This window comes from Tribolium castaneum, chromosome 5, assembly GCF_031307605.1.
Source record: "Tribolium castaneum strain GA2 chromosome 5, icTriCast1.1, whole genome shotgun sequence".
In the NCBI taxonomy this organism is placed as follows: Eukaryota; Metazoa; Arthropoda; class Insecta; order Coleoptera; family Tenebrionidae; genus Tribolium; species Tribolium castaneum.
The window spans coordinates 7993489-8208624 of record NC_087398.1 but is presented as its reverse complement, the minus strand read 5'-3'; the positions used below and the strand labels follow the sequence as shown (position 1 = coordinate 8208624).

Below are 215136 nucleotides of genomic sequence, written 5' to 3'. Positions count from 1 at the left end.
TGAAAAGTGATATTTTGAGTGACACATTTTAAATACAGTAACTATAAATAAAATAAACCACTCAAATAATTTATTGCCACGAAATTTTGCCTTTAATTTCAATGAATGAAAGTGGCTTGCTCAAAATTTAATGCAAATAAACATTTTTTTTGGTTTCATTTTTATTATTTTTTTTTGGTTTCATTTTTATTATTATTTTTTTTAATGCTACAAACGGTAGCCAACGTGGAAGCGATATGAAGGTAGGTGTATTTTATTGCTGTGTCGTATTTATTTATTTCACAAACCAATAATTTCATAAAACTTAATTGCAATTAAAATCTTTAAATGCGGTATTGAAAAGTGATATTTTGAGTGACACATTTTAAATACAGTAACTATAAATAAAATAAACCACTCAAATAATTTATTGCCACGAAATTTTGCCTTTAATTTCAATGAATGAAAGAGGCTTGCTCAAAATTTAATGCAAATAAACATTTTTTTTTTTGGTTTCATTTTTATTATTATTTTTTTTTGGTTTCATTTTTATTATTTTTTTTAATGCTACAAACGGTAGCCAACGTGGAAGCGATATGAAGGTAGGTGTATTTTATTGCTGTGTCGTATTTATTTATTTCACAAACCAATAATTTCATAAAACTTAATTGCAATTAAAATCTTTAAATGCGGTATTGAAAAGTGATATTTTGAGTGACACATTTTAAATACAGTAACTATAAATAAAATAAACCACTCAAATAATTTATTGCCACGAAATTTTGCCTTTAATTTCAATGAATGAAAGAGGCTTGCTCAAAATTTAATGCAAATAAACATTTTTTTTTTGGTTTCATTTTTATTATTATTTTTTTTTGGTTTCATTTTTATTATTTTTTTTAATGCTACAAACGGTAGCCAACGTGGAAGCGATATGAAGGTAGGTGTATTTTATTGCTGTGTCGTATTTATTTATTTCACAAACCAATAATTTCATAAAACTTAATTGCAATTAAAATCTTTAAATTCGGTGTTGAATAGTGATATTTTGAGTGACACATTTTAAATACAGTAACTATAAATAAAATAAACCACTCAAATAATTTATTGCCACGAAATTTTGCCTTTAATTTCAATGAATGAAAGTGGCTTGCTCAAAATTTAATGCAAATAAACATTTTTTTTTTATTTCATTTATATTATTATTATTTTTTTTAATGCTACAAACGGTAGCCAACGTGGAAGCGATATGAAGGTAGGTGTATTTTATTGCTGTGTCGTATTTATTTATTTCACAAACCAATAATTTCATAAAACTTAAATGCAATTAAAATCTTTAAATTCGGTGTTGAATAGTGATATTTTGAGTGACACATTTTAAATACAGTAACTATAAATAAAATAAACCACTCAAATAATTTATTGCCACGAAATTTTGCCTTTAATTTCAATGAATGAAAGTGGCTTGCTCAAAATTTAATGCAAATAAACATTTTTTTTGGTTTCATTTTTATTATTATTTTTTTTAATGCTACAAACGGTAGCCAACGTGGAAGCGATATGAAGGTAGGTGTATTTTATTGCTGTGTCGTATTTATTTATTTCACAAACCAATAATTTCATAAAACTTAATTGCAATTAAAATCTTTAAATGCGGTATTGAAAAGTGATATTTTGAGTGACACATTTAAAATACAGTAACTATAAATAAAATAAACCACTCAAATAATTTATTGCCAGGAAATTTTGCCTTTAATTTCAATGAATGAAAGTGGCTTGCTCAAAATTTAATGCAAATAAACATTTTTTTTTGGTTTCATTTTTATTATTATTTTTTTTAATGCTACAAACGGTAGCCAACGTGGAAGCGATATGAAGGTAGGTGTATTTTATTGCTGTGTCGTATTTATTTATTTCACAAACCAATAATTTCATAAAACTTAAATGAAATTAAAATCTTTAAATTCGGTGTTGAATAGTGATATTTTGAGTGACACATTTTAAATACAGTAACTATAAATAAAATAAACCACTCAAATAATTTATTGCCAGGAAATTTTGCCTTTAATTTCAATGAATGAAAGTGGCTTGCTCAAAATTTAATGCAAATAAACATTTTTTTTGGTTTCATTTTTATTATTATTTTTTTTAATGCTACAAACGGTAGCCAACGTGGAAGCGATATGAAGGTAAGTGCATTTATTTACTGAGGTATTGAATTTGATTTGAATTTTAATTGCCACAAATTGAAACGTATTGTGTATTTTTTATTTTGTTTAATATTGACAAACGTTGCTTGTTGTAACTTTCATGCAAATAAAGATTTTTATTGGTGTTGTTTTAATTTTTTAAATGTCTTGCTACAAACAGTAGCCAACGCAGAAGCCATATGAAGGTAGGTGCATTTTTTTGCGTTTTATCTTGTGATGTGTTGATTTAATAGCTTGTGTGCCATATATTATACTGTATTGTGTATTCTTTATTCTGTATAATATTTATTAAAGTCGCTTGTTGTAACTTTCCTACAAATTAATTTTTTTGTTGGTTGTGTTTTTAATTTATTTTTTAGGTTTTGCTACAAATGGTAGCAGATGCAGTATAAAGGTAAGAGCATTTATTTAACGCCAAGTGAAAAAGCTTTGATTTTTGTGTACTATTTTTTTATTTCACAAACCAATAATTTCTTTATTCCCTTCATTTGAAATAATCATTGTTTACCTCATCCTTATATCCATTTTTCCTGGCAAGAATGCTCTAAACCTCCACGTGGTTCTTGCCGGACAAATTAGTTATTGACTAATTTGACCAATTAGAGCAATCCTTAAATATAACATTGTTGACTGTTTTTTACAGCCGTAAAATTATGTCGCTTGTTGTAATATTCATGCAAATAAAGATTTTTTATTGGTGTTGTTTTTAATTTTTTTTAATGCTACAAACGGTAGCCAACGTGGAAGCGATATGAAGGTAGGTGTATTTTATTGCTGTGTCGTATTTATTTATTTCACAAACCAATAATTTCATAAAACTTAATTGCAATTAAAATCATTAAATGCGGTATTGAAAAGTGATATTTTGAGTGACACATTTTAAATACAGTAACTATAAATAAAATAAACCACTCAAATAATTTATTGCCACGAAATTTTGCCTTTAATTTCAATGAATGAAAGTGGCTTGCTCAAAATTTAATGCAAATAAACATTTTTTTTGGTTTCATTTTTATTATTTTTTTTTGGTTTCATTTTTATTATTATTTTTTTTAATGCTACAAACGGTAGCCAACGTGGAAGCGATATGAAGGTAGGTGTATTTTATTGCTGTGTCGTATTTATTTATTTCACAAACCAATAATTTCATAAAACTTAATTGCAATTAAAATCTTTAAATGCGGTATTGAAAAGTGATATTTTGAGTGACACATTTTAAATACAGTAACTATAAATAAAATAAACCACTCAAATAATTTATTGCCACGAAATTTTGCCTTTAATTTCAATGAATGAAAGTGGCTTGCTCAAAATTTAATGCAAATAAACATTTTTTTTGGTTTCATTTTTATTATTATTTTTTTTAATGCTACAAACAGTAGCCAACGTGGAAGCGATATGAAGGTAGGTGTATTTTATTGCTGTGTCGTATTTATTTATTTCACAAACCAATAATTTCATAAAACTTAATTGCAATTAAAATCTTTAAATGCGGTATTGAAAAGTGATATTTTGAGTGACACATTTTAAATACAGTAACTATAAATAAAATAAACCACTCAAATAATTTATTGCCACGAAATTTTGCCTTTAATTTCAATGAATGAAAGTGGCTTGCTCAAAATTTAATGCAAATAAACATTTTTTTTTTATTTCATTTATATTATTATTATTTTTTTTAATGCTACAAACGGTAGCCAACGTGGAAGCGATATGAAGGTAGGTGTATTTTATTGCTGTGTCGTATTTATTTATTTCACAAACCAATAATTTCATAAAACTTAATTGCAATTAAAATCATTAAATGCGGTATTGAAAAGTGATATTTTGAGTGACACATTTTAAATACAGTAACTATAAATAAAATAAACCACTCAAATAATTTATTGCCACGAAATTTTGCCTTTAATTTCAATGAATGAAAGTGGCTTGCTCAAAATTTAATGCAAATAAACATTTTTTTTTATTTCATTTATATTATTATTATTTTTTTTAATGCTACAAACGGTAGCCAACGTGGAAGCGATATGAAGGTAGGTGTATTTTATTGCTGTGTCGTATTTATTTATTTCACAAACCAATAATTTCATAAAACTTAATTGCAATTAAAATCTTTAAATGCGGTATTGAAAAGTGATATTTTGAGTGACACATTTTAAATACAGTAACTATAAATAAAACAAACCACTCAAATAATTTATTGCCACGAAATTTTGCCTTTAATTTCAATGAATGAAAGTGGCTTGCTCAAAATTTAATGCAAATAAACATTTTTTTTGGTTTCATTTTTATTATTATTTTTTTTAATGCTACAAACAGTAGCCAACGTGGAAGCGATATGAAGGTAGGTGTATTTTATTGCTGTGTCGTATTTATTTATTTCACAAACCAATAATTTCATAAAACTTAATTGCAATTAAAATCTTTAAATGCGGTATTGAAAAGTGATATTTTGAGTGACACATTTTAAATACAGTAACTATAAATAAAACAAACCACTCAAATAATTTATTGCCACGAAATTTTGCCTTTAATTTCAATGAATGAAAGTGGCTTGCTCAAAATTTAATGCAAATAAACATTTTTTTTGGTTTCATTTTTATTATTATTTTTTTTAATGCTACAAACAGTAGCCAACGTGGAAGCGATATGAAGGTAGGTGTATTTTATTGCTGTGTCGTATTTATTTATTTCACAAACCAATAATTTCATAAAACTTAATTGCAATTAAAATCTTTAAATGCGGTATTGAAAAGTGATATTTTGAGTGACACATTTTAAATACAGTAACTATAAATAAAATAAACCACTCAAATAATTTATTGCCACGAAATTTTGCCTTTAATTTCAATGAATGAAAGTGGCTTGCTCAAAATTTAATGCAAATAAACATTTTTTTTTTATTTCATTTATATTATTATTATTTTTTTTAATGCTACAAACGGTAGCCAACGTGGAAGCGATATGAAGGTAGGTGTATTTTATTGCTGTGTCGTATTTATTTATTTCACAAACCAATAATTTCATAAAACTTAATTGCAATTAAAATCATTAAATGCGGTATTGAAAAGTGATATTTTGAGTGACACATTTTAAATACAGTAACTATAAATAAAATAAACCACTCAAATAATTTATTGCCACGAAATTTTGCCTTTAATTTCAATGAATGAAAGTGGCTTGCTCAAAATTTAATGCAAATAAACATTTTTTTTTTATTTCATTTATATTATTATTATTTTTTTTAATGCTACAAACGGTAGCCAACGTGGAAGCGATATGAAGGTAGGTGTATTTTATTGCTGTGTCGTATTTATTTATTTCACAAACCAATAATTTCATAAAACTTAATTGCAATTAAAATCTTTAAATGCGGTATTGAAAAGTGATATTTTGAGTGACACATTTTAAATACAGTAACTATAAATAAAATAAACCACTCAAATAATTTATTGCCACGAAATTTTGCCTTTAATTTCAATGAATGAAAGTGGCTTGCTCAAAATTTAATGCAAATAAACATTTTTTTTTTATTTCATTTATATTATTATTATTTTTTTTAATGCTACAAACGGTAGCCAACGTGGAAGCGATATGAAGGTAAGTGCATTTATTTACTGAGGTATTGAATTTGATTTGAATTTTAATTGCCACAAATTGAAACGTATTGTGTATTTTTTATTTTGTTTAATATTGACAAACGTTGCTTGTTGTAACTTTCATGCAAATAAAGATTTTTATTGGTGTTGTTTTAATTTTTTAAATGTCTTGCTACAAACAGTAGCCAACGCAGAAGCCATATGAAGGTAGGTGCATTTTTTTGCGTTTTATCTTGTGATGTGTTGATTTAATAGCTTGTGTGCCATATATTATACCGTATTGTGTATTCTTTATTCTGTATAATATTTATTAAAGTCGCTTGTTGTAACTTTCCTACAAATTAATTTTTTTGTTGGTTGTGTTTTTAATTTATTTTTTAGGTTTTGCTACAAATGGTAGCAGATGCAGTATAAAGGTAAGAGCATTTATTTAACGCCAAGTGAAAAAGCTTTGATTTTTGTGTACTATTTTTTCATTTCACAAACCAATAATTCCTTTATTCCCTTCATTTGAAATAATCATTGTTTACCTCATCCTTATATCCATTTTTCCTGGCAAGAATGCTCTAAACCTCCACGTGGTTCTTGCCGGACAAATTAGTTATTGACTAATTTGACCAATTAGAGCAATCCTTAAATATAACATTGTTGACTGTTTTTTACAGCCGTAAAATTATGTCGCTTGTTGTAATTTTCATGCAAATAAAGATTTTTTATTGGTGTTGTTTTTAATTTTTTTTAATGCTACAAACGGTAGCCAACGTGGAAGCGATATGAAGGTAGGTGTATTTTATTGCTGTGTCGTATTTATTTATTTCACAAACCAATAATTTCATAAAACTTAATTGCAATTAAAATCTTTAAATTCGGTGTTGAATAGTGATATTTTGAGTGACACATTTTAAATACAGTAACTATAAATAAAATAAACCACTCAAATAATTTATTGCCAGGAAATTTTGCCTTTAATTTCAATGAATGAAAGTGGCTTGCTCAAAATTTAATGCAAATAAACATTTTTTTTGGTTTCATTTTTATTATTATTTTTTTTAATGCTACAAACAGTAGCCAACGTGGAAGCGATATGAAGGTAGGTGTATTTTATTGCTGTGTCGTATTTATTTATTTCACAAACCAATAATTTCATAAAACTTAATTGCAATTAAAATCATTAAATGCGGTATTGAAAAGTGATATTTTGAGTGACACATTTAAAATACAGTAACTATAAATAAAATAAACCACTCAAATAATTTATTGCCACGAACTTTTGCCTTTAATTTCAATGAATGAAAGTGGCTTGCTCAAAATTTAATGCAAATAAACATTTTTTTTGGTTTCATTTTTATTATTTTTTTTTGGTTTCATTTTTATTATTATTTTTTTTAATGCTACAAACGGTAGCCAACGTGGAAGCGATATGAAGGTAGGTGTATTTTATTGCTGTGTCGTATTTATTTATTTCACAAACCAATAATTTCATAAAACTTAAATGCAATTAAAATCTTTAAATTCGGTGTTGAATAGTGATATTTTGAGTGACACATTTTAAATACAGTAACTATAAATAAAATAAACCACTCAAATAATTTATTGCCACGAAATTTTGCCTTTAATTTCAATGAATGAAAGTGGCTTGCTCAAAATTTAATGCAAATAAACATTTTTTTTTATTTCATTTATATTATTATTATTTTTTTTAATGCTACAAACGGTAGCCAACGTGGAAGCGATATGAAGGTAGGTGTATTTTATTGCTGTGTCGTATTTATTTATTTCACAAACCAATAATTTCATAAAACTTAATTGCAATTAAAATCTTTAAATGCGGTATTGAAAAGTGATATTTTGAGTGACACATTTAAAATACAGTAACTATAAATAAAATAAACCACTCAAATAATTTATTGCCAGGAAATTTTGCCTTTAATTTCAATGAATGAAAGTGGCTTGCTCAAAATTTAATGCAAATAAACATTTTTTTTTGGTTTCATTTTTATTATTATTTTTTTTAATGCTACAAACGGTAGCCAACGTGGAAGCGATATGAAGGTAGGTGTATTTTATTGCTGTGTCGTATTTATTTATTTCACAAACCAATAATTTCATAAAACTTAAATGCAATTAAAATCTTTAAATTCGGTGTTGAATAGTGATATTTTGAGTGACACATTTTAAATACAGTAACTATAAATAAAATAAACCACTCAAATAATTTATTGCCAGGAAATTTTGCCTTTAATTTCAATGAATGAAAGTGGCTTGCTCAAAATTTAATGCAAATAAACATTTTTTTTGGTTTCATTTTTATTATTATTTTTTTTAATGCTACAAACGGTAGCCAACGTGGAAGCGATATGAAGGTAAGTGCATTTATTTACTGAGGTATTGAATTTGATTTGAATTTTAATTGCCACAAATTGAAACGTATTGTGTATTTTTTATTTTGTTTAATATTGACAAACGTTGCTTGTTGTAACTTTCATGCAAATAAAGATTTTTATTGGTGTTGTTTTAATTTTTTAAATGTCTTGCTACAAACAGTAGCCAACGCAGAAGCCATATGAAGGTAGGTGCATTTTTTTGCGTTTTATCTTGTGATGTGTTGATTTAATAGCTTGTGTGCCATATATTATACTGTATTGTGTATTCTTTATTCTGTATAATATTTATTAAAGTCGCTTGTTGTAACTTTCCTACAAATTAATTTTTTTGTTGGTTGTGTTTTTAATTTATTTTTTAGGTTTTGCTACAAATGGTAGCAGATGCAGTATAAAGGTAAGAGCATTTATTTAACGCCAAGTGAAAAAGCTTTGATTTTTGTGTACTATTTTTTTATTTCACAAACCAATAATTTCTTTATTCCCTTCATTTGAAATAATCATTGTTTACCTCATCCTTATATCCATTTTTCCTGGCAAGAATGCTCTAAACCTCCACGTGGTTCTTGCCGGACAAATTAGTTATTGACTAATTTGACCAATTAGAGCAATCCTTAAATATAACATTGTTGACTGTTTTTTACAGCCGTAAAATTATGTCGCTTGTTGTAATTTTCATGCAAATAAAGATTTTTTATTGGTGTTGTTTTTATTTTTTTTTAATGCTACAAACGGTAGCCAACGTGGAAGCGATATGAAGGTAGGTGTATTTTATTGCTGTGTCGTATTTATTTATTTCACAAACCAATAATTTCATAAAACTTAATTGCAATTAAAATCATTAAATGCGGTATTGAAAAGTGATATTTTGAGTGACACATTTTAAATACAGTAACTATAAATAAAATAAACCACTCAAATAATTTATTGCCACGAAATTTTGCCTTTAATTTCAATGAATGAAAGTGGCTTGCTGAAAATTTAATGCAAATAAACATTTTTTTTGGTTTCATTTTTATTATTATTTTTTTTTGGTTTCATTTTTATTATTATTTTTTTTAATGCTACAAACGGTAGCCAACGTGGAAGCGATATGAAGGTAGGTGTATTTTATTGCTGTGTCGTATTTATTTATTTCACAAACCAATAATTTCATAAAACTTAAATGCAATTAAAATCTTTAAATTCGGTGTTGAATAGTGATATTTTGAGTGACACATTTTAAATACAGTAACTATAAATAAAATAAACCACTCTAATAATTTATTGCCACGAAATTTTGCCTTTAATTTCAATGAATGAAAGTGGCTTGCTGAAAATTTAATGCAAATAAACATTTTTTTTGGTTTCATTTTTATTATTATTTTTTTTAATGCTACAAACGGTAGCCAACGTGGAAGCGATATGAAGGTAGGTGTATTTTATTGCTGTGTCGTATTTATTTATTTCACAAACCAATAATTTCATAAAACTTAAATGCAATTAAAATCTTTAAATTCGGTGTTGAATAGTGATATTTTGAGTGACACATTTTAAATACAGTAACTATAAATAAAATAAACCACTCAAATAATTTATTGCCACGAAATTTTGCCTTTAATTTCAATGAATGAAAGTGGCTTGCTCAAAATTTAATGCAAATAAACATTTTTTTTGGTTTCATTTTTATTATTTTTTTTTTTTGGTTTCATTTTTATTATTATTTTTTTTAATGCTACAAACGGTAGCCAACGTGGAAGCGATATGAAGGTAGGTGTATTTTATTGCTGTGTCGTATTTATTTATTTCACAAACCAATAATTTCATAAAACTTAAATGCAATTAAAATCTTTAAATTCGGTGTTGAATAGTGATATTTTGAGTGACACATTTTAAATACAGTAACTATAAATAAAATAAACCACTCAAATAATTTATTGCCACGAAATTTTGCCTTTAATTTCAATGAATGAAAGTGGCTTGCTGAAAATTTAATGCGAATAAACATTTTTTTTGGTTTCATTTTTATTATTATTTTTTTTTGGTTTCATTTTTATTATTATTTTTTTTAATGCTACAAACGGTAGCCAACGTGGAAGCGATATGAAGGTAGGTGTATTTTATTGCTGTGTCGTATTTATTTATTTCACAAACCAATAATTTCATAAAACTTAAATGCAATTAAAATCTTTAAATTCGGTGTTGAATAGTGATATTTTGAGTGACACATTTTAAATACAGTAACTATAAATAAAATAAACCACTCAAATAATTTATTGCCACGAAATTTTGCCTTTAATTTCAATGAATGAAAGTGGCTTGCTCAAAATTTAATGCAAATAAACATTTTTTTGGTTTCATTTTTATTATTATTTTTTTTAATGCTACAAACAGTAGCCAACGTGGAAGCGATATGAAGGTAGGTGTATTTTATTGCTGTGTCGTATTTATTTATTTCACAAACCAATAATTTCATAAAACTTAATTGCAATTAAAATCATTAAATGCGGTATTGAAAAGTGATATTTTGAGTGACACATTTTAAATACAGTAACTATAAATAAAATAAACCACTCAAATAATTTATTGCCACGAAATTTTGCCTTTAATTTCAATGAATGAAAGTGGCTTGCTCAAAATTTAATGCAAATAAACATTTTTTTTGGTTTCATTTTTATTATTATTTTTTTTAATGCTACAAACGGTAGCCAACGTGGAAGCGATATGAAGGTAAGTGCATTTTTTTGCGTTTTATCTTGTGATGTGTTGATTTAATAGCTTGTGTGCCATATATTATACTGTATTGTGTATTCTTTATTCTGTATAATATTTATTAAAGTCGCTTGTTGTAACTTTCCTACAAATTAATTTTTTTGTTGGTTGTGTTTTTAATTTATTTTTTAGGTTTTGCTACAAATGGTAGCAGATGCAGTATAAAGGTAAGAGCATTTATTTAACGCCAAGTGAAAAAGCTTTGATTTTTGTGTACTATTTTTTTATTTCACAAACCAATAATTTCTTTATTCCCTTCATTTGAAATAATCATTGTTTACCTCATCCTTATATCCATTTTTCCTGGCAAGAATGCTCTAAACCTCCACGTGGTTCTTGCCGGACAAATTAGTTATTGACTAATTTGACCAATTAGAGCAATCCTTAAATATAACATTGTTGACTGTTTTTTACAGCCGTAAAATTATGTCGCTTGTTGTAATTTTCATGCAAATAAAGATTTTTTATTGGTGTTGTTTTTATTTTTTTTTAATGCTACAAACGGTAGCCAACGTGGAAGCGATATGAAGGTAGGTGTATTTTATTGCTGTGTCGTATTTATTTATTTCACAAACCAATAATTTCATAAAACTTAATTGCAATTAAAATCATTAAATGCGGTATTGAAAAGTGATATTTTGAGTGACACATTTTAAATACAGTAACTATAAATAAAATAAACCACTCAAATAATTTATTGCCACGAAATTTTGCCTTTAATTTCAATGAATGAAAGTGGCTTGCTGAAAATTTAATGCAAATAAACATTTTTTTTGGTTTCATTTTTATTATTATTTTTTTTTGGTTTCATTTTTATTATTATTTTTTTTAATGCTACAAACGGTAGCCAACGTGGAAGCGATATGAAGGTAGGTGTATTTTATTGCTGTGTCGTATTTATTTATTTCACAAACCAATAATTTCATAAAACTTAAATGCAATTAAAATCTTTAAATTCGGTGTTGAATAGTGATATTTTGAGTGACACATTTTAAATACAGTAACTATAAATAAAATAAACCACTCTAATAATTTATTGCCACGAAATTTTGCCTTTAATTTCAATGAATGAAAGTGGCTTGCTGAAAATTTAATGCAAATAAACATTTTTTTTGGTTTCATTTTTATTATTATTTTTTTTAATGCTACAAACGGTAGCCAACGTGGAAGCGATATGAAGGTAGGTGTATTTTATTGCTGTGTCGTATTTATTTATTTCACAAACCAATAATTTCATAAAACTTAAATGCAATTAAAATCTTTAAATTCGGTGTTGAATAGTGATATTTTGAGTGACACATTTTAAATACAGTAACTATAAATAAAATAAACCACTCAAATAATTTATTGCCACGAAATTTTGCCTTTAATTTCAATGAATGAAAGTGGCTTGCTCAAAATTTAATGCAAATAAACATTTTTTTTGGTTTCATTTTTATTATTTTTTTTTTTTGGTTTCATTTTTATTATTATTTTTTTTAATGCTACAAACGGTAGCCAACGTGGAAGCGATATGAAGGTAGGTGTATTTTATTGCTGTGTCGTATTTATTTATTTCACAAACCAATAATTTCATAAAACTTAAATGCAATTAAAATCTTTAAATTCGGTGTTGAATAGTGATATTTTGAGTGACACATTTTAAATACAGTAACTATAAATAAAATAAACCACTCAAATAATTTATTGCCACGAAATTTTGCCTTTAATTTCAATGAATGAAAGTGGCTTGCTGAAAATTTAATGCGAATAAACATTTTTTTTGGTTTCATTTTTATTATTATTTTTTTTTGGTTTCATTTTTATTATTATTTTTTTTAATGCTACAAACGGTAGCCAACGTGGAAGCGATATGAAGGTAGGTGTATTTTATTGCTGTGTCGTATTTATTTATTTCACAAACCAATAATTTCATAAAACTTAAATGCAATTAAAATCTTTAAATTCGGTGTTGAATAGTGATATTTTGAGTGACACATTTTAAATACAGTAACTATAAATAAAATAAACCACTCAAATAATTTATTGCCACGAAATTTTGCCTTTAATTTCAATGAATGAAAGTGGCTTGCTCAAAATTTAATGCAAATAAACATTTTTTTGGTTTCATTTTTATTATTATTTTTTTTAATGCTACAAACAGTAGCCAACGTGGAAGCGATATGAAGGTAGGTGTATTTTATTGCTGTGTCGTATTTATTTATTTCACAAACCAATAATTTCATAAAACTTAATTGCAATTAAAATCATTAAATGCGGTATTGAAAAGTGATATTTTGAGTGACACATTTTAAATACAGTAACTATAAATAAAATAAACCACTCAAATAATTTATTGCCACGAAATTTTGCCTTTAATTTCAATGAATGAAAGTGGCTTGCTCAAAATTTAATGCAAATAAACATTTTTTTTGGTTTCATTTTTATTATTATTTTTTTTAATGCTACAAACGGTAGCCAACGTGGAAGCGATATGAAGGTAAGTGCATTTATTTACTGAGGTATTGAATTTGATTTGAATTTTAATTGCCACAAATTGAAACGTATTGTGTATTTTTTATTTTGTTTAATATTGACAAACGTTGCTTGTTGTAACTTTCATGCAAATAAAGATTTTTATTGGTGTTGTTTTAATTTTTTAAATGTCTTGCTACAAACAGTAGCCAACGCAGAAGCCATATGAAGGTAGGTGCATTTTTTTGCGTTTTATCTTGTGATGTGTTGATTTAATAGCTTGTGTGCCATATATTATACCGTATTGTGTATTCTTTATTCTGTATAATATTTATTAAAGTCGCTTGTTGTAACTTTCCTACAAATTAACTTTTTTGTTGGTTGTGTTTTTAATTTATTTTTTAGGTTTTGCTACAAATGGTAGCAGATGCAGTATAAAGGTAAGAGCATTTATTTAACGCCAAGTGAAAAAGCTTTGATTTTTGTGTACTATTTTTTCATTTCACAAACCAATAATTCCTTTATTCCCTTCATTTGAAATAATCATTGTTTACCTCATCCTTATATCCATTTTTCCTGGCAAGAATGCTCTAAACCTCCACGTGGTTCTTGCCGGACAAATTAGTTATTGACTAATTTGACCAATTAGAGCAATCCTTAAATATAACATTGTTGACTGTTTTTTACAGCCGTAAAATTATGTCGCTTGTTGTAATTTTCATGCAAATAAAGATTTTTTATTGGTGTTGTTTTTAATTTTTTTTAATGCTACAAACGGTACAATGCTACAATGCGGTATTGAAAAGTGATATTTTGAGTGACACATTTTAAATACAGTAACTATAAATAAAATAAACCACTCAAATAATTTATTGCCACGAAATTTTGCCTTTAATTTCAATGAATGAAAGTGGCTTGCTGAAAATTTAATGCAAATAAACATTTATATTATTATTATTTTTTTTAATGCTACAAACGGTAGCCAACGTGGAAGCGATATGAAGGTAGGTGTATTTTATTGTTGTGTCGTATTTATTTATTTCACAAACCAATAATTTCATAAAACTTAATTGCAATTAAAATCTTTAAATGCGGTATTGAAAAGTGATATTTTGAGTGACACATTTTAAATACAGTAACTATAAATAAAATAAACCACTCAAATAATTTATTGCCACGAAATTTTGCCTTTAATTTCAATGAATGAAAGTGGCTTGCTCAAAATTTAATGCAAATAAACATTTTTTTTGGTTTCATTTTTATTATTTTTTTTTTTGGTTTCATTTTTATTATTATTTTTTTTAATGCTACAAACGGTAGCCAACGTGGAAGCGATATGAAGGTAGGTGTATTTTATTGCTGTGTCGTATTTATTTATTTCACAAACCAATAATTTCATAAAACTTAAATGCAATTAAAATCTTTAAATTCGGTGTTGAATAGTGATATTTTGAGTGACACATTTTAAATACAGTAACTATAAATAAAATAAACCACTCAAATAATTTATTGCCACGAAATTTTGCCTTTAATTTCAATGAATGAAAGTGGCTTGCTGAAAATTTAATGCAAATAAACATTTTTTTGGTTTCATTTTTATTATTATTTTTTTTTGGTTTCATTTTTATTATTATTTTTTTTAATGCTACAAACGGTAGCCAACGTGGAAGCGATATGAAGGTAAGTGCATTTATTTACTGAGGTATTGAATTTGATTTGAATTTTAATTGCCACAAATTGAAACGTATTGTGTATTTTTTATTTTGTTTAATATTGACAAACGTTGCTTGTTGTAACTTTCATGCAAATAAAGATTTTTATTGGTGTTGTTTTAATTTTTTAAATGTCTTGCTACAAACAGTAGCCAACGCAGAAGCCATATGAAGGTAGGTGCATTTTTTTGCGTTTTATCTTGTGATGTGTTGATTTAATAGCTTGTGTGCCATATATTATACTGTATTGTGTATTCTTTATTCTGTATAATATTTATTAAAGTCGCTTGTTGTAACTTTCCTACAAATTAATTTTTTTGTTGGTTGTGTTTTTAATTTATTTTTTAGGTTTTGCTACAAATGGTAGCAGATGCAGTATAAAGGTAAGAGCATTTATTTAACGCCAAGTGAAAAAGCTTTGATTTTTGTGTACTATTTTTTCATTTCACAAACCAATAATTCCTTTATTCCCTTCATTTGAAATAATCATTGTTTACCTCATCCTTATATCCATTTTTCCTGGCAAGAATGCTCTAAACCTCCACGTGGTTCTTGCCGGACAAATTAGTTATTGACTAATTTGACCAATTAGAGCAATCCTTAAATATAACATTGTTGACTGTTTTTTACAGCCGTAAAATTATGTCGCTTGTTGTAATTTTCATGCAAATAAAGATTTTTTATTGGTGTTGTTTTTAATTTTTTTTAATGCTACAAACGGTAGCCAACGTGGAAGCGATATGAAGGTAGGTGTATTTTATTGCTGTGTCGTATTTATTTATTTCACAAACCAATAATTTCATAAAACTTAATTGCAATTAAAATCATTAAATGCGGTATTGAAAAGTGATATTTTGAGTGACACATTTTAAATACAGTAACTATAAATAAAATAAACCACTCAAATAATTTATTGCCACGAAATTTTGCCTTTAATTTCAATGAATGAAAGTGGCTTGCTGAAAATTTAATGCAAATAAACATTTTTTTTGGTTTCATTTTTATTATTATTTTTTTTTGGTTTCATTTTTATTATTATTTTTTTTAATGCTACAAACGGTAGCCAACGTGGAAGCGATATGAAGGTAGGTGTATTTTATTGCTGTGTCGTATTTATTTATTTCACAAACCAATAATTTCATAAAACTTAAATGCAATTAAAATCTTTAAATTCGGTGTTGAATAGTGATATTTTGAGTGACACATTTTAAATACAGTAACTATAAATAAAATAAACCACTCAAATAATTTATTGCCACGAAATTTTGCCTTTAATTTCAATGAATGAAAGTGGCTTGCTCAAAATTTAATGCAAATAAACATTTTTTTTGGTTTCATTTTTATTATTATTTTTTTTGGTTTCATTTTTATTATTTTTTTAATGCTACAAACGGTAGCCAACGTGGAAGCGATATGAAGGTAGGTGTATTTTATTGCTGTGTCGTATTTATTTATTTCACAAACCAATAATTTCATAAAACTTAAATGCAATTAAAATCTTTAAATTCGGTGTTGAATAGTGATATTTTGAGTGACACATTTTAAATACAGTAACTATAAATAAAATAAACCACTCAAATAATTTATTGCCACGAAATTTTGCCTTTAATTTCAATGAATGAAAGTGGCTTGCTCAAAATTTAATGCAAATAAACATTTTTTTTTATTTCATTTATATTATTATTATTTTTTTTAATGCTACAAACGGTAGCCAACGTGGAAGCGATATGAAGGTAGGTGTATTTTATTGTTGTGTCGTATTTATTTATTTCACAAACCAATAATTTCATAAAACTTAATTGCAATTAAAATCTTTAAATGCGGTATTGAAAAGTGATATTTTGAGTGACACATTTTAAATACAGTAACTATAAATAAAATAAACCACTCAAATAATTTATTGCCACGAAATTTTGCCTTTAATTTCAATGAATGAAAGTGGCTTGCTCAAAATTTAATGCAAATAAACATTTTTTTTGGTTTCATTTTTATTATTTTTTTTTTTTGGTTTCATTTTTATTATTATTTTTTTTAATGCTACAAACGGTAGCCAACGTGGAAGCGATATGAAGGTAGGTGTATTTTATTGCTGTGTCGTATTTATTTATTTCACAAACCAATAATTTCATAAAACTTAAATGCAATTAAAATCTTTAAATTCGGTGTTGAATAGTGATATTTTGAGTGACACATTTTAAATACAGTAACTATAAATAAAATAAACCACTCAAATAATTTATTGCCACGAAATTTTGCCTTTAATTTCAATGAATGAAAGTGGCTTGCTGAAAATTTAATGCGAATAAACATTTTTTTTGGTTTCATTTTTATTATTATTTTTTTTTGGTTTCATTTTTATTATTATTTTTTTTAATGCTACAAACGGTAGCCAACGTGGAAGCGATATGAAGGTAGGTGTATTTTATTGCTGTGTCGTATTTATTTATTTCACAAACCAATAATTTCATAAAACTTAAATGCAATTAAAATCTTTAAATTCGGTGTTGAATAGTGATATTTTGAGTGACACATTTTAAATACAGTAACTATAAATAAAATAAACCACTCAAATAATTTATTGCCACGAAATTTTGCCTTTAATTTCAATGAATGAAAGTGGCTTGCTGAAAATTTAATGCAAATAAACATTTTTTTGGTTTCATTTTTATTATTATTTTTTTTTGGTTTCATTTTTATTATTATTTTTTTTAATGCTACAAACGGTAGCCAACGTGGAAGCGATATGAAGGTAAGTGCATTTATTTACTGAGGTATTGAATTTGATTTGAATTTTAATTGCCACAAATTGAAACGTATTGTGTATTTTTTATTTTGTTTAATATTGACAAACGTTGCTTGTTGTAACTTTCATGCAAATAAAGATTTTTATTGGTGTTGTTTTAATTTTTTAAATGTCTTGCTACAAACAGTAGCCAACGCAGAAGCCATATGAAGGTAGGTGCATTTTTTTGCGTTTTATCTTGTGATGTGTTGATTTAATAGCTTGTGTGCCATATATTATACCGTATTGTGTATTCTTTATTCTGTATAATATTTATTAAAGTCGCTTGTTGTAACTTTCCTACAAATTAATTTTTTTGTTGGTTGTGTTTTTAATTTATTTTTTAGGTTTTGCTACAAATGGTAGCAGATGCAGTATAAAGGTAAGAGCATTTATTTAACGCCAAGTGAAAAAGCTTTGATTTTTGTGTACTATTTTTTCATTTCACAAACCAATAATTCCTTTATTCCCTTCATTTGAAATAATCATTGTTTACTTCATCCTTATATCCATTTTTCCTGGCAAGAATGCTCTAAACCTCCACGTGGTTCTTGCCGGACAAATTAGTTATTGACTAATTTGACCAATTAGAGCAATCCTTAAATATAACATTGTTGACTGTTTTTTACAGCCGTAAAATTATGTCGCTTATTGTAATTTTCATGCAAATAAAGATTTTTTATTGGTGTTGTTTTTAATTTTTTTTAATGCTACAAACGGTAGCCAACGTGGAAGCGATATGAAGGTAGGTGTATTTTATTGCTGTGTCGTATTTATTTATTTCACAAACCAATAATTTCATAAAACTTAATTGCAATTAAAATCTTTAAATGCGGTATTGAAAAGCGATATTTTGAGTGACACATTTTAAATACAGTAACTATAAATAAAATAAACCACTCAAATAATTTATTGCCACGAAATTTTGCCTTTAATTTCAATGAATGAAAGTGGCTTGCTCAAAATTTAATGCAAATAAACATTTTTTTTTTGGTTTCATTTTTATTATTATTTTTTTTGGTTTCATTTTTATTATTTTTTTTAATGCCACAAACGGTAGCCAACGTGGAAGCGATATGAAGGTAGGTGTATTTTATTGCTGTGTCGTATTTATTTATTTCACTAACTAATAATTTCATAAAACTCAAATTTGTGAAATTTGTGACGTTTGTGAAATTTTTACTTGTCAGCCGCGCATCGGCACCACGTTTTTCTTCAATAATCTGAAATTTTAAATCCGCCAATAGGATTTCTTTTTCCCGTAAAACACTAAGGCCATCTATCCGCATCATCAGTAAAACCTAATTCAGTGAGGGCTCGATTTGGCTATATCAGTTCGGAATGCCTGCACTAACCTAACAAATGCGAGTTCGGTTTTTTGCATTTCTTCTTGAATTTAAATGACAAAATGGTGTTTTATTTTGAAAGCAGCGTAGTTTCACCTCCTGTGCTCCTGTTTATGGGGCTAGACAAATATGAAAGTGAGAATTTCACCCGATAATTTTTTTGTTTCATTTGTGAACTTGCAGACGAAGATTTGATTAAATGGGGCTGGCCTGAGGACGTGTGGTTCCACGTTGATAAAGTATCTTCAGCACACGTCTATCTAAGACTACGACCCGTAAATTTGGCCTTATCTCCCTAACGTGAATTAATTATCGTCTTTTAGGGTCAGACCATTGACGATATTCCGTCTTCGGTTTTGGAAGACGCTGCTCAGTTAGTGAAAGCCAACAGCATAATGGGGAACAAAATGAACGATATTGAAGTTGTTTACACCATGTGGCACAATTTGAAGAAGACGCCTGCCATGGAAGTGGGTCAAGTTGGCTTCCACAAAGAGAAAGAAGTGAGGAAAATTAAAGTCGCAAAACGAGTCAATGAAATTGTAAATAGACTGAACCGAACGAAACGAGAGGAACATCCAGGTACTGGGTCAATTTCCCTTGGTGTTCCCCAATTTTTTGGTAGATTTTAGAGCCGAGCGGGAGAAGAGAGACAGATTAGAAAGGGAGGACAAAAAGAAGGTGTTGAGGGAGCAAAAAGAGCGGGAAAAAGAGGAAGAGAAACGGAAAAAGGAGGAGGCAGAGTTAAAAAGTTACAACTCTCTGATGAGCACTGAAAACATGTCCAAGTATGACGACGGGAACGATTCAGACGACTTCATGTAAACCGGTAACACTCCTTAATGTAAATAAGATACTTCCGTTCTTTTTTTCTATTTATTGTATAAAATAAATTAATACTTATACCGTTAGGCTTATGTTGACCGCACTTAACGAGTCCCTAACCCAAGTAGGATACTCCTTATTTGGATAAAGGTCCAACATGAATTTGCGCACAAATTCGGGGAACTTGTCTTGCTTGATACTCTCTCTGATGTCTTTCATCAAACGCATTTGAAAGACCACGTTATGTTCAGTGATTAGGTGACAGGCTGATGGGTACACTGTCACAACACCATTCAGATAAGCTCTGGTGTAGTTTTTACACGTTTTACAGGGACAGTTTTCATCAATAGGTTTGAAGTCTTTTTTGAATTTTTCTTTCTTTAAATTGAGTTGACCTGTCCTCGTTAATGCACAACCAAACCTCTATAAAAAATTCTATTAGGACAAAATTATTATATTCGGTAAATTACCGCCGTCCTTGTTGGAAAAACACAGTCAAACATGTCGCAACCTAAGGCGCAACAAATTACTAAATCTTCGGCAAAGCCAACGCCCATCAAGTAGCGGGGTTTGTCCTTTGGTAAAATATTGGTACATAAGTGGACTATTTTCCAAAAATCGTCTTTACTTTCACCTCCACTGCAAGTGTTTTATAAAAGATTAAAAGAACGTATATCAAGAGTGTTGTGAAATTAACCAGTTATCTGTCATTTGAGACTAGATAAAATATTTGTTGATAAATACCTTAGACCACCAATGGCATATCCATTGACGTGTCTCTTGATGTGATCTTTGGCGCTTATCTCACGTAAATCCTCATAGAGGGTCCCTTGTACTATTGGAAAAATGCTTTGGGTGTCCGGTTTTTTGTGCGCTTGCAAACACCGATCAAGCCACCTTGTCGTTCTATAAATCATGGGTGACTTGATTATTAAAGTAAAATCTTAATTTTGAATAAACCTGTGCACAGATTCCTCAATTCTCGCCTTATCTGGATTCGTGGTCCTGACAACATCATCCAATTGCATGACTATGTCAGCCCCGATTGCGTTTTGAATTTCAATGGAATGTTCGGGTGTCAACATAACTTCAGCCTTTTGGTCATTCAGAGGCTGAAAACGTACACCCTCCTCTGTGATTTCAGCCAATTTTAACAACGACACCATCTGGAAGCCCCCAGAATCCGTCAAAAGACAATTGTTCCAGTTCATAAATTTATGCAAACCGCCGGCTTTTTCCAAAATTTCGACACCCTACAAGTATGGATAATTTAATCTTGATTTAATTTTTGGCGAGTGTCGTACTGGTTTTGTGCCTAAATGATAAGTATTGGCAAGCATGATTTGGAGGCCGAGCTCTTCAAGCTGTTCCGGCAACATTCCTTTCAAGGTTCCCTACGTAATAATTAGAAAAGGGCGTATAATTGGGAATTTACTATTTATCTACCTGAGTTCCAACAGGCATGAATACCGGCATGTCAACGGGGCCGTGGGGCAACACCATGCGGCTTACGCGGGCCTTTGTGGTGTGGCATTCGGCAATGAGTGTGAAAACTAGCGGACTTTTTGTGGTCATAATGTTGCAAATGTTGTTTTTAATAAATAAAAATGTGTTGTAAATGAGGAATTTTTGAGGTTAAAATCACATAACCTCATAATATACTGTCAGTAGATTTGATCTCGAAAGTCAAATGTTGCGAAAAATCCGCAAAATTCGAATAAAAAAGAAAAAAACACGAAGAATCAGTTTTTTTATTAATCTATGTTATGTCCTGTATTACGTGTTATTGCACAATGCATTTTAACGATCTTAACATTTATGTAATAAAATCCAAGGCTAAATATCCCGTTTCAAATTAGCAACATCCAAACATTCCAAACTGCATTTATTTAACAAAATAGCAGATAAAAATACATTACAATTTCTGTATTGTAAAGGAATTGTGAATCAATGAGATTCACTATTCATTAAAAATAAAAAAAACTCAATACAAAAAAAATACATTTCCAAGCTGAAAAACAAACTTGTGCTGCTTTATTATTTATTTTATAAAAAATCTATAACGAGGATAATCTGGGCGACTGAATGATCGTGCTAGAAAATTATATGAAATAATTAGCATATTATTTTTAGCTGCAAGAAAAACACAATAAATGGGCAATTACAGTCATACGGGAAGCCTATCTATAATTGCATTTAAAGCTGTGTCGTAAATAAACTACGCAACAAAAAACATTAAAGTCGCTTCTCTCTAGCATCGTTTGATGCAACATATGATTCATGGTCACAATTTATTTTTACACAATGTGCATTAAATCAAAACAGTTGCACAAAAATTGAGGAATTATTACAATTTTGGCGAAAAAAACATCACATTTGTATTTTTTATTATGCTGTTGCACTTGTAAATATTGTACAAAGCGCATGTTATGCAATGCATTTACAATAATAACATAGCAACATATCGTCATCACTTCCGCCTTGAAGTAAATAAAGAAATGTGGTGCATTTTTTATTTTTATTTACGGCTAGATATGGAGGAATTTAGTTCCAGTTCTACACATACATAAAAATGCTACTGGAGAATATTGAGAAATAGCATTTGCTTATTATTTTTTAACGCAGCGACTTGGTTTGTCGCTGATGTGCAGTACCTTCAGCATTGTTAAATAATTTGTTCCTGATTCAAATGGTTATTTTTTTGTATTTGATTATGTTTTTATGAAGTTTTTTTTGATGCTGTCATCTTTATGTTATGTTTGCACTTTTTTTATTAAAAAAAAGAAATTTTTTATTCATTTTTTATGTACTGCTACTATTTGTAGCAGTTGACTTTTGCAATAAAAATTAATCTTTCTGAGGTAATAGGTAAATTCATTAATACACACATAATAAGATATTTAAACTACTTTAAATTAAGGAAAAACCATTAACAGCCTCAACTCGTCAGCACGCTGACGAATAGTTAATTACTTACATAAAACAAAACTAGAAAATAACTCAGAATAGATTTTTTTTTATTTTATTAGCCCAGGAAAAAATCTAAGTATTTTTGTATGTTTGTTTTTTATTAAGATGAACTATTCTTTATAATGTTACGTGAATTTAATAATTCGGTGAATGCTTCATTCTTTTACAAGAGGTAATTTTTACAAAACCAAAAAGTCTAGTTTTTACACAGTTGAATAAATTGGTGCAGTCAGTAGGAGTTTGCACCGTCACCTTTCCTTCAATATTCGTAAAGTGGAGAAAGTTTCTTAGCTTTTCTAACGAAAAAGTGAAAAAAATGCTGCATCATGTTGCATCAGCTGCGAACCCCAGCAACTTTTTAAAGCTTGTTTTGCGTTTTTTAAAAAGTTTTAAGTACATTTATGGAGATTTCTTAAAAAAGAAAAGAAATTGTGTTTTTATTTTTCAAGTGTTCTATCTATAAATAACCATGCCCATATTCAAGGACTCTGAATAAGTCCTTGACCAAGAAACCCACCCAACAAACCTAATGAATTGCAAGTTGCCGAAAATAAGAACACCTAAACCATTTTTCATTATCAATTTATCAGTCCCATCCGAGTGTATTTCAGTATTTTATCATTGACCTTCAATGCATACATTTCAATGTGACTTTCCACGATAGAGGGGCACCGGAATGATTATTATGATTCGACTAGATTCAACAATTAACCAAAGTTAAGGCGGTTTTAGTTTATAACCGCAGTTTCTATCAGTTTACGTGCACACACACACAAGTGTAGTTCACGCAGTCAATTAGTGATTTTTATTGGAAAACAGCGCCAAAAAACTTGCGATGGCACAAGGGTACGAATTTTGTTATATTTTTTTGAAAAACTACGATTTTTGAATTGAAATTTTTGGGTACCTAACTTCTGATTGGTCCGATTTTTTTGCCGCATCATGATTGGTGGAGGGAAGGGGTTTTTTGATTGTATGGTGATCTCATCACAAAACGCAATTTTTCAAAAATAAAACTATTATCAATCAATATAACCTCAAATCTTGAGGCGAAGTAAAAGTGGGGCACTTGCCCCCAAGGCCAGATTCACCTTTTGCACCTCACTCGCTGACAATGACAAAATCACGGAAAAAATCGCTGTTTCAGCAAGGGGGACATCGGGTTAATAGGCCTGGCAGTCATGGGGCAAAACCTCATCCTGAACATGGCCGACCACGGCTTCACCGTGGTCGCCTTCAACCGCTCTGTGGAAAAAGTCCACGCTTTCCTGGCCAACGAAGCCAAGGGCAAGAGCATCATCGGGGCGGAGTCCATCCCTGACTTGGTCTCCAAGCTGAAGACGCCCCGCCGAGTCATGATGCTGGTGAAGGCCGGCGACGCCGTGGACAGCTTCATCGACCAGCTGGTGCCCCACCTGCAGAAAGGGGACATCATCATCGACGGCGGCAACTCCGAGTACCAGGACTCGGAGCGCCGCTGCAAGGACTTGCGGGCCAAGGGGATCAGATTCGTGGGGGCCGGCGTCTCGGGCGGCGAGGACGGGGCGCGCTACGGCCCCAGCCTCATGCCGGGGGGCAACAAGGAGGCCTGGCCCTACATCAAGGACATTTTCCAGAGCGTGGCGGCGAAGACCGACGGGCAGCCCTGCTGCGACTGGGTCGGGAACGACGGGGCTGGGCATTTCGTCAAGATGGTGCACAATGGGATCGAGTATGGGGACATGCAGCTGATCGGGGAGGTGTACCATATGATGCAGGCCATAGGGGTCGACCAGGGGAAGATGGCCAAGACCTTCGCCGAGTGGAACAAGGGAGAGTTGGACAGTTTTCTAATCGATATCACCAAGGATATCATGGGTTTTAAGGATACTGATGGTTAGTCAATGGTGGCGAAATTTTGCACCGTTTTTAATTTGTGGGCGTGCAAATGTTGCAACCACGATTTAATTGCCTGTTTAGATACACTTTCTAAGTCTGATTAGGAACGTGATAAACATAAAAAAGTTACCTGTGTCAGCTTAAAATTGCCAAAACAATAGAGAAATGAGAAGTAAAATAGAATCACGTGTAATACATATCTCAAAAACAAGAATAAATTGCAAGTCTTTTCCAAAATTTAAACCAAAAAGGCAAAGGTGAAAATTACAAAATAATAAAAATTATTTTAGCAAAAAATAAAATGCAATCGCTTGAATGTGCGACTCAATGAGACTTTTGCAGTTTCGTAATTTATTCATAGAATTTGACTTTTTTTATTAGTATAGATAGCTCGTATGTAATAATAATATAAATTGTTGATTGCCTATTTCTACGAAAATATCCATGAAACTGATGAAACTGATACGTTTTTTTAACTGTATAACATATGTATAACATAAACAAAATTCCTTGTTAAGTAGAAGAGTTTAAAACCACTTATTTTGTTCTTCGAATACTGGTATACATAATAATAATAATAATAATAATAATAATAATAATAATAATAATAAAAAATGCAATTTTCGAAAAACTATCTTTGTTGTTGCAAATTTTTTTGACCATTTTTGTTTTAACCTTTGTAAATGAATCTCATACATTTTTTATTTAATAATAATAATAATATCAAAGGGTTTTTATTAAATAAAATTCAACAATAATAAACAGATGAGTTATTCGACAACCTCGAAGGAAAATTAATAGAAATAATACTAATAATAATAATAGTATAATAAACAATATAGGACTTAAAAATAAATTCAGAAATTACCTAAAAACTAAAAAGAAAAACCATGACATTCTCTCAAAAAAAGTAACAAAGAATGCTGTAAAAAATTATACAGGAAAAAAATTCTTTAGTTAGCTCATTAGTCATTAAACAAAGTTAACTATTAAATAGCAAATTCTTAACTTTACTCTTGAATGTAAACACTGACTTTCCAGAATAAAAAATTTCAAGTATTTGTTATACGTTATACAGGGTCGTTAAAAAGTGTGGACACATTTACAAACTATTCATCACAACTTATTGAAAGTTGGTATATGCTTTTTTTTCCTCTCGATAGGATGGTAAAGGCCAAAAAACTTTGCTTAAACGAATTTAAAAAAATATTTTTTTGAGTTTTGTGAAGGCAAGTGACTGCACTAAATTTTAGGCAAAAAATTAAATTTTCTATTTTGCAAAAAGCTGATTTAATACCTGGATGACCAGCAGAATTCAATGGAACAAACCGGTTTGCTCTACGACTTCTAATTTTTGAGTTATGAATTTTTTAATAAATAACTCGGCGCATCCACCATTTTTCAAATTAAAATAAGCTTGTAAATCAGTTCTCGACTAAGCTAGTGTTGTAAAAATGGTGGTATAATACACAAAATGAGCCGTAGAATTCAACGGAACAAGCTGTTTTGCTCCACGACTTTTAGTTTTCGAGTTACGATTTTTTTATCAAAAAAAAAAAACATTGAAATGCGTCTGTAGCCGGAAACGTTGCTCGGAGCGGCTCCGGGTTTTCACCAAAAATTAGATAATATCTTTCTGTCTGATGTTTTTTTATTTTTGCCCCATGTGTTTTGAGGATAACAAAGGCTAACTTTATTTTTTTAAAGGGAAGAAAGGTCAATTTTATTATTTTTACAAAAAAACATGTGCCATCGACAAGGTTTATTTAACAGTGAGAATGCTTTTTCTAAAGTTTAAAATTTAGGATGATTGCAGTAGCGGTTTAAAACGACTTTACATTTTTTAATAACAGGTGATACATAATTAGTAAATTTTAAATCTTTGTTAGTTATCATCAATCCGAGAACATTTAGTTAATTGCTCGGTGATGTTTGCACAATGAAAAGGCTTTAATTTCCACATCATAGATACGTTTATTTGGCAAGAAGAGTAGAACTTTACATTATGAGAATTTAATTTTAAGTTCATAAGCAATAGTTTCCAAGACCTCACTTGTTTCATTAAGGAACAAAAATCAGCTGATATTTCCCACTTTTTAGGCAAATATTTGCTGCCAAAAATCCGCGACACCGCCGGCCAGAAAGGCACCGGCAAGTGGACAGCCATCGCGGCGCTGAACTACGGCATGCCCGTGACCCTAATCGGCGAAGCCGTTTTCAGCCGCTGCCTATCGGCCCTCAAAAATGAAAGAATCACAGCCAGCAAAGTCCTCCCAGGCCCCACCGCCAAATTCACCGGAAACGTCGACCAATTCCTGGACGAACTGCGCCAGGTTTTTCCCCATTTCGCAAATAAACTCAATTTAATCGGCTTTTGCAGGCACTGTACGCCAGCAAAATTGTGTCATACGCCCAAGGCTTCATGTTATTGCGTGAAGCTGCAGGAGTGCACAACTGGGACCTCGACTACGGGTCAATTGCCCTCATGTGGCGCGGAGGTTGCATCATTAGATCGGTGTTCTTGGGGCAAATCAAACTCGCCTTCGATAGAGATCCGAGTTTGAAGTCGCTGCTTTTGGCCCCTTTCTTCCTAAATGCGATCACACGGTCGCAAAATGCGTGGAGGAATGTTGTTTCGACGGCAATTAAATTAGGTAAATTAAAATAGGTAAATAGTAGGGTTCCAGTTTCAAATAACGTTTTTCAGGAGTGCCAACTCCTGCTCTCAGTACAGCTTTGGCGTTTTATGATGGTTATCGCTCCGAACGGCTACCTGCAAATTTGTTGCAAGCCCAACGGGATTATTTTGGGGCCCACACTTACGAGTTATTGGGGCAAGAGGGTAAATTTGTCCACACTAATTGGACCGGTCATGGTGGAAACGTCTCGTCATCGTCTTACAATGCTTAATTTTTTTATAAATTATTTCCCAGTGTTTTTAAGGTTGTTTGTAAAAGAGCTATTTTAATACAGTATTGTTGTAAAAGTGATGGTTTATTATTATCATCAATTTATATAAAAGTGTAACATTGTTAAAAATATATAACAACTAAGTAAAGAAGCCCACACAAAAATATAAACCCTCAACAATAAAACTGAGCTTACTTCCAACAATATTTTGTACTAGATTAAGTAATAAAATATAACTTCCAATCCATTGAAAAATGTTTACCAAAACCCTTTTGATTACGCTACGATTTTCCTGATCATGTAATTCAAGATACCGCCGTGTTTGTAGAACAATAAGTCAACCTCAGTATCGAATCGCAAAACGACATTGAACGTTTTGCCCGTATCTGTGGAAATTTTAATGTTTTGTCCCGGTTTTAAATCGGCCGGGATTTCGATATTGTAAATTTCCTTTCCTGTTAGGCCGAGACTTTCGGCCGTTTCGTTCGGCAAGAATTGGAGAGGAATAATCCCCATACCCACCAAATTCGAGCGATGAATTCGTTCGAATGACTCAGCAATTACGGCACGCACTCCCTGAAAAACAAAAACAATCAGGAAATTTTTAGTCGAGGCTTGGAATTAACTGCAATCACGTAACGATTGTTTTGCTTTTTTCCAAATGGAAATTACGCCAATTATTTCAACAAAGCTGCAACATCACTCCAAATTTAAATACAGCTGTTCCGTTTTTATTGTTACAATTTTAAACAGGCGACAGAATATTCAATTTTAAGACAAAAGATTCCCATGAACATGTATCGAAAAATAATTCGTAAGGGAGCTACACCCCCGAAAAGGAGGGCGTTTTTTAGCGAGCTTTCACTATTTGGTAGTTGATTTATAAACCTAAGTGAATTCGGGAATCAAATGTAAAAATTTTTAATCAGAAGCGTCCGAAACTGGGGGATATAGGGTGAAAAACCAGTAGAAAACAGTTTCCTAATTAGTTTGGCTCGAGTTTCTTGAGTATTTTTGGAAAGTTTTGTCTATAATAAAGTCGTCGCCTGTGAAGGAAACTCCAGCAAATTATCATTTTACAGCCAGACACGTCATTAAATGAGACTTCAATAAAATCACTTCCCCGAAAATCATAAAACCCTCATTAGCCACAAGTTGTTGGTGACCTTTCAGGTAAAATTGAATACTTGTTTTCGCAACTTACCAACAAGTAGGGTCCCTTGGCCGCCCAATCCCTGCTGGAGCCGGACCCGTAATCCTTTCCAGCTAATATAATCAGCGGGGTCTTGGCACTCTTGTACCTCTCGGCACAATCAAAAACATCCATCTGCAAAACAAGTTAAAACCTCATCACCTGAATTATTATTAAACAGTAAAGATTTTATTCCGCTGAACATTGGCGTTTCTGTGGATCTGTTTGTAATGCATTGACATGGACTTTTTAAAACTGAACATAGGACAATACAATTAATAGTGTTCTGTGTTATGTAAGGTGCAGCGAAATAAACTGTTAACCACATAATACAATAAAGATCTTACAACTCTAGTAATGCATTGATAAATATTTTTTTAAATATGTGATGTTGTCAAATAAAATCCTCAGTACATGCAGTTGTGGACAAAAAAATAAGACAAGTATTGTTGCAGATTTTCTATAAAATTGAATATTGGGTATTCTTATAATCTGCTACAGCCCAGAACTTCTTACATTCTACAGCTAATACAGCTTGTAAATAAATTCGTTTAAGTGTATAAAAGTCGTAATAAATTAATATTAGTGATAAGAACCAAATCGGCTAAAACTAGAAGAAAGGAAATTGGAATTAAATTTAAAGTGGCAAATAAATTATAGGTATAAATTCGCAAATCACACATTTTCCTTTAATATAGATTAATAAAAACTGAATAATTACCATGTATTATATTATTATTTATTATGTATTTGTTTGTATCACAGATTATTTCTTCTAATATAATTTTCCCTGGCAATTTAAATTTAAAATATTTCTTTTTGTACTTATAGTCTTTATTTATCCCTACCATCAAATTAAGGGATTTAAATTTTGAGTTATTTAAATTATTTTTTAAGGGATTATGAATTGAGGCATAAGACACACAAAGATATGATGGATATCACTTGGAAAAGTTCTAATTCGATTCTAGAAGCTGAGAGATAAAAATAACAATAAAAAAATAAAAACAAGAAGTGGATGCAAAGTGACATAATATCTTGCTGACACTTTTTCAATTTAAATCACAAGTAGCAACAACAAATATTTTGAAGTTAATAACAGAATTAAAGCAATAATTTCGAAGGTCAATCTATGGAAAACGATTTCCAATGATTTCAAGCACTGAAAGATTTTAGCAGTGCCGATTTTTTCCGTCAATTGTTTCCTTGATATGGAAGTTTAAAATTTAGAATTTTAATTTAGAAGAAAATATTGATCGGCCGTTAAAAAAAGAATTATGTACATTGTATATCAGTGTCAATTTTTACAGTTTTCAGCAAAACAGCATAACATTATTAAGCACAGACACCATTATTGTAGGTTTTTGCTTTGGGTTTTATTTAAACTGTAAAGTTCCGCAAAAGTAAAAAGGTTGAAGATCACTGGTCTATAGCTTAAAGAGTTGTTGCGCTATAGTGTGTATTTTTTCTTAATAACAGCAGCATATTTAGGTACAAAAAAATATTTTTTGAAGCAAAAGAGACTAAGGTACTGCTAAGTGGTAAAAAGGTCCACTTAAACAAAAATTTAGCGCTTAATAAAACTTAAGGGAAAGTGTAATTTATTTTTTTTAACTCAAGATGAATTGAAATATGATTTCGTTGATCATTTTTTAAGTAGGAGATTCCTTTTATCCCATTTTATTTTGTCCACAACTGTGTGTATTTTAATAGAAAATGCAATTTCAACTAAATAAAGTAGCGACTAGTTTACAATCTAGCCCAAAAATCTTGACTAATTTTCTTGAATTTCGTAACAAAAAATAACCAATGCTTTAGCTAGTTTACAAACTAACCAACTCGCTGGCTAATGTAGCAAATAATTTCAAGTGAATGTAAGCTCTGCCGCTGCGAAATCCAATTATTTACCTCCTCATTTGTGGGCAAATACACAGTCTTCGGGCCTGCATTACTCATAAACTTGTTAACCAGTCGTATATTAGCGAAAGTGCCCCTTGCCATAATAGCATCGTTGCCCCTTCGCGACCCATAAGAATTAAATTCGCGCGGAGTTAACCCATTCTGGGCCAAATACCGCGCAGCTGGACTGTTCCGTCCAATGGAGCCGGCAGGGCTAATGTGGTCAGTGGTGACCGAATCCCCCAAATAGAGCAAAACCCTGGCCCCCGAAATGGGCTGCATTGGGGGCAACTGCTTCGTCATCCCGTCGAAAAACGGCGGTTTTTTAATGTAGGTGGAACTGTCAGACCAGGGGTACAAAATCCCAGAAGGTGCATTCAACGATTGCCAACTTGACGAACCCAACTGAATTCGCGAATACACCTGCTGGAACATTGCCGGGATCACATATTGTTGCTCCACTGCATGAATTTCCTTCCTCATCGGCCAAATTTCGCGCAAAAAGACCGGAGACCCGTCCGGCCGTTTCCCCAAAGGCTCCTTCTCAAAGTCTATGTCCACCGTGCCCGCAATGGCATAGGCTATGACTAGGAGCGGACTCGCTAAGTAATTAGCCCGCGTGTTTGGGTGAATCCGCCCTTCGAAATTTCTATTCCCGGAAAGTACGCCACAACAAACTAAATCGTTTTGCTCGATTGCATTGACAATGTTTTCGTCAATGCCGCCGCTGTTGCCAATGCAGGTCATGCAGCCGTAGCCCACGATGTCGAACCCGAGCTGGGTTAGGGCGTCGATGACTTTGGACTCCTGGAGGTAGTAAGTGACGACCCCCGAGCCGGGGGAAAGGCTCGTTTTGATGTAAGGGGCGACGGTGAGGCCGGCAGCCACCGCGTTCTTGGCCAAGAGGCCGGCCCCCAGCATCACGCTGGGATTGCTTGTGTTTGTGCACGAGGTTATTGCTGCGATTATTACGCTGCCGTGGCGGATCGTGTATTGCGAGCCGTTGTACATGAATTTGGCTTCGGTGTTGAGTTTGGCTTCGGGGATGCCGAAGCCCTTGAAACCGATCTGGAAAAAATTGAAATTGTTTTGATGCAAATAAATATTTGGTTATTGAGATTAGAAAGTCGGTCGACTGTCTGGCGTAGGGCTTAACGAGGTTTTAATTGTGGGCTGCAATTTTGAAAATGTGAAAGTTTATTGGTTTTGAATAACCAAGTCTAAGCGGATTATGGAAAATTTCACGAAAAACTCAGTGTAATGTCAATTGTAAACTTATCTGTTCTTTTTATACGAGTCATTTTGATATTCAGTTCATTATTATTTAACTCAAAAGACAACAAATCAATAAAAAATATAATTAAAAGAAAAAAGTAATGGTATATTTCGTAACAATTCGATGGCAATAAGTGATAAAGATGAAATAAGATTTTTATAATAGGGTGTGTTATTGGAAGTCAAACTAAAAGTAAAAATTTACAGAGCATGGATACTTAAGTACACATTATTCTACATCTAACAGTGAAAAATAGACATATTTTTTTTAAATGTTTGTTAAGCGTCATCATGTAACTACCAAAATCCATGCTAAAGATGGCAAAAGATCGAATATTTCTTAATTCAAAAGAACTAGTAAGTGTAATAAGGCAGTTTTTATTAATGATTTTTAAACGAAAAACATTAGATGGTTTTCAAACACAGTTTTTTTTTAAATCCTTTAAAATCTATAATTCCTTGTAAGTTTTCCAGTTTTCAAAGATTTTCATTTTTATTCCTTCAGTTGAAATAAAAAAAGATGTGTTTTAAAACTTACTTCGGTTTGACCTCACATTTCCAGTTTTGTTCACTCATATTTAATTTTTGTCATTTATAACACAGTTTCTAAAGCAAATTAATAGACATTTTTATTATAAAAATGCTTTATCAGAACATCATAAAATTTACTAATGGCACTGAAGTGTTTTTAAGGTCAAGAGACAAGTTCTATCATGTTTTGACTCTGTAACAGAAAATCATGAAACCTCGAGATTAACACAGCGAGACGCCTCTTCGGGATTAGAGATTATTGCCCAGTCGATATTTTCCCAGAAAGAGAAATTATAGTAATATTTATGGCCCCAGTCGACTGTCTCTCAGAAAAATGCAGAGAAAAATGTAAAGTTTCATTATTTCTGAAAATTATGTTTAACTCAGTAAGATAAATAATTACAATTTTGTACTAATAAGCTCAATTTTGATTGTGTTTCGAAGATATCTCGCTTTATCAGAGGGCAATGTTAAATAGTAAATATTTATTTCAGTGGAAATAGTGGTTCCAAACATCGACATTATCAACAAGTACCAATAATCCTCAACTGTCCCATTAAAAACATGATTAAGTTCAGTATCACAAAAGTACCACGAAATAGACTAAAAAAAGAGTTATGCATTAAAATGGCAACACCTTCACAAGTCTAATTTTTTGCAAGATGGGCATAGGAAAAACCTTTGACTGTCTTGAATATACATTAAAATTTTGATAATGGCCATGATAAGAGCAGTAGTGGGAGGAATGGCCCTTGCAACTATATAAACATACGAAGTAAATTAACGCAAGAAAGTGGTTAGTGCACCCGTACAAATACGTCTACTTTATATTTCTTTGGTGATCTAACTTATGATTAACTTTATAAGTCATAAAGCTAGATTCACCAAAGAAATATGTGGTTGGCAACGCTACGTTCTGAAGACTTTATTTCGCATAATGCATTTAAGGAACTACAGGTGTGATGTGTGATTTCATTAAACGTATCACAGCCGTAGTTGCCTTACTGTATTTGTGAACTTTCAACAAAATTCAAACTTGGAGAAGAAAAACGCTAATCTGTTAGATGAACTCGACTCGGCTGATGATAAAAAAAACATCACTGGGTTCAGTTTGTCCAATGGTTTTAGCTAAAAGTCATCGCTGAAAAAGTGTAACAATGCAGAGTGAATAAATTACGTTATAATTAGTTGGAATGGCATAAATTATGTAAACATGAAGGTCTATAATAAACACTTTAAAAAATATCGTCTATTAATTATTCCCAACATACTATTTTATTATTTCTATTTTATTATTCAACGTAGTCATGTTCAAAATAAATTCTTTACGATACTATTCAGAGAATTTTGATTAATTGCAGCAATCAATAGATAAGATTATGAAAGATTTTTAATGGTGTACACACACACACACACACACAGGAAATAGTGTATAAAAGTGTATAAAATAATTTAAAATAATATTTTAGCCCTTGTTTTCCTAACTTCCCAGTTAATGCAAAATTTGAAATAAAACATGGACAAGGTAAATTTAAAGGTGTCATCACTGGAAAGAAATAAATACAGAAAATTTAGTAAAACATGCGATCAGACTGTTATTTAATGTTAGATATTGGCTTCTGCTTATTATTTTATTTGGAGATAATTTCTATAGGTTTGGCACTGCAAAAATTTATAAAAATGAAATTGTTACGTGTAATGTAAATGTGTAACGAAAAAATTCAACCGGAATTCAACAAACCAATTCCCAGAAACGCAAAGTGTCAGTTGAAGTTTTCTTTTTCATAAAAATGTGTTATTGGTAGAAAAAACATGATTTTTCTTTTTGGAAGCCATTTTCTGTCTTAGAGTCAAACAAAATAATGTTCCTTTTTTACAAGCTATTTTCTGCCTTAGAATAATCTAGATACGCACAAATAAAATCGAAGCTTTCTGAAAAAAAAAACAATCTAAATAATTTTTACTTTCAGTTCGACTTCCAGTTCTATTAACAGTACCTATATGAAACCCCTAACTCTTCCAAGTTTTTTTCCTCGTTTTTTTTAATAGCCACCATACTTTGCAAAAAACGCATGCTAACAAAATGTATCAAATTTATTTCCGCAAAATTTATCAAAATATTTTCCAACCACAAAGAGAAAGTGGCGTTCCAAAAGGCACTTTCCCCACTCACCCCTACAAATGAAGAGTGGGGAACAACCCTTCCCCCCATATAAAATTACTTCAACCCGCAAATTTTCTTCAGTTTATTCCTCGATTTCAAAAAGTGAACTTCGTGTTTCAAGGTAGGAACACTGACTTGATTTTCCATAATTTTGGTTTTATTTTTCCGATGTTACGACGGCTTTACATGAAATTTGAATCATAAAGCTGTCAGTAACGTGGACAAATATTACTTCAAACATCCAAAAAAATTCGGTACCACTTTTGGATAAACCATACTCAGTTGATGTATTATAAAGCATCACTGGGTAGAGTTTGTCCAATAGTTTTACCACCAACCACAATTTCGCAACAATATTATCAAACCATTTGCCCATCACATCGCGACTAACTCGATTCAGTTGATGTTAATTAGATATCACTGGGTTGAGTTTGTCTCGATGTTTTGTGCCCCATCATCAAGGGTCAATCAAGTTAAACGTTCGGTGATTTTATTACGGTGGTTGCGATTTTTACAATCACCGGGTAGAAATCATCTCATGTTTAACCAAATCCAACAACCAAATACCATTTACGAGCCATTTCAAAGCTCGACCGCTGGGCATGTGCAATAATTGACAGAATGAAATTTCTTCAAACTTTCCACCAACTTTACTACTTTTAGACAAGTTTAAGAAAATATAAAAATAATTATTTTATTTAATTCCTTGTTTATTATCAACTTAGAATTTTTCAGTCATTTCTTGGTCGAATCAAATTATTTAACTCCGTAAAACTAGTATTGTACTGTACCTTATTGCTTAAACACAATCTGAAATCGTTCTTCATATCTGAAACAGAGACTCTGTCGTTGGGCCGTTTCGGTCCGCTAACAGACGAGACAACAGTTGATAAGTCCAAACTCACGCTCTGGCTGAAAATCGGTTCACTCATTTCATTCGCATAATTTCTCAATTGCTTCGTAGCTTTCAAATACGCCTCAATCAATTTAATCTGTTCATCTGGGCGACCTAAATACCACAATAGAATAAAAATTATTTTTTATTATTCACAATGATTACTAGTTTGTCTCAAATAAGTCAGAGAATGCTCATCAACGGGGAAATATCCAACAGTAGCCCCATATTCGGGACACATATTTGCGATTGTGGCACGGTCTGCGATCGACAGTGCTGCCACTCCTGGACCGTAAAACTCGACAAACTTTCCAACAACTCCCAATTGTCTCAAATTCTGAAAACGCTTATTTGACCAAAAAGCAAACAATTGTCATAATTTTTACTTTCGTTATCGTGAGAACTAAATCAGTGGAGGTCACATATTGTCCTAAAGTACCGTGCAATCTGTAACCAACCACCTTTGGGAGTAACATACTGATGGATTGGCCTAACATAACAGCCTCAGCTTCAATACCACCAACACCCCAACCCAGAACACCTAATCCGTTGATCATAGTCGTGTGCGAGTCAGTTCCGACCTAAAACAATTAAATGAAAGAATTTTTCAAATAAAGTTTTGCTTGTAGTGGCATTTGGCAACAATAACTCGAGTTCAAAATCACAGGTCACTGATAAAAGCGTGATATTATTAATTTGTTATTTCTGTATTTTTAATGCACTTTTGGTACAAACACATAAATAAATCCAATGCCAAGCTTTTTTGCAATAAATTATTCTTTGATTGGACAAGGACAAGCTTACCACTGTATCTGGGTACAAAATGGGCTTGTCTTTCCCGGTGAAAACAACCCTTGCCAAGTACTCCAAGTTGACTTGGTGCACAATTCCACTCCCTGGTGGCACAATCAACATGTTATTGAACGCTTTAGCCCCCCACTGAAATCACTGTTTAAAATACGTAACACAATATAAAAAACGTACTTTCAGAAAAGTGAATCTTTCCTGATTTCGCTCAAATTCCAAATCTTCATTCTTCTTTAACGCACTTGGCCTGCCAACCACATTATTACGACTTTTTCTAAATAATAATAAAAAACTCACGATCTTGCAAAATCAACTTGAACAGAATGATCAATAACGAGGTCTGCAGGACAACTTGGATTAATTTTTTCCGGATTTCCGCCCAAACCTTTAACAGCGTCTCGCATTGCGGCAAAGTCGACCACTGCAGGGACACCCGTAAAGTCCTAATTGTGCGATTAGTTACCGAATTAATTGCGTGTGAAAAAAAGTACCTGCAGAATGACCCTTGCAGGTTTGAATGGTATCTCAATGCCACCTTCCACCGACTGATTCTGTTCCCAGTTTAGGATATTTTGAACATCGTTTTCTTTAACTTGGAAATTGTCACAGTTTCTGACCGCTGACTCCAGCAAGACTCTGATAGAATAGGGCAGCCGGTCTAAAGTATAATTTTAATTGGATTTTTGGTGTTAGGTGAGGCAACCTTACCATATTGGGCCCCCAGTTCCGATAAATCATAATACTTGTACTCCTTAGACCCTACTGTTAAAGTTTTCAAATATTTGTCAAAAGGGTTGGCTGAAACAGATATAGGTTAGGAGAGTGCTGGGACAATTTTGTAAATTTTGCTTTATTTCGGTTAATTATGCGTCCAGGTGGATAATTAGAGTAGTTTATAACAATTATTTCAATAACTACTCACCAGCCATGACTTACAACTTGCCCGTCACGTAGCAGTTGCCAGAATAACAAAAATGTTTGTCGATCTAAAACCACCACGAAAACCGCAAAACGCACTTATTTTTTAACAAATAATTATCTGATATACGTTATCACTGCTTTCAGAGGTCAATCCACAATTCAAACAATTGGATTTGATTAAAACTTTAAAAAGTATGGTGAAATGTACAGGTTATGTTTCAGAGTCTTTTGCGCAGTTTCAGCGCTCCACAATTTTTTATAAAAGTGATTTTTGATTTTTGTTGTGATATTAGAAAGGTGTAGCCACTCAAGGAGGGGCACGGTTCAATTGGGGCAATTATCATTCGATTTGTGCCGCAAATAATCACAGATAAAATTCTAATTTTGTGATGGGTGATAAGCTTTTATTTATGCAACAAAAACAATTTTTACACACTCGTCACGCTAAACTCAAGGTTGTTCACTTATTACCCAAGACAACAAACAATTATTCTAATTAATGAAAACTTTAAGTTCGTGGTTTCTTTGCTCTAAAAAAATGATATTTTTATTGAGGTGGATTAGGTACTGTTCATTCTCAAAAACATCTACTTTGAGGGTGTCGCAACCATTCAAGTAACTTTCGAATGGTTTTCTTGAGTACTGATCAACTGTTAATTTTTCTCTCTCTTCTTCTCGTTGTTTAATTTCGTCAAATCTGTTTCTTCGCTCTGTAATTTCGTGCTCAAGAATTTCATTTTTGTTAAAACAATCGGCTTTGTTTCTTAAAACTACTGACTCCTCCTGAAAGTAAATTGAGCGGCTGTGCCAATTTTAATTTACGACTTACAAATTCGCTGCCCAAATTTTGGAACTTTTTCAGGTAATTATTGACCAGATTTACAAAATTGTCTCTAAATAATCACAAATTGGAACCTGTGTACAAGCCAAAAAAAAACTTACGAATCCTTTCCCATTTCCTCAAACATGGCCAAAATTTCGTCGCTAGTGGACTTGAGTATGTTATTTGGGACAATCTGCAGCTGGTTAACAGCATTATTTATATTGAGTTTCTCAGTAAAATTTGCTTGAAGAGTTTGGTGCTCGTCTTCGGTTTTAAAAAATTCCTCCTTAGCTTCTTTGTAAGTTTTCAAAGTTTCCTCGTATGTTTCTTGATCATTCAGTCTTTGTTTGCACGACTGCTCCAAAGCGATATCCTGGTGCGAAACAATCAAGAAAAAACCATTGTTATTGTCGGAACAAAACAAAGCGAAATTTTATAGCCGGACTGGGATACCAAGCTGTTGCATTTATAAGGATGTTTACATTTGTTGTTGACCAGTTCGATGACATGAAGCAATTGTGGTCAGTTTGTTTACATTATTCGTCTCACATGTTATAAAATGTAACAAACTTGGGGGCTTTTGCGTAAAAGTGCGCGACCTCAAAATTAAAAATATTTGTTTACCTGGATTGAATAATTCTTGAGAACGCTTTCAAAATCAAATTCACTCACGTCTTGCATTTTGGAATCAATTAAATACCCTTATTCTATGAACTCATTTATTGTTAAAATCCTAGGTTAAAATAATTTGCTATAAAGTCATAGGTGACTTGATAATAATTTGAAAAAGCACAGGTTTGCCAATCATAACAAAAATGTTTTTTCATTCCTTAAAAAATAATTTTAACAAAATCAAAGCAAAAATATAACAAAAAACAGAATATTCATTAGTTGTTAGTGTTATTACTCGCGAAAAATGAATATTTCATTTTAAAATTGTTGGTAGGACAGTTGGTACAAACAGCACAGGCCCAATCAGAGGAGATAAAAATTTTGGGCATTTTTGGCGCAAAATACCATTATTATTCAAATAAAATGCGTTCAACGCTCGATTCAAACCATCTTTGCGCTTATTTTTTTTAATTAACATTTTATTAAACAAAAGCACGTAAAAGAAAAAGCGCCAATCATTATCCTTATTTATTTTAAATTTATAAAATTATATTTCCTCTGCTTTTCTTCCAAAACCCCTTATTATTATTTCAATATTTCAACCCTTTTCACACTATAACTGCCACATTTTTTACTTTAGCTTAACAAAATATTGTAAATAACAATAAAAATTTATGAAAGATGTCATTCTTTAACTAAAAAATCGACAAGAAAAGAGCACACAATATTTTGAACGCAGGTATAATTTGAAAAATGAATTAAAAAAAAATAACTTTTTATGCACATTTTTACTACTCATTTGCACAAAGAAGTGGAGTGTTAAAAAAATTCCCCGTATTAATCAAAATATTTTAAAAGGAATGCAATAACCGAAACTGTTAAACAACAGATTACAATGCAACATAATAAAACTTGAGTGCGAATGTTTAAAATGTATAGTCATTATTACACATCCGGTGAGTTATGGTGGATTTTCTAGCATTTGATTTGTTTTTCTTGTCGAACAGCACCTTAGCAGAGATAACGTGTTAACATTTTTCAGTGCCAGTGACGTTTTTCCTGTCCTTGCTGAATTAAATAAATTCAAATGATGAAAAACAGAGACGTAACGTGTGAAGAATGTATCGATAAACAATAGTTTCGCCTTATTGATGTAGATATTTCGTCTGAATAATAATAATTAACGCCACATACCGAGCTAACTCGCCTTTGCTTATTTAATTCAGCAAACGTAGTGTAGGAATGAGCGAAATGAATCATGATGTGATAGTGCAGTGTGAAAATGACTCCAATTAAGAAATTATCAAAATAACTGAAACGAGCTTTATTAACGGAAACAGGTCACATAAATTTATGAAAAACTCGCTCATCTTGCTACCAGCAATCCGTCACGGAGAAAGGTTGATAAACTAACAATAAATTTACAAGTGAAGCGCGGCTCTTGATAATCCGAGATAACAATTTCCTAAGCGATAATGAACGCCACGATTTGTGCTATTATTTAGTGGAACTTAATATTTCCAAACCAATTTTGGAAAATGAGTGATTAACGTGACTGGGGAAATTTTCCAAATTTAGGTAAGTAAAGATAGTGGATTAGCTCCGTGTGCCCCCAAATAAACTGGCCCAAACGGCAAAATTTCGTAACCCCCACTGAAACTTGGCCAAGTTGTGCTTATCCCTTTGCAGGACTTTCGCTGGGAGAACTGTAGCGTTTGCCAAGTCTGAACTGAAAGCCTAGAAACGCCCTTCTCTACGTCACACCGTGTTGATATAAATTTGATAAAGGTTCATACTCTGTACACGCACGAACGCTCTAACTTCTATTTTATAAACAAACAATTTTGCATTAAATCGGTTGTCCTAGTCATGACGACGCCTTCGAGAGAAGAAAACGGCCCTCCGGGCGAAAACGTTAAAGTCACAGTGGTCGGAGACGGTGTAGTGGGAAAAACCTGTCTCTTGATTTCATACACGAAGGACGAGTTCCCCGAAGAATATGTTCCCACAGTGTGAGTACATTTAAAAATTGATTTATTAGCACAGTAAGTATAAGGAATTTTGATAAGCGACAAAATATTTGTTCAAAAGATTCGAACATTACGGGCAAGACATCACCGTCGACGACGTCAAATACAACATGACTCTCTGGGACACTGCCGGCCAAGAAGACTACGAAAGACTGCGCCCCCTGGCTTACCCCAATGTAAAAAATAAGACTCCTCGCCAAAAAAATAATTGGCTTGTTTTAGACGAAATGCTTCCTTGTATGTTTCTCCGTCGACGCTTCTATACCGTCTTACGAAAACGTTATAATTAAATGGGTGCCAGAAGTCAGGCACCACAATCCACACACGCCCATAGTTCTAGTAGGTATGGCTCGGTACTTCTTGTTTTGGTAAAATAAATCAAGGAGATGTTTAAGCCACTAAAATAGATCTCAGAGATGATCCAAGTGTCCACTGTTACTCAACCCAGGACGGCAAAAAATTAAAAAGGAAAGTCAAAGCCGAAGGATACGTCGAATGCTCTGCCAAAACCAGGGAAGGACTGAAGGAGGTCTTCGAAGAGGCGATACGAGCGTACAAGAAGACCAAAATCAAAGCGAGACAAGTCAACTGTGCTTTGTTATAACATGCGAGTAATGATATTATTCAAAATACGTATTGTATTTTCACATTTATGGTTCAGTCAGCAATATATTGGACGATTTCATTAGTTTAAACGAAATCTCGGCTCATGTGCATTATTACATTATATCGATTTTTATCACTGAATAAACAGCAATTTTGTTGACCTCCTGTTTTATTTACCCAACTTTGCATGATATCAACTAATATGAAGCCGAATTACTAATTTTAGTAGGGTTTTTGTTGTCGAGGGTGTGGTGACGTCTCCCCGGATATTCGTGAATCATTCTTTAATTTTCTAGCGTGATGCATAACGAGAGCCAATATCTTAATTAAAATGTGCGAATGCTTGCATAAAACGCAACGTAAACGATGAAATTAAAGTACCAATAATAGTTTTATTACAATCAAGCATAAAAATCGTACACAAACTTATTTATTATCTGCTCCGTACAGCAACTCCTTTAAAGATTCCTCGTTAATGTCCAGGCTTTCAGTTTTATTTTCAAATTTCTGGCTGTTTGTCAGGCAAAGCGACTCAACGTCTGGCAAAAGCGGTGACAAAACCATCGAAAACAAATCCGGCTGTTCTGTTACAAAAACTGGCGGTGAACCTGCAAGAACCCAGTCAAACCCCCAATAACCAAATTGTAAATTTTACTTTCGCTCTTTTCCGGCTCCAAATACATGACTTTAACTTCACTGGGGTGGTTGTCTTGGATGAAATTTATGTTCCCCGTGTTGTAATCCACGGACATTATGCACTTCACGTTTGGTTCTTTTTGATTTTTGTCGGGTTCCGGAATTTTTACCACGGAGCCTGGCGGGTTGGCGGGGCACTTATGCGACCTCTGGCTCACTTTGTACCGGAAGCTTTTGTCGCAAGCTGTGCATTTGTACGGCATAACTCCGGTGTGAATTCTCTGGTGGACCAAATAGGAGACTCGCTGTCTGAACCGTTTGCCTGGAAATTTTTTTCAAAAACTGGCTAAACTGTGTTGGTAATTCACCGCAAGTTTCGCAACCGAAAGGCCGTTCCCCTGAGTGAATCCTGGCGTGGTTCTGCAGGGTGGAAAGCTCCTTGAAAGCGCGCCCGCATTCGTTGCAAACGTAGGGCTTTTCCGACGAGTGGTACAGCATGTGTTTGTGGTAGGACTGTTGGAAAGTGAAGTATTTGTTGCACTGGGCGCAAAAATAGGGCATTTCTCCTGCAATCAAGCGATAGTTTGGACGCGACTCGCGTTGGCTTGTTACCAGTGTGCAGCCTTTTGTGCTTTTTAAGGAAATATTTCGTCGTGAACATTTTCGAGCAAACGTCGCATTCCCACTGCTTGTTGTCCTGGATTTTGACTTGTTCGGCGGTTGGGCTAGACGTGGCGACTTCCATGGTCATGTCTTGCGGGTTTTGGTGGCCAAAACCGTAATGTGCAACTCTGAGGTGCACCATAAGGCTTCCCCGTTTTTTAAATTTTTTGCTGCACAAGTGGCAGTGATAGCTGTAAAGACCTGTGTTTTTATCAGGTGGGGTTTGGTGTAAGAGCTTCTGGTGCATGTCTAGGATCGTTTTGTCTGTAAAAGTGAAGTTGCAAATATCGCATTTAATGCGCTCGCTGTCGCTCTCTACCAATGACTCGTTCAAGCTATTAATACTTTCGTTGATTTCTTTTTCGCTCTTTTCCATCACACTTTCTTCATTTTTACTGACACTTTCGCTGATGTGGGTGAACAAGTGTATAGTCAGCTTGTCCAGCCCTAAGAGAGACTCATTGCAAACGGGGCATGTGAGGTGCGAAGTTGCTGCACTTATTAAAGAAGAACGCAGAGACTCAACGCCTTGGAAATGCGGCTTGAGACACAAAGGACACGACAAAAGTTTTATTTCCATTTTTTATCGCACTAAAGTCAAGCACTGCGTGCTCACCCAAATTTACAAATTTTTAAGTTCTATTTTTAAATTTGAAATTATTCCACCAGCTCTTGGCACATGAGCCAGCTAAAATTAGAACTAGAGGGGCGGTTGCTACGGACTACACCCAAACAAACTCCATTTCGCAACGATGTCGAGCTATTTAGACGAAATTTTGAAAACTCTAGGGTGGGAAGATGGCTTTCAAATACCAGTCGCGAATGCGGAAAATCAACAACTCGAAGCGGAAGTCGCCAGACTCACGCTCCAAAAAATCAAGGAGAAAACAGCCCTTGAAACGTCCGCCGTCAAGCTCGAAAACATCCAGAATCACCTCAAATACGTTAAGCAAGAAAGCGAGCAAAATCAGGTAAAATCGTTATTTGAACAGAATTAGAGAGAAATTTAGAATCTGATCACTGCACACGCCCAACAACTCCAATCCGAGGAGAGTAGACTCCGCTTGAGCGCCGCTGAAAAGGATAAGTTCGAGCAGGACATAAAACAGTGCGAGAAACAATTCGCCGATATCCAGGCACGACAATCAATCAAGAAAAACCAGCTGGAGAGATATGTGAAAAAATTGGACAAACTCAAATCCGAAACGGACTGGGACAGCGAGGCTCTGAAAGCTTGGGAAGAGTCGCTAAAAAAGCGCGATGACGACAATGAACTAATCAAAAAATTCTCCAAACAAGACGACCGAAAGTACAACGAACTGGAAGCCAGGCGCCAGAACTTGGAAGTCGAATTCGCGAACAGAAAACAAACCATTGACAAAATGGTCTCTGATCTGATTAATTACGAACGTGTCTTGGAGCGCACCGGTTGGTACATTACCTTATTATTCGGAAAAAACGATCGTTTGTAGGAAAAATCATGAAGCAGCAAGTCGTTGAACGCAATGCCCTCATCCAGCAGTGGAAGGAGTCGGTGAACATCCTGCACCAACGCGACAACGACATTGACCGCCTCCAAGCACAAATGCTGGAAACGCAGGAAATAATCTCGAAGGAGGAGGAGAAACTAGAGGAACAGAAGCAATTTTACGAAAACGAAGTGCGAAACAACAACGAACTGCAGCACGAAGCGCAACAGTTGAACCTCCTAAACTCGCGAATCCGTCGCGAATTGAACGAAATGTCCCAAAACATGTTGGTTTTGAACAGTCAAGTAGGAAAATTGCTTTTGTGGGAATGTGTCTGAGCTAAATTTTAGGCCGATACTTTGCGACGAACCATGATTCTGGTGGCCAACCAGCTGGAGAAAGAACGTCTGCACAAGAAACACGCTTGGGAAGAAATCGAGAAGATGGAACACAAAATTGCCATTTTCCGCGCCAATTTAGACGTGCTCAAAACCAAGAACGAGCAAGTGAAACAGTCGACTTTGTCGGCCGATGAACGCATGAAGCACTTGGAGAAGTTGATTGATTACGAACAGAAGCAACAGAAAACGTTGCAGCTTGAAGCTGAGTCGCTGCAGAATGCGTATTTCCGGTCCCAACACGAACTGCAGGAACAGCAAAGTATTGGGAAAATGCGAGATCTTGAGATTTATGGCATGACCACGAATATCAATCACTTGCGGAAGCATAACGACGACCAAAAGAAGGCCTTAGGGAAGCGAAAGGAGGACGCGTACGATTTGGTAAAATTTTGCAACGTGTTGGAAGTTTTCCTAGTGTTTGTTGCAGGACTATAGGATTGATGAGGTTCAAAGGAAAATTCTGATAAACGAGAATGTGCTTCACAGTGATGATACGGAAGAACTCGAAGGGAAACTCATCGAGTTGGAAAACAAAATTGCGGAGCATACTGAAGTACACACACTTTTGATGCTTCAACAAGTGCAAATAACTCTGTTCCAGATTAAAAATTTGTTAAAAGATCAAGTGAACAAAATCCGAGATGATATGCGAAGACTGACCACGGCAATCGTAGCTGACCAGAATCAACTAAGCGTCTTAAAAGACAAACTGCAACACCAGAACTTGAATTTTGAAGGCGGGCAAAAACAATTACAAGTCCTGAAAAACGGCATACAAGAGAAGCAAGTGGAGGAGAACATCCTACGCCTGCGTGTCAACCAATTGAACAAAGCGATGAAGAAGGAAGAAAACAGTATCTACACCATGAAAAAATTCAAATTAACTTTGGAACAAGCGACTCAAGAACGCATGCTTGAAATTGAGACCAGTAAAGATATCCTTCTTGCGAAAAAACGCAACTTGGGTGAAGACAATGGACGATTAAGATGCGATATCGCCGAAAGGCGACTAAAACTGGACCATTTCAAGAAAAAATATGACATTATTTTGACCAGTTTGGGGAAAGATGAGGACGGACAGCCACTGTCTGTTACTCACTTTAAGATTAAGAATGCGCAAGAAAAGTATTTGTTGCAACAGGAAGGAGATGAGCTAGATATGAAGATAAAAAAGGCAGAAAAGGAAATTCTTGCGATGGAAAACACTTTGAAGGTTGTCAATTTGACAAATGCGGCCTTTAAGCAAAGTCTTGGAGCGGTTGAGGATGATGGTAACTATTTTCTTGTGCTGCAAATTTCTAGAACTGGCGGTTACAGGACGGGAAATGAGTGAAATGAAAATGTTGGAAAATGAAATGCTTTTGATAAATGATACTTTGCGGGAGAATAGGAAGAAGATGGCAGTGAAACGACAAGAACTGGAAGGTAACAAAATTTTATTATCAAATTGAACATTTTTATTTACAACTTGCGCTAAAATTACAAACATTTTACTCGCCTGTCTTTAATTACATAATTACGTTCAATCATAAGAAAAAAAAAACTATCGCAGATAAACAGTGTAAACAAAAAAACTTACTGTCACTTAATGTTGTTTTATTAATTATTTTATAATATTTACCGTTTTTCACTCACAATACAAAAATTCAAAATGCAACACAAACGTTCTAACATCGTTTATTATTCGTAGAAGTACAAAATGCACTAAAAGAGCTTGAAATAAAACGCGATCAAGCCAAAGACGCACTTTTCGACTTGGAGGAAGAGTACTTAAAAACTGAGAAAGAAAGCTCTGAGAAAGAAGAAAAGCTCAAAAGAGCTGAACGTTGTTTAAAACTCGCACAAAAGAAAGTTCGTCACAAGGAACGTGAAAAATATGACGTAAGTTTATTTACATTTTTTCCAATTATTATTTGTTTATCTTTTCAGAGAGACTTGGAAATCCGCCAATTGAAGGAAGCTAATCTCAGTGCTATGCAGCGTTTGGTGGAAATGTCTATACGTTATCAAGAAATGGCACCGCTGATTACTCGTTACACGCTCGAATATGACGTCAAATTACCCGAAAAACGCACAATTGCCTCCTTGTGTGCCTGCTCAGAATCAACAAGGTCTACGTCCAGCAGTTCTTGTAATCAAGAAAAAGACGTTTCTGACGTTAAAAGCGTCAAATCTGAGTCCAGTTCGACGAAAAGTTCCGCAATTTCAAAAGTCTCAATTACATTCCAAATGTAGGTAAAAATACACAATTAAAGTAAGGTTTTTTATTCATTTGTTAATAAAATTGAGATAATAAAAGTTAAATTAACGCTTATTCCATTCCGGGCGGCAAAGGCTCGTTGGCTAATGTCGGGGGCGCAGCAATCGGCTGAAAAAAAAATTGTCTAAAAAACCGCAGAAAATTGGAACTGCTGATTAAGCTGCAACTAAAACAGTTCCACCCAACAAAGCCTTTTTAATTGATTACAGTTTCGATCTCAACTATTTTAAATAGTATTAAAAGTCACTAGGACTTACCTCTTCTGGAGTTACAACCACCGGTGGCGGAACAATCGTTGGTGGCGGCTGTGCGTAACTTCCTAAAATGATTTCCTGGACTGTGGGCGGGATGTGCGACCTTTGCCCTTCAGTAAAATTCAGCAAATGCTCTTTGAGCGGTTCCCTCAACTCGGGACAAATTGACAACGCATCAGATAGTTGGGGCGGTGGTAATTGCATCAAAACAGTAAAACTTTGCGGTTTTGTTCTTTGACAACATTTGATAAATCCCTCCCATACCACTTTCTGTTTCCAAACCTTCAAAAAGCAACAAAAAATATTGATTATTTTTTTTTTGTAATACGACAGAACCTGTTTTAAGATCAGACGTTGCAAAATATTCATCACGAACCCTGACAGTCGGGGATAACTGCCCAAAGCTTGGATGACAGTCCTCATGAGTAGAGTTGGTAGCGGGGTTTGGTCCATTAACTGTTGCAAAACAACAGCTAATACTTCTTGAGTAAATACCTGGAATTTGGTAATTTGAGAAATATATTCGGTGCGAAAATAATTCGTACTTGTTTTTCCTGAAGACACATAGATGTGGCCTTAATTATAGTTTTCAAGTCGGCTTTCGTGGAATCAATTAAATGTAGAGCGACCAAAAGTTCAGTTGGGGTAATTGGACTGTCACCATGTAAGCCTAAAAGTCGGTTAAAGACTTCCCTTACAACAACCGGGTTCAATTTAATTAGCTTTGGCAAAGCTGCAATTACCTACAATTGTACAAATTAGTCAAAAGTACAAACGACGCTCGACCTCATTACTTCTTTCTTTGATAACCCGTTCAAAACTGGGATAAGAAACCTAACATCTGACACTCTCGTGTGATACAATTCCCTGACTCTTTGCACCAACTGTGCACTCGGGGGGCCCTTGTCCGTCAAAACGTGTATAACACGCGTGACCAAAGTTTCCGAGCCTTTGGGACACTCCTCCACCAGTTTTAGAAGCTCAGGTGAGTCCATCCCCATTGATCTGATCGGGGTTTCAAGCAGACGTAGAATAATCCGTTTAATGTTGGCCCCCGTCTGTACGTAAACCTTAGCCAAGTCATGAATAAGACTCTCATTGGCTGGCAATAGCGAAATATACGGAATAAGACAAGCTTTTATAAAATCATCGCCCCAAGTCTCGCTCTTCAACCTCCCTTGACTAAACCCACACAAACTCTCCGGCGGCCTTTGCAACTTCAAAAACTCCAAATTCATTCGTGCAAACTCCTCAATCACCAACCTCAACTCCACCTTCTTGTGCAACTCCAAAACGTGTCCAATGGCACACTCTCTTACCACGCTCAATTCGTACGTCGTGTACGAGAGGAGGGCGTTGAGGAACATCAACTGTTTGGGGGGCTTCCGGACCGTCAAATCGTGCAACAACCCCAAAGCTGCTGTGCATTTCTTCTCGTCTCGGCACAACTGGTGGAGCTTATCCAAAGCCTCGTCTGTTATTAAAGGCGCTTCCAAAAACAATCGACAGAGCACTGCTGAGTCGTGCATACAAGCGTTTATAAATGTGCAAAGCAAGATGTTGTAGCTTTTGTCCAGTTTGGTGTCTTTGCGTAAAGGGGGCACTCTTGAGAAGCCCTGCAGTATTCCGTACTCTTCAAAAAGCCACGCCAGGGCCAGGTCTATGTGAGACCGTAAGTCTGATAGGAGAAACGCCAACACTGTTTGTCTGACAGTGGGGCTAAAGCAGGCTGCGATTGTGGTGATTAGTTTTTGGTACAAGCATTTTGCGGCTGTTTTGTCCGCGGTTAAAAGTCGGTTTATGGACCCTATTAACAATTTCTCCTTTGTTTCTTTCTCGATAGGTTTGGTGATTTCGGACAGTTTCAGTGTCTTGATTCGGGGAACTTTTGCTCGTTCCTTCTTCAGGAGCTACCAAATGTGTAAAACATGTTGTAAAACAAATAGAGGCTTCATTATATTTTTTTTTAAGAATAATTACTAAAATTTCTTTGACCTCACAATTACGATAAGTTATCAAAACATAACTTAAAAAAAATACAGGATGCGTGATACATAACTTCTCAAATCATCCGAACCAACATAAGCTAACAGATAAAGATAAATACATAAATAAATAAATAAATAAATAGACAAATATTTGGTACAATGAATTACATCTTATCTTTTCTTAAATACAGCTGAAAATGTGAAATCTGAATTGCAAATTACTGTTTCTGTTTTACTTATTATTATATTATTTGTGTGCAAAAATTGTTTTCTTACCTTTTCCTTCTCTTCCTTGTCCTCTTCCTCCTTCTCCTGCTGTCTAAATTCCTCGACCTTTTTTGCAAAACTTTTCGAAGACGGCGAAACCCCGGCCTCAGTCAAATACGTGGCAATAAGTTTTGTCAAAACATCAAATTGGCCAACTTTTCCACTATCGACATATTTGCCATACTCTTTCGCAAAATCGGGAGACATTGTAGCCGGCAGTTTACTCATAGAAGCGAAAACCATTTGAACCGCTCTTTCCAACGTGAAATTTTCAGACACAAAGTTCTCATTCAACTCTTGCAGTGTTTGCGAATCACTGTCATTGGTGTCGTTATCGAATTCAATTTGAGGATCAAGTCTAGGTCTTTTATTGTAGATCTGAAGGGACTCAACTGAGAGAGTCCTCTTGCAATATTTCCGCCGCTCGTCGGGTTTCGGTACCATTTTAAGAATGTCTTGCTGGGAATAACCTGAGAAAAAAATCCTAAAAAATTTTTTTGCGTAAAAATAAAACGCACCTAAATCGGTGAGCATTGGGGTTAATTTCTCCACAAATTCGTAAGCCGCTGGGTGTTTGATAAGTCCAGCGAGTTCGGATTTTAATTTTTTACGCACGGAATTCACTTGAGTTGTTGTTAGAGTTGGAGGTAGGTTATTGTAAAGTGATTCAATAGCTGAGACAACTCGAGACATAAATTCGGCCCGATTTTTTGCAATGTTTGTAACAACGCCCAGGCAGGTTAACAAGTTGGCACTGCTAATATGGGGAGAGCCAAAAAATTTTAAAAGTAACTCAAACAAGGTACTAAAAAATTCAATTAGAAATTTGCGAATTTAAAAAAAAATAAATACTTTGCTTCCTCTTCTAGTTTTCGCCTCCGCGCCAATTTTAACGTCAGAGGAACATCATCGAGTGAGAAGTCGTTCGGTTTCTTGTTCTCTTCCTGGTCGGGATAAGTTTGCAACAACACAACACATTCTAAAAATTTCACTGAACTAGTCCTAATGCCGTCATTGTCACTATCAATCATATTTGCAATTTCTAATTTTATGGCAGACAATTGCTTCCAGGCGTTTTCCATTTCTTCTGTAATTACAGAAGCCTTGCATAACCAGGCCAACGTTTTGCGATAAATACTGATTAAAGCTTGAATTACGCGCTTTTGCACCGCTATTGACTCATCACATAGTAGCATATGAAGGTTTAGCATTACTTTAGGTAAAAGAGACTCGCGCATTTTGCTAAAACAAAAGTTAAGTAACCAATTAAAATGCATAAAACCTACCATAACTCTTCAATAAAACCCACTAGCGCTTTTTTCACGTCCCCATTCCTATCAGTCGTGAAATTAAGCATGTTTTGTAAAAACTTTGGCAGCAAATGGGGCGACTTCCGAATCAAAACTTCTTGCAATTTGTGGAAGTATTCAAGCTTTTCTGCAGCAGAGCGGGACACTGCAGCGCTATTTATCCATTGGGTCACCTAAAACGCGTCTCTTTACTACCGAAATCAACTAAATCTCGGTTTTTTACTAAATCCTCGTCGGAAACTTCGTTCATGGTAAAATCCATGTCGAGAGGATTTTACAACCAAAAATGACGCAATTGTTGCCACTAAAGCAACGAAATTTCGAAAACAAAGCTAGTTTTATCTAAAGCGTTAAATTAATTGAAAATGAGAGCCAATCATCCATTTTTGGAAAGCCAAAGATTGAGGTTATGGCAGAAGTGACGTGAACATGTTACCAAAAAACAGTAACTTTTCCGCTTTTTGTTGGCGACTTTTGCTGTCAAAATACTATTGATGTGTCAAAATAATAAAAAATTATTAAAATACAATGTAATTGCTAATTACTTGGAAATTACAATACAATAGATTAAGTAACTATCGAGATGGAATCGAATACGCCATCCGAAAGTGGCAAGAAAATCGTTTTGGAGAATTTATCGAAAGAGGAATTGGTTAAACGGTGCGAACGGCTTTTGATTCTCGCCCAGAAGGCCAAACAGGCGAAGGACGCGCTCCAGGAGGAAAATAACGAGCTGAAAAATAGGCTAAAATCGGAATCTGGAGATGCCACAACTGCAATTATCGAAAATTTGACCCAACAGAAGTTGCAGTTTGTTACCACGATTGAAGACTTGAAGAGCCAAAATGCCGCTTTGGTGAATAAAGTGCAAAACTGCACGCAAGACGCACGTCTGTGTGAGGAGAAGGATAGGCTTGAAAGCGAGAATATTTCGTATAAAAGGCAAATCAAGCGTTTGACGGATGAAAATGAGCAGCTGATTACGCATCTGGAGTCTCTGGAAAAGCAACTCGAAGAGTGCAAAAACCTGGGACTTGAACAGCAAAATCAGCTGCTGATGTTGGAAGAGGCGAATCAAAAGTTACGGAGTGATGACACAAGTGATAAGTCTGCAGAGTTGCAGAAGATGCTTAGTATTAGTTTAGAGGAAGTTAAGAAGTTGCAAGCTGAGAATAACACAATGAGGGAGAAAATTGACGTGCTCAAGACGAATCTGGGGGAGAAGGATAAGAACATTTTAACGATAGGCCAAGAGTTGCAGGAAAAATTGAAATTGGTCGAGGATTTAGAAAAAATCAAAAATGAAACAAGAGAAAATGTGGAGTTGGTTGAGAAACTTAAAGGGAGACTGAAATTTTATCACTCAAAAGTTGTAAAACTGGCCGGTAATGTGAAGGTTTTGAAGGAAAATAAAAACGAGGTTTTGCGTTTGCTCAAAACGTACTCACATCAAGTGGAAGAATGGAAAGAACAGTTGGGTGTAGCTTCAAAAAAGTTGTGCCAAGAAATTAGTGATATCAAAGTACAGAACTCTGAATATCACAAGGAAATTGAAGGTTTGAAAGAAAGTAATGCAAAATATCTGAAACAACTTGAGGCACATAAAACCGACGACGAGAAAAGTAAAGAACTTGGCGAGTTTGAGAGAATTTCCAAAGAACATAAGAAATTGATTGAAGAAAATCAAAGATTGTTACAACTTCAACTTGACTACCAGCAAACTGTTGAAACGCTCACTGTTGAAAAGGAGAGTCTGCTTGAGAATTTGTCTCAATTGGAGGAAAGACATCAGGAAGAAATCAAAGTTTTTGACGACCAAAGCAAGAAAGACACAATTGAGATCAAGAACAGAATCGAAGAAAATGAAAAAATTTGCATTGAATACCGAAAAGTCATCTCCAAGCTGGAGGAGGATCTAGATTTAAACTTGAGGGAGCTAAATGATGCGAAGCAGAAGAATTACAGTCTTCAAGAAGCACTTGAACATTCAAAAGAAACGGAGAGGCAAATTGCTGATAAAACCAGTGAAGAAATACTTAAACTAGTTCAAGAAAATGCCCAGTTGGTGGAAATGAACCGAAAATTGCAAACCACCCGTGATAACTGCAAACAAGTGGAATGCCAAACTGAGGATTCAACAAACAGCGAACTGGAAGAAGTCGTGTCAGGTTTGAAGAGAGAAAATTCCGAACTTTTGGCCGAAATGAACGAAATGAATCAAGCACTGAAAGAAAGAGGAGAGACTATTTCCAAATTGCAATCTCACTGCGAAGAAGTTATGAAAAAATTGCAATTGTATGAGACACAAGCCAACAAAAACGTTGACAACATATCCCAAAAGGAGGAAATAATTAAAAAACTTGAAGACGAAATCGAGCGACTTAAAGCCACGAGTGACTTAAACTCAAACACCTCCGAAATCAGTGATTTGAAAAACGAAATTGAGAATTTGAAAGAACGGTTAAACTCGAATCTTGATTCAAGTTACGCCGATAGCGAGTGCATGTCCACGTCGACAATTTCAAGAACGGAGGAATCAAACAGAATGAAAGATCTGGAAGGGTCTTGGGAGGAAAGATACGGAAAACTACGAAACTTGGCCGTGAAACTGAAAGGGAAAGTTCGTGACTTGTCCAACGAATTGGTGAAGGAGCAAAACGAGAAGAACGATATTCAGCAAAAATGTGCCAGTAACGTGAAAACCATCGCAACTTTGCAAGCCCAGTGCGATAAATTACAAGACGAATTGGACGAAAACAAAAAACAAATAAAGGAATATTCCGCCCGATTGGATTCGACCCTTGCTGAAGTTTCCAAAGATAAGCAAAAACTGAGCGAAAACGAGGAGATAATCACCATACTCAAGAAAGAATTGGAAGAGTTAAACCAAGAGAAAGTCACGACTGAAGCCTGGAAGAAGCAAATAAGCGGCAAAGTTTCGACGTTTAGAAAGGAACTCGAAGCGAATAAGGTTTTGAAGAAGGAATACGAGGCCAAAATCGCCAAACTCACCTCGGACTTGGAGGCCAAAGAACAGGCGCTCAAGGCCGAGAGCGAGTACCACCAACAAACGAAAAATTCCCTTGAACATTCCAATATCGAACGCAAGAAAAACTCCGTCCTTAACCTGGAAATGCAAGACTACGAGAGGAGTGTCAAGGAGTTGTCCCAGAAATTGGAAAAGAAGCAAGAAGAAATCAACAAGTTGAAAAGCCAGCTCGAGTCGCAGAAAAGCACAACAAATGCGGTCCGCGAACAGAACAAGCTTTTAGAAGAACGAGCGGAAGAGATGAAGAGCGAAGTCGGAGCAACACAGGCTGAAATTATCGCTTGTAAGAAGCAAATTTCTGACTTGGAATCGGTCATGTCGAGTAAGGAGAACAAAATTCACGATTTGACCCAAATTTTGGAAACCGTGCGTTCGGAAAATGAGGAACTGTCGACTGAGTTATCCAAAGTCATTGCCGAGCATCAGAAAGTTAACACAAGCCTGAAAAGCGAGAAAGAAAATTTGAAAGGGCAAATTCTGGGGCTGCAGCAGACTTTGAGAGACGTCCAAGATGCGCTAAAACTGAAGGAAGACGAACTGAAAATCGTGCAAAATGATTACGAAAATTACAAGGTTCGGGCGCAGAGTGTCTTGAGACAGAACCAGAGTCGCGATGTTGGTCTCGAGGAAAAATTGTCGGAAGAAGTGTCAGCTCTGGGGGTTAAGTGTGAGGCTCTCACTGCGGAGCTAAACAAGTGCAAGTAAGTTAGAGTGGAAATTTAGTTTTTGTGACTGATGTCACGTTTGTAGAACTGTTGTTGACGATTTGAAGAAGGAAAATGAAGCATTGGTTCACGAAAAATCGGAAGTCTTGACCAAATATGAAGATGTGTTGAGCGAAGTTGAGGACCTTAAATCGCTCTACGACCAACTAACTAACAAGCATCAGCAGACCATGATAGAACACAGCGAGACTGTCAGGAGTTTAAAGGTAAAAATGGATTTGCATGACAGATAATTGGGTTATTTTGAGACAAATATATAAACGCATGCTATGAAAATTATATAATAACTTGATAACTAAAAGAGATTTAAAAAATCTTGAAAAATTATTACATTTTTAAAGTAGTTGATGTATTAATTATGCAACCAATATTACAACAATATCACCTAGCCAAGTTCTTCGGGATGATTTATGACGCCAGGTAGTCGTTGTGATCGATAAGACCCTGTAAATATTTATTTATGAGACTTTATAATAAGGGGGCTGAACACTTTCACATTATTTTGAATTTTTTCCGTTCATATTAAATAATAATAAAGATAATTTTCATTATCCTTGATAGTAAAGTAAAAATTAAAGAGCTTTTTATTAATTAAATTAATTAATTAATTATGAATTAATTTGCAAAATATCAAACAATTGGTTGACCTATTTCGTTATAGTACTCAACACCCGAACTGAAAACCGGGTGTGGAGTTTTGAGATTGAAGTTTTGTTAAAGTTTGATTTTTTCTTCGGGAGGAGAGCAAGTTCTTTTTCCAGTAATGTGCCTGTTTTTAGGTCCATGCCGAGACGTTGGCCCAGTGCTACCGCCAGCAGTTGTCAGAGCAGGAAGTCCGTCACAACCGGGAAATAATCGAACTGCAAAGCAAAATCGAGAAAGCCCCTTCTCCCGAGTTGCAACTGCCGCCTCTGCCGATGCATCGCGAGGAAGGAGAAGGGTCCGAAAGTACCGAAAATACGAGTAAAAATGCCATGCATCCCGTACCTTTAGAAAGATTGTTAGGTAGCGACAATGACCAGGAAATTGTCTTTTTGAAAAAACAGCTAAGTGAGGAGGAATCTAAAGTGGTCCACTTGACCGCATTGCTGGCTGATACGGAGCAGGATTTGGCGAAGCACGCCCAGATGAATAAACTGCTGAAAGAGGAGATAAGGAGACAACAGAGGAGCGTCGAGAGGGAGAAACATGCGGAAAATTTGGAGTATTTGAAAAATGTAGTTTTTAAGGTATTTATCTGATAGCGTTATCAATCAGGTGGTTGGGTAAACAAATCTGTTTCTAGTTTGTGACTCTGCACAGCGGGGACGAGAGAAGTCGCCTGGTGCCAGTATTGAACACGATTTTGAAACTGAGTCCTGAAGAGACCCAGAAACTTAATCTGGTGGCTCGGGGCGACCCGGGCATTCGGGGGTGGACCAACTACCTTCCTTTGTGGCCATCACCGTCGAAACCATAATTATTAATTGTTATGTAAATATTGCTAAATAAATTATTTCTTATTCGCGTTTTAATTGCGTTTTTGAATTGAATCTCCCGCGCCGATTGCAACCCCGGCGACGTCACATCCCTTGATTTTTTTCGCGATCTCATTGGTTCAGTAATTTTAGACACTTCCCCTATTTCCCCAAAATTTGCATTTCCTGTGAAAATTAATTGCGACTTTTGGCCCAAACTGCGTAAATCCCACTATTTTAGCACCGTTATTGGGCCAAAAATGCAAAACGGTTTAAAAATGCCCTATTTCGCGTTGATCGTAAATCAATATCCTATCCCCACCATCCAGATTCTCCTTCTATTTCCGTTTGCTCGCGGCTAGGAGAGGATTGTCGTTTTTCCCGTTCTCTTGCTGCAGTTTCAGAGGTAAGTGGAGCTTTCCCGATTTTTTACAAATTTTATCAGTTATCAGTCTTTAAAATATTCATCCGGTGTGTGTGACAATCGCATAAATTCCCTCAAATCACGGAAAACTGCACTAGGGAGGTATTTTCTTTGATTATTCGAAATTTTGGCAGATTTTCTCGCCGGCACTTTGCATCGCCTACTTTTCGACTTTTCGCCCAAAAGGCACTTTTTGCAATGTGTCAAATTCTGACAATCGATGATTTGTAAAAAAAAACAATATTTTTTGCAAAAAATAAACAAAATTCCTCGTGTCAGTTGAAAATTGTGCGAGCCGGTATGTATTTTCCATTGAATTATTTTGTTGCATCAGATTTGCAAATGAATGAGTCAGTTTAAATCCCAGAATTGCGGTTTTTCGACCTACCTCAATAACGATTTTGCTCCTCGAGTCAATAACCAAAACCGGATTGCCAGTGGGGGAGTTAATCGATCGGCCAAATTTATTTGGGATTTTTTGATAATATTGATTTAAATGGATTGCAACACAAAATGGCCGCCCTATTGTTCAAAGCTGCATTTCTTAGCCGGCCGGCGGCCCGGAGGCACTTAATTTTTTAACAATAAGTCAATTTCGGAATGGCAATAACACGGGTTCAACGACCTCACAGTTTCACTATTAGATTTTTACCTGTTTGATAAAAAACCAACTGCATTGTTTTGCAGCGGTTTATTTTCCTGTTTGGCTAATTGAGTCAAGGTCGTGGAACACCGTTAGTTCCAGTGCTTGTAAACACATGATTTTCGAGTCAGGGACTCGGCATTAGGCCCCAGATACGATTTCAAATCTATCTAGTATTTGGCTGGCCTTATTGATCACCTGAACAGAACCTGTGAAGGTTTTACCTAATCTAAGGTTCAAGGGCTGTATAGCCAGAACATTCATCCGTTTTAAAATTGTAAAAATACCTTTCTATATCACCCAATTTTAATATCTTTACTAATAATAAATAATTCAAATTCTAGGTACTAAAGAATCATAATTCCGCATGATTCACTCACTGCATACCTAAGTTTTTATTCACTTTGATATATCAAAATTAATCGCTTTTAATTCTGGTTTAAGTTCATAGCCAGTGGCGTATTTAGGTTCATTGCTTCTCAGGGATACTTAATTTTGCCGTCCCTGCATATATTTCTTTAAAAAATTGTCGTGCTTTGGAAATTTGTAGCACCATTCGTATTTTCAAAATTTTAAATGGTACCACCCTTCTTGTGCCAAATGAACTACTCGAAAAATGCAAAATTAACTTTAAATACCTGAAAAAATTGAAAAAAAACTGAAAAAATGCACTAGATTTTTAAATCTTCCCTTTATTTCTATTAAAAAATACCCTGTATTTATTTAAGAAAGTTTTTGTTTCTGAAAAACCATAGCCATTTTTACACTTTTTTTATGTTATCGCTGACTTTTTTCAAAGATGTGTACTGTTCAGGCTTTCTCTCATCACTCGAGGTTTAAGTCCACTCGTGGAATAAAGAGTCCGATGTTATTCACTCAGGCTCGTTAAATAAATAACTATATTAACAAACTAGCAATATTCGACAGTAAATTAAATTCAATAACGTGGCAAACAAAAGAGCAACAATTAGGGCGGTTCCTACCGAAAAAATTAAAAAAGTTGCTTGGAAAGAAATTTTGAATCATTTAAAAAACACTGCGTTATTTGAGTTGTAATGCAAAAGTTTTTAGAGCCAATTTTTGGTGGGGGTTCACACCACCCTCACAGAGTGTGTGGGCGCCGCTGACGTTTGCTCTTTTTCCAGGCAAAACTCGTAATCCGCCATGGGTAAGGAAAAGATCCATATTAACATCGTCGTGATTGGTCACGTCGATTCCGGCAAGTCCACCTCGACTGGTCATTTGATTTACAAATGCGGCGGTATCGACAAACGTACCATCGAGAAATTCGAGAAGGAGGCCCAAGAAATGGGCAAGGGCTCTTTCAAATACGCCTGGGTTTTGGACAAGCTCAAGGCCGAGCGTGAGCGTGGTATCACCATCGACATCGCGCTTTGGAAATTCGAAACCTCGAAATACTACGTTACTATCATTGACGCCCCCGGCCACAGGGATTTCATCAAGAACATGATCACGGGAACGTCGCAGGCCGATTGTGCCGTCTTAATCGTAGCCGCAGGCACTGGCGAATTCGAGGCAGGGATTTCGAAGAACGGCCAAACGCGCGAACACGCCCTTTTAGCGTTCACTTTGGGCGTGAAACAGCTCATTGTTGGAGTGAATAAGATGGATTCGACCGAACCACCCTATTCCGAGGCGCGATTCGAGGAAATCAAGAAGGAAGTCTCGTCGTACATCAAGAAGATCGGGTATAATCCCGCAGCTGTGGCTTTTGTCCCCATTTCGGGGTGGCATGGGGATAATATGCTCGAGCCCTCTGATAAGATGCCCTGGTTCAAGGGGTGGAGCGTCGAGAGGAAGGAAGGGAAGGCTGAAGGAAAGACGCTGATCGAGGCGCTGGATGCGATCTTGCCGCCGTCAAGGCCCACCGAGAAACCTCTACGTCTTCCCCTTCAGGTAAGAGGGGACTTATATGAGAAATCTTCGTTTTTTGTTATAATCTTTAAATTTGTTTTTTTTTTTTTTAGGATGTGTACAAGATTGGTGGTATTGGCACCGTGCCCGTGGGCCGAGTGGAGACGGGCGTGCTGAAGCCCGGCATGGTGGTGACGTTCGCCCCCGTGGGCCTGACCACTGAAGTGAAGTCGGTGGAGATGCACCACGAGGCTCTGCAGGAGGCGGTGCCCGGCGACAACGTCGGTTTCAACGTGAAGAACGTGTCCGTAAAGGAGCTGCGTCGCGGTTACGTGGCCGGAGACTCGAAGAACAATCCACCCAAAGGAGCTGCCGACTTCACCGCTCAAGTCATCGTCCTGAACCATCCTGGCCAGATCGCCAACGGATACACTCCGGTATTAGATTGCCACACTGCTCATATCGCTTGCAAGTTTGCCGAAATCAAGGAGAAGTGCGATCGCCGTACGGGCAAGACGACTGAGGAGAATCCGAAGTCGATCAAGTCTGGTGACGCCGCCATCGTCAACTTGGTGCCGTCTAAGCCACTCTGCGTCGAGTCGTTCCAAGAGTTTCCGCCCTTGGGACGTTTCGCTGTCCGCGATATGCGGCAAACTGTGGCCGTCGGCGTCATCAAGTCTGTCAACTTTAAAGATACTACTGGGAAAGTAACGAAGGCCGCCGAGAAGGCACAAAAGAAGAAATAACTAGGCTTAGTTCAGTCTTCTGCCTCAGGCCCCAAGAAAATCTTCATCAGCAACTATTATTTATTATTCTCTAGGTGGCTACAGCAGAATTATTTTCATCGCAAAGAGTTCAGAAGGAAAAACATTTCCTTTCATTCTCATTTTAGGTTTTTATTTAATTGAACAACTGTAATTTATAATTATTTATGCAGGAAAGGGCATTTCTGATAGAATTTAAGTTTTGTTTCTATTATTTATTGTTTTTTTTTTGTTATTATTGATGATGATAGACTTGCAATTGATATGTAAGCAGCTTCTGTAACAAATACCCAATAAAGAAGCTCAAGATAAGTTTTCGATTATTTAATCCGAGTTCAATAACCTTCCACCTTTATGATAATATTGATAATTGATGCCGATAAGTGGTATCTTTGGATCTAATCCAAGGTAAAAGTATATTACGTTTACGTTTTTACAACCTTTACGTTACGATTTCTGTACGTCAAAAGTAACAGTAACGAAAGATTTTACGTAAGCAAACAACGTAAGAAATTAAAAGAATTTGGAACCCATCAAGTTATTCCATTATGAACAGTCTTAAGGCAATTTCTAACTTATTTAGTCACAGCATAACGTCTTTTCAGAATCAAAACGTGAGTTTGCTCCATTTTTCAAACTGTAAAAATATAACCTCAAAATCTAGCTTCAACAAATTCGCACGAAATGGGTGAACAGATGGATGATTCGGGACGTAAAACGCCGGAAAATGGCCACAGAGATGGCCCCTGCTCGTCTACGGGTCAATTCTTTACGAAGAAATGACATTTTACCACAGGAACTTCGAGAGATCGCTGATGCCGAAATAGCCGCTTTTCCGCTAAATTCGACACCTTTGAGGATCAACAAACGTTGCGTGGTTACTTCGAGACCCCGCGGAGTCGTGAATAGGTGGAGAGTTAGTAGAATTGTTTTCCGACACTTGGCTGATTACAATAAGCTCTCAGGTGTGCAAAGAGCGATGTGGTAGTTGTTTCGGGTTTTTAGTGTCGCAAATATAATACTTTAGATAATTTAAAAAAGAGTTTTATTACTTAAAATACAAATTGTACATTTCCATAACGAAACTCCAGTTTAATCAAAGAGTCCCAGACCCATGTCATCGTCGGATTCTTCAGGCTCTTCCTCTTTTTTCTTCTCCTCCTTGGCTGGGGCAGCAGCAGCCGCAGCCGGTGCGGCGGCGGACGCGGCAGCAGCTGGGGCAGCCCCAACACCGGAGCCAATCTTGGTGATCAGTTCCTTGATGTTGACACCCTCGAGCGACTTGGCGAAGAGGCCAGGCCAGTAGGGCTCGACATCGACGTTAGCGGCTTTCAAGATTGTTTGAATCTTCTCGCCCTACAACAAAAATAACCTCCAACTACGAAACCAAAAAATATACAAAAACAAAACTACAACTTGAATGAATTAAGATAAAAGATTAAAAGAAAACGGTGGATGAATTGAAAAAAGGGCGATAAATTTGAATTATGAAGTGTTTCTTCAAACATGGTTAAACATAACCTAGACAAGTATTTTTACTTACGGTAACGGCAATATCGTCGTCAGCCAAGATGAGGGCGGAATAGACGCAAGCGAGTTCGGCTGTTGAAGTCATTTTTGATGTATTTTGTAATTAGTTAATTGTGCAAGTCGCCAAATGGCCTTAGCTCAGAGAGAACAAGCACACGCGAAGTTTTCTCAAAAGAAAGAGGAAGTTGACATGTGGGTTCACCCTAAATCAGCGCAGCCAACATTTGAAAATATCACCACAAATACCTTAAAGCACAAAAGCTACGAAAACGATTTTAGGATTGTTTTTAACGGAGCTTTATTTATGTCTAATCCATCGTTATCGTTGTTTTCCATCTCCACATTCAATTTTAATTAAAATCATTCGCGTTTTCCAACGTTAATCATTTGTAAAAGTAGGGAACTTTGTTCCTCGCGTTGCCACCCTGTGAGTGTTTATCGACAAAAAAATTGACAGAATTTTATAATTTTGCGCAATTTTTGTGTTTACTTGAGCTATAGATAGTAATTTGTGCTTGAGCCCCTTCCCAGTGTGTAATTTTGGGACTAACCCCTTTGAAAACACTGCAGCTAGTAATAACTGAACTTTGGAACGCTGGCGTTTGATTTTTCCACAACCACAGAAAATGGGCCGTAAATGTGGCGTATTGGACTGCTTGTCTGACTCAAACCGGCGTGAGGACACCGGAGTAACGTTCCACAAGGTCCCAAGCCATGCTGACACGCGCCAGAAGTGGATAACTTTATGCCGCATCCCGGAAGACAAAAAAACTACGAAAGTGATTTATATTTGTTCCCGTCACTTTCTACGCATGGATTTTTGTAACTTCAAGGGAAAGAAGTACATCTTGCGTCAGGGCGTGCTCCCGAGTGTGTTCCCTTGGGATAAGTCCAAACTGGAAGCTATTAAAAGCACAAAGAATGAACCTGAGAAAACACAAGAGGAAGCAGATGAGAAGCAAGCCGATGATAACAAAACTGAGACTGAGGATGCTCCTATCAAAGAAGAATCTGAAGAAGTAAAAGAAGACAAAAGTGAAGATGCCCAATCAACGGAGCCGACAAAAACTAAAGAGAAAGAAGAAGCCAAAGAAAAAATTAGAGTGAATGCTAACGGGCCTATAAATTTTGCGATAAATTCTCGAATCGAGGCATTGGACAACAACAATATATGGTACCCTGCCAGAATAGTGGAGGAGGATTATGAGGGAAACGAGGTGTTGATTCACTTTGAGAAGTTCTCTAGTAAATACGATGAGTGGATTTGCATGGACAGCCCCAGATTAAGGCCCCTGCAGCCACACTCTAAGAAAACCATCCAGCAGTTCACTGTTGGGGAACGCTGTCTGGCGGCCTGGACTGGCAATAGAAAATTTCCCGCTACTATAACAAAAGTTTTGCCAAATGGTACCAACTTCAAAAATTTTGAACATTTTATTATTGTATTTAATTTCTTGCAGATACGTATGAGGTTTTATTTGACGATGGCTTTGTTAAGAACTTGAAAGCCCATCTCATTTGCAAAACAGAAGGTCGCCCAATGCAGTCTTCGCCACTGTTTGACCCCATCCAAAGTTCCAAACAAGAACGTCGGGAGAAGAAGCGAAAAATTAACATTGCTGCACTGTTTGGGAAACGTCCTCGATTCGACGACGAAAAACCAAAAACTCCAAGCCATTCTCACATTTCACAACCACAAAACAGCACAGATTCACCTGACGAAATAGTCTATGAACCTTGGGTGCCACAGTAAGTTTTGTATTTTTGTCGTCATATTTGTCGTCAATAAATTTTTATTGCTTTGGTTGTGTTTATCATTGTGTGAAATTGTTGGAAGCTGAGGAAAATGTGACTTAACAGGTGGGAAGATGGAAAACCAGTGGGTATAGATTCACAAATTGAAACTACCGATGGGACCAGAAAATCAATCGTTGTTCCGGATCCACGTTTGCCGGAAGGTTGGACTAAACATTTGGCGCAAAGAATGCATGGGGCTTCGGCAGGCAAATGGGACACCATTATTGTCAGGTTTGTGTAGAGTAATCACTAATTTATCTGTGTAATTTTTTATTCAAAAGTTGTAATTTACACGCAACAAATCAAATGAATGCACCCAAAATTATATTATCAGCTTTCGGTCAGGGATTACACGAATTTTTATTAAAAAATTTGGTCAAAAGTATGTTATGTCTGCCTTTATTGGCCATTTAAGCACATATTAGAGCTCATATATCAGTTTTCTCAGTAGATTTTGCCAGAAAAGACCGAGAAATCAACAATTTAAATTCAAAATTGTTTAATTTTTCTTTCTTTGTGCACGTTTTTCAGTTAGGAACGCTAATATTTCGCAACTTTTGTTAAAAACAGACCGAAAAGTCACCAAATTAGATCGAACATATTTCAATTGGCGCGATATTAGCATGTTTTTGATGCAGAATAAGCCAAAAAAAATGTCGATGAATTTAATTAATCTTAAATTTTGTTCACTAATTTGGAATGGTATTCTAAATAAAATTAAATAAGAATCAGTGTTATTCCCTTCTTTCTCATTATTTCAGCCCCGAGAATCGCCGATTTCGGTCAAAATCCGAGATAAAATCGTACTTGGAAGACACCAAACTGATGAAATACAACTGGTCTATGTTCGACTTTACGATTCATCGTCCGCGAATTCGTCGAAAAGAACCCGAATTACCGCCGAATTACGAGCATGAAGTTCTCCCTGAACAACCACCGCCTGAGAACGATGAGAGCTCCGAGTTGGCCCCCGAGGAAGAAGGTGAGTTGATTGTAATGCCGCGATTTTGAATATTGACGTGATTTTTTTCACAAAGAAAATAAAAGTCTCCTTAAAATACCAATTGTCGACGACGGTTACCAATGCCCAATTGACGGTTGTGGAAAAACATTCCGGAAAGAGAATTTAGCGCAAATGCACGTAAAACATTACCACCCCGAGTACATGAAATTCCTAGACTCGACTCCGAACGTTGCCGACTTAGCTTACGCTCGCACCGTGGGGGAATCACTCGATAAGTCCCCCGGAAGCAAGCCTCCGGTTGTTAAGCCGGTCCAAAAGTCCGCACCTCCACGATCTGCCACCAAACCCCTCGACTCAGACAAACCACACTCGCCACAAACACACAAAACGAAAGACTCCGAGATTATCAAACTGTTAAACACGAAAACGGCTGATAGGAAAGAGAGCGAACCGATTAATTCCGGTCTGCCGTCGAGTACGTACCCGGATTTTAAGCTAAAAGACCTCCTGAATAAGTCGGAAGGTATTCCAAGCCGTGATGAGCTGAGTCTTCGGGCTCTGAGCGCAACTAGACCCTCAACGGGAATTAAAACTTTGCTACCTGTCAGACCGGAAAATAAGACAAGTCAGCCGTCGCCGGAGTCAGAAAACGTCACAAACAAATTAAAGTCAAGCTTGAAGCGTAAGCGGGGATTGGTCGACTCGGTCGACAGTCCTAAAGGTAATGAACCACCAGAAAACATCTACATTCCACAGGACACGCCGCCACTTCCTCCCGAACCTAATAACATTATCATTGAAGGTGGTAAGGTGATCAAAATTGTGAGAATGAAACAGGAAGAGATCATCAACTGCACCTGTGGCTACACCGAGGAGGACGGCCTTATGATTCAGTGCGACTTGTGTTTGTGTTGGCAGCACGCGTTTTGCAACAACATCGAGCGCGAAAGCCAAGTACCGGAGAAGTACGTGTGTTACATTTGCCAAAATCCCGTGCGGCAAAGACTCTCGAAGAAGTACTTCCATGACCAGGACTGGCTCAAGCATGGCGTGCTTGCCACAACGAGTTTCCACACCAAAGACGAGGAAATGCTCAGTCGGAGATTCGACAAGTTGAAGAAGTCGCACGATATTTCCGGGGGGCTGCTCGAAGTGCGGGAATTCGTCAATGCGTTAAAGGTTAAATTAAAAATCGCCGAGTAAGTGGTTTTGCTCAATTTTTCAGCCAATTGCTCAATTATTGGTGCTTGTAGGGCGAAAAACCACCCGAAATTGTACCTCTGGTCCAAGCCTTGGGAGAAATTACCCTTGCCTGAGAAGTGCGAAGATGAAAAACCGAAGGAAATTAAGAGCGAGGATGAGATTAAGACGGAAAGTCCGACCAAGACAGAGCCCGGTTCCGAGTCGATGTTGATGATGATGTTGAAGATTCCCAAAGAGGAGAGTGGTGCTGATGATAGTCTTGATAAGTTACCGCCTCCGATTATACCGCAGCCCGAAGCTGCGATTGATTCGAGTGTCTGTCGGGTGAATTTACTCGAACATATTGCACATGCACAGTCACTGGTCGAAGAGAGATTGGATGATTTTGAAAAACAGATCGAACAGCTTGAAGATACCTCAATGTATGAGAGCGATGAAGATTACCCAAGGACGCGGCAAACGCTGAATATGCTGCTTCGAGATTTGAACACATTACAAGAGTTGAGTCAGTTGACGACGTTATGATGTTATTTTAGAGTTTTGTTGTTGTGTTTGAAATGTGTCTGTTGAAGACTAATAAATATTTTTAACAGTTTGGGTTTTTTTTAAACGCATTCACCTTTTTTTTGTGCCTCTTGTTATACAAATAAAGGAATGATGAGAAAAAAAACGCTTGTTGTATTGGTTGAAACTTTTATTATTTATTTAAGTAATAAAACGAATAAATATTTGATTTTTCTTTGGTTTACAATTCGCCCAAAATTTTCCTGCTCCGCCCCAGCCTGCGTAGTTCATTACTGGCCGTATTTTCGGGTAATTCGCAGATGAAATTGTAGCGAACGGAGCAATCGGTCCCTTTGTAGGCGTACGAACGCAAGGCTGGATCGTATGCCAGGCGCAAACAGCGCCCATCTCCCAAAATTCCAGCCGAGGGGTTTTTCTTGTTGCCCCCCGGCGTGGAAATAGGCCGCGCACTGTTGCTCCAGATCCACAAAAGGCCAGGGTTCAGCCCCCCGGTCCAGAAATCCCTGCCTCTGAGCTGCTGGTTGCTCTGGATGTGGGCGATCACGTCCTGGTTTTCCTCGATTGTCTCCATTTCGGCTAAAACCGCACCGAGGCGCTTGCATTGTTTACTTGCGGCTTTCCAGTCGTACTCACGACCTGCGCCGCTTTGGAAAACGTAGCAGTTGGGGCCCACTCGGGTGAAATTATCAGGACAGGGCTCTGCAAACACTTGTTTGGTTTTTGTTATTTGAAAAAAAAATGTTTTACCATGATCAACGCGGTTTCCGGCCATGACAAAATAAAGCATTTCCTCGACCCGTCGCAGCCGTTTTTCCATGAAATCGGCTCGATAGACCAGTTTTTCAATCGCCCCGAGTAAATACAAGTCGGTTTCTGATACTTGTTGACCTGGCGGTTTCTGGTTTCCGCTTCCGTTGACGATTTTTCCGGGAGTGACTTTGCTTTTCCGGTCGTCTCCGGATTCGTCTGGAGTTTCATCCATCACGTAGGCGTCTTGAGTCGGCGGTAGTTGCATTACTCGCTTTCCTCTAGTCTTTCTAATTAATTAAAAAAAAATATTGAGTGGTGCTTACCTGCGATTTGGATTAAGGGCCCATTCTTCGAGCAGCGACCCCCAAACCCCTTGCTCGGTCCAAATTGCTGGATTATTCTCTATTTTGCCGACACTTGTTTCATTCATTGAATAAATGGCACCGCTTTTGTTAAATAATAGCAAAATAGGGACCAGGATTAAGAACTTCATGATACACAAAATAATATCTTCTTCTTGATACCACAAACACGAATGAAGCGAAAAGCCCGGTGAATCATGGTATGTAAATGGAACTCTCTCTTTTACTTTTTTAAGGTGTATTTTTGTTTGTATCACCAATATTCAATCGTAATTTGAGGAATATTATTACTGTTACACAATTATGAGGGTAATTATGGTTGTTTTTGTAGCTGATGGTTGGTTCTTTTAAAAAATTGTGTAATGCATCAATTTTAAACTTTTATAAGTAAGTATATTGACCGCTTGACCTACATTTTCTGGGGAATATCCGCTTAGTTGAGTGGAACTTCATCGTTCTAGAGAAATTTTTGCAAGAATTTCGTATTTTATAATCAGGAATTGTTTGGGTCAGAATTGAAGAAACAAGAAAGTCATGAATTTGTTTTGAGAAGATTATTTAACGAATTTGCCGACTTGTAAAATGATTCAGAAATAATGGTCCAAATAACAGCTTATAATTCTCAAATGTACCTAATAGATCGATTTCCTTATTACAGTATGACAATAAATATTTAAATAATTCTTCCATTGGTAACTGCTTAAACCAGATAAACATATGATGTATTATTTCCAAAATTTTCATTTTTAAAAATAATTTTGTGATGTTCTCATACCAAAATGAAGCTTGTTTTTTCTTTGACATTGTGTTTTATGTGAATTTTTCAAAACTGTTAAATCTTCAGGCGCCGATAATAAAGAAAACACGAGAGTACGTCACTCCAATTTTTTAATATGATATAGAGGAAGGTCTTTTGATGATCTCATACAAAAATGAAGCTTATTTTTGCGTGCCATCCAATCAAGCCAAGCGCATCTTTAATACTGTGTTTTAGGCGAATTTTTCAGAAATTGTTAAACATTCTGGAGCTAATATTAAGAAAACAAGAAAATACGCTACTCCAATTTTTTAATATGTTATAGAAAAAGGTCTTTTTATGTTCTTATACAAAAATTAAGCTTATTGTTCTGTGCCATCCAACTGAACCAAGCGCATCTTCGATATTGTGTTTTATGTCAATTTTTCAAAAACTGTTAAATCTTCCAGAACCGATAATAAAAAAACAAGAGACTAAGCCCCTCCAATTTTTTAATATGCTGTAGAGGAAGGTCTTTTCATGTTCTCTTACAAAAATTAAGCTTATTGCTCTGTGCCATCCCATTGAGTCAAGCGCATCTTTAACACTGTTTTACGCGAATTTTTCAAAAATTGTTAAATCTTCCGGAGCTGAAAATAAGAAAACAAGAGAGTAGGCCCCTTCAATTTTTTAATATGTTATAGAGGAAGGTCCTTTGATAAAAATTAAGCTTATTGTTCCGCGCTGACATATTACATATTAAGAACGTCGACATTTTTTTTAAATTTTATTCAATTTATTGTTTCTTCTCAATTGTATAAATCTAAAAACAATCATTTAAAAGTCGATACCGGTTTTTAATAAACTTAAAATACACAGAATAAACAACCACTTATTTATTATTTGTTAGATTTTATTTCTAAAATTGTTTATTATTTTTACAAAACCTACTAACTGGTTAACTTGTATCAGAAATAAACAGTTAAATTAGAATTATCTATAAGTTTTGGCGTTGTATCAATGTTGTTGATATTGTCTGTACTATCCGAGTCAGTCTGAAAATAGCCCCAAATAAAGCATTCGAACCAAATTTGTATTTTCTACCTTGTCATCTCCCCAACTCAGCTTCTTAGTTCTGGTCGACGATGTGGAAGATGGCCACGCTGGCGGCTGTGGTGCTGGATGCACTTTCGGACTTGGAATCCTCGACTTGACCAAATCGCTCGGAATGCCCCCCATAGCAGTCGCCATGGGCGACTTAACCCTGTCCCCAAACATGGGATTGCTCATCCTTTCAGCCACCGCAGGCGTGCCTTGCGCCTTCTCCGGCTGCAGTGTCGGCAACTCCTGCCGCGGATTCCTCTTCCTGCAACCCTAAATCAGCAACCCCCTCAAACCCCAAACCAACTCACGCTTTGCAAATGTAAGCCACCAGCAGCGCTATCACGAAGGCCAAAAGCAGGAGAATTGCACCAAGTCCGGCCAGGAGCAGAGGGGCCCCATTGTTGCCCCTCGAGGATATGATTCCGGCGGCGTCTCCCGAGTCGGGAAAATGCACCGTTACCGGGACGCTGGCCCTTCGTGGGGGGTTCCCGCTGTCGGTGGCTACGACCGCCAAGTTGGCCACGCCAGAGTGGGGTCCGGCTTCACGGAGTCGTAACTCTCCGGAAGGGGTGATGAAGAAGTTGGAGGCGTTTACTCCGGTTAGGGTTAGGGTGAGTTTGTCGTTTTTGTCGCCGTCGGCGGCTTCGATGCGGCCGATTAGCTCGTTGGGTTGGCCCGTGACGAAGAACTCGTAGTGAGGGTAGCGGAAGCGGGGCTCCCACTCGTTTACGTCCTGGACGGTGACGTTCACGACGCTGGAGTCGTTCTGGCTCGACCAAAGTTGATTTCATAAATTTGCGCCCCATTAAGTAGTAAAAGCTATTTTTTTTGTTAATAAATTAGGTGGTAACAGTTTTGTGAATGTTCTCTGGCAAAATTTTTAATCCCTCTTTTTTATTTTATTTTTTATTTACTTTTATTTATTGCAAGATTGTATAATTTCGTAAACATGAAAATTACATGCTTGTTCTTTTGACGTATTTATAGTGTAATAAGTAGAGATCGGATAGTCAGGCAAATGCATAATGCCTGCCTTTTTTGCCTTTTTTCCCCATTTATCAAATAAATGCCTTTTCCCCGTTTCACAATATTATAAGTGCCTCTTTTTAACACCACCTTAAGTTTTAGTCTTTTTTTTTTGGAAATTTCAATACAGGAAATTATTGTGAATCATTGATTACCCACTATGCAGGTAACAGACCGACAAATTTTTCTTAATAGTTTATTACCCTTATTTGTGATTTGAAAACCCAGACAAACATGACGACTTGTCGCCAAAAATGCATAAATATGCTAAATATATTGCTTCTGGATTGTTGCTCATTCATTGTCTTGAAACTGTGTTTTAAACTATTTGTGCTTATTTGTACCAAAACCGTAAGAATTATTATTTTATTTGTTTTTGTTTTGTTTATGGCCCATTATCATAGGTTATAACATATTTAAATTAAAATTTGTTTATTTTGGTTACATATGCTATAAAAAAGTACATGTAAATAATGCTACACACATAAAAAATTTAAAAAAGCTCTCAACAACAACTTTTGAGCACGGTTGTAGAAGAGAACAAACTCGGTTCTTCAAATCAGTGTTTTTATTGAAATTGTGTAAAGCTTTAATTGCCGCATTAATTCCATTAAACAAATTGAACAATCAGATGTTACGAGAATTTTTAGAAACCACGACAAAAAAAGTGTTTCCAATTCGAAAAATTACATTGACGTTTACAATCAATCGGCAAGACCACGAATATCCCTTGTATTTTTTTAACTTTTTTTATTGTATTATATCTTTAAAATAAAGAGTTCATTTTAATGAATTTTCGAGTTTTGCCTTTTTTATTGCTTTTTCAGCCTTTTTGCTGTTTTCTTTTGCCTAACTATCCTAATATGAGACCCAAGCAATTTTGACCAACATTTTTACGTAGCACAGTGCTGAGATAAATTACTTATTATTGGTTAAAGTCACAAAAGTAGATAAAACAAATCTTGATACTTATTTTTCTATTTGTTTTCTTTGTTTTTCCTTTCAAAAATCAGATCAAAATCAATCTCAATCGGTTGAAATTGTCTTCAATAACATAGTTCGCTCCTAACTAAACGAGTTGTTATAGCTAATTTCTACGAAATCTTCTCGGAAAAATTTTAAATTCAAGCAAAGGATAAAAATGTATTCGCTTCCAACAACGCAGATGCACAGTTCATATTTCTTTATAACTATGACACATTGTTGTAATTTATGTTGGCTATAATTTCTGTTCTTTCTTATGCTTATGCACTTTAACCTATTTTGAAAAATATAAGCTAGATGTCTCAGTTTACCGTCAGAAATATGGTCTTTGTAGGTCTGGGTCAACTTGAATTTTTAAATCAGATTTATTGCAATTTACAAGTAACTAAGAAGACATTGCTTCTTGTCGTTTTGCAAAACTTTCTAAGCAGTGGTACATGATAATGAAGTCTTGGCCAGGAAATAGCCCTGATTTAAATTTGAATAATTAAAATTTTTACAATTTGAATAGTTTAACATAAGAAAGAAAATTGTTGCTATGAATACAGACTAATTATTAAACACTGACCGGCTCGTTTACACAAAATAAATGAAGAAAAACAGTGAAAATAATAAATAAGAATTTTGCCAAATGTTAATAGAATCGTTGTTGTACTTGATGAGTTTTATTACGTGGTAAAATTAACACACGTATTTTTGATACACCCCGTATTTGGCGGTTTGCCACCAAATGAAAATTATCGTCAAAGAACAATAAACAAAAAAAAATATTTTTGTAGTTTTATTCAGACATTTGGTTGTCGCAGCTTTGACCTGTCTTTTTCTTGCTTTAATCTTCAAATGAATATTTGATTTTTTAAATTAATTTTATTAACTTAAGAAATATCTTCTTAACGTCGGATTTATGTTTTAAAAATGAAAACTTTTTTGTTTCCTTTTGTTTTGAAACAAATATGCTTTAGAAACCCAAATTTGTATGCAAATTGCATTCGTGACGCTCCAAATGGTAACAAGAATAATACCAAAATTTCCTATTTTATTAAAAAAAGATGAGCACTTACCGTTATCCCATCCGTGGCAAACACTTTAAAAAAATACTCGGCCTTGTCTTCAAAATCCAGCTTTTTCTTCAGCGAAAGTTCCCCTTTCGTATTAATCGCGAACGTTTTGAGAACGTTCTGATCCGACACAAAATAGCGCAAATGCTGGTTCGGCCTATTGTTAGTAAACGTGGAAATAGTCGCTCCGACAGGAGTAGATTCCGGGACTTTGATGTAAAAAATCCGATGCAAAAACCTAATCCCATTGCCCACCTCTCTCGAGACGGTCAACGTGGCCAAAGCGTAACGGTCGGGGTTATCCTGCTGAGTGGCCCTAATGACCAAAGTGGCCGGGTGTTGCAAGTCACTGTCGTTCAAATCACGCGAAAGGGTGACTTTTCCGGAATTCCGATTGATCTTAAAGTATGTGTAATCGGTCCCGATGCCGTTAAATGTGTAAAAAATGGGGGCGTTGATGCCGAGATCCTGGTCAAAAGCCTTGATCTCCCTGGGCTTGGCGACCAGGGGGCTGCCGCGCTTCGGGGGCTCTGGCACACTTGCCGTGTACCTGTCGTCCAGGAAGCGCGGGTTCTGGTCATCGGCGTCCACCACATGGACTGTCAAGACAGTGTCTGTCTTCCGGGGCGGCTCCCCATGGTCTTGGGCCCGGATATTAACATCGAAACTCTTCAAAGTTTCGTAGTCAAGCGGTTTCTTCAAAACCAGCGTGCCCTCGAGCTCGTTCTCGAACTCGAAGTAGTCGGAATGGGGGCCTGGAAGCACCGAGTACTTGACGCTGCTGAAGGGGCCTTGCTGGTCGTTGTCCACCGCGTGGACGCCCTGGAGCACTCGCGTCCCCACCACAGTCACTTCGGAGATGTTCAGCACGTAGGGAGCGTTTATGAACACGGGGGAGTTGTCGTTCGCGTCGGTCACGCGGATGTTGACGGGGATGACGAAGCCGGGGTCCAGGGTGTGCAGGCGCTCGCAGATGAGGTTGACGAAGACCGAGGAGGGGCCCTCGACGCCCTCCTTGTCGAGCTTGCGGCGGAGGGTTAGGTTTTTGGTCCCGGGGGAGATGGCCACAGGACTGTCGGTTTCTTTGAGGTGGAGGGCGATGGTGCCGCCAGGACGGGGGTCGCCATGGACGCGGATCTGCCCGATGATGGAGCCCACGGAGTTGTTCTCGGAGACGAAGAAGTTTTCGGATGAGGCGCCGTTTTCTAAGTAACAGCGGTTGTCGCTCAAACCTAAAGAACAGGACATTTTTACACGCTTAAAATTAATAATAATAAAATTATTCGGCTACAATTTTGAAATTAATACATTTTTATTACCAAAAACGCCCTTACAACATCCCACAGACTCAGACTTCCTAGATTCCCTACGAATAATAAAATATAACGACTAACAAGTTTTTGATTAGTGAACTCCACAAGATGTTTTATAATCGAAATAAATTTTAAATTTTGAACTTTTTACTTGTTACTTATACTTTTCGAATTCTTTCTTAAATTTGCAGGATACATATATTTTTTTCAAAGAATGACTTCTAATTTTAAAATTCTGAAAAAATCTAATTTAAAATTTATTCGTTTAACGCCAAAGGATTAGGAAAAGTTATTTTCTTCTGTTCTAAACGCCGTAGATCTTTTTGTCAGCCTCAGGTCTTAAGGCTTGCAAAAATAAATAGGTACTTTTAATAGCGTAAACTTTAAAGAATTAATTACGCTACACTTTGATCCTTTGGTATTATGTATTTTTTTTTTAAGTATGAATGCCTGTAAGACACTAAGGCCTAACTGCACCGGTGTGGCTTAAAATTTAAGCTCTCCTTAAGTGTGTTTCAAATACCTTATGCGCCGCTAAATAGCCCATTACGTCAAAAAAGCAATTTAAATGCACAATTTGAAAACGGAGTGCGTTATTCTTGAATTGTATAATGAAAAAATTTGTTCGTTTGCTTCAAAAACTATTTTTAATTAAATAAAATTCAATACACCTTCAGTATAGTAAAAATTTTTTAGGTTTTTGCTGTCGTTTAAAAATAGAAAATTTGGTAGTAATTGTTGCAACAGCAGTTTTATGCAATATTGCCCAAAATAGAGATGAAGGCGGAAGGGGACCCTAGACGGGATAACGGCATGAGTGATGAAGATGAGAAGATAAAGACAAAAAAAAACAATGAAGTTATTATGAATTATGAAACTTTAATCGTTTAATAGTTTTTTATTTTTCAATAAATAATAAATAACATTGTTGAACACAAAAGCACAGCAAAAGCAATATTTATCAATAACTAAATAAACGTCCATAGCAGCACTGAAGCGATTTTTCAATTCAACCCAACTTTTACTGCATAGTAGATCTAATTCCAAAGAATTTTTCATCAATTCGTATTTTTCCAATTAGCTCTAATTCTTTTTCTTCTAGAACTTTTTTAGTGTTGTAACTTTGAAACTGGTATGGAATTTTGGCCGTCTTCTATCACACTGTTTTTCCAGATAATCTTGTAGCGGATTGTTTCAAATTTGTTGGCTTACTCGTACTCGTAATTTGTGGTGCTCGTAATTTATCCAATTTTCAACTTCACGTATTGAAAGTGTTGCACTGTAGTATGTGCTAGCTCAGGATGAAAATTTTCGGACAATGCTTTTTGTGTTTGGAATCTGCAAAATACCTGCAGCAAAACCTTCTCTTTTATTAAAATTGACTCAAAGCTCGACTCAAAGTTAAAAACTCTCTAGTTTTAATTTCGTTGAATTATTTTATTCTTCTTTACAGAAATAAATAAAAATCCGCCACATTTTCACGTATTTGTGAACTTTTGACAACTATTTTATAGGCATTTGTCGAATTAAATTAACTAACACATAAAATATCATGGTTCATTTCCATTTATTTAAACTCCACTTATCTCTGTAAGCCTAGCTTTCTTAAGCGCTACCCATAAGCCGAACCGGTGCATATAAGCCTGAATACCAATTTTGTAAAAATAATTTTCAACTTGGTATATTTTCTATACCTAAGATAAAATTCAATGAATTTATATAGACATAGGTAATTTTTAATATTTAATATTCAATAATAATTTAATAATAATTTTTTAATATTTATTTTTAGAATTAACATTAAAGATCTAAAAGTTCGAATAATAATTTTTGGCAGGCGTTGTGGTAACTGGTGATCAGGTCAAAATTCCTTGACAATAAAAAATGATCCGCAATAATATTTATGACTTATGAGGAGCCCAAAATAAAGCAGTCGGTGGCACATGTTTCCATTGTGGTCAGCACCATTTATTGTTAAGAAATTATTACCAGTTACCACAAACCAGGCTATAAATTATTTAAACTTTTATTAGATCTTTAGAATTAAAATGTTAATTACTCAAAACCTACCAACTTTGGTCATGTGTAAAATAAACCAATCTTTAAAAAATTTTTTTCAAAATTGGTTTTAAGTGTCTCACAGCCATACTTTTACAAATTTGAACAATATGAAAGCGCATTTAATCCATTCTTATAGTTGTAATCATTAATCAACACGAAAAATTATTTTTTTTGGCCATAAAACTTGGTACACTCTTGTGATACTTTAAAAATTAGGTAAAAAATTATCTGGTCTTATTTTAATAAATATAATAAAGCCAAAATAAAAAAAATATTTCAACAAAAACCGCGACAAAAAGTGGGTCTTGCGAATAAGCGGAACAATCTTCAAAAAAACCACAAACACAAACCTACTTTACTAACATAAAAAATACTTTTATAATAAATTATACATTTCTAAAAAAATATGAAGTTTTTTGCAAATTAACGATTTTTTTCTATGTTATGGGCGATTAATTATTACTATTACAAAATTAAAAAGTTGATTAACGTGTTTGTTATTGCTGTTTTTTGATTCTTTTATTTCTTACTGAAGTAGAAGTGATGAGAAATACAAAACTAAATAAGAAAATGGTACACCAAAGTATTTTTTCAAAACTTCCACTTGACTGAACTCACGTAGGTGGATATTCCGAAGATTAGAGCGCTGCGATAATATGAAATATCTCTGCAATTTGCTTCTTAATTATGACTTTAACACTCGTTGTATACTTTTATTGTGTGTGGGAAAGTAGATCAACTGATACACTCATTTGCTTTTCTTCGTTAAGAGGTGTAAAAAAAGTGAAGTCACACGCGACTAGAGTGAGTGGGTGAAGGGATTTTTGGCAAAAAAACTACGATTATCACACTAAATCACACTACATTCTTCCATTATAAACAGGCATGTTTCAGTTTCTATCCAGATAAACACCTACTTTATTATCAGAAACAGATAATTTTTAATATTTATGTGGGAGCCTCTTATTTGTCTAAAACTTGAGAATCCGCCCATTAATCGTTCGCTACGACAGGAAGGAAGCACGCTGGTGGCCACCTTCCGCTCGGCTGATTTTTAACATCACCTGGTGGCCGTTGTCTCGGTTTACTCGCAAATAAAGAAGTTCAAACAACAAGTTTATTGTCGGACTCGTTACGTGAAATTTTTTAGTCTACTTGTAATAAATTCCGACGTCCTGCCACGCATAATAATTAACTGAAAAATCACGTACCGGGAAGTGGGTTAAAAACCCATGTGTTTTATTAATTCTTGTTTCAGTAAAGATACTCACCTTGAGTTGCTGACAGCAGCGTGAATGCCCAAAGGGCGTTAATGTACGCGTTATAACATTTGGTAGCCATTGTGTCGACATCTGGAAAATGGACAGGTTTTTTATTTAGCAATTAATTTACACAATGGGCGAAATTCTGTCAGGTTTGACGATAAAATCACAGATGTTTTAATAATGACGGATTCCTTTCCAATTTTATGTCAAGGTGGAAACGTCTTAACATTCTTGTCTTATTTTACACGAGATAACATAGAATTTTGTAATTAGGTAGACGTCTGATAAAGATCATGACATTTTCTTAACACTTCATTAAAGACGCAAATTGTTGGGAATTTGAACTGGCAATAAATTAGAAAAAAGAATTTTTACATCGAAATTTATTATTTCCTTTTTTAAACTGTCAAAATAACAGATGATATTAAACATTTTTCCAACATCTTGTTAAAACTGACACAATTAATGAATTATAACAGACAATAAAAATCTAGTTTAAGGAGCTGGGAAAAGTAGAATTCAATAAAATAAAGCAACTGGAATGCGTCCAAATTTTTAAGGATCACACAGAAGAGCGTGCGAAGTGGTGTAAATTAATAATGCACTTACCCATTAAATTCAGAGTTCATTGTAAGGAAAATTTGGTTCAGTTACCTTTATGATATGGTTTCACTTTGTTATTGTTAACAGAGACAGGATATTCTTTCTAATGAGGTGCTTAATGTTTTAATAAATCTCCAGTTTTTCTGAAACATCGATGTCGTAGTACTAATGATTGATTTCCGCCAACTCTTTCTAACTGTTAACTAACTCAACGTAAAATAGCTGAATAGCATAAAATATTATGCCCATTCGCATACCGACATTAGAAAACTGTTTTGCAAGTGAACAGTGTAAATTATTTACTCCTAAAGCCGGAAAAAATGTGTCCCAACAGATCGGAAACTCTTATTTGGGAGAGCATTATTATTCGCATTTAATTCGGTTTGTTAAAAATAATTGTTAATACAATACGGTTGGCGGTGTCGTTTCGGATTTCCTTAAATTTGTCTTGGTGAAAGTTAAAATTCGCGCATAATTTAGTGCGAGATTTATTGCTTTTCTGTAATTAATTGATTACGGTTTTCGTTCTTCTACTAACTTATTAAATTGAGCTGTTTTCCATTTATGTACGAGTTTTTCTGTTAAGAAGAACGTAAGTCAATAACTTGAAATTAGAATGATGAATTGATGATTTGATGAATAATAATCAGCAAAACTAAAATTATTTATTCATTTCCTGTAAAACAGAAAGCGGCATTAAATTAAAAATTTGAATTAAACTGTTAAATTAATTGTTTATAATCCATGAGACAAACAAATTTTTTCCAGTTTGACAAACTAAATCTTTCATTTATTGACATAGTGAACACAAAACTGATTACTTCTTGACCTTGACTTCTTGGAAAAAGATAAACAGTGAGATAACAGATTTGCCAAACAAAATGATTAAAAACAGATCCAGTTATTTAATTGTTTTATTAGTAATTAGTACAAAAATTAATTTTCATTTTGGGTGATTTGGACCCCTTCCACATCGTTGTATGCGACAGACTGGTCTTCGAAATTTTCACTATTATATTCTTTACACCTACACGTGAAAACTTGTCTCAAAAATCCATTAAAATTATTGTCATAGAAGTAAACGTAAACTAAGTTAAACACAGGATCTGAAAAACCTAAAGTAGATAAAACAGTAGCCGTTGTAGGATCCCCTAAATTAGCTAGTGCATTTAGCAATAAAAATATGATAAAAGGGCTCCATAACAAAAAAAAAATGTTAGGCACAACTAATCCAATATTGCTCGACTGATAATTTGTCAATGTTCGTTTCCTAACTGCATGTATGATATTAATAATAATCAGAAACACAACAATAATGAGGGCAGCAATTATCATAACATAATAAGGCTTGAAAACCACATAATTTAACAAAAAACAATATCGTATTGTCGCCAATGAAGTGCACACAGTTAATACATAAAGACCTACTAGGAAATATTTATAAAAACGGCCAAACTTTTGATACTTTTCTTTGCAATAGATGTTGAGAAAACTATCACAGACTAAAAGAAACAGAATGCCTGTTATGGTGAACGCAGCATTCAGTTCAATTTGGTAAAGAGAACAAAACACGCAGAACTCACAACTCCACTCAAAAAATACGTAACCCAGTCGTAAATTCAACTGGGTCACAAACCCAAACAGAGCTTGCAGGATATTCAAATGAAGAAAAATCTTATTCGTTGTCTCCTTTCGCAACTTCTTGTACTTGAAAATAACAAAAATAAGGAAGGAGTTGGCTGCGAAAGACGCCAAAGCCACAGTGGTCAACAACTCGATGAAAATTCGATGGTAGGGACTCTCATAGAAAGGTTCGTAGGCATCTGAGAAATTTCCCGTCATATCCGGTCCTCCAGTGGTCATCTGAAGATCTGATTTTTCACGAGAAATAGGCGAAATTCACTCACCTTGTATTCACAAATGATGAGTTTCAATTGCAAAAGTGCAGAGAAATTTCGATTGCTTGAAGTGTGCACAAGTCTTGAGATAAACAAGCAAAACCGAATTTATGTATCTATTACAGCAGCACAGTAGCTGCTGTATTATTGTCATTAGCGCATAATTGATAAACAGTAATCAAGAATAAAAGAATTTTGGGTAAATTATTTACGTACTGAGAAGAGGTCAGTTATTGTTATCAGATTCTCAATATCATTTGATAAGCTTGGTTTTAGGCGTCATACTTTTATAATTATTAAATAGTACATTATTATATAAGTTTTAAAAGACGTTCTATTGTGATACGAATGGTTTTGGAGCACGACGAAGAAGTGCCACAATTAAGTCTTACAAAACGAGTGTAATATACAATTTTTTCTACTTTCTATTTTTGTTGTTTGTGTTTACTTTAACTTATCAAAATCTGTTCAAACTATTTCCTCTTAATTTTGTTAATTATTCGGACTTTGTCAATAAACGACTTGACGTTGACCACACATTAAATTACAGTGGTGACAGATGACAGTGATGACACCCAGGTCAGCACTGTCAATACAACTAAAAATTCACTAAAAGGTGTTGCATAAAAGTTTGTGAAACCAAAGTAGAAAAAAGCATTGAAGTCGAGTTGTGTAACAGTTTTATTAAACGAAAACATACAAAAAAATACTTATGTAGCATTAAATTTCGTTTTGGCTAATTTGGACCCCTTCCACACCGTTGTATGCGACAGACTGGTCTTCCAAATTTTCATTTTTATATTCTTTACACCTGCACGTGAAAACTTGCCTCAAAAACACATTAAAATTATTATCGTAAAAGTAAACGTAAATTAAATTAAACACAGGACTTGAAAAACCTAAAGAACACAAAACAATGGCCGTAATAGGCTCCCCCAGACCAGCTAGAAAACCTATCAATAAAAATATGAGAAAAGGGCTCCACAAAAGGAAAAAAATATTTGGCACAGCTAATCCAATATTGCTCGAGTGATAATTTGTTAATTTTCGTTTCTTAACCGCATGTACTATATTAATAATAATTAAAAACACGACAAAAATGAGTGTAGCAACGATCATGACGTGATAAGTATACAAAATCATGTAATGTAAGAGGAAACAATATTGTATTGTGGCCAGTGAAGTGCACACAGTTAAAACATAAACGCCTATTAGAAAATATTTATAAAACCGACCAAACGTTTTATACTTTTCTTTGCAATAAATGCTGAGGAAACTATCACAGACTAGAACAAACAGAATGCCTGTTACGGCAAACGCGGCATTCAGTTCAATTTGGTAAAGGGTACAAAACACTCCCAACTCCACCGAAAAACTCCACTCAAACTCGTAGCCCAGTTGTAAAGTCAGCGGTGTCGCAATCCAAAATAGAGCTTGCAGGATATTCAAATGGAGGAAGATCTTATTCGTTGTCTCTTTTCGCAACTTCTTGTACTTGAAAATGACAAAAATAAGGAAGGAATTGGCCGCTAGAGACACCAAAGCCACGATGGTGAACAACTCGATGAAAATTCGATGGTAGGGAATTTCATCGCGAGGTTCGTAAAGATCGGACGAATTTCTCGGTAAATCCGTCGTCATTCCATCGACAGTGACAGCGACCATCTGAAAAGATGAGTTTTCACGCGAATTGCGCAAAATTCACTCACCTTCTTACATTCACAAATGCTCAGTATCAACTGCAAGATTAGTTATTGTTTGAAATGTGCACAAGTTTTGAGATGACTCATGGTCAAATGTGGTCAAATAAACAAATTCAATCGATACGAAGACGAATTTATATTTATGCATCTTAAACAGCACAGTAGCTGGTGTGTTATTGTTATTAGCGGATAACTGATAAACAGTAATCAAGAATGAGAGATAGTACTTATGTTTCTCAAAATTTCTGGTGTAGTGGGAAGTGGTCAGTTGTTGTTCTCACACCATCATTTAATAAACGTCGTAATTTTATATTTATTATTAACACGCATTTAAGGTGATTTGTGTAAAAGTTTTATTAATCGAAAAAATACAAAAAAGTGCACTTAAATGAGATTAAATTTAGTATAATTTGTATTCCGTTTACTCCTACATCTACACGTGAAAACTTTTGTCAGAAATAGGTTGAAATTGTTATCACAAAATCAACATAAATTAAGTTTTTCTTTTTTACTGACCATAAAATAACACCTGTAATAGGAATGTTTATACCAATTAATGCATGACACACGTAAATGGCTCCACAAGTTCACACATTGAGGAAAATATTTTAGTATAAGTCATCCAATTTGTTTTTGTAGGAAAACATAATGTTGTGCACAAGTTCTGAGCCAACTCTTGCTTAAATGAGAGCAAATAAACAAGATAATCAATACTAAACCTAATTATACGAATTTAGATATTGTGGTATTGAAACTGTGCGTAACTACTCATCATGGACTGGAAAAAAATAAAAAAGGGAATAACGAATAAAAAATAAAATAGGTCCAAAGTACTAGAAAGGAAAATATGAAAAGATTAAATTAGTTGTGATTTTTTTAAATAAATTAAGCAAACCTGTAGATTAGAGTTAGCTCGTAAATGTAAAATTTAGTCTTCGAAATGCGCAAAGTTTCATGTGAGTCATATGTGGCCAAACAAGTGCGTACCTACGCAAAATGCAAAAGAATTTTGTTGATGTGGACGATATTTGGTTGCCTATTAATAGTAGTACTATTTGTTAAAAGTGGTTTAGTGCAGTTTGTTAACTGTAGCATGTCTATTAATCAATTGTCTATTAGTGATAGGAATTTAATCAGAATAATAACAAAATAATAATATATAAAACAGTTTTTTTATTGATAAAAGAATATAAAATAGTGAACTTGACATACATCATAGTTTTTTCTTTGGTCAACTAGTACACCAACATGTGCATCTTTATATGTTAGTCTGATCTTCCAAATTTACTCTGTCGTAATCCCCACATTTACATTTAAAACTTTGTTTATAATCACTGACAAAAAAATAAACATGAATTAAATACAGAAATTGAAAAAAAGCAATAATCATAAAAGTTTCAAAATATCTAGAGCATTTATATGCATCAATGTTAGATACAAAAATATTATTAGAGTAGGACATGAAACTACGAAAAAATATTTGGCATGTATAATATTAATAATAATATAATAATTAATAATAATCTGAGTTCTGAGCAATTGGCGCACGTACTCCTAAAGCCGCAGCAATCAAAATCAGAATTTCCAAATTATTAAAATGTATCAGCTGTTTCAAAACTATAAAAACGCCAACGTCGCATTTTCTCCCAAAATTAGCTGTTATAAATTATTTAAGGAATTAAAAAAATAATAGCTAATGTAATTTATACTTTAATTATTAATAACTATTTTATGAATTTAAAAAATTATTTAAAAAAATAATTCGGCAAAATACGACGTTGGCGTTTTTATAGTTTCGAAACAGATAATAGGAAGATTTTGTTACTTGTATCGTCTCACAGTTTGGACCGTGTTATCTATAATGGACGGCATCTGTAAAGCTGATTTTTCAGTATAAATAAACTCCTTGAGTGAACTTGTAACTCATCGAGTTTTCTGTTACAAGCTACAGAATGGGTTAATAAGTGTTTGCCAGTGGCACAGTTTGTACTGCTTGCAGATAGGAGTTTATAAATACATGACATACCACATACGTTAAGCTCTGAAATGTGCGCAACGTTTCAGCTCTCCTGATGATTCACCACAATGTGGCCAAAGAAATAGTCGGAATCCTGCGAATTAATCCACATGAAGGTCTTCTGCCTTGTTTTGACGCTGTTTAGTGTTCATTCTGAGTATTTCATAAAAATAATTGATGATTTGATTTTGATAGTTTAGCAAAGCCAGTTTCCTACATATTATGTAGGAGTTAAGTTTTAATTATTATTAAAAAATTTTAAGAATGATCTTCAAGGCAATTTACACACAGACCGTAAAAAACGGTGTTTAATGAAACACCCAATATTAGTAATTTTTTAGTTCAAAAAAATAATAAAAAAATTAAGAAAGGTAATAATATTTACTCTTGGGCAAGTTGTATACCACCATTTACAAAATTTACGCCATTACGTACAGACGGGTCTTCCAAATTTACACTGTCGTATTCCCCACACTTGCATGTAAAACATAGTTTCAAGAGCATTTTATAATCACTGTCAAAAAAGTAAACATAAATTAAGTTAAATATGGGATTCATCCCAACCAACAAACAAAAAATTGCCAGAATAAGTGGACCAACTTCACCAAAACTATATCGAAAAAAAAATATTATTAGAGTTGGACACAACACCAAGAAGAAAATATTTGGTACCGCCAATCCAATATTGCTCGACTTGTAATTAGTTAACTTTCGTTTCCTAATCGCATGTACGATATTAAAAATAATTAAAACCAATACCAAAAGACCTAGACCCAACATCGCAACAAAATAAAAAACAGTAATTATATCTTCATCCGATGTACACCACGGCGTTAGAAAAAAAGGAGTGCCCACAGTTAAAACATAAATCCCAATAAGAAGATATTTACAAACGCGACTAAAACGTTCATACTTGTTCGCCCAGTAAATTTTGATGTAACTATCGCAGATTAGGAGCCATATGATTTCGAATTTTCCAAACAGGGCACTAACTAAGATTTGGGAAGTTGCACAGTAAAAATAGTTCCGGATAAATAATAGCCCTAAAGAAATCGCAATTTCAAAAATATTGAAATGAAGGAAGATCACATTAGTTGTTTCTTGGCGCAGTTTTTTAAATTTAATAATCATGAAAATAAAGAGGGAGATGACCATGACCGACATCAAGCCCACCACAGCAAATATCACGAAAAAAATTATGTCGTACGTTTCAGCTGAAACGACTGCCATCTGAAAGCTGATTTTTAGGATAAATTGGTAGTAAACTTGGAACTCACCGTGTTTGGTGACTGGATACTTTTTTATTTTAGTAAAACTACAAGCTACTGTTTAAATAGGTCGCAAGGAGTTCGCAGAAGTTACGTTCAATGCAATTCACGTTCGGATATGCGCAAGGTTTCAGACGTCCACAAATTTGGTCCGAACAAGAGTGGGAGTACTGCGAATACGCGCCGCCATTCATGTGTCTGTTTATTTTCAGGACTTGTATTTCATTACGCAGTTGTAAGGGCTTTTTTCAAAACTCGAAATAAATTTGTTTTGTTAAAAATGGAAATATTTTACACCCTTTTTATTTTTCCTAAATTCCTAAATTGAATTGTATCCTAAATGCGTTTTAAACAGCCTACAGGCACAGATTATATGGTACACGTGTGTTTAACCTTCCTAATTTAAAATAAGATATTTTTAAAAAAATTTTTTGTATCAATTTCATAATTACTTTATTTTACAACAATTTTTTTGTTTCCCTTGTTCCTCAGCTTTTTACTTTCTTAATTTCCCCACAGTACATCATATTATTAATTTCCTCAATTTTTTTCCTCAATCTTATTAATGTCCTTATTTTGCAGTTCTATAATTTTTTAATTTAGATCTGCAGAATTTTAATCTTAATACTGTTGCTATAATTTTTCTGTGTACCGCAGTTTTTTTTTAGCTTTTCAGTCTCTTATTACTCGTATTAGTGTATTGGTTTTTTATTCGGAATGTGATGTGTCAGCTTATTAGTGAAGACTCTTTGGAAGACTTACAAGCCTTTGCTAATGCTGACCATTACTGTAGTCAAGCCACTTTGAAAAATGACTTAGTTTCTTAAATTAAGAACAGTAGATCTGTTGACCAATTAAACTCGTGAACAAACTTAAATTTTTGTAAAATGTATTCCAGGAGTTTTGGAAAAATTATACTATACAAAAAATTCTGAAAAGAAAAATCTACTGTAAATAAAAAGTTCATTGAATGAAAAAAATTGTGATTGATTTTAGTACTAATGTATATTTTAATTTTTTTAATTTAAAGCAATATTTAGGTTACAGTTAATTAACTGTAATAGATAATTTTAAATTTTTGACAAAATGTAGTTCATGTTGTTTCTTTAAGTATTTTTGTAGTGGAATTTACTGCAATAAAAATTATATTTTTTATTTTTCCTGTAGTAGGAATTAATAAAAAATGTATCCTAAATTATCACATTTTAATACCTAATTTCTGTTTTTGTACAACCTACCTAAATATGGTTTTAAACTTCCTAAAAAAATTACCTGAAAAAATTATATTTTTTACTTAGTTTCGTTATATTATAACACAGAATTCTTCTTTAATACGTACATAAAGTCCACCACTTTATCTCCAATAATTAAAATTATTAATATTATTATCAAAAGAGCTGCAAAATGATAGATTTGTGATACGTATACATGGTACTGTAAAAAACTACCTACAATTAAAGTATGAATTCCAATACGAAAGGTTGCTGATTTTGCGAAGATTAAGATGGGGCCAGACAAGAGTGGAAATAATGCAAATCAATACGCGAAGGAATTTCATGTTAAGGTGAGGGTCGTGTTTATTTTCAGTATTTTATAAAATTAATTAATAATTTGAGCAGTCAAGTTTAAAAACAAATAGAAAATCCATGCTGCATATAAAATGAAATGATCGTTTTTTTAATACTCATCTTTAGTTTAATTCGAGGTTTATTGAAATGATAAAATAAGTAATAAATATAATAGTTTTATTAATTAAAAAAATATAAAACAGTAAACATTACAACATAAGAACATCAATTTACTATTGGGTGTGTAATACACTCTCCTTTGCATCATGATATGTTACAGATTGATCCTCCAAATTTACACTGTCGTATTCTCCACTTTTACACGTAAAACTTAGTTTTAAGAACACTTTGTAATCACTGTCGAAAAAGTAAACATAGAAAAAGTTATATATCGGATTTGCGTAAACTAACAAACACAAAATTTGTATAATACTTGGAGCTTCTAAATCAAGCAATATTAGACATAAAAATATGATTAGAGAAGGACACAACACTAGGAAGAAAATATTTGGTATCACTAATCCAATATTACTCGACTTGTAATTAGTTAACTTTCGTTTCCTGATCGCATGTATAACATTAATAATAATCAAAACCAATGCCAAAAGGGCCACTCCAGGTACCATAACATAGTAAAAAAGCCCAATCCCAGCTGGATTCGCTGTAACCCATGGTATTGCAGGAAAAGGCGTGATTACCGTTAAAATATAAATGACAACAAGAACATATTTACAAACGCTTCCAAAGCGTTCATACTTGTTGTTACAGTAAAATTTGATGTAACTATCAAAGATAAGGAGCCATATAATTTCGAGTAGACCGAACAGGGCACTAAATACGATTATCAGAAAACCACACATAAACTCGAATTGTAAATCGACCGAGTAAGCTTCCAGTAGTATTCCCAAAGGCGAAGCAATCAAAATCACAATTTGTAAAATATTGAAATGTAGGAACAGTTTATTAGTTGTATCATCTCGCAGTTTCTTGTATTTGAGAATGACGAAAATAAGGAAGGAGTTGGCCACTATCGACAATAAAGCCACGACTGTAAACAATTCGGCAAAGACTCGTAAGTGCATTCCATTTGAAATGTCCATCTGGAAAGCTGATGGTAAATTTAGCTAAACTCTTGGAATTGGAACTCACCGGGTTGTTGCACAAATATTGTGTATTTACAAGCCAGTCAGTAGCAGTTTTACGCGTTAATAATAATGGACTGGACTCAGCAGCGAACTGGGTTTGTAAATACTCGTAAATATATTCCTGCTCTGAAATGTGCGCAAGGTTTCTGACTTTCGGATGAGTCATATAAAATGTGGTCGGACAGAGTGGGAATGAATTTGCTCGTAGTACTTACTACTGGGAATTCAAAATTCACCGAACAAAGATAAATCATCAATGATTTCTGTCTTATACTATGTTGGCCCTGTTGTTGATGTGTTTTATTTTCACATTTCTTAAAATTTATTGGTAAATAACTTGATAATTTCAAAAAACGCAAAAGTGGGTTAAAAAGTATCTTCAAAATTGAATTTATACTTTTTTCTTCAATATAATCGGCACCCATTTAATTTTTATTAATAAGTTATGTTGTACCGGTTCTTTGTAAATTGCTAACATGTATTTGCGTTATTCCTGAAATCATATATTTAATAAGAAAAATGCGGCGATTAATTAAAAACGATTTTAATTTATAATACATAACGAAGTACAAAATTATTGGCACTGGGGTATGTCGTAGTACGTCATTTACAATCATTGTGGAAGTACAAAAATATTTAAATAGAGTAATGAAATATATAAAATATTTTATTAGTAACTAGAAAAATATAAAAAGTGCACTTATATTAAATTCATGGGTGATTACTGATTAGGACACCATTTGCCTCATTATTATACGTTACAGAGTGATCATCTAAATTTACATTTTCGTATTTCCTACAACAAAAAGTTTGCTTTAAGGCCACGTTATAATCACTGTCAAAAAAGTAAACATACAGTAAGTTAATTATAGGATTTGAGAAAACCAATATAAGTAAAATACCACCAATAATTGTAACTGTTTCGCCATTAAATAGTATCGGAGAATAGTATCCTACAGTAAGAGCCACCAAGAGGCAGAAAATATTTGCTACAACTAACCCAATATTGCTCGACTTGTAATCAGTCAACCTTCTTTTCTTTATGGCATGAACAATATTCATAATAACTACAATTAACGTAAAAATGCCTGCAACACCCATCAGAATAAACAGATTGAACATAAGCAGATACTGATTTGAGTTGCATAAAGGAATTGTAAAAAAGAGAATACCGGCTGTTACAATAAAAATTACAACAATAAAAATCTTACTAACCCAGTTACAAGATTTATACGTGTTGTTGTGATAAATTTTGGATAAACTATCGCAAATTAGAAGAACTGAAACTGCCATTATGGCTATGACAGCACTGAAATCGACTTCTGCAAGTATACAGAGTGAAATATAACCATCCAAGTAAAGCACTAATATTCGTGGCGCCACAGCCGTAGCTAGCAACATCACAATTTGAAAAACATTGTAAAATAGGAAGATTACATTAGTTGTGTCTCCTCGTAGCTTCTTATTTCTGAGAATGACGAAGATTAGGATGATGCTGGCTGCTAGAGCGAACGGGGTCGTAACAATAAACGAATAGGACAAAATCTTGACGTAAGTTTCATATGGAATTTGGCTAGAATTATTCATCTGAAAAGCTTGTTTTTTAATACAAATCGAGCGCAGCTGTAACTCACCGTGTGTTTACTGCTCAGACTTGTATACAATACTGTCGGCTACGAGGTTGAAATTTTCAACGTCGAGTGAATTTATAATTAACTTGATACTTCGAAATGTGCGCAAGGTTTCAGCCATGTTCAGATGACTCAACTTATCAAATGTGGCCAGCAAGTGATATTCAATGAAAGTATTATGTGTGTGCTGACCCAGTTTTATTGGCCGTAATTCGCAAAACAAAATAAACCAGTAATTACAACAACTCGTCGCGCCTTATTTTTTTAAGAATCATTATAATAAAAAACATTGTTTACATCCATTTATTAAAAAAAATACAAAACAATAATTTAGTTTTGTGTAATTAGTACGCCATCATTTACATCGTTAAGAGTTACAGCCTGCTCTTCCAAATTCACATTGTTATATTCCCTACATTTGCACGTAAAAGTTAGTCTCAAGCACGTATGATAGTCACTATCATAGAAATAAACAAAGAGCAAGTTAATTAAAGGATTTGCAAACAACAGAACGGACAGAATTGTGACACTAACTGGAGCGTGCAAAACGAACAATGATAGCAAAACTATCGTCAGAGTAGGGCACCACAAAAGGAAGAAAATATTTGGCACCACTAATCCGATATTGCTCGAATTGTAATTAGTTAGCTTTCTTTTCCTTACGGCATGAATAATATTAGCAATAATTAACAACAATGCCAAAGTAGCCGTAACTCCGACCGTGATGAAGTAAATCAAAAGACTAAAATACTCATCTGATTCGCACTGTGGTACCATAACGACAGCAAAGCAAACGGGTAAAAGATAAATTCCAAAAGGAACAAAATTACAATAAAAGCCGAAACTGTGATACTTTTTTTTGTGATAAATTTTGATAAAGCCATCACATACCAGGAGACACAAAATCGCGAACATGCCGAACAAGAGACCCACGTCGAGTTGGTAAAAAATACACAAGACACGATTGAACGTTTTGGTGGTTTCGGAAAATTCATAATCAAAGAGAAGCTTATGCCCTACATTTGTGCCGATTAAAAGCACAACTTGGAAGACGTTGAAGTGGAGGAAGAGTTTATTAGTTGTGTCTTGTCGCAGCTTCTTGTACTTAACCATGACGAAAATAAGCAAGAAGTTGGCCGCTAGGGATATGAGACTCACAACTACGAGCAATTCAAAATAAATTCTTCGAAACGTTTCGTATGGAATCTCGTTAAGCTTAGTCATCTGAAAGGATGATTTTTTAACATGAATTGAAAGTATCTCGACTCACTGTAACTGTTCCGCGCACATTTAGTGAAACAAGACTGGGGTTGAGTTACACGTGTGGAGACGCTCATTATAATTAAATGTGTGCCAGAAGGTTGCCCAAGCCTTCGGATGGTCAAACCCACCGGTCGAAGGAAGATGTGCGTTGTGGGTTGCCATAATGATAAAACCTTCATTTAGTTTTTTATTCTATAATTTAGTTTTGCGTAATGTGGACACCATTCGCGTCGTAAGCTACAGACTGATCTTCCAAATTATCGTTTTGGTATTTCCCACATTTGAACATGAAAACTTGTCTCAAAAACACATTATAATTATCATCCCAAAAATACACATAAACTAAGTTAAATATAGGACTTAAAAAACCTAACAGAAATAAAGCTTTGGTTGTAATATGAGCGCTTTTATAAAACAGTGTTACAAAAAGAACTATTAGAAAGGGACACCACAACAGGAAAAAAATATTTGGCACCACTAATCCAAGATTGCTCGATTTATAATTTAGTTTCCTTTTCTTAAAACTGTGGATAACATTGATAACAATTAAAAACAATACGAAAATAAATACAGCTAAAGCCATAACAATGTAAGTAAAAAAAGCCATGTAATGGTTGAATATGCAGTACTGCACCGTAAGTAACGAACTGCATGCGGTCGAGCCATAAATCCCCCCAAGAAAAAACTTACAAATGCGGCGAAACTTCGCATACTTGTCTTCATAATAAATTTTAAGAAAACTATCACAAACTATGAGAAATAAAATTCCTACAATGGCAAACATAACGTTGGTTTCCACTTGATAAAGGACGCAAAACACACGCAAATGCACCGCAGTGCTCCAAAAAAACTCATTCGCAATTCGTACAGTCAAAGGCGTGGAAAACAAAAGCACAGCTTGCAGAATGTTCAAATGGAGGAAAATTTGATTGGTTGTGTCTTCCCGTAACTTTTCGTACTTGACGATGACAAAAATAAGGAAAGAGTTAGCCGTTAGGGACATCAAGGCGATGATGGTGAACAACTCGAGAAGAATTCTTTCATACGAAGTTATGTTTCTTTGGTAGACGTCGTCAGAGAAATTGCCCGTCGTTATGTTGGGCATATCCATCTGGAAAGACGTTTTTTATGGGAATTGCAATTTTTAGCTCACCTTGTCACTTGCACAAAACTTAGGTTTGTCCGTTGGCAAACACGGACTCAGTATTTCAGATTTCACACAAATGGTAATTTTATGTTTTGTGGAACGTGGAGGAAGTCGCCAATTACCGTTTTTACGGCATATTTTTGTAATAAATAACTATTGTAAAAGAGGGGTCACCTTTTACTTATTTTTTTCGTAAAACAAATCAAATTCAATTGGCAACTACTAAAAAAATTAAATTGCGCACTCAAAATCTTAAAGTCTAAATGAGAGATAAGTATGTATTAAAGACATTTAAATTTACTGAAGCGATATTTGTGTTAAGCTCCTACTCATAGATTATAAAAAATATCGTGTATTGTTTTATTGTGTGGTGTATTATCCTGTTTTGTCACCCGATCTCCTTTTCTGTTTTCTGAAACCTTTTGCATATTTTTTGTTTTTGTCGTAATAATACCTAACATCCTAGCAAATCTATTCACTTTCTAAATACATAATTAGAAATTATCATTGAACTCGAGATGGAAAATGAAAAATTTTAAGTTAAAAATTATCGAGAAACTAACTTCTTTGTTTTAGTCTCGATTTCTGCCTGGATTTCAGTGAACTTTGGCAACATCGGTTAAAATGTTAATAAAAAATAGGATTTCCGTTGATTTTAAGACATTTAATGCAAATCACCTGCTAGTTACTCATCATTTTCGTTTTAGACGGTTTTAGTCAAGGTTCAAAGATTTTTATGTTTGCTTAATTTTTAAAATAGTTTATATCTAATGCGTCCCGAGCATACACTTAAACATGCCCCTATATTTGCGAAAAATCAATAAAAGTAAAACCAAGTATAAACACATGATGTAACAAAATATCACTCGTTCTATTACATATTTTTATTTATTTTCGAGTTTATTTTAAAGTACAATTTTCTTTATAAATATTTATTATCAATAAATCGTGGTGACTCCGATCGTGTTACATTTAAAGTCTATTTCAAGATTTAAAGTCACAAAATGTTTAAGAAAAAAAAATGTGGCTAAAACTGGAAAGAAATGTGCTAATAAAGCAACATTTGGACATTTCGCTGTAAAAGTCCATGTCGAATTAAAATTTAGCAACTCCTCGATAAAAATCTCTATTTTCACCCATTGTATTTGCCGGTATAGCACCGCTGCACAAAATTTCGAAATGACTGAAAATTGCGGAAGTTACTTACCACGCCACTTTGATTCGCTAGTTTCCTTGGCAACTGGAGCACACTTATTTATTAGCAAAAATCACTGAAATATGCTAATTTATGCACTATACTGTTATAATTAAAGTTATTATTATTGTTACATGTTTAAACAAAAACACACTGAAAAAACTAAAAATTTTCACATTTTTTCGACGCAGTTGAACGAAAAAAATCAAGTGCAAATTTTGTTAATTTGCGACCGAAACGTTTAAAACACCGCACTACACTTGTCTTCTAATGGTCGATCCACCGGAGTTACCGTAGAAATGAAGTAATTGACTGCGTGCACCTGTTCCGTGTGCATTCACCGTGTAGACAGAAAGCTTCTTTGGGTAGGTGGTGGATGGCTTGGCTTGATTCTGATTTGAAGATTTTTTTCAACAGTTATTCGTTAATATTTATAGGAGGCGATTACATGATTGTTAAAGTGGATGGTTTTGTACGGTTTCTTATTTATTTCCTGATCCAAGTCAAACGAACTGTTAGCGGTCTCCATAGACAATAAGGGGACATTAGCTGGTAGTCACCCTCACCCTCGCCACAATTCATCAATATTTTGTGAATTAAGCACACTTATCGTTGTCTGACTCATTTTTCATTTGTCGAATGAAAAAACTAAAACTACGTAAAATACACGTAGAAATCACTTAAGGCGAGGAAAATAACTCACTTAAGTGGCATTCGTTTTTCAGCTTTTTGCGAATTGTAGCGGGCAATTAAAAGGAAAGCACCACTTACTTTCATATTTACGTGTACATCTTTTCTATTCTGTTTGGTTTATTTAAATTATCTCGTACATTCTGTTACCATTTTAATAAACACACCTTTCGGAACCGAAGAGTGAGAGTTGGGAGCGATGTCCATTTAGATGAAAGTCATTTTCCTATTAACATTTTTTTGGCTACACATGTGTTCAAAAAATCGCTCCGTTATTTATTGGTGACACTTCTGGTCGTTTCAAGAGATTTGTTTATTCAAATCTGTGCTCCCAATTAGTCTGTAATTAATTTCAGTAATCATTATTTTTGGGTAACAGTGCTAATGGTCTACTGTACCAGTAACAGATTCTGAAACGCTCGTAAAACTGTACATTTTGATGATTTATGAGAATTTAAAACTTAACGGGGAAAGCAGATTTTGTACGATATAGGTAGTACAGATGTTATAATAAATGTAAGTTTTTCAAAATTCGGCAAAAATAAATGCACGATATGCAGATGTTACAAGACAGATGTCAAAACATTTGGTAAAAATGTCTGTGCATCTAATAATTTTTAAGTAAAAAAATGCTGCTTTTCCGCGATTCTGAGACAAAGATGTTCTTAAATAAAAATTTATGTCCAAAAACCTCAAAATGGTTAGTAATGTTATAAAAAACTTCTTTCAGATGTTGTTTCAGTCAGTAAAAATTAAAAATAAAACACAAATTGTTCTTGACACCTTTTTTTTAAGAAAGTTGTGCCAATGTCTACACTTAGACAAAACTCGATTTTTCCATTAGTTTTCACACCTTTCTAACGATGTTTTGAATACAATCCAGCTTTCTTTTTCATTTTCGCCAGTTTCTGTATTGAAACTTGTCGACCTGACGGGGTCATAAATTTTCCATAGATTATTACATCATTGAAACTAAGGTGAATGGAATAGGGTTTTCTGTAAAAAGCACACCAAATGCAACGTGACTTCGCGTTTCACGTGATGGTATGAACCAATTGCGCGACTGCAACAACCTCGGTCACGTTGTAGATGAAGTGGAAGCTGTGTTTTCAAGGGAGTTTACTCGCAGTTTAAAAATTAAATAAATGTTGCAGTGGAGTGTTGTGTGAGGATTATTTGCGTTTTCAATAACTCGAATTTCTGTTAAAATTGTTGGGCACTTGACATACAGGTAAAGCACTCGGTGTTGATCCAATTGGCAACTGACCTTTATCAAAAACCATACTGTACGTGATTTTTTGCATATTTTTCCAACCGAAACTGCCATTAAACGACTATTTAAATGCCTGTATTTTGAATATAAATATTTATTGTTACATAATAATAAACCCTCATTTTACGTAAATAACACAGTATGAAATCGAAGTTGACGTGCGCCAAGTAAACCTAATTACATTAATTTAAATTTAAATAACACAGCGAAAGAAGTGTAACTAGATTTATGCCATAACTGAATAAGCTCGTAAGTTTAGAAATAAAAGGGTGGATATGTATTATTTTAATTACGGAAGTTGTAAATTAACTGTGGAGGGTAGATACAAAAAAAAGACTTCCCTTAATATTTACGTTTAGTTATTCAAAAGAAATATTTTTCCAAATACCTATTACCCCAAAAGCCATAACGAATTCAGAAAATGCATCAAAATCCTTTCGTTATAATATCCGAGGTCCGCTTTAAGCGGTAAATTAAAAACAGTAGTTTTTAGCAATCATTTATTTATACTTATACATATACTTATTTATCATTTATACTTTACATAAAAAATAAAACGAAATAAATAAGAATCTATTGTAAAAAAAATGTGTAAATATTGATAAGGGGTGATAAGGGTGATAAGGGGTGAGCTCAAAAGTAAAAATTATGAAAAATAACCTGCTTTATCCGAATATTTATATAGTTTCTGAAATATAGTTTTGGTCGTCGAATAAATTTGGCATCAAATTTTTTTTCTGATCTCTGAGTTTAGTTCTTTAAATTTTTTACAATGAATTAAAATTAACAGAAACAGTCACAGAAAAAAGTCCTGCCATAAAAAAATATAAAAGTGTAAAAATTGTGCATCGATTTTTTTTGGCAAAAATACCACCGAATTTCCGAATTTTACTCCATAGATGCAAATACTTCTCTTGCTGCTTTGTTATTATCACCCCCCGACATATTTCTCAAAAATGGGTAAAAACTTCGTTATAAACGGAACATTGCATCACATTTTAAGTCAAATTGAGTAATTCTTTTGGGACACTCAACCTTTTATTTAAGAAAATCTTAAGCTATCCTAACACTACAGCAAAAAGATTTCTTTTTAATTAACAAAAATATAAATTTACTGTAGTGAAAAAACATTTTTAGATACACTAATTTTTTGCATATTTTATAAGGAGCACTGTGATTTTAGAACAAAATTTTCGCATATCCTACGTCAAGTATAGCTTATTCCAATGGTATGTTGAAAAATCTTGTCGTAAGGTTAACGTAGGTTACGAAAGAATCGCATTTATGAGACCATTTGTCTAATGCTCAGTTTCTGAAGCGATTTAATTGGTTTAACTTTATTAGTAAATTTGATCCTTTCGCTAGTTGGTACGTAAGGGTAGCGCTCATTTAGTTGGTGGTTTCATAGCAATTATCGAACATTTAAACGAAAAACCGCCTAACAAATGCTTCAAATTTTTTTAACGTTATTACTATTTTTTAGATCCGACCCCAGGCACTAGCCCAAAACCCAAAAAACAATGTGTCTTTGTAAAAAGTAGATGAGTGGGGTGGTTGGAGATGCGGGCCGAGCGTCCAAGGGTCAGGATAAACATATGGTACACTGGTTCCGTAGAGGATTACGCTTACATGACAACCCATCTCTACGGGAAGGACTAAAAGGCGCCCGAACATTTCGCTGCGTATTCGTTCTGGACCCTTGGTTCGCCGGTTCTTCAAACGTTGGAATTAACAAATGGAGGTAACGATTCTATTTTTACCAAACTCAATTCACGTTGTTATTCACATGAAAATTATGTAATTTATCTCATTGTCTAGGTCGGCGATTATTCTCCACACACAATAGTGATTGAAAAACCTATTAATAATTAATAAACACAATGGTTTTTTGTACTCCAGATTCCTCCTCCAGTGTCTGGAAGACCTGGACCGAAGCCTCCGCAAGCTAAACTCTCGTCTCTTCGTCATTAGAGGCCAACCAGCGGACGCCCTCCCCAAACTCTTCAAAGAATGGGGCACCACTGCGCTGACCTTTGAGGAAGACCCGGAGCCATTTGGTGGAGTGCGCGACCACAACTTAACCACTTTATGCCAAGAACTCGGCATCAGCGTGGTCCAAAAAGTCTCCCACACCTTGTACCACCTCCAGGACATAATCGACCGCAATGGGGGCAGAGCCCCTCTCACCTACCACCAGTTCCTCGCCATCATCGCCTGCATGGGCCCCCCGCCGCAGCCCGAGCCCCCTGTCACCTTCAACTCGTTAAACGGGGCCCACACCCCCTTAACCGACGACCACGACGAAAAATACGGAGTACCAACTTTGGAAGAGCTGGGTTTTGACACGGAGGGGCTGCTGCCCCCCGTCTGGCAAGGGGGCGAAAGCGAGGCCCTGGCGCGGCTCGAGCGACATTTGGAGCGCAAAGCCTGGGTGGCGTCCTTCGGGAGGCCGAAAATGACCCCCCAGTCGCTGCTCCCCTCGCAGACGGGGCTGTCGCCCTATCTCCGGTTTGGGTGCTTGTCCACGAGGTTGTTTTACTACCAACTAACTGATCTTTACAAGAAAATTAAGAAAGCCTTTCCGCCGCTCTCGCTTCATGGACAGCTACTGTGGAGGGAGTTTTTTTATTGCGCGGCTACGAAAAACCCAAATTTTGATAAAATGATTGGGAATCCGATCTGTGTGCAAATCCCATGGGATAAAAATGCAGAAGCGTTGGCCAAGTGGGCAAATGTAAGTTGTGAGAGCCTTTAGGGTTGATTTTATTGAATTAATTTAGGGTCAGACTGGCTTTCCCTGGATCGATGCCATCATGACACAGTTGAGGGAAGAAGGCTGGATACATCATCTGGCGAGACACGCAGTTGCTTGTTTTTTGACAAGGGGGGACCTCTGGCTGTCTTGGGAAGAAGGAATGAAGGTGGGTTAAGAGGCAAATTATTAAAAACATGAACGTTTTTATTTGTAATATTGTAGTTTACAAAAAAATAAATGATTTATAACAATTGGAGCAACAAAATTCTAGCGCCAGGATCGTAATTTCATATTTAATTTCTTGTAAATTTTTCAATTCTAAATTCGATATCTTTTTGATATGAATGACGAAAGGGAAAAATAAAATTCGAAATTTAACATTGAACCGAGTTAAAAAATTAAAATCGAATCAAATCCCTTCTGCACCGGCCGGTTTAATCAAATAAAAGGACTTTTGTAGCTAAATGCGATTTCAGGTGTTTGAGGAGCTGCTTCTCGATGCCGACTGGTCGGTGAACGCCGGGATGTGGATGTGGCTGTCCTGCTCCAGCTTTTTTCAGCAGTTTTTTCACTGTTATTGTCCGATTAAATTCGGGAGAAAGGCCGACCCGAACGGCGATTACATAAGGTAGTTATACTTCGCTCTAATCAATCATTTTCAATTTTTTTTTAGAAAATATTTGCCCGTGTTGAAGAATATGCCCTCTCAATACATCCACGAGCCTTGGACTGCCCCTGAACAGGTCCAACGTGCCGCAAAATGCATAATCGGCAAGGATTATTCCCTGCCAATGGTTAACCATGCGGCAGCAAGTCGGGTAAATATCCAAAGAATGAAGCAAGTGTATCAACAGCTCTCCAACTACCGAAATGTGGATAATTCGGCGAAATTTAAAGACGGATTTCAGGAGCAACCGAATGTTGTAACCGTTGGTAACCCCAGTAGGAAATAATATTGCATATTATTCACTCAGTCAACTGCTATGTAGCTCTATTGTTAGATCATATTAATCTACACAAATATTATATTGTAAATCTAGTATCGAACATGGGTGTTGCTGTATGGTCAAATTTCCTCCCTCAAAAATTTCTTCTTTGGACAACCAATCGGGCTAAGAAGTTTTTTGATCATATGGTACTTGAAGTACTTAATATTTATTTAAGACAAGACCACGTAATTGTGCATGAGTGTGTACTAGTAATTCTACACGTATTACACTTTTTTGTGAATTGATGTAAAATTTTTGTGTGCAATTGAATAAAAGACATTACCTTTATTACTATCATTTTACGTTTTTCATACAAAAAATATTTGCCGATTGGTAATTATTTTGAAGGGAATTTTCTGAAGTAAAACTGAAATAAAGCCCGTTTAATTTTTGAAAAACTGTCTTTATTTTTGCTTATAAGTACAAAACTTCATTTAACAACAAACACTCAACGTTTAAACTTAAATCAAGAGAAACTTAATATGTTTGGTCCAAAACATAAATAATAACATTTTCGGAGTTTGCCTGCGGCTGAACAATGGTGCCATTATCCAGGATATAAGCGTTTTTATCTAATTTAAAAATGAGTTAAAATACCGCAAAAAATCGCAATGTGTTACCTAAGGTGATTTCCTGGTAATTTTCGGTAAGGTCCGGAATCGAGAGACACACTTCCCTCGTCTCTTTGTCCTCATTTTTGTTATTAATATCCAGCTCTTCCACCAAACTATCAACGGCGTTTTTATTAATCGTTGTGTTATTTTCGGCATTGTTCAACAACGTATTAATTTGGTTATCGATTTCGTTCGTAAGACTAAACGGCACTTCATTATCCTTATCATTATTTTTTGTGTTTTTAAATAATTTCGGTCTAATTGCGTTCAAGTCAATGTTGGCCACTTCAGGGTGCGATTTCTTCAAATGCCTCAACAGCGAGCTTCGCAATTTAATTGACTTTTGGCAAACAGGGCAAATGTAATATTCAATCTCGCTCTTTGTATTGCTTTTTTCTCTGTGAAAATTCTTAATGTGTCGGTTTAAACTGTTGCGGATTTTGAACGAGGCGTCGCACAGCGAGCACTTGTAGGCCTGCACACTGTTATGCCGCTTGAGATGGTACTTGAATACTTTTTCGGTTTTGTACTTTTTATGACAAATATCACATTCGAACTAAAAAAAACATTCAGAGTTGAATTTCTAAATTGCGGACAAACCTCGTTGGCTTGATGGATCAAAACGTGTTGTTTGAGCGAGTCGGTCCTGTGGAATTTTTTACTACAGATTTCGCAAGCGTATGAAGGCTCTTGGTGTTTCTTCTTGTGCGAGAAATATGAAGTGTTGATTAAGTGCAAGCCGCAGACGTCGCAAGTTACGTAATTCGGCTTTGAAGTTCTGCCTTTTTGGTCGTGCGTTTTCAAATGTCTCTTGAGATAAATTTCACGGAAGAAGAGTTTGTCACAAATGGGGCACATAAAGCGCTCCTTGTCGGCATTCGGGATTTTGCTACAGTTGTGTTCCAGCAACTCCTTGTTCGAGTGATAGTTTTTGCCACACGAAACGCAACTGTATTTTTTATTATGTACGGCTTCCAGATGCCGGGAGAGGTATTTACGTTGGGTGAAAGTACGATCGCATAAATCGCAGCGGTGGTGACTGCTCATATTGCAAATGTGCGATTTTAAATTTTCCCTTCGGCAAAAAATCTAAATTTTTCTTTAATAATCATTTACACTTGAAAAACAACCCACCTTTAGACACTTGTAACACATAAAGTCCCCTGTATGGTGCCTCAAATGCACGATTAGGAGCTTGATTTTGGTAAATTGCTTAAGACAAATATCACAAATAAATTGCTTCTGACTGTCGTCTATCTCGAAATTGAAATGGTCCAAATCTTTAACATTGTCACTGAGCAGATTTTCCACTGTTAGATTATCATTGTCCAATAATAAATTCTGATTATCGAGGAGATCAAATTGTTGCAAATCGGAACTGTCCGTAAACATATCGTTCAATAAAGGACCCCCAAGTACCACATCTCTGCAATCTGTTTTCGGGGGCGTGACAACACTTTTCGAAGTTTTGGGTGACGAAGTCACTAACATTTTGTGCACGATTTTTAAATGATTATTTAAGCCCTTAAAAAATTATAGTTAGCTAATTGTGGCAACTACATTAACTAGATTACTTTCTTTGATCTGAACGATTTCTTACACAATTCGCACATGTTTTTGTGTTGAGCAGTGTAATGTTTCAAGATGTGCCTCGCAAACGAAGTAATATTATTCTCAATGTGACTACAAAACTTACAGGTCCAGACTTTACGTTCCGTTATTTTTTGTTGCTTTTTAATCAAAAAATCGATGTCTTAAAGGCTTGGGATCATTTTTACAGTTACAGTAAAACAACAGATACGTACCCACATTTTTTAATGGATCGTCGGCTGCTTTTGGGGCCAATATTGCTTTGTTCATTTTTTGAGCATAGTAGGGGGCATACCACACCTTAAGAGTCTCCCCAATCCTAATATCCTTAATTGCAACGTAGTAAATTTCGCCTTTTTCCTGCATTTTTAAACAAATAAGTCAAGCTTTGTATGAACTTGAAAAAACTCAAATCGGTGTTTAGGTCACAAAGTACGTTTTTTTTTACTCTTATGGGCCAAAAAAACTCAAAAAAAAAAACATAAAGCATTAAAAAAATTCAAGCAATATTTTTTCGTGTATAATTGGTTGCCTGCCATTCCCACTTTAAAATTCTAAAGCGAAGTAACTAACCCATGATTAAATTATTCACCTACCTGATAGCAGATTAAATTCTGTTCTTCAACACAATCAGCGTGCCCCACAAACATCAGCCAACTGCACTTCTGTTCATCGGTGGCATCTAAAAAATACTCGCGATTTTCTTTATCAAAAATTTTCAAAGGAAATGTCATCGTGGGCTCCAAAGTACTGGATTTCTCAGCCTGGAAAGGGCCAAATCTGGTCCCTTTGCTTATTGTAGACTTGGTAATTGTTGCATATGAGCCATCACTTAGAATTCGTATGCTTAAAAATTTGGGTAAAGTGAGTTTAGCTCTGGATGGTATTTCATTATCATGGACCTAAAATATATATTTTGGACAAAAAATAGCATAATTTTGGAGCCTTACATATTTCAAAATTTGTACGTAATCACAATTTTGGGTATTGTGCGCTTTTCCACAGATACTGCAACATTCGGCAAGTAACACGTTTGGCGTGATGGCAAGAGAAGGGGCCGAATTTTCCATTTTATTATTGCATAATCAAAGACAACAAAATTAAACTGATTTTTTCAAAAACCACAACAGAATTTCAAATTTATCAATAAAAAAGTGAGGTTAAATCAGTCTTTTTTGTGACATTTGCCAGCAGCGTTGTCAAAGTACAACTAATTTCTTTGACTGTCGAAAAGACACTCATAAAAATTGCAACCATAATTCAGCTGTAGCATAAGTTCGACCATAATTTTACAACCGAATTTACAAAGTCTGGCTCTAACTTTTGTCAGAGTTTGTTGAGTTTTTGTCGTGATAATGCCACGCTTTTTTGTGACTTTCCGATTTACTCGGAACAATGGTACATGTGGCAATGGTGAGTAAAAATGGATTGATATTTGGTGTTTCTAGTGACTTTGGGCGGTATTGTTGGCAGCAGTATTTGCAAAATCACGACGTGCCTGCAAAAAATAGTTCTGTACGTCAACAATCAAGATTTTCTCTCGTGTACGTTATCGCATTTTATTAGTGCATTATAGTTTGGTGTGCACTAGTTTACGATCATTTTACTAATTTATTTCAAAAGTGAGGTATATTTTTAGAATAATTTTAATCCTTACTTTTGGGGCGCCATTTTGTGTATGCCGGTGGATTTTCCCCGTAGTTGTCAAAAATTTAAGTTATAAATAATATTTTCTTGCTCAAAGGTTTTTCGTCAGCCTTTGCAGCTCACTCACGATAAGTTTCCCGTGATCTTTCGGTCACTGTTACACAGGTGAGTAGCATTGTTTTTTCGTTGTTGATTTAAATGTCCAAATTATTAGTTTGTCACTTCATTACTGTCACTCCCATTTATTTTTCTTTGGAAAATTGACGTTTGTCACTATGCAGAGCTATTAATCAGCATTTGAAACCGTAATTTACACGATTTCCACCACACACAACTTTGCTCATAAAACAGTGGATCATGTTGGATATCAGTGTCAATTTGTTTTAGTTTTCTCGACAATGTCCTTATAGAATTCTGATAAAATAATGACTATTGCAACGAGAGGTCAGGGAGTTACAGGAGAAAACTTGGATGTGCAAGTAAGTCCCTTAAAACGGCCCAAACCGTGCCCATAATGACATAACTTTCGCACATAGGGTCCAGCTCCTGGGCCGTCAGAGGCAACCACTGACGAACTACCAAACGAAAATGCCGAACCCGATTTCCCCCACGATAAACTAGCGTCTTTAGACGAGAAAATATCAAATATAAGATGGGTGGTGCCAGTGTTGCCCGACCAAGAACTAGAATGTTTACTCAAAGTTTCAATCGATTTAGCGCGAAAAAATTTGGATACGAGATCAGAGGCGTGTCAGCGGTTCTTTCGTGAGGGCCTTACCACCTCCTTCACCAAAATCCTCACTGACGACGCCGTCTCGAGCTGGAAGGCGAATATCCATGCCTGCATCCACAATAACTGCTTGAAATTGATTGAATTATGTGTTGCCAAACTGTCTCACGATTGGTTTCCGCTGCTGGATTTGTTGGCGATGGTCTTGAACCCAAATAATAAGTTTCACACCTTCAATTCGTCAAGACAGAGTGAAACGGCTGGTCCTGGGTCGACTTTGAGTGAAGAGGAATTGTTTGCTAGACCGTCTAATGATCTTAGAAACCCCAGAGGGTGGTTGGTTGATCTCATAAATCGATTTGGGGAACTCGGGGGATTCCAGTTGCTGTTAGATAGGTTTCAAAGTGGTAAAAATTTAAGTGTCTCTGTTGTATTTGCACTTCTGCGACCGTTTGGACTTTGTTACGAATTTTTAACTCCGCATACGATCAACAAGTATATTCTACCCATATTGGTAAGTATTTTTCAACACTTGCCACAGAGTCGGGATTTTCAGATTGCCGTTGTTTTTTCAGCAATAGTTTGGACCTTACGTAAAAACAATCTCTTTCTTTTGATTTTTACTTAGAATCCATTCTATTGCTAGAAAAACCGTAGAATTAGATTTGAACAACCAGCGCTCTTGTGGACAATCTAACAGCAAAATTAATGGTTTTTTGTTTTTGAGAACGTTTATGTGGCAAATTTAATTGGTGAGGTTATAAAACAACAGGGAACATAAGAAAGCTGCACTTATAATTGTTAAAAATACTGGTCATGTCGTATGTGTGCTCTCAGTATCTAAACATACAAGAAGCGACAAAAAATTCATAATTTATTTTTATATAAAATTGTTGCTTTGCTTGTAAATTTTATTTATATCGTGACCACTCAAGTGGTCTTGAGAGACCACTTAAATTACAGATAATGGTATCAGTGTGTACTGAAATAACGAATATTTCGTATTGTTATAAAATTTGTTTCTTCAAGTTTATGGCTTTATTTTACGTAACTATTTCGTAACAAATTAACGGACTTCCAATTTTCTCTGAAGGTTCAAATATTTTGTATTTAATATATTAATATTTAATTTAATATTAAGATGCAATTTTACGAGGAATACGCAGGTATACCTTGGTGGTTTAAAGCGACTTTAGATAATGTTTAAACTTATTGTTCTCTTTGTTAATTTTTTGTGAATTAGTAAAAATTATCCAGAAACTGGTTTCGATGGCGATTTTCTAGCTTTTAACATTAAGTTTTGGTTCTGTTAGCAAACGTGGCATTTTAGTTGAATAGTATTAAATTTCAAAACTCTTCGATTGATCTGAAGTATCGTTCATTTCATTTGAGAAAACATCAAAGTCTGTGGAAGGAACACAAACATTTTTTCAATTTGTAAATAAAACAATTTGAAGTAGGTCACAAAAGATTAATAATTTTGTTCGAGGATTGTGTTCAGTTGGTCACTTTTTCGTAAATTCCTTGATACACATATTTTTATTTGACGATCTTATCTTTCTCTTAACAATCTCTTAAATAATGAGATAATATTAGCGTTTTTTATAGCCATATAATAATTATCTCGTTGTAGGAATTAAAGATTTTTACGTGAAATAAAGTGAGATAGAAGAAGTTTTTAGTTAGGGTTATATTTCGATGACTAAGCGCACAATTGTTATGTTCGAAATTTATTATATTGAAAAAATGCATTTTAAATTTTTGTACAATTTGTGCAACACTAGTACTTACACAATATACATTAAACAGAATTTTAATAGTTTTTTGGGCGTACAATAATTGTGCTAAGATAAAACTCCATGTATTTATTACAACCTTCAATAAAGTTAAAAATAAAGTAAAAATTTTTGTTTCTTACGTTAATTTTAATTTTCATTTCGTATTTTAAAAATGCTTTTCTGTATTTCAATTAATTATTTTTCACCAGTAAAACAGTCATTTGCGAAAAATGAGGATGCATAAATGAATTTCTCATAATTTTTATTTACGCTTGGTGTTGGCTTCACGTATTGCCTATTAAATCTAATTGATTTTTTTTGCATTATATAATAATTTGGGAAGCAATTTTTGTTTTGTGCATTTAAAGTGGGAGAAAATAATCATTTAAATTGAAGTAATTCATTCGGTTCTAAAATTTACATACATTACCTTATAGGCGATAACTGTTGACAGCTGATGTACTACAACTGTTGAATATTTTTTTATTTTTTATTTTACAGTATTTTTTTTTCAATAAAATGAATTTTTGAACACATTACCAGTTACGTCCACTTTTTCAAATGGCGCTGTTTATGCAAATCAATTAGCTAAAGACTGAGTTTAACACAAAAAATGCGCGATATAGAAATTGAAGAAACAATTAATTGCAGGAAATGGTTCCTGGCATATTAGAAAAACTGACCGACGATGAATTAAAGAGAGAAGCAAAAAACGAAAGTAAAAGCGACATTGTCTCAGCTATAATAAAATCATCAAAAAACCTAGCCTCGCGCGTTCCCAATCAAGAAGAACTAATCCGAACTCTTGAAGGTTTCCGTCTCACTATGATTTTAAGACAGTTGCAAATTTCCAGTTTTAATGGAAAAATGAACGCATTAAACGAAATAAATAAAGTCATTTCTAGCGTTAGTTACTATCCAAATAGACATCACGGAATTGAGGAAGAGGAATATCTAACACCCGAAAGAATGGCCGTATGTTTTGTCACTTTTCTTAATGTTTTTTCCTCGCTTCATTGTGGATAATTCCAGAAATGGATTAATGAAAATCGCGTCTTGGAAATCGTTCTACGCGACTCGCTCCACCAACCCCAGTACGTGGAAAAGCTGGAGAAAATTCTACGTTTCGTAATAAAAGAACGAGCGTTGAGTCTCAAAGACTTGGACGCTGTGTGGGCAGCTCAAGCCGGAAAACACGAAGCTATCGTGAAAAACGTCCACGATTTACTCGCGAAGCTCGCATGGGACTTCAGCGCCGACCAGTTGGACCATTTGTTCGAGTGTTTTCAAAACAGTTGGACGTCGGCATCGAAGCGTCAAAGAGAAAGATTGTTGGAGCTGATTCGGCGATTGGCTGAAGACGACAAAGACGGCGTGATGGCACATAAAGTATTGACGCTTTTTTGGAATTTGGCGCACGCTGAAGACGTAACGACGGAGATCATGGATCAGGCGTTGTCCGCACACGTGAAAATCCTCGATTATAGTTGTTCGCAGGAGAGAGATGCACAGAAAACTGTGTGGTTGGATAAGTGCGTTGAGGAATTGAAGAATGGGGAAATATGGGTGTTGCCCGCATTGAAACAGATACGCGAGATATGCCTGTTGTATGAGCAGAATACGAACGGGGGGCATGGGCAGAGGACGCATCATATGTATTACCGACAGGAGGTTATCGAGAGATTGCAAAGTCAACACTCGCTCGTTATTTTAGTTACGAATAGTCTTACGAGTTACATGGAACATCTACGTAATCTTTATAAGGAACAGCCAGAATTGACTAGCGAAACTTATGTTCCCGATGGACGCTACTGCCATGCTTTGCAAGTTCAAGAGAGACTGAATTTTCTCAGGTATTTATTTTGCACGGGTTTGTACAAATATTTTGGGAGATTTGGATAATCTAAGTTTTAATTCACTTGCGGCTTCAATTCAATTATTTTCTTTCATAAGAATACACTCGTAAAAATAATAATTTGTGCATTAGATATTCACACTTTTCTATAGTCAATACTAGAGCTAGAGAAAAATTTGCCCAATTTTTTTTAGCTTTATTGTTGATTACTAGAAGCAAGTAATTTATCTTAGTGCTAAAATAAGGCACTTTGAGAAATATACATGTGAATTGGCTTCTCTTCAGCGAAAAATAAGTTAAATAAAATAAAATGATTTGAATAATTCCTATGTGACTTAACGTATTACAATGAAGCAATTTCTGGAATGAAGGCGATGTGGTTTGTTTTTAAGCGAGGTATCGCTGCAAACCTATTTCAACATAACACATATTTTTTTTAAACGAACAATCAGACGAAATTTACCGCATTTCAATGAAAACGTTCCAAAATAAAGTGATTGAAGTTATTTGCAGGTGATTTGGCTCTTTGTTAAGCAAGTAATTGTGAAAATCATTTCCATATTAACAAATGCTGAAATAGATTTTTAAGGGATTTGGATTTTTTAAATGGGCAGTTGTTTGAATGTTTCTTTTTTTTCTGGTTTCGAAATAAAGTGCTGTGAGCTCTTTTTTAAGTATTTATTAATTAATGTTTTACAACGTATTTCAGAATACTGGCGATTTTAAGAAAATGATAAACCGACAATCTTAATCTTAATCTTAATCTAAAAATCTTAATGATTTTTTTCTCTAAATTCGTACCTTCACCAAACAATTTAATTATATTTCAAATACAATTTAACTACTGTTTCACTGAATTTTCATTGAATCTAAGGGTATTTTTCGACGAAAATTGCAAAATTTGATCTAGAAATGTATTATCTAAACTTGTTTTTGGAAGTTTAGAGTGTTTTCCATCGAAAATTGTATGGAATACGAATATTTTTTTCAAAATAAGGTGGAAAATTACTAACTTATCTTATCTAACATTTTTATTTTCTATGAATGCAAAAGAGTTTTAACCTATGATTTGATTATGAAAATTTTATAAAAACAAAACAAAAATACTTGCGTAAGCGAAACGAGTAATTTTCGGTAAATTCTAGAAATGTTGTCCAATGAACATGAAAAATCATTACAATTAAATCAGGAGATGCTTTGTATTTTAGGACGTTTTGCACAAGTAAAGTTAAAAAAAATGAAAATTTTTTGCTAAACAAAGTGAATACATACTCTGTAATAAAACTTCTAAACTGTTCTTGATCGAAAAATTTAATGCATTTATTTACATGACGTTTTTCGTGATTAAATTAAGGGGCTGATTTCATTTAAATTCTTGGTTAACGCTAAATTAAGAGAGAATTAAAAACTTTGCTTAACTTTGGAGTCGATATTAATATTGTTAATGTAGTTATTGTTGCGGGTTGATTTAGTGAAACATTGAAACCCTTTCAGATTTCTCCTAAAAGACGGACAACTGTGGCTGTGCAAAGAGCAGGCTAAGCAGATCTGGCAGTGTCTGGCTGAAAACGCAGTGTTTCAATCGGACCGTGAAGCCTGTTTCAAGTGGTTTTCTAAGCTAATGGGTGAAGAACCCGACTTAGATCCCGGAATAAACAAAGACTTTTTCGAAAACAATATTCTTACGCTCGATCCACTTTTGCTCACCGAAAGCGGTATCAAATGTTTCGAACGTTTTTTCAAAGCAGTCAACACAAAGGCTGAAAAACTTAAACTGAAACGGCGCTCCCTACTTACCGAAGATCCCGATCTGATCGGTTTAGACTACTTGTGGAAAGTGGTAACTTTATGTCCTGATGATATTGCCGAAAGAGCGATTGAATTATTACGCGAGGTCAGTACGAATCTAGGGCCGAGATTGCAGCAGTCGCAGATGGAATTCCACGAGAATTTTATAACGGAGTGTCACGACAGACTGCGTGCTCATTACGATACGGTCACAGTATTGCAAAAGTCGGAAAACGACAAAGATTTTAATAAGAATCAAATGCAGAATAGGATCAGAGCCGAGGCTGTGAAGATGTGTAGAGTGATGCGTGTCCTGCATGAGTATATAAGTGAATGTGATATTGCTTTTTTGGGGGAGAGGAAAATCCTGCCGTTGTATCGCGCCTGCAGAGGGAAACATTTGGCGGTGATTGTGCGCTTTTCGAGTCCTAGTCGGCAAGTGGAAGACTTGGAAATGTTCACGCACTCGAACGATACGTTGGCGTCGCTGCGTCGGCACATTTTGCGCCGGATTAAGCCGGGGGTTCACTGCAAATTGGAGCTTTTTATTAACGGGGAACCCCTGGATCCGGCCGACGATCGCAAGTTGTTGTCGCAGATGCCGATCCGGGATAAAATGGTAATTTAACTAATAGTATGGGAAAGTGGGGTAATTGCGGCTAAATTGTAGCTTATTTCGGCAAAGGTGATGCAAGTCAATTCCAATATGGCATCGTCGCAAGACAGCAGTTCCGATAGTTCAACTTCGTCCCCGCAACATCCCTACGACGGACCTAACATTGAAGCGGAAAATTTGTTACCAGGTGTTCTCATGTCGACTCAACACGTCTACGCTCAGTTTTTCTGTCAATTGTCTCATCTCGGCAGCGTTTTGGAGTACCCCCCGCTGCGAGACGGAGGCTACGGACTTCTCCAATTAATGCCCTGTGATACTGAAACAACGGAAAAATTGCGAATTCTTTTTACCACTCCCGGGGAACAAAATATCACGATGGATAATATGTTTTTCAGTGCGACTCCAGCTGAAGTATGTTTTATTCTGTTCGAAGTATCAATTTTGATTGTTTTTGTGACAGGTCTTGTATAACTTGGAAGTGCTGTATGCGATGCTAATGCCAGCGATAGAACCGTTATCGGAAAAAACGTACGAATTTCAGTACAGCTTTATGACGTCGGGTGAAGCCCACCTATTCCTAGAAATGTTAACGAAAAACAACTTTATGTCAAGTGCCGACAATGTTACTCGTAGATCAGCATATTTAGTAGTTTTAAAAATTTGCAAACTTATTTTAACTTCTGTTGCGCATGTACTTGTGAGATTGAGCGAGGATCACACACCGCCGGAAACAGAACCGAGCAGTGAAAACATCACAACGCCCGGAATGCATCTACGATCGGCGCTACGAACGATTCCTGGACATTCTGATCAGGTATTTATACGGCAATGTTTGGTTTTAAACTCAAAATGTAGTTTTTAATTTTGATTTTGACCAAGAAACGAGATCAAAATTTTATGTAGAGCCCAGAGGCGGATTGGAGTCTTTAGGTACAATTTCTCCAATTTTAGATTTTTCAAGAAACTGTTTGTAGTTAGTAGCAAAAGTAAATGTATTAAGAAAAAAATAAATTTTTGCAGCAAATTAAAGGTTTAAATACCTATACGTGTAAAAATAATGTCTATAATACTTGTAAATCTGCGTTTTGACTTTTCATCAAATTCATCAAATATTTTTCAGTATTTCTGACACCGAGAATACTTTGAACTCCTCTCGTAACGCCTTCAAAGGGTAGAAGTGCATCTAAAATGCATAAGTCTTTTTGGCAAAACTTCAACAATTTTTTTAACGAAATTTTTACAAAAACACCAAACAAACAAAATTTGTAGTAACTGAGATGAGCCTGCAGCCAATTGTTCCACTAAAATTTTGACTTAAACTAACCATTTGTGAATCAGTCCAAAAATTCAAAGTGGTTGGTTTCCCACTTTATTACAATGGACGACCATAAATGGACCAATCATATACAAAAGTATAATTTTTTCAATGAATCAAAGAATCTAAAGTTGATTGGCTTTCTCCGTAATTTTAATGGCCGACCTCAAACGGACCAATCATCTAATAATGTAATTTTTCAATGAATCAAAAAAAGTCTAAAGTGATTGGTTTTCTCCGTAATTTTAATGGCCGACCTTAAACGGCCCAATCAAAATGCTTATCAATTTTACTACGAATACTACTTCAATGAATCAAGAATAAGAATATAATTTTACAATGAATCAAAAAAGTGTAAAGTGATTGGTTTTCTCCGTAATTTTTGATGGCCGACCATAAATGGACCAATCATATAGACAAGTATAATTTTTTCAATGAATCAAAGAATCTAAAGTTGATTGGCTTTCTCCATAATTTTAATGGCCGACTTCAAATGGACCAATCATCTATAAATATTCTTTTTCAATGAATTACAAAAACTCTAAAGTGATTGGTTTTCTCCGTAATTTTAATGGCCGACCTTAAACGGCCCAATCAAAATGCTTATCAATTTTACTACGAATACTACGTGCCTTACGTTAATTCATAAAAGGATGAGTCGGTCTTTAAGTTTGATAATCACAGCGCATGCGCGCGGGCTTTTTCAATTTGACAATTATGACATTTCCAAAAATCCAACAAAAAGACGCTTTTCTTCATTATTTCCGTCGAAATCTTCATTTAACGAATACTTTACAACATTATAATAAGGAAAGCATCAAATAATAATTATTCAATGAATTTCCATGAGGGTACCTCCTTGCGTTTCGTTGTTCTCAGGTAAAAATTACCTGGCCAAAGCGTGAAAATTTTATCGTTCAAACCCATATAAATGTTTTCTCAGTCGTACTAAGATTTATTTATTTGATCGTATGAATTTAAAGGTTAAATATTGAGTTATTAACTCAAAATCCCACTGGAAGACTGATAATTTTTAAATTTAAATTAAATTATTTATTTTTCAGATTTTACGGCAGGTGTCGATGAAGTTATCTCAGGGGCTCTCCCAGTTGATGGTCGCAGAGACGGGTAGCACGGGCCAGGCGCAGGCCTTGTTCAGTCAGGCGCTAAACTGGGAACTGCCCGATTTGAACACAACATTGGCACTGTTGCGTTTGGTGTGGGCAGCAAGTAGCGACAATTTGAACGCTTTGAACGCCTCGCCTGAGGTGCTTCACTCCCTCGCCGATCCAAAGAAACGCAACGTACCGTTAGAATTGCACACCAACGAGATTCTCTTGGTGAAAGAAGCATTAGAACTGCTCAGCATCGCTCTAGTCCTGAACCCTAGTAGTTTGCAGCATCTTTATCACGACAAAAGGTGGCCTTACTTTATCACGGATTTAGTTCTATTAAATCCGAGCTGCGCCGTTCGCATCGCCGCCGCCGAACAACTGATCATCATTTGTACGTGTGGTGCTGCGAGCAGATTAGCTCTCCAGTTAATCACGCCTTTGTTGTTCTCCTTGTTGGACACGTTAGTGTTGGAAAATGCAAATACGTCGCACGAACTTTTTCAATTGTTGAGTCAGTTAGTGAACGTTGCTTATTTGACGGGTTGTCCGTTACAAAACGCTGACGCTTTATTAGCCAAAGAAGTCGCTTGGTTGCGCAAAGCGAGAGATAAAAACGAGGTTCTTATTGAAGGACATTTGACGTTGACGAAGGAACTACTTCATTTTCTCACGCCGGAGCAAAAATGCGAATTGGGAAGTGCGGATACCGGAAGTTTTATCAAGGAATTGCTCGAAGATTTTCTCTTTCCGGCCAGCAAGTTGATGTTGCAGTTGAGCAAAACGGGACTGTTGGGCGAAGACCCCGCGATACCGGTCTGCGATACGCCGCAGACACAAGCAGCAGCTTTTAATCTTTTGATTTCGCTATGTTTGAACTGTGTTCAGAATTTTAAGCAGTTGGTCAGCATGCTGACGGAAATGTTCTATTCGGGTAAGTGGCTTCACCCACACTTGCTTATCTCATTTTTTATTTTTTAAGTCAGTATCACTTAGCAATAATTTTTTTACCAATAAATCGCTTGGAATCGGTTCGGTTCGTAATTCAGATTTTTTTTGTGAAATGTTTTGATGAAACATGTAAGATTTTGACTCAAAATTGAATTAAGTGAAAGTATAACTGTATAATTACCATTTTATTTTTATGTTTTTATGTTTTTGTATCGATGTATGTTCATGTTACGGGGAGTAATAATAACAACAATTTCAATTTTTCAATTTTTATTATCAGCCAAGTATGTACAATACATATATATTACAAAAGATTAATAACTCATCGGTAGTTGCTTTTGAAACAGAAAGTATAGTCCAGTCAGATAAGTTCTCAATTCAAAATTTTGGGCATATGCTTGAATTTTTTAAATAAAGGACGTATTGTAAAAGACATTGAATCGAAGAAATTGGTTTTTCAACCTCCGAAAAGAAGTTACAAAAGTAATGTGTTTATTCAAAGCTAGGAAAAAATAGTTCTAAATAAAAATTGTATAGCATAAGGTTTTACATAAAAATGTTCGTTTAACATTTTTTGATATTAAAATTAACAAACTTGTGGTGGTTTCAGTTATAGGTAATGAATAATTGGTAAAAACTTTTCATTTTTCATGCGTGAGCCTTTGTTCAAAATCGATGTAAATTGCTTGAAGTAACTTAAAGTTTTTCATCGTTTTGAGGGTAAAAGAATTTGGTTTATTAGATCCTGAGACAGCGATAGTGGAATGGGATTATCTGCCCACCATTGGTCCTCGTCCATTTCAAGGTTTCGTCGGTTTGAAGAACGCCGGCGCCACCTGTTACATGAATTCGGTGTTGCAACAGTTGTACATGGTGGAGAGCATCCGCGAAGGCATTTTGGCGGCCGAAGGCGCGGCCACCGACCCGAACGAGGATTTCACCGGCGAAGAACGTCTGGAATTAGACGCTGATTGCACCGACGATCGCAACTGTTTCGACGATAACCGAAAAGATTACAACGTCGGTATTCTGAAGCAGGTACAAGCAATATTCGGTCACTTGGCCTGTTCACGCCTTCAATACTATGTGCCTAGGGGACTTTGGAGACATTTTAAACTTCAAGGTGCCTCGCGTGCTTGTTTTAAATTCTGTTACTGACTGTTGTCGCTTTAGGTGAGCCAGTTAATCTGCGGGAACAACAGGACGCTGTAGAATTTTTCATGTCGCTTATAGAAAGTTTAGACGAGGCGTTGAAAACCCTCGGACACGAACAGATCATGTCCAAGATTTTGGGCGGTTCGTATTCTGATCAAAAAATTTGCAAAGGCTGTCCTCATCGGTATTCGAAAGAGGAGCCGTTCAGTGTTATTAGTGTAGATATAAGGAATCATAGCAGTTTGCAAGATTCAATGGAGCAGTATGTCAAAGGGGAATTGTTGGAGGGCGCTGACGCTTATTATTGCGAGAAGTGCGCCAAAAAAGTAGTAACAGTGAAGCGACTGTGTGTCAAGAAGCTGCCGCCTATTTTAGGAATACAGTTGAAGCGATTTGAATATGATTTTGAACGAGTTTGTGCCATCAAGTTTAACGACTATTTTGAGTTCCCTAGAGATTTGGATATGGAGCCGTATACAGTTTCAGGATTGGCGAAAATCGAAGGGGAGATTATAGACTGTGATTTAGATCCCAATGCAAGTGATACTTGTACTAAATATCGCCTGTCTGGGATAGTTGTACATTCAGGTCAAGCCTCAGGTATTTAGTCTCAATCAATGGCAAAAAACTACAATTTTTTCCTCAAGGTGGTCACTATTATTCGTATATTAGACACCGGGACGCTTCCGGTGACGTCAGGTGGTATAAATTCGACGACGGTGACGTGTCAGAGTGTCGAATGGGCGAAGACGACGAAATGAAAGTCCAGTGTTTTGGGGGCGATTACATGGGGGAGGTTTTTGACCCGATGTTGAAACGAACGACGTATAGAAGACAGAAACGGTGGTGGAACGCCTACATGCTCTTCTACACCAGACACGACGTCGAAGAAAACGACTTAACGAAAGCGATGAACGAAATGAAAATTTGTAAATAATTAACTTAATGAAGGAATAAAATTTAACAGTCTTTTCAGCAGGCAGAAAAGAAACTCATCTGAAAATGCCGCTGGCAATAGAGAACAGCATCCGCAAGCAAAACATCAAATTCCTCCACCATCGGAGTCAATTCTCGATAGAATATTTTTCGTTTATTAAAAAACTAGCGAGTAGTTGCGCGCAGCCAAACCCTCGTCCTGGCCAATCAAATGATTTGATTGAGCAACAAACTCTACTCAGCGTCCAACTGCTCAGCAACTTTCTGTTTCATACAGGGTGGCATACGAAGAAGAACTTGCGCGGGCCTGCAATGGACTGGTAACTTTCTTACGCCCCTTGTGTCCAAAATCTTGACCATTCATTGTAGGTGCGATGTGCTGTGCATGCACTTGCGCTTTTCCCCGGCAATCCGCTCGTGGTTTGCCCATAACATGTTGTTCAGTCACATGCACAGATTCTGCGACTACCTGCTCAGCTGTCCGAGTAACGAAGTTAGGTCCGCTTTTATTAAAATCATCGTTTTATTGGCGCACTTTTCGATCAATGACGGGCCGTGTCCTTGTCCCCCTGGGATGAATAATCCCGATCCGAACGCGTCGTTGAGTGATCATGTGTTGTGGGCGCTTTTGGGGCTACTACAAAGGGAAGTGAGCGAACACGGGCGTCATTTGCCGCATTATTGTTCCGTTTTTCACATGTATGCCAATCAAGGTAAAGTTTGGGTTGTTTTGCGGAGTTGGAGGTTTGAGTTTGATTGGGTTTGTAGGCGTGCAGGAGAAGGCTCAACTTTTGAAAATGAACGTGCCAGCTACGTTTATGTTGGTCGCGTTGGACGAGGGTCCAGGACCGGCGATTAAATACCAGTATACAGAATTAGGAAAGTTAAATCAATTAGTTTCATGTTTGATACGTTGCTGTGATGTTAGTTCCAAATGCCAGTCGAGTACGGGTGGCCCCATTTTACCTAATCCGTATGCGGATCCTATGTGTCCCGATTATATTATGCCGATATCTCCTCAAGCCGCCGATATTCTCTATAATCGTTCTAGGTGAGTTGTTTTACGATTTATTTTACAGTCGTGAGGCAACTGAATTCAAGGTTTTTTTTTTGAGTAAGACCCGACCTGATCTAATTTCAGTATAGATGAAACGTTTTTGTTAAAAATATATAAAAAATTAAAACTGATCAAATTATGTGTCTACATCTTCACATCTTCTTCCTGGATAAAGTCAGAAACTTTTTTTTGCAATGATTTTTCAATAAATTGATTCTAACAAGATATAGTTTCGACAAAGAGAAAACTGAGAAAATTATAGTTTTCTTGAAACGTGTTGTATTTTTGTAATTCAAATAAGTTTTTGGTGCAAAAATCATTTCGATATCTGAAACCCAAGTTTTTGCATTTTTTTTGTGTAGTGTCGCCGACTTATCTTAGTTTGCGGCCCAGTTATCCTCTTGCAATCATTTCAAAGACGGAAAAATGGTGAATAATGAAATAATCATTTAATTTTACTTATAGTTAATTTATTTTTGAGCAAAATCGCTTGAAACTACGTAATTTCGGAATGCCGTTCTCTTATAAGTTGGCTCTTCGGAAATCGTAAAGTTCATTATTAATTTTTAAAGAATTTTTTGTTGTAATAAAAAATACTGTATTAAGTGAAACTCATCATATCTTTGATTTTTTAATTTAATTTAAAGATATGAGTATAAATTGTGAAAATTCTTTCACGGTATTCTCTCTTTCGTAACCACAAGAGTTTTAATCTAATTTATAGTTAGGTGCACTTTTTTAATCAGAGATAACAATCTGTGAAACCTGGGGAAATACTAGTCTTATTTGTCACCTTTTTGTTGAGTCTACTAAAAGTATATTTTTTCTATATTTCGATAACTAATAATCACTCAGAACAGAATTCAGCATTTGTTATTAAATAATTTATATTTTTCTCTGTGAATGTAATTTTCTTCAGAATTTTTCTACAATTCCTTTCAATTGAGATGAAGCAGTAATTAATTAAAGTTGCTGCACAACAAGAAAACATATTTCGTTTATCAGTGCATTGCATTTTCATTCTTTTTGCATTCATCTAGCTTTATAAAGCGTTTAATTTTTTAACTGTTATTAGATATTTGTTGTTAGACGAATAAAGTTAGTAATGATTTTTTTTAATTTAACTAATTTTGTCGACGTTTATCCAAGTTGTTTAACAACCATTCCACGATAATTGTCAACTTTCGCATAAATTTTGATCCGATTTATTTTTATGAAAAATCTGTTACTATCATGACTAAGTATAATTTTTTAATGAAAAAATCAAATCTTTGCATCTTTTAACTCCGGTGTTCCGTAAGTAGATTAGTTTGAAATAGTCCTCTGTAATTTGGAGCAGAGTTCGTTCAAAGAAAGTAATTAATAATGCTAAAGAATTCTATACTTACACAAAGTCAAGATCTTTAAAATTAGAAGTATAAATTATTTTTCTAAACCTTACGACAAAATATTAATTGAACGTAATTTATGTTAACTAAATTCAATTCCACAAGAATGGTGTTTTTTTTTTTTGATAATCGTTAATTGTTTCTTATTTTTGTTAAAATTTCCGTGTTGTAATAATTGTTACTTGGCATAATTTTTTGTTCCGTCCGTAATCTCACTATTTTTCATTTTTGTCGTACACTTATTCCTCTGAATTGCCGAGTTTTTATAAAAAAAAAATCATTCAAATATTTCTATTATGAGTAAACAGGTCTAGTACTTATACCATATTTTTGTTTTTTTGAAAGTATTCACAGATTTTTTAACTTCCTTTACTAGACGCATTTGTAGATAATAGTTATTTTGGGAAAGTTCATTCATCTAGATTATGGAGGAGTCTAACTTGTAAAATAAAAAAATACTTGCATCTAGAAAATTTTACTACACATCTTGCAAGAAAACTGTAATTTTCTCAGTTTTTTTTTTTCGAATTTCATTTGTGTATATGTTAGAATCTACGTTCATTTAGGTATCATTTACAAAAATATAAGTTTTTCTACAGCCGTCAAAAAATCGTGACATTTATGCATGGTTACCTATGCGCGAAGTTTGACGTTTTTTCACTGTGAAAAAATATTATTTTTTCACGGTTTCACAGTGAAAAAATAATATTTTTTAACTGTGCAGGCAACTCGATTTTTCAGATCATTTTGTTCCAACTTATTTCTGTTACAATTTTAGTAACACGAAAAGACATCAACAGCAACCGAAATGAAGAGACGGATCGATAATGAGAGGTAGTTTTAAAGGTTTTATAATTATACAGAACAATATTACAAAACAATAATAATAGATATTTACTTTGACATATGAAAATTAAATGTGCATGACGAAAACGTGCCCCCGTTTATCCCCAGAGGCCTGAGTGAAGACGCTTGTAAATGAAAGTTATTTTCGCCATTAAAAGAAGCCGATGTAGAAGGTTGAGTGATTTTGTTTTCTTCTGTGGAGGAAGAAGGTTGAATTTTATTGGCAATTTCAATTTTATTATTCAAAGAGTCCTCGATGTAACTTTCTGCCACTGTGCTGCTTCTCCAGCCCCCATGACGTTTAATTGAAATTAGATCACCTCCAGCATTCGCCAAAAGAGTGGCAGAGCTTCTTCTGAAGCAGTGACCAGTATATTTTTTAGGTTCGTCTTTGTTAAGCCACTTTGCAATCAAACTTGGTATCTCTCCGATTTTGTTAATTCCAACATTTTGATTCACACATTTTCCGTTGGTATACTTTAAAAATAAACGGTCACTAGTCGCCCGTGGAGGCCGCAAAGCTCTATATTTTCTGACAATTTCTATATTTTCTAAATTTGAAACAGTAAATATTCGTTCGCAGTGGGTTTTTGTATCAGGCACCTTCACAATTAAGACAGACTGTTTATCTTCTATGTCAGTTAGCTTCATTTTAACTAATTCTTCACGTCGAAGGGCTCCCGATATACCCAAAATTAGCACAGTCTATAAATAAAACGAGTTGTTTTGATTTGTATTACACTAATATGATAAGTTTACCTTCATCAGTAAATATATCTTGTCATCTGCTTCATTAATAAACTTGCTAATGTCTTCTTTGTCTAAAATTTGCGACTTCTTGCTTCTGTAACCTACGCTTTTGCTTTTCAGGTAGGGCACTAACTTCGGAAACTTACGTGTATCGATATTCTCTTTAACGTTTAAGGTGGCTTTCAACATCGCATAAAGGGCCCAGAGTGTTGGTGGCTTTAAGGTGGTAGACTTTTCTTCCAAATACGCCAACAAAACATTTTCCGTTACTTGATCAATCTTTTTCATAGAACACCACTGCCGAAACTGAAGATACGTTTTTTCGTACTGCGGTCTTGATTTAGCAGGCAAAAGATTCGACACTGCCGCGCTTGCAATTGCATCTATTTCGTTTTCGCTGCTAAAATCCATCACACTTCTTCAACAAAAATACCTATTGTGACAAATTTTTCGCAACTATCACTTTTATTTATCATCGTAACCATGCAAGCAACTCGATTTATCAGACCATTTTGTTCCAACTAATTTCTGTTACTTTTTTCTTCATCTGGAGGCTGTAGAAAAAACGTTGTTTGTATTTCGTGGCGAAATTCATGTTTTAATGGCGCCTTCGAATGTCTTTTAGGTCTCGACCTGGCGGTCTCGACTAAAATAACATTCTCAGGCGCCATTAAAAAAACACTCATTTCGCGCACTTAATACAAAATAGTAATTTTTGTATTAAGTGCGCGAAATGAGTGTTTTTTTAATGGCGCCTGAGAATGTTATTTTAGTCGAGACCGCCAGGTCGAGACCTAAAAGACATTCGAAGGCGCCATTAAAACATGAATTTCGCCACGAAATACAAACAACGTTTTTTCTACAGCCTCCAGATGAAGAAAAAAGTAACAGAAATTAGTTGGAACAAAATGGTCTGATAAATCGAGTTGCTTGCATGGTTACGATGATAAATAAAAGTGATAGTTGCGAAAAATTTGTCACAATAGGTATTTTTGTTGAAGAAGTGTGATGGATTTTAGCAGCGAAAACGAAATAGATGCAATTGCAAGCGCGGCAGTGTCGAATCTTTTGCCTGCTAAATCAAGACCGCAGTACGAAAAAACGTATCTTCAGTTTCGGCAGTGGTGTTCTATGAAAAAGATTGATCAAGTAACGGAAAATGTTTTGTTGGCGTATTTGGAAGAAAAGTCTACCACCTTAAAGCCACCAACACTCTGGGCCCTTTATGCGATGTTGAAAGCCACCTTAAACGTTAAAGAGAATATCGATACACGTAAGTTTCCGAAGTTAGTGCCCTACCTGAAAAGCAAAAGCGTAGGTTACAGAAGCAAGAAGTCGCAAATTTTAGACAAAGAAGACATTAGCAAGTTTATTAATGAAGCAGATGACAAGATATATTTACTGATGAAGGTAAACTTATCATATTAGTGTAATACAAATCAAAACAACTCGTTTTATTTATAGACTGTGCTAATTTTGGGTATATCGGGAGCCCTTCGACGTGAAGAATTAGTTAAAATGAAGCTAACTGACATAGAAGATAAACAGTCTGTCTTAATTGTGAAGGTGCCTGATACAAAAACCCACTGCGAACGAATATTTACTGTTTCAAATTTAGAAAATATAGAAATTGTCAGAAAATATAGAGCTTTGCGGCCTCCACGGGCGACTAGTGACCGTTTATTTTTAAAGTATACCAACGGAAAATGTGTGAATCAAAATGTTGGAATTAACAAAATCGGAGAGATACCAAGTTTGATTGCAAAGTGGCTTAACAAAGACGAACCTAAAAAATATACTGGTCACTGCTTCAGAAGAAGCTCTGCCACTCTTTTGGCGAATGCTGGAGGTGATCTAATTTCAATTAAACGTCATGGGGGCTGGAGAAGCAGCACAGTGGCAGAAAGTTACATCGAGGACTCTTTGAATAATAAAATTGAAATTGCCAATAAAATTCAACCTTCTTCCTCCACAGAAGAAAACAAAATCACTCAACCTTCTACATCGGCTTCTTTTAATGGCGAAAATAACTTTCATTTACAAGCGTCTTCACTCAGGCCTCTGGGGATAAACGGGGGCACGTTTTCGTCATGCACATTTAATTTTCATATGTCAAAGTAAATATCTATTATTATTGTTTTGTAATATTGTTCTGTATAATTATAAAACCTTTAAAACTACCTCTCATTATCGATCCGTCTCTTCATTTCGGTTGCTGTTGATGTCTTTTCGTGTTACTAAAATTGTAACAGAAATAAGTTGGAACAAAATGATCTGAAAAATCGAGTTGCCTGCACCGAAAAAATAATATTTTTTCACAGTGAAAAAACGTCAAACTTCGCGCATAGGTAACCATGCATAAATGTCACGATTTTTTGACGGCTGTAGAAAAATTACTATTCTAGTTTCATCCAGAAGATGAGGATGTGTAATAAACACAAAATTTACACAATTCTAGTTCTCAAAAACGTAGAAATTTTTATTTCATGCAGTTCTCATTAAACTTTTGCGGTGTTTGCTTCCCGACTGTTTAATTAATTTGATTCAATTGGCGAACCAAACGTCATGCGTGTGATTGTTTTCTCTCCAGTTATATCAAAAAAGTAATCGAGGACACCAATTTAACCGACGAAGCCATCAAACTCCTCCAGTTCTGTTCGTGGGAGAACCCTCACTTTTCGCGCACCGTTCTCTCTGAACTGCTGTGGCAGATCGCATTCGCCTACTGTCAGGAACTTCGCCATCACATCGAGATACTCCTGTCCGTGTTAGTGATCGAGGACTCGTGGCAAACCCACCGCATCCACAACGCAATCAAAGGCGTTCCCGAGGAACGCGAAGGTCTTCTAGAGACAATAGTACGTGCCAAGAATCATTATCAGAAACGAGCTTATCAGTGCATAAAATGCATGGTGGCGCTGTTCAGCAAATGCCAAGCCGCTCGCATCATGCTGAACAATCAGGCGGACCTGAGGCGGACTTGGACCGCCTCCGTGGCCTGGCTCCAGGACGAGCTGGAGCGAAAGTACCCAGCCAGCACCCAGTACGCTTACAGCACTTGGTCGCCGCCGGCTCAGAGCAACGACAGCTCGAACGGCTACTTCCTGGAGCGGTCGAACAGCGCGAGGAAGACGCTGGAAAGGGCGCTGGAGCTGATGCCGGACCTGGAGCGGGAGGAGGAGGACGTGAGCGAAGAGCAGGAATCTCAGGAGGAGGTGGTGGAGACGGCGCAAAGCGAGGAAGCCAAGCCCGAGCTGCCTGATATCACACAAAGTTGCGAACACACTCCTAACACGTACTAGGTAACGTTTAAGGCTACACCTCACTAGTACTACGCACGGTACAAATTTCACCTCCTCTTGACTTTTGATTGCCTTCTGGATGTATTTCGTTGTGTATTACTCGCAGTGCTTCGTGAATTTTGTACCATGCCGCTTCAGAGCCACATGTATATTTGTCTATTTATTTGAAAGTGGGACATGTGATATGTATGTATATAAACCTGACCTGACGCATTTTCGAATTTTTATATTGACCGGAATGCATTTCTGCTTACGTTCCTTTCTCGCAAGCAGTCCCATTAATTATTATCAAATGATACATGAGCTGCTCGAAAAATCTAAATACTGTTACTGGCCGCGAGGTTTCCTTTCGACTGCTTTTTCGGTTCACGTTTGGTACAGTAATGATGTTCATATGGTTCGAGTGCTTTGACTAGATAGTAAACAGTTTGTCTCTAACATTAAATTCAATGTAAATATCACTAGCAAAATGAAGTTTTGTGCTTTTATTATGGTGAATAATGACATAACCATTATTATTTTGTGATACTTTTTATTTGATACTTGAAGTCATAACCAAATTTAACTTCTACTCAAAAATTTTCACGTGTCTATTTATTTTCACGAAAATAATTTTAGTGTAAGGCAGACTAACATGTATATATCCACTAATGTTACGTTACGTTTTCGAGTAAGTACCGATCATGTCACAGGTATTTTATGTGTATTTATTATCAAATATACATATAGCTTATTTGTGTAGATAATATTGTATATTTATTTCCCTGTTTTCCCTCTTTAGCTTGATTGAAATGTGTTCATTCAATCGTTATTACGTTAGGTTTTGTTATGACTCAGACGAACCAACTTGTAAGGATTAGATGTTACGTGAATTTATTTTAATTTTATTCAATAATAATGAAATTAACTGTTATTCAATATGCCTACAAGTCATGGGGGATATGTATTTGTCTATATCCTAAACAAAACTTGTTACATGATTGGCCTCTCCCGCTTATTTTCACTTATAGGTTGGGGAGGCGACCAGCATTTTGATGGTTTATTTTAAGAGTTTTTCAGTATCGTTTTCGTTTAAGCTTCTTCCCCGACTTACTTTGTTTGTATATTATAATTTATATTAATTCATTATAAATAAAATTTAAACTTTTAGACTGTAGTTAATTGAATAAATGTACAAAACTCCCATTTTACCCAATGATACGACTTTTTCTCTAACTCCATCCCAACAATCAAATTATACACCTTTTAAGGTACGAATGCATTAATTTGGAACTAATTTTTTAGGAAGAATAATAAACATTAAACCCGGTTACAAAATATTTTAAATCATGTACAAATTGATAAAAAACATCTTTGTCTTAATTGATAGTATGGGTAAAACATAAAACGGGTAAAATAAGTTGCCTATGCCTTCAACTTCAACCCACATAACCTCTTGAGGCAGGGAATTCGATTTTTTATTGCGTTGTCATGAAACTTCGCGCATTTTTTAAAGTCGCAGAGGGCGCCAAGTTATCAAGTTTGGGGTTAAACAAGCCACTGTTGGCAGAACTTTGGTTGGCATTCGTGTGTGTTAGAAAATTGTCAAAATTTGAGTGTCACTTCTGGAAACTTCGCATGTGATTTAAAAATAGTCAAAATTGTGATGCGCAATTTTTGAAAATGGTAGGTTACCCCGTAGAGTTACCATTATTATCGTTTGCTTTTTCAGTCTGGTGGGATAATTTTAGCGGGGTTAGGTTTGGCGGCTGTGGGCTTCGCGGGGCGTTATGCCCTGCGCCAGCTCCCAAACGTGACAAAAACAATGAACGAAGCGATGAAAAATTTGCCGAAATTCGATGCCGAGACGATGGCCAACGCGAAATATTACAAAGGGGGTTTCGACCAAAAAATGAACCGCAGAGAGGCGGCGTTGATTTTAGGTTAGGAAGTGGGGTTAAGTTAAGTCGTGAAAACAGTTTGCTTGCAGGAGTTAGTCCAACCGCGAGCAAAGCAAAAGTGAAAGAGGCGTTTAAGAAGGTGATGGCGGTGAATCACCCGGACCGAGGCGGGTCCCCCTACTTGGCGTCAAAAATTAACGAAGCTAAGGACTTCTTAGAGAAGCATTCAAGATAACCCTAGGGTACGTGTAAATAAACTGTAACACTCAAACATGTAATGGCTGTATAAAATAGACAAAACGACTAGATTCATGTAGATACAAAAATAAACACTAGCGTAATTTATTCACTTCTGATGTTTCCTCCTCAACTTGTCTAAATTGCTCGAGGAGAAGCTGCCTGGAAGCTTAAACACATCCTGAAATAATCGTGTTTTCTATTTTAACGCAAATTACTTTGTGGAACTTACGGTCATAAACTGGTGGCAATTGATAACGTTTTCATGGCTGCGCATATTTCGAAAGCACGCGATTAATTCGCTCAGCTCCGAAGTTTGCAAAATGAGCGGTTTGTGTATTTTGATTAAAGTAATTGCGACCCGTAGCAAAATTTTTGAGCCTTCGTAAAACAAACAGTCCCAAATTCGCAAAACTGTCTCAGTTGGGAGAACTTCCGAATACAGGCAGATAAACCATTTGGTTGTGCCTAAGGCCCAAGGCATGCCAATATTTTGTATGTGTTGGTGTATTGCTGGCTCCGATTTTTGTATGAGGACGTTCAGAACGTCCAAATCTGTGAGCAAGCCGGACATGCTTGGAATATAATATTTGGGCAATATTTTTTCGACTAAGGTTTTAAGTAGCCAGAATGACGCTTCCTCGCTTTTTGTGGCAAGTAACAAAAGACCGGCTATGTAATTCAAGCCTTGACAATACCCCACCTCGGTATTTTGATGCGCAAACGTGGCCAGCACATTGAACAGTTGCTGTGGTAAGTGTTCGTGATTTGTGAAATAAATGTTGTCGGGGAATGTCCTAGGAAGATCGATTTGGATGGTGTCAATGAGCCCTTTGTTGCTAATCTTCTTTTTTAACTCTTGATAAGTGTAAGGGCTCTCTTCCCTTAATTTATTAGCGCCTGAAGTGGACATCCATACCGCAACTCGGCGGTCACTGGGAATGCCTTTGCGTATAAAGCGCTTCAAAGTATTTGATTTTCCATAACTGCTGTCCTTTATCGTGTTCCAACGTAGGGACCTCCTTGTTAGTATTCGCATGTATTTCGACATGAACTCATCATAGGCTTCGTAATTAAAATTATCAGGTCTTTCAAATCCATATTCGTCCACTTTACTGCAAGGAAAATGATTATCAAGCGGTGGCCTGGTTTCAGTTACCTGTAACTCGACTTTGCCATTGTTTACGTGCTGCTATCTCGGCATTTTCTAACAGATTAGATAGTTTTACCTACTTCCCACAATCATGACTCACTTTTGCAACCACTTTAATTGAAAAAGATACTCGGTATTAATAGCATGACACCAGATGACCTACAATTATCATTAATGTACAATTCATTGCGGTCAATCAATAATTCTAACTGTAAGAGCGGCATGAAATAAATTTGAATTTCGTGAATCATGTAATCACTTTTTTGGCCCAAAACTAACAATTGGAGGTGTCTTTCCCAAAAAATAAGAAAATTACGTACCGGGGAATTATTTTTGTCGCCTGTTTTTACTCCTATTTCAAAATTCTGTCTCTAACGCCCACATTTCTCACATTCCACACTTATTTTTGATTTTAGGAACTTTAGTTTTTCTTAACCTCACTTTTGCTGTTGTCTTGTCACTTTTGTTTTGTCAAATCAAATTTGTAGCTTGTAAATTGCATGTGTCACTGTAAACAAGTTTTTGGCCTTATTTTGTGCCAAAAATCTGATATCAGTTAAAATTCTTTTGATTTTGCGTTGTAAGCCTGTTTGGGTTATTTTTGGGAAATGTCGGCCTCTTTAAGTCGTGAGCAAGAGGCCTTTCTGGAAGAATGTGCGTTGGAGTTTTCAGACAGATTCACGGACGCTGATTTTGAGTACAAGAAAATATACGACCTGGGGATCCCCAAACCGCCAATAATGAGCCCCTGGTATAGCAAAGCGAGGTTTAACCGAGACAGGGGCGAAAACCGGTACAATGAACGCAGAGACTACCGTTCTGATAATCACAGGGACCGCAGTTCGTACTACAAGGACCGAAGATATAGGCCATATTAGTTTTTTACCAAATCTTTAGTAAATATTGTAAAAATTACGATTTTTGTGGATGAATTGTGTCATTATTTATTAAATAAATCTAATCAAGCAAAGCCATATGGCAACTTAATTCGATTTAGTTTAATTTTGAATTAAATCTTAATTTTGCTTTCTGTAAACCGATCTTAAATATTTAAGGATTAATTAGTCTCTGGATCCCGGCTTGGAAACTGACAAGAGTTGGTCGTTGCAACTCATTGTCAGTTGAAACCATATTATACACTAGTCATAGAATAAGAGAGAGTAGTTCATAGTTTGTGTAAACATAGAATAAGAGAGAGTGGAGAGAGTGTAAACATTTCTTCTGTGTTATTAATTCGTTAATTTTGACATTTTCGGTGTTAACGACATTCGGGAACCTAGGAAACAGCTGATTGTGTTGTCAAATAGCTGTCAAACCGTTGGTCTTATTTATTTTTGAATCAAATTCTTGGCGATTTCGGGCCCAAATCGCGTAGTTAGTTGAAATGGGGCTTAATGACTTTGTAAATTACGTCGTGTACGACAACCCGGTGTCAAAAACTGTCAAGTCTTACGTTCTAGTGAGTCAATCATTGTTTGCAGTGCACGTTCTTTGAATTCGTTTGTAGCCCGATAAAATGCCGCTTCCCCCACAAACCGTCACAGTGATCCACGAGACGAAGCCGTTATGGAAACTGGCGTCTGAGAACGGCCCTTTTGTGCGCTTGGCGGGCTTGATGGGGGCCTCGGCCGTCGCTTTGGGGGCTTACGGGGCCCACAGGTCGTACCCGAAGGACAGGGCCGATGAGCTCAAACCCATCTTCGAAACGGGGAATAGATACCACTTTTTGCACACTTTGGCTTTGATGGGGGTACCGATGTGTAAAAACCCAAAATTGGTCAGTGGATTGGGAAACTGTGGGCTTTTATTAAATTGTTGGTTTTTCAGAGCGGGTCGTTGATAATTTTAGGCACAACGCTGTTTTCAGGAGCTTGCTATTACCACGCTTTCACAGGGGATAACAAATTTGGGAGACTTGCACCCGTGGGGGGAACTATCCTAATTGTGGGGTGGTTGACAATGATCCTGTAATTTTTCTATTCTGTGTATATCCTAGTCATAATTAAAATTTAGGTAATTATTTTGTTTACGTGTGAAGTATTACATTTTGGGTTGGGCGTAATTTTAAAGTCATTGAAATGTCCCAATATATAGTAGTTTAGCTAATTGTAATAAATGTCACTCATAAAAGACTAAGAAAAAAACTCAAACAGTGAACACATTGATTATTTAAGCCATTAGTGTACAAATTAGACGTTTGATTCCCTCATAGCCTGTGATTTATTTTAATTGTATTGAGTGTAATACACTTTGGGATGTTGGTATTTTGCGTATTTCTTGTGCTCTCCCCAAGTGCAGGTAATGAAAGGCGGTTGCGGTTATGTATACAAATTTTATTGAAACATATTTGTAAATTAAAACTACCTTTTGTTAATAACTGATCACTTCAAGAGTGAGAACGGTAAACTATACATTTGGCAAATAGACCTTAATTAGTACTTCAACTGTTCGTTGTGACACCTTAGAACTACACTCGTGTTCATTGCACACTCAGTCGTTGCCCCCTGTTCTTGAAGAGAAAAACGAAACAAAGAAAAAAACACCAAGCACACTTCACTAACTATAGGTGCCTAAGTAAAATAATCACTCAGAATTCTAAACCAACTAAACTTAAAATATCGATTAAATATAACAAAAACACATTACCAAAGTAAACAACTTTTTTAATATCACGAAAGAAACAGCAATAAGATATAAATAACTGAATCATGTAGCTTGGGCACCTTGACCCGCGATGGGGGCTGCATCTCATGAAATATAATATCAAGTATTCGAACTTTGTTGACTATTTTTCATTTTTAATATAAAATACACTAGAGTAGAGTTCACGAGTTTATCAAACACCTCTTACAGTTTTTATGATAAATAGAAGGAATGCTGTCCTTCAGAGGCAGCCAAGTGAAGTTTCATCCGCATCACTTCAATGCTTGTATAGTCAGGTAATTTGAGGTAGTTAACACAAGTCATCACAGACGGGAGAAAATCATCAGGGTTCATGTTGGGTTCCAAAGTTTTCCGGACCACAGTCAGCGGTGGCGACAGTGCCTTAAACCCTGAAACGGCAATCAAAACACGAAACTCTAACAAACCATTCTTACCTCCGACCGGTAGACGCGGACTTCCGGTCAAAAACTGCACAAACATCCTCTGCTCCTCGCGGTCGTATGAACTCAATACTTCAAACAGGAACCTGATCGCTCTGGAATCGGGTGTGTACCCGTGATCCGGTTTGCAACACTCCATCAACGTCTTGATGTCCCAACCGGCGATCGAATCGCGCGGACTGCCGCAGAACACCGCCTCCAGTTCTTCAGGTTGGAACACACGCAGGTTTTGCAACGGAAATACGGACTCGAATCCTTCGCGCAATGACTCCATCTGCCGGTTAACGCCCTCAACCAGCATCCAGTGTGTCACCAGTTTTATGTAAAGGTGCAAATTGTGGATCGTGACGTGAGTGGACTTCCCGTTCTTTATCAACTCCACGTTGTGCCCGGGAAGAACGAAGTCTAGGCCGAGCTCGCTGATCGGGCAGCCGTCAAACTCCAGCTTCTCGACCTGTCATTGAGAGTAAATTTTAAGAACATATTTAAATAAATCGTGGATTGGCTGTTTGAGAATTAAAAATATAACGAGATTTCGCCAAAACATTCAGTTGTTAGGGTTTGTAACCACATTTGAGAATTTTTTTCAAACTTTCCAAACTCAAGTCAATGATTAAAAAACCCCTCGACAGAGGCAGAAACTAAACTGAAAAAATCATACCTCTTCCTCCTTTTGTTCCGGTGTCAAGTTGGGGTCTTGCAATATGGCATCCCGTTGTCTCACGACGGCGTGCATCTTCTTCAAATTCTTGTAAATCTCGGGTGCTACATACTTAAGATCGGCAAGGATCAAGCAATGCTCTTGTCCCAACAGCCAGCGATAAAACGACAACGAAAACGGAAGATCCAACTGAAAAACCCGAATTAAAACTGAAACAAATCCACTCAAATCAATACCATTCTCGAATCCATAACCGCCTTGGCCATGAACTTGCCCAAAAACCGAAACTTGCTCTTAACTTTCGTAATCTGTCCAACTTTTGCGCCTCTCGGCAACGGCGACGGGAACAAACCGGCTGGACAATTCACGTACTCGCTGCTATGCGAATCGGGTGCATTCCACAATTCCAAATTACTCTTTTGCAATTCTTTCGATACAAGAGCATAGAACTCCAACGTGGGTCCTAATCCCGTACCGACTTCGTTCTCGTATTGCACTTCCAGGAGTGCTTTCGACGACGCCAAGTCTTGCATCACTTGTTCGGCCTGTTTCAAAATATCAATTCGAGAAATGGTGCGTTTTCTTCGATCCAGTCGTGGAGTGACGCGTTCTTGCGAGTCACTAGAACTCAATTCTGGTGACATGTCCAGGAGGCGCTGTAGGGCCCGGTCTCGGTCGAATGAAGTAGCGTAGAATAGTAGTTGACGTGTTTCAAACGGGAACAGGAAAGGACAGACTGAGGCGATCTGTTGAAGCCAGTTAGGGAGGTTACCGGTCATTATGACTAAGGGGTCTTGAAGCTGGCGGCTGGCTTTTGCCGCTATTTTACTATTGAGAAATTCCGACGGTGAAACGATTGGTCTGTATTCTATGGCGGGGTACAGAGTGCTCCAGTAGAGGTTGAGAGCGTTCAAGATACGCAAAAGACACAACACTTCCAACGAGGCGTCTTGAATTGTCACCGAATCGGGCAATTGAGTCGTTAAAAACGGCGACAAAGGCGAGTGAACGAGAGGTGTTATTCCTTCTAAAGGTTGAAACAACGCAATTTCAAACACAAATCGCACATATTGCACTTACCGTTCCATAAGTCGTCTCCTTTACGCCGAGAAGTGCTCTTACTTGACGACCCCTTCCCTTTCCTGCTCGAGTGACTCGAAGACGTTCCACTCGATGAACTAGGTTTGCCAGACGATGAACCATCTTCCTTCAATGGTCGATAATAAATTACGTGTGTTTGGACCCAAATACCAACGTTCCCTATGACAAAATTGTAATTTCTCTCTTAAAATAACTTCAAACAAACGAACCTAAAGGAGTTTCGTTATCTGTATCCGTCTCACTTTGGTCATTGCCATTATTACTAAACTGTCGTACAGCCTGATACACCGTCATATTGTAAGGTAAAACATTGTTGCCTATCAAAAATTGTAACTTATGCCTAGCTCCAGACTGCGATATGACAACCCCCGCCAACGTATCGTCGATATCATCGTCGGAATCACCATCATCACTATCGGCACTGTCTTTATCACGCAAACGGCCGTACCCGCGAACGACCAAATACCGCTCGATCGCTTGCACCAAGGCAAGAGGATCGATTTTGACCGTACCACCCTTCCACTGCTTCAAATTGGTACAATCGGGGTGCCTTTGTAAATTGCACTGGAAAGAAAAGTATCAATCAAAATTCACGCTACAAATCGACCAACCTTTAACTGGTGTGTATTGAAAAACTTAAGAGCACTAGTTCCACCCCTCCCAGCGCCCGAACTCGCCGGCAAATCGTGAACTTTCACAGGAAACTGTTCCAACTGCGAGACGCAGCCGTTCAGTTTCGCCACAAGCGCACTCATCCAAGCCGAATTCAACTGTGTTATTTCAGTCACGTTCGCTTCCAAGGGACAACCAGCGAATACGTTCAGCATGATCCTCAGTCTCTGATCACGGTCAAACGGCCCCTCAACATCGGCCAAATACACCAACAGGGATTTAATCAGCCCCGAGTAATTCACTTCGAATGGAGACACATCCGAATCTATCAAAATCTCGCGCAACTCGCGCAAAGCCTCAGCACACCGAATCGTGGGCAACTTTTCAATCGCCGATTTCAATCTCGTGATAACGTTTGTAGCAGGATGATGGTCTTCTTCATTCGCTGAATAAGTTTCAATGAATTTCGAAGCTTGTTCGCGGACCCAAGTCCTTGTCTTCTCTCTATTCCCAGCGGTGATATGCGAGTTTGACGCCGATTTGGTCAGACTATTCAAGGCATCTTTGCTGTAATTACGATCGTGTGAGGAATTCATTGTTCTTCCCCATCTCGCCGGATTCAGGCTCTGTAGGAAACTAGTTTTTGAACTGGAGCCTGAATATCGAGGTCTTGACGAATTGCTGGGTGTTGACGTGCCCAAAGATGCAGCTTTTGTGAACAAATCTTGCATTAGGGATGGTGATATAGGGAGATCTTCGTGACGTGTCTTGGAACGACTCGACACTCCTGATCGTTTCGGTACCCGTTTACGTTTCAATACGTCACTTAATCGTACGTGTGAGGGACTAGGTGAACGAGTTTCAGATTCTTGAACACGTTGGGTGTCTGGAGTCGAAGTGTACATTGCTGAGGACAGGGGAGTGCCAATGTGGGAACTGGTCGCTGAACCGTTCGCGATATGGCTGGAGCTGCTCGAGGGTTGAGAAGTGCTAGGTTCGTTCAAAGTTGAGGAAAATGAAGCGGAGCTGTAGCTCGATTTTGGGGGGCTACCGCCTAATGGAATCTGAAATAACAAAAATCGTGGAAATCAAATTACAAAACAAACAAAAAACGTACCTCAGGGTCCGCAAGTCGGTTAATCTGGTGTATGACGCCCTCTCGCCTAAAGTGCACCCCGAACTCTTCAGGTAACTTATTCATAAGAATTTCAGCCATTTGCAAGGCACCAACAACGATTCTTAAATCACTAGACGCCATCATACCGGCGATATGACTACTCACGACTTGGTTTTTCAAAACGTCTTTCAACAGTTCGGGACTGGCATAATACACCATCCTCAATAAGGCTTTCAAACACTTACATCTAACCGCCGGTCCGGCACTCGACGAGTACACTTCGTACAATACGGAGAACAACGAACGAATAAACGCGGCTGCAAGGCCGCGCTCCTCGCGAAGGCACGCAACGCGAGCATCACGACTTGCTGAATTCGGGCGACTTCCCGAATGCGATGATTCAGACCCACTTGACTGGGCACTAGTTGGTGTGAACCGACGTTGAACCGGTCTTGAAGTACCCGTATCTTCGTTGATTTGTTGCATGGAATGAAAATCAATCGTATAAATGCGCCCCAAAGTGTTCAAACTGACTTCATCGTCGCCGTTAAGATGCGCTGCCTCAATTATACGACTATCGACAGCACCATAAGCGTGCCACAACCCACGATCATCCCTCCATTGCCACACCGGTTGGTCCTTCGCCACGTTCGAGGGCCGTTCAAGTAAGGCATCTACAGCGAAAATACCATCAGATGGCAGTTTAGGCATCAGTTCGCCAATAAGAGCCGTGATTTCGAACTGTTCCTGCGGTTGCCTTGGTATTAGCTCCACTTCATCCTGGTTAACTTCCGCAGATCCGGTCAGTAAATACAGCAAAGTTTCGGCTATGTTTTGTTTGAGGAGAGTTAAAGCTAGATCGGGACAATTGGCACACATGACTGATAGCATTCTTAAAACTGTGATGAATGTTCCGGTGCTTATTACAGGTGGGGTCACAACTAGAAGTTGTTGTAAGTTGGTTAGAAGTTCAGTACTGGCAATTTCTTGGAGACGTGCTGGTTCTAATTGAAAACTATCGACCAAACGCGAAAATGCCAAGCAAACGCTTTCGACACATTTTTTATCTTGTTGGGTTAAACGGCTTGCTAACAAGGGCAATGATTCTTGTACGTATTGGAATTCTTCCGATGTCAGGTTTAGGCAACAGTTTGCCGTGATTGAAAGGGCGTTGCGTTGGGCGTTTATGGAAAAGAAATCCAAGTACATCAAGCACGCAGAAACGCCCCGCTAGAAAGAGAAAAAATACCTTTCAATGGTGTTTGCAATACTTGGCTAAGGTGGTAAATGTTGAAAAAAGTATTGTTGTAATAATATTATATCACGAATAACTTATCCGAAGATAGTAAAACCTAGTAAAAGCCATCCTTAATGTGAGCATCTTTTTGTAAAGTGTACAATATTAAAGTTTTTAATTAGACAAATAGAAAATATTATTTCTCTTTCTTAATTCTCTCTAATTCTTCAAATAGTTAATTATAAAATAGTAATTCTTCCCTACTAGTGGTCGGGTCACTCACCGCTTGTAAAATCGCTTTAGAATGACGACGAGACAGCATATCAAGCGCAGTAAGCGACTGTTCTGCAACATCCATACACTGTATAACTTGTAGTTTCTCGAGAAAAACAGGAACAGCATCTACGACAATCGCAGATGATCTTGGAAGAGCTTCCATCATGTAGGTCAAAGCACGACAAGCATGATTCATCTGTTAAAAAAATCACATTAAATTCATTCCTCCAAACAATTAAATAAAAGATGTATACAATAGTATACACAACCAGTTAAAGCTCAAAAACTGGCTGCACCTGATATGTAATATTACTCTAAGGTTCGCACCTAACATGGCACAATTTTTGTACCACTTAAATAGTTGCAAACCTCTCGCCGAGAACCACGACTTACAATATCAAAATTATGCTCCATTCCCAGCAGAGTGATCAATGCTTGTACTACTGGCTTGACAGGAAAGCCGGTAAGAATCTCCTCGTTACCCATCACCAACACTTGGCACATCTCTATGACAGCTTGTAGCTGTTGGCCTTCGTCACCTGTAGCTTGTAGACCTGGTAAAAGTGCTTGTGCTCTAGCGACAGCTGAAAAAAATTATCAATAATCATCAAAATCCCTGATCATTGTTTCAAACGTACAGCTGTTGGATCCCATACTCCTGTGCAACAAATGCTGCATTCGAGGGCCTAATGCGCCAAACAAATGCGGAGGAAGTCCTCTCGCCTCCAAGAGAGCTTGCAGACGCCCCACTTCGCTGTCCTCGCTTTCGGAGTCGGCCCCAGGTCCGGAAGGGCCCCCGCTGGAAGGCATCGCCTGTGTGGCCTCCTGTGGAGACGGTGGCTCTTCCGAAGCTAAAGACAATGCGTGATGTTTTTTGTACGGTGTTTGAGAGAGTTGTTACCTGACAGGCCATTGTTGGGCATATCTGGTTGATCGGCGGCCATGGCTGCGGCAGCGTGAGTGGCAGGGGCTGTAAGGAGAGCCGGAGCGGCCGCCCCCACCTTATGCTGCCTCGCTGCTCGTCTCGAGCTGCTGCCGCTGCCACTTGCGCCGCTCGAGCTTGCACAGGAACCCGTTGTTGAGCTGTGCGCTGAAATAAAGATACATATCAATTGACTGACTCATACATGCAATAACTAACACACAACTTTCCACATTCAATACGCCGACGAATTTGTAAAGATGCCCGTTCTCATAATACCGCATTTCTATAACGACGAGCTAAATATAATTTAATAGAGAGCTGAGTTTGTGTATTGTGATGGGAAAAATTTGCTCTACTAACGTGAAATTATGACAGCTGTCGGCTCAAAGATTGATAGATACACTCTGTAACGCAACGCGACATATGGTTTGCATTTCTTTAGTTTATTGCGAGTTGTAAAAAATGTTTGTGCAAATATTGTAACTACTATGTTTTGTGCATATTTTAAAACATCCAGAAAAACAAATCACACAGATTGCTCCCACACAATCACACTTTTACTAATCTTCATGTTAATACTGTAATTGGCAAGGATGTCTTGCATTTTCTTTTTCAAAGTTCTGGTGTTACGAATGTAAAGTTTACCTTAAATCTTTACACCTGACCGATGATAAATATATATAAAAAATCGATAGTGTTGTGAAAATAATAATTTAAGAGCACTATTTTCCACCAGTTTTAAACAAACAGAAAATTTCTATTCAATTCCTGGAGTCCACAAAAACACTACCCTATTGTTATTTGTCAAGTTAGCGATTATATCTTACAACAAAGAATATGTAAATTCTTTCCAAAAGTAGTAATAAGTGCGAGTTTTTACAGTTTTTAACATACGTTAAAAAATTCCAACCATTTTTTTTCTTAACCACAATAATCATTTTCCTATGTTGCCTTGTGATGATAAGGGTTATTAATAAGTTAAAACCGACACTCCATAAAAACAACAGGAATTCTGACTGAGTAAAATTTCTACTAAATCACAATTAATTTTAAAAAAATGCGCCGTAAAATAGTCGTTCTTTAATTGGGAAACAAAAAACGGATTAAAAACAGATTCACAATTAATTACTAAAATTGTATACTTTTATGAATCAGCAACCTTGTATTTTGTCGGTTGTTGAAGATAAAACCAAACCTAAGATAATCATTTTAAGCCTAATGAGACATTTCTAGATCAGTTACAGCTCTCAAATTTACAAAAACTTACTTAAAACCTCAATATTATCCACAACACCTTGATATACTAAACTACAAACAAAATGCTAGTTATCTTTGAATTAACCCCCACCACGTACACCATTACAAATTTTGTAATATTATTCCAAACAGATTAACGCCGGGGGAATTAGCGTCGTTAAATACACATTATTTGCAAAAACCAATCTTGATTAGTGTACATTTAGCTACAAAATATCTTTGTACTGTGTGTAGTGAACTTACATGCAATATCAAATAAATTATTTCTGTCAATTTAAATTTGTAAACACGACTTGCAGATAGACTTAAAAAACAATATTTATAACATCACTATCTGAAGCGACTAGAAATTTTTCCTGCACGATAACTGCTACTAGAACAAATGGAGAACATACAACCAATAACCTTATCTATTCATTACACAGGAAAATTATTAATTATTATTCTTTTAAAAGTGATTGAGCAAAAATCGCTTGGAATGAATAATAATAGATTACTTCGAGTTAAATTATTTTATCTGTCAGAATATTATCTTTGAAATTTTATGGAGGTATTGGGTTGATAAGAAATAGACCTGTTCAGAAAATAAATATTGCATTAGTTGTGGACAAAGGAAAAAAGTCGCAGTGCGTAGTTTGAGTATTATTTGTTAATGATCGATGTTTTGAAATCCCTATTTAATTAATCTATTACAGCGATAAAGTTTTATAAACATTTTTTGTGGAATAGCACCAAACAAATCGTGTTTTTAGTTCAAATGTAACGTATATAACATAAAATTGTTTCATGTTTCGTACAAATACCTACCTCAATATTTCGTTGGTCTTAGTTTATTGATAAAATACCCTATACCAACTTTTCCATGCCGTTTCCGGCAAGGAAACAGATACACAAACGAAAAAAATGTGTCGTTACTGATCTCCACTCGACACTTTTACATTATCACAATTTGAAAATGATAAGACTCAATCTTGCGCAGTTATTTTTGGTTAAATTCCTTCATTATTTTCGATTATTATTTATGTATGTGTGTAAAAATATTCGCGGCATTTACATATCAAATTTTTTATTTCGGGTAATAAAAATAATTCGTCGTCGACGTCACACTTAAAAAAATACTAAATACCTTTGCTATTTCGTGTGCTACGCCTCAGCACTGCTCCGCTTCGCGTGAGGCGAGAGGGCTCCTGCTCCTCACGAGTATTAGGCTGACTGCTGGTCGCCCCCAGTGCTACAAGTTCACGTTTTACTCGTCCGGATGGTGACTTTCTTGATTGATGGCTGGTTTGAGAGCTCTGGTCGGTAAAGCTACGACTTCGGAGAGGATATTTATGCACGCTGTTCTCACTACTCAGGCTCTCCTCCGATTCGTATTTCTTGTGGTTCAGACCTATGTCACTTCTGCTGCTATAGCGTTCTGAACGTCTATGGTTGTTTCTCTGTCTTGGAGAATCCTTGATTTCCACCTTACACCTAAAACAGACCGAGCAAATAATTTCCACGAAAACATACGAAATAAGTCGAAAAGTAAATGTACTGAAGAAAAAATAATCAGCAAGCCTTGTCACATTCTTTAGATGTACGAACAGGAATAATGAAACTGACATCAAATATTTCAAAATAATTTTAGTATGTAAAGTTTCTTTCAAAATACACGATTTGGTTTATGTATTTTGGGTCAAAAAAAAATTTTTTTTCGTTGTGAATTAACAGTTGGAGAGCATAATCATTTAAATTGAAATAATTCATTGGGTTATAGGCGATAACGTAAAATACTGTTGACAGCTCATGTACAACAACTGGTGAATAATTTTTAAAGTTTTTCTAGTTTAGAAAATTCAAATTGCTAAGTAAATTGATTAGTAACATTGCTTTTTATCTTTCGTGTCCAGTTCGTTATTGCAAACATGTAAATGTTGCTCTTATTTCTTACTTCGTGTTAAACAAGACCAATACTTTCCACTGTTTAATTTTGCTATTGTTAAAGTCTTTAATAATTGGAACTGAATATTTTTTTTAGTTATTTTCATCTACAAGAATTTTTTGTCCCGTCCGTCATGTGTAAAAAAAGTAAATTAATTAGAAGTCGTTACACATTGCCTTGTTCTTCGCTTCTGTGGTTTCAAAGTTTCAACAAGTTCTACATTTTACTTCAAAAATGATGGAATTGTTGGAATTAGTGCCTTTTAAATTAACAGAATTATTATTCAACGATAAACGTGAGGTTTTTTTTTGTCTCCCGTCCGACATCAATTTGTATTTTTTTTTCCTGTTCGTATTTCAAATTTTACAAATGTGGCTCCAGTTGCTTAACTAGTACAAATAAAATTGATAAAATCAAAATCTCCTAACTGATAATTACCCAAGTATTAAATGTAAATTTTGAAGGTTTCCAAATATTGACATTTGTGTTTCTTTAATGCCATACAAAAATAACCCATGTTACATCATAAATTATCTACAGTTTTAGTTAAAATGAAAAATAAAACCTCAAATCCTGAGTTTCACTTGCAGTAATGTAAAAAATTCTAAACTGTGGTAGAAAGCAGACCACAATGAAGATAATTGTTGGTAGAATAAGTAACGTGTTTAGAGCTAATTAAATGATTTATTATGCTGTCATTACATTTCACTAAATACGAAATCTCTATTCTAGAGATTAAACGATTGTTAATTTTTCAATTTGTTTTGTTTGAAATAAGTGAAATAATTAAAACCGAGCAAAATTCAAACACATAAAAAATTAGATAATCACTGTTTTGCTCTAGTAATCACGTTCCCATCGCTGCTATAACCGTCCTAGACCTAAGGATGGCCATAACGGACCATAAATCAAAATTTTTATCTTTCAAAATCAGCATATTCGCAACTGTCTTAGTTTTTATATTAAAATAAAAAAAAATGAAGACAACTAATCACGAATTCAATGACTTGCATTTTTATTGCGCAATAGATTCATCGAATAAAATTTTGTTTTCATGTTCAAATTACCAGAATTCAGAACAAGACACACACATACCTAATCCTATGTTTTTCTAACCTATGTGAAGAACCGGATTTCTCGCCGCGATGTTCCTTAGCCTCGGTTTTGTGTGTAGTCGGTGACTTGGAGTTTTTCCTGAATTTCTTTAACTTATGTTTCGAAGAAGAGGAAGATTTCGAAGTGCTCGCTTTGGAATTGAAACTATCTAACGAACTTGAAGAAGGTTCAGTGCTATGTTTCGAAGTAGTCGCAATATTGTTGTGTTTATGATTAATCTCGGTAGTGTTCTTGTTCCGCTTTTGCCTCGTAACTTCGGGTAGTTCTAGTTCAAAAATATCAGGATGAGATCTCGACGTCCTTGACGTTGAAGCAACGCCTTGCTTCTTTTTGATTTGCCTCGAAGTTGACGCGAATTCCTCCTGATTTTTTGATTTTGGGTGTTTGTTGTTAGCCAGACTTGTCTTTGCGGTGTCCACCTGCGACAGACGGGGGTTAGGTGCGCCGGGGCCACAGGGGCTGCTCACTTTATGTCTAGAGTCGTCTTCCTGGGGGCAAAGGCGCTTGGCCTCGGCACGTGGCTGCGGGGGCAGCACACGCTTGCGGCGGCTTGTGCTGGCAGCAGCGTTTGCGTTAGCTGGATCTGCCATAGACGAAGCGTTCCAGACACCTCCACTTACCAGCGACACTCATTCCCTTGTGATTCAGCGTGCTCGGGTTTTGCTATGTTCGGGAACTGAAATACATGAAAAATTGCCAGAGTGCTTGTCAAGTCAAACATTTGCCCTGAGTCATGGGCAAATAAACAACTGGACGAAATGTCTGAACGAAAACACCCAGCGAAATTTTCCAGGGAGGATTGCACGGCGTTCGTTTGATTAACAACTTCTAAAAATAATCGCCTTAATTAGGCGAGTTGGGAGACAAGGCGATTTCGATTTCATGGACAAAGGCTCCATTACATGGGCACAAATATGACATTGGGTATCAAAATGCAATAAAACTATCGGCTGACTGTACAAGTACAGATGTTACCAAGAGCGAAAAACGCCAATCCTCGCTATTCTACACCACCTACCTATTATATACATCGTACGGCGACTCCTAAACTTACAAAAACTAATCAAAAATGTACAAATTTCGGGAGACACTGACAAGTTTGCAGCACGGCTGCCCTGCAACCATGTAACTAAAAAATCCCATTCACACAACTGAAAAATTCGCAGAACCAGTTCCGAGAACCAGTTAGACCCTTAAGCACACAAAGCAACTTTTGCACCCTGATTACGATTAACACAAAACTTACAATTAATGCGGCTAAACTGAGAAATTGTTCACAAAAATTTTACATCCATGGCGCACCATAATCGTCTGTTTTATTGTGATAAGCGAGTTTTACAATAATAAAAATGAACGCAGCGACATCTGACAAGCCGACACCCAACTACCGCAAAACCTGTAAGGGGAGAATGATAATTCCGAGACCTTTTTTCTTATTTATTAGTTTCTGCATCATTACACGTGCTAATTATTGCGAAAATTGCTCTTCTCAAGGGAAAAGTAACGATGGACAGGCAACACATGACGACAAGTGAAAGTTTTGAGGTTACAAATGATCGCACAAGTTTCTTACATAGTAAAACTTACCGAAGAGACGGAAACCAAAACGATCATAAACTGAGCTTGCGACGAAGATGTATCGTCATTATTTCTTCATTATGTTCACGAAAATTTTTCTGTCACTGGGAATCTTTTAACCTAAGAACCAAAGTTTTCAAATATGAAGTTGTTTTCCAAAGGTTTCTGGATCGTTTCATAGCAGGAGAAAGAAAACTTTGAGCGCAAACGTTTAGATGTCGCCACTTGGCAAAGAATAAAGCTCAATTTAAATTTTATTACAAAGAAAAAAAATTTAAAACAGCAATAACTAACTTCTAAAATTATTGGGAAACATCCTACAAAAATTTTGAAATAATAAAAAATTTTGGATTCAAACTTTTTTTGGTTTTTTAGAAATCTAAAGGTCGGTTTACAGAAAATTAAATTAAAATTTAACTACGAATTAAACTAATTTGACATTAATTAGTTAATCTCGAATTAAAATATGACTTCCATTAAAATATTCTGTAAACCAGTTGTAAAGGTCGGTTGATAAAAAGCGAAATTAAAAACTTAATTCAGGATTAAACTAATTCTAATTAAGTTAATTTAAAAATTACTTGCGTTTAAAACGTTCTGTAAATCAAACCTTACAGATTTAAAAAAACAATAAATATATTTTATTTTCATTTAAATTTGGGTGTAATTCACTTGTGAAAGTCGATCTTTAAATAATTGCGCCTGTTTAAAGACGTAAATCGTTTAAATAACGATTTATACTGACCAATTATCATCCAAATTACCTAGGGTGTGAACATAATTTAAATGATACGAGTTTAGCTATATCTATAGAAGAAAATTTTCTGAGATAAGAAGCTAATTCAACCTTCTTTCATCGAGAATTTCAAAATAATACATCGATTTTTTGAATGGCGAGGATTATCAATACTTTTCTGCAATTGGAAGCGAGAAAACTTTGTGTATAGTATTCGGTGTTTTACTAAACGTTGAAAAAACTATGGACGAAATCAAAAACTAAGATATAATCGACTTTTTGCCTCGTATACTCAAAATAAATCATAGCAACCTTAAAAAATAGCCGAAAGCTAGATTCTCTGTTTTCGATGTAAGCTTTCGATCAACTTTATAATTTTTATCACAATTTAGACACAGTTTGGGTACCTAGACGTCAAAATTTAATGAAAGCTAACATAAAATCAAAAAATCATAAATTTAAGATTCAAAAAAATTACGCTTTTTGCCTTTTTAGCATCTAGCATTTATGTACTGAAATTGTTGAAAAAGTGGTAAAATTCGTAAATTACTCAACGTAAAATTATAGGCTCAGAAAAAAATGCGACCGTTTGAAATGCTCGACGACAAGTAATTGTTGGGATATTGATCTAAATTTTTGCCAAACAACAATTTTTCGTGTAAGATGGTCTGAAATTAAGTAAAATCATCTAAAAAAATGGTCTAAGAAAATATACAGAAAAATAAATTTTTAATAATATTTTTTCATATTAAAATGTCAATTATTATGGTTTTTCTAAATGAAATTATGAGTAGGTATAACTGCAACAGATTCAAGGTTTTGTCTTCTAATAGAAAATGCAAAGCAAGTTCTAAGAGTTTTGCAATTTATTTATTTATTTATTTAAGACGGAATAATCGAAAACTTATTATTGCTGAATTTTTTTTATATTTTAATTTTGAACTAGGATTAGTACTTTTTTTTTAAATAATCAAATGTTAAATTTTTTGTCCTTGATGGGCTTTTAAGTTTCAAACATCTCTACTTTATAATTTTTTATCACAATTTAAACACAATTTGGGAACTGGTCATATTTTAATTAAATCGAACATAAAATCAACAAACCATAAAAATTATTCTATATGATACTTTTTGTCATTTGCATTTCTAGAATTTAAAAAATTTTAGAAAAGTGCATATCTTTTAAATTATAAGACAAATTTTTTTAATTTTTTATTTTAAATCCTAACTGAAGCTAAGAGTTGTTATAACTAAAACAGATTCTGAGTTTTTGACTTTCAATAGATAATAATGCCAAGCAAGTTATCACTAATAATCGAAGAATTATAAATATTATTAATTGAATAAAGTGAAATTTTTTTTTTCTCTTCCTTATTAAATTATTGCCCTCCGTTTCGCGTCGGGTATTAATTCATCTTCTACAGAAAATGCATGTTTTTCTTTCCTTGAAATACAGAAAGCTATTAACGCTTGATGTCTCAAGTTCGAAAAGATCTAATATATTTTTAAATCGGTTAAACTGCTCTACGCTTAGTAAGTTATGAACGTGTTCGACCGATAAAATATTCATGTTCCAAGTGTCGGAAAATCGCCCCAAGAACCCAAAATCGACAATACCTTATGTATAATTGTTTAGGGGATCTGAATACGCAAACCGTATTCACCTATAACTTTATCTTCGAATTATAGAAAATTGCCATTTTGCAATTGCAAAATTTCTTTGTCTTTGACTTTAATTCCGATCGCCTTATTTTTCGAGAAAAAACTTTTCATCCCCATCTCCTACTGTTGGTTGGTTATTCGGTGTCCCAATATATCCAGTGGTTTTTCGGAGTTTCAATTTGCGGTTTAATTAGACGTTTGTCGAAAAAAAGCGTCCTTAAGCGCTTAATTCGCGGAAAGGTCCAGGAATAAGATAGGGAGTAAGGAGATAAGTTGGCCCCTTTTCTACATTTTGCGGTGCCGTCACTGATCGTCAGAAGTGGGATGAATGCGATCGATGAGGCTGGTCCAGGCGTCACTGCTCTTTGCCGAGGCGCCGTCATCCCAGGCTTGCAGTTTAGTGTTCGGGAAACTCTCTCACGAGGGAGACGCCGACGCGGATCGTCGTCCGGAGGTAAGTCAACAACTCGTGTCGCACGAATTTTCTTTTCTCGCTTTCGCTTTACTCTCTCGGGAATTCAATTAATTATACCTACAAGACAAATTGACAGAGCGAAAAAGACAGCATTTTTGCCACAAACCAAAACAAAATAAAAAATTCCAAAATTAACCCCGATTAAAACACTACTTCGCAAGCGAGGCATTTTTTTCACCGATTTATTATGCCGAGATGATGGGATTTTAAGGACTGGGGAGATATTAAAAATTTGATTAAAGAAGCGGATTACGGATCGTACACTAGGATGCGTACAATATTGTTATCTCAATTATCAAGGGACGAGGGCGTTAAAACAATTTATCAAATTAAATACAAGTTTGCATCTCGCGTACCTGATCTGTAACTGAAGCTTACACGATTAGCTAATGGCACTAAAGTTTTTTATTACGTGCGTGGGCTTAAAAATTAACAACTCATTTGCATACTTTTACAGCGTGTGAAATTTAAAAATCTGGATAAATTACTCGTGTTATTGATTCACATTCCCAAACCTAATTTTCAAACTTAGGATGACAAGATGTTTTTTTTGTTCGGCTTGCTTTAGGTCTTATTTTACGTGCTATTTCGTGATATGTGTCAAACCGTGGGTGAATATGTTCTTTGTGCATGAATATTTGAAGCGCTTTCTGGCGTTCTTCAAGATTTATTTGCTTATAATTAAAAGCAAGAATGTTTGTTTACAAAATTTTCTATTAAAATTGTATTAAATTGGTGAAAGTTTTGCTTAATTGTGCCTACACGGCGCCAAGCACTGTGCAGAAAAACAATTAACTGCGTTGTCAAATTTATAATTAAATTTTTAATTAAAACTAACTTTTTCAAATCTGATTGGTTTGTTTTCTAAATGAGGTCAAAATTTGAGTCGAATTAACCAGTCGAACTCTGATTAATTGCACATTTATGCAAAATAAGTGACTGTTCATCTTTTAGTGTTGCCTAAAAAATATCGTTAAATCCCGAGAGGAAGAATTTAGTTAATCCCTTCAATTTAGCTACTCAATCATGATTTTTACTCCTCCCTTATTTCTTTTTATTGCACTGGGAACTGAACGCTGGTGAAACCACAGAACATCTCCACTTCGCAGATTTATCGATGACGAGTGCTTTTAATCAGTTTGTAGATAACTTTCTCGCTGGTCTTCCCAGCCATTTTATTGTTAAGATGAAAAATAGAGACTTATAAAAATATCAGTTTTTATTCTCAAACATCTACTTTAGTTTACCAAATTATACCTAATTATTTAAATACCTAATTTTTGCACCTAAATATTTAGCAGTGACACTGCAGGAAAGAATTACACGAAAATGTGGAGAGAAACTAACTTAATTACCTAATTAAGTTTCTCGTCAAAAGTCTGTTGTCTGCCCTGGCGTATGTTTATGTTCCAGAACTGTTAGGTTTATTTACACAGTAATTAAAACTTTCCGTAGAAAAAGTCTAAAAATACAAAATAAGTTTTTATTATCAGAACAGGTCGCTGTGAGTTTTCGTCATTATTTTTGAATTAAAAACATTTTAAATTAAAGGAATCGCATCCGCACCAACTTTACCAAAAGTTAAATTAATTCAAGTTTTCGAAAGTTAGTTTCACTAAATTGCGATGACATGGTTTATATAAGGCAGGTGACTATTTAAATTGAACAATTGCTCAGTGTTAGCAATTAATTATGGAGTTAATGAGACATGCATACAGCATTAGCCCGTTCCGCAAAGAAAATTCTGAGCTGAATAAGTCGACAACACTTTCATTTGTGTTTTCCACAAAGTACCTGCACACAGTTAATTGCAAAATAGGGTTATCAAATCTCTATTACCTGTATTCAATTTAATTTAAAGCTTTTAATACATTTTGCGTTAATGGAGATTAAAAACATATCAAAGTGGTGCAGCACCGACCTAAATTTAATTTTTATTATTAGTAAAATATATTTGTAAACGAAAAATTTTACGAGTGCTTTATGCTCAATTTTTATACCCAACTTTAGATTTACTACACATAAATAAAATCAATTGGTGTATTTGGAATTTCAAGTGTTCTCAGGTTTTAACACAGAGAATTGAAATTCGAATCACGGGCGTAATATAAGACGTAACGGATGCAGATCAGAATAATTCCTGAAAATATTCTGAAGCTCATCCAGGTTTCCTGAAAACTGCAATTTATTTTATTCCCCGAGTAATGCAAACTGTCCGCGACGAAACTAGTTGGGTTCAAAATTATGTTGTTACCATCTTGAGACAGTTTATTAATTATTATTGAACCAAGCCACAGTGTTTGAACGATCGTAATCGGAGACCCGACCCTCGTACATTATAAATGAGTGTTGTCGTTCAAAGTAACCCAAAAGGAGAGCTTACGGAAACATAGCCAGGAAAGTAAATTATAAAACACGGGAATTATTGTTTATTAACACAAGACTTTTCCAAAGGCAAATATTCATATTTTCTGAGGCAATGAAACGCCAATTCGTACACAATAATTCATTTACATTGTTTCAGCACTCGCGTTGCTTTTAACCGTTGTTTCTTATTCATTCCTACAATAATATATTCAATTTTGTTTTATTTTTTTCTATTTCGCTAAAGCTACTAACGATTGAGGTAGTGCAAGATTAGAAAACTCATGAATAAGTTAGACCAAACCGCGTTTTTACCAACATCTCGCGCTTTTACTTGAGCGAACTTTTCAAGACTATAATTTTATTACAATATCCGTTTCATTCTGTTTAGCGTGCGAGTCTCTGCTTTTGTGTCCCAAATGCGTCGTTGTTCGTAATGGTAATATTATTTCATCAAAAACGGAAATTTTGTTATAGTTACGCTTTGAATCCAGTTTTAATTATACGCAGAATGAAATTAAAAAATGTTCAAGTATGTGTAATGGTTGTTTTGTGTTGGAAGTAATGAGTGAGTATTTTACATTTTAAATGAAGCTTTAAAAGCATGCTTCGGTTGAATGTGCTGAGTAATTTTCGGAGTAGAATATTACACACTTGCTGTTTTACAGCGAACAACTTACATCTTACCGATATTTGTTTTACGGGAGCTGCAAACAAGCCAGATTCTGGGAAAAAACATTTCAGAAAAGAGGAACGCTTTGAATAATCGCTAATGCGAGTTTGAAATATTCTTGCACGTGTTTTCCGGTTATATTAACTGAATGCGATGTATGATTTGATTCGAAATTATTTTCAGACGCAAAATAAAAGATTCATGAATACAATTAATTGTTAGTTTCAGAGACAGTATGAACTGATTGTAAAAACAAATAGCTGACATTTACAGCAGGCAATAGCCTTGTGTTAATTCAAACGTCTACGGCTTTTTTTGCTTAATAACTTTGATTTCAGGTTTGTCTAGACGAAAACAAAACAGTCTGTAACTGCTGAACATAAACTCGTTGTATTAGTTTAGAAAAAAGCGAAAGTTTGCGTAGCAATTCTAAAACTTTCCGTTAGTTTATTTAAAAAAAAATAAACAAATTTGAGATTTTCTTTAAACATATAATTGGTTGGGTGCCGATTCGTTGAAATATATTAGCTTGAGCACCGAATTCTGCCAGCACTTGACAAACACGATGTTCCCCTGTCAGGTACACAAGCTGCCATTCCAGCAAACTTTGCCCGTCCCCAAACACTTCGAAACTCGATTTGCTGCAAGATCCAGGATCCAGACCGTTGTCAGGATCCCGATTCTATTTACAACAATTCCTTGGTGAAATTCTCTCGGCGAATTTACCATTCACGAATAAATCTGAGAAATTAAATGTTATAACTTGACGAATGTGAAACGTGCTCAAGTTGAAGTTTTGCACCAACAAGGAAATTAGTGAGCGTCAGCGAATTCGCAGCAAAATCTATCCCTACGCAAGAGGGAAAATTCGAGCGAGAGTGGACGGAACCGTTTTAAACTTGACAAATCGACTTTTGAAACAAAGTCCACGAGTTTTACGGCCGTGTGGAGGCCACCGAACGCAATTTGGATAATAAATATTTTAAGGACGTCCTGCAAACCGTAGCGAAAAAGAACGAAATTTAGTGGAGTTTTATAAACGTTTACAGGCCCAGCTCTCATTAATAATTTTTTCTAAGGGCTTGCAATTTTAAGTTTCTTACATGTTTCTGAAGTTTTTTTCAAATCGGTTCAAGAATTACCAACTCTACACTTTACACTTTTAGTTCTAAAAATTAATAAAAAATAAAAACAATGCTTTTTTCAGTGTACATTATTACTACCTAAGTGTTGAGCAAGGTCTAACAGACTTATTAATTAAATTTGATTAATCTGACCTACTACAGAGTGTTTACAATTTATGTCCTTTTAAAATTTTATTTTCTTATTCTGTTTTAAATTTAATTAAATTTAATTGTGAATTAAATTAATTACGCTTCTATAAACCAGCTTGTTTATTATACCATTTAGTGCGGTATTAAAAAACACCATTTTTGTTTGTTTGATTTAACACATTTGGAGTTATTTGCCAAAAATCTTAACCATGTTCACCTTTTAACCATTATGAAATATATGAAAAAATTTTTGTTTTTTAATTCCCCATAATTTTTTGAAACATTTTGTATAATCAAAAATATTTTTCTAAAATGCGTTCTAGAGTATGAATATGTACCTTACAACGAAAACAACCAAATGCTCTTTATTCAAAATTAATTTAAAATTTAAAATTTAATTTAGTAACCACCATTGTCACAATTTTATATAACAGTTATGAAATTTTTTTGTTATAAGTGGATCTAGCAGGTTAACACAAAGATACTTGATTTTATTTGATTTATAATTAATAAAAGGCTTTCAAATGAGTTAATACTTTAACACCCTAAAAAATACAGCTTTTTTTCAATAGATAGAAAGAATAGATAGAAAATAGAAAGTAGAAAAAATAGTATATTACACACGTTTTGTAAGTTTTGTAAGTCTAATAAAACGTCTTATAAAACTCGTATAATTATTGTATTTAAATTTTTAAGATTTTTTTAAACAATCTAAATATATTTATTAAGCAAGAAAGTTTTCAGGAAAATTTTCAGGATTTTAAACATAAGGAAGAAGATTTTTTTTGGTTATCTATTTAAGTTGTGTCATCAAGTTATCTATTTTGTTTTACCTGTTTTACAAGTTTGTTTGACAGGTTTGCGTTTATTTCTAAGTTGTTCGAGTGATTGAGGCAAATTTAAAAACTTTTTTGATTTTCTTCATTTAAACTTTTCTCTCTGAAAACTGTTTAAAAATTTAATATTTCTATCTGTACTTTTCCTAACTGAAATCAAGCATTGATAATTTAAATTGGCTTTTATCTCCATATTTTTTTCTTGCATCACAAGGTGATGTTACATTCAAATAAATACTACAAAAATCCAAAAAGTCTTCTAATTCTATTAACATAACTTTGGACATAAAATTTCACCATCTGTTTTTTGTTGTAAATAATAATGCCGTACGCAAAAATTTAGGCATTGCTTTAAATAGAAAATATGTTGATTGTTTACTTTTAACTCTTATTTATTTAAAAAAAAAAAAATTGGCTTAGGCTGTTGTCGCTTGCAGTAGAAACAACATCAAAGGTCTACTGATAGTAGTAATAACTGAGCTGAGCTGCAGAAACTTTTTTTTGAAACTTTATTAAAAGAAATTTTAATTTCCCAAAATAAAGCTTTTGTAACATGTAATTTTATATATGACGCAAATCTTGTTTTCAATTTACTTTTTTTGAAAGACAAACTCTAGGAATAAAACCAAAGATTTCACTAAACTGAAGAATTAACGGTAAAAATGCTGTTTTATGTCGAATTTATTTTTCACAATTCTTTGCGTTTGCCGAGCCTGTTAACCGTTAAATATTTAAATAAATAAGTTGTCGTTGCCACGGTGAAAGTCCCTGGGGTGGACACCTCGGTTTTGGCTCGTTAGGTGTTTTTGCGTCCGTTCAACTAACTCATTTTGCTTGAATTATGTTTTATGTATTTTCAATTTACCCAAACAGTGTGATGAATTGTTTGCATTGTTCCCATTTATAGAACAACTAGCGATGGAATTCACTGTCAACTTTTGCAATTACCACGAGGCAGCCTAAGCAAAAATGCATGAGGCACACCGTGCCATGCCTCGTTGAGGAACGTGTCATGGCAGGCCTGCTGCTATTGGGGTTGCTGGCCTGCGCCCCCGTGGCTTCTACAGAAATCCCTCTTCTTATCCTTTCCGAACTCTGCTATTATCCCCTCAACATGGATTACATCGATCAAGAATTAGGAAATTTCAGCCTAAAAATCCTGCCTCCGGAAGGTAAGAAACTGATAAAGTGTCTACACCCACATTTTCATCTTGTATTACAAGAAAAAAATTTGGCCACTTTGAAACAAATATTTTACTGCAGGTGTATTTATTTAATTGCAGTTTTATTTGGGCAATAAATTTCAAGACAATTGGACTGAGCTCTTAGACGGAGAAAATTAAATCATATATCTGGAGCACCTGTAGTTTCCACGACGTTAATAGAGTTTATTGTAATGGCCCTGAATCCGTTGTAATTTTCAAAATGCTACGTTTACAAAAGTCTCATTTTGCGTAAGCCCCTACCAGATTTCCTCTTGTTTTATTGTGAAAGTTAAACCGAACTCTTTAGAATTTAAGCTTTTTGCAGTTTTATTACATCTGCATTTTCACTTAAGTGATGCTTTAGGAGACTTAGTTTTCACTTATTTTCACAGACTTGGGAACACTTTACATTTTAAAAATGCACGAGATGGGAACATAGATCTGAAAGCTTTTGTTGGGTTTCTTTTAACACGTACGACTGTGGGGGTGCTGCAGATTTTATTTAAATAAATAAATACAAATGGTTTTTTGCGAAATAAAAAAGTGAAACAATGATTGAGCGTTTTTTTTAATTGTTGTTTATCCGAGAAATCAACGTCAATTTTCTTGAGAAATTTATCCTAATTAATTCTCCTATCGACCAAGAAAAGTAACGTCCGACTAGAGCAACTAAAGAGGAACTTGTTCGTCTCTAATTACTTAGTTGCAACTACCGTTAATGGTGCTTTTAGAAACTCATAAATCATTTGGCGAGGTTTTGATTTATCCATCTGGAGATCGGAACACCTCTGTCGATTGCCTGTTAGAGGAATTTGCATTATGGAAGAGTTCCTCTTATTTAAAAGAAGTGATTAATTATCGCAAACCAAAGTATAATTACGTACTAATTTGGCGTTCTTTTTGTTTTCACAATTAATTTTTTTGCTCCGAGAACTTGGAGATGATAAAGTACATTAGTGTTGGGTCTGATTTCATTTTATCTTGATGCGAAAAGGGTGAGCGAAATACACCTATTCAAAGGTAAAATGTTTTGATATTATGTGTCAAATGTTGATGAAGTCATGGGTAAAATTGATAAACTTAATGTACACTCGAGCAACTTTGGGGAGTTATAAAGACAAGTTTGTCATTCAGAAAATCAGCTCCTAAACTTTGACGTAAATGTTGCTGCAATAATTTAACACTAGCGTTACATAACATTCAACAACAGAAATAAAAATTTATTGCATTATTTTCCCGGCGCATCCACCATAATTGCACTACGCAAAATTTCTTATTTTAATTTAATTGTGTTATACGTGTTAATTGAACTATTTTCACTTAGAGTAAATAAATCAAATAGAATGTTGAGCTTGTAATGGGCTCGCTTAAAGCGATATTAGATTTTCTTGTGTTGCTTTGGTCGGCAAAAACAATCGGGTTTCTTTTACTTCAGTAACCATAAACAACACATTTTTGTTGCCATTCTAAATATTATTTTATTGTTTTGTATTACCCTTGTCGTGATTAAAAGCAATTGTGCTTGAAAACAATCAATTGAAAAAATGCTGCACTTACGTATTAAATATTAGATAGGTTTAAGTTTCGGAAGTAATACTAGTTACATTTGGCCAAACGTTACATTAAATGCATATTTGTAAGAACTAAATTTTTACGATTTGTGGAGTTTAAAATCTCGTAAATGTTCACAGTTTTACTACTTTTGGATGATCACAGAGCCATTTTCTTCTATTCTGAGAACAAATCCCGTTAGCGATATTATCTCTTCTGTGTACTTCCTCAAATAAGCTAAGATGTTTCATTTAGGAAGTCAGTTTGTTATATATTAATTACGCGGTTTGGTTTGTTTTTAACTGGTAATGGATTAAAAAAAATTCATTACAAGTTTGGAAATCGTGGGGAGTTTTATTACGTAATTGCTACAATAAATGTCAAGAAGGCCATAAGCGATATTTCCAGCAAACAATGAGAATTCGAGAAAATTATAATCGTAAAAACATTCTCCGATTTTCTGTTGTCGGCGTAAGTTACATTTCTGGGCGCGTTTGAACAGCTTTTGTAAAATAAAAAGATAATTTCACCAGAAATAAATTTCGTTTCTACGAAAGCTTTAGTCAAATTTTATAATATATTTTCAATCTAAATTTTTAAAAAATGCTCTACGAATACGTAAGTTATGAATAGACACACCAAAGTGTGACCTTACACTTTCTTGCAGTTTTGTTGTTTGTTATTGATCTGTTGGTCGCTAATAATTCTAAATAAGCTGGTGCGCAGTTACTAAGAGATTGATGACACACTTTTACCAGAGTTTTCAAATTACGTGGTCTTATCTTTCGACACTTTTACTAAACATGCAAAAAATATATCGACTGGTTAAATAAAAATAAAAATATTACTAGTTTTATTAAAAAAAAACATAGACGTATTTATTCTTTGTTGAAAATTTGTTTTAAGTTATTGCATATAAGTTGCAACATGTTACTACAATTGTAAATGCGCAATATTACTCTCCTTGGAACAACAAATGACTCTTTAAATTCAATAAAATGTAAAAAAAAATATTAGATTGTGTTATGATTATGAGGAACAGTATTTGTGTACAACTAAAAAATACTTCAAAAGAGAAAATTTTGCTTGATGGTTTTGTTGAAAATAACAATAATAATTGCTTTTTAGTGAGTTACGTTTATTTGAAACATAGTATCTTTTCAATCTCCAGTTTTATTACATTTATTTTACCAATTTTCTACTGCATGCAATATAAATATAAAGTTTTCCAATTAAAATCTCTAAAAAGTTTTAAAGCTTTTAAGGAAAAATTACTAAGCGCAGTTTATTTTATTTTCTAAGCTTGCTCTCTACTCCTACACTATATTTTACAGCAATTGACTTTCTTTTAAGCTTAGTAAAAATTAAAGTAATTGGAAGGTGAATTTGTAGAAGCAAATTAAAACTCTGATTTAGAATCAAATTATGACTGGGTAATTCAAGTTAAAGTGCTTCAAGTGTTGCTTAAAGTAGCGCAAAAATACAAAAAATTGCTCGTTATCGTTGTTAAATCGGAAAACACTTCGTTAATTATTCTCTCATTTAAATCAATAAAAATTTTAATTGAAGCTTTTAATAATATTAAAGTTTGTACAGTTTAAATAAATACAGTAAAATATATTTTTATGGCAATTTATTGTGTCTTAAGCTGGACAATAGAACAAGACAGAATTGAATTACTGAAAATATTAAATTAAACAAGAAAAATTATGTCTCTAACACACCTGCCGTCGCTGTTCTGAAGTTTGATTAAGGAGACAGTGTGTTAAAATTTCAGGAGGGTAGATTTTTTAATAAGAAGGATTACAGTTTTAAATCGTGGTTAAATTCGGAAAAAACGAGTTGCCACATGGAAATTTTCATTAATAACCGCAGCAATAACTGACAGATTCGAACGCCTGTAATTTATTATGAGATATAATATTACAAAAGATTTATGATGACATACCTGATACTACGTAGTAGTACGGTTAAAGTAATACCTGTTTAGACGCTCTAGTTGGGAGTAAACAGTTATGGAAGCAGAGCAAGCAATCAATCAACAGTGTGCCTATAATGTCGAATATAATATTATTCAAACAATCTGCATGGAAATGTGATACGTCGGTTTATTTGAGAAAACATTCCCTTTATAAAAAATAATTTTTCTGGCACAAACCCTGGAAGGGTTAATGAAAATCCCCACTTGCCGTTTTGTTTTAATTCCAAAGATGTTTTAGATCGGTTTTTGTTTCAGATGTTTGTGAGGACCCTTCCAAGCTGCTGCACATATTATCAACAAGTAGGGCTCCTCTTTTGGGCTCGCTCAGTTCGGAGTTCTGCTCTCCGGCTTACATTATCGCAAATTTTTATAATACCACTCTCGTAACCTGGAACTGTCCAAAGGTAAATACTTTAAACGTGATATTTACGTTGAGTTTAACTCGGTGTATTTTCTGTTCACAGACTACAAGAGGAATCGATACAACTCGAGATTTAAGACTCGCTCCCTCGATTCCTACAATAACTAGGGGATTTGCGAAGGTTGTGGCCAACATGAAGTGGAAATCAGTCGCAATTGTTGCCAGCAGTAAGTTCGCACTAATTAATTAATGGTATTTGAATAAGGTTCCCGTTTTAACTTTGGCAGTTGATAATTTAACTTCGCGACTGTATTAAAAGACAGGCTTGCGCGGTTTATTTTTTATTAGGGCCATAACGATACGAGCTCTTTACGGCCGGTGCTTTTTAAAAATTCAAGAGGCAGTAAAGGTGATACAAATAGTTTCCTGGGAGTTTTCTCAGAAAGTGGCGCATTTAGAGGGACTCCACATTTTTTATTTTTTGGCAGATACATCTCCATTACAGCCAGCAGATGCGGTAGATCACTGTCGAACTGAGCACGCAAGTGTCTGGGGGGTTTACAGCAACATGTTGACTCGGAAAGTTGCAATTTCGGGTGAAAAGTGTGCAAATTTGCGAGATGAATGAAACGTCATATTAAGACTCGGCACAAATCTGTATTGAGCACAATAAAAGTCTAATAAAGTAAAAAATCAATCCGTTTTTTTCACACCACGACCTTCTGCAACAGAGCGAGAAATATTATTTTTTCGCAGTATTGAACATTGATTATTCCAAATGGACGGCGTTCTTCAAAGTAAGATGTTTCTGGGCTAAAATGTCTCCGATAGCTCAAGATCATGAAATATTTATTATCAATGTCTTTTAGTTCTTAGTTGAAGTGTACATGGTTTTATTAAATAATAACACAGCAACAACTTTAATTGTGTTTTTTTTTTTTGGGTTAACTATTGCTCCACACTACGCTTCGCTTTTATAATATAAACTGTTAATTCAGCTGTAACTAATCGGATAATGATGCATTTTAACAGACAACACCCTCTTATCGCAAAGTGCATAAGTTTGGGTTTAAGTGTCTGCCGTTACGACAGTACTAAATCCACTAAATTCATTTTTGGCCCTTAAAGCAAATTACTTTTTAAGTTGCGTGTTAAATTTTTGCCATCAGATTTCTTCCAGCGATTTATCCACCGAATCATTGCCTTGTCTGAGTAAACCATTTTAGTCGTAATTTATAATGAACGTCGTTGTTCAGTCTCTAGAGGTTTTTCACATAAAAGGAGCCGAGTGTTGGCTTGGTTAATGGTAAATGTTCGTGCTTTTACGTAGGTTTTTGAGTGTAATTTCGAGTTTTTTATTTTCATAAAATCAGGAATCAGCAGTCGCATCTTTTGTGGTGTTTAAAAAAGCAATCCCACTCCGCATTGTGTCAACTCCGTCTGCTAAAGCACTCACTGACCTGAACGTGATTGACGCTTCGCTGTGGCCAAGTTTTCAGCAGATTTCGGTTGTATTTGTGTCGCGAAACGTTTTCATATCAATTTAAGAGCCATTTGTCTGTGACTGTTTCGTGAAATTTCATATTTATTTTATACTTGAATACCACAAATCCTTTTAAGTCCTATGTCATTTCGCTTAAGGCGCTTACCTCCCTTGATATGCAAAGACGACGTTTTGCTAAATTAAAATTGTATTACTCGCTATTTTTATTAACAAAGAGACGTTTAACTTCTTTAGATCAATTTCGACTTTGAGGAAAACTCCCAACGGTAATAATTACCAAAGCTCTTTCGTATTGATACCACAATTTGGCGCCGTAAAAAGCTCGTTCATTTTCCAAGCGAATGAAATTTCGTAAATGAGGGATGGGTGCGATTTTATTACCCTATAAATAGTTTTCGCAAAATTGGCGGCGTGGCAATCAATTGGAAAATGTGCTTTCAATTTCAGAATGCAAAAATTACTGTTAGTTTAATGAAAAAGTTTGACGATAAAATTGCGTTGGGAAGTTGGCCGGAAGTATCATATTACGATTTCTTCGGTCATTCTCTTTTAATAAAAACTGTTAATGCGCTGTAATTTAGTAACAAGCAAACTTCGTTCCATTACGACTTAGCTCTCTTTTACTATTTAGAGATTTCGTTTGTTTAACCAAACTGAGTCAATACCAAGCCTTTTGTAACACACTTTTCGTGAAATTACAAAAACTCTCAAGCAATTTTAATTAAAAAACTTTTGGTTTATTTTGGTTCTAGAATTAAGTTAATTAAATCAAATGTAGGTTGCCCAAATTTGCTCGTAATATTATTTGCCCGGCGCATCCACCAATTTTAACTGATTTTGTTGCAAGTTTTTTGCGAAATCTTTTCATCTTGCTAAATCGCTCATGAAATAGCTTTGACATTCCTCAAAACGGCTAGGATTAAATTCCAATAAAATCACGCAAACGGCTGAAAGTGTCAGCGGTTAGTTATTACACGGTGGCGTAAAATATTCTTGTAGTTTTTTCAAGTTAAGGTTTTTCGTGTATAGTGTGCCACCGGCAGCGTTCTTTCGAGAAAAGTTTCAATTTCACCAGAGATTTATGATGCTCTGAAGCAGTCTGACCTACACAACCGTCTGTATTCGTAACTTTAAGCGACAACTTACAAACTGTACAACAATGAAACTGAACATTACCGTTTCCGATACATTTCTTGCGTGCAAGTACATCAACTCATTAGAGGAGACGAAAAACCGCTTGCAATTTTAATCGGGCTAATGGCCTCTTCATTATTTCTTAATGAATTTCCTTTTAATAGGCTCCTCGCTTTGTTGTTTTTTGACCGTTTTGTTTGCTTAATTGGGATCCTCAATAGATTTTTTGCCTAACAAGGAAGCTTACAAAGACGATTCATACCAGTGTTTTGTAGTAATACACGATAACAAAACTGCAAGAAATAGTACAGTATTAAGTGCACGTTTATGCTTTTCTCAGGCACGCATGCGTTAGAATTTAACAAAAAGCACAACTTGATAATCTTAAAGTTGATACATAGATTAGAATGGAAGCTTGAAACGGGCTAAAAAGTGTAATTTAATGCGCCTTTTAAAGTAATTAAACTTCTTACTTTCAAAGTTTTAAAGCTTAAGAACTTTTTAAAATAGACGTGGATCCACACACAATCACAAATTTTGTTAAACGAAGTTAAATACACAATAATTCGAGAGTTTCCTGTTTTAAAACACACACTCCTGTTTTGTAAAAAGTTGGTAAATGCACGCTGAAATTTTATTTTCACAGATAAAAAGCACTCCAAACTCTAATTGAAAGCGTACTGACAATAATTGCATTTTTCACAACTCAGTGCCGCTCTACTTGTAGATTTCTAGAGTTTTGGGATTAGATTTGGTGCGATAAGACTTGAGTACGACCACTAACAAACTCTTTTCAATAAAGTCGCGTTAAGGGTCTTTGGAGATGCTATTACAGATGTGGTCCAAATCAGGCTGGTTATTATTAGAGTCCACAACCTCTGCACTTTGCTAGAACTTTCCCCTTGCTTTATTTTCGGCCACTGGGTATGATAAAGATGGCAACGTCTTTATGTAATGCGGAGTTATTGATTTGGAAAATGGGGTGCTTGTCAGAATTCATACAGGATTTAATTTGGAGCTTGCTGACGCGAAAAATGCTTATTTTCTACAAATTACCGATTTTTAAATACACAGAGAAAGGCCTTTTTCAGTTTTTGCGTTTTGCAAGAGAAATTAATTACTGCAGAGTGCAGATCAGTTATTTGCAGTTTCGCACAGCGGATGGGTTTACACAAATAAAAAGGTTTCACTTATATGAAATTGCTCAATTATTGTCAAAATTAATTTGTGATGTCTTATTTAATTATTATGGGCATAAAATAAAAAATACAATGTTTTGGAAGAGCGGAAATTTGAGCAAGTTTAGTTTTCTGTTTTTTAATATGTTGCGTTCAAATATTACCTCAAGGCTTTACATGTTTAAAACTGGAATGATGGGAGCTCAATTCCCAAGCTCACCTTAAAAATTCATGGGTTCTATCGAGTTGAGAGTTCGGGGTATCTACAAACTCGTTTTGCAATTTATAGCATATTATGCTCAATAAACCTTGGAGACTTTCGGGGAAATGCACAGACTCGAAAAAGAGTTTATTATTGTTTATTAGGAGAATTCGTTTCGAGTTGAAATTACTTTGATTTGGTTTCGTTGTGTGGAATGAGTGGAGCGTTGGTGCTGTTATTAATGTTGTAAATTAGTTTTAGCGTTTGAATTGGGGCAGGTATGTCTTTGTTATTAACAACATTGAATTAAGTTATGTACGCTGTCAATAACTAAATGGGTAATTGAATTATCGTTACCAAGCTGGTTAATAATTTTGATTTATACGTTCCTCTGCACAATAATTTGGTAAATTGAATAAATATAAACTTTGTGTTTGAACCAAGTTCAGTGACACTTGTGCAAAAAGAAGTAAAGCATAAAGCTTTCAACCGTAGAGCTCGTAAAATTTGAGAAACTACTCGCGATTAAGCAGTTTCATGTTGAATGTATTTCCAGGAGACGGGTGGTGGCCTTCGCTGTCACAATCCATCGACATACAGCTACGAGAGTTTGGAATTATTCCGCGACACTTTTTCATGATAGGGAGGAACAGCTCGAGGAGACACCTTGAGAATAAGTTGAGAATTTTGAAGAGGATTTCGTGCCGAGGTGAGTCGCATTGTGTCACAAATAACGGGTATTGATTGACGTTAATTCCGGAAGATTTCATCTCACTTGCAATATTACAGATCTGCGTCACTCTTTGATCGTCTTAAAAGCAGGTTACTCTCATACAACTTCCGCCATTTCTACCTGACTTTAATATCCTAAATTTCGGATGTCACTTCTTTTTACTGCACTGGCGGTGCAGCAGGTGGTGTAACTTATTCAGAGCTAAATTTTGGATTATGCGATAAAATACAGGGTGTTACTTTTAGGGCCTACAATAGAAGCTTTTTAACGTGTAATATAGCTAGAGCTTTACATTTTTTCAGTTCAACTAAATTATTTTTTCCACACATTTTAATTGCATATTTGAATTTATCTTTCCAAGATAAGTAAAATTTACCCAAGTTGGTGGTACTGTGATAGTTTTTTTTGTTAATATTTTTATTTGCAAGGGTTTAGCTAAAATGTCACAGCTCTTGAACCCTTTGCAATAAATGAATAATTTTTGTTGCATTCGATAACCGAAGGTTCGAAGAGTCCTTCAAAATTTTCAAAATTATTAACTGTCAAAATTCATGGCTAGTATGATTTTTCCAAAATGGTTATCAAAAAACTGCTATAACTTAGTTTTTCAAACGGAACGAATCTATTTTCTTAAGGGCAATTGAAAGAACATTGATATTTACAGTAACTTTTATCCATACGTCCTATACATATCTCTTACAGTTTTTGAAAAAAATCACTAAAAAGAGATTTTACTTCGTAATTTTCATAGTTAATCAAGCAGACCTTACTAAATGATCAACAATTGTTAAACTTTAATCTTTTTTTTAATTCTTAGCTGGTTCATTATTAAATATTAATATTTACGTATGGTTTATTATAACTTAGTGAATTATGTAAAGTAACTCACTCAGTCTGGCATCGAATTTTAAATTTTCTGAATGAAAATGGTGAACAAATCGAATATACTTTTAATTAATAACACAATTTTATCGTATTTTTCGAAAGTTTACTTGATTAAAAATAAAAATAATGAGCTAAAATACAGTTTTTTGTGATTATTTTAAAAACTGTAAGAGGTAGATATAGAAGATTTTAATAAAAGTTTGCATAAAAATTTATGTTCTTTTGATTACCATTGATATAACAGGGTAATTCCATTTGAATTCTAATTATTTTCTAATTATTATATTCAAAAAATCATAGTAAATTTGCAATTTGACAGTTTACAATCCTGATGATTTGAGAAGACTCTTCAAAGCTTTGGCTATTAATAAATGCTAAAAGAATTATTCACTTATTACAAAGGGTTCACGAGCTGTGATATTTTAAATAAAATCCTGGGAATAAAATTTTGTATAAAAAAAATTAAAATACGTTACAAACTATGATAGATAAGTACTAACAACTAGAGTATATTTTGCTTAGTTTTAAGAGGCGAATTCAAGAATGCAATAAAAACAGAAAGTTACTATTCAAAATTTTAAAGTTTTGCCATTTTGAAAATAATTTAGTTGAACTCAGAATGGTCGATTTTGGCTATGGCTGTATTAGAAGTTAAAAGGTTTCTAATGTAGGCCCTAAAAAAATCGTCATGTATAACGCTCACTAACAATTTTTACCCCTAATGTTTTGAATCAACCGACTGTGCGTGGCATCTGATTGCCGTCCGAATTCGGTGATAACGCAGCTTTTGTTGAATAAATTTACAACTTGAACCTAAATTGTGCCGAAAGAATGTAAAATTAAAATCGAAAAAATGGATTAACTAACCTGTGTTTTGTCTTGCTTGAACTAATCCTTAGTTTTGTAATGCAGCTTAATTAAACGGTTACAACTCGCTGCAGCTTGCACTACAAGTAGATAAGAAACATACTTGAGCTGAATTTAAATGCGAACTAAATTCATTTAATCAACTTTTTGTACACATCTCGATATTGGACGTTAAAGCCAGTTGTTTTATGGGCCAATGCGAGTGGAAAAATTGCAGAAATATGAAATATTTTCCACTATATTTTTCATCTAATTTATATGATTGTTGTCGAAGCGCAGGAACGAGCAAGCGTGTCGTTTGATTGTAGTGTCACTAAATCATCATAAATATACTTTGCTTTTATTTGAGTTTGCAGCCGAACGATAAGTAGGTTAGTATATCTATAATACTGGATGATTTATGGTCGCGTTCCTTGCCGATGATTGTGATTCAAGTGGGTGCACGAAAAGGGTTCCCAGAGAATAATTTTCATTTCGAAAGGTCTATATGTTTTATTTTGATGCCCTCAATCTACTGCCGACTGCTTTGTCAAGTCTGAATGAAATTTACCCGAAATATTTAAACTGGGATTAGCCCAGCGATGGAGTCATATTTCTCCGAGTTTGGCACGTGCTCCATTTGCACCATCTGTTTTCGTAAAAATCGCAGATGAGCTTCGGCTCGAATAGAGCCATCGTCGCGAGAAATTAAAGATGATATTTAGAGAGCAAGCGGAGTGAGCCTTTATGGGCGGCTCTCTCTGTGCTAACGTCGTTAAGAGCCCTAATTGTATTTTCTTTCATTCGTGCTTCTATTTTTCCAGCTGTAATAACGTGTCTAGCTGCGGATGAGGCCGGCAAGACGGTGTTGGAGGTAATTGATAACCTGCAACTGGCCCACGATCACAACACATTAACGGTGTTCATGGACGTATCGAATTTGCTCTCGTGGAAGTACGCTCTCGCGCAAAAAAACGCCACCGAGGCGGGCAACGGCACAAATTTCCTGGACGCGGTCAGTTCGGTCAGCAAAAAGTGCATTCTAATCTACAGCGAGGCCGACAACGCGAGTTTGGAGAGTGCCGTTTTGAGGAACGTTCACAAGTCCATCGCGCGTTTGGGCGGCCTGCAGGAGCAGCAGGAGGCGTTCCTGCTGTCGGGCCTGCACGAGGACGGCGCGTTCCGGCCGCTTCTAGCCGTCAGCAGGGACAATGCGAGTGAGTTTGTGGTGGCGGAGGTTGCGGACAACCTGGAGGAGTGGATGCTGAAGCACAAACAGTTGGACGAGTGCGAGGGGTGTGAAAGCGAACTCGCCAAAACGCTGAGTGTGTTGGGGATCCTGGGGTGCTCCTGCCTGTTTGTCACGGTGCTCCTTGGGACGGTGGCGCTGGCCAGGAGTCAGCTGCTGAAGAAGCGCGTCTCCAAGGGGCCCTACAAGGTGTTGTTGACCGCCACCGATTTCGTCTTCCCCCAGATCGCCGACAGTCGCAGGGTGAGTGGAGTTATTGCCGATTTATCTGATTTTGTTCCGGAATATTGACTGGGCAACTTCATGCCAACTTTCGCATTGATTTTCAGCAAGGGACTGTGTCAGTTGCTTTAATTAATTTTAGTTATTAGAGTTAAACAGGACGCTTTATTGGATGTATTAATGGGTTTTAACTTTGCAAATTTGGTACAGCGTTGAGATGCTACAAGTAATAATCTAATTCCATTTGTTGTTCCGGGTGCAGGAAGTAGTTGTTTTATTTAATTATAACTTGGAGTTGTGCCTTTTTGTGCCATTGTTCTTTGACTCTTAATAAACTTGATATTTCATTATGGAATTTTGACTCAATTTTTTAAATAACCAAATAACAGGGAACAAGTTTTTATATAATGAGTTTGCGTGTTTATGTTTCAAATGGGATGAAAAACAAAATTGAAATCATTATCCCTACGCTCATGTTCCATATCTTGCTTTTATTTTCTGTGATTAAGCACAAAGGTTTCTTTATGTACTTATTTACAATATTTGTTGTAGTAACAATTGGCAATTTTAATAATTTACTATTTGTTGCTTTTTTGATGGGAAAAATCTTAAAAACAATTTACCAGAGTTCTGTGCAAAGTTACAATGTATTTATTCTTGCGAAAACAAGTGTAAAACAAAGCTCTCTTTAGAACTCATTTCACGAAAATTGCCGCACGACATTATATTAGAAATTGATTCCAGCGGGTTTTCCTTTCGTTGCGTTTAGAATTTTTTAGTAGCCTGGCGTTATTTTGATCGCAAAACCGGGAAAAATAATGCTTAAAATTAGTGTATTAATTTTTCAAAGTTGTTACTGTTGTAATGATTTTTCAACTCGATTATCATTTATAATTTATTTAATTCGTAACCTTATTTTGTGCATCAAGACTTTAAATTGAGCTCGTTGGGGCGAGGAACGTAATTTCCTGAGCGAATAAATTAATCTCGTCATATAGACATTATTTTTGCGAAGACACTGGCTTTAAGCAGGCCAAGTATATTTTGTAATTAAAATAAAAAGTGTTAATTAAACGTAACCTTTTAATGCGTTCGTTTGCTGGAATTTTTTAGCACACAAATGATTCAAACAACCTTTGTCTTTATACTTGGAAATTTTAAAATTTGAAAGAAAAATACGCCTTGGAAACATTTTCTAATTAGGTATTCTCGTTCAAACAAAAATTTGCAATTTTCCGTTCTTAATTTGGCGTGAAAGCGTATGTTCCCACAAGCAAATAACACGGTGTTCAAAAATAGACTCTTCGTTTCTAGGAGTCATAAATATGTAAAAACATGGGTTTGAACGTAGCATCCTCTTGAGTACGGTGAGTTATTTTAAATAACTGGAATACTTGTGTGGGGGTGATGTCTAGGATCGTGCATTGTTAGACTCCAGGGACATAAATAGGTCAACCACATTTTGTTTGAATTTCACTTACCAACACCCACTTTTATAAAACGACTTTCATTAAAGCTTAAAGTGGAGGATAGAAATCAACGCAGGTTGATCTCGGAAAATCGTCTTGTTATCTGGATCTGCGTTGCCCCTATATTTATGTTTATGTTCGTTTTTTCCCGCTTTCCATTCTACGATGTAGTAAATAACGAAATTATACGGCGAAAGTCAAAGACTTTTTTTAATGAAATTAACAAAACTGTTAATTAGGGTAACTTTCGTTTTGTCTAAATGCCATTACATTGAAAGCTTGCTAAATCGACATTTGATTAAACGTTTCATAAATTCATGAAATATGCAGATCAGTTGGAATTGATTAATTTCGAATTTGTGTAAAGGGATTTAGCGGTTTTGAAAGCTTGCAAAAATGCATTGACAAAATTTTATTTCGTGAAGAGAATTTTTTCGACTAAATTAATATTCAACGAGTACAAAAGAGCGACTTCTTTTATTTAAATCCAATTATTTAAGATGTTCAAGCTTCTGTATTTTCGCAATTTCAGTAAACGATTCAGTGTTCTAAAATACAATTTTGCGGGCATAATTCAATATTCAATATGCTATTAAAAGCGCTACGGATTTGTGAGCTGTTTTTGTTGCAAAGCAAATTTTGTTTGTTAAAATAAATAAAATGTTACGCATTATTATTAGCCACTGCTCCTGTTATGTCCATCAATATTTTGCATGACAACGACAGGTATTATTCGTTAACTTTAACTTGACTTCAAAGAGATGTTTCTCTAAATACTAGCATAGCTTCCATCACTCCCCTTTTTAGTTAATCTGAAACGACTTACAAATAAAACGTTCTCGTCCTCGGTAGTTATTTTGCAATCACTTTGAAATAGCAGAATAAATAAGTACAATTTGTTTCAAAGAATTTTTATACCATAATCTGCCGACAACGACATGGCTTGTCAATAAAATGTACGAAATTCGGGGAGTAAAATTAAGCGATCGATATTATCAATCAAAGTCGCTCGTTTAATTACGAGGGTTCGAGAAACTTTGAGTTATTGGGAGCGTTTACAAGACATTTATATTTTTAATATCAAAAATTTTAATTAAAAAAACTTCCAAGTTGTATTATCATTTTTTAATAACAATTTATCGTAAATTGATTTATTTTTGTCGAGAGTCGCAAGTTTGCGAAAGTTTACGCTGAAATTGCTTCTATTGATCTGAAATTCCAGAGTTTGGGTTATATTTTTCAGCAAAGATTTCAGCTCAGTTGTTTAAACATAAATGGTTTGGGTTTTTGTCTAATTATTTCTTCGTTGTCTGGCCAGGTAGATGAAGGTATCGAGGCGATGTTGTGCTGTTGGCTTCAGCAGCTGCAGGAATTTGGAGGTCCTGAAGTGGATAAGCCGGATCTATTACAAGGCTCAGGGGCATCGGTGAAAACGCCATTACGTGGAGGGTCCAGTCCGAATCTGGCAAAACAACTCATCGTGGACCCTCGAGTCCGATATAATGTACGTATTTGGATATTTTATGCATGCAAGCTGTGGTTCGAGTGTTTTTGCACGTTGTCTCTGGTGCTTACTTTGGAAATAAACCCATTACAGATGAATGCAAATTGCAAACGTGATTGAAGGTGCCAGATTAAACACTCGATAAATGCTAATTCCTGTTTAGTGTGTCCGTTGCTGACAATATAAATGTTCACTATTACAAAGTGCCCAATAAAAATATTTTATACTCGCGTGTTCGAGTTTCCGAATTTTCAAATAAAATTTTTATTAATTATGAAGTCTTTTTCTTTTTTGCATGATTGCGTAAAGTTGGTTTAATTGGGGGAACACCCAACAACCGAGAACACAAAAATGTAAAACACAAAACATACTTTAAATTCTCCAGATAATGCAGTAAAAATTGGGAAGATCGTAAAATTTTTGGTCACTACTTTAATATTCGGAAATTACAATAGTCATTTGGACAAAGGCTCAGTGTATTAGAATTCCAGAGTCAATAAACAACAATTTTTGGGCAAAGAGAGAATTTGAAATTTTTGTACAATGATTTTCTGATTTGACAAATCAATTTTGCGTGTATTTTTTAATATTCTTTGTTGTTTCCAAATTTAAAGCTTTTCTATGCGTGTCGATGGAATTGTCACTTGTATCTAATAGAATTCACCAACGGAGTTTACATTTCTGAACATCTGAACAGAGTACAAACTTTGATTTCAAATAGAGAGGAAAACTTTACGAGTATGCTCTTTAGCTATGAGTTTTATGATTTCGTAATTCAAATCAATACGGGGACTTTTTTATGTGTAATTAAATAATGCACTTTTTCTCAAAAAGACACATTGCCGCAAAATTCCTGCGTACGCTCGTGATGCTCAAAAAGCATTCTGGTAACAGTGATAATGATAACACGTCTGAATGCTTGTTATTACTGCAAGAGTAAATCCTAAATAAATGACACTGTGGCAGGTTTTTCGATTAACACCAATGGCCCCCTGATTTTTTTCTGTAAATTAGGGTCGGTTTTAATGATTAAAAAAAATTAAAAAAAAATTTGTTGTATCTTTCCAATTAACAAGATTTTCCTAAGATGTTTGAGTTTAAAACATCAACACCCTGTGGGTCTTAAAAATTTATAGCTTTTTATCCCCTACTTAACTCCTTTGCGATCAGATTTCCAGAAACCGTAGAAATATTAATTTACTTGAATGCAAGTTCAGAAATATTTTTTTTAATATTTAACGCTTCTGGGGATAGAATTTTGAGAAATCCTAAAATATAGGGTGAGTCACTTATTTCTGACATGTCCTGAGATGCATCCAAAAATACTTACTTATCACTTGGAAACCATTTAGGTTTTAAAGACATTAATTGAATCAACATTGGTTTTTTATCTTTTAAATAATAATAGTCCATAATGAGATTTTAGCAAAAGTGTTAAAACAAACTTGACAATATTCAAACAACGTAAACGTGGATTAATTTTTAAATTTTTTATTGATTACCCATCTGGTCTGCTGGAATAACCCACTATTGACTGACCCTGTATATTTATTACTTTTTTAAGCCGGAAGCTCAAATATGACTAGCAATAAAGATATTTTACAATTAACTTTCTTGAGAAAGCCAAATACTAATTTTCATGGTTAAAACATCTAAAATTACGAATTTTTATATTTAACTTCTTTGCAAGGTGAAAATTTCAAAACTCACCTTTTTCTTAAATATCAGTTTTTATGGATATAACTTTTTGGGGAAGAATTTCTAAAAATCATAAGAGATTTCTTTCTTAAAGCACGTGTTTTTTATCTTTAACAGATATCTCAAGTACTATTTGCTTGGGTATAAGTTTAAAATCACAGATTTTTATTTAAATTTTAACACTTTATTTAAACTTTTTAGAGGTCGATTTAAAAAAAAATTGAAACACGTCTTTCTTTATTATTAAGCTAAGGAGCTAAAATACCAATTTTCATAGATATAACTTTAATATTTCTTTAAAAAATGACGGATTTTCAGTCAAACTTTAACACTTCATTTCACCTCCGCAGAGGCTGATTTTCGAAAAATTCTTTCTAAGGAACATATTTTCCCAATTTAATATTTCTAGGTTCAGTGATTTATGCTGTGAGTTGTCTATCATTCAGTCTGTGACGGAACAGTTTTATACACTTTGTGATCATTTCAATTTCAGTTTGTTTTCTTACCTAATTTAATTTTTAATCGTGAAATGGAAAACCAAAACCGTGCCAAAAACGGCTTAGCATTTAAAAACACGGACTTGTATTTGCTTTGCGTTTATGTCCTGCTGTTTTGCAATTTTTAAACCCAGTAACTTTGCGGATTGCATAAATACAGCGAAATATGTAAAAAGCACGGTCCAATACGTGGGATTAGTGTTAAATTGCGTATCGATTTTATCTTGTTTCAGGGCGATTTGGTGCAAATGAAGCCGGTGCCTTCGGCAGGCGGCACCGTCGAGTTGAAGGCGAAAACCGTGGAACTGTTGGTGTTACTTCACGGCTTAAGGCACGAGAACCTAAATCCGCTGATAGGATGTCTGGCAGAGCCGCCAAGAGCAGCGCTCGTGAGCGAATACTGCGCTCGGGGATCTTTGCAGGACGTGCTCCAGCAGGATGACATCAAGCTCGACTGGTCTTTCCGCTTGAGTCTGCTTACGGATTTAGTTCGGGTGAGTGCAGGATGTAAACACGCACGACGACGGCAAATATCGCAGGATCAATTTACCTGCTGTCTATAATCGATGTTACGGCGGGATTATGTTTACACAGCAGGACGAAATCGCCTATAATAATTTCCTGACGCCCTTACGGCTGTTTCCATTTATTACCACGTGGGTTGGTACTGCAGAGCGTTAATGATCATTGCTCTCTTAAACAATGACTAGCCTCCAAGTTTACAGATTTTGCCACAAACTCACCCGACCTTTGAGAACAAGACGTTGTTTAACAATCTAATTGGGCTGGGTGGGAATATGCCAAAGTTTGCGAGGATGCAAGCGCCTGTTCCCTTTTTGTAAACCAAACTTTGAGAACTAAATTATTTGTGTTTTCAATATAAACAATGAGTTGTGCCCAGTTTTAATTCTACGTGGGTTTAAACAAACTTAATACATAAGATATCGCTTATCAGAGGATGGACAAATTTTCAATTTGTGGTTTAGACAAAATAAAACGTTTCTTATGTATTTTTAAAAGTCTGAGCAGCTGCTCTAGATAAAGTGCAAGAGTTGTTAAATACATTGTAAGCGTGCTTAGTAGACCCTAGGCGATACATGATACTCGCACTGGGCAGAGTATAACAATAAATGATAATATCGGCAAAACTTGGTAATACATACTCATTACAATTTAAACTTTGCCATTACTTTTACAATTATATTTAGGTCATTAATTTACTAGTACATTTTTTATTATGTCTGTTTCACGTACTACAGTAATGCATTCATATTTTTTTGTACTTTAAGCTGTATGAAAAACTAATTATTGCTTTTAGGCTTGATTTAATGACATAACAATAATTCTTGCAATAATTGTTGTCAAAGGCTTAAACCAACATTAAAGATGATTTAGTTTTAAAACAATTGAGTCTAAAAAAGCTATAAAAGATTCCAGTTGACGAACCTTGACCTATTATATTCAGGGTACTGTATGCGAATTTGAATAATTAAAGTTTTGAAAATGTTTTGTGGCTAAGTTTAAGTATTTTTATTTAGTAATTACACGTAGAAATGACAACTTTCTTCGAATTAATAAAATTTTGGAAAAACAATGTAATTTTCTTTTTGCACGGTTTAGTAAATTAAAGCTATACATTGATAAAAAAAATTTTTTATTTACGTTAGTGTGTGTTAATGCTTTTTCTTTAAGGTTAAACTATACAGCAAACGTCTGAAGCACTTGTACTTGTGTTTTTATATAAATTTGAAAAAAAAATTGTGTCATTTAAAAATAAAACTTTATTGATCTTTTTTTTTTATTAAAAAATGGTACGTAATTGGAGGCTTATATATTGAGTTATTGTTTGTGATACTGAATTTTTTAAGCCATTTGAACGTAAGGTTTTTACATAATAACGCTAAAATTATTAAGCTCTTTAAACCGTTTAAACACTGTTACAAATATTTAAAGCGAGATAAGAAGTGGTCTGTGAAGTAATGATTATTATAATTATTAACAATTTTGTTCATTATTTTTCTAAAAAATAAAAATTTGCACGGTCGCTTGGAGAGAAAGCTCAGTATAACGTAGTTCAACCTCAATTTTTTTCTAGTAGGTAATGTGTACAATTGGTGGATGCGCCGGGCTAGAGTTTTTATTAAAACAATTATAATTGTTAAAGTTTTTAAGCCGTTAAAACATTGTTACAAATATTTAAAGCGAGATAAGAACTGGTCTGTGAAGTAATGATTTAAACCAGGAACTATTTTGTTTATTATTTTTCTTAAAAATAAAAATTTGCACGGCCGCTTGGAGAGAAAGCTCAGTATAACGTAGTTCAACCTCAATTTTTTTCTAGTAGGTAATGTGTACAATTGGTGGATGCGCCGGGCTAGAGTTTTTATTAAAACAATTATAATTGTTAAAGTTTTTAAGCCGTTAAAACATTGTTACAAATATTTAAAGCAATATAAGAACTGGTCTGTGAAGTAATGATTTAAACTAGGAACTATTTTGTTTACTATTTTTCTTAAAAATAAAAATTTACACGGTCGCTTAGAGAGAGAGCTCATTATAACATACTTCAACATCACTTCTCTAGTCCGTAATGTGTACAATTGGTGGATGCGCCGGGCAAGAGTTTTTATAAAAAATATTTTAATAACATTGGCCACAAATTTTTATGCAAGCTTTTTGATGGAGTGTGTTTATGACACCTTGTCACTCATAACCAGGAAATTTAAAAACTGCTTTTCTAGAGCGAATGGGAGAGCTGCCAAAATAGAATAAAAGGTTTAGGTAAGCCACAAATTGTTCAAGAAATTGAGTTTGGCATTGGTGAGAGATTCACTCAAAAGAGAATAACATCAAATTCACAACTTAAGTCACGATTAAAGGTGTGTTTTAACCGAGTTTAATCTCGGTATAATTTTATACCCTGAAATATTAACAGTTTATTGCGTCTACTAAATTATACCTCAATACGCGTATTACAATAAAACGCGCATATAAATTAGCCGAATGGAAATTCTCCCTACGAAAACGATCTACCTCAGCCATGAATGCTATCAGCTTCAGCAAAAACAACTCGATTGATTTTTCAACGTAGACATTTAAATCTACTGTTTTTACTCTCTGCACCCTAATTCAATTTTCAAGTTTTTTGCCTTACACACAACTTTTCTATTAATAGAATTTAGCGTAGAGGTGCAATGTAATTAATATAGAACATGGATGAACATGATTTGAAACTCACACGCTTTGTTAGAGTTCGGGAGCTTCCAGGGATGATCAGGTTACAGGGTCAGGCTGTAATCTCATTTTATAAAAAGCTGACCGACGTAGTAGGTTAATGCATTACTACAAATGTGAAAAGTATACGTAATATTTGCTTTCGCTTTGCATTAATGTTTCTAGCAAGGTAAACTGCTCGGATATTATTTTATACAAAAAAACGAAAGCTCTTTCAGGGCGAAATTTAGTTACTCTCAATATTCTCCAAATTTCGATTTGACATCAAACGTCTCTGAAGACGTTCAATGTTACGTATCGACTTTACCCAGTTTCAAAGCGTCACCATAGGCAAGATGAAACTTCGTGAACGAATGTATAAATCTTGAATATGTATTTTGAAAGTCTTGATATCACGGATGTGAGATTTCTCGAAAATTGTAGTAATCACAAACGTTGGTTTAAATATAACTTGAAGGGGCGGACACCGAAGTCGAATGAATTGAAAGTAATGTTTCTGTTTATAGAAACGTATTGACGTTCACGAGTTCTATCCACAGAGAAAACTACACGACATGGCAACAATCTAATAATTCTCAGACTAACATATGAATCTGAACGTGTCATAGAATCGAAATGTGGGTTCCGACATGTTGACCTAAAAAACTGCAAAGGATATTTATTTCATCTGAACATAATTTTGCGTAATAGGGCTCGCAGCGCAACCAAATAACTAATTCTAATGGAAATATGCAGATTAAATTAGCATATTTGCGTCTTCTAGTCGTGCATCACGAAAGATCGGATTTCAGTTATCTCTTGCAAATCTTTTGTTCCGTCTAAAATGAATGCGGTACGAAACAGGCCGCTATTGCATACACAATAAACCCTTTGTATATGAGCAAACACCTTAGGCGATAGCGAAGCCACTATCTCGAACGCTTTGATACTTTTCAGGGCATGAAATACCTTCATTCCACACCGATCCGAGTGCACGGCTATTTGACATCTCGTAATTGCGTTATCGATGCGAGATGGGTGCTGAAAGTCACAGATTACGGATTACCCGCCTTCTACGAAGCACAAGGGATGCAACCCCCAGCCAAGACTGCCAGAGGTAAGTTGCTGCAAGAGATTTGGGTTTATGGAAGTAATATCGCAAGTTTTATGAACGAAATTTTCACAAAAAAAGAAAAAGAAAACATAAAAGTAGCCCTAAAAATAAACAAGTTTTTGAGTGCTTATTAATATCAGAGCGAAATGTTACACGGTAATTTTGTCTTCGTATTTCAATTAAAAACGGGAGAACTTTGTTTTCCTATAATTGCCCGGTGAACTAAATAAACACACTTAATTTGCTACGTGATTTAAAATTTCGTAGATCTCGTGGGAAATTACCTCTGCAGTGTATTAAAAGGAAAACTGCAGTAACTACCTTGTATTACTCGGTTCAGGTGCGATTATTTCACGTGCAAATAGTGTTTAATAATTTTTGATTAATTAGCCAATATTATTGCATCAGTATATAAAGGGAGGCAGTTTTATTAGCAGGTGGGTGTTATTTATTGCGGCCTGTACTAGAAATTGTATTTTGCTATTTAGACTTTGGGAGGATGTCAAGGCAAACTTAATTAACTTTTCTAACAAATTACGCCTGAAGAGACTCAATGCACTGTGTCATTTCTTTACATTATCTTCCTATCCCAAATATGTTCTACAAAAAACATGAATTATTAGATTTCCTCGTAATGCCAGGCTTCTGATGCGAACCACATATTAACAATTTTTGTCAAATGGCCTTTTAGATGAAAATTGATCGAAATGTCAGATACTAGAATACAGAAAAATGGCACTCATGTGTTCCCAGATCTGACTAAAGCAGACTAATAACTATTTACATTTCACTTTTCAACTCGGCAATGAATTTTTTTGAAAAAAATTTAATAATTTGTAACATTTTTATTGTTTTGTTCTTAAAAAACACGTAAATGTAAATTCTTACGTAGTTTTATCCTGTGTTTTTTTAAAATGTTTTGACTGCTGATGATGGTATAAATAAATACCCAAACTAGTCCAATTCCTTCTTTTTATTTCCACTTTGGTTAGACTTCGACTTTAAGTTATCCATTTATTCAATTTGTAATAACTATTTGTTTGGAATTAAAAAAATGTTTTGAGTGTTTTAAGTAGTTACAAATGTTGAAATAAATAGAAACCAGCTTTACATTTATTAATGTGCAACGAAATAAAGAGCGAATTTTATTTTAACAAAATTATCATATATGCCAATGTGTACTTATTTTAATTTTCTTTAATTAGTTACATTTTTTTGTGCACAAAGTCGACTCTCACACAAGCAATTTCGCAACTTAGCACTTTAAGTATGTTACGGCATTAGTCTTGTTATTGAAATTTTCATCAAATAAGTCTTCACTTACTGTAAGCTCTATCTTGTTAAAAGTGATTAATTTCTATGGAAAACGTTGCGGTAGTTGCGCATTAATCCTCACTGTTAAATAGGTTTCCGTACAGCTTCATGGATGCCTAACAAAATTAGTCTAACTTTATATTTGGCAAAGTAAGCCAAGGCAAATTTTACAAAAGGACAATGGGTATTAGCAAAGCGGAAATGATCTTTTGGACGTATAACTGGATTATGCAACTTAATCTCAAAGTTAAATTTTTTAAGAGTGTGCCAATTATTCCACGTGGAAATATTCAAATTTAATTCAGCGAAATATGGAAATTACAATTTGTTTTATTTCATTATTAATACGGCGTCTCGTGTTGCTCACTTGTTACCGGAATGAACATGCTTTATTGAATTATCCATTCCAGAGGCAAGTGTCCAATGCAGTTATCAAGAGGAGGAGATTCCGTTGGAACGAATTTCGCAATTTGCACAAAACCTGTCACTTGTGATAGCACAACTATGGGAGCTGTCATTAACATAACATATTTGTAAACTCTATTTTACCATTTGCAATTCTCCATTTTATGTTATTCTTGCCCAGCCGTAATTAGCAGGATAATAGAGGCGAGACACAATGGCTCTCTCGACAGAAAACGCAACTACCTTGTCTAAGTTTGGACTTTTTTTAATTCCGCGAATTAATTAGCTAGTCAGTGTTAAAAGGTTTTATTAAACACGACGTGATACGAAGTTTGAGTGATATATTGGCGCTCGTGAGCGTTAATCACCACCACTAATCCACATTTGACCGAAGATAATGACTGAAGGTTAAATAACGATCATTAATTAATCTTCAAATTAGCGATGTATCAATCGGCCAATAAATTGCAGAAGGAATTGTCAATCAATATTAATTTCTCAATTAACCCATCGAAAATTCTGGCGGTTAAGTGCGGAAGAGCGAACTGACAACTTGTTAAAAAATGAATGACAGTAAGTGATTTATCTCCGCTTCGGTAATCTAAAGATACACTTTTGCAGGATATAGTTTACGACTATAGAGACTTTCCTGACGTTTTATTTTCAGGCAGTTACTTCTTTTTTATTGATTGTTGCGTTTCAGGAAACTTTGTTGTTCGTTTATCTGATAGTGATTGATTAATTATAACAAATAATTTTACAATTTATTTTTTGTTGCTATTCCTGTTTGGAAAGTTTTCGAAAGTTTGCTCAGGATAAGATGTATCACCTGGACCGCCATCTATTGGGATTAGGGAAGTACATATTATAAAAGCTGGATGTACAGGGGTAGATTACTACCCCAATGTGCCCGCCAAAGAGAAACCAATACGACTAAATCTCCTCTCGGACAAAGCTTTTCCAGCCCCGAATTATACGAGCAGGATTTACTGTGCTGTAACTAATATTTCTCTGCCTTTCTGAACTTTAAAGATATCCAGTGGTTCACCTGGGTGATCACGACGCCAATTTGGAGCATTCAAAAATTCTTGTTTTGAGTCAAATTTTTGTGTGATAATAAAATTACGATATTTATTTACTGTTGAGGAAGAGTATTATACACTTGTAAACAAGTTATTCTCGACGGAGTCTGCTTTAATCTAAAAGATAATGAAGATTGGGACTTGCTAATTCCTGGAGATAATTAAGAATTAGACTTGTAAATCGTTGAGGCGATTTTTGAAACACTGACAGAAATTGACTACAGTCATGATGAGGCAACAACAATACCTTGGTAAAGGAAATATGTCTGAAGTTTCGTAAAAAGTCTCGAGGGAGTCTTGCAAAACTCACTCGATATTCAAGTTTGGTGAATTTCCTGCAATTTGGCTGAATAATAGAAAGAAGTAGAGAGAGGGCATTTTCGAGTTCTTGACAGCAACCGGCAGAGCTCTAGACTGCCTCGTTATATATTTATGATGCAATTAGAGGCAGACTGAACAGAAAGATGATTAATAGCACCAATTTGTCGGTTCACAGAGTCACAAAAGCACCGACTTTTGTGCCGAATCACATGTTACATTTATTTTGACCAACAAATCTTGCTAATTAAAGTAAATTCTGCATAATTCAGTCGCGCACATGTTTTGCACGAATAAAAGCCAACTTTGGCACGTGCCGCTCGTTCATTAAATAAATTGCAAAATGTTGGATCGGATTTTTTCAGAGCTCTTGTGGACGGCTCCCGAGCTGCTGCGACACGCTAGTTTAAGGAAAAAAGGAACACAGCCCGGAGATGTGTATTCATTTGGGATTGTTTTACAAGAAGTGGTCGTTAGAGGGGAACCATTCTGTATGCTCGCTTTGACACCCGAAGGTTAGTATGGAATAATCAGCGTTGAAAGTCGAGTGATAACGCGCTACTTGCGACGTGAAAAATGATACACTTCAGTGCGTTGCTTTCCTGCTATTATCCTGATATTAAAACATATAGCGCGGAAGTCGTGAGGAAAGACACTACGATGGCCAAATGCTCGAACCTTAAAGTTTAGTCTAAATAACAAGTATATACTTTCAGGCTGAAGTTTATATAACTCGGGTATAGTTTTACAGTTAATTAATGTTTTTCAAATTGAACTAACACGTTACACAATCATAATGTGTGATATGTGATATCCGCAAAATAACAGATCAAAAGTTTTTAAACGGGACTGTGGAAGCGTGAAATCGATAAGCTAACAATTTGCACTAATAATGACACATTCAGGAATGTTCAGAAACGCAGTACACAAAACTAGACCAGAGAACCAAATGCAAAATTTATTTTTATTTACGCACGCTAAACAACTGATTATAAGAGTAAATGTAAAGTTTAATGTAAATTTAACAGAATAAATTTAATCCTAAATTATTTTTTTATTTTCTGTAAAGTGAAAACCAACACTAAACATGCGACATTTATTACCTGCGTCTTTTTATTGAAAGATAATTCTCATTACAACAAAGTTTTTAATTAATTAAGGAAACACCAAATTAAAAAATGCTCCGGAAATGCATAAATTTTGAATTTTTCGTTTTTAAAACTTATACAGGATTCCTAAAAAGTATGGTTACGGCTATTTAGCCGAAATCCATACTTTTTAGCTGAAAATATTTATTTTCAGAACGGTTTAACAATGCACCTTAAAATTTGGGAAATAGTTAATTATTAAAATTCTATCTGAGCTTTATTCAATTTCCTTTTTTTATTTATTTTGAAAATACAAACGTAACATAATTTTTTTAATGGCACCAAAAGCCGAATTTAATAATTTTTGAAAGAACATTTTTTTTAATTCAGTGATAACATATATAACATATATCCACTTCTAGTTTTATTTAAACGTAAGAAAAATAAAAATTTATTTATTATTAAAATGTGTTTTAACAATAATTATTATTAACTTTTTCTTATTTTTCAGTCAAAGTTTATGCGGTAAAAAGCTAACGATATATAAAGAAGGCTTACAAAATTTTAAGTTTTCTAAATTTCTTTAGTTGTTACACCATTGAACTCCAAACTAATTAAAGTTTTTTTCTAAAAAAACATTTGTTTTTATTTTTTTATTTTTTGCTTTTTAGTCTTTTTCTCTGAGATTTAGTTTCGCCAAATTGTTGTAACATTATTAATTTCTGTGTATTCAGATAAGATGAACGAATAAATTATTATTATTATTATTATTTTGCTGATTTGTGCAAACTTGTTTCGTGATATGTGATAGAAATTAAAAAACAGCTGTTAACATTGAAAGCACATCCTAACCTTTCAAAACTGTATTTAACTCCTTTAGGGGGTATTTAACCATATATTGCATCGTCACGCAGATTAATTTAAGTGTGCAAAATTTCAATTCATTGGTACAACGGAAACCCTTTCAAAATTGGCTCCAAAAATATGATACAAACAGACCGACAAGAAAACATGTTAAATAAAAGCTTTTAAAAAGGTGCTTTTCTTAAAAACATTAAATTTGATTTTTTGCTATTAAAAAAATATCAAGTTAGCCTTGTACCCTCAGAATAAATTGAGATAGAAATTTGATAAAGTTCAGAAACAATGGAATTTATATACTCTTAAGCATAGACCAAATTTTAATAACTTTTGAAATTATAAGATTTGATTGTTATTTTTTTTTAATTTGCTTTTGTATAATTCCGCTTGCTCTCGTAATAACTTTAAATGTTGCGTAAACCGTAATATCTCAAGAGCCAAACATGTTAGTGCAACTGTTTAACAATTTATCTAACCACCCTCCACGTCTTGCATTTTTTCTGGAAGATAGCTGTGTGTTCTGTGAATTAGGTTTTCCCGTGCACTGCATACTGATGGCTTTAGAAAACCTTCGGCTTGCGATTACGTGTTCTTTTCGTCTAGACACTAAAAGCAATTTTCCCCGTAAGCATAATTGTTTTCCAAGTCGGAAAAAATCCACGTTTCTCGCGCGGTTTACAATTGATTTTTTGGGCAGAAATTATCGAAAAAGTGAAACGGCCTCCGCCTCTGATCCGTCCCTCGGTCAGTAAAGGAGCAGCTCCTCCGGAAGCCATCAATATAATGCGTCAGTGTTGGGCCGAACAGGCCGAAATGCGCCCGGACTTCAACACAGTCCACGACCAATTCAAGAAATTAAATCACGGCAGAAAAGTCAACATCGTGGATACGATGTTCCAAATGCTCGAAAAGTACTCCAACAACTTGGAGGAGTTGATACGCGAACGGACCGAGCAGCTCGACATTGAGAAGAAAAAGACCGAGCAACTTTTAAACCGAATGCTTCCGAGGTAAAGTTTAGTGAAACTATAATAATTAATTTCTTTCACTTATTTTTATCCCATGCTCTCGTATTTAGTTCCGTGGCTGAAAAGCTGAAGTTGGGCATGCCCGTGGACCCGGAGGAGTTCGAGGAAGTGACGATTTATTTCTCGGACATTGTCGGTTTCACGACAATATCAGCCCATTCGACCCCCTTTCAGGTGGTCGATCTCTTGAACGATCTTTATACATGTTTCGACGCCACGATCAACGCTTACAACGTCTACAAAGTTGAAACCATCGGAGATGCTTATATGGTTGTTGGAGGATTGCCGGTTCGTGTTCCCGATCACGCCGAACAAGTAAGTTGATGAGTCGGGGAATTTTACGGAGGGTCGTTAAACTTTCTATGACAGTGGACTCATTGCTCTGGATTTAACTGCCATGTGCCCCAATCTTTAATATTAAGAAACTCGAAACTTTCCCAATTACAAATTTAGGGACTTAGCGGCTTTGCATACATTTTGCAAATGATCCTGCGTTACTGAAACTTCATATTTAATCATTCTATAACAGCTATTCCTGTTTATTTACAATGTAGATTGCGACAATGGCCCTGGATTTGCTGCACCAAAGCGGCCGTTTTCGCATCACCCACCTCCCGGGCACGCCGCTGCGGCTGAGGATCGGCCTGCACACAGGCCCCTGCTGTGCCGGCGTTGTCGGCTTAACGATGCCAAGATACTGTCTATTTGGTGATACTGTTAACACAGCTTCAAGAATGGAATCAACAGGTGCGTGAAATTGATATTACGCAAGTAGTTAACTAGCTCGGAAAACGTTCAGGTGCCGCTTGGAGGATACACTTATCCGAGGCAACGAAGGAGCGGCTGGAGAAGGCGGGCGGCTATCAGCTCGAATATAGAGGTCCCACGGAAATAAAAGGAAAAGGGACAATGCACACGTATTGGTTGCTGGGAAAAGCGGGCTTCGATAAACCGCTTCCGGTGCCTCCGTCTTTGGAGTAAGTGTTCACTGTCTGTGCGTACTTGTGGTGTTGTCTGAAAGAGTCCTCGAATGTGATGGCGCGCTAAAAGCTTTCAGCGGCATTGATTTTAAATAAGCAGTTTGTCGTGAGATGTACTTCCATTGAAAGTATTTTTTAGCATCTAAACCCAATTATCACACTTACAGCGTCTACAAAATTAATTAAAACGCCACACTTTTCTAGACAATTAATTGTATTAGGTGCAGGATGAACCCGACTTTTCATTTAAATATTAATTATCCAAAGTCATCAGTTTATTAGTTCAAACCACAGTTGTGTCGTAGATTGAAAATGAAATTGGTATACTCGCCTGTGGTTTATAAAATGTAAAATTACGGTATACATGGGTCGCAGCAAAATTAACTTTATTGTCTGTTCATTGTGATTAATTGCATTTTAGCCGCTACAATAATTTTTGCGATGTCACAAGCAAATGCATTGCAACATTAACGTCCGTAATGGTCACCATAAACAGTAGTTAAGGCTTAAAATTGGATTAACGATCACATGGACGAATTGGATATTATTTTTTTACACAAAACTATCAAATAATTGAATTGAATTTATTTGGCCTGTCAGACCACTCACCCTTAATGTTGAAAGTTTTCTTTATTGCGTTTCTAATTTATAGTTTCGCGATATTGATTCTTGGTAACAGATGAGAATAAGTTACACATGCTTCAGCCAAGCTACAAAAAAGCAAGATTTAACACTAATTTTTGCTTTTGTTTGCCAACATTAGGGAGAGCCACGGGTAAGTTTCCAAATAAGTTACGTTTCTTGCAAAGCAAAATTAATTGATCTAAGTTTTAATAATTGAAGAAGTTTGAAGCATAGGCATCTTTGTGTCTTAAATTGCGAGCCGTCTGCCGGAGACACCGAGCAGCAAGTATTGTTGTTTAAAATGCTTGCCAAGTAAAAACTTGTCAGAATCCACTTCAGTAACTTCACTGTTTGGCGCTTTTTGTTTTGCAAGAGCCAAGTCAAATTTAGAGTGATTTCAAGCCACCAGGTGCCTTGAACAATTTCAATTAGTCGCTTAGCTATCACTTCAGCTCAGCCTGTTTTAATTGCCATGTAATATTCATGCAGATTAGACGAAAGTCTTATTATCTCTAAGTCGATATCTGGTAATCTGAAGCACGAGGAAACGACAACGTCGGGTGATTCGATCTCGGTGGAATCGCGTCAACAGCCTTTCAGCGAAGATCATCAGCCAAAATCACCCAACCCGAATCCTTCGTTTATTAAAACAATGGAGACCTCCAAATTCTCAAGTCTCGTCAAAACGCAGGACGAAACGGCGACCATGAGGTAGGAATTTTTCGAAAAATGCTCGGTAAATATTAAAATAGTGGCGAAAGCCACGACTAAATGAGGAAGTCTATTTTATGAAGCAATTTTAAGTTTATTAATTATTAGTTAGTCGGGGCGAAATTGGACAGCTAATAGACGGAATGAATACAAATGTTACTACAACCTGGCTAACATACTTAATGTTGCTGCTGGAAGGCCAGGATTGTGCCTTTCACCTTTGTTTTTTGTTAATGATATTTTCGAAATTAGTTTCCAATGTTAGAAGCAGTAGTGACACAGAGAGGAGGAATACGTGTGTGTTACCTTTTATGTAAATTAATTTCGAACTTTGACAGTTTCCTTAGGGAAATGAAATGGAAAATGGCTATGACGGGACTCATCTCATCATATTAAAATAACTGCCTGCAACATGGAGTTTGAATACCGTTAATGGACTTAAATATTTATATAAATTTAAAAAACGCTGTTATTTAAACAAACTTTAATTATTATGAATGGATACAGTTTTGTACGTAATCAGAGTTATTCAAATACTCACAAAATTACAAAACCGGCCTGAAGGCAATTACGAAAATTACTTTTAACTTGGAAATATCAAAGAGATTTTTTTAAAAGAAGTAAACTTTACTTAACGAGGTGTAAAATACAAATAAATTCTGTTCTTTGCTTTTTTTAATTATGAAACAAAGTTTAATAATACAGTTTACAACAAACATGGACACAAAGACGTAAATAAATAGCGCGACATTTCCCGACGTTTCTGTGCAAATAAAAGCTCAATTTGATGTATTTTTTATTGCGCAACAAGCTTTTATTTGATGTCTTATTTGCAATCCTGCAATTTAAAATTCTACGATTTCAGACACGATTATCACATGGTAAAAAGCACATCAAGTGACACTCCAATGTCTCTAGGAACCCCGGTGTCGGCCACCGAAGTTGCGGCTGCTTTACTGGGGGCTTCAACCAGTTCACTTTGTGGATTTAGGCGACACCGCAAGATTGAAGAGGAAGATTTGAGTACTCCATATAATCATTACAAATGCCTCAGTCCGAAGCACCGAATTGGAAAACTACTAAGGAGGCAATTTAGTTTAGATAGAACGGAGGAAATACGAACGGAGGAATCCCTACAAGTAAGTAATGAGATTTTTAATTTATTTCTATGTTTAACGCATTCGCAAAATACAACAGTGCGGTTTTCAATTAAATTTGGTGCAAATGGGTCGCCAAATCGCCAAAGCGGGCAAATATTGGCGATTTTGATGCTTGACAGCATTAAGTTTAAGCGAATGCATTTCAATTTAGTCTTCTTTCAATATTTACCGACATTCTGATATTGAAGCTTTCGCATATTGGTAATTTTGGTAAATACAAACCAACATCAATCTGCCCAGATTTGTGTTTGCTCTAATAATGGTAACTGATATCTAATTACAATCTGACGTATTTACGCAATGAGTTATTGTGGATATTAGGTCGCAATTGAGCATTGATTTTACTTTTTTCAAACGGTCTAAAATATCTGAAAACACTTAGTTATTTCAATTTACTACAGAAAGTGTTCAATTAAAATTGAAACTTGACTCCAAGTTGGACATTTTCGGTTTTAGTTTTCTTATTTCCCATTTCCGACTTTCTAAACGCATTCAGGATTTTACTTGCGCAAAACTGTGTTGCTCGGAATTTTATTAGAGCAACGTTTTAGAGATAAAATTGCAATTGAGTCCGTGCATTTACATAAGGAAATCTCGGCATAAAAAGTCAATAAACAAAGTGATTGGTGAACACGTATTAGGTTTTAAAATAAAAATCAAAAGTTCTTGTTTCAGACGAGTCCCAGACTGTTCAAGCAGAATTCGGCAGGAGCGGCAGATTTGGAAAAAATTGAAGAAGTTCCAATGAAACTTCCAGTTTCGCCTGCACCAAGTACAACCCCCCTACAGTGCACTTTGTCTATATCAGCAGATTCTCTTATTCATTGAGACAAGGTCGGCGAAACGGGAAAATCGACGTGAAACAATAATAATTATTAGACAATCACCTTCGTCTGATTTATTTTGTACTTTCAAATGGATTAATTGTGTCTCCCAAAAAGTAAATCAAAAATGCGCTGTTAAACCGGTAATTTACAATTTCTGATGATGTTCCATCTGTAAATTAACATTTTTAAGTGTTACACTGTAAATTCAGCGTTCTTTATTTCTCGTGCAACTACTGTCTAAATCTAAAATTCTAATTTGTATAAAGTGTAGACTTTAAAAGGAAAAGAAACGCACATTCTTGAATAATCTAATAGTTACATTATACATACCCTTTACAACGCCATCAACAATTTGTCTCCGAATGACTAATGAGTGTGTTACTTAAGTGGACTCTAGGACATTTGTCTTACTTTCTTCTAGTTTGGATGTGAGTTTGTTTATAGTTGCAATTGTCGAACGTTTGAATGTAACTAAAATTGGGTAGACAATCCTCTCAAGTCTCTAAATAGACTCAAAATCAATGTTGATATGTTTAAATATATATAAATGTTGTTAAAACGTATTATTATTAGATTTATCAACATTTTTTCTATTCGAATTTATTCACATGATTTTATCTGTAAATAAACACAAGAGAAATTTACGCACGGTGTGTTTTTTCTCCCCCGGCCCCTCAACAATTAACAATATGATTTAACTAAAAGCAAAAATTTACTCGAAATTACAGTTGACAGTAATTGACATGAATAGGAAATCATTAAGTGCTTGAAGCGATATTTCCAAAGGAAAGTTTCCCGTCCGTTGGTGGAGTTTAAAAGACCAGTAAATCCATGCAAGTGATCATTATTGGGTGGCACCTTATCAAATATTAAAGAGACACTCGAGGTGAGTGTTGATTATTGCTGTAATAGCGAGTGGCGTCAAAGGCCACGTGTAAGGGGTGACCTGTTCACCACCGTTTGAACAAAACACTTCTAATGGTTTACCTGTCAACTATCAGTCAAACAAGCACCCTATAAAACCAGCGGAAAGGTTGCCTAACAATCAGATCGACCGAAATATTAGAAGTGATAAGTGGTTAGAAAAGAAATACATGGGTAGTATTTTAATAAATTCCCACTTTTTTTATAAACATTATTATTAATTATAAACGCAAAAATGTCTCACAGGGCGGACGTTGCCAACGCCGGTGCCTTGTCGAGTTTGTGGGGACAGATCTTTTGGCAAACACTATGGGGTTTATTGCTGTGATGGGTGTTCGTGTTTTTTCAAGAGGAGTGTCCGCCGGAACATTATTTACACGTGTATTTGTAAGTATTTATTTTTGAATTAAACGCACGAAAAAGTCATAAATAAAAATTTTATATTTTTTTAATTATCTTAAGATTAATATTAAAAACACTAAACTGAAATAAAGTCACATGGGTGTATTTTGCTTTAAACAATTTAACGTTTTGTTTACAGCTGGCGAGGGTCGCTGTATTGTTGATAAAGCAAGACGAAACTGGTGTCCCTATTGCCGATTACAACGCTGTTTTGCCGTTCAAATGAACGTAGTCGGTAACAAAATTACAATTTTTCCCCAAAGAAATACAGTTTTTAACTACAGCCGTCCAAGAGGAACGTGGGCCAAGAAAACCGAAACTCGTCTCCAGAAAGCCTTCTTACTCGATAAATTCCGAAAGTTTTGTCTACTCTACTGTATCCAGACCCCTTCCTCCGGAAACCAACCCAATCCATGAATTAGCCGCCCAAATTTTGCTCGTCGCTATAAAACAAGCCCGCTGTAATTCCGGCTTTGGATTACTGAATCGTGCTTCGCAAAACTTGATTTTGAGCCACTTGTGGGCGCCTTTATTTCTGCTAAGGGCGGCTCATTGGCCCTCTGAAAGCGCTGACTTATTCCCAGGTGTTAAGGGCACTTTCAGGGTTGTCAGACAGTTAAAACTAAACTTAACGGACTTGGAAATAGTTGAAAATATTTTGCTATGTAGGGCGGATATTTTGGATGACGTGGAACAGATAACATTGGCTTTGAACGTTTTGACGAGAGCTTTAGACGAACTGGCGGTTAGAACAGTCTTGGAGAGAAGAAGATTTGCCGATATTTTGCTCGCTTTGCCTGTGCTTTTTGTACCATCGGCTGTAGTGTTGCATTCTTTGCTTTTTAAGCCGGTTATTGGAGCTGTTCCTATCGAAACCGTAATTTCCACGATTTAGAGAAATAAAAAAGGGTGTTAGTATATGTATGTCACATGTTTATTATATTTTACTAGTACAATTTAATAATAAAAGTAATATTTACACTTCCATTTTTTAACATTAAACAGACGCACATATTTACAATTATTTATTTTAGAACAGTGCAACTACAATTTTTTGAAAACTTTTAGTACGGGAAACCACGTAATTAGTCAATATTTACAGCGAAAAAGACCGAGGGAGTGAAGTTATTTATTTATTTTGTTGTAGTTCGGCTCAATATGAGCTTGAATGATTTAAACACATGACAATTTTAAATTTTAACTAATAAGCAAATAATATTATTACATAACATTCAGGATTGCACTAAAAAATTGAAAAACGTTCAGTCGAATAAAATTTTGGCCAGAATACTGTTGTTGTCCTGGAATACTTGTTACATTTAAGCATTATAAATTAATAATAGAAATAAAGCGACGGCTTATAACAATAACTAGGTGGATACAATAATTTAAACAATTCTATAAAATCAATAAATACACAACTATTCCTACGATCACATAAATAAATTCACTAAGTTTTTAGTGATCACGAACATACAAGAAGATTTCAGTTGTCTCTCAACACTGTTGTAACTCATCGTTTCACTCTCAATGTTTCAAAAATTTCGTCATTCATGAAGTTTCGACCTGAGTATTTATAAGACTTAAGCAAAATTGTTGTTTGAAAGCACTTACAAAGTCCATAAAAATACCATTAGACTAAGACGAGGCCATTAGTTTGGCGGCGGCAGTAACGTGGTGTTGGTGGTGGTAGGCAACCTCCCCGCTGCTGTTGGCCGAACCAGGAAACCCAAATATTTGTTGGTAAGGATACGACGGCTGGTTCTGTATGCAGCTGTATTCGTACCCGGGCTCGCTTTTGATGGCACTTGTACTTGTGGCAGGTAAGAGGGAGGTTTGGCCCAGATATGGGCGCTCCACCGGCGATGATTTGTCGAGCTGATGGTTGTGATGGGTTTGCGATTGAGATTGCGACGAGTGTTGTTGCGAGGATTGGTGAACGAGAGATTTTGTTTCTGAAAGCAAGTTGCAAAATTGGTGGATGCGCCGGGCTAGAATATGGGTTTGTGGCGACATCTCCGGAACGCTGCGAGATTTCAGTCTCAGCTTTTGCTCCCTCAGGGGCAACAAATAGAAAACTATTTCTGCCAAATTACACGCAACTAGTTTTAAAAACAAATCTACGAGAATTTTTTAATATTAATTGAAAAAAAATATTAATAAGCACTTTTTTGTTTGAACAAACACAGTTGTAATTAACATTTGCAACTAGTCGTTACTTTCAGATTCATTTATTACATTTTTTTTCAATCTACTTATTTATTCTTGTAAAATATGTGTCTCTTTTACAAACGTTTAATTTCCAATAATCGGTTAGTTACCAAAGATTTTACCCAAGTACTAAAATACCAGGCGTTAAATTACTGAAGTACAAAAAAATAATGTGATAACCAGATATTTTTGGTTTAACCGCTTATTGGAATAACTACTGTAAGATATTTTCTTATTGTTTAGTTTTTTAATGGTTTATGTAACTTTAACAAGTTACCTAGTATTTATTCACTTAAAGCAAGACTTCATTTCTTTATTTTGTTTAGTTTAACTTGATAAAAACTGTTTTTTTAGTCCGATTCTGGACTAAAATATTAAAATTCCTTAAACGCTCAACTGATCTGTATCTAAAGTAGTTACCATGACTTAAAATTTAAATTGCTGTCATTAGTTTTTATTTAGCTTTTTTCTACCATAATAAAATCTAGTAAAAAATAAATTCACTTTGAAATTATCAATTATATGCATAATTTTATGTCCTAATAATCTACACATTACTTTAAATGTTAGCAATAAAAACCTTTACAAGCACCTAATTAATTTATTTTTCTGGCGAATTCTAAATTCACAAAATATTATATTTCATTTACTTAAAAATGTAATTAAAACTCGATATAATCAGCAATAAACCTCGAAGAATTATTCCAAAGTCACGTAACCATGTGGGTGTTGCCAAAAAAAATCGTTATTATTATGCCACATCTCTGTGCGCTGTAGCAGGGCACCATAACCGTCGAAAAGTGCGTAACTGCGTAGGCATCTCATTATCATAACCAGCATTCATTAGCCGGTTAAACCAATAAAAACCAATGGGCGGCACTAACCTTCAACGGAGGCGGAGCTGCTATCATCACGTTCCCCGCCAACAGGCTTCTTCGGTTTGCGTTTGCGTGTTTGTATGCCGTCCTTCCTCATGGCTAAAGGTCGGTTCACGCCGTGTAATTTAAAGTATAATCCGCAGGCGTTACAAACAGGTTCTCCGTCGTTGTTCCGACGCCATAATGTCGTCGTCCGCGTCCCGCAGTTCGTGCAGCACAGCCCTAATCTCCGGGTCGCCGTCTGGAACGAAAAATCCTATGAACAATTATCACAGAAATCTACGGTTTTATCTAAAGAAATTTCATTTTTTGGTTGATGGTATTCAAGTGGGTGTAATGACTTACCAATCGTTTTGATGGTTTTATTAGTGGTCGGTTCATGCCGTTCATTTTGTGGTAAAGCCCACAAGCATTGCACAAATAATGGCCCGTGCCGTCGCGACGCCATAGCGGCGTCGAAATGGCGCCGCAGTTTACACACTCGCGCCCCTCGCCGAACTGAAACTCCATGCTTCCGTCTGCAACAAGAAAACATATTCCTATCTTAGATAACAACAAGATCGGAACTGTGTACTTGGGGATATGAAACCGTGACAGTCTGCCTTAAAAAAATATAATATTGCTCGTTGAAAACACTTCGTAATCTATAAAATTAAGAAAAATTTTATTTAACATTTTAGTACCTACAAAAATGTATTTTTTTAAATTTATGTTTGTAAATAGAGTTGTAAAATTGTTCAGTGATCACAGTTAGAACTATACAATTGTCGATAATAAAATAGATACAACCTAAAAAACCTAGTGTTGAAAGAATTCTTTACAAGAACGCCTGTAACAGAATTGCGCTAAACGAGTCACTACTGTATAAGGAAGAGTAACAGTGAAGTTCTACTGTACCTACAATTTTTTATTGTCTTTATTATTTTATTTTAATTTTGTATTTAACTTTTTTTCTATTTTTGCTAATCTTGATATTTTGTCAACAATGAATAAGTAAGTATACACCTAACAGGTACATCTAGACATCGGTGAAAAAAAATTAATTTGTTTTTTCCTAAAGCTTTTTACATACAAACAGCAATATAAAAAGTAAACCTTTTAAATATGGGAACATACTGTTCACATTCTAAGCTTAAAATTTAACTTTATTCTAGATTTGATTCCGAGGAAACAACATTATATTTTTGGTCCAAGAATGTATCTAATTAATAATAAAGTATAGGTATTAGTATATATCTAAGTATTTTATTCCCATAATTGAAAAAAAACATCAGCGAATTAAAATCAATTAGTACAAACAAATTCTCATATAAAGTTAAGTATAAAATACAAAAGTAATACTTTTATTATACTGACCCTGTAAACAAAAAAAATGAGAAAACTATAAAAATTTGGTGTAATTATATATCTAATAAATAAATGTTTTCTCAAAATAAACACAGAAAAGCTTATCTAAATACTTAGTTAAGTCAATACTTTAGATATTGATAGAACTGTGTATTTACTTTATAAAGAAATAGCTGGTGCGTTTATAGAGAAAAAATGTGTTTTTTTTGTTCTGTGCAAATTTTTATTTTTGAAAATACTATACAGAGTGTCCTAGCGATTATCAATTTGCAACAAACTTTTTTATTTTTTTATCTTTTTAATTGCAGAGAGCTAAAAACATTACAACATTAAGTTTCTCTTTAAAGTGGTGAAGGTTGGGACCTTCATTCCTTAAGTACATAAAAACTTTGAAACCTAGTTTTAATCTAGTAATATTTTTTTAAAAAGCGTGGTTTTGACAGAAAAATGAAATTATATTAAAACCTAGCACAACTGGCTAGTAAAAGTTGAGACCAAGATTATCAGTACATATTAAAAACTACGTGTAAAAATGCAAGGAAAAGAATGTTCCATTTGAAAATACATAAGTTTGTATAGTAGCTAATTCCGAAAACATCGCTTTTGTAAAAAAGCTAAATTTTGTTACATTTCGCTGCTACACCCTGTACCCACCTAAACCAACATAGCCATAAAAAATACGGCTAAAACCTGTACAGCAAGTAAAGTGTAAATTAAAAAAATTCGAAATGATGAATTGATTCCTTTTGTTTGCACCTAGTACTAAATAAAATGATTTTTTAACAAATGGTTTGTTTCATAAGCTCTAATAACAAATGTTCGATATTAATGTTAGGCAAACACGAAACGAAAAGAACACGTCACCTAATAAATAATAATTACGTTATAGCTATCTGCTCCTAGATAGATAATATACAATAAATGTCTAGTATAAACTCATAGTTAATTAAAAACTTTGACTGAACCATTGATTGCAATTTGAAATTTAAGATGCAGAGAAATATCAAGATTAACATGTAAATCTAATTAGAAATACATTATTTTTATGTGCGTTTGTGTTATCAACCAATATTGTAAGAGAAAACTATAAAAACGGTTGTAAAGATTATTTATATTACGTAAATAAATTACGTGCATACAGGTATTACACTATTATTATAGACTCAAGTATTATGCATCTTTCAAGCCGTAATAATTGTTTACACAGTCGTAAATCACTAAATTGGTACAAGATACAGGAACACTAATTTCGAGATTAATGTCTTAATAATAACCGATTTTATTACTGTTTTAAAGTGATAAAAAAGGAAAAAGCGGTCTATTCAAATCTAATAAAACGTTATAAATCTCCACTTAGTTATGCTAATACCCCAACTTTCGAAAAATTCACACGGTGCACAACCAATGAAATGACAATTTTCTTAGACGCGATTTAGAAAGTTACCATTGTGTTATAATTTATAATCAATCAAAGAAGCACTTTTGCATTTGATTTATCATTTTTATTTATAGTTTAAAAACGGCAACTTCTGTGCAATATCATAATAATTTCGAAATTTTAGGCGTCAAAACTGCCACCCTGTTTCTGAAAGCGCCGCTCCGCTTTGAGTTTGGTGATAAGCCACAAGTGGTGCTTTCCGATCTGCGGTTGCAAACGCCCAAAGCTTTGAACTTGATTTACACTGATGCGCTTTATCACGATCATATCCTAATGCAGCTTTAAATAACAGCCGGCTGGCGTCTCTGAAGACTTACGAGAACCCGCCGCTCATAAAACTAATTATCGAGATCTGCCTCCATCTTGTGCTATAACTCAATAAGCACCTCTTGGAAGTGGCATGATGCAGTTTATTGGCCATTCGTTCCGTATATATTTGACGCTTTGCGATGCTAGTGCACGCATTATGTAAATAACATGTTGGAAATATTTCTTTTTGTGAAATTATGAAAGTTGTAACATGACAATTTCAGATTTTTATTACGTAAATAAAACTGCCAACATGAAACGGCTATATAAAACGTATAGCCTCTACTAAAATAAAATTATTTTTTGTTTGTAGCACTGTGGTATAGTCAGTTTTTAAATGAACCACAAAGTGGTCCGCTTATATTTTTAGAAAATCTCTCAACTAATAAAGAATTGTCTCTGATTGGATGGCCGGAGATTTGGCCAATGCAGACCTGCATTCTAAAAACAGATTTTATTATTATTAAACCAGTTGTTGGTTTACTGCTTTATTTTCTTTTATTTTGTCATAAATGCGGCTACAATAAACAATTTCTAGTATATTGTTCTGTCTAAATACCACATTAAAAGTATTGAAAGTTCTAATATATTTATCTAAAACTTACTCAGTGATAATTCGTTGAGTTCTGCTCAATGACAATATTTTTAAATTGGCAGCACTTTTGGTTGTACCGGAAGTCGCTATTAACTTTTTCTTTTTTAAATTAAAAGCTATGTTTTTTACTGCGTTTTTAGATATTTAAGCCGTTTTTGAGATATTTAATTTTTTTTGAAAATTTTTGGATTTGCACCTGTCACTTAAAAAATCGGTACCTCGCTTAGTTTTAGAGATTTCGAAATCATATTTAGAGAAATACAAAAGAAGGCCTATGCCTGTTCTTCAGTGTGTTCAAAATTGAAAATGAAGTTAATAAACCCAAAAATTTTATGGTTAATTTTGTTCAATTTCAAGCACCCATAACTTAATTTTTTAAATAGGATGTCTCAATTTTTATTTTAGTAGATGGAGGAGAATTTTGTTCTGCATCGATCTGTATTAGTATTCCTATACCTATCTGCGATAATTTTCAAGTTATTTTGTTTTTTTTGGAGTTTATTATTCTTTTTCAGAAATTTGAAAACACCAAAGGAAAGATCTAGGGTTCCTCTTTCAAGTGAGCTGAAAAATATTTCTAAATTTTTAAAAATGACAGAGTTATCGATTTTTGAACTGGAAGGTGCAAATCCAAAAAAAAAAAAACAAATATTTCGTAAACGGCTAAATTTAGGTATAGAGAAAGCTAATAAAAACTAAGTTAAAATAACTCTAGTAATTGAAAAACACTTTAAAAATATTTTAAATATTTAAAAAAAAAGTGAACCAGCATTTCAACTGACAAATTAAATTACTAGAATAAAAGCAACAGCTAAAACGTCCCACAAATATAAAACAAAATATAATAATAATTAACTATATTTGTTTGATTTTAATGATCAGATGGTGAAAAATGTGTATTATAATATTATAAACTAAAAAATTAACAGTTTTATTTTTTTATTAGTTTGTATGCACAAAACGTTTCTGTCAAAATAATTAATACAGTTTAGAGGTTTAGTAGTAAAGTAGTATATGTTACAACTATTGTGTTTTATACATAAACATGAATAAATTAATATCATTATAAACATAAACTTATTAAGATAACAGATTCATTAAAATACAATTTATAGATTCTTCCGATTGACAGTAACAATAATTACTCATTTTTGTTTACGCTTGATAAGTTAATTACTTAATCAAACGACTTTATTAATAACCAATGCACAAGACAATCAATGAAAGTTTGAGATCCTTACCATACGGAGACGTCCTTTGAAATCCAGTCCCATCGTAGGCTCTCCACGAGCTCATCATCATATTCTGGGCATAAAACTGCCCAGCTGATAAAGCACCAGCATGTGGCGAAGTCCCCAAAGTGTGTGCAGATGGGGCTGCCATTTCGCCGTACGTTCCACCAGCGTGAGCCCAACTACTCTGGTGAGCAGCAGCCCCGAAATGCCCACTCGCAGGAGAAGGATACTGGGGCACTGCTCTACTGCTTGGAACGTAAACGGGAGATTGCTGCAGATGCTGGTGGAAACCCGCGTTGCCGTCGCTGTATCCTCCACCACCACCGCTTGTATGGAACATGGTCGAAGATGGAGAAGGAAAACTATTTTCTAATCATCTGAAACAAAAACAAAAGTGTAAATTAAATATTTTAATCTTTTATCGAAGCAGTTTTCAGAAAATTGTAACTCAAATTTTGAAAATAATGATTGCAGCTTTTACGTAAAGCGAAAAGGTAAAAAGTTTAATATCGTGGCAATTTTTAATTTCTCAGAGAGCCGAAACATTTATCTTGTGAGACAAGTAATTATCGTTTGTTGCTGAAGCTCATTGTAAGGCGTTTCCGGTATCCAAAGGCATTATGTTAATGATTAATTCGTAATCAAGAAGCTCGTAGATTTTCCATAATTTATGGTGGAGGCAGTGATGGCTGCGAGATACATTGCATGTAAATAAAATAAATCTTGTGGTATTAAGAAGCGTCGTAATTTAGAACGCAAGGTTAGGCGTAGTGGCGTGTTTTGGTGTAGAGCAAGTATTTGTGGTATGTTATGGAGGTTGGGTCGGGATGTAGTGCTGAAAGTCATTAGTGAAGTCGCGGGTAGCATTTTAAGACTTTACTAAAGCAGACGTAAAGCTGAGACATTTCCAGGAACTCGCACCAGACCACTCACTTTGCAATCTTACTGATTTACACACCGCCTTCATCTTATCGCTCCTTTTGCTTGTTTATAACTCTTGTGTGCCGAGAATAGGGATCTGAAATTCGAATACAACCTGCTTTCGAACAGGAAAAATGGCAATTTAAGAAGAAAAAAAAAACGGTTTGCTCTAGATTTGTGTTTAGTGGCTTCACACTTGGAAAACTCCTGTCGTTGTCCTTTTTATTGCTGTTAATTAATATAACAGTTTAAGAATGCGTCTAATAATTTCATTTTAATTGGAAAAGCTTTGTTTATTCTTTTATAATTAACGACTTTTTCCAACACATATAATCAAGTAACAACCAAAATTAATTTAACTATAATTGAAATTTTAAATACAATTAAGCGTAAACAGTAAAGACCCCGAAAATTCTTATTTCAACAAAATAAAAATAACTGAAAGAATTTTAAATGGTGTTTACTATTTTTAGTTTAGTAATATATTTATTTATAAGTTTATTACCAAACCTAATAATTAACAAATCAATCAAGCATCACAGTTGACTTTTTTTTCGTAATTTATTTTTAAAAAGGGGTTGTGAGCTGGAGCAATTTTTATTTTTTTTAATGGGGCAAAAAACCATCACCCACCTTTTTTTGCTATTTAATTTTATATTAATTTTGTTTAATTATTTTTTTAATTTATTTTATTATTGTTTTATTTTTAATTTTATTTTGTCGCACCCATGCAAATGTTCATTCTTACATGAGGTGTTTTCTGTTTTTCTATTAAAACTTCTTGAAAATCTTTATATTTTTTTGCTGAGGCTGAAGATGGTTTTCTTTTAACTTTGTGTTCTTCGTTTCTCCTTACACTGTTTTTGCTTCTTCATCGGAAAAAAACTTCACAGATGTAACACAAATAAGTGCGTTAATATGAATCTTAATTATTTTATTATCGCACAACCATATGTCTGCTTAGATACTTACCATACTTTTGTACTAGCTTCTATCTAATCTATTCAGGATGCAAAAGTTTCATTGCATTCCTTTGAATTATGATTTAATAACCCTTCAGAGCCCAGTTCTCCGAGCGCTAATGTAATTGGTTAAAGTCCGCGGTAATAACTTAAATTGTGACTCTTTTCTGTTTTATTAATGGGACTTTTATGACAAAGAAAAATGACCGGAAAGAGCTACTACCTATTCCAGAACAGTAATTTAAAAAATATGACTGTAATAAAACGTTTTAATTACAGAAGTCATATTTAATGGACTTTCTTAATTAATATCAAAGACCATGATGGTTCTCAGCGTACTTAACATCTTGTTTAAAAAATTTACATTCAACATTTAAATCAAAATTATGGTTTTGGCCCAAGATCTGTGTACAACACTTTTCTGTCGTGTCAAGTTAATGTCGCACACATGTCGTTATAAAAAGACTAACGTCTTAAAGGGATGTAATTATTGGTGGTGAAGGCTATGTTAGTAAATTCCGAGCAAGACACTCTAGATTTAGGAGTCGGAAGGTGCTATTCATGGCCTAATGCGATGTTAGGAATGCAATGGGTCGCATTACTGGCACACGATCGCTGACAGATACTCACAAGTTTGATGTATCGAGCGGATTTCTGTGACAAAATTTCAGAAATAAATTAACAATTATGAAAATTACTATGTAATTTAAGGCAAATTTATTAAAAATAATACCCGTAACGTTTCAAAATCTAGCACTTTGACGGATGACTTCAGCCAGTAAACGGTGGCATATCGTACAGAATGCGATAGTCATATCTGTACAATTAGTGTTACTTTAAATACATTCGAAATAGATAAAATTCTAAATATCTTATCAGCGACGAGACCCACGCATTTAGCTACACAATAGCTTATCGTTGTGCTGCAATTGCAGTTAAATAAGTAAATAACAGGCGTTATGGCAAGATTTGACCTTTATTATGACAAAAAGTTGAAACTTGCATGTCTTTAGTTTTACCGCTGTAGTAAAGCCCTTATTTGAGTACTGAAATTTATTTTGCTCCAAAAAAAGTACAACTTTATGGTAATTTCAAAAAATAAATACTTATTGAAAAATAACTACTTTTAACATCTTTAATTAAACTCGGTTGAATAGAAGTTTGTTAGTAAATAATTGCCTCTACAGTTTTGGCTCTACACATGTGTGGGTATTTAGGCAACTTATTTTTTGTGGCTATCTGTCAAGCAATCGGTCATTTTTGTTGCCAACTCAAACAGTCATTTATGATCATCCGGTATAATTGAACAAAATATATCAAAAACTTCGACAAAATTTGTTCAATAACTATTAAGTAATAAGAAACTAGCTTGATGATAGAATTATCATTTACTATCACCGTTTTACATTACATACGTTATAAATATTTATTGAATTCAAGTGAAGCTTGCAGTACTTCCTTCTTCAGGTAGGTCCGTATTATTCGTAGTAAAATATTATCACAACGCACAGACGGTCCTACATTTTTGAGATAGTGGTTTTCCGAATGGCAGACAATATATTTGGTTCAGTCGGGTCAATACTTTCCCTAATCTGCGGAGTGCAAGCTGCACTTTAAAAAGCACATGTCTAGGATAACGAGTCGACCTTAATGAAGGGCGATAAGATAACTCCGGAGTACCTGTCTCCTCACCATCTAATTATTGTAGTTTGTCTTCATTAAGTTTAGGTCATGAAATCGGGTAAAAATAATTTCCCAATCTGAATTATATGGAATGAATATTAATGAATAAACCTGCATACATTTTTGTTTTGAGGGAAAGAAGGCGGGCCTTATCGGCATTTCGTTCGAAATGGCGGCGTTATCGCTAATAACAACATTACTGATTAGTTATTTATGTCTTGTTATCACCAGCATTGAATACACACAATGGAAACACTCTCTAATCGCAATTTTCATGTCGGTAGTCTTATCGCCGGTGATAAGGACACTTGCCTTTAGACATCCTAGCGCTTATTCCGCAAAGCCACCAAATATTTAAATTTTGCCTACAGGATAATGAAAAGTAACACCTCGTATACGAGATACATTTTATCCACTAATTTAGATAAAGAGCCACTTGTGCCAATTTTTTGCTGAAAATTGGAGACCAACGCGAAATGTCCATGTAGCAAATTAGTAAGAGTATCTGGTGATCAGCCATTGTGATAATGACGTCAGATACAACGGGTACGGGTTATTACTCGGTTGGCTCCGCCTTGGGATCCGGTCCGAGACCGTGAGATTCCGGGCTCTCCATCACACAGAACCAGCAAGCTCCATTACGATGAACAGATAGATAATTGAGTTGGCCAGCATCACAAATTACCTAATCTTATAGAGATTATCTCGAGATAGAGACGGAGGCAGATTTGCCAAAGAAAAATGATCTAGCGTTATAGTTGTGACGCAAGAAAATTGAAAAAAGTGAAATTCGATACGTGTACCTACAATTATTATTGCTGGTAAAACACAGAACTGCTTTTACTTAAATTTATTTAATTACGACGCGTAAGTATTTATTGCAGATTTAACCTCATTTGGAAATGTTTCCAAGTCACTTTTTTGCCTACACCAAGCTGGAAATTATTGGCAGCGTGGTCGAACACTGTGAAGCGTACGATATTAATTATTTTTGCAGAAAATAATTACGTTTATAGAGCCATTTTAAAGCCAAAATTATGTTAAAACTAAATGTGATACCTACCATAATGCTAAATAAATTAAGTAAAAAAGTTGAGAAAATACAGAACTCATTTTATTTATTAATTATTAAAAAAGCACGATTCATTAATAAGTATTTGAAAATACCTACATACAATGTAGGTACAATTCAAAAAACTTAGATTGTGATGTATTTATTTCAAGATCTTCTTGAAATCTGTGAAATTACAGTGAAGCTTTCCTAATTCGAACCTCCTATTACGAATACCTAATAATTTAATGTAAGTAGGAAGATTTATTAATTTACGAATTACGATTGCTTTGATGAAAAACTTTTGATGGAATCGCAAAACGTGGTTCGTTTAGTAGCCTTTAACCAATTTAAAAAATTTGTAACTCGAATTAGGCATACGTATACAAACTTATCGAAAAAAATTAGGTATATCGAAATTTTAATAAATACATTTCTAAGGGTCTTAATTTTTACTGAAAAATAAAAAACCACTATAATTCTAAACGATAGAAAAGCTTTATAGCAAAATACAAATGATATTAGTTTTATTACTTCTGCAGATTTTCTTTAAAATTTAATAATATCTCTTTTAAACTTAAAATAATTTTTTTATCAGTTTATTTTCCGTTTTCTGGAGATTTGAATTGTAAAAGTATTATTGTTTTGTTGGCTTTTCTAGTATAGTCTCGCTAATCCGAGGTTAATGAGACTGGACTCTGTCCGGATTACCGAAAATTTGGAAAAAAACAAAATAAATTTTAAAATGTTTTAGAAATAAATACATTATTTCATCATAAAAATAAATTTTTCAGTCTTAATAAATTGATTTAGAATGAAAGTGGATTATTAACTGGAACTTGAGGCTTTATCTACGAGTTGTATATCGTTTAGTACGAATGTAGTTATCATTGTAGATATTAAAAAATTTGCCGCTTCTTTCCAGAAAAAACGAACAATGTTAGTACATGAAAAATTTGGTTTTATTGGTTGCTTGAGTAGATAAAAGTTGGTACTTTTCAGAAATTTCATAGAAATCAAATAATTAAATGCGTCAAATTCAAATTCCAAAACCACCTGAAATCCTACACTCTTTTATAAACCGTCTGTAGAAGATTGTAGGTAGATACGAGTACAAAAGTAGTGTAATAGAAAATCACTGATGACTGATGAATATTTACATTAAAGCTATGTATTGAAATATTATATTAACTGTAAAATAGTGGTACCTACTTGTTACTTGATTATTTTAACATTGAGGGCTATTGGAATTTCATTGCTGAGAAAAGTCAATTTATAGTTCGTTTTTAATCGAAGATAAATAATTAAATTTCTGATCAATGTAGCCTGACTTTGAGTTGACAACATTCACTCATGTTGCTAGAGACAAAAAATACAAAAACTGAAATATAGTTCCAGATACTGTCTCCGTCTCATTAAGGGTTGCTTGGAAAATGCATAATACCTACCTATTTTAACTCTTTCATTTTTCTCTTGAAATGTTTATCGTGTAATTCATTTGCATGATATTTTTTTGCGAACAGATACGTATGTGTATGCGGTATAAGAGAAAACTTAACGTAAATCTAATAACCACCATTTTTGTCTTTGATTGGTCAAACCCCTATAACACTCAAAAATTAGATAATTAATACCCATAACATTGAAGAATTGTAGACAGTTAAATTAATTTTTTGCACATTAAAGTTTAAATAATTTAATGCTTCAACGCTAATCAGATTCATTACAATAAAATTAAAAAATTTAAATTTAATTGAGTTATAAAATACTATACATATTCATTAGTTTATAGTAGGTGTAGAGTTTCTTAATTATTAACACAACTGATGTAGTAGTTTAATTGTTCCGCAAAGAATTTATCTAAAAGTGTGTTATGATTAGATACTGATTACCCAGTAACTACAGCAGATATTTTGTTTCTTATTTGTATTAATTTCTATTCAAATATTATCAACAAATTGAACATTTCTAATTCTTGTGCACACTTCTACCCTGCAACCTGCAACAAAAGCATGAAAAATTGTGTACCTAATAAAAAAAGACAATAATCAGGTAAAATTTACACAATCTTGAAGTCAAAAATTCGAAAGCTACTACTGAATACATACTGCTAAGCAGAGTATACCCACCCATACGTAGTTATTTATTTTTATTTTGCGAATTCGAGACTTGATCTTAAAAAATTCTGAAATTGTAAGGGTGTCTGCATCAGCCTTTTTACTAATGACCTATTAGATCAGATGTCCTACTCGACACGTGTGTATACCGTGACAGATGTCACAAGGGTCGTGAAAAATTGTTGCCATTAATTATACGCCCATGTGTCTGCGAAGCCAACGAAAAATTGTTACAGATTTTTTCCCAATAACACAACATTCCAAGTGATGTTATTAAAAAAACACCTCAACTACTTCATAAATTATAATAATGGGACACTAAAAGAGAAACTTGCATCTAATCAAAGTATATTAAGAAAACTAACCAGTGTAAATGAATGCATAAACACTGCATAAAATTATCATTTACATTATTCATGGCAGTACCTAAGATGCATCAAAAATTACGCAATGCGGAGTCTGGAAGCTCGAACCTCGGAATTACCATCTAAATGATTTTACGCGTGTGTGTATTTCTCGTTTAATTTTTACAGTAAATTGTTTCCTGGCTAGGTCAGGTCGGATAATTACGAGGAATTAATTGTGAAAAATTTCGGTTCAATTTGATGATCTGAATAAATTACACGCGACAAAAGGCACTCTCAAGGCTATGTCGCGAATGTTGAATTTACCTGGCGCCTAGTTTGATCCCATGGACAATTTTATTTTTATTAGGGTTTGATGAGAAAATGATGTCATCCAAAGAGTATATGTGTGTGTCGTCCCATTAGTTGAGGACGTGCTGGTATTGCCGGTACCTGGGCGCCAGGATGGATCGTTTCGATCAGGCCGACAAATCGAAATTCTTACCAACAATTAAATACTTTATTTTAGCAATAAATAGCTTTGGTTTGTCGGCAGGCCCTCGGTCTAATTTTAGATTTACAACCTTTGTTTTGCAAATTCGACCGAATTATTTCAGAACGTTGCTAATAAAAAATACAAATCCTGTACACGGATTTGGTCTTTGTTGGTTCAAATCTGTGATTTGGAATGAATCGCTCTGAATTCAACTTGCTGGCGCCTGTCTAATGTCACATAAAACGATCCGGACGCAGTCTGATGGAATCAAAGTGGGTACCGCCGTGTCACAATGCCACACTAAACTCAACCCTAATGGATCACCACAGAAGGCAACACACCCAGCGTAGCTCTTGAGGCACTTACACTGTGGTAGAGTGTTTTATAGAATTCTCTATTATGCGCTTCAATGCCGCCGCCTATGCGCTTACCGCACCTTACACTAGATTTTTTGAAGAAAAGTGATTTCATTAACAAACAATTTCAGGTCGATAACGTGCTATTAGTTCGTGGGCAAATTTGGAAGTCGCCTTCTGGGAATCGTGGACGTAAATTACCAGTAGCTCGTAATTAATGACTTTGGCCACAAGCCAATAATAAAATTTCAGTCTGATGCGACCGGTCAGCAATTTAATTAATTGCGCCTATAACTCACTTCTTTTGAATTCATAGACGATAGTAATGATATATCTGTAATTAAAGCACGGTAGAACGGCCGACTGACACCAGTAACCCTAATTGATACACAAGTCGAGATGAAGAAAAGTTTCAGTTTCCAATTTAACTAATCTCGGATTTCTAGCCGTCAATTGTTAATTTATGGGTGACGGGGTAATTAAAATATCGATAATTTCTCCCATGGCCGGTGGGGGAAGTCCATCTGAAGAGAATATAGACAGCGGTAATCCTAATTGATACAATTCTAAAGTGGAGATGCGATGACAGGTCGGCAGAGTGGAGCCGGCCTCAGAAAGGGTTTCTGTGTAGTGTCGCGCCGGCCATCTCCCCTCTTGCACCTCGGCCACGTATACCGAAGGTTGAGACAACAGGACATCGGTGTTGGACAATTGGACCGAGATGACTTAACTTTACATACGTCGGCCCGAAGGAAGGAAGCTTCACGGACGCAACCAACATCACTAAGCTTTTTACAACTTTTACCTTATCGGGCTTAAAAGCTCCACCAAATTACGTTTTAATAAAACCAAAATGTGACCATTACAAAACTACATTTCACATAAACAAGCAGATTTTCATTAATAAAAGCATTCAGAAAAAATGTACCTAAGTATGCCATGTAGTACTTCATTTCAGAATACAGCATTCTACGTAAAGTCAAAAAATAACTATTTGTTTATCAGAGAGGAAAAGACTTGAAGATTAGTGCCCGACTCGAAGCGAAAAAGTCCAAGGGAGAGAATAAAGCTTCCCTTTGCAAAATACCGATAAAAAAATAATCGTAGCGTTGCTATTTCTATTGCTATTTCTTTTCAATTTCACCTTTGAGTGGCAAATAGTCAAAAATAAATATCAAATAAAACAAGCAATAAACATCCCTCAAAACATCTTAAGAAGTAGAACTAGAATCAAGCGTCGCTAAATCTACTAAATTAGATGAAATAAAGAGTTTGGACCCGAAGATGACCACTTTGTGGCTGAAACGCGTCGTGTCTTTTCAAATTACGGAAAGTTTGCTGTACCAAGAAAATCCAATAATGATAACATAGAGACAATCAAGAAGGAAGTTGGTTTAGTTTATTTTTTCATACTTCACTATGTATAAAAGTATAACTGATGATCAGTTTTGAACCTGAACAACTATACTAAATAATATGACTATGTTTGACTCTATGTGTGTCTATCATTTCTAACGTGAAGTTGGAGACTTTTTTAATTTTCTTTTTTGGTAAAAATATTCATAACATCACCTAATAGTAACGATAAGAATATTTAATTTTTTTTTTCTCAGGAGACGAAAATATTTTTTTCTTTGACGAAGGTGCAAAATGATACTCCGATAAAATTTTCGGGAAAAACATTTTTAACTAGATACCAGCCTAAAAACTATGTACCGATATTTGTTTTACTTGAAGGAACTACAACAAACTAATAGCTTAACTTCATATGACAATAAATAAAAATATTTCGTTCAATGATAAATGATAAGATTTCTGTTACGAGAAGACAAATCATTCAGATTTCCTTGTCAAAAATTCACGTAAAATGTATAGAAAAGATCTAATTCTTTTACAATTTCAACTCTAAAGTAATTTTTATTAACCGTAACAAGTTTCATATTAATTAAATTGAAAAGTAATAGATAATACTTTGTAATTAATTATGTTATGGCAATTTTTTTTGTAAAATCATCTCCTAAGAAGTTAAGAACATTAAATGGTGTGTTAAATGTCGAATTAAAATCGAACATTTTTGAAAATATATTCATGAACATTGTTAATTGGACATTTTGTAAAAAATTAAAAAAATATGTTTCATGCTATTTTTAATCATTCCACCTCCAAGAAGATTAAATTGGAATTGAAAGTTGTATAAAAATAAAAATAAAAAAGTTAAATCTATGAAAATTGAGATTTCGGTTTTTGGTTAAAAATAAAAATCGCATGTATTACGATTTTTGAAAATTTCACCTTCAAGGGGGTTGTAGAAAATTCCCTCTTAAAATGACGAATTATAAAACTTTACCCCTCTGAAGGTAAGATGGAGTTTTTAAAAACATGAAACACGTATTTCTTCACTTTTTACCGAAAGTCCAAATACCAATTTTTATGAGTATAAGTACAGATTTTTATTCTCATTTTATTTTAACTCCTGTTAAAACCCTTTATAAATAAAATTTTCAATAAACCTAAAGCTGTGTTTCTTTTAATTTTCATCGAAACTTCAAATACCAATTATCAAATCAGAGATCCTCATTTATATAATTTACCAAAAAATAAATAATTACAACAAATACAAGGTAATTGAATACAAATAATCAGATTACATTATAATTACATTAATCTGTGATGAGTTTACACATTAATCGATTACTTAGGGTAACTATGAATGAACCTTATTTTAGAAATATGATGTATTACTGAATTGGAATTACAAAATAATATGGTTAATTAATTAGAAAATTGCATTCTGGATAAGTTTCGCTTTAGTAACTTCGACCAAAAACATTGGTTATAGAAGGAACACAACTACTAGCTAGCGCCAATTGTCACATTTTTTTTTTTATAAAATAGTGGAAATTTTTGTCTCAAATTTTGTCAGTTCAGATCTCTCACAATTTCTTTTCTTAAACACAAATTAAATGTTTAATCAATTTCAATTCAATTTCAAATGTTCCGAGGTTTACCACACAGTTACTATTCATTCCATTTAAATATATTGATTGTTCTATTAAAGCTTAAGAGTTTAGGCAAACTGATAAGCAGTTCTACATATCTTTGGATGGATTTATCTGTTTTTTCAAATTTCTGTTCTATCCTTTGTTACAGTGATGTAATTTTCCTCAGACTGACAGTGCCCACACCAAATGTTTATTTTTAACCAGTGCTGAATATATTAGGCGTATAAATAAAATTCATATTTGAATTTTAGGTAAAAATTTCTGATCTTGCATGAAAAGAGCCTCAAACACAACCAAAAACTAAATTGTTTCAAAATTAACTTCACAACCCTAAAGTAGGTACACCCTCATTCGTGTAAAGAAAAAAATGTAATTGTTTGTTGGACAATGTTACTGCTGGTTGCTTTTACTTTTTTTAATTACAAGATTTAACTTTATGATAATTATGAAAGCATAAAGCTCACTCACGGAAGTTGATAAGCTTTGATAGTAGTGAAGTATGACATTTCCCTCAGATTATAGCAGCCTTTGTAAATCAGGTTCCGTAAACCAACACCAAATAAAACAGCAAAACCACTATAAGCCAGTGTTCAATTGTCAAATTTGCACTTAGGTGTAAGAATTTCTGTTATAAGAAAGGCGCCAGTTTTATAGTTTCATTCTCATTTGCATATTTAATTTAAGGAATACAAAGTAAATTCCGTTGCATTAATTTGTATTTGGCTCTGAACAGTTCGGTATGTTTGTACACACAATGTTTTATTCAAGAGATTTCATTGATTCGAAAGTGCTTGCTCCAGTTCTTTTACATGACTATTGATTAGAAATAATCATAACAAAAACAGTTGCTTGACCATTTTTGAGCCAAAATTCTTCCATCAGTGACTAAATTATTGCCCAGATTTTATCAGAAATGTCCTTTGTTTTCCAATTTTGGCAATGGCCAACTGTGAGTCAACATGGTGCGTCAGTGTGAATGCGTACTTCCGGTCAGAGATACCTCCAATTACCTGTCACAGGTATCTTTTACAGGGTAGGCGCCAGATATATTGACAGCTCAATGTTTTCTTTCTCGAGATAGTGAAGATAAGTAATTGCCTGGCGAGATCAGAGCTGTGCGATCTGCGGACCTTTTAGCACTCAGCTCGAAAATCGATTCGAAAAAATCACCCGCGTTATTACGCCGTAATTGTAAAATAAAAGCAAATCAAGCCCCCCTTTTATGTTTACAAGCAAGCGCGTTATCACCATTTTATTTTATTAAGCAGATTCCATCGGATTTCTACGCCCTTCGTATGTATTTAATTCACTTAGAAGTTCAAGATGGCGCATTCGGCCATTTATGGTGCGTGCAGTGTATGCCAAGTCACGACATTTAGCTATAACAATACGTTATCCCTTCCGGTGTTATATAAAAATCAACTTACTTAGTCCCGCTTGTGTACGAACGCATAGGATGAGGGTTGGGCCTATTCTACGCTACCCCTATAATTAATGGGATTGAATAGGGTCTTTGTGGAGCTATTTCATTAAAAACTAATAAAGTGCACGAACTCAAACCAATAGCAAATTTACAGTTCCTTATCCACTTGAATTAGTATTTTAGATACACTTTGTTTGTTCGTCGTGTAAACAAAAAATTCGCGACAAGATGAGAAGTTTACAGGTAACAAGGAACAAATTTTGTTTACAGCTTAATGTAGAAAGTTACAAATCGGAGGGTTTTACAGCAGATAAATATTAGGCAAATAACCGGAAATGTCAATTTCACCCAAAATAACTTTTGACGTGAAGTACCTGCTCAAAGTTCAGGTACTGAATCAATTTTTCACCTGCTAAATTTGTCAAATTATTTTATGGCCAATTTCCGTCGTGAAAAATGAATAAAAATCTTGAAAATTTATTAATTTACAGAGAAAAACTTGATCATAGGCACATAGTAGTTGACGAAATTTAGAAAATTTGTTCTAATATTGTTTTAGACAAATAAATAATTATGAATAGTGTTTGTTTGTAAACTCTTATTTGTGTGCACACATTATTATTAGTTTACCGTGGTGTAGATAAAAAAACTTATTAGTTGTTAATTAAAGAGAGAACAAAATTTTTATTGACCGCATTTTGTTAGCTGTAGCACAGAAAGTCAGTGTGATATACCTGTTCTTAATTAGTTGTTTTACTAAAAATAACAATAATTAAACAACCAAACCAAATATAATTGACGTGTGAAGCGGCGCATTCCGAATTATATGTTTTGATTCTCACACTTTTTTAGAGAAAATTAATAAAGTAAAATAAGTAAAGTAACATAAAACAATGTTTAATCATTAGTTTAATTTTTATTCACTATTATTTACATATTTTGTGTTTTATGATCTGAAAGCTAGGCATCATTTTGCATACGATTTATTTTCTGCATATTAAGTCTTTACGCAAATTTGGAGAGCTCATTAAAATGCCTTTTATTGGGGTAAATGGCGATAAAAATCAAGGCATGTTTAAGAAATCATTGACCTGGTAGTGACTATAATACGAAGTGTCTTATATCAATATTGAAAATCTTTCTCATTGTTAGTTTTCCCAAATATTTTGGTAACTTTTCCTTGCTGTGGAAATTGTAAACAATGATGGCATAAATCTTAACGGCGTCAGAAACCTTGTTGCGAATTTTTTCGTTACGCTTGATGGAAGATTTATTTTCGCAAAAAAATATCGCACGTCTGCATCTCTAATATTTAAATTGTATTGTACCAATGTCCCCTAAAGTAACAATGGGAAATGAAATTTGTTCGCGTTTTTTCAAGGCGATCAACGGACGTGTTTTGTGGAACATCTGCACTTTCCGTTTGCGATCGCTGTACTAAAGCGTAGGAATGCGTAATTAATTCTACTATTAGACAACATTATAATGATGTTTTGCAGGAGCTAATACACTCCGGCTATATGATTTACAACTGTCTTTGCAAATCTTATTAGTAATTACCTTTAACACAAGATTATTAATATTGCTTGAACAGATGATTAAGTTGTGCTAACTAGGGCTTGCATTTGGCTAATCTGCTGGTTTTGCTATGAAGTTTGAACAATAAATAATCAAGTATCACTTTCAATTTTTACAAAAGACAATGTTAGTGTAGGAACCTTGAGCATACATAATCTCCGAGTGGTAACCCTGCATACAAATTAAAATAAAAAATCACTTAATTTTCCGGTCACTTGATATCGCCATGATCTTAGATTTTCTCTGTTTATTTTTAGATACATACTTAATTTTCTCATAGTTTTCTTTTGGCTGCTTGACCTACTACTAGTGCTTACAGTCTATGTTAAAAACGACAATATTTCTGCAATATTACCTCTGTATAACCACTTGACTTCAAAAATATCAAATTTTATTTTATTCATTCTTTTTTAGTAAATATTTTTAAAAGAATATGCAAATCAGTTTTCAGAGCGTGATTTACAAAAGTCGTTATATTGGAATTTTAGATTTTAAAAGTGAGCTTAAAGCGAGAACAGAGGTCTATGTACGTGTACGTGTACCAAAAAAAATTATTAGGTATATTTAATTATTTGCATTGCCAATATTTTATTTATTTTAAGTATTTTAAGAATTTTATTTAAACCAACCGGAAATATCTATGTCATTTAATACAATAAATAAGCTTCTTCAGGACCCTTCATCCTTGCCCTCAGAAACTAAAAAAAGTCGCTCGCAGTCGAGTCCGAACTGTAAGCACGGTAATTCTAAACTTTCACATTTTAGAAACATTTCTTAACACACGTAGCCTTCTAGCTCGAGTCAATTAGGCGGCTTAAAGTTTGAAGTTGGCTCTTATTTTTTCGAACAGAGATTTTAACTGCAATATAAGTTTTTCTCCTAAATGAACTTCCACTTTACCATTCCATAGTAAATCATAGATCAAAATTATAAACACGTAAGCTGTTTGGAATTTTTTTACTTAGGTAAATCGCAAGTGGTAAGTCTTATTCTAAATGAAAGTCGAACTTAAAGTCTGTCAATTTTTAAACCGAGAATTTAATTTTAAAAGAAAGAAATAAAAGAAGCTAGCAAAAATTTTCAAAAAAATCTTACAGACAAAAAGTGTGAACGCTTTCAAATTTGAATGTAACTTTGCTAAATATTCTCTAAATTTTAACAAAACTTTGAAGAAAACATAAAATTCCTTATTATATTTATTGAAAAAAAAAAAAAAAATTAATTGTACAAGGTGCTCAAAAACTGGCGCACCAACTCAGTGGTAAGTTGTTAAGAAGCATGTGTAGATTATGGGAAAAATGTTGAAAAAATTCCTCAACTCATATTTTAAAAAATCTGAAGCTACAAATTTATTTTGTTAACTTCTTCAGTTTTTATTATTTTTTAATGTTTTCATGTTACACTAAGTAATCGATCCCTTATAAAACGATGAATAATTATTTTTCAATTTATCAGACTTATTATCAGACTTAAGCAGTTTTTTGAATTAAAAAAAAATAAAATTTATCAAAAAAATCACAATTTGTAGATGTGCCAACACAAAATAAATTACACAAAATTTATAGATTGCACTGCCTTTTTGGCAAAAATTTTTGCAATAAGATTATACTTAATTCGAAGCTGATTTTTACCAAGATAGCGTACTTAGGTGCCACTATAATTAGCACTGAATTCTATCATTACACTTTTTTAATTAGATGTAAACTTAGCTCGTATGTTGAGACATTTTTGCGATATCTGCTTGTACAATATACAGTAAAACCTCTCAACAACGAACACCAGTGGGAAATTTTTAAATGTCCGTTGTGGAGAGGCGTCCGCTAATGAGAAGTGAGAAATTTTAATATAGGTATTGTTACGTTCCTACAAAAATGTCCGTTGTGACGAGATGTCCATTATTCAGAAGTGTCCATTATCTGCTTTGCCTTTTATTGCAGGACAACAATAAATCAAATAACAATTTTTTAGAGCGTATTCTATGTCGTCTCTCATCAGTTTCATCACCATAGCTTTTGCATAATTTATTTCAAAAAAAAATACAAAAATAAATTAGAAACAAAAGTTTCATCAAGATTTCGGTACTGCAAGAGCAATTTTTTTCTAGAGAGTGTGTTAGCACAGACTAATCTATAACTTTGGACTTCAGTTCTATGACATTTTGCATATTTATAAATAGCAATCGTATATTATTTTATTGACATGTTGTGATATACAGCAATGATTTGTCATAATAGCACAACTAAACTTCTACCTTGAACCACTATTATTTGCTACAAATCAAACTCCGCTGTCATAATGAGCGTTGCGTTAAAAAAAAGTGGACCCCGGTCTTCCTCATTAATTTATCAAAGAGATAATAGACGGTTGGAAGTTGACCCATTATTAGAGATTAGGGCGTGTCATATTAGCGTCAGCTACCACACATTTTCAGCCTAATAATACCTTCCTGAGTGGAGAGCCGTTTACAAAAAAGTCTGTCGGGGTCTACCTGAGATCCTTATCTCGGTAGCCACGCGCCTCTCAATTTATAGTTGCAATTTGCCAAAAACCCGGACACGGAATGTGTTCTGAGCGAGTGAACTGAGCTCCGGCGCCCGGTAAAAAGGACCCTGACTGCATTTTATTGCAAATTTACTGTCTCGTACCTAGAAAAACACTTTAGACTTAATTGAATTCGCTCGTAGGTGACTTCCCAATAATCAGTCTGTATAAATTATTTGTTTAATAAAATTGGGCCTGTGTAAAGTACAGTCCTAAAAAAATTTCTGTCAAAAACAAGTCACGATACTTAAAAAGCACTAAAATAAATATCACATTAAGAGCAACCTGATGTAAATGAGGCGGACAAAAAACCCAACCAGCTCTCGGGAGAGCCCCTTGTACTCTCGCTGCGAAGTTAATTTTGAGTAGGCTTTGACAAATTGGGGCGCCTCAAGTCCCGAAATAGAGCGGGTTTTCACTTTTCAGCGACGTACTTTTATGGTAAATACCTCGGTCGTTAACTAAACACCGGCCCTAGTTTGGAATACTCGAGTGAATTAATTTAATTAAGCCGGAAAATTTTCAAGTAAGTGAATAAATGTGTTAAGACTTCATTTAGGATTCAACCAGATAATTACTTATTCTTATATTTTGTACCCGACCAAACTCTAACATGTAGATTAGCCGGTCATCCGGTTTTTTCGGCCAAATCCCCTGGATTTAATACAGTTAACTAACTGGTCCAGTTTGGACACGACAGTGGCGGTCTACAAAATTTTTCAAATATTTGACTCCTAAAGCCCATTTTGAAAGAATCCCGCTTTATTGCCTACTATATTACACCCGTGACATCATTACAGCTAGGCCGAAATAAAAGTTCGCTTTATGTGCAGTAAATTCTGCACACGTTTTGCATTTTGCGGCAAAAATTTGAAAAAATTAATCATCAAGAAGCGCCGACGGCACTAAAGGTTACAATCCTTGACGGGAGTAAAAATGGAAATTGCTTGCACTTTATACCTGTCTCAAGCTACAGATAACTGAAATTTGCAAAGGTTTATCCAAGAAAAGTAGAACGATAGAGTTATCTGGAAAAAGTGGCTTTTCAGTCTTCTTTTTAGTAAAATTAAATACATTGCACACGTTTTAGACAACCAGACCAATATTTTTTCGGTCATCATGCAGTGAGTGATGAATTAAATAATAATATATCGAATGTTTTAGCAATATTTTGCATTTTATTGGTTGTTTTGCCCACATGTTTTGACACAATTTCTTTAAATAAATCTTTCAATGGGCGGAAATGTTTTAATCCGGAAAACATCTGCTCTTTAACAATACAGGTGTAAAAACGCAAATTTTCAGTTGACAATATAATCACTTTTGTCAAATGTTTTGTATAAAAAGTAGAGACAGTGGTCTGGGCGCAAAAGAGATAAACAGTTTGAATGGTTGCGATTCCAGTCACGGTCTCTAATTACATTGATTGTATGCTGGAGTGTACCATTGATCATATCCTCTGCATCGTACTCTCACTTTCAGGAGACTAGTTTTTCAGAGATGAACATTACGGCAATTATAAGCCCGAACATTGGCGGCAACAAGTGATTCTGTCTCAATTAATTTTTTTCGATCTGGTTGTGGACCTTTTTAGGTGTGTCAGCGTTCTTTTTATGTGCTCTTTCTTCATTCAATCCCGGTCAGTCGGTTCGTTTTTGCTGGTGGTAATGTTTGAACAACGGCCGCGGCGACGTAAAAACCAAAATGAAATTTAATTGCGGTGAAACGTGGATTACAGATCTTGATGTTTAACGGTATTTTTTCGACACGATGCCTCGGTTAGATTATTCCGTCATCCCACTCAATTTCTAACGAGATGCACCGTCCACTTAGCACACTCCTGCCAAATTGTGTTTGTCGTAATTAAAACGCTTTTATTGTTTGCACACTTGCGTAATTTATTAGAATTTGTTCTCTCGTTTTACGTCAAAATCGAGACAGCTCACCATAAATTTCGACTGTTAAAACACGCAATCCACGCATTTTTATGAGCCAAAGTATAAAGTCAATATATTCAGGGACCCAACAATTTAATTTATACAATCGAAACTGGTTCTCGAAGTTTTTCTTAACAGTTTATTCAAAACTTTTACCAACTCGGGCAATTAATTATTATTTTCACCTGCAATTTTCTTATTAAGCGACAAATTTCTCGAGTCAAACATTCCCCCCGACATTTTTTAAAACCTAATTGAGGCTCATTTACATTCAATTAGCATTGAGGTCCTAAATTTTAGAGGGTGACACTCGACTAGGCTTTTTTACATAATCTCAAAGCCACTTCTAGACCGAGTGGATTAATGATTAGGATTTTAGCCATTATCTTCAATTAACTAATCGGAGGATTCTATATCAGTTCAAGTATTTTTGGAGAAATGAAATTTGTTATAATAGGGTCGCTGTTCACAACTTGAGTGAACTTAATTAAATGGTACCAAGCAATTTAATAGTTCTGGAGTCTGGCGGCTCCGATCAAGGAAACTGAAGCATCTTAAAGCATCTGGCGACATGAACTCCAACCACAAATAAAATTACGTGAAACTGAAACATTCAATTCAGGTTTTTTACCGTAATTTTGCATTTAAAAATTGTAAATTAATTGATTATCTTTATTTGTGACTGTGATATCAAAAACTATAAAAATATTTATTAACTGAACATAAAAATAAAATACTAATCCGTTGAAAGGTACCTCATCTATTAGACTCCAGTAAATCATTTTTAATTTGAAAACACAACACTTTTTTATTATTTTTAATCTTGTCTCATATAAAACTGTACGAGCTTGACTATCTTGAAAATTCATCATCGACAAAATATTCCAATATCCAAAATTAGATTTTCGGATTTTTTTGGCAAAAGCTCAGTTGTAAATAAAAATTAATTAAGTTACCAATAATAATAATAATAATTAGGTTGTTTATTTGACTCTTCCTTGGTATGTAGATCATCTGACAAAAATTCTTGATACAGTATACAGAAGAAGGAAAGACACCTTTCATTTCTTACGTCATAAATTCCTATTTGTTAAGAGTTATAATGAAAAACCTAAACAAGGACCCGCTGTTAACACCTTGCCGCAGTGGCAAGAGAAGCAGTTTTTTTATAGGTAGAACATTATTTTATAAAAACTGTTTTTTATTTATTCATACATACAAACAGATGCAATAAAATAATAAAAATAGATCAGAGAAACAATTCAGTAATTTGATGCAAATCCCAACGAATTTAATATCCCGATGTTATCAGAGTCAATAAGCAGACAATTAGGGAATAGCCCACACTCAATTTAGCTTGGCTGCTTATCTGATGACAGTGATAGCGATCGGAACATGTGTCGGATGCTGGAGGGATTCCATCGTCAAAGGGTTACATCAATAAGAAACGAGGCAACATTCACGAAGAGCGACTTTTTATAAAAAAGGTGGGTATCGGTGAGTGAGCCGTCGCCAAGTTGACTAACGGTCAACGGATTTTATTGGAACTGAACCGTCGGACCTGTCCTTTACAGGAACTTGTCATAAAACTAAAATAAAGAAATTGTTCTTTCTTCGCGCTTATATTATATTTTTTAAAATGTAAATTATGTGTAGGATTATGGTCATCAATCATGTGATGTCGACTTGCTGTCAAGCAATTCTTTAATTAGCAAGTTTTTATATTTGCATAGAGATTAAGCTTGCGTTCGTATATAAAACTGTATAAGTAAAGTTGCAACTATTTGACATAAATAAGAACAAAACAGTGTAGTGTCGATAACATTCATGTAATTTATAAATAGGAGAAGTAGGAGTAGAATATATTACATAGGTAGGTATAAGCACAAAAAATACACTCAAACAAGTAACAAGCACATATTGTGAGTAGAGTTTAGTGTTCTGCTGTTTCATTAAATCATTGCATAACAATATGTTTTATGATAGAGATTTTTACATTCTTCATTTTCAGTCATGTCATTTTTCAGTCCTTTAGTTTTTTTTTAATATGTCTTACAAAAAATTTAATACTCACGTCAGACAAGCACAAGTAAACGAAATTTTATTAGATAAATAAAGACAGAAAATAACATCAAAAACAGAAAAATAATAAATCATACTTGTACTTAAAATACTACTTAATACTACTTCAAATATAAACTTTGTCCTAAAAAAATAAACTAAACTAAAATATTTGTGCACCGCCAAAAAGCTCAGCTAAGATGTCCAGTATATTAAAATTATTATTTATTTTTAAACAAAAATATGAAATATGATGTTTAAAAATTTTTAACTCCTACAAGTATACGATATAGACATTCTTTGGTAATACTAATGATATAAATGTGTTTACTGGTTATATTCCCTAAAAAAGTATATTTAGGTTTATTTACATTGCTAATCAAATGACACAACAATGCTCCAACTTATTGCACTTTTATTTTTGTTTAAACAAAGGAAAGAAATAAGATTTCTTCTTCCCACACGTGTTTGTACTTACTTGTGTATTGTTAAGGTTATAAAGACAACAACAAGAAAAAGTGTTTATACGGGCTACACGCGTTTAATAGTCACATTACTGTCAAAATAACAGTTAAAACTGTGCATAAGTCTTAAAAAGCCAAGTATAGGTTTAAAAAAAATAGGTACATTTACAGCTGATTTGAATTATTTATAGAAGAAAAAAGTAAACACAAGCCGTTAATAAATAACCCTAAATGCTGTTTTTTTTTTCGGTATACCTACCACAAACATAGTTTAAAATGTATTTTTTTACATTACCCTATGCATACTGAAATAGTTGTAATGCTTATTAGATACTTACTTAAATATAAAATCAATAAAATTTAATTAACTGCTTTTTAAGTTTCTCAGTTTCAGAATTAATTAACGTTGAATTCGGCTACTTTGACCTTACCTAATTTTAAGACAGTGTTTCAATCTATTTATGTAATAAAATTTTTGAAAAAATGTTATTAAAGTTACAGAAACTCGAAAAAATATACTCACCCCTTTTGCCGGTTATTCAAAACGTTGTTTTTTCGTCACTTAATAACAAAACAAACAAATAATAAACAAACAACTTTAAACTTCACTAAATCTGGTCCACTGTGGCATAAACAACGAGAAAGCTCCGAGCTTAATTAAGCTAGTTGAAAGTTGAACGGACAACGTGACGAGAGCTTTCAACCTTCGTAGCAACTGACTGAAGACTGTGGACTTTAGAAATATTTTGCTCCGCCCTGAGAAGGAGGGGATTAACTTACCTAAAACCACATTGCTGTATCTAATTACCATAAATTTGTGGTAGATTTCAGATACCACTTGATAAACAGGTCTGATATATTTTGCATATTTGGTTTCTTTGGCCGTTTATTAACTTTTTAAAGCTTTGCTGACTTGTTTTACGGATTTTTCACTCAACGTTATACCTTTTAAATGATTTAAAAATAAAACAAATAGAAACTAACCTAATGTTAAATTAAATTCTTACTGCGATAAAAAAGTTACATGCCCATGCCTCTGCAAACAAAGACCTAAGTACTTAATAAAAAGTAGGTATTCAAACAAATATTTTTTTTATTTTTTGATCAATAAAAGTTAGCAGCATTAAGAGCTATTTAAAAAAATGTTTCAAAAACTTGCACTGTAGCTATGTTTTTTTACAGGGTGAGTCAACTAAGGTTTTCCTATTTCTAAGTTGTTTTAGGGCAACCAAAAATACTAATTACACTTTCCACTAGATAATGGATCATTTCTACTTTACTTAATTTTTGCTCACAAATTTACAATTGACTGCCTGAGAAATATTTGAGTAAATTCGAATCGTTGTTATAAAATGGTGATCCTATTTATTCCAGACCAAAATACCAAATAATTTTCCAAATTTGTTAATTATGAGAACTGGTAAGATGATTATAAACCGAGTTATAGGTAATTTTTGAAAGAGAAATTTAAATACGAGCTTAGTGCAAGTTAATAAAATTATTACTAATTTATTTATGTTCAACAAAAAAATTATATTCTGTCTTATATTAATAATAACGCTGGCTGCTTTATTGTGGATATAAATTTTTGCTAACGTACCTATCGTGCATTATTTTAGAAATTATTTCTTTATCTGACTGACAAGTGATAAATTGCTGCTTTTACTCTTTCTTCACATTATGCATTAGTCTAGTCGGCATTCATTTTCTTAGTTAAAATAGAGATATTAGATATTTCTAGACAAATTTATTTAATTATGAAATTGCCTCTTATGTAAAATGTTTATGTTTATAACTACACCTAAGAAAATTACATTTAATAAAAAAAAATTAAATTTAATTATGTTATTATAATTTTTTCAGCAAGTTGTTTTTTTAATTTAAAATAAGTTCAAGATAGAGATAATAGTTTTGATTTGAGGTTACGGTCTACCACATAATGCGAATGTGACATTTAAGAATTTTAGAAAGATGTTTACTTCAATCAACGCATTATTACATAAGTTTCTTAATAGCTAGCACAGTTTTAATTAATTAAATTAAATTATGTACATTGATTTAAAATGTTACCTTCACTGTAACAACAATGAAATACCGTTAAAAAAATTGTTCAATGACAAAATTGAAATGTAGATACAACGTTCAAATTACCAATTAGTGTCCAATACACAAAAGTAATTAAACTATCATCTGCAAAAATTTTCTAGAACTTATTTATTCAATGATACCTTAAAACTATTTTAGGGCGAGATATTAAACAAGTTGCTAAAATAAGACAGACCTATTTTATTATTTTATTTTTAAATTTAATTCCAAAATGTAATTTTTAACATTTAATTTTTCAAATACTTCTAACAGACGTTAGGAAGACTTAGTTCTCTTCAACTCTTTCAATTCGTCAATTATTTAATTTGAGTTTAAGATTATGGAACAAATTCATCGATTATCTTAACTTTATTTTTAAAAATGATAAAGTGAGTTTATTGCAAATGTATGTAATTTTATTAAATTACCTACCAACTATTTAGACAATAGTGGTTTTTATTATTTCAAGATTCAAGTAAATAAAATTGTTGCGTTCTTATGCAGTTTTTATTTCAATCGCCTTATGATACGCCTGTAAAATGCAACAATACATATTTCAATACGAACTCGTTTACAAACTTTGAAAAGCTGAATACTCTCCTCTTGTTTTTTAGTGATTAAGTTAGATTAGAATCATATTCATTTCGACTCTTGATAGAACACAGAAAAATTGTTTCTGAAAAACAGCAATTTATGACTATTATTGAAACAGTGACCACTGATTATAGTTACACAACTACTGTCATACATTTACGAAAATAAATTGTGTCTTTTGAAACTCGAAAAGTTGTTTGAAACACCCTTTATAAACTTTTTACCTACAGGGATTACAATTTTTTTTTAACTTTGTTTATTGTAAGTACCTGCATGCTGTAAAGTTTTTTTTTTAATCTACAACGTGAGTCAGTAGTAGGTTATTTCTGAATTTCTATAAATATGCAATTATAAATACTAAAATAATACTGATTCCAGCGGACGAAAACGGGAATCATTAAGAAAAATTAAATTTAATCCATGATTACATTGTTCTGGGTCAATTGTCAAGTTTAATTGCATTTAAAAGATAAAAAACCAGTGTTGATACAATAAATTTTAAAAAAAATAAAACAAAGCATCCAAGTGGTAAGTGCAATTAGTATTTTTGGTTGCATCTTAGGATATATCAGAAGTAACTCACTATTGGTTTTTATTGTGTTGTGTCTTATTTTCTGAAAGACTCCTTATTTTATTGCTCTTTGCGAAGTTAACCGATTTGACCACAATTTATGTCTACAGTCTATTTTTTTCTTCTGTTTTCTATCACAAACTGATTAAAACTTATGTTTTTTTTTTGCTTTTTTGATAGATCTTTCCTTCGGTGTTTTAAAACTTAAAAAAAAGATTTAATAAAAAATGCCACTTTTTAACGTACCTAACGTTTGGTAAACTTCAAGAGTCCATAATTTATTTTTTGTAATAAAACGTCCTAATTTCTATTTCACAAAATTGAGAAGAGTAAGTTCTGCTTCTGCATGTCTAAACGCTACTGTAGACATTCCCCCATGAGTCTAATCTTGTTAAAAGAAAAAAAGAAAAAACGAAAACATAAAAAAATACTTACCTGATGGTCTTGTTATTAAAATGTTATTAAAAGTGATTGAATTCTACAAAAACTTTATCTATATTTTCTTGCAAAAATGTAAACGTCAACAGACTAAAGTGCCCGTAATTTAATTGTTCCTATTTTAAAAAATGTGCATTAGGCCACCGTGAGCCTTTGTTATCAAGCACAATTCTATCCGATAGTTTCCCCAGCAAATTCCATTCCTGGCACATAGCTGTGTTATCAGTACGCTACTAATTGACCCATAAGCATGGTGGATACATAAGGAAACACTTTTTAGATTAGGGTGCATCTATTAAACAACATCTAAGTCGCTGCGTCGTCTACGTATTGTGTCGCCTTGGCTTGTATTCCATTCCGAACACAGTGGCGCCAGCAGTCCTACAGAACGCGCCGCCGGTAAAAGCTCCATAAATAAACCCGAGCTTACAATAAAAAAGAGGACCCGTCAAATAAAACAACCACACAATCCACCTTCCAAAGCCGCGCGCATTGGACGCGAACACAAGCTCCGCCCAAACATTAAACCTGATAATGTAATAAAATAAAATATAACCACGGATTAACATAACTTGACTGGATAAAATGTTATGAAAATGACTAGTATTGGTATTAGGTTATAATTTATCGAGCTTTTATCGCTGTGTTTACACGAAATGTATCAATTTAGCACTGTCAAAGCTTAAGAAAATTGCACTCTTATTGGTATAACGTCGTATAAATTTTTGAGGTAGGCTTATAATAACACTTTGTTTAAAAAATATCTACATGAATGATTTCAAATAAAAGGAAGCAAGTGGGGTAAAATATTTTTTCTTACAAGGGGTTACCTACTTTTTGGTAAAAGCTTCTTGCTTTTGTAGAGAACTGTAGAGTTTGAACTTGAAGTCATATTTTCTAAAAATAATAATTTTCAAGTTCCAGTTTTAAAAAATTCATTCTAGAAAAAAAAGTTTTTTAAATTCATTAGGTACAATTAGAACTTTTGCTTAGCTGACTGCTTTTCTTATTGTAAATTTTAGTCTTTCTCAAAGGGTAATC

General features: G+C 34.7%; 30 protein-coding genes and 5 non-coding genes across 67 annotated transcripts; 19 read left to right on the top strand and 16 right to left on the bottom strand.

Annotated features, from left to right (window-relative positions):
- The first annotated feature begins 19174 nt into the window (after nucleotides 1-19174).
- Nucleotides 19175-20119, top strand: LOC660634 (uncharacterized protein). Its single transcript, XM_966850.4, has 4 exons — nucleotides 19175-19349; nucleotides 19398-19489; nucleotides 19538-19796; nucleotides 19840-20119. Exons 1-4 carry the CDS (start codon nucleotides 19277-19279, stop codon nucleotides 20037-20039), a joined length of 624 nt encoding a protein of 207 aa, XP_971943.3. The 5' UTR covers nucleotides 19175-19276; the 3' UTR covers nucleotides 20040-20119.
- Tgt (tRNA-guanine transglycosylase) lies at nucleotides 20077-21725 on the bottom strand. Its single transcript, XM_966901.4, has 6 exons — nucleotides 21486-21725; nucleotides 21344-21433; nucleotides 21000-21292; nucleotides 20784-20945; nucleotides 20510-20678; nucleotides 20077-20462 (listed from the first exon to the last, which is right to left on the bottom strand). The coding sequence occupies exons 1-6, from the start codon at nucleotides 21612-21614 to the stop codon at nucleotides 20115-20117; spliced, it is 1191 nt and encodes a 396-aa protein (XP_971994.2). The 5' UTR covers nucleotides 21615-21725; the 3' UTR covers nucleotides 20077-20114.
- Nucleotides 21726-23630: 1905 nt separating this feature from the next.
- On the top strand, nucleotides 23631-27873 carry Pgd (Phosphogluconate dehydrogenase). The gene is made up of 5 exons (XM_966958.4): nucleotides 23631-23855; nucleotides 24157-24884; nucleotides 26988-27220; nucleotides 27268-27541; nucleotides 27595-27873. Exons 1-5 carry the CDS (start codon nucleotides 23845-23847, stop codon nucleotides 27795-27797), a joined length of 1449 nt encoding a protein of 482 aa, XP_972051.2. The 5' UTR covers nucleotides 23631-23844; the 3' UTR covers nucleotides 27798-27873.
- LOC660804 (cytoplasmic aconitate hydratase) lies at nucleotides 27863-37715 on the bottom strand. Its single transcript, XM_008202231.3, has 12 exons — nucleotides 37483-37715; nucleotides 37269-37358; nucleotides 37052-37218; nucleotides 36858-37003; nucleotides 36738-36807; nucleotides 36558-36692; nucleotides 36140-36334; nucleotides 35919-36090; nucleotides 35650-35867; nucleotides 30898-31956; nucleotides 29002-29124; nucleotides 27863-28373 (listed from the first exon to the last, which is right to left on the bottom strand). Exons 1-12 carry the CDS (start codon nucleotides 37487-37489, stop codon nucleotides 28074-28076), a joined length of 2682 nt encoding a protein of 893 aa, XP_008200453.2. The 5' UTR covers nucleotides 37490-37715; the 3' UTR covers nucleotides 27863-28073.
- Nucleotides 33508-33600, top strand: Mir9d (microRNA mir-9d). Its single transcript, NR_038681.1, has one exon. It is a non-coding gene; the product is annotated as a microRNA mir-9d (primary transcript).
- Nucleotides 33741-33828, top strand: Mir309a (microRNA mir-309a). The gene has a single exon (NR_038682.1). It is a non-coding gene; the product is annotated as a microRNA mir-309a (primary transcript).
- Mir3893 (microRNA mir-3893) lies at nucleotides 35012-35091 on the top strand. Its single transcript, NR_038752.1, has one exon. It is a non-coding gene; the product is annotated as a microRNA mir-3893 (primary transcript).
- On the top strand, nucleotides 35111-35195 carry Mir309c (microRNA mir-309c). The gene is given in 1 exon segment (NR_161834.1): nucleotides 35111-35195. It is a non-coding gene; the product is annotated as a microRNA mir-309c (primary transcript).
- On the top strand, nucleotides 35326-35410 carry Mir3791 (microRNA mir-3791). The gene is given in 1 exon segment (NR_038749.1): nucleotides 35326-35410. It is a non-coding gene; the product is annotated as a microRNA mir-3791 (primary transcript).
- A 142-nt stretch (nucleotides 37716-37857) lies between the features above and the next one.
- Nucleotides 37858-39049, bottom strand: LOC103314927 (uncharacterized). The gene is made up of 4 exons (XM_008202232.3): nucleotides 38929-39049; nucleotides 38424-38677; nucleotides 38311-38374; nucleotides 37858-38264 (listed from the first exon to the last, which is right to left on the bottom strand). Exons 1-4 carry the CDS (start codon nucleotides 38983-38985, stop codon nucleotides 37974-37976), a joined length of 666 nt encoding a protein of 221 aa, XP_008200454.1. The 5' UTR covers nucleotides 38986-39049; the 3' UTR covers nucleotides 37858-37973.
- An 859-nt stretch (nucleotides 39050-39908) lies between these two features.
- On the top strand, nucleotides 39909-41712 carry LOC660912 (Rho-like protein). 3 transcript variants are annotated; one of them, XM_967109.5, is made up of 5 exons: nucleotides 39909-40494; nucleotides 40784-40928; nucleotides 41008-41122; nucleotides 41169-41289; nucleotides 41342-41712. In XM_967109.5, exons 2-5 carry the CDS (start codon nucleotides 40786-40788, stop codon nucleotides 41548-41550), a joined length of 588 nt encoding a protein of 195 aa, XP_972202.1. In that variant the 5' UTR covers nucleotides 39909-40494; nucleotides 40784-40785; the 3' UTR covers nucleotides 41551-41712. The 3 variants fall into 3 exon arrangements, with proteins under 3 accessions (XP_972202.1, XP_008200455.1, XP_008200456.1); XM_008202233.3 differs by having other exon boundaries at nucleotides 40606-40928; XM_008202234.3 differs by having other exon boundaries at nucleotides 40586-40928.
- A 212-nt stretch (nucleotides 41713-41924) lies between these two features.
- Nucleotides 41925-43561, bottom strand: LOC100141749 (uncharacterized protein). Of its 2 annotated transcripts, XM_008202236.3 has the most exons (5): nucleotides 43171-43310; nucleotides 42801-43115; nucleotides 42557-42754; nucleotides 42208-42510; nucleotides 41925-42160 (listed from the first exon to the last, which is right to left on the bottom strand). In XM_008202236.3, the coding sequence occupies exons 2-5, from the start codon at nucleotides 43096-43098 to the stop codon at nucleotides 41979-41981; spliced, it is 981 nt and encodes a 326-aa protein (XP_008200458.2). In that variant the 5' UTR covers nucleotides 43099-43115; nucleotides 43171-43310; the 3' UTR covers nucleotides 41925-41978. The 2 variants fall into 2 exon arrangements, with proteins under 2 accessions (XP_008200458.2, XP_008200457.2); XM_008202235.3 differs by having other exon boundaries at nucleotides 42801-43561.
- A 42-nt stretch (nucleotides 43562-43603) lies between these two features.
- Nucleotides 43604-46979, top strand: Ccdc39 (Coiled-coil domain containing protein 39). The gene is made up of 9 exons (XM_008202238.3): nucleotides 43604-43822; nucleotides 43862-44279; nucleotides 44324-44625; nucleotides 44671-45102; nucleotides 45149-45274; nucleotides 45323-45992; nucleotides 46039-46146; nucleotides 46412-46602; nucleotides 46651-46979. Exons 1-9 carry the CDS (start codon nucleotides 43604-43606, stop codon nucleotides 46954-46956), a joined length of 2772 nt encoding a protein of 923 aa, XP_008200460.3. The 3' UTR covers nucleotides 46957-46979.
- Nucleotides 46971-51210, bottom strand: Sym (Symplekin). The gene is made up of 10 exons (XM_008202237.3): nucleotides 51024-51210; nucleotides 50777-50973; nucleotides 50343-50732; nucleotides 50009-50295; nucleotides 49500-49960; nucleotides 48030-49145; nucleotides 47781-47978; nucleotides 47572-47730; nucleotides 47239-47517; nucleotides 46971-47089 (listed from the first exon to the last, which is right to left on the bottom strand). Exons 1-10 carry the CDS (start codon nucleotides 51060-51062, stop codon nucleotides 47033-47035), a joined length of 3183 nt encoding a protein of 1060 aa, XP_008200459.2. The 5' UTR covers nucleotides 51063-51210; the 3' UTR covers nucleotides 46971-47032.
- A 47-nt stretch (nucleotides 51211-51257) lies between these two features.
- On the top strand, nucleotides 51258-56088 carry LOC135266277 (GRIP and coiled-coil domain-containing protein 2-like). Its single transcript, XM_064356649.1, has 4 exons — nucleotides 51258-54550; nucleotides 54600-54780; nucleotides 55354-55803; nucleotides 55860-56088. The coding sequence occupies exons 1-4, from the start codon at nucleotides 51384-51386 to the stop codon at nucleotides 56031-56033; spliced, it is 3972 nt and encodes a 1323-aa protein (XP_064212719.1). The 5' UTR covers nucleotides 51258-51383; the 3' UTR covers nucleotides 56034-56088.
- A 195-nt stretch (nucleotides 56089-56283) lies between these two features.
- Nucleotides 56284-60049, top strand: LOC658093 (elongation factor 1-alpha). Of its 2 annotated transcripts, none has more exons than XM_008202241.3 (3): nucleotides 56284-56437; nucleotides 58244-59015; nucleotides 59087-60049. In XM_008202241.3, the coding sequence occupies exons 2-3, from the start codon at nucleotides 58263-58265 to the stop codon at nucleotides 59717-59719; spliced, it is 1386 nt and encodes a 461-aa protein (XP_008200463.1). In that variant the 5' UTR covers nucleotides 56284-56437; nucleotides 58244-58262; the 3' UTR covers nucleotides 59720-60049. The 2 variants fall into 2 exon arrangements, with proteins under 2 accessions (XP_008200463.1, XP_966355.1); XM_961262.4 differs by lacking the exon at nucleotides 56284-56437 and adding an exon at nucleotides 56621-56753.
- Nucleotides 60050-60190: 141 nt separating this feature from the next.
- Nucleotides 60191-61050, top strand: mRpS14 (mitochondrial ribosomal protein S14). Its single transcript, XM_008202243.3, has 2 exons — nucleotides 60191-60351; nucleotides 60402-61050. The coding sequence occupies exons 1-2, from the start codon at nucleotides 60286-60288 to the stop codon at nucleotides 60723-60725; spliced, it is 390 nt and encodes a 129-aa protein (XP_008200465.1). The 5' UTR covers nucleotides 60191-60285; the 3' UTR covers nucleotides 60726-61050.
- Nucleotides 60766-61470, bottom strand: RpLP1 (Ribosomal protein LP1). The gene is made up of 2 exons (XM_967363.5): nucleotides 61281-61470; nucleotides 60766-61093 (listed from the first exon to the last, which is right to left on the bottom strand). The coding sequence occupies exons 1-2, from the start codon at nucleotides 61350-61352 to the stop codon at nucleotides 60830-60832; spliced, it is 336 nt and encodes a 111-aa protein (XP_972456.1). The 5' UTR covers nucleotides 61353-61470; the 3' UTR covers nucleotides 60766-60829.
- A 210-nt stretch (nucleotides 61471-61680) lies between these two features.
- On the top strand, nucleotides 61681-65826 carry MBD-R2. 2 transcript variants are annotated; one of them, XM_008202244.3, is made up of 7 exons: nucleotides 61681-62674; nucleotides 62728-63016; nucleotides 63128-63295; nucleotides 63826-64046; nucleotides 64102-64749; nucleotides 64831-65227; nucleotides 65282-65826. In XM_008202244.3, the coding sequence occupies exons 1-7, from the start codon at nucleotides 61894-61896 to the stop codon at nucleotides 65754-65756; spliced, it is 2979 nt and encodes a 992-aa protein (XP_008200466.2). In that variant the 5' UTR covers nucleotides 61681-61893; the 3' UTR covers nucleotides 65757-65826. The 2 variants fall into 2 exon arrangements, with proteins under 2 accessions (XP_008200466.2, XP_972506.2); XM_967413.4 differs by having other exon boundaries at nucleotides 64102-65227.
- A 78-nt stretch (nucleotides 65827-65904) lies between these two features.
- LOC661296 (uncharacterized protein) lies at nucleotides 65905-67386 on the bottom strand. Its single transcript, XM_967466.4, has 3 exons — nucleotides 66830-67386; nucleotides 66504-66784; nucleotides 65905-66455 (listed from the first exon to the last, which is right to left on the bottom strand). The coding sequence occupies exons 1-3, from the start codon at nucleotides 66997-66999 to the stop codon at nucleotides 65977-65979; spliced, it is 930 nt and encodes a 309-aa protein (XP_972559.2). The 5' UTR covers nucleotides 67000-67386; the 3' UTR covers nucleotides 65905-65976.
- A 1110-nt stretch (nucleotides 67387-68496) lies between these two features.
- On the bottom strand, nucleotides 68497-92414 carry Cad96Cb (Cadherin 96Cb). 3 transcript variants are annotated; one of them, XM_967515.5, is made up of 6 exons: nucleotides 91866-92414; nucleotides 76422-76502; nucleotides 71780-73008; nucleotides 69017-69474; nucleotides 68709-68970; nucleotides 68497-68659 (listed from the first exon to the last, which is right to left on the bottom strand). In XM_967515.5, the coding sequence occupies exons 2-6, from the start codon at nucleotides 76489-76491 to the stop codon at nucleotides 68573-68575; spliced, it is 2106 nt and encodes a 701-aa protein (XP_972608.2). In that variant the 5' UTR covers nucleotides 76492-76502; nucleotides 91866-92414; the 3' UTR covers nucleotides 68497-68572. The 3 variants fall into 3 exon arrangements, with proteins under 3 accessions (XP_972608.2, XP_015835493.1, XP_064212708.1); XM_015980007.2 differs by lacking the exon at nucleotides 91866-92414 and adding an exon at nucleotides 77070-77632; XM_064356638.1 differs by lacking the exon at nucleotides 91866-92414 and having other exon boundaries at nucleotides 76422-76785.
- On the bottom strand, nucleotides 77919-79083 carry LOC103314934 (uncharacterized). The gene is made up of 2 exons (XM_008202248.3): nucleotides 78926-79083; nucleotides 77919-78881 (listed from the first exon to the last, which is right to left on the bottom strand). The coding sequence occupies exon 2, from the start codon at nucleotides 78879-78881 to the stop codon at nucleotides 77955-77957; it is 927 nt and encodes a 308-aa protein (XP_008200470.2). The 5' UTR covers nucleotides 78926-79083; the 3' UTR covers nucleotides 77919-77954.
- On the bottom strand, nucleotides 79580-80876 carry LOC100142444 (uncharacterized). 2 transcript variants are annotated; one of them, XM_015980008.2, is made up of 2 exons: nucleotides 80634-80876; nucleotides 79580-80581 (listed from the first exon to the last, which is right to left on the bottom strand). In XM_015980008.2, the coding sequence occupies exon 2, from the start codon at nucleotides 80579-80581 to the stop codon at nucleotides 79637-79639; it is 945 nt and encodes a 314-aa protein (XP_015835494.1). In that variant the 5' UTR covers nucleotides 80634-80876; the 3' UTR covers nucleotides 79580-79636. The 2 variants fall into 2 exon arrangements, with proteins under 2 accessions (XP_015835494.1, XP_008200469.1); XM_008202247.3 differs by having other exon boundaries at nucleotides 80626-80864.
- On the bottom strand, nucleotides 85636-90716 carry LOC103314932 (C-C chemokine receptor type 2). Its single transcript, XM_064356639.1, has 5 exons — nucleotides 90665-90716; nucleotides 89519-90622; nucleotides 88252-89472; nucleotides 86622-88204; nucleotides 85636-86580 (listed from the first exon to the last, which is right to left on the bottom strand). Exon 2 carries the CDS (start codon nucleotides 90620-90622, stop codon nucleotides 89711-89713), a length of 912 nt encoding a protein of 303 aa, XP_064212709.1. The 5' UTR covers nucleotides 90665-90716; the 3' UTR covers nucleotides 85636-86580; nucleotides 86622-88204; nucleotides 88252-89472; nucleotides 89519-89710.
- Nucleotides 92415-93592: 1178 nt separating the features above from the next.
- Nucleotides 93593-97848, top strand: phr6-4 ((6-4)-photolyase). 2 transcript variants are annotated; one of them, XM_008202199.3, is made up of 6 exons: nucleotides 93593-93774; nucleotides 95300-95557; nucleotides 95716-96550; nucleotides 96597-96737; nucleotides 97048-97199; nucleotides 97245-97848. In XM_008202199.3, exons 2-6 carry the CDS (start codon nucleotides 95358-95360, stop codon nucleotides 97522-97524), a joined length of 1608 nt encoding a protein of 535 aa, XP_008200421.2. In that variant the 5' UTR covers nucleotides 93593-93774; nucleotides 95300-95357; the 3' UTR covers nucleotides 97525-97848.
- A 94-nt stretch (nucleotides 97849-97942) lies between these two features.
- On the bottom strand, nucleotides 97943-101119 carry LOC103314935 (zinc finger protein 26). The gene is made up of 8 exons (XM_008202252.3): nucleotides 100715-101119; nucleotides 100361-100666; nucleotides 99980-100124; nucleotides 99749-99927; nucleotides 99309-99698; nucleotides 98775-99263; nucleotides 98181-98730; nucleotides 97943-98132 (listed from the first exon to the last, which is right to left on the bottom strand). Exons 1-8 carry the CDS (start codon nucleotides 100832-100834, stop codon nucleotides 98038-98040), a joined length of 2274 nt encoding a protein of 757 aa, XP_008200474.2. The 5' UTR covers nucleotides 100835-101119; the 3' UTR covers nucleotides 97943-98037.
- Nucleotides 101120-101213: 94 nt separating this feature from the next.
- LOC661487 (mitochondrial import inner membrane translocase subunit TIM14) lies at nucleotides 101214-123219 on the top strand. Of its 7 annotated transcripts, none has more exons than XM_008202249.3 (17): nucleotides 101214-101308; nucleotides 101509-101576; nucleotides 101799-101890; nucleotides 101948-102655; nucleotides 104571-104894; nucleotides 104952-105772; nucleotides 107269-108181; nucleotides 108233-108589; nucleotides 108639-108992; nucleotides 110558-111539; nucleotides 112299-112679; nucleotides 112730-113311; nucleotides 113359-113640; nucleotides 113688-113967; nucleotides 114017-114360; nucleotides 114416-114698; nucleotides 120279-122139. In XM_008202249.3, the coding sequence occupies exons 3-17, from the start codon at nucleotides 101837-101839 to the stop codon at nucleotides 120988-120990; spliced, it is 7377 nt and encodes a 2458-aa protein (XP_008200471.2). In that variant the 5' UTR covers nucleotides 101214-101308; nucleotides 101509-101576; nucleotides 101799-101836; the 3' UTR covers nucleotides 120991-122139. The 7 variants fall into 7 exon arrangements, with proteins under 7 accessions (XP_008200471.2, XP_064212874.1, XP_064212875.1 ...); XM_064356805.1 differs by lacking the exon at nucleotides 101214-101308 and adding an exon at nucleotides 122960-123178 and having other exon boundaries at nucleotides 101436-101576; nucleotides 120279-120990; XM_064356806.1 differs by lacking the exon at nucleotides 101214-101308 and adding an exon at nucleotides 122540-122655 and having other exon boundaries at nucleotides 101436-101576; nucleotides 120279-120990.
- LOC135266322 (uncharacterized) lies at nucleotides 116928-118390 on the bottom strand. Of its 3 annotated transcripts, none has more exons than XR_010334280.1 (3): nucleotides 117835-118390; nucleotides 117698-117782; nucleotides 116928-117643 (listed from the first exon to the last, which is right to left on the bottom strand). XR_010334280.1 is itself a non-coding variant. In XM_064356809.1 (3 exons), the coding sequence occupies exons 1-3, from the start codon at nucleotides 118097-118099 to the stop codon at nucleotides 116987-116989; spliced, it is 1014 nt and encodes a 337-aa protein (XP_064212879.1). In that variant the 5' UTR covers nucleotides 118100-118390; the 3' UTR covers nucleotides 116928-116986. The 3 variants fall into 3 exon arrangements, 2 of the variants coding, with proteins under 2 accessions (XP_064212879.1, XP_064212878.1); XM_064356809.1 differs by having other exon boundaries at nucleotides 117698-117789; XM_064356808.1 differs by having other exon boundaries at nucleotides 117698-118390.
- On the top strand, nucleotides 118390-119868 carry LOC135266323 (uncharacterized). Of its 3 annotated transcripts, none has more exons than XR_010334281.1 (3): nucleotides 118390-118961; nucleotides 119014-119098; nucleotides 119153-119868. XR_010334281.1 is itself a non-coding variant. In XM_064356811.1 (3 exons), the coding sequence occupies exons 1-3, from the start codon at nucleotides 118697-118699 to the stop codon at nucleotides 119807-119809; spliced, it is 1014 nt and encodes a 337-aa protein (XP_064212881.1). In that variant the 5' UTR covers nucleotides 118390-118696; the 3' UTR covers nucleotides 119810-119868. The 3 variants fall into 3 exon arrangements, 2 of the variants coding, with proteins under 2 accessions (XP_064212881.1, XP_064212880.1); XM_064356811.1 differs by having other exon boundaries at nucleotides 119007-119098; XM_064356810.1 differs by having other exon boundaries at nucleotides 118390-119098.
- Nucleotides 123131-125215, bottom strand: LOC661573 (uncharacterized protein). 4 transcript variants are annotated; one of them, XM_008202254.3, is made up of 4 exons: nucleotides 124581-125215; nucleotides 124267-124419; nucleotides 123340-124222; nucleotides 123131-123288 (listed from the first exon to the last, which is right to left on the bottom strand). In XM_008202254.3, exons 2-4 carry the CDS (start codon nucleotides 124284-124286, stop codon nucleotides 123217-123219), a joined length of 975 nt encoding a protein of 324 aa, XP_008200476.2. In that variant the 5' UTR covers nucleotides 124287-124419; nucleotides 124581-125215; the 3' UTR covers nucleotides 123131-123216. The 4 variants fall into 4 exon arrangements, with proteins under 4 accessions (XP_008200476.2, XP_015835360.2, XP_064212882.1 ...); XM_015979874.2 differs by having other exon boundaries at nucleotides 124267-124371; XM_064356812.1 differs by lacking the exon at nucleotides 124581-125215 and adding an exon at nucleotides 124471-124567.
- Nucleotides 125216-125529: 314 nt separating this feature from the next.
- Nucleotides 125530-126524, top strand: LOC661662 (transmembrane protein 256 homolog). The gene is made up of 3 exons (XM_967811.5): nucleotides 125530-125719; nucleotides 125768-126037; nucleotides 126088-126524. Exons 1-3 carry the CDS (start codon nucleotides 125645-125647, stop codon nucleotides 126229-126231), a joined length of 489 nt encoding a protein of 162 aa, XP_972904.2. The 5' UTR covers nucleotides 125530-125644; the 3' UTR covers nucleotides 126232-126524.
- A 382-nt stretch (nucleotides 126525-126906) lies between these two features.
- Nucleotides 126907-139337, bottom strand: ctrip (circadian trip). 6 transcript variants are annotated; one of them, XM_008202259.3, is made up of 16 exons: nucleotides 139178-139337; nucleotides 138058-138266; nucleotides 137570-138009; nucleotides 135677-136023; nucleotides 133270-133458; nucleotides 133007-133219; nucleotides 132762-132952; nucleotides 132376-132564; nucleotides 130856-132085; nucleotides 129738-130802; nucleotides 129336-129690; nucleotides 129106-129285; nucleotides 128262-129052; nucleotides 128026-128214; nucleotides 127359-127818; nucleotides 126907-127313 (listed from the first exon to the last, which is right to left on the bottom strand). In XM_008202259.3, exons 2-16 carry the CDS (start codon nucleotides 138178-138180, stop codon nucleotides 127117-127119), a joined length of 6159 nt encoding a protein of 2052 aa, XP_008200481.2. In that variant the 5' UTR covers nucleotides 138181-138266; nucleotides 139178-139337; the 3' UTR covers nucleotides 126907-127116. The 6 variants fall into 6 exon arrangements, with proteins under 6 accessions (XP_008200481.2, XP_008200479.2, XP_008200482.2 ...); XM_008202257.3 differs by lacking the exon at nucleotides 139178-139337 and adding an exon at nucleotides 138837-138986; XM_008202260.3 differs by lacking the exon at nucleotides 139178-139337 and adding an exon at nucleotides 138837-138986 and having other exon boundaries at nucleotides 137591-138009.
- A 2549-nt stretch (nucleotides 139338-141886) lies between these two features.
- LOC661745 (uncharacterized protein) lies at nucleotides 141887-180776 on the top strand. Of its 5 annotated transcripts, none has more exons than XM_008202262.3 (18): nucleotides 141887-142020; nucleotides 148096-148360; nucleotides 152181-152329; nucleotides 152390-152513; nucleotides 156861-157013; nucleotides 159593-160260; nucleotides 163027-163212; nucleotides 165641-165901; nucleotides 169578-169737; nucleotides 173219-173368; nucleotides 175500-175812; nucleotides 175881-176145; nucleotides 176385-176577; nucleotides 176630-176807; nucleotides 177574-177585; nucleotides 177924-178145; nucleotides 179011-179284; nucleotides 179981-180776. In XM_008202262.3, exons 2-18 carry the CDS (start codon nucleotides 148162-148164, stop codon nucleotides 180131-180133), a joined length of 3660 nt encoding a protein of 1219 aa, XP_008200484.2. In that variant the 5' UTR covers nucleotides 141887-142020; nucleotides 148096-148161; the 3' UTR covers nucleotides 180134-180776. The 5 variants fall into 5 exon arrangements, 4 of the variants coding, with proteins under 4 accessions (XP_008200484.2, XP_015835582.1, XP_015835583.1 ...); XM_015980096.2 differs by having other exon boundaries at nucleotides 179969-180776; XM_015980097.2 differs by lacking the exon at nucleotides 177574-177585 and having other exon boundaries at nucleotides 179969-180776.
- Nucleotides 180777-180816: 40 nt separating this feature from the next.
- On the top strand, nucleotides 180817-182395 carry Hr83 (Hormone receptor 83). Its single transcript, XM_008202263.3, has 4 exons — nucleotides 180817-181230; nucleotides 181303-181443; nucleotides 181598-181693; nucleotides 181743-182395. The coding sequence occupies exons 1-4, from the start codon at nucleotides 181227-181229 to the stop codon at nucleotides 182351-182353; spliced, it is 852 nt and encodes a 283-aa protein (XP_008200485.2). The 5' UTR covers nucleotides 180817-181226; the 3' UTR covers nucleotides 182354-182395.
- On the bottom strand, nucleotides 182372-211144 carry LOC661820 (pannier). 2 transcript variants are annotated; one of them, XM_008202264.3, is made up of 5 exons: nucleotides 210931-211144; nucleotides 189478-189848; nucleotides 184893-185065; nucleotides 184554-184803; nucleotides 182372-183413 (listed from the first exon to the last, which is right to left on the bottom strand). In XM_008202264.3, exons 2-5 carry the CDS (start codon nucleotides 189809-189811, stop codon nucleotides 183097-183099), a joined length of 1074 nt encoding a protein of 357 aa, XP_008200486.2. In that variant the 5' UTR covers nucleotides 189812-189848; nucleotides 210931-211144; the 3' UTR covers nucleotides 182372-183096. The 2 variants fall into 2 exon arrangements, with proteins under 2 accessions (XP_008200486.2, XP_008200488.2); XM_008202266.3 differs by having other exon boundaries at nucleotides 184554-184788.
- Between the last annotated feature and the right edge of the window lie 3992 nt (nucleotides 211145-215136).

Coding starts and splice junctions, on each gene's coding strand:
- LOC661296 (XM_967466.4), bottom strand. CDS start 66,999: ATGAAGTTCTTAATCCTGGTCCCTATTTTGCTATTATTTAACAAAAGC. Junction 66,785..66,829: donor GCCCTTAATCCAAATCGCAG/GTAAGCACCACT, acceptor TAGAAAGACTAG/AGGAAAGCGAGTAATGCAAC. Junction 66,456..66,503: donor CGGAAACCGCGTTGATCATG/GTAAAACATTTT, acceptor AAGTGTTTGCAG/AGCCCTGTCCTGATAATTTC.
- LOC658093 (XM_008202241.3), top strand. CDS start 58,263: ATGGGTAAGGAAAAGATCCATATTAACATCGTCGTGATTGGTCACGTC. Junction 59,016..59,086: donor CTCTACGTCTTCCCCTTCAG/GTAAGAGGGGAC, acceptor TTTTTTTTTTAG/GATGTGTACAAGATTGGTGG.
- Tgt (XM_966901.4), bottom strand. CDS start 21,614: ATGACCACAAAAAGTCCGCTAGTTTTCACACTCATTGCCGAATGCCAC. Junction 20,946..20,999: donor ATTGAGGAATCTGTGCACAG/GTTTATTCAAAA, acceptor CATGATTTATAG/AACGACAAGGTGGCTTGATC. Junction 20,679..20,783: donor TATGCCATTGGTGGTCTAAG/GTATTTATCAAC, acceptor AAACACTTGCAG/TGGAGGTGAAAGTAAAGACG.
- LOC660912 (XM_967109.5), top strand. CDS start 40,786: ATGACGACGCCTTCGAGAGAAGAAAACGGCCCTCCGGGCGAAAACGTT. Junction 40,929..41,007: donor GAAGAATATGTTCCCACAGT/GTGAGTACATTT, acceptor TTTGTTCAAAAG/ATTCGAACATTACGGGCAAG. Junction 41,123..41,168: donor GCCCCCTGGCTTACCCCAAT/GTAAAAAATAAG, acceptor GGCTTGTTTTAG/ACGAAATGCTTCCTTGTATG.
- LOC661487 (XM_064356805.1), top strand. CDS start 101,837: ATGACTATTGCAACGAGAGGTCAGGGAGTTACAGGAGAAAACTTGGAT. Junction 101,891..101,947: donor GAGAAAACTTGGATGTGCAA/GTAAGTCCCTTA, acceptor TTTCGCACATAG/GGTCCAGCTCCTGGGCCGTC. Junction 108,182..108,232: donor TGCCGATCCGGGATAAAATG/GTAATTTAACTA, acceptor GCTAAATTGTAG/CTTATTTCGGCAAAGGTGAT.
- LOC661745 (XM_015980096.2), top strand. CDS start 148,162: ATGAGGCACACCGTGCCATGCCTCGTTGAGGAACGTGTCATGGCAGGC. Junction 148,361..152,180: donor AAAAATCCTGCCTCCGGAAG/GTAAGAAACTGA, acceptor TTTTTGTTTCAG/ATGTTTGTGAGGACCCTTCC. Junction 160,261..163,026: donor AGATCGCCGACAGTCGCAGG/GTGAGTGGAGTT, acceptor TTGTCTGGCCAG/GTAGATGAAGGTATCGAGGC.
- LOC661820 (XM_008202264.3), bottom strand. CDS start 189,811: ATGTTCCATACAAGCGGTGGTGGTGGAGGATACAGCGACGGCAACGCG. Junction 185,066..189,477: donor TCAAAGGACGTCTCCGTATG/GTAAGGATCTCA, acceptor TTCTTGTTGCAG/ACGGAAGCATGGAGTTTCAG. Junction 184,804..184,892: donor TAAAACCATCAAAACGATTG/GTAAGTCATTAC, acceptor AATTGTTCATAG/GATTTTTCGTTCCAGACGGC.
- LOC100142444 (XM_015980008.2), bottom strand. CDS start 80,581: ATGGTCGCTGTCACTGTCGATGGAATGACGACGGATTTACCGAGAAAT.
- LOC661573 (XM_008202254.3), bottom strand. CDS start 124,286: ATGGCAAAGTCGAGTTACAG. Junction 124,223..124,266: donor ATGGCAAAGTCGAGTTACAG/GTAACTGAAACC, acceptor TTTTCCTTGCAG/TAAAGTGGACGAATATGGAT. Junction 123,289..123,339: donor ATTGCCACCAGTTTATGACC/GTAAGTTCCACA, acceptor CGATTATTTCAG/GATGTGTTTAAGCTTCCAGG.
- LOC661662 (XM_967811.5), top strand. CDS start 125,645: ATGGGGCTTAATGACTTTGTAAATTACGTCGTGTACGACAACCCGGTG. Junction 125,720..125,767: donor CTGTCAAGTCTTACGTTCTA/GTGAGTCAATCA, acceptor ATTCGTTTGTAG/CCCGATAAAATGCCGCTTCC. Junction 126,038..126,087: donor TGTGTAAAAACCCAAAATTG/GTCAGTGGATTG, acceptor TTGGTTTTTCAG/AGCGGGTCGTTGATAATTTT.
- LOC103314932 (XM_064356639.1), bottom strand. CDS start 90,622: ATGGATATGCCCAACATAACGACGGGCAATTTCTCTGACGACGTCTAC.
- Ccdc39 (XM_008202238.3), top strand. CDS start 43,604: ATGTCGAGCTATTTAGACGAAATTTTGAAAACTCTAGGGTGGGAAGAT. Junction 45,103..45,148: donor AGGAGGACGCGTACGATTTG/GTAAAATTTTGC, acceptor TGTTTGTTGCAG/GACTATAGGATTGATGAGGT. Junction 46,603..46,650: donor AGGAACGTGAAAAATATGAC/GTAAGTTTATTT, acceptor TTATCTTTTCAG/AGAGACTTGGAAATCCGCCA.
- LOC103314927 (XM_008202232.3), bottom strand. CDS start 38,985: ATGCAAGACGTGAGTGAATTTGATTTTGAAAGCGTTCTCAAGAATTAT. Junction 38,678..38,928: donor TCAAGAATTATTCAATCCAG/GTAAACAAATAT, acceptor GTTTCGCACCAG/GATATCGCTTTGGAGCAGTC. Junction 38,375..38,423: donor GAGGAAATGGGAAAGGATTC/GTAAGTTTTTTT, acceptor GTGATTATTTAG/AGACAATTTTGTAAATCTGG.
- LOC135266277 (XM_064356649.1), top strand. CDS start 51,384: ATGGAATCGAATACGCCATCCGAAAGTGGCAAGAAAATCGTTTTGGAG. Junction 54,551..54,599: donor GCGGAGCTAAACAAGTGCAA/GTAAGTTAGAGT, acceptor TCACGTTTGTAG/AACTGTTGTTGACGATTTGA. Junction 54,781..55,353: donor AGACTGTCAGGAGTTTAAAG/GTAAAAATGGAT, acceptor GCCTGTTTTTAG/GTCCATGCCGAGACGTTGGC.
- MBD-R2 (XM_967413.4), top strand. CDS start 61,894: ATGGGCCGTAAATGTGGCGTATTGGACTGCTTGTCTGACTCAAACCGG. Junction 62,675..62,727: donor AACAAAAGTTTTGCCAAATG/GTACCAACTTCA, acceptor AATTTCTTGCAG/ATACGTATGAGGTTTTATTT. Junction 64,047..64,101: donor GTTGGCCCCCGAGGAAGAAG/GTGAGTTGATTG, acceptor TTTTTCACAAAG/AAAATAAAAGTCTCCTTAAA.
- Hr83 (XM_008202263.3), top strand. Junction 181,444..181,597: donor CATTATTTACACGTGTATTT/GTAAGTATTTAT, acceptor TTTTGTTTACAG/CTGGCGAGGGTCGCTGTATT. Junction 181,694..181,742: donor CGTTCAAATGAACGTAGTCG/GTAACAAAATTA, acceptor TTTTAACTACAG/CCGTCCAAGAGGAACGTGGG.
- mRpS14 (XM_008202243.3), top strand. CDS start 60,286: ATGAACAGTCTTAAGGCAATTTCTAACTTATTTAGTCACAGCATAACG. Junction 60,352..60,401: donor CGTCTTTTCAGAATCAAAAC/GTGAGTTTGCTC, acceptor CTCAAAATCTAG/CTTCAACAAATTCGCACGAA.
- ctrip (XM_008202259.3), bottom strand. CDS start 138,180: ATGGCAGATCCAGCTAACGCAAACGCTGCTGCCAGCACAAGCCGCCGC. Junction 129,053..129,105: donor AGGAGACGACTTATGGAACG/GTAAGTGCAATA, acceptor TTCAACCTTTAG/AAGGAATAACACCTCTCGTT. Junction 127,819..128,025: donor CGGAACAAAAGGAGGAAGAG/GTATGATTTTTT, acceptor TCTCAATGACAG/GTCGAGAAGCTGGAGTTTGA.
- LOC135266323 (XM_064356810.1), top strand. CDS start 118,697: ATGGATTTTAGCAGCGAAAACGAAATAGATGCAATTGCAAGCGCGGCA. Junction 119,099..119,152: donor AGATATATTTACTGATGAAG/GTAAACTTATCA, acceptor TTTTATTTATAG/ACTGTGCTAATTTTGGGTAT.
- Sym (XM_008202237.3), bottom strand. CDS start 51,062: ATGGATTTTACCATGAACGAAGTTTCCGACGAGGATTTA. Junction 49,146..49,499: donor ACAAGGAAGAGAAGGAAAAG/GTAAGAAAACAA, acceptor CACATTTGGTAG/CTCCTGAAGAAGGAACGAGC. Junction 47,731..47,780: donor TGTGTCTTCAGGAAAAACAA/GTACGAATTATT, acceptor ACCAAATTCCAG/GTATTTACTCAAGAAGTATT.
- LOC660634 (XM_966850.4), top strand. CDS start 19,277: ATGGTGTTTTATTTTGAAAGCAGCGTAGTTTCACCTCCTGTGCTCCTG. Junction 19,350..19,397: donor GGGGCTAGACAAATATGAAA/GTGAGAATTTCA, acceptor GTGAACTTGCAG/ACGAAGATTTGATTAAATGG. Junction 19,490..19,537: donor TCTATCTAAGACTACGACCC/GTAAATTTGGCC, acceptor ATCGTCTTTTAG/GGTCAGACCATTGACGATAT.
- phr6-4 (XM_008202199.3), top strand. CDS start 95,358: ATGAGTGGGGTGGTTGGAGATGCGGGCCGAGCGTCCAAGGGTCAGGAT. Junction 95,558..95,715: donor GTTGGAATTAACAAATGGAG/GTAACGATTCTA, acceptor TTTGTACTCCAG/ATTCCTCCTCCAGTGTCTGG. Junction 96,551..96,596: donor CGTTGGCCAAGTGGGCAAAT/GTAAGTTGTGAG, acceptor GAATTAATTTAG/GGTCAGACTGGCTTTCCCTG.
- LOC135266322 (XM_064356808.1), bottom strand. CDS start 118,099: ATGGATTTTAGCAGCGAAAACGAAATAGATGCAATTGCAAGCGCGGCA. Junction 117,644..117,697: donor AGATATATTTACTGATGAAG/GTAAACTTATCA, acceptor TTTTATTTATAG/ACTGTGCTAATTTTGGGTAT.
- LOC103314935 (XM_008202252.3), bottom strand. CDS start 100,834: ATGGAAAATTCGGCCCCTTCTCTTGCCATCACGCCAAACGTGTTACTT. Junction 99,928..99,979: donor CGATCCATTAAAAAATGTGG/GTACGTATCTGT, acceptor CAAGCCTTTAAG/ACATCGATTTTTTGATTAAA. Junction 99,699..99,748: donor AATCGTTCAGATCAAAGAAA/GTAATCTAGTTA, acceptor TAATTTTTTAAG/GGCTTAAATAATCATTTAAA.
- Cad96Cb (XM_967515.5), bottom strand. CDS start 76,491: ATGGCTACCAAATGTTATAACGCGTACATTAACGCCCTTTGGGCATTC. Junction 73,009..76,421: donor GCTGCTGTCAGCAACTCAAG/GTGAGTATCTTT, acceptor CCTGTTCTTTAG/GTTTGAGCGACAACCGCTGT. Junction 69,475..71,779: donor TTGCCACGGATGGGATAACG/GTAAGTGCTCAT, acceptor TGGTCGAGCCAG/AACGACTCCAGCGTCGTGAA.
- LOC103314934 (XM_008202248.3), bottom strand. CDS start 78,881: ATGACCACTGGAGGACCGGATATGACGGGAAATTTCTCAGATGCCTAC.
- Pgd (XM_966958.4), top strand. Junction 24,885..26,987: donor GGGTTTTAAGGATACTGATG/GTTAGTCAATGG, acceptor CCCACTTTTTAG/GCAAATATTTGCTGCCAAAA. Junction 27,221..27,267: donor TCCTGGACGAACTGCGCCAG/GTTTTTCCCCAT, acceptor CGGCTTTTGCAG/GCACTGTACGCCAGCAAAAT.
- RpLP1 (XM_967363.5), bottom strand. CDS start 61,352: ATGACTTCAACAGCCGAACTCGCTTGCGTCTATTCCGCCCTCATCTTG. Junction 61,094..61,280: donor ACGACGATATTGCCGTTACC/GTAAGTAAAAAT, acceptor TTTTTGTTGTAG/GGCGAGAAGATTCAAACAAT.
- LOC660804 (XM_008202231.3), bottom strand. Junction 37,219..37,268: donor GGAACTGGGGGCCCAATATG/GTAAGGTTGCCT, acceptor ATTATACTTTAG/ACCGGCTGCCCTATTCTATC. Junction 29,125..30,897: donor ATTTGCCCACAAATGAGGAG/GTAAATAATTGG, acceptor CTTGTTTTGCAG/ATGGATGTTTTTGATTGTGC.
- LOC100141749 (XM_008202235.3), bottom strand. CDS start 43,431: ATGGAAATAAAACTTTTGTCGTGTCCTTTGTGTCTCAAGCCGCATTTC. Junction 42,511..42,556: donor TTTCGGTTGCGAAACTTGCG/GTGAATTACCAA, acceptor AAAAATTTCCAG/GCAAACGGTTCAGACAGCGA. Junction 42,161..42,207: donor GGAGCCGGAAAAGAGCGAAA/GTAAAATTTACA, acceptor GGGTTCTTGCAG/GTTCACCGCCAGTTTTTGTA.